General features: G+C 35.7%; 6 protein-coding genes, 3 long non-coding RNA genes and 2 other non-coding genes across 18 annotated transcripts in view; 6 read left to right on the top strand and 5 right to left on the bottom strand.

Annotated features, from left to right (window-relative positions):
• LOC106063077 (uncharacterized) overlaps window positions 1-63,628 on the top strand; it is a 77,029-nt gene extending 13,401 nt beyond the window's left edge. Inside the window, exons 2-5 of one of the 2 annotated variants that reach the window (XM_013221396.2) lie at window positions 4,945-5,997; window positions 53,035-53,136; window positions 55,469-55,575; window positions 56,755-63,627. In XM_013221396.2, coding sequence (XP_013076850.2) covers window positions 5,055-5,997; window positions 53,035-53,136; window positions 55,469-55,575; window positions 56,755-56,955 — 1,353 coding nt within the window. In that variant the 5' untranslated portion in view covers window positions 4,945-5,054 and the 3' untranslated portion in view covers window positions 56,956-63,627. Of the gene's footprint in view, window positions 1-4,944; window positions 5,998-53,034; window positions 53,137-55,468; window positions 55,576-56,754 lie in introns of both variants that reach the window. The other variant, XM_056027290.1, reaches the window with a different exon arrangement.
• Window positions 34,105-34,187, bottom strand: Trnal-uaa (transfer RNA leucine (anticodon UAA)). Its single transcript has one exon. It is a non-coding gene; the product is annotated as a tRNA-Leu (tRNA).
• Window positions 63,629-64,014: 386 nt separating the features above from the next.
• On the bottom strand, window positions 64,015-84,275 carry LOC106063082 (adipocyte plasma membrane-associated protein-like). The gene is made up of 9 exons (XM_056028234.1): window positions 83,699-84,275; window positions 80,679-80,771; window positions 73,603-73,724; window positions 71,547-71,645; window positions 70,953-71,093; window positions 70,126-70,238; window positions 68,645-68,805; window positions 66,043-66,244; window positions 64,015-65,044 (listed from the first exon to the last, which is right to left on the bottom strand). The coding sequence occupies exons 1-9, from the start codon at window positions 83,704-83,706 to the stop codon at window positions 64,826-64,828; spliced, it is 1,158 nt and encodes a 385-aa protein (XP_055884209.1). The 5' UTR covers window positions 83,707-84,275; the 3' UTR covers window positions 64,015-64,825.
• On the top strand, window positions 67,037-67,119 carry Trnal-uaa (transfer RNA leucine (anticodon UAA)). Its single transcript has one exon. It is a non-coding gene; the product is annotated as a tRNA-Leu (tRNA).
• A 4,721-nt stretch (window positions 84,276-88,996) lies between the features above and the next one.
• On the top strand, window positions 88,997-105,976 carry LOC106063076 (zinc finger MYND domain-containing protein 10-like). Its single transcript, XM_013221395.2, has 14 exons — window positions 88,997-89,205; window positions 90,750-90,861; window positions 91,084-91,192; window positions 92,429-92,542; window positions 94,624-94,757; window positions 95,252-95,327; window positions 95,544-95,632; window positions 97,259-97,359; window positions 98,867-98,949; window positions 99,112-99,201; window positions 99,343-99,468; window positions 101,190-101,311; window positions 102,538-102,663; window positions 105,861-105,976. The coding sequence occupies exons 2-14, from the start codon at window positions 90,755-90,757 to the stop codon at window positions 105,937-105,939; spliced, it is 1,356 nt and encodes a 451-aa protein (XP_013076849.2). The 5' UTR covers window positions 88,997-89,205; window positions 90,750-90,754; the 3' UTR covers window positions 105,940-105,976.
• A 4,608-nt stretch (window positions 105,977-110,584) lies between these two features.
• LOC129926034 (uncharacterized) lies at window positions 110,585-118,778 on the top strand. The gene is made up of 3 exons (XR_008777718.1): window positions 110,585-110,664; window positions 115,267-116,315; window positions 118,232-118,778. It is a non-coding gene; the product is annotated as an uncharacterized LOC129926034 (long non-coding RNA).
• Window positions 118,779-120,127: 1,349 nt separating this feature from the next.
• LOC106063075 (uncharacterized) lies at window positions 120,128-149,390 on the top strand. The gene is made up of 3 exons (XR_001216934.2): window positions 120,128-120,264; window positions 122,372-122,434; window positions 122,857-149,390. It is a non-coding gene; the product is annotated as an uncharacterized LOC106063075 (long non-coding RNA).
• Window positions 129,918-134,575, bottom strand: LOC106063073 (uncharacterized). Its single transcript, XR_008777717.1, has 3 exons — window positions 132,280-134,575; window positions 131,660-131,868; window positions 129,918-131,540 (listed from the first exon to the last, which is right to left on the bottom strand). It is a non-coding gene; the product is annotated as an uncharacterized LOC106063073 (long non-coding RNA).
• An 863-nt stretch (window positions 149,391-150,253) lies between the features above and the next one.
• On the bottom strand, window positions 150,254-229,905 carry LOC106063078 (laminin subunit beta-1-like). 2 transcript variants are annotated; one of them, XM_056027863.1, is made up of 32 exons: window positions 229,887-229,905; window positions 229,020-229,329; window positions 204,095-204,651; window positions 202,254-202,371; window positions 177,473-177,624; window positions 176,645-176,765; window positions 176,120-176,308; window positions 174,336-174,515; window positions 173,944-174,053; window positions 173,647-173,793; window positions 173,200-173,271; window positions 172,006-172,167; window positions 171,063-171,183; window positions 169,174-169,295; window positions 168,479-168,812; window positions 167,592-167,820; window positions 166,890-167,053; window positions 166,471-166,695; window positions 165,697-165,896; window positions 164,338-164,434; window positions 163,576-163,767; window positions 162,985-163,165; window positions 162,581-162,765; window positions 161,971-162,100; window positions 161,665-161,770; window positions 160,773-160,958; window positions 159,189-159,368; window positions 158,699-158,880; window positions 157,413-157,554; window positions 156,532-156,711; window positions 155,258-155,414; window positions 150,254-153,592 (listed from the first exon to the last, which is right to left on the bottom strand). In XM_056027863.1, the coding sequence occupies exons 2-32, from the start codon at window positions 229,069-229,071 to the stop codon at window positions 153,459-153,461; spliced, it is 5,307 nt and encodes a 1,768-aa protein (XP_055883838.1). In that variant the 5' UTR covers window positions 229,072-229,329; window positions 229,887-229,905; the 3' UTR covers window positions 150,254-153,458. The 2 variants fall into 2 exon arrangements, with proteins under 2 accessions (XP_055883838.1, XP_055883837.1); XM_056027862.1 differs by lacking the exon at window positions 229,887-229,905 and adding an exon at window positions 229,493-229,641.
• A 6,598-nt stretch (window positions 229,906-236,503) lies between these two features.
• LOC106063071 (5-aminolevulinate synthase-like) lies at window positions 236,504-280,759 on the top strand. Of its 6 annotated transcripts, none has more exons than XM_056027766.1 (12): window positions 236,504-236,652; window positions 253,742-253,851; window positions 269,117-269,293; window positions 269,739-269,888; window positions 270,563-270,788; window positions 271,490-271,674; window positions 272,077-272,256; window positions 272,430-272,594; window positions 273,116-273,255; window positions 273,490-273,618; window positions 275,749-275,934; window positions 276,801-280,759. In XM_056027766.1, exons 3-12 carry the CDS (start codon window positions 269,149-269,151, stop codon window positions 276,948-276,950), a joined length of 1,656 nt encoding a protein of 551 aa, XP_055883741.1. In that variant the 5' UTR covers window positions 236,504-236,652; window positions 253,742-253,851; window positions 269,117-269,148; the 3' UTR covers window positions 276,951-280,759. The 6 variants fall into 6 exon arrangements, with proteins under 6 accessions (XP_055883741.1, XP_055883742.1, XP_055883740.1 ...); XM_056027767.1 differs by lacking the exon at window positions 236,504-236,652 and adding an exon at window positions 241,509-241,609; XM_056027765.1 differs by lacking the exon at window positions 236,504-236,652 and adding an exon at window positions 245,574-245,732.
• Window positions 280,760-285,378: 4,619 nt separating this feature from the next.
• Window positions 285,379-288,358, bottom strand: part of LOC106063070 (uncharacterized) — a 10,722-nt gene continuing 7,742 nt past the window's right edge. Inside the window, exons 3-4 of the mRNA XM_013221391.2 lie at window positions 287,691-287,843; window positions 285,379-286,983 (exon numbers count right to left, since the gene is read on the bottom strand). Of these exons, the coding sequence (XP_013076845.2) occupies window positions 286,772-286,983; window positions 287,691-287,843 (365 nt within the window). The 3' untranslated portion in view covers window positions 285,379-286,771. The remainder of the gene's footprint in view (window positions 286,984-287,690; window positions 287,844-288,358) is intronic.

The raw sequence follows: 288,358 nt of genomic DNA, 5'->3' as shown, positions 1-288,358 counted from the left end.
CATGGACATAATCATCACAATTATCTACACTTGCTATTTTCAGTTTGCTGTTCTGCTAAAAACAAAAAAGTCCAGTGGTGCTTAGCCAGCGCTTTTGTCCTCTCGTCCGCTCGTCTGCGCTGTCTAGTCTAAACCTGATACGTTTCTTGTGTGTCTTATTCAGTTAGTGTTTCCATGCCACTTGAACACCTAATTTAAAATTGTAAATTCTCTTTTTCTCAGCAAGTAAAATTCAACCACCATTTCGTTTCAGAGATGCAGCTAAATCTATTTCTCTGATGATCCTTTTTTCTCTAATCATACATTTTGTATTTTTATAACCCACTGAATCGAACACTAGGCATTTAGGTGTTCAGTCCTACGTTTACCTATAGTTAGATTAACATTATTATGTGTTGTGAGTTGCAATACATTATCCAACTATACCTACACAGGAATATTGTTACTGTATTACTGTAGTAGTGTAGACTATTAGACCTACAATATTGTACAGTCTCTAGCTCATTCTTTAATAAATTTTAATGCCTTGATGGCTGGGTGGTTAAGCGCTTGGCTTCTGATTCCGAGTTCTTGGGTTCTTATCTCGACAAAGACTGGGATTTTGAATTCTGAGATTTTTAGGGCGCCCCTAAATTCACCCAACTTTAATGGATACCAGCCTTAAGTTGGGGAAAGTAAAGGCGGTTGGTCATTGTGCTTGCAGCTTGATACCTTGCTTTTTAACCGTTGGCCAAAGAATCTCATTACCTTACATCATCTGCCCTATAGACCGCATGGTCTGAAAGGGGAATCATTTTTTGAACTTTAATGCGTCATTATTTTTTCAACTTTAATGCCTGACGCTAAAATTAGAAATGTCATTATTTTAATGTCGTCAATTGGGGTGGGGGGATGTGTTTTGCAGATAAAGTCCACTTAGTGTGTCCTCATAAAGTCCACTTAGTGTGTCCTCATAAAGTCCACTTAGTGTGTCCTCATAAAGTCCACTTAGTGTGTCCTCATAAAGTCCACTAAGTGTGTCCTCATAAAGTCCACTTAGTGTGTCCTCATAAAGTCCACTTAGTGTGTCCTCATAAAGTCCACTTAGTATGTCCTCATAAAGTCCACTTAGTGTGTCCTCATAAAGTCCACTTAGTGTGTCCTCATAAAGTCCACTTAGTGTGTCCTCATAAAGTCCACTTAGTGTGTCCTCATAAAGTCCACTTAGTATGTCCTCATAAAGTCCACTTAGTGTGTCCTCTTCATTTCCCATCTTTATTATTATAATGTCTCTTCCTCTAGCAAAATGTTTACTTTTTGTTTTCACATTTCCCTATCAGTGCTGCATCTACCTATAGGCAACCAAAGCCGTAGCTAAGGGCCCCTACTTGCTTGAGGACCATCCCAAAAATATTCCAGGGAACTTTTCATTAAGAAGAAAGTGCGAAGGAAAATTGTCTATGTTGATAACAAAGGGCTCCGTATCTCAGATAGCCTTGTCAAGTGTAAATCCGGCCCTGTTCCCTTTTGTAACTAATGTGAACTTGATGGCCTCCAGATAAGCATTGTCTGAACAAAGGAAAATAGAAAACGCGTTGATTTCTTTACTAGAAATAAATACACGATCTCCTTACAATGTCTCTTGTTAAATGCCTTCCCTATGCTCTCTTGTAAGTCTCCACCTTATGAATGGGTTCCATACAGAGCGTATTTTTAATGACGTCAAGACGAGGGATGAGAGTTACAATGTAAAAAATGTTATTCTCTCCCTTGCTGATTCGTGCTCTTAAATCATTTTGTGTGTTGTTTTTTTTTATTAGTTTTTTTGCTAGCTGTATTTTTGTGTTTGGCTCCTACTTTGACGTTGCCTTCGCCCCAGCCAGCACTTAGCTAATCTTGCACCGATCTCTCTCCGTGCGAGTAATGAGTTGGAACGTTTAAATTAGCGGTTGTTAGCAATGTCTACATTTTTTTTAAAAATTCCCTGAGTGAAAAAGAGTTGTATGTTAAACAGGTTTCAGTGCAGCCCCCAGTGAGCCACGGGTGAAGGGTGAAATAGATTAAACCCCAGTCAATCCGAACCTCCCAACTCTCTTTCTAAAATCAGAGATTTTAAATCAGCAATAACTAAAGAGTTTGGACTTTAGACATATAGCTCTGTCCTTTAGACTTAGTGACACGTGAGATCCACACTCGACACTAAATAACAGTACTTGTTGCTAAGATGGATCCAGGCAGAGAGAGAGAGAGCTAGAGAGAGAGAGAGAAAGAGAATGAGAGAGAGAGAATTAGAGAGAGAGAAAATGAGTAAAAGAGAGAGAGATTGGGGCTCGATAATTATTTAAATTGCAAACAATGTCAAATGTCAAGGACGCTGTTATAAAAGGTCACTGTTGCCAACTAGATAATAAATATTGGTTTGTGCTACAAGCAAAAGGGCATAGAAATGTTATCAGTTATCTTACAGTGCTGAAACGTGAACAAAATTATAGTATACTTTTGAAAATTCATTACAATACATAACCAATCAGCAATTCTTAGTTTCTGTCCGATGGATACATTAGAGCTAGCTATTTCAAGTTATCTGCCATAGATGAACATATCCAATACATATAACATTCAAGCAACTGTTAGGCTCATATTAAAATTTGGAGCAGTGCCTCCCAATCTTGTACTTATGGTCAACTCAGGCGCAAAAAAAAGTTATCTTCGCGCTTCCTTTAGACAGGGGGTCTGGAGAAGTCCGCGAGTCCGGAGTGTCCGTGTCCACTGTAAGTGAACGCAAACTCTAAGTTTAACCCCGAATTTCATCTCCCGTCAGACAGGGTGGTATGGAGGATGAACACTGCCCACTTCAGGCCGGTGGAAGGGGGCTCTTCTTCTCTTTTGCTGGCCTTAGAGTTCCAAGTGCGATGCACAACTCTACATGACAATTTCAGATGGTGCCAAGCAATTTCTTGCATTTAGAAATGCTTGGGTGCATTCTTCGCAGGTCAAGCTATTAAAAAAAAACAATTATGCAATTTGAATCTAGACATGAAATGAAAAGGCAGAGACACCGATTCGAACAGTAATAAGAATTAAGATTTTCTTTGATATCTAGATCTAGCAGTCAATATGTTCAAAGATGTAAATATGTCATCACTGAGAACAAGCGGTCAATAACCTCAGTGCTGTATCCATTAAGACCTAACACGCAATAGGTTCAATGGTCTCGATGTCCTGTAATGTCACAATTACTCTGTGGCCAATGGAAATGGTTATAATGTGCAGGCCAGCACAATGACTTTTTCCCAGCCAATCTGAGGGGACGTTGCACTAGCCTAAGTAGTTCAGCATACTCGATTCAAACTCTTGCCCCTCTTTATCACCATCCATCACTTATCCATCACCCCTCCTCCCTCTAAGATTTTAGATGTTTACTGAACATTTTTTGTTATTATCAACTGATTTATGGGGGTTATTATTGTCTATTTAATCACTAAGCGGCTTCTAGAAATCTCCACAGTTCTTTGTTATTTTAAGCTTGCACCATTGAGTCGAGTGAAAAGTATTCCAGACAGGTTTTAGTGACGACAGGTAATAACGATAACCAGGTGAAGCAGGCCTACATCTATGAAACATTTAGACACAGCCTTAGTACTTTCCTGTATGCCTGTATTATTAACAAATAGTTGTCATTATAACTGTATTGTACAACAAACAAATATGTACTTCACCTTAAAGTTATCATCCTACATTAACTAGTTCTAGACATTGGTAAATATACACTGGTATGGTGCGATACTTAAAGACAAAAATAAAGTGGCTGGCCGATGATGTAGTATGCGTAACGAACCCCACCCACTGACACGACTTGCAGTGCAGAGGAATCTTTATTTTTGAAGGAACTTTAAAAACCTGTAAAAAAAAAAATAATTTGCTTGAAACCACAAAACAAAGTGAGACTCATAAATGGAGGGCCAATAGTTTTATTCATAGTCTGTGTTCTAGTTTATTCGTTTTAAAGTTTCAGGAACTATTGGTAAGCTATTTCTTTTATAAGCATCTAAAGAGTCTGTTAAACTTTTGAACTACGGTACTGTAGAATCAGAGTTCTTTACTCTTCTGCGTTTGGCACAAACGAATTTGTAGTTAGCAACAGTGATCTTTAGTGTAGCGTCCTTGACAATGTTTTTTCAGTCTATTTTTAAAATCTAACCCAATCGTCATCTCCATGTTTTACGTTTTTCTTTAGGTTCCATTATAGTGTCCTCACATTTCTCCATGTGGCTTTCGTTAGTTTTTCTCTTTTACTTTTATTGTATTGTATTGCTTAAAGAGAGCTATAAATGTAAAAACAACATAACCAAAAAAAAAAACCCAGATCACTGGAATTAACTTAGATATGGAAATCACCTGTAAACAACCACAAACTGTGCCCCTAAACAGAGGGCTAAACCCAGCTAATGTGGTCCTTCGTCAAATAACTAACAGCAATGTCTTCGAGTCCGAAGATTAAGGATGAGTGCAGTGTTAGGGTTAGGGCTAGGACTATGCAGATCCAGTTGAGACCTGCATATTTTCCCCCATGTCATGCAGACAAAGCCGTTGTCTGCTTTGCAGTCTATTTAAGTTTTCTTTCCGTCTTCTGCGCCTGTCATCAATAATAAATACAGTGTTGAAAGATGCAATCCAAAATCAGCGAAAATATAGAAAGAAATTAATGACATCTCCTGCAAGCCAGTAGAGAGATATAATAATAATAATAATAATCGTTAGTGTCCGTATTGAAATTTGTCTTACAATATGTGCATTACACCAAACAAAATCTTGTAACTAGAAAAAAAAAATTACAATCACACCAGATTCACTCACAATTTACATGTGAAAAGATAATGCTTTACATAGAAATTGTTGATACAAACCGTAATATATTAAAATGATAATTTCTCAATGCATAATCTACCTTTTTTTATTTCGCAGAAAATCGAAAGACGCGAAAGAAAACTAGCTTCTACTTCATTAGCACTGAAGGATTGCTATTTTTAAGTTGTTTTTTTTATTTTAATGTGCTATTAAGCGAAAACCCTATAATGAAAGCATACAAAGAAAGATCAGGTCTAAACGACTGTACTTCTAAACACCAGCAAGAAACTTCTGATCAAAATTCTGAGTTAAGCATTCCAAGAAATAATGGAGTCCTACAGCCACAGAATCACCAGAAAAGGTCCAACTGCGAGTTCAGACCAGACCAGTGTTTGAGCCAGACTAAAGATGCAGACTTTAAACATCAGCCTGAAGCGACAACTATAAACTATACAAAGTCCCTGGCAGACAATCATGTCTCAACCAAATCCTTGGCAGCTGCCTCTAAAGAGCTACCTGTTGCAGGCGTCGAACAGCAGCAGCATATAGAAACAAGATCTCAACGCCACTCAGACGCTACATATACAGATCAAAATGATGGGCGCCTGAAGCAAAGCTCTCAGTGCATCTCTAAACACCAATCCGGTGGTGACATCTCTAGACACCAATCCGGTGGTGACATCTCTAGACACCAATCCGGTGGTGACATCTCTAGACACCAATCCGGTGGGGACATCTCTAGACACCAATCCGGTGGGGACATCTCTAAATACCAATCCGGTGGGAACATCTCTAATTACCAATTAGGTGGGAACATCTCTAATCAGCAATTAGGTGGGAACATCTCTAATCAATATTCCCGAGGTGACATCTCTAGACACCAATCCGGTGGTAACATCTCTCATCACCATTCCGGTGGTGACACCTCTAATCACCATTCCTGTGGTGACATCTCTAGACATCGTCACAGCCTCGATTGCACCAAACAAAACCCTAACTCTGACAGATGTGAGCAGTACGTCTGTAGTGGATTGTCTAAACATCGTTCAAGTTGTGATAGTTCTAAATATTCCGACTCCTCCGAGGGCCGAGACCAGAGTCCCAATGCCAACAAGAAATCTGTTATAATTGCGATGGACGGAAGTGGACATTCTTTCTATGCTTTTGATTGTAAGTATATATTTCTCTCTATCTATCTATCTATCTATCTATCTATCTATCTATCTATCTATCTATCTATCTATCTATCTATCTATCTATCTATCTATCTATCTATCCACGAACATTCTACGTCATAAAGCTATGCATATTGTAAATGATTACGCCTTGCACGAAAGATGCAAATCTACTTCGTCGAATCAGTGACTCAATTTTCAAACACGCACTGTACTGGCCCGAGTGATGTGATATTCAAATCTTGACCATAATGTTTCATAGATCTCCCAGCGAATAAATCGTTTAGTATTTTAAGTTGGTGATTATGGGACTTTGGGTTAGGGTTTGCTCGAAACCACTTTACTATATGTCTCTGAGTCTTTTTCATTCTTACGTCACATCTCTACACAAACTAAAACTTACTAATATCAACGTTCTAAAGGTAAGATTCATTGAATATCAATCTTTTTTGTGTTGCAACAGATGACCGTTAATTGGAATCAATTTATACGCACTTAATGACTCGATATTTTGATAAATTATTTTGAACTGTCCAACCATTTCAATACGTCATGTCTTATCTTCTTCTTATCTTATATAATACAGACGTTACTTCAAAAAAGAAAATGATTACGTCCTACGCGTCATGCATTTAGTCATGTATATTAACCAATGACTTAAATTCAGTCACTGGTTTTCCTGGTTAGCTCAGGCAACCCATTCCATGCTCTAATAGCACTAGGGAAGAAGGAGTATTTGTATTATTTTTGTCTTAGCATATGGGACGAGGAATGTGCCTTTATCTTTGTGTCTTTCTGAGTATTTTATTAAATTTTGTTTTTGTTTTTGAAGATTATGGTTCAGTGTTTTGTGTATAATTGCTACTTTACTTTTGAGTCTTCTGTCCTGAAGGCTTTCTCAATTTAGTGATTTTACTAAAGGTGTTATTCTAGTGAAATGTGAATATTCATTTGTTATAATTCTCACTGCTCTATTTTGTGTCTGTTCTAGTTTATTAATGTTTTCTTGAGTTGAGGGGTCCCAAATAGAGGATGCATATTCTATATTGACCAACCAAGGTTAAATGACATTTTAGTATTATGTTCTTATTTGATGTCATGGAGTTATGTACTTAAGAAATGTCACCGTGTACCTATGCACAGCACAGACCCACAAGTTTAAGACAATCAGGTCAAGAAATACTTGGGAAATCAGGAAGGGTAGGTTGTGACCCAGTTTATCTGATGTTACACCATACGACCACACTTAGGTCTCTCTCTCTCGCTAAGAAAATGTAAAATTGACAAAACAAAACTTTTCTATACAGCAACCACCAGCAGTCTAATTAACTCTGCCATCACCTGCTGGTATGGTAATACTTCACTGGCACAAAGACATAGAGTAAATAGACTAATTAAAATGCATCGTATATCATTCAAACACAGCTACCATCTCTTGAAGAACTTATCTATGAAAGATGCCTTTCCAAATCACACACGATCCTTAAAGACAACCTGCAACCATTAAACCACTGTTACATCAGATCTAAATGAAGTGTTCGTCTCCTTTCCATTAGGACTAAGACAGAGAGATTTTAAAAAACAACTCCTTTGTCCCGTTCAGTGTTACAAGATCATCTGTCGTCACTACATAAAAGTCTAATGGACCTCATTCCCCAATCGTAAACAAACAACATTTAGCCACTTGACAATATTGATAAAACAATGAAAATTACGTATCACGTGACAGCCTTTATGGATTGCGTAATTTGTATAGAAGAAATAGAGAACCACGTGGCAAAATGTTGTTTGTTTACGATGGGTGAATGACGTCCATTCATAAAGCGCTGGTTGTGAGTGTGTATGTGTTTCGTGTGTGAATGTTGTTCGTGTTTGCATCTCAATTGTTTATGTTCTAGTAGTTACGTTGAGGTGGTCAGTTCTAGTAGTTACGTTGAGGTGGTCAGTTCTAGTAGTTACGTTGAGGTGGTCAGTTCTAGTAGTTACGTTGAGGTGGTCAGTTCTAGTCAAACTGAATTTCCATTTGATTGGACCAATAGAAAATATCTTATCTTAAATTTTCAGGTTTGGCTTTACGTGGTTAATAGACATTGGTAAGACCATGGTCACGATTTATTTTGGAAAGAAGTGGTATCTCTCAAATGACAGGACATATGCGAGTTCGAAGGTGCCACTATGCTTCTGTTGAAACACACCGAAGGAACACAGTGTAGAATAGATTTGTTTGTTTCGTAACTGTAATACTTTTAGAAGTCAATCTAGTAACACAGCATCCAAATGTTGCCGGGTAGTCTTGAAATAATATTTAATGAGCACAGAGCCACTAGGGGAAATGAAATAATTAAATACCACAGACTTGGATCGTAGAATAAATAAGGAAACAGAATGCATCGTTCTTAGAATGCCAGTAGGTCAACTTTCACAAGACATTCTGTATGGCGATCTAATAGAAGGCAGGAGAGCCTCTGGTTGCCCACTTTTACGTTTTACGGACGCGACACGAAGCTCTTTAAAATCGACACTAGCAGCTGGGAAAAAGTAGCACTGGATAGATCTACATGGAGAGAGAGAGCATAAAGGAAGGGTCTCGGATTGCAGATGCCATAAACAACAGAAGCAGAAAGAATGGTGATAATGCAACGGCACCTGGTGATCACAAATGCCCAACCTGCGACAGCAGCTGTGTATCAAGGATTGGCCTCTTTAGTCACACAAGAAGTTGCAAAGGGAAAAGATCGTCTCTCGAGACGTAAAATGCCACAGAGAGAATAAGACAAAAGAGAAACTAATTCAGTTAATTAATTCACAATGAATGTCTTACCCTAATATCATTCCTTTATATTAATAATAAAAAAAAAATTCGTTTAATTCTCGCGCCTTTGGGAACTGTGAACTAATTTTACAAAGCTTATATCAGCCAGCTGTCTGTCTGTTTATCTGTCTGTCTATCCGATACAATGTTGAAAACGTTATTTCTACCACACCGATTCTCGGATCAAGTTGAATTTTCAAACATTTATTTATTGTTCCTAAAAAATTATAAATCATTTTTAAAAATTAACCAATTAATTAATCTATTTTTATTTATTCATTTGATACCAACAAGGGAAATTAATCCTTCATTATTCACAGATATGGCTTAATATGTGGAATTTTGTCTCCTTAGATAATTGTACACGTTATTTCTCGCACACCCTTTTTCAGATCAAGCTGAAACTTTAAAACAATTCTTTACTCTACATATAAAAACATGAAGCAATTTAAATAACGAGTCAATTAATAAATCAATTATTGCTATTTCATTATTTTGTTTGATATCGAAAAAGGGAAATAAATAACAACCTGATTGTTTAAAAATAGTTGCCATCAATTTAGGAGCCAGATTGCATAGAAATTCCCGGGACGATTTTGACACTCATTCCTTCCCCTGATTGTGGAATATCTGATATCTATCAAGGAAAGACACAATTTTAATTATTTATAATTAAAAAATACATTTTGTTTCTATGCAGATAGAAATTTGTCAGACCACGTAGATGTTACTATTTGGTAGACCATACGAAAAATAGAACGCCTTTAGATTCACTCTCCGCAATAAGAAAGTAAAGGCGTCAAAATAAACAAGTACACATTATTAGTTCCAAACACAGCTACATTTATAGGGATTAATGTTTTGCTTCATTATCTCAGTGCTAATGTGAATACTAACATTATAATACGTAAATCTATTTTTTTTTTGATGACGAAAAGTCTTAGAAAAGTCAAACGTCCACAACTACAAACTCGCTCTTTAAAACCGATGTCGAAGTTCAAAGTTCATCTCTGTTTAACCTTAGTCCACTTTGAAGTATTTGCAGAGATCAGATTCAAATCATTTTTTAGCTGGTGGTTAACATCGATGGTATTTAAATGTCATGCAGGCAGTCTCATGCAACAAACATGTTATAGCAGACGAACATGTTATAGCAGACGAACATGTTATTACAGACAAACATGTTATAGCAGACGAACATGTTATATAGACGAACATGTTACTGCAGACGAACATGTTATTGAAACGAACATGTTATTGTAAACGAACATGTTATTACAGAGGAACATGATATAGCAGACGAACGCATATTGAATAATGAATCCAAATGTCATCGTGACATTGTTGGAAGTAAATTTGTATTTACTAAGTAGAGAACTTTTAATAATTTTGTTTGCAGTTACATTTAGTGATATATAAATATATGTATATCCAAATTCAGATACCTCTTTTATTTAGACTTGTGTTCATCTCAGCCGCCCAAGACTGGCAAGACGAAAGTATTTTATTTAGACTTGTGTTCATCTCAGCCGCCCAAGACTGGCAAGACGAAAGTATTTTATTTAGACTTGTGTTCATCTCAGCCGCCCAAGACTGGCAAGACGAAAGTATTTTATTTAGACTTGTGTTCATCTCAGCCGCCCAAGACTGGCAAGACGAAAGTATTTTATTTTAAAATCAGTCCAAGTTCACGTTCAAAAGTGACTCGAAACAAACTTCCGAACGACTTTAGTTCGTTTCACGTCGTTCTAAAACATGGAGGCGCGGTGGCTGAGCGGTAAAGCGCTTGGCTTCCGAACCGAGGACAGGGTTCGAATCCTGGTGTAGACAGGGATTTTTAATTTTGGGATCTTCGGGCGCCTCTGAGTCCACCCAGCTCTAATGGGTACCTGACATTAGTTAGGGAAAAGTAAAGACGGTTGGTCGTTGTGCTGGCCACATGACACCCTCGTTAACCGTAAGCCACAGAAACAGATGACCTTTACATCATCTGCCCTATAGACCACAAGGTCTGAAAGGGGAACTTTTTTTTTTACGTTCTAGAACCTAGGTCAAAGAAAGGATGGACGTCATTGCTTGTAACACGCCTGGCAACAGGAGAAGACAGACGAAAGTGACATGTTTGACATGATATATTGACAGTGCTATCACTTGCTTGTCAGATAATCACTCGCTTGACCGTTTGATGTTCAAAGATGTTGACAGCACACTACGAATGACGTCCGAAGATGTCAAAGGCACATTGTCCATAAAGCTGATGACAATTATGTCAAAATGACATCTCTTGTATATAATTTCCCTTTCAAACCTTGCTATCTAGGAGGCAGATGATGCCAAGGTCACCTGTTGATGTGGGCCAAGGTTAACAAGGGTGTCTTGTGGACAGCAACGATCAAACGATATTCTCTGGTCAGATACCCATTAAAGCTTGGTGGAAGCAGGGGCGCCCTAAAGATCCCGAAATCGAAAATCCCAGTCTTCACCAGGATTTGAACTCGTGACCCCTCGGTTCGAAAGGCAAGCGCTTTACCACTCAGCCACCGCGCCTCCTTTCTTGTATATATTTTTAGATTATTTTTGTAGCTATTCGCTTTCATCTTCATTTAACTGGAGTGACGTCTAACGATTGTGTGAGACAACGAAGAAGACTATGCTGGTTGCCCCAAGCGACGTGTCAGATTCAATGAAATAATCAATGTCCAAGTCCAAAGTATCAATATAAAATAAACAATGTAGCCTTTGCAATGTTTTTTAAGGATTACATAAAACTGATGTGCGTGCGTGACCTAATAGAAACTTTCATCAAGCCATTATATACAACAGTACGTCCTAACCAGTAAGAATGATTTAACATCAAAGAAATACAAATTGTATACCTCAGAGAGAGAGAGAGAGAGAAAATGTCACTCATCGAATAGTACAATATCCTATTTTGGAAAACCTGCATTAAAATAAGAAATTATAAAAAAAAACTTTAAAAAAAAAAACAACGAAGCTTTTATTAAGCATAGTTGTATCAATTAGTTTGGATCAGTCATGTAATTAAATTTATAAATAGATCTAGACTAACGATATTAAATCTGTGCGATTGAAAATATTTTTATCAATTGCTTTTTTTTTTTGATCCAACCACTTGTCTGGACCAGTTGGAAATAGAGGAAGGGAGGAACAAGAAGATATCTGTGTCAATGTTACCATGATCGCATTTTAAATGCATTTTTTTAAATTTGAAATACCTGAATTCGAACTCGAGGGCTCAAGCCTCATCAACCCTTCTCAAAGCAACTCACTAACCATTGTGCCAGCGAATCGTTTATGAAAATAGAAGGCTTTTATAGTTATATATAGTTAGCTTCAAACTTTAAAGTGGCGACCCTCAAAGTATGAAGGGGAGATAATTCAACTTATTTCTTTCCCTTGCTCGGTGCCAAACAAAATAATTCATTACCAATATTTAATGAACTAGTTGGTTAATTGTTTATCAATTCTTGTGTTACCAAGTAAGAAATAACGTGTACAAGTACAAACGTTGTGCCAAACAGACAGAGTTGATAAAAACTTTGTAGATGGTGTGTCTTATTATGTGCCAGTCGGATAATGTAGCATATTACATGTCTTTAAAATACGTTTGCGATTTGATTGAAGTTTTCGAATTTTACATAAAATTTTTAAATTTATCTATCTATCAATTGTAAAGATTAACAAATTACTAGATCTTATTGTTTATCTAAATGTATATTTGAAATCCACAATATAAAATCACAGAACTAAAGAGAATAGTTTTTATAAATAAACTCACACTAATACACTAATACTAATGAGAAAATGAAGTCACGTGATTTTTGTATCGTCAACGCATTGCTTAGTTCTGTGTGAGCAAAGCTTTTACCGTGGCATGGTAGAAATATATTATATATATTCTTCAGGATACAAAAGTTGAATTATAATGTGATAATATAACGTTACTTGATATTCGCAATCGATGCTTTGCATCTGAGAATTCATTGCTTTAAATTTTTATCCACAATAAAGTATTCTTTTTTTTTGTCTGCATTAATAAAAAAAAATATATTCCGCTCCCAAAAATAATTAATCACAATAAAAAGAAGAAAAAAAATGAAAGACAGTGTAGCATCAATCAGCAATAAGGTCACTTTGTTCTACTTCTCTCCCTTGGTCAATCTGTCTACATGCAAACTTTGAGACTGGGAGGAAACCTCGTCTCTCTAATGGTCCGTGACATAATAACTGCTCTTGGCACTAAAGTCATAATTTAAGTTTGAATAAAAACGAACGCAAGTGCCGGCAAGTGGTGTGGTCAGGACGTTGTTTTTAAGAAGTAAAAAAAACAACGGTACTTTTTGTTTTAACTTCCGGAACCCGACTCCGGAATAGGGGCTTTTGTTTTCAATTTCCGGAGGCAGTCCCCTTAGCAGGGCTTGGATTGTCCCGGATTTAGCTCCTTCATTTGTTTTCTATATACGAAAAAAAATGAAAAGAATGAAATGTCCGTAGAACTGTGGAGCAAAGTGAATAATAAGCAGCCTTTACTTGCTCTTCGTCTTTGGTCGAATGTCTTACAATTGGTGTCAGAATGTTGGAGGACTTTACTCCACTCTGTACGTAAACACTTTCTAATGGGATAATTGATTAGGGTTTATTGATTGATTGATTATGTTTACCAGGCAGTCAGTAGAGAACAAGCTATCACATAGGAGATAGACACACACACATACAAGAGGACTAAATTAACTCAAAAAAATTTTTTTTTTGTATTTGATGAATAATGTCAGAATCCTAAATCATAGCAAGTTGAACGACTATATTAAAAAACATTCATCAGACAATGCGACTCTGCATAATTCATCCTTCGCGCCATATTTTAATTCATGGCGAGAAAAACAAATCGCAAGCTTTTTGGTGTATCCGGTGTAGAGACCAAGTGTTGATCAGTGATTGGTGTATCCGGTGTAGAGACCAAGTGTTGATCAGTGATTGGTGTATCCGGTGTAGAGACAAAGTGGAAGTGTTGGTCAGTGATTGGTGTATCCGGTGTAGAGACCAAGTGTTGATCAGTGATTGGTGTATCCGGTGTAGAGACCAAGTGTTGATCAGTGATTGGTGTATCCGGTGTAGAGACCAAGTGGAAGTGTTGATCAGTGATTGGTGTATCCGGTGTAGAGACCAAGTGGAAGTGTTGATCAGTGATTGGTGTATCCGGTGTAGAGACCAAGTGGAAGTGTTGATCAGTGATTGGTGTATCCGGTGTAGAGACCAAGTGGAAGTGTTGATCAGTGATTGGTGTATCCGGTGTAGAGACCAAGTGTTGGTCAGTGATTGGTGTATCCGGTGTAGAGACCAAGTGGAAGTGTTGATCAGTGATTGGTGTATCCGGTGTAGAGACCAAGTGGAAGTGTTGATCAGTGATTGGTGTATCCGGTGTAGAGACCAAGTGTTGATCAGTGATTGGTGTATCCGGTGTTGAGACCAAGTGTTGGTCAGTGATTGGTGTATCCATTGTAGAGACCAAGTGTTGATCAGTGATTGGTGTATCCGGTGTAGAGACAAAGTGGAAGTGTTGGTCAGTGATTGGTGTATCCGGTGTAGAGACCAAGTGTTGATCAGTGATTGGTGTATCCGGTGTAGAGACCAAGTGGAAGTGTTGATCAGTGATTGGTGTATCCGGTGTAGAGACCAAGTGTTGGTCAGTGATTGGTGTATCCGGTGTAGAGACCAAGTGTTGATCAGTGATTGGTGTATCCGGTGTAGAGACCAAGTGTTGATCAGTGATTGGTGTATCCGGTGTAGAGACAAAGTGGAAGTGTTGGTCAGTGATTGGTGTATCCGGTGTAGAGACCAAGTGTTGATCAGTGATTGGTGTATCCGGTGTAGAGACCAAGTGGAAGTGTTGATCAGTGATTGGTGTATCCGGTGTTGAGACCAAGTGTTGATCAGTGATTGGTGTATCCGGTGTAGAGACCAAGTGTTGGTCAGTGATTGGTGTATCCGGTGTAGAGACCAAGTGGAAGTGTTGATCAGTGATTGGTGTATCCGGTGTTGAGACCAAGTGTTGGTCAGTGATTGGTGTATCCGGTGTAGAGACCAAGTGTTGGTCAGTGATTGGTGTATCCGGTGTAGAGACCAAGTGGAAGTGTTGATCAGTGATTGGTGTATCCGGTGTTGAGACCAAGTGTTGGTCAGTGATTGGTGTATCCGGTGTAGAGACCAAGTGGAAGTGTTGATCAGTGATTGGTGTATCCGGTGTAGAGACCAAGTGGAAGTGTTGGTCAGTGATTGGTGTATCCGGTGTAGAGACCAAGGGGAAGTGTTGGTCAGTGATTGGTGTATCCGGTGTAGAGACCAAGGGGAAGTGTTGATCAGTGATTGGTGTATCCGGTGTAGAGACAAAGTGGAAGTGTTGATCAGTGATTGGTGTATCCGGTGTAGAGACAAAGTGGAAGTGTTGATCAGTGATTGGTTTGACAAGGTAGATGGTCATTAGTAGGCACATAGTTTTTAGCTCGGCAGAATCCAATTGTCTTACCTATTCTGTTTTTATAAGGTAGATGGTCATTTGTATGCACATTTTTTGTTTTAGCTCGGCAGAATCCAATTGTCTGAACTATATATATATATAGAAAACAGCAGACATTAATTATTTGACTTCAAACCTAGTTTAAAACAAATTGGCCACTAACTAGTGCTAATTGAGGAGCTTTGATACGAAGTGCAGTGCATTGAGATAGTGTTGCAATTAAAGCTCAATTCTTGGCAACAATGACTTGCAATTTAGCGTCCTTGTTGAGTTAATCGTAGCAAACTCCAATAGTATATTGTCCAACAAAAAATAAAACACAACTTTTGAGTAGATTATGATGCAATAGAGTCTACTTCTCTCTTTTGTCCATTGCGTGTAATAATGTACATCACTGTCCTTGGGAAGCTCTATGAAATATTGTGTCTTCAGTCAGCATTGAACATCTTGGAGAAGGTGCTTGCATTGTTTTTCTTGTATGCATTAGCGAGCAAGTGTGTGTGTGTGTTTGTTTAAACCAGAACTTAGACAGATTGTAGTAAACAAGACAAAGATTGTAGTAAACAAGACAAAGATTGTAGTAAACAAGACAAAGATTGTAGTAAACAAGACAAAGATTGTAGTAAACAAGACAAAGATTGTAGTAAACAAGACAAAGATTGTAGTAAACAAGACAAAGATTGTAGTAAACAAGACAAAGATTGTAGTAAACAAGACAAAGATTGTAGTAAACAAGACAAAGATTGTAGTAAACAAGACAAAGATTGTAGTAAACAAGACAAAGATTGTAGTAAACAAGACAAAGATTGTAGTAAACAAGACAAAGATTGTAGTAAACAAGACAAAGATTGTAGTAAACAAGACAAAGATTGTAGTAAACAAGACAAAGATTGTAGTAAACAAGACAAAGATTGTAGTAAACAAGACAAAGATTGTAGTAAACAAGACAAAGATTGTAGTAAACAAGACAAAGATTATAGTAAACAAGACAAAGATTGTAGTAAACAAGACAAAGATTGTAGTAAACAAGACAAAGATTATAGTAAACAAGACAAAGATTGTAGTAAACAAGACAAAGATTGTAGTAAACAAGACAAAGAAAGTCGAACATTTGAGTTCCTGCCAGACGGGGAACGCAACCCTAAAATTGTCCTCCTTTTGCCGGACGACTGGTAGCCCTATCATTGATTATCTAATTAATTTCGCTAATGCCTCTTTTTGAATTGTACAAAAGTGAAGTGTTATTGACGGTCGTTGAGTTGTAGCAGCAAACAGCTGGTAGACAACTGAACCGCTGTAAAACTTCCAATAACTTGAACTTTTATTATAATATAGACAAAATCAAGTTGATATGAGATAAAATACATTTACTAGACTTAGTAATAATATTAAATGATATTTAAAACAACATCTAACTCACGTCAGTGACCTACAATAACACACATTTTCAGTCTCACGCTCTGCAGCTGTCCTAACTAACACCGCTGACCACATGGCCACCTATCTTGCATCATTCAGAACCAATCGCTAACATTCTCCCATCGCCACCATAGAAACACACACACATACACACACAATTTATAACTTGAGGTCACTTCGAAATGTAAATAAATCACTTAAAGAGACACACAGTCCAGTTGAGTCCAGGATATCTCTAGAAACATCCTCATTCTCATCCCTTTCCTTATGCTTAAATTAAATGAAATTCAACAAAGATGAATATGGTAAACACATATTTCTACAGAGCTAGAATATACAGATATAGATTAATTTTTGTTTTCATTAAAATATTGCATAATTACTAGATCAAGTCTTTTTTATGAAAAAGGTTTGATTTACAAACAGATTTTATCTCTGTCATAACTTCTTAATGACTCAACAAACCTTATTATGTGTGTTTGTGTGTGTGTTTGTGTGTGTGTTGTTTGTGTACTTTAATGTCAGAGAATTGTAGTTCTAATATTTCAACAACAAAAAAAATGGGTATTTAGGTTTAAAAAAAAAACAAGGATTATTTTGTTAAAAGAAAATCTCATTTCTTCTCCATCCTCTGGTCTTGTGAAAGATCAAAGTTCCATTATCAAATCTCTAATCTCGATTGTCCATCTTTGATACAATCTTGTTAATTAAGTGCGTGACGTGTCACGATCAAAGCCGACGAGTGAAGCGAACCAGTAGGAACATGAGCCAGTACTAATATTCTTTAATGTGTGGTTCCGTACGCCTAGGTGTTTATCTCTCTGTGCATGTGTGTTTAGCTCTTTATGAGTGTGTGTGTGTGTGTGTGCTTTTGTGTTTTTTTTCTTCCGTAACCTTCCTTTGAGAAATCTTTCAAAATGTTGACTAATCCATTTTATCTTTTGATGTCAACACTGAGCCAAGATTATTAACTTCTAGGAAAAAAAATGGGGTGAAGGATCAACAACAACAAAACAAAAACAAATTATGGAATATTGGACTCTTTTATAGACATGTAGGTTAAGTTTTAAAAAAATGGAGTTTTATTGACATCATTCAACATCTTTCATTTTCTAAGTGTGATCCTTTTTTTAATATCGTTCTCTCTTCTACAATAAAATCACTTCAAAAGTTCTTTTGGAGAAGACGTTTCAGTGACGATTACACCAACGTCATTTCTTGCGTCAGCAGCGTGGTCAAGTTTCTCTCTATTTCTCTTCTTTAATACTCACGACATCATTAAAAAAACAAATTAGGCCCCGCTCAAGACCTCTTGCCTAACGCGAAGATAATCTTGCCACAATCACGTGCATTAGTGACGCGCATGCGCTATTTGTGCCTTAAACATCCCTGACATTTCAGTATCATACCACCCGCCCTAGCGTATAGTTCTTGACCAGTTCATCATTGCAACCTATGTGTCAGCCAATGTCACCACAAGGAAAGGAACATGTAGTTTAATGGGGGAGGGGGGGGGGCTCATATATGTGTGTGTGTGTGTGTGTAGAGACTAAAGTATAGTTGAGTCTTGGTTATATGCATTAAATATGTTCGTTTCTAATTGGATTAATATTATAGGCCTACGAAGTTAATCCACCTTCGCTTTATAGCCTATGGCTACTTCTACTTTGTACTCGGGGATTACATCAAACTAAATTTTTATTTTCTTTAAAAAGAAACAAAATAAATTCACGAACTCTACCAAAAAGTAAAATGTAATCTATTTTTGAAAAGAAATGTTTAGTGAGCTATTTCTAGCTTCTTGGGGTTATCCATTTCACAATGGCGTTCCCTTGTTAGTTCTACCAAACGTTCACGCAGTTGGCAAGTTTACAGGTAAGCTATATATAGACTGTCAGGAAGCTATTGTACCGTATGCAAACACTTTCACTTTGTGGATGTATTTAAAAACTGTTCCGGTTATAGTTTTTTTTTTCTTACTACATGTATCCTGTGCATCTGTTCTTGTGTATTTTACACCAGTTCTGGGTATTTCTTAACATCCTTTTTTTCGTTTTGAAGCATATTTTGCTTAAATTGGGGAATTTCACAAAATATATTCGATTATAAGCAATGCCAATAACGCTGTGTTAATAAATCAGTTTTTCCAACTAAATATAAATTAGTTTGTGCTACAGGCGAACGAGCTGTGAAATTTTATGGTTCTAAACTAGTGTGCAAAATGACTCGAAGTACCTTCTAAATGACATAGTTCATCAACACTTCCTAGTTTCTGTACACAGGAGACACCAACCTTTCACTAAATCTAGCTCTATTTATATAATCCCTCATAAAGCAATTTCACTTTAGCTAAAATATAGTCAGATGATTCTTTAAATACAGACGTTACTTAAAAAAGATGATGATTATGTCCTACGCGTGTTCCTATTTTTAGTTCTATATTATTTTATCTTATCTTATAAAATAAAGATGTTTCTTCAAAAAAAAAAAAGATGATTACGTCCTATAAGTATTACTAGGTCAATCTAGCCATGCATATTAACCAATGACTTAAATTCTGCCAAGTCACTGGTTTTCCTGGCTAGCTCAGGCAACCCATTCCATGCTCTAATAGCACTAGGGAAGAAGGAGTATTTGTACAAACATGTCCTAGCATATGGAGCGAGGAATGTGCCTTTATCTGTGGGTCTTTCTGAGTATTTTATCAGATTTTGTATTTTGTATTTGAAGATCATGGTTCAGTGTTTTATGTATAATTGCTACTTTACGTTTAAGTCTTCTGTCCTGAAATCTTTCAAATTTAGTAATTTTTCTAATGATGTTACTCTAGTCAAATGTCAATATTCGTTTGTTATGAATCTCACTGCTCTATTTTGTGTCTGTTCCAATTTCTTAATACTTCTTGAATTGAGGGGTCCTACTGTAAAGAAACACTTTCTCTTGGTGTCTGGCTAAATCAATGTTATGGTATTTCAAAAGGAAAGTCAATGAAAGTTGAAGTACTTCTCTATGGAAACTAAATTTTGAAACCTAAGACCTAAACTCATTATGGATGGTGTCATAAATAAGCCGACACATTAAAAACACGTGGAACATTTTTTTCCATCATCACCTAAAGAGCACAGCGAACCATCTAATGAGCTACGTCATTGAAAATCACTTCGCGTGCACTTGCTCTCTCTCTCTCTCTCTTACCTCCCCCTCCTCTCTCTCTCTCTCTCTCCCTTACACCCTCTCACTACCATCCCATTTTAAGAAGAGAAGAGAAATGCCAACTTCAAACAAAGAAACACTAGATCGCAAGTGATCTTTTAATGTTGCTCTTCCTACATTTTACAATCTTTTTTTTTTTGTCATTTTGGTTAAGGTCAGTGAATACTAAGCCATTAAATGGTTTAGCTTGACACAATTGATTATGTTTGTTAAGAGTAAAAGTAAAGTTCCCCTTTCAGACCTTGAGCTCTATAGGGCAGATGATGTAAAGGTCATCTGTGTCTGTTGCCTACGTTTAAGGAGGGTGTCATGTGGCCAGCACAACGACCAACCGCCTTTACTTTTTCAACAACTAATGTCAGGTACCCATTAGAGCTTGATGAGAGGCGCCCAAAGATCCCGAAATTAAAAATCACAGTCCTAACCAGAATTCAAACCCGGGACCCCCGGTTCGGAAGCCAAGCACTTTACCACACAGCCACCGCGCCTCTGTTTCATAAGAGTAGCCTGCCTTTATGCCCATGCAGGCACAGCGCCTCTGTTTCTTAAGAGCAGCCTGCCTCTATGTCCATGCAGGCACCGCACCTCTGTTTCTTAAGAGTAGCCTGCCTCTATGTCCATGTAGGCACCGCGCCACTGATTCTTAAGAGTAGCCTGCCTCTATGTCCATGCAGGCACCGCGCCTCTGTTTCTTAAGAGTAGCCTGCCTCTATGTCCATGCAGGCACCGCGCCTCTGTTTCATAAGAGTAGCCTGCCTCTATGTCCATGCAGGCACCGCGCCACTGTTTCTTAAGAGTAGCCTGCCTCTATGTCCATGCAGGCACCGCGCCTCTGTTTCATAAGAGTAGCCTGCCTCTATGTCCATGCAGGCACCGCGCTACTGTTTCTTAAGAGTAGCCTGCCTCTATGTCCATGCAGGCACCGCGCCTCTGTTTCTTAAGAGTAGCCTGCCTCTATGTTCATGCAGGCACCGCGCCTCTGTTTCATAAGAGTAGCCTGCCTCTATGTCCATGCAGGCACCGCGCCACTGTTTCTTAAGAGTAGCCTGCCTCTATGTCCATGCAGGCACCGCGCCTCTGTTTCATAAGAGTAGCCTGCCTCTATGTCCATGCAGGCACCGCGCTACTGTTTCTTAAGAGTAGCCTGCCTCTATGTCCATGCAGGCACCGCGCCTCTGTTTCTTAAGAGTAGCCTTCCTCTATGTCCATGCAGGCACCGCGCCACTGTTTCATAAGAGTAGCCTGCCTCTATGTCCATGCAGGCACCGCGCCACTGTTTCTTAAGAGTAGCCTGCCTCTATGTCCATGCAGGCACCGCGCCTCTGTTTCTTAAGAGTAGCCTGCCTCTATGTCAATGCAGGCACCGCGCCACTGTTTCTTAAGAGTAGCCTGCCTCTATGTCCATGCAGGCACCGCGCCACTGTTTCATAAGAGTAGCCTGCCTCTATGTCCATGCAGGCACCGCGCCTCTGTTTCTTAAGAGTAGCCTGCCTCTATGTCCATGCAGGCACCGCGCCACTGTTTCTTAAGAGTAGCCTGCCTCTATGTCCATGCAGGCACCGCGCCACTGTTTCTTAAGAGTAGCCTGCCTCTATGTCCATGCAGGCACCGCGCCACTGTTTCTTAAGAGTAGCCTGCCTTTATGCCCATGCAGGCACCGCGCCTCTGTTTCATAAGAGTAGCCTGCCTCTATGTCCATGCAGGCACCGCGCCACTGTTTCTTAAGAGTAGCCTGCCTCTATGTCCATGCAGGCACCGCGCCTCTGTTTCTTAAGAGTAGCCTGCCTCTATGTCCATGCAGGCACCGCGCCTCTGTTTCTTAAGAGTAGCCTGCCTCTATGTCCATGCAGGCACCGCGCCTCTGTTTCTTAAGAGTAGCCTGCCTCTATGTCCATGCAGGCACCGCGCCTCTGTTTCTTAAGAGTAGCCTGCCTCTATGTCCATGCAGGCACCGCGCCACTGTTTCTTAAGAGTAGCCTGCCTCTATGTCCATGCAGGCACCGCGCCTCTGTTTCTTAAGAGTAGCCTGCCTCTATGTCCATGCAGGCACCGCGCCACTTTTTCTTAAGAGTAGCCTGCCTCTATGTCCATGCAGGCACCGCGCCTCTGTTTCTTAAGAGTAGCCTGCCTCTATGTCCATGCAGGCACCGCGCCTCTGTTTCTTAAGAGTATCCTGCCTCTATGTCCATGCAGGCACCGCGCCACTGTTTCTTAAGAGTAGCCTGCCTTTATGTCCATGCAGGCACCGCGCCACTGTTTCTTAAGAGTAGCCTGCCTCTATGTCCATGCAGGCACCGCGCCTCTGTTTCTTAAGAGTAGCCTGCCTCTATGTCCATGTAGGCACCGCGCCACTGATTCTTAAGAGTAGCCTGCCTCTATGTCCATGCAGGCACCGCGCTTCTGTTTCTTAAGAGTAGCCTGCCTCTATGTCCATGCAGGCACCGCGCCTCTGTTTCATAAGAGTAGCCTGCCTCTATGTCCATGCAGGCACCGCGCCACTGTTTCTTAAGAGTAGCCTGCCTCTATGTCCATGCAGGCACCGCGCCTCTGTTTCATAAGAGTAGCCTGCCTCTATGTCCATGCAGGCACCGCGCTACTGTTTCTTAAGAGTAGCCTGCCTCTATGTCCATGCAGGCACCGCGCCTCTGTTTCTTAAGAGTAGCCTGCCTCTATGTTCATGCAGGCACCGCGCCTCTGTTTCATAAGAGTAGCCTGCCTCTATGTCCATGCAGGCACCGCGCCACTGTTTCTTAAGAGTAGCCTGCCTCTATGTCCATGCAGGCACCGCGCCTCTGTTTCATAAGAGTAGCCTGCCTCTATGTCCATGCAGGCACCGCGCTACTGTTTCTTAAGAGTAGCCTGCCTCTATGTCCATGCAGGCACCGCGCCTCTGTTTCTTAAGAGTAGCCTTCCTCTATGTCCATGCAGGCACCGCGCCACTGTTTCATAAGAGTAGCCTGCCTCTATGTCCATGCAGGCACCGCGCCACTGTTTCTTAAGAGTAGCCTGCCTCTATGTCCATGCAGGCACCGCGCCTCTGTTTCTTAAGAGTAGCCTGCCTCTATGTCAATGCAGGCACCGCGCCACTGTTTCTTAAGAGTAGCCTGCCTCTATGTCCATGCAGGCACCGCGCCTCTGTTTCTTAAGAGTAGCCTGCCTCTATGTCCATGCAGGCACCGCGCCTCTGTTTCTTAAGAGTAGCCTGCCTCTATGTCCATGCAGGCACCGCGCCTCTGTTTCTTAAGAGTAGCCTGCCTCTATGTCCATGCAGGCACCGCGCCACTTTTTCTTAAGAGTAGCCTGCCTCTATGTCCATGCAGGCACCGCGCCTCTGTTTCTTAAGAGTAGCCTGCCTCTATGTCCATGCAGGCACCGCGCCTCTGTTTCTTAAGAGTATCCTGCCTCTATGTCCATGCAGGCACCGCGCCACTGTTTCTTAAGAGTAGCCTGCCTTTATGTCCATGCAGGCACCGCGCCACTGTTTCTTAAGAGTAGCCTGCCTCTATGTCCATGCAGGCACCGCGCCTCTGTTTCTTAAGAGTAGCCTGCCTCATTGTCCATGTAGGCATCGCGCCACTGATTCTTAAGAGTAGCCTGCCTCTATGTCCATGCAGGCACCGCGCCTCTGTTTCTTAAGAGTAGCCTGCCTCTATGTCCATGCAGGCACCGCGCCTCTGTTTCATAAGAGTAGCCTGCCTCTATGTCCATGCAGGCACCGCGCCACTGTTTCTTAAGAGTAGCCTGCCTCTATGTCCATGCAGGCACCGCGCCTCTGTTTCATAAGAGTAGCCTGCCTCTATGTCCATGCAGGCACCGCGCTACTGTTTCTTAAGAGTAGCCTGCCTCTATGTCCATGCAGGCACCGCGCCTCTGTTTCTTAAGAGTAGCCTGCCTCTATGTTCATGCAGGCACCGCGCCACTGTTTCTTAAGAGTAGCCTGCCTCTATGTCCATGCAGGCACCGCGCCACTGTTTCTTAAGAGTAGCCTGCCTCTATGTCCATGCAGGCACCGCGCCACTGTTTCTTAAGAGTAGCCTGCCTTTATGCCCATGCAGGCACCGCGCCTCTGTTTCTTAAGAGTAGCCTGCTTTTATGCCCATTCAGGCACCGCGCCACTGTTTCTTAAGAGTAGCCTGCCTTTATGCCCATGCAGGCACCGCGCCTCTGTTTCTTAAGAGTAGCCTGCCTCTATGTCCATGCAGGCACCGCGCCTCTGTTTCTTAAGAGTAGCCTGCCTCTATGTCCATGCAGGCACCGCGCCTCTGTTTCTTAAGAGTAGCCTGCCTCTATGTCCATGCAGGCACCGCGCCTCTGTTTCTTAAGAGTAGCCTGCCTCTATGTCCATGCAGGCACCGCGCCTCTGTTTCTTAAGAGTAGCCTGCCTTTATGCCCATGCAGGCACCGCGCCACTGTTTCTTAAGAGTAGCCTGCCTTTATGCCCATGCAGGCACCGCGCCTCTGTTTCTTAAGAGTAGCCTGCCTCTATGTCCATGCAGGCACCGCGCCTCTGTTTCTTAAGAGTAGCCTGCCTCTATGTCCATGCAGGCACCGCGCCTCTGTTTCTTAAGAGTAGGCTGCCTTTATGCCCATGCAGGCACCGCGCCACTGTTTCTTAAGAGTAGCCTGCCTTTATGCCCATGCAGGCACCGCGCCACTGTTTCTTAAGAGTAGCCTGCCTTTATGCCCATGCAGGCACCGCGCCTCTGTTTCTTAAGAGTAGCCTGCCTTTATGCCCATGCAGGCACCGCGCCTCTGTTTCTTAAGAGTAGCCTGCCTCTATGTCCATGCAGGCACCGCGCCTCTGTTTCTTAAGAGTAGCCTGCCTTTATGCCCATGCAGGCACCGCGCCTGTGTTTCATAAGAGTAGCCTGCCTCTATGTCCATGCAGGCACCGCGCCACTGTTTCTTAAGAGTAGCCTGCCTCTATGTCCATGCAGGCACCGCGCCTCTGTTTCTTAAGAGTAGCCTGCCTCTATGTCCATGCAGGCACCGCGCCTCTGTTTCTTAAGAGTAGCCTGCCTCTATGTCCATGCAGGCACCGCGCCTCTGTTTCTTAAGAGTAGCCTGCCTCTATGTCCATGCAGGCACCGCGCCTCTGTTTCTTAAGAGTAGCCTGCCTTTATGCCCATGCAGGCACCGCGCCACTGTTTCTTAAGAGTAGCCTGCCTTTATGCCCATGCAGGCACCGCGCCTCTGTTTCTTAAGAGTAGCCTGCCTCTATGTCCATGCAGGCACCGCGCCTCTGTTTCTTAAGAGTAGCCTGCCTCTATGTCCATGCAGGCACCGCGCCTCTGTTTCTTAAGAGTAGCCTGCCTCTATGTCCATGCAGGCACCGCGCCTCTGTTTCTTAAGAGTAGCCTGCCTCTATGTCCATGCAGGCACCGCGCCTCTGTTTCTTAAGAGTAGCCTGCCTCTATGTCCATGCAGGCACCGCGCCTCTGTTTCTTAAGAGTAGCCTGCCTTTATGCCCATGCAGGCACCGCGCCACTGTTTCTTAAGAGTAGCCTGCCTTTATGCCCATGCAGGCACCGCGCCTCTGTTTCTTAAGAGTAGCCTGCCTCTATGTCCATGCAGGCACCGCGCCTCTGTTTCTTAAGAGTAGCCTGCCTCTATGTCCATGCAGGCACCGCGCCTCTGTTTCTTAAGAGTAGGCTGCCTTTATGCCCATGCAGGCACCGCGCCACTGTTTCTTAAGAGTAGCCTGCCTTTATGCCCATGCAGGCACCGCGCCACTGTTTCTTAAGAGTAGCCTGCCTTTATGCCCATGCAGGCACCGCGCCTCTGTTTCTTAAGAGTAGCCTGCCTTTATGCCCATGCAGGCACCGCGCCTCTGTTTCTTAAGAGTAGCCTGCCTCTATGTCCATGCAGGCACCGCGCCTCTGTTTCTTAAGAGTAGCCTGCCTTTATGCCCATGCAGGCACCGCGCCTGTGTTTCATAAGAGTAGCCTGCCTCTATGTCCATGCAGGCACCGCGCCACTGTTTCTTAAGAGTAGCCTGCCTCTATGTCCATGCAGGCACCGCGCCTCTGTTTCTTAAGAGTAGCCTGCCTCTATGTCCATGCAGGCACCGCGCCTCTGTTTCTTAAGAGTAGCCTGCCTCTATGTCCATGCAGGCACCGCGCCTCTGTTTCTTAAGAGTAGCCTGCCTCTATGTCCATGCAGGCACCGCGCCTCTGTTTCTTAAGAGTAGCCTGCCTTTATGCCCATGCAGGCACCGCGCCACTGTTTCTTAAGAGTAGCCTGCCTTTATGCCCATGCAGGCACCGCGCCTCTGTTTCTTAAGAGTAGCCTGCCTCTATGTCCATGCAGGCACCGCGCCTCTGTTTCTTAAGAGTAGCCTGCCTCTATGTCCATGCAGGCACCGCGCCTCTGTTTCTTAAGAGTAGCCTGCCTCTATGTCCATGCAGGCACCGCGCCTCTGTTTCTTAAGAGTAGCCTGCCTCTATGTCCATGCAGGCACCGCGCCTCTGTTTCTTAAGAGTAGCCTGCCTCTATGTCCATGCAGGCACCGCGCCTCTGTTTCTTAAGAGTAGCCTGCCTTTATGCCCATGCAGGCACCGCGCCACTGTTTCTTAAGAGTAGCCTGCCTTTATGCCCATGCAGGCACCGCGCCTCTGTTTCTTAAGAGTAGCCTGCCTCTATGTCCATGCAGGCACCGCGCCTCTGTTTCTTAAGAGTAGCCTGCCTCTATGTCCATGCAGGCACCGCGCCTCTGTTTCTTAAGAGTAGGCTGCCTTTATGCCCATGCAGGCACCGCGCCACTGTTTCTTAAGAGTAGCCTGCCTTTATGCCCATGCAGGCACCGCGCCACTGTTTCTTAAGAGTAGCCTGCCTTTATGCCCATGCAGGCACCGCGCCTCTGTTTCTTAAGAGTAGCCTGCCTCTATGTCCATGCAGGCACCGCGCCTCTGTTTCTTAAGAGTAGCCTGCCTCTATGCCCATGCAGGCACCGCGCCTCTGTTTCTTAAGAGTAGCCTGCCTCTATGTCCATGCAGGCACCGCGCCACTGTTTCTTAAGAGTAGCCTGCCTCTATGTCCATGCAGGCACCGCGCCTCTGTTTCATAAGAGTAGCCTGCCACTATGTCCATGCAGGCACCGCGCCTCTGTTTCATAAGAGTAGCCTGCCTCTATGTCCATGCAGGCACCGCGCCTCTGTTTCTTAAGAGTAGCCTGCCTCTATGTCCATGCAGGCACCGCGCCTCTGTTTCTTAAGAGTAGCCTGCCTCTATGTCCATGCAGGCACCGCGCCTCTGTTTCTTAAGAGTAGCCTGCCTCTATGTCCATGCAGGCACCGCGCCTCTGTTTCTTAAGAGTAGCCTGCCTCTATGCCCATGCAGGCACTGAAACGAGCGATCATCGAGTGCTTGCGAGGTAAATAAACATTTTATAAAAACACTTGTAAGATTCAGTTAGCTGACGTTAAGAATTTCACTTTTCATGTTGCATGCAGGAGAAGGAACATTTGAGGTCTGTCAGTGAATTAAGAACCCATTTATCTGTAGAGGTACAGAGTTGTAAGAGGGAAGTGTGTTTTAGAGTGCGGGGATAAATTATTTAGCATGAAGCAGCATTTGTGGGTGATGCAGATGCAGATCTCGAGGAGACGATCCTAGCAATAGAACTAAGATGCTAGACAAAGATCCTAGCTGTCACAAAGACTGCATCACGAATGAAGAGATTAGAAACATGATTGATACAGCAACGATGACCTGCTAACCATTGTCGAAAAAAAAAAGTTAACTCAAACTCTTTGACCACATCACAAGGTCCTCAGGGCTCGTAAAAACCTTCCGTCAGGTAGCAGTACCAGTAAGAAGATAAAGAGGAAGACAGAGAAATCAATGAGAAGACAACATCAAAGTATGGACAGGCCTGTCATTGAGTGAAATTCTATCAAAGGCAAAGGAAAGGACAGTTAAATGGAGTAAGACGATTAACAGATCTTGTGTGGTGCCCCAACGGTTCAATGGACAAAGGGATAAGTGAAGGTGAAGTATTTTATTTACATATTCAAACTTGTTTGTTGGAGGAGGTGGGGGTGTGAATGGAATCGTATCGAGTGAATAGAAGCATATTGCATGTTGGTGCGAAGATGATGTTGCAGGATGGATGAAAGGTCTCGTAAGATTTGCAAGAACACACCTGGCGCCACTGGCGGATCCAGAACTTTGGAGTGGGGGGGGGGGCGATTTTTTTCCAAACCCTAACCCACCCTAACGCCAGTAAACCATAACCCTATGCATAAACGTGCGTACAGCATATATATATATATATATATATATATATATATATATATATATATATATATTCGTTATATGAGAATAAATTAAGACAGTTTCTCAATCTTCGGCGAAAAAAAAACAGAAAAAAAACAGTCATGTTGAGGCCTTTCTCTTGCAAGCTTGGGGGTCTGAGAGAGCACTGTAAGCTTCCTCAGTGGGGTTCGGGACGAAGCCCCGACACCCAAAAGCGTTTTCTTGCATTTTTCACTGCAGAAACGCATTCTCCTGACCTACAGCTCATTATTCATTCTGTTATAAAGGACCTTTTGAATAATGTGGAAAAATATTCTAATATGAATTTATAGTCCCTTAATACATTGCAAATACAACCGATTTGTTCTTTGAAAAGATAAGATACCCCACATATTTAGATTAAGGCTTTGAGGATCGCCGCCGAAAAAAAAAAATTCGATTCATAATATTCAATACAATTCAAGCATAAATTGTTAGTTATAGTCCTAAATTTATTTAACTAGAAAAATATGAGATAGAGTAAAGGTTGGAAAAAGTCGACTAGGAAAAGATTATCTGGCTTTTGAACTCATCTCAACCGTGACTATTATATTGAAAAATTTCGTTTGAATTCTAACTTTTCCAAAGCAAAGTCTTTCTTAAAATAGTTATGATAAATTCATGTGAAATTACACAAACTCTGTCTGGAAAGGGGAAGGGCGGTAAAATGAAAACGATTAATCCTCGCTCCTTTTTATAATTTCTGCTAATGATTGCATTTTGCATTAAAGAATAGGGGTTGGGCGACTCGATATAAGAATTTACTTTATAGCATATATAAATTATATTAGTGGCAGATTTTTTTAATTTTGTAATTTCTTACTATAATACAAAAAGAAAAAGTATTGGTTTGTCCGATGGGGGGAAGGTGATTGAATGTTTCGCACTTCCACCTGTCTATATTATATAGATATTCGACTAATTTTGTTCACATACTATGATTTCTCCATAAAAGTAGGACCGCCCCCCCCCCACACACACACAAAGGGATTAGATGGGAAAGGCAGTAGAGGTATTCGCTCCTCCCCTTCCAATCGGCCAACAGGTGAACGACATAATATAAAGACCGGTTAAAATAACAATAACAAGTTTTAATCATATAGATATTTAATTGATTCTGTTAGCAAGCTGTGATTTCTACAAATAAATAGGACCGCCCCCCCCACTCGAAAGTTTATGGTGGGGGCGGGGGCGGATTGATGCCGTCGCCCCATCCCGACCCTACCAAATCTACCAAAATACTAGAAGGGGGGGGCGAAATAATCTAAAAATAGGTTGAAATATAAATAATTAGTATATATTATTAACATAAGTAATAAATTCGTATACAAATTGTTCAAATTCTATACTAAAATTCGCCCGCCCCCCCCCCTTTGTGGGGGGGGGGGGCGGCCGAGTGGGGCGGGGCAATCTCCCCTACCGCCCCCCCCTGGATCCGCCAGTGCCCTGCGCTGAAAATGGAGATCCCTAACAATTTAGCCCTTACCAGTCTGGTCATTTAGTATGAGCTCCGGATGTCGTCACGATGGCCTCGATTTCATCTCCTGGTGTCTTTGACTATAACGTAATCATCTTTTTTTTTTCTCATCGAAACCTGTAAATACAAACATGTGTCGTCTCCCTGTTGAAAGTTTTAAGTATCGGTTTGTCTCCCTTTTAAAAAAAATATCGTTTAGTCTCCCTTTTTAAAAAAAAATCGGTTACTCTCCCTTTTTAAAAAAAATATCGGTTAGTCTCCCTTTTTAGAAAAATATCGCTTAGTCTCCCTTAAAAAAATATCCCTTATACTGTGGTAAACTTTGTGAACTGAACAAAATCTCTTGCAGACGAGTTGCGTCATCAGAATGACCTCATTAGTGATCGTAGTACACTTAAGCTACAGCACGCAATGTAGTCATTCATGGAACGGCTTGTAACCACAGACCTGTATATATAGGTCTGCCTATATATACAAGTGTATATATAGGTCTGTGCTTGTAAGCAATTACTTCTCAGCTGTCTCATAATCATTTTGAAGTCCAATTGTTGCGTCCCATTCAATTTTGGTACAACTTTTTGTTTTTCAACTTCTCTCTTGATTTGTATAAGATCAATAGATCTCTTTTTTTTCTCTTTTTTTTTCAAGAACTTTTTGGCTGAAATATACGTTAATATTTGAAGACGGAATTCTCAAAATAACTTACGATGAGTCTTCACCAATAGCCAAAATTAAGATTTAAATTTTGTTGACTAGGTGTAAAATTTAACTAATTGACATTAGGATCAATATAGTCAAATAATTTCATTAAGAATATAGTTTTATCTCTGCTTTCTTTTCTTCGACACTCATACTTTTTTTGACAATGCCTCTATTCAAGTCAGAACTTCGTGGAGGCTGGATGGGCAGAACCTGAACGCTGATCTCTAAAACGGATCTAAAGATGTTTCAAGAAATTAAACAGTTCATGCATATCGCTGAGAAAAGAATTATTAGCTTGTAGGCCACACGGGGAAAACTCTATTTTGACCTTTACAATTTTTCAAAGTAAAAAAAAATATATAAATGCACATTAGGAAATACATTGGAGTAAAAAAGAAACATGGCATAGTCAGCTGTAGTCAGCTGTAGTGTAGTGCGAAGCAGGACGTTTTGGCGCCGCCGTTTTGGCGACGCCGTTTTGGCCCCCGCCGTTTTGGCGCGAAGGTCGTTTTGGCGCGAGCCGTTTTGGCGACGGGACGTTTTGGCGCGAAATACATTATGTACATTTACTGTATTATTTCTTTTAAAAGAATGAGTGTTTGTGTTAAGACATATTTTTCACGTACTAAATGTAAATGTGTGTTTGTTTTTCACATCATTTTCTTGAATAAACATTTTGGCTTGTGTATGTGTGCTTATTAAGAGGCACACTTTTTTTTTCAAAAAAGTTTTTAAAGATATTACTTTAAAATTAAAAACAAAAATCGCCTGAGAGAGGGGAGGGGTGGAGGAAAGAGTATATACAAGGAGTGAAATGTGAGCAGAAGAGGGGGGGGGGCGGGATAGGTGTAATGACCATTCCCAAGGAGGTGATCGCCAGACTCATGACGCCAACGACCAGTGCTCGGTGCTGGTCTTGTCTTCATTTGTTTAACTCTACCTGCGTCAATGCGAGATGTGTCACCCAAATCACCCCTACCCAATTTCTCAAAATATATCTATTAACGTTAGAGTTTGTACTGACCACATTCCGTGTCTTGATCTTTACTATGTGTGGAGTTATTGTCGTCATTCAGCGTAATAGAGCTTTAGATGTTAACATTGTTTTTGTTATATTAAAGTGTGACACTTAGCTAGTTCGTATATTACACTATTGTCAAATAAAAAAATCTTTTGGAAAGAAATCCAAAAATGTCATCCAGTGCGATTAGCAGAACTCACATATAGCATGTCATTACCATTCAGGAATCTGACTTATTATAGGCCTATATTCATGAAATAGGCAAAACCTTTATAATTAAAAAAAAAAAAACAATTCGCTGAACGGTGTTAGAATTCATACTATACATACAATATTATGGTAGAGTGAAATAAACATTGTTATAAAAGCTACGTGATTATTAAATTATCGTCAAATGATATCTCGCGCCAAAACGTCCCGTCGCCAAAACGGCTCGCGCCAAAACGTCCCGTCGCCAAAACGGCGGGGCCAAAACGGCATCGCCAAAACGGCGGCGCCAAAACTTCACGTACCGAGTGTAGTGATAACTGAGTTGTTTATTAAATGTAAAGTTGCTTAAAGTTTCAACGATAGATTCTCTAAAGCTTTGCTTGTATTTTTACGTGACCCTCATATAGATTACATCTAGGTTTTAGATCTAGAAATAGATCTAACTCTTATGAGATCTAAATCACAAGTCTAGATGTAGCTCTATATAGATGTCTATATAGTAATAATAATTTACTAATACATAATTACCGAGTTTGAGCTCAAATTGTATTTAATTAATTTTTTATTTGTTTATTCAATTTTAAGTTTTATAATAGATGTATTGTCTTTTTTTTTAAATTATTTTTTAATTAATTAAAAAAAAAAATGTTTTTCTTATTTATGACATTTTTAAATTTAAAATTTAATCTGTGTTTCTATTTACATTTCTATTTTAAAATCTCTTTAAGTTTCTTGAAGCTCGAAAGTGCAACACGAGAGGACAACAACAACAACAACAAAAAAATGGATTTGGTGACGTGCGGGGGAGATATAAAACAAAACGTAAAGAAAAAAGAAGGAAACTAAACAATGTCAAGGCCATTATTTTGAAGATCGATGTTGCCAACAAAGAAATTAGAATTACTTTGTGCACAGATATTATTGTGTGCTTTTGTTTTTAAATACACATTTAGCATCTCAATATTTTCATATCCATATACAACAGATACACTGGAAATTCCATTTGTTTTTTAAATTAGTCCCTAAAGATTTCAGCCATTCTATTCATTTCTGCTTTTAGCTTACACATCGTCTCTCTTCATGGGTTGCAATGTAAACAAAACTAACAAAAATAATAAAAATAAAATGGAAGTGGATGTGCTCACCGTGGGGTGTGAACTTCTGCAAACGCGTATTGAATAAAACAAACTGGAAGAAAAAAGAAATGAGTGGAATAATGTAGGATTGCCTGGTCGTGTGGACTGCACCCTGGACTGTCGATCGGTGGTCTCAATGGTTCCCGGGTTCGAAACCTGCCGCAATCCTCCATTGTCCTGGGGAAGGTTACTGGTAGGTAGTAACTATTTACAAACTCTAAACATGTCAAACATTTTACAAAACAAATGAAAAGCTCTCGCTCAATCTGATCCCTGATTTCAACCTAAAAATGTGCACAGCTGGCTACCAGAGTTCATATAACGTAATAATATTTTTTTCTCTATATTTTTCAATGACAAAAAAAAATTAAGAATATTTCGTTTACGCATTATTAGATTATAAAGTAGATATTGATTTTAAGAAAAATATGTATATTACATACTTATACAAATTACTTTTTATTACATTAATAAAGAAAAAAAAACTTCAAACCTGTTATATTGATCTGTCAATAATCAATCAGTCTGTTCAATATATCTGTCTATAATAAATCTATTCGTGTTCGATATATCTATAAGTAGGATAAATGTCACATTCATTTGGTAAGCCCACACATACATATATATATTTCTTTATTTGATACTGTCGTTATTCCGACTTCTTTGTATGTCTGACTGAGTAGTGAAAACCTCTGTGAGCACTTGAGCTCGAATCCCGACTTGAGCAGCGTGCGTGTTTGCTAAAGGCAGCACCGGGAACCATCTCCCATATACCCATCCCATCCCCCCCCACCCAACTGGTCCACAAAAGAGATTGGACCAGACCAAGAAAAAAAAAGCAACTTTTACTTTGTATCCAAAAAGAAAACGATATTTTAGACAATTTCTTTACATTCCTAAATGAATCGAAGGAACGTGTCTAATTGATAATTAGGCTTAATTGTCTTCTTGTTATTGTACTTGATCTTATCGCTGCTTAGTTGTCTATGAAGTCATTCCATGTATTAGCAAAGCTTTTCGTTGTTTTGTTTTTATATAATTCCGTAATAACAACCATGCGTTTAATAGCGAGGAGAGTCACTGATTTAGGCTACAACACAAAGTGATTAAGTTTACATTGATTACACAAAAATTGTCCTATTCACAGTTGGTCACACTGCTAATAACGAAAAAAAAAAGGATTTAAAAAAGTAGGATTAATTCTTTTCTTCAGGTTCTCTAAATATAATTACATAGGCCTACAAAGTACAAAGCTTTAGCCATTAAAAAAAAAAAAAACAGTTAGCACGAGTGGGGTTCGAACCCACGCGGAAATAATTCCATTGGATCTTAAGTCCAACGCCTTAACCACTCGGCCATCGTGCTTACAATACCTTCGTGGTCAAATAAAATGCCGTAAGCAGTGTAATAATTTGTTGAAAAAAAAATATACAACTGATAGTACTGAGTTTATTCGATAACAGTGTACTATTCTAATGTTATCAGCAGTTATGATACGTAGTAGATATAATGTACACTATTCACTATAAACATTCTTGCCCTTATGATTCACTGATCACTTATTCTTCCCCTTGCCGTGGTCGATACATTACGAAAATTTAACATGCTATTAGCCTACATTTCAGGTACATAGAACAACTAGGCCCTAAAATCCTAACCCTAAGCCAAGCCATATTCATTATTTCACGATCGAAAGCTCAGCGATGTTTTATTCGCAATTTCGATCCAATATGTTTTTTTAAAGCTGACAATTAAACGTTTAAAGTAAAAAATAATAATTCCATCCGCTTTAGTTGGCCTCTTTCAGCCGTAGAACGACTATTATGGTTCATCTCAAACACTTTTCATGTAACCGTGGAGCCCTATTTTGGAGAGACACTCCCGTCTCGTCCACATGTGTGTGGTGGCTTTCGCGTTGGTGGTAGAGGAGCTGGCAATTTTTCATATGACACGCTTTTCTTCCAGAGCTGAGGCCCATGTTTTTTCACTGTCCATAGCTTTCTTGGTCACCGTCTCTCTCCATCTAGTGCGTTCAAGGGCTATAATATGTCCTCCCAATTGTCAGTATCAATATTCGCTGTTTTGAGGTCCCGTTTTATTATATCCACGTATGGGAGTTGGGGGGGGGGGACCAGTTTTTCTTGAGCCAGGCGCGAGTTGCTGTATAGAATGACTTTCGGGATGCACATTGTCCTTTTTCCGCTTTAAGCTCTAAATATTGGTTTGGTCTAATAAAGAATTGTAACAGTAACTTACAAAATTTACAAAAGTTATCAACTATTCCTTCAGCTTTAGGTTAGGTTTAAACTTAAGTTTCTGTTACAAGGTGAAAACCTACAACCTCAAAATATCGCAACTCGTTTACTGTTCTACTACTGACAGTCTTAATTCTAGGTCAATCTCTTCTGTGTACCAAATGTTGGTTCTGTCTACCGCTCAGAGACTAACAACTGTAGGGACAGGAGAGTAATTTGTTAAGGCGGACCTATTCTCATAGAGTTAGTCTCAGAGTGACGTAATTTTGTGTGGCTGGGAGCCAGGCGTTGAGACACTCGATCAGCGGGACTTTTTTTGTGTGCAACTTTTGAAAGTAAATTGATTTTTCTCCCTTTCTCCCCCCGCTCTCTCTCTCTCTCTCTTTTTTCTCTCTATGTATATTTTTGTTCTCTTAATCTTACTCTTATTATATTTAAGTTTTTATATCTCGTATTCTCTCTCTCTCCCCTTTCTTTATCTTATTATATTTGTTTTCATCTCTTATTCTCTCTCATTCTCTTTTTCATTCTCTTATTCTTCTAGTGTTTTTATATCTCTTATTTCTACTCTTTCTCTCCACCCCTCCTGTTCTCTCTCTATCTTGCGCACTCTTTAAACTAAAGTCAACCGTTTTAGATAGCGAAGGGGAACATCGTCCACAGGATGATAAGATTAACAGGGAAGACCAAAGATAAGAGATGGCGGAGGAGAAGGTAGAGCCTACACAAAGTACTGAGAATGAGATGGCCAACAACATGTCAGCAAATCAATTGTCAAATACTGGACATTCGATCGAGCTCCCCGGAGGAATTCGGCAGAAATACAAGACTCAATTTAGGTTTCATTGATACCTCGGCACCGATACTTTCGTTACAGACTTCACGTTGCCAGAATCGAGTCTCTCTTCGTACAAGTATCATCCTGTTAACTGACGCCTGATGCATGTCTGCCTGGTCGTGTGGTATGGGATATGGACTGTCGCCTCGGAGATCCAGTGTTCGAGCCCTGCCCGCCGTTGTCCTCCACCTACCCAAGGGAGGGTACTAGGATGTCATTTCTGAAGGAACGTCCTAAACTTGGAGAACATATGAGGGAGCTAACTCTTCGTCTTCTTTCCAGTTTTTTTTTTTTTTTTTTTTTTTTGGGGGGGGGGACACCAGTGTAGACTATTTTATACTTTCACGTCTTCTTTCTCCGGCAAATCTGTCAACTAAGATCTCTTTACTACTAGATATCACGAAAAATCGGTTATGAAAAAACAACAACACTTAAACCACCATTTTTTGAAATTAATTTCATTTGTGTATAAGGATTATAAAATGTAGATGTGTCTAAAGATCCTAAAATGTAGATGTGTCTAAAGATTCTAAAATGTAGATGTGTATATCAGTCAAAGTAGTTTTCCGAACGTTTTCAATATTTTATTGTATGTTGGTAGTCTTATGGTTGTGTTAATATCTGCAATGACCTATTGGTTAGCTCATCGTGGGTCTTATAAACGGTTAATTTAAACTAGATTATTAAAGATAAATGTTTATATTTTGAAAAGTTAAGGAAAAAACATAAAACTTATTACATCTTCGCTAGCCAAAATACAAAATTAACTTCCACGGTTTATGTGGGCGTTAACACTCTCAGTTTGGATATACTATTACCTGAAGTCCTTTGATGAAAACTTACGCAACTGATTCGAGAAAAATCTAAATCTGTTTTGCTATAAAAAAAAAAAAATAAGACTGACGGTAGCACTGCAGAATATCACATTTTCTAAGCCCTACCGTTTTTTATTAGCGGCCCCCGTAATATAAAGTTGTTTAATCGGTAAAGAATGTTCCGGATTTGGTTTCGAAAAAGAAATCGACCTTTATTTCTTTTTACAAATCGTCGCCAAAAATGATCCGAATTTTATATGAAAAATCTAATAATGTTTGAAATCCCTCTTCTAATAAATAAAACAAATAATTTTCTCATTTACGAAAATTGGTTGTTCCGAATTTTTTATGAAAAATAGTTTAACTCTATTTATGTAAAATCGCACTTCTCTCTTACACTACATTTACCTTTCTAGCTAAAACGTTAGAAAATCTAATTATCGTTAATTATGCTCAAATTTTTAAGGAAAACAACTTCCTAACACCAAAGTATGGTTTGAAAAAATCTCCATAAGGCTATGGTACATCTAATTTTCATAACAGACCATCCCACAAATTTAATTAACGGTATTTGATTAATCTGGAACTCTTATTTTCTCTCACTATAAATATATAAACATCCGGAACAATCTATTATAGAAACTTAAAACTAATGCGATGTTTCGGAAGGGAACTTAAATTTTAATCAGATTTTCAATAGCTTTTTTTTTTTCTCGCTATTAACATGACGGTCAGACAGATTGACAGACAAAACAAAAAAAAAGCGTCTTTAATCCTTATATATATATAAATATCAAATGAAATGCTGAAAGAACAAACTCGGTGCACCAATGTCTATGATCCCTCGAGAAGCTGCTCGTATAAAAGACATTTTTTTAGTCTAACTAGGACGTGTGACGTAATGGAATTTTTTTCATTTGACGTCATATGGAGTTAATTCTTTAAATGAAATGCTAAAAGATCTCACTCGGTGCACCAATGTCTATGAACACTCGACAAGCTGCTCGTATAGATGATATTTTTAGTCTAACTAGGACGTGTGACGTGGTGGATTTTTTTCCTTTGACGTCATATGGAATAAATTATTTAAATGCTAAAACAACTCGGTATAGTAATGTTTATTAAACCTCGTAATGTGACTCGCATTTTAAAAAGACATAATAGCTAGATTTAGATCTAATCTAGATTTTTCTACACTAGATCTAGATTTTTTTTACACTAGAGCTAGATTTTTTTACACTAGATCTAGATTTTTTTTTACACTAGAGCTAGATTTTTAAAACTAGAGTTAGATTTAAGTTCTAATTAAAATCATTCTAGAATCTAGATCTAGAATTTTTTGGTCTAGTTTAGAATGTTTGTTGTTTTACATGTTTCGGATGTTCCTTCAGAGTTGTAGTCCAAACCTCCCGTAGGACGACGGGGGATAGGAGCGGGCAGGGTTTGAACCTGGGACCATCGATGAATCCAAACGACAGTCCAGCGAGCAAACCGCACTACCAGACAGCCATGATTTAGACTTGATCAAGTTCTATAATTTTAATTTCTAGGCTTAAAGTGTAGATTTTTATTTCTAAAGTCTAGATTGTCCATATGTCAATATTGCAATGTTATATAATACTAAAACTAATCTAGGCCTACTATTTAAATATTTCATATTGCAATTATTCTATTAATTGATTATCTAGGGTTTTTTTTTTAATATAAATCTTATCCAAATTACATCTACATTATCCCAAATATATATTTTAGATCTAGTTTGAGTGCTAAATTAGTAGTTTAATTTAGGTAGATCTACATCCTCATTCTAGTTCCATTTAAATGAAAATGCTCAATACCAAAAGATTATCTAAAATCGCTCTTCTGACATATTGCACATATCCGGTAGTTGTCATTCCGTAATAAGGTAATATAAGGCTATTAGTTTGTAACCAGTTTGTCATAAGATTAAGAGCAATGCCTGGTCGTGCGGTTAGCGCAAGGACTGTACTGTCTCGGTTTCATACCCTGCTCGATGCCATCCTCAGTCGACCAGCGAATATGCGGATCCGACAGGGATCCATCTCCCACGGGGGCCGCCACACAAACTCTCTTTGTAATCTTGTTTTTATTTCTTACTATGTCTACTCCAATATATTAATTGAAAGTGTTGGGAAGAAGTAGGTATCTTGGAGCAGTGGCGTCTCCTTGGGGGGGGGGAGGCGAAGGTGCGGTCCGCACCGGTCGAAACAATTTTGGGGGTGGCAACCAAGTTGGAAAAAATATATCTTGGCAAAAGCAGACACATCGGAAATGCTAATAATAAAATCTTAAGATATATCTTGGAGCAGTGGCGTCACTGGGGGGGGGTGCGAGGCTTGCGGTCCGCCCCGGTTGACACCATTTTGGGGGTGATAACCAAGTCGGAGAAATTATAACTTGGTAATAGCAGACACATGGGAAAAGATAATAAAATCTCTAGATGCCCAAATATGCCTTGACACATCTAGATGATAGTCTATGTGTAAATAATACAGCACAACGTTATACCATTTAAAGTATAACAAAGGAAACCTGTTTATATGATGTTAAGTCTGTTTATAAATTTAATTAAATATTGTTGTAAAACTTGCAATAACATTTGAATAAATGTAATAAACATTGGGATTTTACATTTAAGTACAAATCAATAAAAGTAGGTAATCAGCTAACTGTATTGGTTTAGTAAAAAAAACAAAGAAAAAAACTAGCAATAGTGTTTATTGGAACATATTTCAAGGAAATTGATGGGGAGGGGTGACACCCTGAACTACCGCACTAGGTGCCACCGACACTGTATCGGGAAGTTTCCATGCTGATATTAGTTGATCACTTAACGCTACTCAACTTATTCCAGAAGAGTTAGAAGAGTCTTATCAAAGACGGCGTGTTGCACTGTTTGCTTTTATGTGAAAAATAACGCCAAATTTTCTAAATTTCTTTAAACGATCAAAACAAGACTATAGTCTGAATATATTCCTCGTCCATTGGTGAATTTGATGGGGGCCGCCTCACTTTGTAATCTTGTTAATAGAATATTAGCAGTATAGTGCATTATAGATACCTCAGAATGTTCATTTTTCAGTTTCAAATACCAGAAATAATGCTCGGCTCCGACCACTGTTTCTCCACTGACTCCAGGAATAACTTTTCTAGGGTACAAAAAAACGTCCGAAAGAATGAAAGGTTCGAATGTACTGAAGATTAATTACACACACACACACAACACACACACACATATATATATATATATATATATATATATATATATATATATATATATATATATATATATATATATATATATATATATTCATCCCCACAAAATCGTCTCCGAAATAAAATAAAATCCTGGTTACGCCCCTGCAGTATACAATGGAGTTGATGGAAAGAGAGATAAAAGTATTGCACGATGGCCTAAACAGCAATCAATTATTTCATTAAGACATGCAATGCGTTAGCACTAGTGTTTCTATTGAAATAACAAAGTTCTGTTGTTTGTACTTCAAATTTCCTTTGTTCCAAGTGCATTAAGTGGCTATTTGATATCTCTCTCTCTCTCTCTCTCTCTCTCTCTCTCTCTCTTTCTCACTCTCATCAGCCACCTCTTACCTATTTCCTTTTTCTTTCCCCGCCTCTCTCTCTCTCTCTCTCTCGCTCTCATCTTTCTCCTTTCAATATCCTTTCTCCTCCCCCTTCTCTCTCTCCTCACTCCCTCTCTCTTTCTCTCACTTTCATTCTTTGTCTCTCTACTTCTTCTCTTTCAGGCTTCCTACAGACATTTCTCTTGAATACTTGATTTACTGAAGGAACTTTTGACAGACAATAACAAAGAAACAATTGGTCGAGCTATCAACTCTGAGCAATTATGTTTCATTTCATAAGTAGTGTTATAACTCTGCCATGCGCATCGCCATCCAGACTAGTGCAGAAGGTGCGCACTTCTAGAACTAGGAAGGTTGTTTACATCAAGAAGAAGAACGATTTCAGCCCAAGTGGAGAGCCGAACTACAGTGCCGAGATGAAGATGCTGTGTTCAAGGCAGATGTCCTATGTGTTTGTCATGTCGTGTAAATAAACATCTATGTCTCGTTGAGTCGTCTCCCTGAAGTTATTACAGTATATATATATATATATATATATATATATATATATATATATATATATATATATATATATATATATATATATATATATATATATATATATAGTGAAAAAAAATGAGGCTCAGTAATTAGGATTGAATGTATTTAAAATGGCATAATCGATGAATATTTAAAAAAAAACACAGTTTATCTTTAAATATCTTTCATTCACAGCATCAAATATTTTGTTTCTCTTAGTGGGACCAAGGTTTCAACATCTTCAGAAACTTACCTAATACCCATAGGGCCTGAGGATGAAAGGACTTAGATCATCCTGCTGGTCAAACGATCTCATGCTCTTCTGTGGCTATGCGTGGACTATTAAAGTGTTGAACAGAATCCTTGGTGTAGCTTTAGTATTACCAGTGCGCGTTGGACTGTAAGGGTTAAACCATTTAATCACCACAAATCGATACTTCCACGGAAAAAAAACCCAGCTCTAAAAGCATGTCCTTCTGATGACATTTTTTTTTTTGTTGCTGTTTTTCCGGTTGTTGCTTTTAGCTTTGTTTTCCATGACCGTGCTTTGTTGTGACTTATCTCAAGTTTCTTTGTCCTCGAGTATCATATCTCGTCTGTCAAGCAGAAGTGAAGATCTTATCTCTTTAAATACACTCACTAACACAAAATGTTACTTCAGATTAAATTGTCTGATGATTTCTGGCTGACGTGGGAGGATCTCTTTATAAATAAAATATTTATGTCTGTTCCAGTTTTATGAAGCTGCTTGTTATTGTTATTTGTTGTTTGTGAGTTGTTTTGGTTTGATAACTATTGCAGGGCTGGCCTTAGGTAGTTGGAGGCCCTAGGCGAAGTGAATATCGAGGTCCGAGGTGGTCAGTATGGAGGCATTAGGCGAAGTGAATATCGAGGCCCTAGGTGGTCAGTATGGAGACCTTAGGCAAAGCGAATACCGAGGCATTAGGCGAAGTGAATATGGTGGCCTCAAATGAAATCGAAAGCAAAAAATTAAAACCGAAAAATAAGCAATGAATTACAAACCGCCCTTATTCTATATCTAAATCACAAAGATAAAGGCGCATTCCCCGTTCCATATGCTTGGACAAATTTGAACAAAAGCTCCTTCTTCCCTAGCGCTATTAGAGCATGGAATGGGTTGCCTGAGCTAGCCAGGAAAACCAATGACTTGGCGGAGTTTAGGTCATTGGTTAATATGCCTGATTAAATGCATGACGCGTAGGACGTAATCATCTTCTTTTTTGAAGTAACGTCTGTATCATATAAGACAAGATACGAAATCAACAAATAAATTAAATTCATATAGGCCTAAAGCACAAATGTGCTTTATGGACGATTCATAATCACCAAGCTAGAAATAAGTATTAATGGTATTCTAACATATGTAGTCTGACAAGTAGATTGAAACATTCTCAAATAATTTTTGAATCATAGTAGATACTTAAAGCTAGGCTAGTAGACATAGAGCCATAGAGTTCTGCTATGTTTGAGATTTGGTCCAACTAGAGCTAGGCCAGTAGACAGAGAGGCATAGAGTTCTGCTATGTTTGAGATTTGGTCCAACTAGAGCTAGGCCAGTAGACAGAGAGTCATAGAGTTCTGCTATGTTTGAGATTTGGTCCAACTAGAGCTAGGCCAGTAGACAGAGAGGCATAGAGTTCTGCTATGTTTGAGATTTGGTCCAACTAGAGCTAGGCTAGTAGACAGAGAGGCATAGAGTTCTGCTATGTTTGAGATTTGGTCCAACTAGAGCTAGGCCAGTAGACAGAGAGTCATAGAGTTCTGCTATGTTTGAGATTTGGTCCAACTAGAGCTAGGCTAGTAGACAGAGAGGCATAGAGTTCTGCTATGTTTGAGATTTGGTCCAACTAGAGCTAGGCCAGTAGACATAGAGTCATAGAGTTCTGCTATGTTTGAGATTTGGTCCAACTAGAGCTAGGCTAGTAGACAGAGAGGCATAGAGTTCTGCTATGTTTGAGATTTGGTCCAACTAGAGCTAGGCTAGTAGACATAGAGCCATAGAGTTCTGCTATGTTTGAGATTTGGTCCAACTAGAGCTAGGCTAGTAGACATAGAGTCATAGAGTTCTGCTATGTTTGAGATTTGGTCCAACTAGAGCTAGGCTAGTAGACATAGAGGCATAGAGTTCTGCTATGTTTGAGATTTGGTCCAACTAGAGCTAGGCTAGTAGACAGAGAGGCATAGAGTTCTGCTATGTTTGAGATTTGGTCCAATTAGAACTAGGCTAGTAGACAGAGAGGCATAGAGTTCTGCTATGTTTGAGATTTGGTCCAACTAGAGCTAGGCTAGTAGACAGAGAGGCATAGAGTTCTGCTATGTTTGAGATTTGGTCCAACTAGAGCTAGGCCAGTAGACATAGAGTCATAGAGTTCTGCTATGTTTGAGATTTGGTCCAACTAGAGCTAGGCTAGTAGACAGAGAGGCATAGAGTTCTGCTATCTTTCAAAATTGATCCATATTTCGCATTATTTTTTTTTCTAAAAAAAAATAAAAATGTTTGAGTCTTGTGCGACGTCCCCACCAATCGGACGCCCTAGACGGCTGCCTAGTTTGCCTATGCCTAAACTGCTATAGGCGGTTCTGACTAGTGCCATTTTTAATGAGACCAATAGACATGTACGATTGTTGTGGACGGACATTGACTTGTAGCACCAAACTGCTGGTAGACCACCAAACCACTGTATGCGTATTAGATCATAACTCATAAAACTTGAATAAATTATTTTTTGAACAAAACTAAATAGAACTTTGATTACAATACAAACAAATTGAACTTGAGATAAAATGAAATCAATTTAGTAGAAATATACATAATATAAAATATTATTCTGAACAAAGTCAAACTCGCCACAATAACACATCCTTTCAGACTGGCGTTCTCTACCTAAGACCGCTGACGACACTGCCACTTATCTTGCATCATGGGCGGAGGGGATCGGAATTTAGTGACTGATTTTTTGCTTTGCTTTTGTTTATTTTAGGTGAGATTTTAATACTAAACCATCACTTGCCCCAACACAACCAAAGGGGTTTTGAATTTAAAACCCCCTACCAGGGGGTTTGAGTTTAAAACCCCCTACCAGTGGTTTTGAGTTTTAAACCCCCTACCTGGGGTTTTTGTTATAAAACAAAAAAAAATGCAAACGAAAATCCCCTATATCCAAGAGCACAGTTAAGGAAGATTTTGATTTTAAAACCCCCTCTTCAATATAAAAAAAAGCTAATTACGCACTCAAAATGTTATGAGCGTAGCTAAATGGGTTTTGACTCAGTTTTGAGTTTAAACCCCACTTCAGCTGGGTTTGAAGGTAAAAAAAAATACCTCTTTAATAATAAAAACAAAGCTAATTATACACTCAAAATGTTATGAGTGTAGTCAAAGGGGTTTTGAGTTTAAACTCCCCCTCCAGTGGAGTTTGAAGCTAAAAAGTACCTCTTCAATATAAATAAAAGCAAATTACTCACTCTAAAATCTATGAGCGTAGCAAATCCAATCGGAGGTTTGGAGTTTAAACCCCTCTTCTACAGATGGCTTTTTTTTTTAAGTTTCAAACCGCTCCAGATGGTTATGAGTTTAAGATCCCCCTAAAGAGCATTTTGACGATAAAACTTCTCTTTTCGATATAAAATCTAAAGCAAACAACAGTCACTTAATTCCAAGAGCGTATTCAAGATAGGTTACACATTTTATCAGTGGCAGGGCTCCATTAATAAACTGCATTGAATATTCATCTGCCGAAATTGAAAAACACTAAATGAGGCTCAACAAAGATGGCTAAGACAGATTTTAGGAGTCAGTTATAGAGATCGAGTCTAAATCAAGGAAATCCTATGCCGAACTGGGAGTCGACCCCTTAGTAAGATTGTGAGAGAGCGACGCATGAGGTTTGCGGGACATGTTCTCCGACAAAATGAATTACGCATAAGAAGAATTGTAATGATATCCTAGTACTACTTGACGCCACTCATTCATGGAGGTCCTCAAGGCAGGTGGGAAGAGGCTTCCGACATTACCTGTGACAGATTTTTATGGAAACAGCTTGACGTCAAATGCTTCGAACAGCGCGGGAGGGTCTAAGTCAGTAAGAATAGCACATTAGGTTTTTGAAATAGAACTTTTTAATAGCAGGAAAATGCACTGTAGATACCTCAGAATATGCATTTTGTTGGCTTTCAATATCAGAAATAGTGCTTGGCGCTCCCCCAGACCCCATTGCTAATTATGGCAGGGAATCTACAATTTTTCCACTAACTCATGCAAGAACCTATTCTAGGGCACAATAAACGTCTTCCAAAAGAATGAAAGGTCAGAATGTAATAAAGATTATGTTTACACACACACACATAAATACATATGAAAAAAAATTCGCGAGGGGGGGGGATCCACCCCCTACCCCCCCCCCCCCCCAGAAAAAAATCCTGGCTACGCCCATGTCTTGCATTAATCACAACCAATCGCTAACATCTTCCCAACGTCACCGTAGAAACACACACAACCTCCATAACACCAATTCGACTTGTACATTCTTTTTTTTTCTTACTCTAGACAACGTCTGATATTCTCAGGCTGAATCTCTGATATGAGAAGTAACATGGAGTAGGTGAAGAGTATCAATGCAAGGCCAATGTCAAGAATGGTCAAACTTCTCGCGTGCCATATCTGGCCAGTACTTAATGGTCCCTCAAAACTTGTGCTCACTTTAAGAAGTCACAGATTCATTTGGTTGGGCATCAATGAACATAAATGTTCAGCAGATATATTATATAAAGCAAGTTACATGTACGGAAAACTGTTCAAGGCATTTGGCATGTGATACGTTATTGCTTTCTCCTTCTCTCTCTATCTATCTATCTATCTATCTATCTATCTATCTATCTATCTATCTATCTATCTATCTATCTATCTATCTATCTATCTATCTATCTATCTATCTATCTATCTATCTATCTATCATATGTATGTATGTGTGTATTTCTGTGTTTATATGTGAGTCTGTGTTAGTACATTTGTTAGAAGACTACATACAGAGTAAGAATTTGTTTAATTGCTACGAAAGAATTACTTCTTTTTATTTTTAGATGCATAACTTTGACAATATGTACCGAACCCAGTAACTAGTCTAGACTACTGTCTTTTAATGTTACCATATCTGGATCTATAAACTAGAATTGTATATAATGTGAGTAGATGTCTACTAGATGTATGCAGGATTTTTTTTTCCGAAGAGGTTGGGGTGGGGATTGAGACAGGGTTAAAATGTTCCATTTCTTTATCATTCATTAGCTATTAAAAGCAACGTAATCGATTTTATATAGCGTCACTTTATGAAGGAGGAAATGCCTTTAAAAAAACACGCTTTTATGTTACTTGTTTCAAATGTAGCTGGCAATATTGACATTCAATTCACCGTCTTCGACATTGGTTAGTTAGAGTGAATATCTCCAGTGAAGTGTGAAACTTTCTCTTATTTTTTAAAATCATTAAGTAATTAATGAAACGAAGAAAATGTTTCCCATTGAAGTTTGCTTCAAATCAGTTCTGTTTGTTTGTTTGTTTGTTTGTTTGCTTGTTTTTCCTTAATGACGTAAAAAAATTTAATGATTTAAAACTATTGTTAAATAAACACTATTTTGTTTTGTTGCTGTTTAAGAATGAAACCTTTAAAAAGATGGAGCGTAAGAAAAGAAAAAGAAATGATATTTTAAAGACAAAGAAATGAAAATGGGAAATGACATGGTGGAAGGAATGAAGGGAAGAAAGAAAAAAACTACGAGTCAAAGAAAGAAAACAAATAAAATAAAGAAAAAGAAATGAAAAGGAAAGGACACAGAGAGAGAGAGAGAGAGAGAAAGAAAGAGAGAGAGAGAGAGGGAGCTGTACAGACAAATATAAAATTACAGCGCACGTCGTCTGACAAAAACAAGCTTGTCTGTGATTGGTTAAAGAGTAATTTGTTTGATTTCCTATTTCTGACCAACAATTTAGATTTCTTTCTTAACCAGAGACTTGGAAAAAACATTTTCTCCCTGACGACAAGTACAACAAGCTGAACTCAACAGACATTATTCTCACGTCCATGTCTAGTACAGTAAAACATGGTCCTACAATTGTGTATTAATAGAAGATGCTCACTACACCACCGGTTTGTATCCTATACTAACTTGCAGGCACACAGAGAACACAATGTTGAAAGATTTCCAACTGCAGTTATGTTGCTTCTGTTTTTTTGTTTGTTTTTGTTTGCTAGCGCCTATTATAATTCGGTTGTGCTCGACAATGTGAGAGGGTGGGGGGGGGGGCTAAAATTAAAAAGGAACATGAAATCATGCAACTAGTCAATCGATGCAGAATAATGGATTGCATACGCGAGAGGAGGTAACATTCTAGCAGACTTGGTTTAAGTGAAATCAAAGTGGAACTGGAATAAATAAAACTAAAATGTAGGAAAGATTATCTTATTGTTTAGTCTGTTGGACACAGTCTTGTCTTCTGATAATCTTTGTGGACAGGTCTTGTCTTTTCACGGTTTGACAGACTGATGGTGGACTTATTTTGTCTATTTGACTGAGTTTTAGAGGACTCGTCTGTTTGAGAGTGATAGTGGACTTTTCTATATGACAGAATGATATTGGACTGGTCTCGTCTGTTTGGCAGTGATAGTGGACTCGTCTATTTGATAGAATGTTACCGAATTAGTCTATATAGCAGAATGATAGTGGACTGTCTATTTGATAGAATGATAGTGGACTGTCTATTTGATAGAATGATAGTGGACTGTCTATTTGATAGAATGATACCGAATTAGTCTATATAGCAGAATGATAGTGGACTGTCTATTTGATAGAATGATACCGAATTAGTCTATATAGCAGAATGATAGTGGACTGTCTATTTGATAGAATGATAGTGGACTGTCTATTTGATAGAATGATACCGAATTAGTCTATATAGCAGAATGATAGTGGACTGTCTATTTGATAGAATGATACCGAATTAGTCTATATAGCAGAATGATAGTGGACTGTCTATTTGATAGAATGATAGTGGACTGTCTATTTGATAGAATGATACCGAATTAGTCTATATAGCAGAATGATAGTGGACTGTCTATTTGATAGAATGATACCGAATTAGTCTATATAGCAGAATGATAGTGGACTGTCTATTTGATAGAATGATAGTGGACTGTCTATTTGATAGAATGATAGTGGACTGTCTATTTGATAGATTGATAGTGGACTGTCTATTTGACAGAATGATAGTGGACTGTCTATTTGATAGAATGATAGTGGACTGTCTATTTGACAGAATGATAGTGGACTGTCTATTTGATACAATGATAGTGGACTGTCTATTTGATAGATTGATAGTGGACTGTCTATTTGATAGATTGATAGTGGACTGTCTATTTGATAGATTGATAGTGGACTGTCTATTTGATAGAATGATAGTGGACTCATGTGCTTGACAGTGATAGTGGATGTGTCTATATAAAAGAATGATAGTGGACTGTCTATTTGATAGAATGATAGTGGACTGTCTATTTGATAGATTGATAGTGGACTGTCTATTTGATAGATTGATAGTGGACTGTCTATTTGATACAATGATAGTGGACTGTCTATTTGATACAATGATAGTGGGCTGTCTATTTGATAGATTGATAGTGGACTGTCTATTTGATACAATGATAGTGGACTGTCTATTTGATACAATGATAGTGGGCTGTCTATTTGATAGAATGATAGTGGACTGTCTATTTGATAGAATAATAGTGGACTGTCTATTTGATAGAATGATAGTGGACTGTCTATTTGATAGATTGATAGTGGACTGTCTATTTGATAGATTGATAGTGGACTGTCTATTTGATACAATGATAGTGGACTGTCTATTTGATACAATGATAGTGGGCTGTCTATTTGATAGATTGATAGTGGACTGTCTATTTGATAGATTGATAGTGGACTGTCTATTTGATAGATTGATAGTGGACTGTCTATTTGATAGAATGATAGTGGACTGTCTATTTGATACAATGATAGTGGACTGTCTATTTGATAGATTGATAGTGGACTGTCTGTTTGATAGATTGATAGTGGACTGTCTATTTGATAGATTGATAGTGGACTGTCTATTTGATAGAATGATAGTGGACTCATGTGCTTGACAGTGATAGTGGATGTGTCTATATAAAAGAATGATAGTGGACTGATATTGTCTTTTTGACAGAGTGATAGTGGACATTGCAATATCTGTATGAAAAAAAGTTGATTCAATGAAACCTACTCAACATTTTCTAATTAAAGCTAATTATTCCAATCCTATTAAAATTCAATATCTTCCTTGTATGATCCAAAATCCAACAAATCAACAATCAAACAAATAAACAAACTAGAAGACGTCACGAGTTGCTGATATTTGAATTGCCATTCTCTCCTGAGCTATTTCTGGGCACAATTAGCTTTAAGAACTACATTCAACAATTTCTTTCATATAATGGACATATGTTGTTTTTTTTCCTCAATTTTTTGTGGGCTATTTTGCAAATAAATAAAAAAAAAAAAAAACATGAATCTCGCTTATATAACTATATTATATAATGTGTACACGAGTCCAGTCGATTTAATTAATAAAATTATAATCTAGACAATTTAGAACAAAATTTTATAAATCAACAAATCAGACTATTAATTTTACAGAATTGATATAGATCAATAACCAGATGTTTTTACGCACTATAGATAGAGTGGATTAGCTACTTTCGGTAGAAAAAAAAGACAAAATTTCATTACAATTACAAACAATAGCATGTATTATTTAACTAGTATAATCTAAGTGACACATATCTGGGAAGACGATGACTTTTACTTAGACTATATGGTGTTCTGTGACATTGACATGAAGATAAGATAAGATAAGATAAGACAATTTTATTGATCCAATCAAATGCAAATTCAGTTTGACTACAATTGACAAACTCAGCGTAACTACTTTACAAAAACAATATGGATGAAAAATTCGAACAACATTCACTCACGAAACACATACACATTCACAGCCAGCGCTTTATGTGTTTGACTTATATGTACTTCTCGATGACGACAGATGATCTTGTAACACTCTGACCGATAGTGGGATAAAGAAGTTTTTAAATCTTTCTGTTTTAGTCCTAATGGAAAGGAGACGACCACTTCGTTCAGATCTCATGTAACAGTGTTTTAATGGGTGCAGGTTGTCTTTAAGAATCGTGAGTGTTTTGGAAATGCATCTTTCTTGAAAAAGCTCTTCATGAGATGGTAGCTGTATTTGAGTGATATACGATGCTTTTTTAATTAGTCTATTTAGTCTAAGTCTTTGTGAGAGTGAAGTATTACCATACCAGCAGGTGATGGCAAAGTTGATTAGACTGCTGATAGTTGCTGTGTAGATGCAGGAAATAGGTGTTTTGTTCCTACCAGCTAAGAAAAAAAATCTCTATCTTTCCCCCTCTTTAGTCTTGACATATTTTATAGAAAATTATATTCTAGCGGACTATCCGTTTAATTATTGAAATGAAGATTTGAAAATTAGGGTTAGGTTAACTAAATTGTAAGTTTGGATTTTATTTGAGTACTCTGAATATTGTTTTGTTAATTCAATGTATATAGTACATGTATATGTGTCATTGTTTTCAAATCATTTGTTTGTGTCTGTTTATGCTTCAACTCGAGTTTATTCAATTAAATAATTCCAGTTCTCATTTGGAGTCGAATTAGTCGCGACATATTGTTTTCACCACTGGTTTACCTGTTTTCAGAACAAGTTTCAAGTCTCACCGCTAGCTCGTTAGAACCTCTTGTTTTCATCAATAGTTTTAGCTCCTCTTGTTTTCATCAATAGTTTTAGCTCCTCTTGTTTTCATCAATAGTTTTAGCTCCTCTTGTTTTCATCAATAGTTTTAGCTCCTCTTGTTTTCACCACTAGTTTTTAGCACGCCCTTGTTTTCAGAACAAGTTACATTGTACCTACGTAGGCTGTTTTCCCTTTGCCTATGAATATGAATACTAACCCTATGTATTCCATGACACTTCGTGCCAACTATTTCCCCTTTTTTCAATGTTGCAGTAGTGATGACTGGGCCTGCTTCTTTCGTTGACACGCTGGAATGCTAATTAAATCTAATATAGTGGGGCTTTTTTTTTCACAATTTATATAACAGCATCATTGAGTTCAGATGAAATTTTCTTTAAAAAAAAAGGTAATTTTAATGTTTATCAGAAGATGCTTGTGCCTATAGGTTAATTAGGGTCTAAAACACATTGCACCACTTGATCGATGATCTGATGTTAGCTTACACAGCACATGTCGGCGAGGTAACTTCGCCCAGGGCCAAAATAATCCGGCTTAGCCAATGTTTGCGCGCCAAATGGCCAAAAAGTTATAATAAATAGTTTTTGTTTGAGGAAAGGGGAATAAAGGGAGGCTACTTAAATTGTTCACATCCTTCTGGTTTGTATTTGTCTTTTGTCGATTGGAACTAAGTCAGCTGTTTTATTTATTTCTTTCCCCCCCCCCTTCCAATACCTCGCAATTTCTTCCAGTGGAACTTAGCTTCTACGGCTGTAGGCCCTATTATCCAGTGTGGTCAAAAGTTCCAAAGTCCTGATAGCACTGGGTCACGTGGGGTATGGCGCACGGAATTTAGTTTAGGCAAAAGCAATATATCAGATTTCATTATCCAAGATCAGAGGACGTGGTGGCTGAGTGGTCAAGCGCTTTCGGTTCGAAACTTAGAATCCTGGTGAAGACTGGATTCAGAAATTCGAGGTATTTAGAGCTTCTCTGAATGTAATGGTTTCTTGACATTAGTTGGGGAAGAGTAAAGGCAATTGGTCTTCAATGACTTGCAACATGCTTTTTTGAGGCATCAGAAACGAGTTCAAACAGCACATTGATGGCTCTTGACTCATGAACCTTTTATTTCTTACTGCTAACAACTAAACATTCTGGAAAAAATCTACTAGGGACAACATTTTTACTTCATTAACAAGTATGGGCATCAATCGATATTTCACCTTTTTACCTCCCTCTGTTTTCCTTCACTTCTGCCCGAATATAACACGGTATGAGTGTGTCTATTACAGTGATGCCCAACCTAGTTCAACCCGTGGGCCGTTTTAATGTTCAACACTCGTCTCGCGGGCCACATGACCAAAAGCTACAAAACAGAAACGATATTGTTCTGAAACTATTTTGGTAGAAACTGTGGATTTAGTACCTTATTAATAGGTTATTTAACAAATTATTTTTTTACGGGTCAAAAAAAAAGCTTAATTTCTCTACTTCAGAGTTTGAATTGTTTCACATCTGCTGCACCGAATGCTAAAACAGATCGTTGCCGATCATTGTTTGGGAGAAAAAAACAATCATACTGCGGTACTTCCGAGAATTTTTTTTTCTTTTAAAACAACTGATCATCATCTGATGTTTCTAAGAAGCGTGTGTGTCCAAGGTCTACACTGGGCATTGCTGGCTATTTAAATGAAGAAGGCTAAAGAAAGAAAACGTTTCCGCCAAAAGTAACCAGAAGCACTAGAATTCAAGGGCCAAAATGTGTTCTGGTGGGAAAGGAAAAGTTATTCCATTAGAGGATGCAAAAGAAAATGGACAGGGGAGGGAGCAGACCGAAAGTTTCACTGAAATCAAAATGAAAACAATTCAGGGCAAAACAAAAAGTACAGTTTGTAAGCTGGCGTTTCAAAATTTAAAAAAAAATGTGGCTGGGGGTGGGGGTAGGGTGCTATAATACGAACCGTTCCGATGAAGAATAAAAAGAAATGGTGTGGGGGGGGGAGAGTTGTTTCGGTAAAACTCTACCGACAACTTTCATTCGTTTGGTTTCCTAGACTGCACGAAACATTGTGTTCTAATTGTTCTTTTATATAGCGATACACCAGGTACACAAACAAATGGTTACAGGTGGGGGGGGGGGTATAGAGCTTGACCTTCTAAGAGAAAAAACCAAAAAAAAAAGAGAATGTAGCGCCATTACATTGAAGGATGCAAAACGTAGCGCAGCACGGCTAGTAGTTTCATAAATAAACACTCATGACCAGTATGACATGTTTGATCCAATGTTTTCTTTGCCTTATTCCCAGGGTACATGAGTCAGATGCACACGCCAGATACCGAGGTCATCGTAGCTCATAGTAGCCACCATCACAGCAAGCCATTCTCTCACGTGCAGAACTTAATGCCTTGTGAGGAGCAAGTACAATTTGTTTCCTTTTTTAAGTACATACTCGTCGCTAGCTCCGCCCACATCCGGTATCTCAATTGTAATGACAAAAAACAAACTGCTTCACGTCCTATACAGAGTTTAAAGTGAGAAGGAGGGGAGGGGGAGTATGGTCTAGATGTTCGTGAAGAAACATTTAGGGGAAATTGAACACAAAAAAAATTAGTATGACAATAAAAAGAAGGCAGTATGGACACTAAACTCTTGTAAGATAATTTACGTATCACTATTAGTCTTGACTCATGTCACAAGCTTTTGAAGTTGTAGGACTTAAAGGGTTTACATATTTGGTGTATTTTACTATCGACGTACTTTTTATATAACCAACTGGCACTTATTGCGTTTGAGTTGCTTCCAAGGCATGTTGTATGATAAATGTCAATATTACGATCTAATTAATAGTACTAGTTGTTATTGTGAAACAAAAATAAGAAGGGCCTTGCAAGCATCCATTAAATTGGGTCTCGCAATTCGTAAGGCCGGCCGCGAGGCCAACATATCTTTTCAAAATTTCCACTGTCAATTTAGATATTGAAAATGAACGTTTATGAAACAATTATAAAGATAGAGCAATTTCCCCCTTCCAAGTACTACCACCGTGCTGTGCTTTCAGATTTATTAGTTCCCTTTAAAAACTGCATATTCTCATGTCCTATCTTTGTCATAATAACGCCTTGGTCGCGTCTTCTGCTATCCATCAATTTACAGAAAACATATTAGGATCCAAGTTGTTCATAATTCAATGCATAATTCAATGCATGCAATCCTTGCATGCACGCACGAATTTATCTCCATACAAAACATATAATAATAACACGCCAAAGATCTCGTAATATACATATATTTATGGGTAGTGTATTCTTAAATAGAATTTAATCCCAATTTTATTTTTTTTTTTTGCTAAAAAAGTTTAGATTTAGTCTTACACAATTTATCGCCTATAAAATTTGGTTTTATTTTTTTCAAATTATTTTTTGTCCACATCTGGATACAAACCTACGTAAAAAAAACGTGTTCAACCAACGTTTAGGGTGAAAAAAAAAGGGGGGAGGAGAGGGCTGGGCGTTTTGCCCAATATTCCGAAGTTGCTTACAGTAACCGAATTACTTTAAAATTAAGATTCAAACCTCAAACCTCAGGGAACGCAGGTCCCTGTCCCCCACACACTTTGTAGCAATGACCTTAGTGTTGATGGTGTAGTTTGAAATGAAAACTCGTGAGATCTCATCGTGCCATCCTAATTATCTATGTACTAATCACAAGACTAAAAACATTACGTTAGCTACACGAAGTAACTTTCTACGCCTTGGCTCAATTTGTGGACACTTGTTGAGAAATCGTTGAGAAAGTTGTATAGATTTAGAACAGTATTTTGATGCTAATCTAAGTCAAATTTGCATAGCTTACCCGATATCACTTCTTTGACCGGACGGCTATTTATTTATTTTTTTTTGTTTTTTTTTTTTTGTTTTTTATTTAAGCAAAGAGACCGAGAACTGTAGAGACTTTCTGAGCATTGGATCTAAGATTTTCATTCTGTATTTATAAGTTATGCCCCATTATAGTTCCTCTTACTAGCTTGCAACTCTTTATGGGTACAGGATGGGTGAACATGGATTTCGAAAATGGCTCTAACGATTGTCCTTGAAATTTGACAGTTTATATATATCTTTGAGGCAATGAAAACTCTGGTTCAACAGTTAGAAATTTTGATTTTTTTTAAAAATTAAATTTGGTCTATTTCACGCACGCTTCGCCTCAAATGTTTCTTTGTATTCAGTAATGAGTTAAATAACTAAATATAGACTTTGATGTACATTTTGATCACCGACTTATGTAGAAGTCATTAACTGGACTGTAATTAGTTTGCAACAATATACATATGTATATAATGCTTGTATACAGTTTTTCAATACACAATATAAATACGCTACCTCTAACTAGATCTAGTATTTTAGTCTAGACTACGGACTTTTAATATTTCGAAGTTTGGGTTTACATCAAATATATACAAATCATAATATTTGGTGATCTAACTAGGATACAGTATTCTATTCTTACAAGCACCTAAGGGCTAAAAGGAACCTGTATAAGAAATCTCTTTACTTGTTTAATAAATCACTTGTTACCTATGTTTATTTTACAACTATAATGTCGATAGAAAGTGCATTTAATAAATCCTAATGCTTTGTTTTATGTTTTTCATGAATATTAGAATTTCACTAGGGATGTTCATGTTGAATTGCTTGTTTTGTTGTTTTTATGAAACAATTATTTCTTTCTTTCTTGTTCAGCGGTCATCACATCTGACCACTCATCCATGTCCAGGATTATCCAGCAAGAGGAAGAAGAGGTGAACAAGATTGTGGCCCAGATTAAAGGGAAGCTGACCCAAGCAGGGGTACGTTGTGGATGTACACATTAGATGTGGTGGCGGCCATATTGAATCGAATACAATTGTGTCGTTTCAACTCCCATTTCTTTATGTCAGTGCAGCCTAACGTTTTCGTGAGCCATTTACATTTTCCAACACGCGTCTCACTGGTCTCATCAGACAAAAAGTTCCAAGAGATATCCTCGGCGGCTTCAGCATATCTCGAAGGCAAGTTTCGGAGGGCCGGAAAGCACCACTTCTTTGTCCGGATATGACCCGCGGGCCATAGGTTTGGTACCACTGCTTTATTTGTAAATCTGAATAAATGGTTAGATGCTGCGGTCTTGATGCCACGTGGCATTCGCACATCTGGATACCATCTTGCACCCACTCCACGTAGGCTAGTTTTGTTTTTTTCTTAATTACTGTATGTAAACTATCAAAATGATGTTCTGTTTCAAAGTGTTTTTAGTGTTTCTGAAGTGTTAGCTGCGGGTATATGTTCTGAGGCAGAAGATTGTCAGAGGAATTAAAACCCATATAGCTTACTTCAAGGTTCTCAACATTTGCTTTAAAGCCACATTAAACGAACAAAATCAAGTTGCATTCACGTCCTCGTTAGTCAGGTGGAGGCCTGGGGTACCAAGGTAAGACCACCCTGTTGGGTCTGAGTTTAGCCCCATCACCCTGTCTGAGCTTTAGGAATGCACTCTACAGTATCCTACTCTTGTCTCTTGCGAAGACTTCATTATAGTTAAAAGAGGGTTGTCAAAAATAAAAAAAAAAGAAAGAGGCTGAAAAGTTCGATACTTATGTGTGAGAAACCTTGAGGCACATGTAGCAGTGCATACATGTCATTAATGTGATAGATCGTCGCATGATCATCTTTAATCAATTCTTTTTGTAGCGGCCTGCTTTGGACAGAAACAAGATGTAACGGGTTGGATCTAGGGAGAAATTCAACCAATCCAACGTCAAAAAAAAAAAAAAAAGACTATAGAATTGAATTAGCGGAGAAGTATGCCTATTAAAAAGTCTTCCTAAAAAAAAAAACAACTTTTGAATCAATCCCCAGGTTGAGAAACGCTGGTTCATTTACCCAGTTGAAACAAATTGGCGATAAACTTATTAGCCGATGTATTGTTGTTTTTTGTGTGTAAAGTTATACATTGTAACTCAGTAAAATGAATCTTTTCTTTGCTACAGGTTAGAGGGAAGCTACTTCGACTTACAGGGGAGCCAGGCGCCGCCATTATTCAAGCGGCACAAGAACACAAAGTGCATTGCATAGTGACAGGGTCACGTGGTCTAGGCACCGTGAGGAGAACTCTGATTGGCTCCGTGTCGGACTATATCCTGCACCATTCGCACGTTCCGGTTTTGGTGTGTCGACATAAGGAATCGTAGTTTTAAAATGTAGAATGTATATTTCTAATCTAATAGATCTAGATCGGGGCATTGGGTTCTTGATATTTTGTAGCTTAACATAGACTTGCTCTGTTTTATAGACCTACAGATCAAAACTCCAATAAATAATAAAACATATTTTACATCTAGAATCTAGAGATTTTGACAACATAATAGGCCTATATATATATATATATATATATATATATATATATATATCATGGGCGTAGCCGAGAGAGATTTTAATACTTAACCATCACTTGCACCAGCGCAGCCAAGGGGGTTTTGAGTTTAAATCCCCCCCCCTTTAAGCGGGGTTGAAGCTAAGAAAAATACCTTTATACCTCTTCAATATAAAAAAAGCAAATTACACACTCAAAATTATATGAGCGTAGCCAAAGGGGGTTTTGACTTTACCCCCCTTCAGCGGGGTTTGAAGCTAAAAAATACCTCTTCAAAAGGGGAATTTACACATTAAAATTCTATGAGCGAAGCCAAGCCGAGAGGGGTTTTGAGTTTGAACCCCTCTACTCTATAGGGCTTTTTTAAAAAAGTTTAAAACCTCTCCAGATGGTTTTGAGTTTTAAATCCCTCTTACAGAGAGTTTTGAGGCTGAAAACTTCTCTCTTCAATATTATTCTAAAGCAAACTAAATTTGCTAATTTCTATGAGCGTAACTAAGGGTTTTTTTTACTTTGAAAAAAAAAAAAAAACTACAGAGATTTTTTAGTTTAAAACCCCCCAACAGATGATTTTGACGATAAAACTTCCCTTTTCGATATAAAATATAAATCAAACTACAGTCATCTAATTTCAAGAGCGCTAATCAAGAGAGGTTACAAATTTCTATCACTGGAGGGGCTCCATTAATAACGTGCAGTGAATATTCATCGGCCGAAATTAAAAAAGACTAAATATGACTCAACAAAGATGGCTAAGACGGATTTTAGGAGTCAGTTATAGAGATCGGGTCTCAAACAAGGAAATCCTATGCCGAAATGGAAGTCAACCACTTAGTAAGGTTGTGACAGAGCGTAGAAAAAGGATTTATGGGAGATGTTCTCCGACAAAATGAATTAGCCTACACATAATTACGAGGAAAGCGCAGACAGGGAGATTCTAGTACAAATTCACGCCACACTTTCGTGGAGGACCTCAGAGCAGATGGGAAGAGGCTTCAGACATTGCCAGTGACAGAATTATGTGGAATCAGATTTCCGCCCAATGCGCTGAACGGCGCGGGAGGGTCTAAGTCAGTAAGAATAGCCCATTAAGTTTTTGAAATAAAACTTTTTAATAGCAGGATAATGCATGTAGATACCTCAGTATATGTATTTTGTTGGCTTTTAATACCGGAAATAGTGTTTGGCGGCGGGGCTTCTCCCCGCGCTGGGGACTCCCCCAGACCCCTTTTCTAGCCAGGGGCCGGTAGTCTACAATTTTTCCACTATTTCCAGGAAGAACCTATTCTAGAGTACAATAAACGTCTGCCGAAAGAATGTAATAAAGATTAATTGTTAACACACACACACATATGCATAAATATATATATATATATGGCGGGGGGGGGGGAGAAAAAATTCCCCCCAAAACCAACCCCCGAAAAAAATCATGGCTACGCCCATGATATATATATATATATATATATATATATATATATATATATATATATATATATATATATATATATATAAATATAAATGTGTGATAAGTAATACTTGTTTGTTAATTAAATTTGTTCTTTAATATTCGGGAAATATGTTTTCCTTGGCAGTGCGGAACCAAACACACATACTATTGTGGAAATATTAGCGCTGTGAAATTAATTATAACATGAAGTCCCCGCATTCTTCAATTCGGATACAATCAAAATAATATTGTTACTTTTTTTGGGCGTGCTTAATGTCTTTAAAGCCCTTTGGGAGTCAAATGTGTGAACAGACAGAAAACCCAGGCCGTTTGACCTTTGTATGATCTAAATGGGACAGAACAAGAGCTCAAAATTAAAAGCGGATTTACATCGGGGGGGGGGGGGGAGTGCGCTAAAAGAAAGACATTGATAAATGGTTGTGGGCAAAGACAGTAAGTGAAATGATGCCAATAGGATTTCAAAACTTGACAATCAGTAGAACAATCTCGTTTCTCTCTTGAACCCACTTCTACTACAGTTCCATCTAGTTACAGCCCACGTGACGTACTTCATACTTCATAGAAGTCATCCTCGCTATCTATAAGTACTAGAATGTTTTATAGAAGTCATCCTCGCTATCTATAAGTACTAGAATGTTTTATAGAAGTCATCCTCGTTATCTATAAGTACTAGAATGTTTTATAGAAGTCATCCTCGCTATCTATAAGTACTAGAATGTTTTATAGAAGTCATCCTCGCTATCTTTAAGTACTAGAATGTTTTATAGAAGTCATCCTCGTTATCTATAAGTACTAGAATGTTTTATAGAAGTCATCCTCGTTATCTATAAGTACTAGAATGTTTTATAGAAGTCATCCTCGCTATCTATAAGTACTAGAATGTTTTATAGAAGTCATCCTCGCTATCTTTAAGTACTAGAATGTTTTATAGAAGTCATCCTCGTTATCTATAAGTACTAGAATGTTTTATAGAAGTCATCCTCGCTATCTATAAGTACTAGAATGTTTTATAGAAGTCATCCTCGTTATCTATAAGTACTAGAATGTTTTATAGAAGTCATCCTCGCTATCTATAAGTACTAGAATGTTTTATAGAAGTCATCCTCGTTATCTATAAGTACTAGAATGTTTTATAGAAGTCATCCTCGTTATCTATAAGTACTAGAATGTTTCTTGTTTCATTGTTAAGATTTACTTTATTATTTGTTATTATTTACTAAAACTAATGGGAACGTGTACTACATTTATAAGAAATTATCTGAAACAACTAGCCAGACTAGACTCGTATCAATGAGCAACTGTCGTAAGATTGAAGCTAGCGAATGTTGGTTAATACAATACAGGGGCGGATTGGGTATCAAAATCGGCCCGGGCATTACCATATAAACCGGCCCACAATTGGCATGTCATATATTTTCGGTATGGGGGGGGGGGTTAAGCCCCCTCCGCAATTTATATATATATATGTGTGTAATTAATCTTCATTACATTCTTATCTTTCATTCTTTTAAACTTTTTTTCTACTCTAGAATACTCTCTTCCTATAATTAGTGAAAGGTAGTACACATTGCCAAGGGACAGCTACAGCTAGGTAGTCTGGGGGAGCGCCGTAAGCTCCCCCCAGTGGAGTCATTTTTTTCATTTTTTTAAGCTTTAAAAAATGCATATTCTGAGGTATCTACAGTGCAATTAGCCTACTACTCTTCCGCTAAAAAAATCAAAAACTAAATCTTCTGTTCACTGGAGTCCAGCGACTGGTAGAAAATGGTAAAATGCTTTATTTTGTATTGGAAAAGGGGGGAGGGGGAACCACAAAACCACTTTTGGCTACGCTCGTGAAATTTGGTGACTGTAATTTGCTAAAGTTGGCTGTACTGGGGCAGTAGGTAAAGTTTCCCTTTCAGACAATGAGATCTGAGGCCAGTGATGGTTTGAATTCCTCCCCTCTCGGCTACACCCATGTGTTTTATCATAGGTGTAAGCCTAATTCTATTCAAAACATATAAAGTTTGATAACGCATCGAAAACTGGATGTATGCTTTCGTAGGCTTACATAATGTATTCTATTTATAGATCTACATGTATGTAGTCTGAAAACTATAAACACTACAATAGCAGCCTTAATGAGTTTCAAACTTTTTGGTATTACTTATAGATTACAGACGTTTCTTCAAAAAAAAAATAATTAGGTCCTACGCATTTCACGTGTCAATCTAGTCATGCATGTTGATCTGTGACTTAAAATATGCTAAATCATTGGTTTTCCTGCCTGACAACCCATTTATTTAAAGTGGTATCACAACAAATACAAAACTAGGGGTCTATCGAGCCGTCATCCTCCCTACATTGCTCTATGCCTCAGAAACATGGATAGTGTACAGTTAACATGCATAGAAACTGAATCACTTCCACCTGACATGTCTGTGAAAAAATACTGAATGGCAAATGGCAAGACAAAATAACAGATACTGAAGTCCTTCAAAGAGCGGGTCTGCAAAGCATCCACACCCTGATACAGTCCCAGCTGCGATGGGCAGGTCACGTCTACAGAATGGAAGACCACCGCATCCCTAAACGACTCTTGTATAGCCAACTAAGTGAAGGAAAGCGCTCTTAAGGTGGTCAAAGAAAACGCGTCAGGGACACCCTCAAAGCTTCTCTGAAGGCGTTCAGCATAGACCCATCCACCTGGGAGGCACATGACAGAGCATCATGACGTCGCGCTGTGAAAACCGGCGCACAGGTTGATGAGGAAAAGAGAACAAAGCTGGCAGAAGAAAAAAACGCCAGAGAAGAAAAGCAAGGCCAATGACACTAGCTCCATCTGGAATAACCTGCCTAGTGTGCGGCCGAACATTCCGGGCTCACATAGGTCTCACCAGCCACACGAGGAGACATAAAACCCCAGTGCAAGGCCCTCAGCCCCCTGGATGACAAAGTGGTCATAATCGAACTACGATGGACGAACTATATATATTCCTTTAAAAGATAAGAGAAAGCAGAACGGTTAGAGAGGTAGGCCTACTTCTAAATGTGAAAAGCTCTTGCTTCGTCCTAGTACATTCTCAAAAAACGAGATTTGTATATGAATATAGATCTATTATTTAAAATATAAATGATTCTAAATCTCCTTTCATTAAATATCGGATGTGACAGCGCTATATAAATTATTGTAATTATTTTAATAATTTTCATCATCATTGACTTTATACTAAGCATAAGTTTGCCGTTAATCACAACGGTATAAAATTGATTTAGATCTAGATTTATGTTTTAATTAAATAATTACTTTTTTGTGTAAGTTGTAAGTGTAGTATCTTTAGATCTATGTTATTACAAATAAACAACAAGAAACCTACTTCTTCTTTTCAAATCGCAGAAAGTAGAACTTTATACCCATATTGAGCTATGAATAAGTTGGGTGGTTTGCAATTTCGCGGCTGTTTTTATGTGTTTTGCCGCGTTATATCAATGTTTTCTTACTTATCCTTTCCCATCCCTCTTTTTCGTTAACTTTCATGGAAAAAACGGGTGAGGGAAGGAGCAAAACAAAAATAGGAGTGCCATCAAAGACCCATGCCGACCAGCAAAATGATCAGGCCAAACACAGTCTCGAAGACATCAAAGTAGTGTTGAAGGCCATGCCGCTCATGCATAGCAGAAAGTACGGTCTAACGTTTTACAAATGATAATACGTACAGTTATATTCTTAAAGTTATATTCTTGTTGAATTTCAAACAAAATTAATTGTAATAATAATTTAAAAAAAAAAAAAAAAAGAAAACATATTCGGGCCTTTGTGTCTTGTTGCTGTCACTTTTTTTTTTTTTAAGTTGTTTGCATTGAATTTTTTTTGCTTTGGTCCTGACCAGACCGGCCCATTTGGTACCGGCCCACCGGGCATTTGCCCGTTTGCCCATATAGCCAGTCCGCCCCTGATACAATAATTACTCTGCCTCGGGACTTCTGACATCGTCAAACTCTCGTGTGGAAATAATGACCTTGTGGGGCTTATTAACCAATGGATTCTGGACATTGACAATGTCAAGAGAAACAAACACTTCATTACTCCGATAGGCTATGTGTCTAACACACTGCAAGCGGTCTGGGACGAGGCTGTGACCAAAGAGTAGACCTTTGAGGAGTGTGTAGTAGTAACTAATAAGACGTAGATAGTGTAAAAGACTAACCAATAAGTCAAACTACAAGTGTGATTCGCGTCTGGGAGTGTTGACGCGGGGGAGGTGGCGGGGGAAGGGAGATAAAGCACTGGCTACCTCTGAATGTTCTCGGCCCTCTAAGACAAAATTGTATAAAAATGTCTGCTTTGGTCAACCCACTAATAAGTCAGGTGATGCAGACGTATCAGAAAATAAGGAGGAGAAACGTACTATTGGGGGAAACGATTTCAAGAATCTTTACAAAGCCAACAAAAAAATAAAATTAAAATGCTGTAAATTAAAGGTCTGCCGTCTTGATCAAAAACCGTATACAGTTTAGAGAGTTAAAGTGTGCGCGCTTCTCTTGAGGACACCACGTGATTCTCCAGAGGTCATTTGTTCATCCTCCTACCCGCCCTTTTACACACACACTCACACACAACCTTTGTGGTGTTTATCTACTTGTCTCTAGTGTGATATACTTTTGTAATGTTTTTAATAAATGTTTTAATTAACCAGAAAAGGACTTTTGCTTGTTACCAGGTGACGTTATTTGTGATTTATTAGACTTCCTGTAGACTTGTAAATAAGGCCAAAAAAAATTGTTTTTCCTGCCATTGATAAAAATCTGTTTCTAATTGGTACAGTATTTATATAAATAAGTAAAATATGAAAATACATTTTTAAAAAGTTAATATTGAGTAAAATTGCATCCATTATTTATTTTTAATCAATCATATAATTAATTTTTAATAGATCTATGGCTAATTGTGCTACTGGTAATCTTTTTATTAATTTTCTTTGTTTTGCGCAACTTTCATACTTACAGCATGCTCAGTGCGTTCTAGTCCGAGCACTCTTGTGACCAGTGAGGTGTCAGGGGGGGGGGGAAGGGTCTGTGCTGAATTCGAAAGAGACTCCACAATGGAAAGCCGACGCTCTAGCCACTTAGCTGTTCAAGTACTTATAAAAAAGATGATTTTATAGTTAATTGTTAGATTAGCGAGCGACTTAGTTCTCTACACAATTATTTAAAAATATTATTAAAAATATTATTTAATTACGACTAATATATTTTCTTATTTATGTGTTGTCATCGACAATGAATACTATTGCAAAGCTTCGACTTGCTATGAGACTGGAAATTGGGTGAAATAAAGAGTCCACACAGAGTGAGTTGATATGAGCTTTGTAAGAAACATGCACACAATTACAATACACAAACATACTCTTGTATTATATTATTTAAATGTTTTACTTTATTTCAAAATCATGCACAAAATTCACGAGAAAAGTCAATAATACACAGTTGTTTGTTTTTATTGAGTAAAGTAATGTGCAAATATAATTTTGTTTTTAACCACCGGTCCACAAATATATAAAGGATATGTACTAGAAATAAATTCAGAAGAATAACCCTACAATTATTTTCATTTGATTAGAATTAACTGCACAACTCTGAATTAACATGGTAAATACATTTTGTCATCGCCTAAATGAAAACATAAGACTGCATCACTAATGGAGAGATTACAAACAGGATTAATACAGCTGTTGGAAAGCACGTTGACCTAACTAGTGTCAAAAAAAAACGCAAGCTTAAGCTCTATGGCCATATCACTAAGTTCTCCGGACTCACTAAGACCTTCCTTCAAGGAACAGTATCAAGAAAAAGAATCAGACAGAGAAAGCAAAAGGAAGACAAAAGAATGGACAGGCTTGTCATTTAAAGAAATTTTATCTTAGGCAAAAGAAAATGGAGAAAGATGGTAAATAGATCTTGTGTGGTGCCCCGATGGTTCGACAGACTAAGAGATAAGTGAAGATGAAATGAAAAAAAAATCAAATATCGCTTTTCCGTTGTATAAATCAAGTAACACCGTAGTGACATGGTCATTCTAATAAGATCCCATCTATCCCCAAACCAAACAACATAATCCAAGTGCTGCACTGTTCGCAACTTTGGACTATTGTTCATCACATACAACTTACAAAGGTAAATAGTGTAGAATATAATAACAAAACTGCAGAGGTGGCAACGCTGGAGCAACTGCCAAGTGCTAATCAGGGTGAAGATCCTTCACTTCAATAACGCCAAGGAAAGGAAGGTTAAAGTGACCTAGGTAGACATAGTCCTCATATTGGAATGCTTCACTGAGGGCGTAGAGCGCCTTGGCCCCTGGGTCATGGTGCGAGGTGACGATACGACCATCAAGGCTGATCTCCAGCATCAAGGCGTGTTGAGGCAGAAAGATGTCAAACAAAGAAGGGGGGACAATCTGTGGAATCCAGAACAACATTTAAAGTTGATTTTTGTTAACCATTTTTCTTAAATTTTTATACGTTCAGTCGAGTCTAAATAAAAAAAGAATCTCAGCTTTTATTCCTTTACCCTTTGACCAATTCCAAACATAGAACTGTTGAGCAGATGATCTTACAATACATCACAATTATAAATAAAAGGATAAACAGCATGATAAAATTAATATTTTTGTCATCTCTTCGTATGGACTTTTAAAGTAGTAACCTATAATGACACACTTCATTGCTGCCTTCTTGGAATCTGTCCTCGTCCCACATTTTAACGAAGAACTTAAAATACATTTTTTTAACCTTTTGAAAGCCCCCAAAGGTAGGTAGAAAGGTAAAATATACTATTGGAACACTGAAAGAGTGTTGGCTTTGTAAGCTTGGATGGTGTATTGCACGATTTAAAGAGTTTGAATTTTAGCAAATATTTGTTTCTTTATTGTTTTGAAAAATAAATGCGTTACTTTAATTTTTTAAATACTTTTTTTTTTGTTGTTCAATGAAGAAAAGCCTGGCTGGTGGGAATTAGTTGTTTTTTTTTAGTGAGCCTTTCGTCCTCATCACGTGCACTGTAGTCAATATTGTGGAAGTCCCAGAGGATGCAATAGTACATTCCGTGTTAGTTTATTCACCTGCTCTTATAAACGTGGGTGCAACGCCTGCAATAGACCGTGATATTGTCAAAACAGCTCTTTTCAATAGTTAGAGCTGCCAACTTGTAAAAGATCCTGCAGTTTTCTATTCTATTGGTTTGAAAAGCTACGAAAGTTCCAATATAAAAATTGCATTTAATAAGTCTGAATCTGGAATGCCCTACCTATCACCTTAAACGGACATCATCTTCACATCATCACTAAAAAGATGAGCCACAAGGCCTAAGAACTTCGGTGTGGTCTTGTGTAGGCTTTCAAAATAAAGGCATTGGACACTATACATTTTTTTCTTCCTTAAGCGACAATAAAATTACCTTTGTAATAAATCGTTTGATGAAAGGATATGGAGCCACAATGTCCAGGAAGGAGCCGATGGCGCTTGAGCCTTGAAAACGAACTGAGCCCATTCCAACATAAAGGTTGCCCCTTGCATTGGGCTTTATGTTATCAGGGTAACCAGGCAAGTTGGTGATAAACACTTCTTTTTCTCCTGATTTCGGGCCATCAATGTAAACCCTGTACACAAAGCAAAACAAGATTTCTGTAAGTTCAAAGCCTCGATCATTTAAAATATAACAAAAGTTTAAAAGAATGTTTTGATAAGTTCTAAATATTCCTAGTGAAATGAAAATTTGAAGGTTTAAGCTCAGATCTACTCTGTTACAGCACGACACAGGAGATAAATGCGAGCAAAATATGTCGATCTAGAAATTGAAAGTGGGTAGCCTACTATTACACAGCCAAGTTGTTCAATGTAGAAAAATTTAGTATTGTGGTCTTCAAAGATTGATTTTAGTTTTAGAGGTGAGTGAGAGCCAACATTTAGGCTTAAGACAAAAGAAATCAATGTCTTAAATTGTTTAAAAAATGGCTACTTCGTCAGGGTGAGACTTTTTCACTGACAATTCATTATTAAAAAAATATAATAATTATGATATTGTCTACTAAAATAGAGCCTATAATCCCCTATATAGAATATAGGGCCTACTACTATGGGCTACTATATAGGCTATAATATTCATATTTTATTGGAATAGCCCATAATAAAAATTACTAAATAATGTGTAAAAAAAGGGGGGATTAATATAGGCGGACTTGGCGGTGGCTCTCAGAACATGTAGTTTAGAAAAGGGAACATTTTGTGTTTTGTTTTATTGTGTTCGGTGCAGACACCTGACAGTCGCCAGTGACAGTCAATAAAATGTTATTCGATTGAGTCTCAAGTCTCAAATCGGGCTTCCAGTTGATGGACTAATGAGAAATAGACTCATAACACAATTTGTCCATTTCCTCTAATTTTATTATAACAGCACGATGGCCGAGTGGTTAAGGCGTTGGACTTAAGATCCAATGGAATTATTTCCGCGTGGGTTCGAACCCCACTCGTGCTAATTTTGTTAATTTTTTTTTTGTGTGAAACAAACGTTTTATTCCGACGTGTGTGGATTGTTCTTTATCATAGCCCAAAATTTGATTCAGACCCTCACTACTACGTTATCTCCCTTTTTAAAAAAAACAGCTTTTGGTAGATCAAATTAAATGTCATTATTAATTGAATGGCTCTTTTAATTATTTTTAACAGTGTGAAGTGTAGAAGAGTACTGTAATATTTAATATTGTATTTTGTGCATTATAAAAATAAATCTTTAGAAATTATAACATTGTGACGCATAAATTAGGGAAATACTTGTATACTTTAAGAATTACTTTTCCAGTTAGAAAAGACTCCACCAAGCCCCTATATAAAAATAAAACAATCATACTCATTACTCAAACATTCTAGACAGCATTTGTAATTTTTTTTTTTACTAAATTTTTTATTCAAACTAATTTTAATTCCATTTTTTTTTAAATATATACGTTGTCGCAAAACAGACTGCATTCATCTTTCAATGACAAAAAAGAGAAAGCTTCCCAAACAAGTCTAGCTAGTTTTTTTTCTTTGTGTTTTAAATACCTACGAGCCGACCCGTGACATAGCATACGCTGCTATTTAGTGACGATTTAAACCTTCCTGAAAGACACAGTTGTCCAAATGGGGTGGGTGGTTGGGCGACGTAGAGAGTTAGACATACAGAGAAGATTAATTGCTCTCCTCCCCCCTCCCCTCCCTCTTTTTTTCTTAGCTGCGATCTCTGTCGCCGCGAAAGTTACTTGGGGTAACTCTAGTCCGACTTGCAGAAATAAAAGAGCTATCTTTCTTTGACTTTTTCATCGAGGGCTAAAGAGTCGGCGTGCGAACGTCTTCTTCCGCATGGTTGGGCGACGTAGAGAATTATATACACCTTCGATGAAGTCCAGTAGGGAATCGGCGCCGGAGGCGCCATTATCCCGTTGATGGTTAGAAAGGCTTTTATCCAACCACCAGGCCTGGACATGGGGCTCTTCACCCCTGTCCTGTCTGAGGGCACCCAGCGGTAGACGGCCATATCGATTGACTGGGCCAAACCGGGCCGTGCCGCGTACACAGCGCACCGCCCTCGCTCTCAGCCCACTCGCTATAAGTGGCCGAGAACAGCGCTAACTGCGGGGAGCTTGTCTCATATTCCTATACTGTAACCGCCACAATTCCGTGCGAGGGTCGCCACTCCAGGCTCCTGGTACTGATGACGACCCCCTTTGTGGAACGGCGTGGCGGACTTTTTGGACTGGGTTGCAGGTTACTTGTTCCATCCCCACCCCGAGTGAGATAAAAAAAAACAAAAGCTCACCCAGGGAGACCTGCTAGAAGGCCTGGTTCGCTACTCGTTCTTAGCCTGTCCAGATCCACCTCTGGATGTTTCCACCGGAGGGCCACGCTGAGGCGACGGGTAGCTGGAATATCCTCCGGAATTATATACACAGATTTATTAAATGATATGCATTGCTTTCCGGTGAATTCACCTCGTTATGAGAACGAGGCTTGCTTCAACTTACTTAGATAATCTCGAGACACTCATCTCAGCAACCAATAGAAAGCTTTGATCCTCGGAAAGATACAAACCATTGGCCAGATAGAGTCCATCTGTAACGAGCCAAGATGTCAATGTGATGGGATCCAAGGCAAGGATTCTCCCCAGACTGTTAGACTCTATCACCTGTGGGCAAAGATAGCCTAAATATCATTTTCAGAGCAACCAATGTCAACGAAAATTATAAAGTTGCTGGAACGATTCGAGAGAAAAGTATTAATTTATAACGCCTTTTTTTTAAAGATAGATTATATACGCTTCTAATAATTGATGTTTCTCAAATTTTTTTTTTAAATTTGATATTTTTTCAAATAAGATTTTTTTTTTCAGAATTGATAGTTGTAATAGATAATGGATTTTGAGTGATACTCAGTCAAACTTCAATTATATACAAAACAAGAAAAAAGAAGATACTTCTTTAAAAACCAAGCATATATTAGGCATAGTTGTATCAATTAGCTTAGATCAGTCATATAATAAAATTGAAATAGATCTAGACTAATAAAGAAAACAGGTATTTAAAAAAAAGAAATAAAAATGTGGGGAACGGCCTGAATTCAGACTCAAGGCTCAAGCCTTCTCAGGCTTCTCATACCAACACGGTAACCACTATGCTAGTGGAGAGCTTATGAACATGGAAGATTGTTATTATCTATTGTCTCGTCCTATTTGTCATGCTGTTTTCACTAAGACTTACACGACGACTTCTAAAGGGGACTAATTCAGCTTATACCACCACTTTAGTCAAGTACAAATTCTTTCTCGTGTACAAATATTTTACCAGACAGAGTGAGTTTAGATAAGCTTTATAAAAATATTAAGTCGTAATTTAAGATCTAAATAGCATAATGATATCTCAAAGTAGAACATACAAATTAAGCCTTGGACAACTTGCAGTCTATGCGGCAGATAATGTAAGGTTCATCTAGTTCTATGGCGACGGTTAAAGTGATGTCTCACGACCAACACAACGATAAACGACAGTTACTTTCCCCAACTACTGTTAGGTAACCATTAGGTACAAAAATACTTTAGACAACATAGCTGCAATGGGTGGACTCAAACGTCATTTATACTTTCTTAATATTAGTGTCTAATGTTTGACATTTCGGATGTTCCTTCATAGTTTAAGATAATTTATATCCTAGTCCAAACATTCCGCATAACGACTGGGCATGGCAGGGTATGAACCCGGGACCATCGAGAAATCTAAACGACAGTCCAACGAGTATTCCGCACGACCAGACAGCCATAAAAACTCCAGTTTACACCAATCCTCGAACTCTGGGTGCTACTGATAAGTTATCTAACCCCTCAGCCACTACCCACATATTCAAGAACACGAGACAAATGTAGCCTATTTCAAATTAAAGGCAGCACATATTGGGTTGTAACAAAGTTGAATGTCATAGTATTAGGTGAGAAGAGAGATGGAAACAATCTGACCTCATACCGATAGTTTCTTCTTTCCCATTTGGTGCTGGAGTCTGTGAAATAAATCGTTCCGTTTCGAGCAATGTCAAGTGCATTCAGAAATAGAAATCTGGAGCCGTTAAATTCTGAAAAGAAAAAGAGAAATATTAAATAATTTGAGGTTTACTTCTATGACGGAGGTATAAATAACAAGGAATAGGATGTCCAGTAGTTTTTCCTCTCTGAGAGGAAGAAGGAATATGTTATCTTCAGTAGATGCATAGGAGGTAGTTATGTTTTGTTAGGTACAATAAATCATTGTGTAAAGGGAGAAATAACGCATTCAAAATGTGTACCAGACAGATGGAGTTGATAGAAGCTTTGTAAGCTGATCTTTCTTTTCTAATCTTATTATTCTCTACACATGGCTTAATCTCCTTAGCTTAGTATATTTACTATGGTAACAAAATTACGACTAAACTATTTGATTTTTTTATTGCTTGATGTCTCGCATGAGCTTGTATGCGAAATTTGGAGATGACTGGGTTAGTTAAAGTGGTCGAAAATGCGATTGCAAAAATCCAACATACAAGATACAAGACATACAAGACATACAAGACATACAAGACATACAAGACATACAAGACATACAACATACAAGACATACAAGACATACAACATACAAGAAAGAGTGAGTCTTGTGAAAATGAAAAAAAACAACATAAAAATTCCAGCCTTATGCAACATCTACGTCATCTTCGGAAGACTTAATTATTTGGGGTAATCAAAAGTTATTGCATCAAAACCTACAGCCTTTGCCACCCATTTGATGAGAAACACAAGTTAAACAAACTACTCACTATCTAGTAACACCTGTTTGTCTCCCGTGTCGACGTTGACTTTCAGAATACCTTTGTATGAGTCTGCGACAATCAAATAACCTTCACTGTCCAGCTTCATTCCTTTCGGACGTCCACACAATGGTTCCATATGAAACTGACCTTTAGAGAAAAAAAAATTTAAAGGCCACCTATTTAATAATATTCGATTTTAACTCTCTCTCCGTAATTATTTTCCAAGTTCCGACGGAATTATTCAACAACTGACTTTTTAAGCATCGACAATAATATCGTTAATTGGGCTGCAGAATGGAGTAAAATCAACGACGTCTATTAGGAGAGAGAGAATTAAATTTAAATGTAAGGAAATATAATTTTTAGTTTTACAGTAAAAGTTATGGTTAAGACTAAAGATACGAAGTGATTTTTTTTTCCAATCTTCGACATGGCCCTTGTGTTTCATTAAGTTTTTGGTTTATTCATTGTACAGACGTGCAGACGATGAATGAATTTCTGAAAATCCGGAAGCGGGACAACCCTTGACACTTCCGAAACCCACTGGATATATTAAATCACTACTAAAAATCAGAGAAACTGACTCAAGCCCTAACCTACCGCAAGCAGCATCGTCTCTCCCAGTTCTAGTCACCAGCTTCAACTGACCATCTTTTATCCGCCATATTTTACCGTCTGCTGTCCCAGTGTAGAGTGAACCTAAATAAACCAATAACAATCATTCAAAGACAAAACCACTCGAGTGAAACGTAATTATAGTTAAAATAATAATACGTGTTAACGGGGGCGGGGACAAATGACTACGCAGATACTTTTGAAACCAAAAACACCTCTAAGAATATTGTTATCTATCAGCAGGCGGTACTGATGCAGACCTGCTGCATCATTTTGAAACTGTCAGGTAGAGTTAGCCTTCTTGAAACTCTAGGCCAGCAAGAGCAAACAAGACCTCCCTCTCACAGGCCTGCATTGAACAGTATGTTCTGTCTGGCGGGGGTCACGGAGGTCACGGTCAGACTTAAGCTTTTCCTCGTGTTTATTTTGACTCGTTTCCGGTAACACGGTCACTCCGCACTCGCGGACTAGAGACGCGGCCAGAGGCCACGTACTGGGAAACCGCAAAACTCCGCCATTTTCTTTTTCTCTACCAGACTGTGCGGGATACGCCGTTTATGTAACGGCCCTTGAGGAACGGCGCCTGGATTGTGACAAGGTTGTGGGAGTTCTTTGACTACCCTGCACAGGGATGCTATAAACACCATGGGAGTTTCGTTTTGCTACCTTTGGCCTCATCATTTTCTCTTACGATCATTTCCATCAGGGCGCCACTATGAGGAAAGGTAGCATGCCCGGGACCTGCCGCATCAGACAACTCTTCAGTAAATACCTAAGAGAACTATAGTAAATGTTCTTATACTACATTGTGTTTCCTTGTAATGACCCGGTAGGGCCAGAGAGCAAACACTTTTTTTGTGAACAGAGAGTGAACACTATTTTGTGTGTGAACAGAGAGTGAACACTATTTTGTGTGTGAACAGAGAGTGAACACTATTTTGTAAATAAACTGCATAGTTTGGGACCTACCAAAGCCATTCAACAATAAGACAAGAATCTCAAAGTGGAATATACAAATAAAGTTATTAAATAATTTATCCGCCAAAACCTTGAAAGAGTTCGTGTCACTGTTTTGTTTTCTTATAATTGCGACTTATTTCGGATGGCAAAAAAAAAATAGAATCTGTTTCTTCAGTTTGATAACATTTTTTTTTCAAATCCAAACTGCAAAAGCAAAGATGTTAAAAATCACAATGCTGTAAATTTTAACCAAGTAAAAGATTACAAAATATATTTTAAAATGATTCTACCGAACAGGTGACACTAATTACTCCGTCATTCCTCACTCTCAGTAGTCTAACACCTTCTTAGACAAGGGGGAAACTAATATGTGATTATACCTTCACAAATAATCATTGACTTTAATCGCTATTAAGAAGTTTTCGTCGCCATGAAAAGGGGAAAGAGAAAGGATTGCTACTAGCCAGTTTTGCCCTGGCCAACACCGTAAGAACCGTATATTGCACATTGAAGCAATAGTCGGCCTCAGTTCTTCCAAAAAATGAAGTGATACCTGACAGAAATGATTTTAAGTCCCCAACTCTGGTCTATAACAAGAAACAAAGTTTCTCTTTTTATAAATAAGAATCCGATGGTCTAATTTCTCATTCAATTTATTTCTTCTAATGCTTCAACTGTGAACTTTGCAAAATTAAGTTTTTCCAGCTGCTAGTGATCTCTACATAGGTACTGTCATAAGGCGGTGCGCAACATGTTTATATATGTCTATTTATTCAACTCTTTACTGAATACAAAGAAACGTTTGAATTGTGTGCGGAGATTTCCGCTGAGCCGTGTTCAATAAGTCAAATTTAATTTTAAGATGATTCTATTTTGAAAAATTATACCGGTCAAACCAGTGTTTTCACTGTGCGGCCAATGAGGTAGTTATTTCCCAAAGCCATACATCAACTGTCAAATACAAGGGAAAATTGTAAGAGTCGTTTTCGAATTACCCGTCCACTTAGTGTCTAATTTCCATGGTAAACCCATGAAGAATTTGCAAGCTAATAAGAGGAATTATTTTAAAAATTTTGCCTACCATCTGGACCTGCAGCGAATGATTCCGGACCAACAAGCTGACCTTGAAACAGTTTTTTGATATTCTGGAGGTTAGTGTTGACTTGAAGAGGTCCAATTAGTTCTGGTAGATCTTCACTAATACTTAAATAAAGAGAATCTCGTTTAGCATGCTTCTATTTCAGAATGACAAATTATTTAATAAACAGTAAAATACGAAATCCGGTTGCGAGAACTTCCATAAATCAATGAATAAATAACAGACTATGTTTACACATTTTTGGACATTAATCTATTAACGCTATGCACGTTTCAGGTCCAAGATTGAGTCACGGTGCACCCGCTGAGGCGAGGAAAAGGAAACCATGTCTCGTATTCATTTTATCTGCGCCAGACTTGCTCGTCTCCGTCTCGACAAGTCGGGGAGGTTTCCAATACTTGACCTGTATGGTGACATGCGTGCATTTCGCACAACAGCAGGGTTTATGTCCATGACTTTTGGAAGACAGGACTAGAGCCTCTCATATTATGTATAGCATAGGATTTCACGATGATGATGTTTAATAGTTTGCTAAAAGATTTGTAACCACTCCTTAGGTTTAACGTCGAAGTGTAAAATATGGATCATTATTTATAATGGCAATGTATTCGATTCCGAAGATGAAAGATTAATGCAGTGTTTCACATGGCTACGCAAAATGGATCAGGGTACATACTTGCAATTTAATCAACTTTTTTTTTTACTTATGTGATTAATATATTGTTATGACATGATTAGGATTTAGCTATTTGTTTCGGGAATAAGGGGAAAGTTTTATTTAGCAACAAGTGACGTGACAGATCTTTAAAAAACAAGAACGCTCTAAGTGACGCTACAAAGAAGACGCTTCGTGTAAAGCAGTACAATAGATATACGGATTTACGGACATAGCTGACATCGGACGATTCCCTTCGTGATTACTAAATATATTTGTAGAACAACATCAGCGTCGACTACATATTTGATTGTTTCGGCCTTTCGCCGGTGTTACTGAAGTAGTTTGAGTTCAGTGTTACTTCCAGTCAGACGTAGATCTACACTAGTTATATTTCAAAGAACCGACACCGCACGGAGGCCTTAACAATATTTATTTGTGTAATCAATACATTTTTGTATGTATATATATGTCTCCAACCAGGACGTTCTGAAACGAACCAATATGCAGCATCTATGCCCTTCTTACACAGAGAAGACTACGCTGGCTTGCATGCCAGATGGAAGAATCCCTAAAGGCATCCTATATGCTGAGCTTGCAGAGGGAGTCAGACCCAAGGTCCGCCCAAAACTAACCTACAGAGATGTCTGTAAGCGAGATATGAGAATCACGGACATCGAACAAAGTATGTGGGAGGAGATAGCCAAAGACAGGACAGCATGGTACGAACTTCGCCTAGTGCAAAAGAAACGAAGCTGCATCAGCCAAGAGAAAGAAGAAGAAGAAAGCTGCCCTGTCAGCTAGCCCTAACGAACTATGGCACACTCTTCCGCTCAGTCACACCAGATTCTGCCCGTCTCAAGACGAAACCAAAGCCAGTGAATCTCCTGGGCGCAACCATTTGCCTTCCGAGACAGAAGGCCTATATATTCAAATATATTGTATTCAAATATATGCTTATGTAATCAATATTTTACTTATTTAATCTAATTTAACTAATGTAATTTGCAATCATTATATTTACTGATGTGATCATTATAATTTTCTTCCATTCGTTTAAGTAATCAGTTTTTTCGGTTGGCCTGATACTTGATTTGATTGAAAAAAAAAAAAAAAACCTCTTCTCATAGCAATCTCATAGTTGCGAGGTTTTACTTCTGATTATTATAGAAGGTTCCTTCTGTCTTAATCGACAAAGGATGCACCCATACTTTCTACGTATTGGTATATTCCTGGGCTTGTGATAAAGGGGTCAAAGGTTGCCCGTGCGTCACGTCCTCCTTTCGACCTTTCTATTGTGATCCACAGAGTTGCAAGAGCTGTCAGTAGGAAGACCTTATATGCTCAACGTCTGGAAGGGGTCCCTGTTCTTGATATATCCTTGAGGTTGAGTCCTGGAGTCTTGGCACCGCAATGCGACGGAGGCTTAAAATCAATAACACCTCCTGGGTGAATCGCCTTACTAGACTGAAAAATACCCATTGCCCGAAGCTCCCCATTTTAGCAGTGATATCCATGTATCCAACACTTTACATGTCAGCAGAATCAGTTTTGCCGGGTTTAATACTTTAGCTACATACTCCGGCCAGATGTTGGATTTGTTTGTTAGTAGAGACTATTTGAGTCACACACCATTTAAAAGTATTTTGTAGACGATTGTAGCATATCTCCATATTGACACCCCTGGCTAAAACAAACTAATTTTTAGACCTCCGGAAAGGTGAAATAAAATTCCAGAATATTAATCGCAATAGACCGAGGAGAAAAAAATCTGAACGAATAATTAAATAGCTATTTAGCTTAAAGGTTTATCGACACGTTATAATCTACTGTTAGAGCTCGTGTATGGTAAGATGTAGCTTAAAGGTTTATCGACACGTTATAATCTACTGTTAGAGCTGGTGTATGGTAAGATGTAGCTTAAAGGTTTATCGACACGTTATAATCTACTGTTAGAGCTGGTGTATGGTAAGATGTAGCTTAAAGGTTTATCGACACGTTATAATCTACTGTTAGAGCTGGTGTATGGTAAGATGTAGCTTAAACGTTTATCGACACGTTATAATCTACTGTTAGAGCTGGTGTATGGTAAGATGTAGCTTAAAGGTTTATCGACACGTTATAATCTACTGTTAGAGCTGGTGTATGGTAAGATGTAGCTTAAACGTTTATCGACACGTTATAATCTACTGTTAGAGCTGGTGTATGGTAAGATGTAGCTTAAAGGTTTATCGACACGTTATAATCTACTGTTAGAGCTGGTGTATGGTAAGATGTAGCTTAAAGGTTTATCGACACGTTATAATCTACTGTTAGAGCTGGTGTATGGTAAGATGTAGCTTAAATGTTTATCGACACGTTATAATCTACTGTTAGAGCTGGTGTATGGTAAGATGTAGCTTAAAGGTTTATCGACACGTTATAATCTACTGTTAGAGCTGGTGTATGGTAAGATGTAGCTTAAAGGTTTATCGACACGTTATAATCTACTGTTAGAGCTGGTGTATGGTAAGATGTAGCTTAAAGGTTTATCGACACGTTATAATCTACTGTTAGAGCTGGTGTATGGTAAGATGTAGCTTAAAGGTTTATCGACACGTTATAATCTACTGTTAGAGCTGGTGTATGGTAAGATGTAGCTTAAACGTTTATCGACACGTTATAATCTACTGTTAGAGCTGGTGTATGGTAAGATGTAGCTTAAAGGTTTATCGACACGTTATAATCTACTGTTAGAGCTGGTGTATGGTAAGATGTAGCTTAAAGGTTTATCGACACGTTATAATCTACTGTTAGAGCTGGTGTATGGTAAGATGTAGCTTAAACGTTTATCGACACGTTATAATCTACTGTTAGAGCTGGTGTATGGTAAGATGTAGCCTAAAGGTTTATCGACACGTTATAATCTACTGTTAGAGCTGGTGTATGGTAAGATGTAGCTTAAAGGTTTATCGACACGTTATAATCTACTGTTAGAGCTGGTGTATGGTAAGATGTAGCTTAAAGGTTTATCGACACGTTATAATCTACTGTTAGAGCTGGTGTATGGTAAGATGTAGCTTAAACGTTTATCGACACGTTATAATCTACTGTTAGAGCTGGTGTACGGTAAGATGTAGCTTAAACGTTTATCGACACGTTATAATCTACTGTTAGAGCTGGTGTATGGTAAGATGTAGCTTAAACGTTTATCGACACGTTATAATCTACTGTTAGAGCTGGTGTATGGTAAGATGTAGCTTAAACGTTTATCGACACGTTATAATCTACTGTTAGAGCTGGTGTATGGTAAGATGTAGCCTAAAGGTTTATCGACACGTTATAATCTACTGTTAGAGCTGGTGTATGGTAAGATGTAGCTTAAACGTTTATCGACACGTTATAATCTACTGTTAGAGCTGGTGTATGGTAAGATGTAGCTTAAAGGTTTATCGACACGTTATAATCTACTGTTAGAGCTGGTGTATGGTAAGATGTAGCTTAAAGGTTTATCGACACGTTATAATCTACTGTTAGAGCTGGTGTATGGTAAGATGTAGCCTAAAGGTTTATCGACACGTTATAATCTACTGTTAGAGCTGGTGTATGGTAAGATGTAGCCTAAAGGTTTATCGACACGTTATAATCTACTGTTAGAGCTGGTGTATGGTAAGATGTAGCTTAAACGTTTATCGACACGTTATAATCTACTGTTAGAGCTGGTGTATGGTAAGATGTAGCCTAAAGGTTTATCGACACGTTATAATCTACTGTTAGAGCTGGTGTATGGTAAGATGTAGTTTAAACGTTTATCGACACGTTATAATCTACTGTTAGAGCTGGTGTATGGTAAGATGTAGCTTAAAGGTTTATCGACACGTTATAATCTACTGTTAGAGCTGGTGTATGGTAAGATGTAGCTTAAAGGTTTATCGACACGTTATAATCTACTGTTAGAGCTGGTGTATGGTAAGATGTAGCTTAAACGTTTATCGACACGTTATAATCTACTGTTAGAGCTGGTGTATGGTAAGATGTAGCTTAAAGGTTTATCGACACGTTATAATCTACTGTTAGAGCTGGTGTATGGTAAGATGTAGCTTAAACGTTTATCGACACGTTATAATCTACTGTTAGAGCTGGTGTATGGTAAGATGTAGCTTAAAGGTTTATCGACACGTTATAATCTACTGTTAGAGCTGGTGTATGGTAAGATGTAGCTTAAACGTTTATCGACACGTTATAATCTACTGTTAGAGCTGGTGTATGGTAAGATGTAGCTTAAAGGTTTATCGACACGTTATAATCTACTGTTAGAGCTGGTGTATGGTAAGATGTAGCTTAAAGGTTTATCGACACGTTATAATCTACTGTTAGAGCTGGTGTATGGTAAGATGTAGGTTAAAGGTTTATCGACACGTTATAATCTACTGTTAGAGCTGGTGTATGGTAAGATGTAGCTTAAACGTTTATCGACACGTTATAATCTACTGTTAGAGCTGGTGTATGGTAAGATGTAGCTTAAACGTTTATCGACACGTTATAATCTACTGTTAGAGCTGGTGTATGGTAAGATGTAGCTTAAACGTTTATCGACACGTTATAATCTACTGTTAGAGCTGGTGTACGGTAAGATGTAGCTTAAACGTTTATCGACACGTTATAATCTACTGTTAGAGCTGGTGTATGGTAAGATGTAGCTTAAACGTTTATCGACACGTTATAATCTACTGTTAGAGCTGGTGTATGGTAAGATGTAGCTTAAACGTTTATCGACACGTTATAATCTACTGTTAGAGCTGGTGTATGGTAAGATGTAGCTTAAAGGTTTATCGACACGTTATAATCTACTGTTAGAGCTGGTGTATGGTAAGATGTAGCTTAAACGTTTATCGACACGTTATAATCTACTGTTAGAGCTGGTGTATGGTAAGATGTAGCTTAAAGGTTTATCGACACGTTATAATCTACTGTTAGAGCTGGTGTATGGTAAGATGTAGCTTAAACGTTTATCGACACGTTATAATCTACTGTTAGAGCTGGTGTATGGTAAGATGTAGCTTAAAGGTTTATCGACACGTTATAATCTACTGTTAGAGCTGGTGTATGGTAAGATGTAGCTTAAAGGTTTATCGACACGTTATAATCTACTGTTAGAGCTGGTGTATGGTAAGATGTAGGTTAAAGGTTTATCGACACGTTATAATCTACTGTTAGAGCTGGTGTATGGTAAGATGTAGCTTAAACGTTTATCGACACTTTATAATCTACTGTTAGAGCTGGTGTATGGTAAGATGTAGCTTAAACGTTTATCGACACGTTATAATCTACTGTTAGAGCTGGTGTATGGTAAGATGTAGCTTAAACGTTTATCGACACGTTATAATCTACTGTTAGAGCTGGTGTACGGTAAGATGTAGCTTAAACGTTTATCGACACGTTATAATCTACTGTTAGAGCTGGTGTATGGTAAGATGTAGCTTAAACGTTTATCGACACGTTATAATCTACTGTTAGAGCTGGTGTATGGTAAGATGTAGCCTAAAGGTTTATCGACACGTTATAATCTACTGTTAGAGCTGGTGTATGGTAAGATGTAGCTTAAAGGTTTATCGACACGTTATAATCTACTGTTAGAGCTGGTGTATGGTAAGATGTAGCTTAAAGGTTTATCGACACGTTATAATCTACTGTTAGAGCTGGTGTATGGTAAGATGTAGCCTAAAGGTTTATCGACACGTTATAATCTACTGTTAGAGCTGGTGTATGGTAAGATGTAGCTTAAAGGTTTATCGACACGTTATAATCTACTGTTAGAGCTGGTGTATGGTAAGATGTAGCTTAAAGGTTTATCGACACGTTATAATCTACTGTTAGAGCTGGTGTATGGTAAGATGTAGCCTAAAGGTTTATCGACACGTTATAATCTACTGTTAGAGCTGGTGTATGGTAAGATGTAGCTTAAAGGTTTATCGACACGTTATAATCTACTGTTAGAGCTGGTGTATGGTAAGATGTAGCTTAAACGTTTATCGACACGTTATAATCTACTGTTAGAGCTGGTGTATGGTAAGATGTAGCCTAAAGGTTTATCGACACGTTATAATCTACTGTTAGAGCTGGTGTATGGTAAGATGTAGCTTAAAGGTTTATCGACACGTTATAATCTACTGTTAGAGCTGGTGTATGGTAAGATGTAGCCTAAAGGTTTATCGACACGTTATAATCTACTGTTAGAGCTGGTGTATGGTAAGATGTAGCTTAAAGGTTTATCGACACGTTATAATCTACTGTTAGAGCTGGTGTATGGTAAGATGTAGCTTAAACGTTTATCGACACGTTATAATCTACTGTTAGAGCTGGTGTATGGTAAGATGTAGCCTAAATCTATGCTGTTCAACATGAGTCATTTCTGTATACTTACTACAAAGGCTCCGGGTCTATGGGGGAAGGCAACAGTAGCAAGACAAACACACTTGCTGCTGCTATCACACAGGATAAAACAAATGCCCAGAAACTGTTGAGAGATAAGACAGAACGGTAAGTAGCCTAGACTTTATTAAATATTCAAAAACACACAAAGATAAAGACTCATTTCTTATTTCATTTGGAAGAACAACTACTTAGAAATACTATCTATTTCCTAGAGCCGCCAGAATATTGAAAAGAATGCATGAATCAGCTAGGAAACGGGGAAAAAACACGTTTTTGTAGAGTTTATGTTTCCTGTAGTCTACATACGTAGGCTACAACATATGGGTTCAAGTAGGATGTAATCTATTTTGAAGGATGTTCTGTAAGTTAACTCTTTCTCTCCGTAATTATTTACCACATTCTAATGGAATCAACGTTTGTATCGTCGGTTAGGTGAGAAAGAGTTAAATGATAAATATTTTCCCGCCTCCGTGTTTTATATCCTTTTAACGAACTGATTACATAAAGTGTTGTATGGTGAAGTTTCTAATTGATGAGATGTAAGTGCTGAGGGGGTAACAAGGTTAATGCGGGGATACTCAAACCGATGAAACGATCGTCAGAATAGAAATATAATTATCGATGCTGAATTCTGGGAAGACTTTATGGAGAGAGATGACGACTAAGAAAACTATGGACAACGCCGAACTAAGTAATGACATGCGCTCTGGAAGAAAAGCTAGCCAACGAAAACAAAAAATATATACCACCAAATCCAGTGCCCACTCTTTCCAGCTTTGTATGGAGACGGGAATACATCTCCATAACAGGGCTCTACATCATGGGCGTAGCCAGGATTTTTTTTTCGGGGGGGGGGGGGGTTGGGGGGGGGGATTTTTTTTCTCCCCCCCCCCCCCGCAAAAAAAGTATATGTATTTATGTGTGTGTGTACATAATCTTTATTACATTCTGACCCTTCATTCTTTCGGAAGACGTTTATTGTGCACTAGAATAGGTTCTTGAATGAGTTAGTGAAAAAATTGTACATTCCCTGCCATAATTGGCAATGGGGTCTGGGGGAGAGCTAGGAGCTCCCACAGCTTTTGCCCCGCCGCCAAGCACTATTTCTGATATTCAAAGCCAACAAAATGCATATTCTGAGGTATCTACAGTGCATTTTCCTGCTATTAAAAAGTTCTATTTCAAAAACCTAAGGTGCTATTCTTACTGACTTAGATCCTCCCGCGCCGTTCGGCGTATTTGCCGTCAAGCTGTTTCCATAAAATTGTAGACTCCCAAACATTACTAGCAAGGGGGTCTTGTGGGGCGCTAGGAGCTCCCCCAGCGCGGGGAGAAGCCCCGCCGCCAAGCACTATTTCTGGTATTGAAAGCTAACAAAATGCATATTCTGAGGTATCTACAGTGCATTTTCCTGCTATTAAAAAGTTTTATTTCAAAAACCTAATGTGCTATTCTTACTGACGTTCGGCGCATTTGCCGTCAAGCTGTTTCCATAACAATATGTCACTGGTATCGTCTGAAGCCTCTTCCCACCTGCCATGAGGACCTCCATGAATGAGTGGCGTCAAGTTGTACTAGGATATAATTGCAACTCTTCTTTTGCGTAATTCATTTTGTCGGAGAACATGTCCCGCAAACCTCATGCGTCGCTCTCTCACAATCTTACTAAGGGGTTGACTCCCAGTTCGGCATAGGATTTCCTTGATTTAGACCCGATCTCTATAACTGACTCCTAAAATCTGTCTTAGCCATCTTTGTTGAGCCACATTTAGTGTTTTTCAATTTCGGCAGATGACTATTCAATGCAGTTTATTAATGGAGCCCTGCCACTGGTAAAAATGTGTAACCTCTCTTGAATACGCTCTTGGAATTAAGTAACTGTAGTTTGCTTTAGATTTTATATCGAAAAGAGAAGTTTTATCGTCAATATCATCTGTTGGGGGTTTTCCACCTCAAAATTTTCTGTAGGGGGATTTAAACTCAAAACCATCTGGAGGGGCTTTAAACTTTAAAAAAAGCCATCTGTAGAAGATGGGTTTAAACTCAAAACCCCCGATTGGATTGGCTACGCTCAAATAATTTCAGTGTGTAATTTGCTTTTTTTTATATTGAAGAGGTATTTTTAGCATCAAACCCCTCTGAATGGGGGTTTAAACTCAAAACCCCTTTTGGCAACGCTCATAGCATTTTGAGTGCTTAATTTGCTTTTTTTCTTACACTGAAGATGTATTTTTTTAGCCTCAAACCCCCTGGCGGGGGGTTTAAACTCAAAACCCCTTTGGCTACGTTCATAGATTTTAGAGTGAGTAATTTGAGTTTAAACTCAAAACCCCTTTGACTACACTCATAACATTTTGAGTGTATAATTTGCTTTGTTTTTTTTTTATTATTATAGAGGTGTTTTTACCTTCAAACCCCGCTGAAGTGGGATTTAAACTCAAAACTGAGTCAAAACCCATTTAGCTACGCTCATAACATTTTGAGTGCGTAATTAGCTTTTTTTTATGTTGAAGAGGGGGTTTAGCGTAAATTTTAGAGGGGGTTTTAAAATCAAAATCTTCCTTAACTGTGCTCGTGGATGTAGGCGATTTTCGTTTGCATTTTTTTTGTTTTGTTTTATAGAAGAGGGGGAGTTAACTGCAAAAACCCCAGATAGGGGGTTTAAAACTCAAAACCCTCTGGTAGGGGTTTTAAACTCGAACCCCCTGGTAGGGGTTTTTAAACTCGAACCCCCCTGGTAGGGGGTTTTAAACTCAAAACCCCTTTGGTTGTGCTGGGGCAAGTGATGGTTTAGTATTAAAATCTAACCTAAAATAAACAAAATCAAAGCAAAAAATCAGTCACTAAATTCCGATCTCCCCTTCGGGGGGGGGGGGGGGGGGTTGAACCCCAACCCCCCCCCTGGCTACGCCCATGCTCTACAGTCACATGAAAAAGTGTTTCACGAGATGAACCGTAGGTCTTAAGGAGGTCAATGATTATTGATGATAAAGATGATTAACTTATTACCTTGACATTTACTTTAAGTCCCTCTAATGTCGTTGTAGGAGAAAATCCACGCTGATTGCTGTCTTGTTCCCGTTCAGTATTCAGAATATCCTATGTGTATGCTGATGTGTTTTGCAGGACTCGTATCCTTGTAAACTACATCTCTGGGTGATTTAGTTTAAAATCTAACGAGACAGATCAAGTCCTAAACTCTACACATCTATTTTTTTTTTTTATATTTCGCTACCAGGGTAGGCCTACAATTTCGGTAGTGTTGGGACCTTGCTATGGATGAACACAACTCACAAAGCAAGAAAGCACCATAGGAGAAAAAACAACAACAGAATTTGATTATGCCTATTAGGGCTGTTTGAAATATTTAAGTGGTGACCTTTTGTGAAACATACATTTAGAATTTTACGGTAATCGTATGATAAAGATCGATCTTACTAGTAGGCCTACAATTTTGTATAAGGCTTTCATCTGTTTCTGTATAAATAAAAAAATGAACTAAATATGTTTCTGTAAACTCGTTTTCCTGGATACATTAAACTGAGTAGTTGCCATGGATACAAGCTATCCTTATGTCCTTTTTTTTTACTTTAAAACCTTTAAAACATCTTTTAATAGTTAAGTCGACATTGTTCAATAGTGTCAGACGACATATAGCGCCTGCTTAGTACTAGATCTTTCGGCTTTTAATTATTTCAAACTATTAAAGATTGCTTTCACTGCCAGACGAAGGACATGACAACATAAAGGAGAACATGTCCTGCTACCCTTGCCGGACGTCAGCCTCATGGGCGTTGCCAGGGGGGGGGGTGTTGGGGGTTCAACCCCCCCCCGAAATGAAATCCCCCCCGAGGGGGGGGGTGACGGACTTAAGTTGACTGATTTTTTACTTTGATTTTCTTTATTTTAGGTAAGATTTTAATACTAAACCATCACTTGCCCCAGCGCAGCCAAAGGGGTTTTGAGTTTAAAACCCCTACCATGGGGTTTTGAGTTTGAAACCCTCTACCACGGGGCGGGGGGGGGGGGAGACTGACTTTAGTGACATGTTTTTTTGCTTTGATTTTGTTAATTTTAGGTGAGACTTTAATACTAAACCATCACTTGCCCCAGCACAGCTAAAGGGGTTTTGAGTTTAAAACCACTACCAGGGGTTTAGAGTTTAAAACCCCTACCAGGGGGTTTTGAGTTTAAAACCCCTACCAGGGGGTTTTTAGTTTAAAACCCCTAGCAGGGGGTTTTGAGTTTAAAACCCCCTACCAGGGGGTTTTGAGTTTGAAACCCCCCTACCAGAGGTTTTTGCAGTTAAATCCCCCTCTTCTATAAAACAAAACACACAAAAAATGCAAACGATAATCCCCAAATTCCAAGTGCACAGTTAAGGAAGATTTTGATTTTAAAACCCCTCCAAAATTTACGATAGACCCCCTCTTCAATATGGAAAAAAAGCAAATTATGCACTCAAAATGTTATGAGCGTAGCTAAATGGGTTTTGACTCCCCTCCAGTGGAGTTTGAAGCTAAAAATACATCTTCAATAAAAAAAAAAAAGCAAATTACACACTCTAAAATCTAAGAGCGTAGCCATATGGGTCAGCGGGGTTTGAAGTTAAAAAATACATCATCAATGTAAAAAAAAAAAAAGAAAATTACGCACTCAAAATGCTATGAGCGTTGCCAAAATTGGTTTTGAGTTCATATCCCCCTTCACAAGGGTTTGATGCTAAAAAATACCTCTTTAATATAAAAAAAAAAGCAAATTACACACTAAAATTATTTGAGCGTAGCCAAGCGAATTGGGGGTTTTTGAGTTTAAACTCCTTTCCTCCAGATGGTTTTGAGTTTAAAATCCCCCTACAGAGCGTTTTGAGGTGGAAAACCTCTATCTTCAATATTACTCTAAAGCAAACTACAGTTACCAAATTCTATAATCGTAGCTAAATTGGGGTTTTGAATTTAAAAAACTACAACGAAGTCCTGAGATTTTTAGTTTAAAACCTCTAACAGATGATTTTGACGATAAAACTTCCCTTTTCGATATAAAATCTAATGCAAACTACAGTCACCCAATTCCAAGAGCGTATCCAAGAGAGGTTACATTTCTACATTTCTTTTACATTTGCGGGGCTCCATTAATAAAGTGCAGTGAATAGTCATCTGCCGAAATTGAAAAACACTAAATGTGGCTCAACAAAGATGGCTAAGACAGATTTTAGGAGTTAGTTATTGAGATCTGGTCTAAATCAAGGAAATCGTATGTCGAACTGGGAGTCGACCCCTTAGTAAAATTGTGACAGAGCGTCGCATGAGGTTTGCGGGACATGTTCTCCGACAAAATAAATTACGCATAATAAGAGTTGCGATGACATCCTAGTACAACTTGGTGCCACACATTCAAGGAGGTCCTCGGAGCAGGTGGGAAGAGGCTTCAGAAATTACCAGTGACAGATTTTTGTGGAAACAGCTTGACGGCAAATGCGCCGAACGGCGCGGCAGGGTCTTAGTCAGTAAAAATAGCACATAAATTTTTTAAATAAGACTTTTTAATAGCAGGAAAATGCACTGTAGATACCTCAGAATATGCATTTTGTTGACAATCTATGCCAGAAATAGTGCTTGGCGGCGGGGCTCCGCCCCGCTCTAGGGTGAGCTTCTAGAGCTCCCCAGAGCCCCTTGCTGGCAATGGAGGGGAGTCAACAATTTTTTCACTAACTCCAGGAAGAACCTATTCTAGGGCACAATAAACGTGTTCCAAAAGAATGAAGGGTCAGATTGTAATAAAGATTATGAACACACACACACATACTTATATACAAATATATTTTTTCGCGAGGGGGGGGGGCGGGGGGGGGGGGGTTAGGGGGGAATTTTTTTCGAAAAAAAATCCTGGCTACGCCCATGGTCAGCCTTGTCAGGTAACCCTACCCTCGGGTGCGTAAAATAGATTGAGAGTCGCTTAGATAATTAGTCTAATAGATCTAGACCTTTTTCGTGTCACTAAAAAACGTTTAATTCATTAATTGTTCTATATTTGCCTATATATTTAGGCCAATATCATTTCGCTATATATATAGGTCTGTTTTAATGTTATATTTATTTTTGCTACAAATAATATTTAGATGTATCTAATATAGATCTGGTATTTAGATTTGTATAATTATAGATTTATTTTTATGCCTAGTCCATACATCTCAAGTCTGTGATCAACACTGACAAGCCATAGACGGCATAGAATAGACAATGTTGTTCTAGATAACGACCTATACATAGATAGATATATTTGGTGGAAGACTTTTTTTTTTATCTAGATCAGTGATTCCCAAAGTGGTCTATATAGACCCCCAGGGGTCCACGAAGACTTCCAAGGGGTCTACGAAAGTGAAATAATAAATTGGGGGTCTATGAGATGTCCATGGGGGTCTACAATAATGGATTTCATTTGTGACTTAAATTTTCACTCCCATTAATGTAATTATTTCCTACACTATATATGATCTGTACCTTAGTTAATCTTTTAAATATTTATCCTTCTATTCAAACGAAAAATGTTTGTATTTAATTTCAATACTTATTTAAATATCTTAATTTTGTCTATATGTAAGTTATGTTTAACAAAAAATAAATGTAGATTGTACACCGTTGATTATTTAAAATTGGGATTCATTCCTTCCTTGTCAAACAAGCGGTTGCCTAAATGCCTTTTTATGACGATATGAAACTAATTATGCTGGAGGATAATTTGAGACGATGCCACCCTGATAACAAGATAAAAGTTTGAAAAAGATAAGTTCAGAATAGACCCACAAAATCTCTCTTCGACATCATAAAGAGAAGATGATGGTTTGTGAACGACTTACAATATCTCTTTATTTATAGCCAAATACGGAAAACACTTTAGGTAAAACATTGATTTTACCTGCCGTTGAAATAGTTTTAAAAACTGTTTTACACAAATCTACATCTGATACTATTAAACGAATTTCTTGCAACAATACAGTTCAAGGGAATATCGGTGTTGTCTTTATATGAGAAAAGAGTCCTTGTAATCACAACACATTTCCGTAAGGATAAATAAAGCAGTCTAAGTCTTAGTCTTAAAAGCTTCTTATGTAATTCTTTTCAAGCGACATAAACAGTTTGGGATCAGCGGTCTAGCAGGCCCTGGCAGGATGTAGCGTTGTTTGCTGCAAACTGCCTAAGGGTTGCTGGCTCCTTATTTTTCCTCAGGGTTGACTCACAAAACCCATGTTTATAGTTGCAAGACAGCAGAGGTTTGAATTCAGATATCCTTCTGCTAGGTGGGTAGAAAGCCAAGGCTACTGAGTCCCGCCTGTCCAAGGCTTACTGGTTTAGGTGCCAGTTACTCACCTGTTGGTGAAAACAGTTCTGCGGACCCAATATTTGAGCCACACATGAAAGATCAAGCAATACAAGAGAAACTGCTGTTTGTGAAAACGTTTACAATAATCCCTAAAGCAAATTAATTAATTAATATTTAATGTTTCAAAGACTACTTTATATAACAACAAATTCCTATATGAAACATCTGTAGCAACGGATGATGAGCCTACAAATAAAACCCCCTAACATTTCCAGTGTGTTTGATGATTACAGAAATATATATTTTGTTATTTTAATTGGTTTAAATTTAAATTTTATCAATAAAAATGACATCTGAATAACTTCAAATGCAGCTTTAAATTACTTTTTCCCTCTGAGACTCACTACATTTAGAAATAAGTTTTAAAAATGTTGATGAATTTGCAAAAATGCAATATAATTTAAGCAGGGGGTCTACCGAAAATCAGAAACCATGGCAAGGGGTCTACGAGACAAAAAAGTTTGGGAACCACTGATCTAGATCATGGAACTATACTAATGCAACACCAGCTTCGAGTTTTTTTACAAAGGTGAAGAGAGTTGAAGTGCCGTCGCGCATCTTTTTTCGAGTATGGTGCAATGTGGCATCAATGATGATGCCAAAGAAGAACTTTGCTCCGCCATTCACTTGGATCGACCTGCATTGAGTGTAAAACTTTCGTACACTATTTGATTACATGTGTAAAAATGTCATTCATTTTCTATCTGATATAATAGATAAAATTTTTCAGAATAAGTGACATTTATAAACGTTTTTTTCCCGATCACCATATGAAACACTTATTTTTTTCAAAAATAGAAGATTTCAGTGTTTCTATATTTGGGTTATTTACACTAAATCTGGATGCAGACCTGTCTAACGTTCCGCTAAACGCGTTTAGTTCCATGTCTAGATATCTAGGTTTTTAAAGGAGAAAATAAAAGACCGGAAGTGTACATATAGCAACCTAACTTGCCGTTACTTGAATGAACAATGAGTAACAATGGGAAAAAAATATTTGGTTTTATTTAACTATATTACTACTAGACTAGACTATATCATCTAGATCTACGAAGAAACAGGCTTAGCTAGCTTTTTTTTTCTGACTCTCGTTGGTGTTAAATAAGTCATCGAAATATACTAATATTCTTTTTATTGTAAGTGACTTATTAAAATATTTATCTTGTCTTATATTTTCTTAGATTAGAAACTAGATCTAAGTCTAAGTTAGTTTAAACTTTAAAGTTGTTAAAGTTAGTTGTAGATCTAGATCTACTTGTAAACTTAGTTTTCTAGAATTAATAATAATTCAATTAATTATTTATTAGATCTCTATAAAGTATCATAAGTATGATTTATAATAATATTCATCCTTATGCCTTACCTTACTTATGTTACTGTTATGATACTAATACTAATACTATCATTCATTATGATGATCTATAATCTATTCATTCAATTTCAAGTCTAGTCTAGTAGAATCTAAACTAGTCAATCTATAATAGTATAATTAGTATTATGAGTATCTATTCTTATTCTAAGAAAGATAGATCTACTACTAGATCTAATACTATTACTACTACTTAGAAGCTAGATCTAGATTAACTAAGATTATCATTATTTTAGATCTACTCTAACTCTAGACTCAACTTTAGTACACTCTACTCTATCTAGATCTAGTAAATTCTAGTACTTTTCTATATAGATCTATAATCTAGATTCTAGATTTTTCACATCAATTCAATGGACCTCATTCACCAATCGTAAACAAACAACATTTAGCCACATGGTTCTCTGTCTCTTCTATTACTTCTAAACAAATTACGTAGTCCATAACATAAATTTAAGGCTGTCACGAGATACGTTTTTTCATTGTTTTATCAATATTATCACGTGGCTAAATATTATTTGTTAACCATTGGTGAATGAGGTCCATTGTGAATATTTGACATTGAAATTATTATTCATTTATTATGTATTCTCTCTCTATAATAGTTTAGACTATAGTCTAAATATATATCTATACTATAGGCTTAGTTTTTAGGTCTTAATCTTACTCTTAGTATATATATTCTAGATTTTAGTAATAGTTCTATGACAATTGAAATAGTCTATCTGTTGTCTATTATCTAGACTCTATCGCTCTATCAGTAAAGGCAGTATATAATATTTGGAATATTGGGTAATTTCAATATTGAAATAATATTTCATTACAAAATTAACTACATATACTCTTACTGTTGTAGTACTAGATCTATATATAGTACTCTATTCTGGGAAGAAGTATAGGCAGGGTATGAACCCAGGACTGTTGAGATAATCAAATAACAGTCCAGCGCTCATACCACACATTTTTAAACTTTCAAAATAATTTAATCATAACCCTAATATGTAGACAATATTTTGAATACTTATTATTAGAAATTCTTATTAAAAATGGTTATTAAAAATGCTAAAATTCTTAGATGAACACATTAACTGAACAACATAGTATCATACTAAATATTATTAATTACAAATATTAATTATTAAATTTATTTTCTCTGCAAATCACAGATCTGTAGCATGGTAATAATATTTATGTTAAAGTAGTTTTTTCTTTACGTTATTATTTTTTATTAATTCATAATATATGGACCACACATTTTCCAATAATTATTTTCTAAATTAATATTTAATAATTTTGTTTCATACCTTACAGGAAAGATGACAGAAACTGAAAACCAAGGTGCTCATATTTTGCTGTCAGTTGAAGCAGAAGCTTACGTTGAACACTTACAGCATTTTGATATCAAGGATATAGGATCTATAAGGTTATTGACAAATTAATCTTAAATAGGGCTATATTTGTTGTTGTTTTGTTTTTTAGAAGTATGGCTATAATTAATTGTAAAAAAAGTTTTGTTTAATTACCTATAGTTTCTCTGTATGTTACAGTTTTTTTTTTTTTTTGTTGTCATCATTGCAGGAGTCTCTGATTAGTCAGGATTAAAAACATTTACTCTTGCTACATTACTAAATTATGCATTTTACAGATGGCACCAGCAACATGAGTACTTAGAGAAACTAAACATGCAAGCTGTGATAAATGCAGCTGCAAAAGAAGAAGAATTTGTGAAAGAATATTTTATTTCCTATGGCAAGGTGAGATATTATTATGAACACGAGTAGATGAGACTCTTAATCATACACCAAAACAGACCCATCTATAGTAGATAAAGAGAACTTTAATCTTAGTTCAACAAATAATTATAGCTCTATAATAACCTCTTTTACTCCATTTTCTGTTTTCTTTTTTCAACACGCATTTGCATCCTTCCACATTCACACTAGGCAGAGCATGTAACAGGTATTTAAAATTAAATTATTCTTACTACCATTTTACTATTTTATACCTACAATAGAACATTGTCTTGTTATTAATATAGTTTTTACACAACGACTACTTTTCTTATCGTTGTGCTGGCCACATGAGACCCTGCTTGTTATCCATTGACAATAGAAACAGATGACCTTAACATCATCTGCCCCATAGATCACAAGGTCTGAAAGGGGTACTTTATTTTTGTACTACTTCAGGCCTATTTCATAACAATAAAAAATAAAATAATATGAAAAACATACTAAGTGAGACAAAAAAAAAAGAGAAAAAATTCATTTCATATATAAATGATTTTTATTATGTAGGCCTACATGTTCTATTGTCTGATTTTTGTGCACAATGGTTTTAGTATACTATAGTTATGTACAAAAATTGTTGTGATGCATTAGTTCTTGTGAGTCTGTTTTTATGCAAGAGTCAAGACTAAGTTCCATAAAAAAAATTTAAGCATCTTTAGTTGGTAATTATTTTGTTATCCCTTTTTTTAAATCTGTATACATTACACTATTAATAAAGTACAAATAATTTTTAGAACCATGGTTGCTTTCTTACAAAAAAAAATTGTTTTATAGATTCAAATAGAATAATCAGAAAAGCTTGTCATCTCATATAGTTACTTATTATAGAGACAGAGAATGTTCTTTTCAAAACTTGACATAATCTCACATAATTTTTATTTAATTTCAAGTAGGCTATACTATTTGCTATTTAATCAAAAGACATTTTATAGTTTCTAGAACATTTTGAACATTTGTGCTAGCAACATAATGAATAAGCATTGTGATGGCAACATAACATAATAGTTCACCATAGAGACAGGAACAAGGAAACCTTGCATCTAGGTCTTGAAGGGAATTTAGCTTTATTTCAAAATAGACTACCAGTATATTAAGATAAATAGAAATTGACAACAGAATGGTGGGCAAGAAGCACATAATGATATTATTATATTCTCAATTTTAATCTGGCACATTTTTTTGTTTGCTTTGTTTTGTTAGATTCAACTTTTGATTGAAGACCTGCTGACTACAGAAGTATGGAAACAAAAAATATTCCCTGAATTAATAGAAATGGAATTTGAACCTAGAACAACATTTCCTATTTATATTGTGGTATGTGTTTACATTATAGTTTAGACATTATCATTGTGTTAAGATTATAGATCAGAATACCTATGGAATGTTTTTTTTTTAATTATGTGTTTGGTTCTAATGCTATTTATTGTTTTTGTTTGTTTGTTTGTTTTTTTTTGCTTTAGCATTTTACAGAATATATTGCCTTGTCTGCATTCTCTTTTCTACTGTTTTATCTGTAAACGTAACCGATAAAGAATGTCTGAATATTTATTGTCAACAATGACATCAATTCATTTGTTTCATCATGACATATACTTGGATGAAATTAAAAAGTACTATGGACATGTTTCATCCTTGACTTATTTCTGTAGGCAATTTACATTTTCCTATTCACATCTTCTGAAATATAGACTTGTTAATGATGTAGCTTAGAAATTAATATAAACTTTTCAGAGTAAATATGACAGAATATTGCTAAGCATACAAACAGAGTAGGGAATAAATAAGTAGGTTATGATACAGATTCAGTATTAGGTATAGAAACAAAAAAATTATCAATACTAAGAAGCAATGAATCTGGGTGCAACAGATTCTTTTGGTCTTCTGAAAGCAAACCCTTTTATAAACTTTTTTAAAAATGATTATAACCATTATTTTTTAAACAATTTTTACGTAAAGTGTTGTTTTTTTTTATTGTGACAAAATATTGTCATGTATTACATATATTTATTTGTTTCCTTGTGTTTTAGTTACTAAAAGGTAATTGAAAACATTTCTTAATTTAAAAAGACCAAAATGCACATATTTTTTCACATTTTAAAAAATAATATTTAATTCTCATTGGTTTGTGTTATATAAAAGTAGTACAGTTGCCAGTTGTTTCTTTAAATGTATCAATCTTTGTCAGCATCTACAAAATCATGTATGTTCAAGCTGGTTACATGCCATAATCTGACTGGTGACAAGTAGATCCTTGTGCATTGGTTGTGAGCAATCTTGCTTTAAGTGTACATTTTGTTTGGAAGAAGAATTGTCTTTTTTGATAGTTTGTAATTTACAGTTTCTGATCTCCAAACATGACTGTTTCAAACTTGAGGGTTTACACTAATTTCTATGCACTTTTTAGCATTGAACAATCAATTTCTAATCTCTTTTGCTTGTAGTACACATTTTTATTATTTAGTTGGCAACAGTGTTCTTTTAATAAAGCAATCACTTTTTGTTAAGCCAAAGGTACATCTGTGTATTAAAAATGTGTCCTATATATACATATATATATAATTGTAATCTAATTTCACCCTCATGTTAGTGGTGATAAAAATAAAACTTTGACTCGCAATACCATACTATGATTACATTTTTTAAAATATTTCATCCTTCACCAATCCCTTGGGGCACCATATAAGATCTGTTGACTGTCTTTCTTCATTCCTCTCTGTCTTTTGCCTTGAATAGAATTTCCTTCAATGACAGGCCTATCCATTCTTTTATGTTGTCCTCCCATCGCTTTCTCTGTCAGCCTCTACTTCTTTTTCCTGGTACTGTTCCCTAGTGGAAGATCTTTGTGAGCCCTGAGGACCTTGTGATGTGGCCACTGTGATGTTGCTTGTTCAGGCTGTCTTGAGGTCAACTCTAGATGACTTGAATTTCAACCAATTACTCTGCAAGCGTTTGAGTTTTATTGTTCGGGTGTATTCAGTGTAGTTGATCAACAATACAGAATGAACAAGACATCTATTTAACAAGTAAAGAGATGTAGTCAACGCTGACGAACAATTTATCCTATGTTTATTCTAAGAAAAAGGCCACAGTAAAAGTCTCTGTCAACTAAACATGTCGTTACCCTAGAGGATTCTATCGCTAACTGATTTTCCTGTCTCTAACCCAACATATCCCAAACGTCACTAGTCCCGTTCAATATGCATCTTCTATGGTGCGTCGCTAAATAACTAAACTATAAATAAGGTGTCTAACACCATAGAGTTTAAGTTTGTGTTTTTTGACAGTGGTTAGCAGGTCATCGTGGATTTCAATTGCTCTGCATTTGTGATGTGGTCTTTGTAAGAGTTGTACAAATTAGAAACAGGTGAAAAAACTTTAAAAATCTTTTTCTTTAGTTGTACCATGAAGCTACTGTGATTAATCTACTGGAGACAATGATGTTCTATAAAGAAACCTGTGAAGCAGCTGAGGAGTTCACGCTAGACCTTGTTGATTATGCTTATAGAAAACTTTGTTTTTTGGCTGCTAAGTAAGTGTATCTTGTGTTCTACCATGTCTTTTATTTACAAATACAATAAATGTAAATACTCTGACAGACCATAAATGTAGTAAAAAATCTGCCCTAGAATTTTCTTATTTTATTTATTTAATAAATGGTTTTAATAAATTTCCTTTAATGAAATGGTATTAGTTAACCTGACTTTTACCTCCAAATGACTGATTTTGTGAGAAACTGTTACAATTTTTTTTTAAGTCACATCATTTCCCTCTTTGTTAAAAAAAAAAAAAACTTTTTCAATGTCACAAACAAATAGACTTACAAAATTGGTTTCATAATTTTTTTGGCTATATTAATTATATAATTTATTTTTCATCTGTGAATTTTAATTTATTATACCATTTTGCTTTTTAACTCAACCTAATGCAAATTTATAAAACTGAAATTTCAAGCCGAAATGCATTAAAATATTTAGAAATTTTTTTATATTAAGAATCTTCAAGATATAAAAATATTCCATTTAGAGGTCAAGCTAAAGAAGATGTTGAGGAGTTTCTGCCAAACAGTTCAGATTTGACAAAATGCTTAAGCAATATGGAGGTAATTGATCTAATTGATTGTAAATTATGTTTCCAATGTTAATTAAGTTAATTGAATTTCAGACTCTTAAAAAAATATATTTTCTTTAATTTCTTTCTACATCTATTAACTATACAATTAACATATATCACTACAAAAAGTGTGCAACATAGGTCAATGTAATTTTTATTTTTAATTTCTTTATTCATTGTAATACAAATTCATTGATCCAATTAGGAATTAGAAAAACAAGACAGACAACTGCAATTTGAGATCAGCATTAAAGCCCTTTCCTTACTGAGATACATAACAGATAACTTAGATTGGTATGTTATAGTTAAGTCTGAAGTAGAAACTTTATGTCTGTATGCTTAAAGTGGATTGTCCCATAAAATAACTCATTACTACAAATTACATTACTCATTCTAAAATACTAAAGGGTAAACATACTATTATTAAGGTACCCAAATTAAACTTTTTTTTAATTGCATGAATAGCATTCTCAGTAGGCTGTCTTTTATGGACCACTGGGTAGAGGGAGTATCTGGGAGCTTTCCATGCAGCCTTTAGGCAGTTCAGCAATCACAATTCAACTTGACGCAAGTTTGGAACTCAAGCCCCCTCTGATAGCTAAGAAGTTTATGCCTCCTAGCCACACTTCCCACCTCCTTTTTAGTGCATTGAAATTTCTATATGCCTAAATGTTACTTTTATTTGATCTAATTATATTTTTTATGTGTCTAAATTTTACTTTTCTAAAAACTTATTCAGTTAAAGTATATGAAAAATGATGTGTACCAGTTAAGAGATTGGAATTTTAAATACTAGGTATAACTGCTAAGGAAATACCTTTTTTTATATTAATATTTCACATTTTGTATGAAAAGAAATGGACCGATTCCCCCCCCCCCTTTTTTTTTTGTCAGCACCTAGGAGGGCGTGAGCCACAGTTTGAGAAATGCTGGCCTATGCCATCAGTGTTGCCCTTCAGAAAATTTGGTCTATATGTATTGCGGAGGACATGATATACGGTTCGGCAGAACTTCACCAAGCACCGGTCAGCAAAGTATCAAGTTGACCTCTGCCCTGGAAGCCGGGATTTGAATTCCTTTTCCGGTTGACTTCCTCAATTTGAATTCCTTTTCCTGCTGGCATCCTGCATTGATACTCACTGGGCCACATCCACTCCAATACCACCTTGTTTGATCCTGTTGTTTTATTTTTAAGTTCTTTATTTTGGTCAAGGCTGCAGGTTTTTTGTGTACATTAAACTTGAAATAAGCCTCCTGACTTGCCTCGTCATTTTGGTTATTACATTCTGTGCCAAACCCACCACAGAATCTTTTGGTGTCAGAAGTGGGATCCGAAGAAAGATACAGTCTACCAGACCTCCCTGTCAGACGATAAGTGGAGCCTTCGGACCCTTCCAATCAAGTTAGAAGTTGAACAAGTACTTTTTTATGATATTGTACCATTTCTAGATATTCCTGTTGTCTCTTTTACTTTCAGGGTAGTTTAGGTAGTTATTTTGTTTAAGTATATAATTGTATTAAGTTAGTTTGAGTATAATTGTATTAAGTAAAAAACACAAAAAACATGCAGCCTTGACCAAAACAAAGAACTTAGGAATAACACAGCAGGATAAAACAAGGTGGTATTGGAGTGGATGCGGCCCAGTTAGTTTCAATGCAGGATGCCAGCAGGAAAAGGAATTCAAATTGAGGATGTCAACTGGAAAAGGAATTCAAATCCCGGCTTCCGGGGCAGAGGTCAACTTGATCCTTTGCTGACCGGTGCTTGGTGAAGTTCAGCCGACCCATATATCATGTCCTCCCCACTACATATACAATTTCTTTCTAATACTGTAGTATTAATTTACTCATATATTTTTTTTAAAATTGTCATAGTTTTTAATCAAATAATATATTTTATAAATTTTGCCTCTCTTTCAGCTTGCCTTTAAGTGTTATGGCTAGAATTCTCAACACACATGATATACCAAATCTGCTTGTACAACTTGTGGAGTCACCTCCATGGACTAAAAGAAAAAGTGGTGAGTATATTTTTTTTCTCGTCAATATTGGAAATCAGTCCTATATCTGAGATCAACCGCACCATGGTTTTCAGTTCTAGCAGTTCTCCTTACAGCTCCTTAATTTGTTTCTTTGGTATTAGTTTACGTGACTAGAAACGCTAAATCAGATTTCTCTTATATTTTAAGAATATGCAGAAAAAAATGCAGATTACAAATATGTAATTTGATTTCCTCTGAGATAAATAGTTTTTAAAATATATATTTTTAAGTTTTATTTCTTTTTACCATACATTGTCATTGGAAATACGCCATTTTGGTTTTAAGGCTTAATACTAGACTATCTCCCTTGAATTACTTCCCAACTATTTTCTGTTGCTGTTTTGTCTTTCTTTCTAGCAGCTATTAGATCTAATATTAAAATTCATTTAAAATGATAGCATAAGACTTCTGATGATAAGAACAAAAAACTCTCTTTAAAAAAAGTTATTGAAAAAAAGAACAACTTCATCAATTTATCATTAACATTTTTTTTAGACCTTCATTTCAGTAAATACAGTTAAAAATTCATAAGTTGACAGCATAAGAACAAAAAATCTTTTTAAAAAAAAGTTTAATATAGATAAGTGAGATAAATATGCTTAAAAACAACATGGTGGTCAGTAAAGGTATCTGGGTATCTAAACTATTACCGTTTCTTTTACATGTTTAGGATTTTCCTTCAGATTCTGAAGATAATTTTATCCTAGCCCAAACCTTTAACAGGACACTGGGGGATGGCAGTGGGCAGGGTTCAAACCTGGGACCTTCAAGACCAACAACAGTTCAGAGTGCATAATACACAACCAGGCAGATATCCAGCTTGTTTTTTTATTGGTGTATCTTGGGACCATTACAGTTGACCTACCTCTTGAGTATGAGGAGTTAAAGCATTTTGATTGGCTATTCTAGTATTTCTTTAAAAGTGCTTCTTGAATATGAACTAGAGCATCTATGTGTCCCCATTATCCCTTTGACCGTTAAGAAAGATTTTTCCTAATGGACAGTTGTGGAACGGAATTTCTTCTCCCCAAGTCCTGTCTATGCCAAAGACCATGACTATAATTGGGTCCTTCCAGCTTCCAGTCCTGGACCCTATGCTACAAGGAAAGGGGGGCTGCGCTAACCTTGGGAAATTTCTTCACATTCTTATTTTGTAACTGCCACTAAGCCATGTAAGGTCTGCCACTCCAGCAATGGGTCTTTGATGACAGCCCCATATTGATTGGTGTGGCGGACTTGTTGAACTGGGTTGTTAGGTCTCTCTTTCTTCCTCACCTTGGTGAGTTAAAGAAAAAGGTTCATCCAAGGTAACCATGTGGAGACTAAGTTGTGTGGTGTTTTTAGCACCTGCATTATTCTTCACCAAAGTTTTGTACCTTGTCTTTTTTACATTTATATGTTAATTTTGGCTGCTACACCCCTTGGCATGATATTCTAGGATGTGCTTGATGCAGTCTTGATAGGTCTTTCTTCTTAATTTCCACAGGAAAAATATTCAAATTTATTGAAAGCAAATGGCAAGAAGTCAGTTTTGAAGACAGTTTAAAACTAACAAAAACTGAAGGCCAGGTTGGTGGTTTGGTTTTATGTTTAAATTATTCAAAAGTCTATTTCAGTTTTTTAAAGTTCCTTTTAAATTCTAACCTAAATGTGAAAAAAAGAAAATTATATATGTAAGTGCTATAATTATCAAAAAGAAACTATAAGCTTGCAATTGTTTCATTTGGATAGGTGTGGCTGGCATTGTTTCACTTGTTAATGGAGAAGCCATGTCAAGACAAATATGAACTGAATAACTACAGAATTAATGTAGTTATCAAGGTAATTATGTTGTGAACAAAATAGTCACATAATTAATGTTGTTAAGTAATTATATTTTATTGAGCCAAAATCAAAAAATGGATTTGAACAACAAAAAAAATCATTGCATTTTTTTTTTATATTTATTCTCCATATTTCTAGTTACGTTCATATTTGACTGAAGTTCTGTTAGACCAGTTACCTATCTTGGCAGAGTTGCAGCGTTATCTAGAGCACTTGGCTATAATGGAACCTCCACCAGCCAAAAAAGATCTTGTCTTAGAGCAGGTTTTCTATTTGACTTTTTCATTAATTTATTTTGCATATTTCCGGTGACTGAGTGGTTAATCTTCTTAAGACGAAGCGCAATGGCTATTTGGCGAAAAGGATGAAAGCGGCTGATTTATCGGCCGTGATGATTCCAACCATAGGATTGGCTAGCCAGTGTTTGTATCAGCCAATCAGATTAGTTCTTCTTAGTAGACTTTAATGGCGGTTTCCTTCACTGTTTTAACGCGATAATTTTTTTTTGTATTGATTTTTTAAAGTTAGGTAATGAGGGGTGAAAATTTTAACGTCTGCTGGCGATATTGATGAAAGCAAACTCAACGACTCTGATTTTATTTAAACTATGATAGCCCTAATAAAATTAAGGGCAGTATTTATGAAAGCTTTAGATCTAAGTTTACACTAGTACTAGATCTAGATCTAGTATGTGTTGACGATGTCTATTCATGGTAACATGGTTTAGAGGTAAGGGTGAGGAGCTGATTAGAGAAGACCCATTTGAGCACCAAGGGATTAGCACCTCATAGACTGTTTTTACAATCAGTTTAGTTCAAATATTTGTCATTGAGACTAATAAATATGATGCCAACTTTCTGACCAACAAACAGCTCAAAAAAAGATCCCTGGGTCATAGATGGGTGGCTGTCACTGGGACAAAAATGAAGGTGTTTGTTTCCATGGTACCTGGAGGGGTGGGGAGAAAAGTAGTAAAATAATGTGATAGACGTGTCTGAAGAGTCTCCATGTGCCTTGTCTCCCTAAAGACATGTATTAGGGCTTATTCAAGCATAAAACTTCTTAAAAAACTCTTACCTTTTTAATTCTGTTCTGTTTTGAAAAAACATTTTTGGAATTTTATCGCATAAATTATGTAAATTAGCTTATTTTAATAAATGTTAATAATTCAGATAGATTCCATGAGATTAATTTAGTTAATTCATTTCTCTTCAATAATATATATATATATAGATTAGTGTATGTAAAGTAATTTATTTATTTTTATTAGGAATTTTTTTGTAAGAGAAGTGTTTACTCTGGAAATAGTGCTCCGTCTTTTTGGCACAAGACATGCTAAAATGCTTCGTCTTAAGAGGGTTAAGCATATGGCTTCCAAACCTGAGGTCCTGGATTCGAATCTCAGTGAAAACTGGGATTTTGAATCTCTGGATGTTTAGGTCATCCTTGTGTACACCCAACTCACCTGACTTAAGTTGGGGAAAGTAAAGTTGGTTGGTTGTTGTGCTGGTCACATGACACCCTACTCTTTAACCATTGGCTACAGAAACATCTTCTGCCCTCTACGTTGCAAGGTCTGAAAGGGGAACTTTACTTTTACTTTAGTATAATGACACAAGCAATAGAAATCATACAAAAATGATAAGATTTTGATTTACAAAAAAAAAACTTTACTCATTGAAATCCATCTATATTTTATTTGGAGTTAACAAGCTTAGTGAAACACTTGTCAACATTGTCTTTTGTAACAGGTCGTGAGAGAAATCAGAATTAAAAATAAACTGATTTTTTTTTTTTTTTCTTAATAAACCATGATTTAAGTATATAAAGAGTCACTTATGATCTCCATTTCACACAAATTTGCTGCCAGCTAGGAGTCAGTTTTTCTAATAATATTTTAAGAAATAAGTTGTCTCTCTTTAATAACTTGAAAAATAAGATCAAATCAATTTCGCTCATTTTTTTTCCTTTTCCTGCTGATTCAGGTGCCAGAGATTAGGGAAAGAATACTGAATAAATATGAGGGCAAGTGGAGCAAAGTGGCCAAAATGTTGTCTAAAACAACTTTCAACCAATCAGAAGCAGAGACCAGAGCACAAGCTGAAAGGTCAGACATTTGCATTTGATAACTTTTTTTATATCTTGTTTTTTTTTTAAGTAAACAATTCCAAGCTAATATGATAAAAGGTTACAAAGGCAGTTTGTGTGGAAATACAAACTCCAAATCGGCCCCCAAAGTGGTCCACCCAGGCAGGTAAAAAGGCAGGTTTCAATATTTTCAGAACAAACATCAGAATGAAATTCTAACAAAGACAAATGACAGAGGAGAATGGAGAAAGAAGGTTGACAGATCTTGTGTGGTGCCCCAGCGGTCCAACAGACCAAAGGATAGGTGAAAGTGAATTTGAAGTTAGATATGAACCTGGCCTAACCGATGTCTTAGTATGAATATCTAATTAATCTAATTGTTTTGTAAAAGGTCCATCTCTTATTCAAATCCTCAAGAAAAAAAACTTTTCCGTAAACAAAAATAAAAAATTTTCCTTTAGTTAGGTGTTAAATATTGATTTAAAAAATTAGATTTTTTTGCTTTCAGAAAAGAAAAAAGTAGCCATTGCATTAGAACTTTAAATGGTCTAAAATATTATGAAGTCGGATTTTCACTATCTTTTCCAGTTTACGAGATCTAAACGGGATGGACTGACATTCCACACAAAACTAATAGCGTCTTTTCCCCTTTTGGGGGCCGCTAAAAAGTGTTATTGCAACAGAAATCATCACTGTATTCCCAGACCTCTGTCATGTTGACTTTGGTTTCTGCTAAATGAAATTGATCAAAATTTTATATTTGTTACTTTTTAAAATGAAAAATTGTAATTGCCAACATTTAGAAAATCTTAGTGACTGTAACATTAATAAACATTAGTTACTATTCTACATTATATTGAAAAACTACAAGTATGATGTAAATTATATTTGGTCACAAATTTGACTCCACAAGGGAAAAAAAAAGATTGACTAAGGTCTTGGGTTATCAAAGGGAGCTAACAATCTTTGCTGAGAGTATGAAAAGTTAGAATTAGTTACACAGATAAAGCATGGGTATTAGTAATTACACAGATATAGCATGACTAATGTAGTAATTACACAGATATAGCATAGGTAATTTAGTAATTACATAGATTTAACATGGGTAAATTAGTATTACACAGATATAGCATGGGTAATTTAGTAATTACACAGATATAGCATGGGGAATTTAGTAATTACACAGATATAGTATGGTTAATAATTTTTTACAGACCATCTTGAATAGATTTTTTTCTTGTGTAGGTGGGCAGCAACATATAACTTTGACTTACTTCAAGATCTCATCTCTGAGCCACCCAAATGTGCTGTCTGTGGTCAGGCTGCAAGTAAACGTTGTTCACGATGTCAAAATGAATGGTACTGTCGAAGGTACTAAGTAGCTTTTTTTTTATTGTTTTTTTTTAAATAGTTATATGTTATTAATTTTGTATTAATAAATAAAGGATTATTAATTAACTTTTTCTTTTCAGTTTTTTTATGTCAGTATTATTGTAAATTACTGTAATTTGGGGATGGATATTTTCTAGTTTTATGATTTTGGTGTTTGCATTTTACTAATAAAATTGTGAAAACCAAGGACTGACACGAAACAATCCTCCTTAAACCTACCAAAACACAAACAAAATAGGATGCATTGAAGTTCAAATCAAGTGAAACCATTTGTGTTCAACAATAGAGTTGAACAAGATTGTGTTTGTAATATCTATTATTTATGTCAAAGTTTTCTTATTGAGTCTATAAAGATCTAAGGGAAACAAGACGGAATGAATCCTTTCCCAATGCACTTTAGTAGATTTAAATATATTCCATGTACAGCCAACTCACAGAAAGATACCAAACAGATTCATGAAGTTGAATTACGAAGCAATATTTATATATTTGAGAAAAAATATTTTATGTTGTTCATGTCAAGGATTATTTTTCTTAAAATTTGGGTGACAGCTGGCCCATTTCTTGTTTATTCTACTCTATTCTAGTGTAATTTTTTTCCCCAGAACTTCCTTATCTAGTGTTAACTTTATGGTTTGTTGTTTCATGAGAAGATAGTATATGTTGTTTTTTTAGTGTTGGTCGTGCTCCAGTCTTTGGACCACTTGCTGAATTTGCCAAGGGCGTCTTGTCGTAAAAAATTTGATGTTACTACAAAGTTGTCTGTGCTGATTAAGACAAAGTCATCTGCTAACATGCTGCTTTTTATTTTTCTTGGTAATTTTAGGTTCAGAATTGTTTATGAATATTAAGAAGAGAGTTGGAGACAGAACCATTTTTTATGCCCACTGTGTGACTTCTTTTACCTTTCATGCAAAACAAAGTACAGATTGTTCAGATATTTTTTTTATCTATTTGTTCCTCTATTGATCTGCTATTTCTAAAACCAGCTTGAGTTTTTAGATTATTTGACTCAAGGATTCATTTGAGTCTATTATTCTATACATCTGCATTTCCAGCTGGTGAGACTGATGGGATGGTAACTGTTCAGTTTATTTCTTTGTTTGCCATGCTTATTATGGAATCATAATGGCTTTCTGCATGATTTTCAGCTTTTGTTGAGGAGTTGTTTTGGTTTGAGGACCTATTAGAGCTTTATCTAATTCCTTCATTTTTAGGCTTATCATCCATGAAGAATATGCTGGTTTGTTTACTTGAATTTTTTCCCTGGAGTTTTGCATGGACATATTTAATTATGGCTTCATTAATTTGTATGCACAATTCAATTCAAGATGACCATCTCTAGAAGAGGAGATAAACAAAAATGCATAGGGAAGGCTGCATCTACCTTTGCTAAACTCATACCAAGAGTTTGGAAAACTGTAAGCTCACTACAGTGATAAAAATGGAGGTTTACAAGGCAGTGAGTTTTGAGCATGCTATTGTAAGCAGTGAGTTGTGGACTACTTCTACAAAGCAAGAGAGAAAACTAAACTCATTCCACTTGCGCTGCCTCTGAAGGATCTTGAAATCATATGGTAAGAGAGAGTGTGCAACACTGATATTCTTGCACGAACAGGTCTTTTCAGCATCTTCGCAATCTTCAGACAATGATGCCTGCATTGGCTTGCTCATGTTTGCTGGATGGAGGACAGTTGTATCCCGGAAGTCATCTTTTACGGGCAACTCACAAGTGGCTCAAGAAAAGCTGGTCATCCCCACCTCCATTATGTGGATGTAATAAAACGGGACCTCAAAACAGTGAACATTGATTCTCACTAGGAGGACATAGATCACAGAGATGGAGAGAGAGATGGTGATGTAGAAATCTATGGACAGTTTAAAACATGGGCCACAGCTGTAGAAGAAAAGCGTGCCATATGAAAAATGGCCACCTCCTATACCATCTAAGCCAAAGCCACCTTAACCTGCGATATATGTGGACGAGATAGTCTCTCCAAAATAAGGCTCCACAGTCACATGAAAAAAGTGTTCTATGAAGGAAGCCAACAACATTTTGAAAATATTTTGTGAATTATTCACTGCTTCTTGGCCTTTCAGAGATTAGTTGTCTGTTTCTATAACCAAAGGAATCTATCTGTTTTCTCCTTGACTTAGGTATTTTGCAATGCTCCAGAGCTTGTGGCCATCTCTATTTACATTAAGTTGTTAATGTTTTTAATGTTAACTTTTTCTCATAGCAAAGAGGTAATTTTTTCCTGAAAACTTTTAGTTTTTCTATACTGGGGTTATTTTTATCTTTGTTTCTGGCTTTGATGGTGGTATTGTGGAGTTGTTGAAGGTGATCAGATTTATTGGGATTATAATCTTTCTTGCTCCTCTAGAAATAGACTCCTTAGCTGTTTAGAGGATTCCTATGGTGAAAGCTGAATATTTCTTGCTGATCTGGTTTGATTTACTGTGTATTTATGTGGTGTATAGGTCATTTAGATTTGCGAATATATTCCAGTTAGCTTTTTGTAGTTACATCTTGGTAAGGTGTGGTTTTCTGATGTTCTATAAGTGGTATTAATACTGATGAGCATGGACATGTGGTCACTGGTGGCTAGTTGATCAGATACATTTCTTGTGCACTTTTTGATCTGCTACATGGGACATTCTTGGTAGAAGATGGTAGCTCCCCCAAGTTTATATCACTGATTTTAAGGTATTTCTGTCACATATACATCTGAAAGGTTCTTGATCAACTCTTGATATTTTTCTTCTTCTTTCATATGTACCTAGATGCTTGCTGCAAACACATTTTTTTGTTTTTGTTTTAGATAAGTTTTTAACTGTTTTTGTTGAAAATACAGTATTGTATTGTCTGCTTTTGTAAATTGTTTTTGTGTGCGTTTCTAATGTGAAGACTGAGATGATGATTAAAAATATGTAATTAAAACATATTTAAGTTTGAATTACTGAAATGGTCTTGACATATTTTTTTAATGTAGACCACAATATGCTCCCTTTTTATTATCATTTTTTTAGGCTGATAGCATTTTTTTCCCTTTCCTTGCATTTTAGAAAATTGCTTAAAGACAATAAATAAATTTTTCAAAAACAAACTAGATCTATATAAATGAATAAATTTTAATAAACTGGAAATATCTGACAATATTTTTTCTAAATTTCAGAGAATGCCAAGTTGGACACTGGAAAAAACATAAAAAAGCTTGTGATATTCTTTATGACACTTTACAAAAAAGCAAATGATTAATTCTATGTTGAATAAATGTGTTCACACAAAATATATATATTTTTTTAAAGTGTACAATTTTCTCTATTGGATTTGCTAGGTCAACAACTTTTTATTGTGAGATACAGCATTCTTCTTTAGAGTGGTCCTTGCAAACCATTATAGTGAAAGTGCTAAAAATCACTTGCGCATATCTCAATTGAGAACATACATTTGCTTTCCAAAAAGTCACATTATGATTAGGCTCGTGAAAGTTAACCCTGTAGCATTTCTTGTACCTGATTAAGCCTCTTGACTAAGACACTTTTATAGAGATCTTACATTTTGTTCCAATGATGGGCTGAAGACACATGCTAGAAAAAAAGTAACATTTATCTAGCAGCCATAGCTATAACTGGATAACTAACATCCAAAAGTTCTGTTCTGCATTAAGGGGAGAAAAAGCTACATAAGAAGCATTTTTATTTAATAATTATAAATTTAATTTGAAAAGTTGGCGGTGGGGGGGGGGGGGTATTTTTTTTGTGCTAAAAATGGCTTAAAGATGTCAAAACACAAAAATATAATTAGGCTGAGAAATTATTATTATTATTTTTAAAAATCCATTCATGTTCTAATTAGTTCCATTGCTATTGATACAAAGTTATGTTCAACAACAAAAAGATTTAAAAAAAAAACTAGTTTTTTGTTAACATGAAATATCTAAATTACTTCTAAGAAGAGGTACAAGCATTTAGTATTCATAACATTTAAGAAGTTGTAATGGGCTATATTGTAAATTTTGACCCAGATTTCCCAAATTGAAGTTACAAAAGAAAAGTATGAAGATATATATTTAGGTAGGTGCTGCTCACATACCTATACACTGTATTTCTATAAATAAGATGCTTGTATGGCTACCTGGTCATGTGTGCTGGACTGTCGTTTGGTTGTCTTGATGGTCCTGGGTTAATAGCCTGCCCGCTGCCATCCCCCATTATCCTGCGGGGGAGGGGGTGAATATATATATATATATATATATATATATATATATATATATATATATATGCAATTGGCAGATCTCGAAAAAAATAATTAACAAAAAAAGCGAGTAAAAATATCACCAATTCTAAGGAATATTGTGCGTAATGACACACTATTACTTGTAAAGGGTTATGCATACATTTGAGTGTCTTTTCGTATGCACTCGATGTACAAGCCTTGTTTGTAACATAATGAGTTTCTAAAATCTTATCTTCCTTTAAAAGATAATATAATTAAACAGAATATACTTATGCCACCAATCGTATCCATGTGTTACTATAGTTGTGCATGTTACTTAGAGACTGCTACATTATTAATTTTCTGGACTGATTCAGGCATATCATTCCATGCTCTATATTATATATAAACTAATATATAGCCTATATGGATGTGGCAAAATATGTAGGTCACAGCTGGGAGCGTAACCACAAGAAATATTGCATTCCTCATTAATCTTCGGGCTCGAAGACAAACCTTAAAATTATTATTTTTTTATATGTCGCTAGTCAAGAACTAGGACTATCACTTACGAATTTGTCCTAGATGATGGAATATGAATTGTGCCTTTAAAAGGGAGTTGAAACATCATAATTTTACAATTACAACTTTTTACGCAGAATTTAAATATGTCAATAACTAAAATTTGAAAAACTATCGGAGTTTCCCTTTAATCAGAGCAATCATAGAGGGCCTGAACATTGTCATGCAACGTCGCAACCTGTGTGCAGTTTAGACCAATAGCTCGAGATCGTTGCTATGTCACGATTCGTAACATCAAACCTGTGACGTGGCAACGAGCTACTATAACAACCATGAAGTCTAGATCTACATCTACGTCCTGACAGTATGTATGAGATTTTATGACTGTATTTATGCCAGGCTCAACGAGCACATATTTCAAGTCATTTTTTTTATTTATTTGTCCGGTTTATTACGGCAATGAATCCATGTTGTACCTCGTTGTACCAAATTCGAAGACAGGAAAGCAGTCCAACTTCTTTACAATGACCCATAAAATAGGAATATGTTTTTGTAATCATAACTTTTTTAAAACCTTGGTTTAGGATCCTCACTTGTGGATACCTCAATAAACTGGGCTTGTGCATTAGAATGGATTTATCTGTGATTGGGATCTGGTTTGTCCACGTGCAAAGGGTTCATTACCCATTTAAGAAACACTGCTCTAAATTCCTCTAATGTAATTATAGGCCTACGTAAATTAGGATTCCAAAAATTGTAAATTAATATTCAAAACCGGAAAAGTATATTATAATTAAAAGTAGGCCTATTAATTAAAAAATGGATTCTATATCATGTTAAGTTTCTTTTTCATTAAATTTTTAGCTCCACCCCTATATAGCCCGACTTATAATTACTATGGCCAGCCAGCTGGCATAGGAAGGCGCGAACATTTTTCCTTTGTTTCAACTGGAAAAGGTGGGTTGGTGTGAGACGCCAAGTGGTAAAATTTTTAGAAACACTGAATTAGGCTAGATCTAGATCAGAGGTTCTCAACCTTTCTAGTTCTGCGATCCTTTTTTACAATTAACCGAATTATCATATTTTAGCTAATGTTACAAAATCGTAAACCTACTCATAATGCAAATATCTGATACCAATTGCCAAAGCTGTATGTTTAATCACGAAACACTAAATATTTCTGCTTATAACTAAATTATAAAAAAAAAATAATAATTTCATCTATCTATTTCTATCTGCATTTATATTTACTTTTATATTGCGTGTTCAAAATATTCATTTTTTATACTTATGTGGCAGTTCGAAAGAATTACGGAGCATATAGTTAACAGCTAGTATCAAGATTACTTCTGTATTTAACAATTAAGTTGGAAAATCCTGTTTCGCAAAGATATATTTTTAAAAAAATGATCTCATTTAAGATGACTAAGATGTCAAACAGGGGGCATTTCTTGTATTTCATTTTTATCGTTATTAAAGTGCTTCCAACTGTGTTTTTGTTTTCTAGTTTAAAACTATTTTAATTCACCACGAATATAAAAATAAAACGTTTTAAAACTTTACTTCTCGACATCAATGTCACGTCAGTGTGAAATAGAAGAATAGTATTGGATGTATCAAACTCATTACAACGCTTTGAAAAAAAATCAGCTGTTTAAAACAATTTCACAAACTTGAACGCACCAACATCGTTCTTGTATTGACACAGGCAGATATGAGATGATATGTATAATTTCAAGGATTACCTGATCAATAAATCAACAGACATGTCAGCTATTCTGCGAACAGTGTCATTAGATACAGAGATTGAACTAAATTTAGCAGATCTAACAAATTCGGTTCCAATCATTACTAGAACAATGTATTTGGCTGCTGGCAACAGTAATGTCATCACACTGGCGGATCCAGAACTTTGGAAGGGAGGGGGGGGGGGGCGATTTTTTTCCAAACCCTAAGCCTAACGCCCAGTAAAACAAATTTTTTTAATAATCTTTTTTTTCGGCGGCGATCCTCAAAGCCTTAATCTAAATATGTGGGGTATCTCATCTTTTCAAGGTACAAATCGGCAGTATTTGCAATCTAGAAAGGGCCTGCAACTTCATAGTAGAATATTTTTCAAGTAAAACATTTTCAAAAAGGTAATATTTGAATAGGATGAATAATGAGCTATAGATGTCAGGAGAATGCATTTCTGCTATGAAGAATGCAAGAAAATGCTTCTGGTGTTGGGGCTTTGCAGCGCTCCCCCAGACCCCCTAGCTGTCAAGAGAAAGGGCTCAACATGACTTTTTTTTCTGTTTCTTTTTTCGCCAAAGGTTGAGAAACACTGCTTTTTTTAAATTCTAATATATGTATCCTATTCAAATATGACCTTTTTGAAAATAGTTTACTTGAAAAATATTCTACTATGAAGTTGCCCCCCCCCCACCTCACCAAATCGGCTAAGATACCAGAAGTATAGCGATATAATATAAAAATTATATAGTAATTCAGCTATTTTTGTTCACAAACTATATATTTCTAAATAAAAGTATCAAAGGGTTAAGGTGAGAAGGGCTGTAGATGTATTTGCCCCCACCCCCACTCCACCCAATCGACTAACAGGAGAACGACATAATATAAAGATCGGTTAAAATATCACTAACAATTTTTAATTATATAGATATTTAATTGATTCTGTTAACAAGCTGTGATTTCTACAAATAAATTGGACCGCCCCCCCCCTTCGAAAGTTTATGGTTGATGTCATATTACTATTTATAAACAAATTTGATTCCGCAATGATGTAACGATCTGTTTCGTCACATTGTTTGATGGACAGTAATTTAAACAAATACTAATGCTGGAATGATTTTGATTCAGTTTACAACATTTAATCTCGAATGGCAATTATAGTTAAAAAAAAATAGTAGCTGCCCATAAAAAATGTTATAGGCCTACAATGTCAAATTAAAAAAAAAAAATATTTTTCCAATGGTCTAAGGCTAAGGCAACCCCTGGAAAATTGTCATTCGACCCCAAGAGATCACAACCCACAGGTTGAGAACCGACATGCAGCATGGTCAGAAGTAACGAGAGGCCATTGACTGTGACAGCCTGCGTCACGGTTTGGATAGATCTTTTTCACTCTTCTGTTAAAGAAAATTAAGGAAATTAATAACGCGGCTTATTTTCACGCTACAACTCTAGTGAATCTCCAGACTCAAGAATTCATCTAAGATTAGATTAGTCTACTATTAGTGAGTGTTACTGTCTAGTGTCTAGTAAAATCTTTTTTAATCTAGATATAGATTAATAGATCTATAAAGTCATTAGAATCTAGTCACTAGACTTAGATCTAAAAAAATATAGACTCTAGAACCGGATTATAGACTTGAATCGACTTGATCATGACTTGATGATCTCTAGTCTCTAGTGACTCTAGACTCTAGACCTAGATCTAGTGACTCTAGTCCTCTAGATTCAGATTGAGATTCTTAGACGACCTAGATATAGAATCCTAGATTTAGATTAGAATCATTAGTAAAGATAGAATAATCTTAGATTCTAAACTCACTAAAAGGCAGTTACTTGAGTTACTAAAGTAATTGTAAAGGACTAGATTCTAGCTAGAGTAGTTAAACATTCGGACACCTATAGCCATGCCAAAGGGGCATAGGCCCAAATTTGAAAGTTTCAATTAGTTTGACTTTGACAGCGCATTATTTTACAATGGTTCGACATAGAAAAGAAAATGACGTATCAAAATCTTCTTTAGTTAAAGGAGAATAACTTCAATAAGGATGACTACTTATATTTGTACCCCTAACCTCCCTTGTTATTATATTTAACTAATTTAAGGTCAAAGAGGCCATGTGATTTCATTTAATTCGGACAAATTTGACCCACATTATTTGATTCCGGACACCATAATTAGATAATTTATTTCTGACAGTCTCTATATTTAGGCATTAAAGGGAAACTCCGATAGTTTTTCAAATTTTAGTTATTGACATATTTAAATTCTGCGTAAAAAGTTGTAATAGTCTAATAGTAAACATTATATCATTTTTTATTTAAATGCTCGGAAAATTTTATATTTAATAAATTAGACAGAAAATTCTCCGCGCCCCCAAAAAAACGTGGTTCTGCGAGATGTTTTTAGTTTTTAAAAACGTGACGTCACAAGGGTGCTGGCTAAATTTAGATCTAGACCTATATAACCGATAAACTCTCTAGTCTAGATCTAGACCTATCAGATCGCATTTATTGTTACGCTTCACAGCTAGATCTAGTCTCCACGTTGATTTATAATCGGTCATTGTTTATAAATAATATTCTAGATCTAAACCTCTATTTCTACTTGAAGAAAATTAAATATTGTTTTTCAGCTTGTTGCAGTAGTTCCAATCACAAATACAAAGATAAAATCAGCAAGTATGCTGATACAGAAATTAGTGTCTCTTTTCATTTGTTTCCAAGAGATGAACTTGAATGAACTTTTAAAGGGAAAATGGGAAAAATTTATTCGCCTGAAGAGCAAATATTTTACAAAGGCATTAGCTAATTCCTGTTTATGCTCAAACCATTTTGAGAGAAGCTGTTTCAGCAACTTCATTTTCATTGCTGTGGAAATGGGATTTGAAAAAAATTGAAGTTTATACCAGGTGCAGTACCAACAATACATTGGATTTCCAGGCCAAAGAATTCAATTAATGATACTACTGAGACATTTAAAAAAAACTGAAGTTCATAAATATAAATGAATCAGATTTGTGAGCTAGAAATTTACTACGAATACTAGATCTACTATTAAATTTCTTATTTAATAAGTAGATCTATCGTCTACGAAACTCAATTCCAACTTTTTTTGAACTTGGGGGTGTGTCTCGCCGGCTGAGCCAGCGTCAAGCTCTCATCACTTTTTCCATGTCAACCAATGTTATTGAATGTTAGGTCAAAACGGCACAAAAAAATCATAACTTTCTTACTGTCAAACATACAGTCATAATTTATACACCATTAGAAATTTCTTTTAAAGTATTTTAATGATGTACTAACGAAATTTTTTTTTATCAAAGATAATTTTTTTTCCTCGTCCTCGTATAACTTGGCGCTTCCCTATCTATAGGATTTGAGTGCACCTTCGTGACGTCACACAGAAATTCAGTGAAAATCTGACTGTTTTGGATGCGCAGAAAAATTATGTCACAAAAACATCAATTACTAAGTTATTCTTGCAAATAAAAAAAAAAGAATAATATATTCATTATCTATAAATCAAAACACATATTATATCAAAAATTGTCAAAACCATCAGAGTTTCCCTTTAATAAACTTAGATTTTAATTCTAGATCTATATTAACATTAACTAAATTTTAAGATCCCCAATTATAGCCCCTCACATGAAATCATTAAGATGTTATCAAATTATGCATAAATACGAACACAAAAAAATAAAAATATGAACACACTTATTAGTGACTTATTCTACCAAAATTAGGTCACTGGGATAGTGACTTCTACACATATCTTTTAGACGTATTTTATGTTTGCATGATTAGATGTGTGTTGAATGTTTGGGGTTTGCATATTATATTAAGATGTTTGTTAAATGTTTGTGTTTTTTTTTTGTTGATTAATTTAATAAATTTCTAATACAGATGATCTTTTGTAGTATAGTACAGGTTAGGATAGCCATTCTTGCCTAACTGAATCCTCTATTGTCTCTCTATATAAATCTAGATCTATCTAGTAGGTCTAGATCTAAGCATTTAACTTCATTCAATGTACCAAGCTCACTCCAAACATTTGCCCATTTATTCTCTATTTAAAAAAAACAACAACAAACGAACAGATATAATATAAGATCCTTTTTATTGATTTCTAAAACTGGCTGTCAGAAATAAATTTTGGTAAGAAAATCGTAATTTAATTCGGACACCCTATTAATTTTTTTTTTTGTATGGAATTAGACATCTTGGCTTATAAATCAAATAAATCAGCTTCAAAAACAGAATAAATATTGCCGGGCTCATTAGTATAGACTTAGCCAATCAAAAAATAGTCTTAACTCTAGGAAGAGGTAAAGTCATCCGGGTAACATCTAGCCACTAGGAAAAACAACAACCTGACTAACAAATTTGAAATTCGTTTTTCTTACATAAAAAGACAGCTAAATGGAAGGAATTGGGTCAGAATCACTGGAAAATGGACAAGAACCATTATACAGCGTGCTAGTTTTATAATCAATATTAAAATAATTATTTAATGACCACAAAAACAGTGAATGTCCGAATTCATGTAATGTCCGAAATAAATAAACTACTATAAGTAAAGGCAGTAAATTTTGTAAAGGCTAGATCTAGATCTAGAGTAAAGTGCGAAGTTCGAGCGCATTAAGCCCGCTGGCAGCAATTTTCAAGTTTGGATTTTATAGCACCGTAATGGTCTAACCTATGAAAAAACTGATGGTATCTCTGAATTCCTCGTCCTTTTTTCTATAAAAATAGATTGGATTTGATGTATCACTAGGCTTAGTTAAAATTAAATACAAAGTCAAAGAGGTGTAGGGTAAGTATTGCCAAGCGTACTTTTCCTCGAGCGAATTTTTCCCCAGTTAGTAAGCTCGATCGGGTTGATGGAAGGTTCGAACAGATCAAAGAAAATCTATCTAAAAAATGTCATGTTTTAATATTTAATTTTCACTATAAAGTCATTTTCTTTTTACTCCAGCGCAAGAACACCATCCATTGCACCATTTCCCACCCTCCACAACTTCAATAGTCTCTTTGAGCTGATGAGCCATCAGACTTAAAAATAGCCTTAATCCCATTACCCATTTCCTTCACTACCGGGTAGTAAAAAAGAATAATTCCACACCTCCTGAGTTTGACCTCACCATGAACTTAACCTTTACAAGGAAAAGGAAATAGTATGTGTCGGAAGTAAAGAAAAAAGGTGCATGTGCAGTAGCAATATAGTAGTAATTTGGTAATCATTCAAATAAAAAAGTTATAGCAATAAAAAGTGAACTGTTCGAACCTCTTGTCAAATCGGGACTGCTCGAACTTCGCACTTTACTCTAGACTAGAGAATCTATACTATAAATAAATAAAGTCATTAGAATCTAGTTACTAGACTTAGATCTAAAAAAATATAACTCTGGATTATAGACTAGATCTAGAATTTTAATCTAGATTCTAAAGCTAAAGGCTAGTAGTAGATCTTAGATTTACTATTTAGTAACTAACATTTACTAGTTTTACTTTACTAAGTTTAAGACTCTAAGTAAACGTAAAGTAAAGCGCTATTCACATTGTCATCTGTGACATTCTTACCACACGAGCACAGCAGTCCAGACAGTGAGACACCAGTCATACTTCATACTAAATCTCATACTATGATTGATACTTTATAACTTTACTCATACTCAATCTTAAAGTAAATAAACAAAGTCGACTTATTGTCTTATTTTATTATATTTAGAATCTAGTAGTAGATCTAGATTCTAGATTAATTAGAATAGAATTAGAATACTATTATCTAGAGACAGAGTCAGAGGTGTTAAACTTTAATCACTTAAAATACTTTAAATTGACTTTTCATTATAGATTATTTATAGATGTAGTAATAAATACCGGTACTGTAATTGTAATAGTTAATAGTAGTAACTACTAGTTACTAGTACTACAATACATCATTATTAAATTTTAGATATTATATAATCTATTTAATGTACTTTAATTTCTAGATCCAGAGATGATAAATATAATAATAAAATAATTATATACTATAATTCTATAGTATCGAGTTATAATTATTATCTAAAATAATCTAGATCTTCATTATCTATCATCAGAAAACTCTGCAAAGGACAGTCCTAAGCCCTGCTGAAAAAGGAGGATGGTTGGGTGTAGGCCAGTGTAGGGCTAGCTGCCCTACTAGTCTCTACCATGTTGAAAAACCACCAGCTAATGAAAACCAAAAGATGCCATGGACCTCCAGCTAGAAGGTGTGTATGACACTGGTTGACAAAAGCCATTATTATCATCTGAAAGCTCACAGAAGACCATTAGAATGATTAGATCTTCTCCACCAGGACCATCACCACCATCAGTACTAAGGAGGATCTGAACTATGTACTAGACTAGAAAGTCAGTGCATGTGGCAGTAGGGATGAACAAGTTTAACCTTGCCATCCAAAGAATCAATGAATCAAGATAGATTGGTTCTCAGCAGAAGCAACTGATTTATGGTGAGCTATAGCATTACTCAGGACAGGGGCGTGAGGACGCTACACACACTCCTGATGAAGACAGCACAGAGTGTGTTTATTCACATTATTAGGCTTATTGGATTGGGAGGCATACAGCCCACGGGTTACATCTTCCTTTCATATAGAAGGAGGATAAACTTGGACATATTATAATGCATTGCTATGCTCCAATGAAGGATAGAGAAGAGGAGAAAATCTACTTCCGCAACAGATGCTTACTGTTATACCAGACAAACCAAAGAAAAACATAGACTTCAATGCAAGATTGTCAGTGACAGCAAAGAATATGGAAAGACATTGTGCTGTTTGTGAGGAGCACAATCCTTGCATTATTAAATCATTGCAATGTGATAAAATATGTCTTGGTGAACTGGCTGAGAAGGACACAATTATTACATCACTTCACTGTCATCTTGATAAACTGGTTGAGCAAGACATTTAAACCATGACATAACTTCATTGTGATAAACTACAGCTCTAAGATACATTTTAAGAATGAAGAGATTTTAAAGCTATCAATCCCAATTCAGCAATCCCTTGAATGTCATCATCTTCACTGATAACTAAGAAGTCTTATCATTCACCTTTTTAGCATCTTCAGTTTTATATCATCACATCCAACAAATCTGCATGTAAGTATAATCTTGGTATAATATATATATTACCATGATATATAATATAATATTATACATAATACTTTAAATTGGTTTTAGAATTATTATTTTTTTCTATACTTAAAATGATGCTGAATTAAGTCTAAAAATTAATATTTGACTTATTTTTGTTTGTCTGTTAATTAAAAAAATGCATTTGCAACAAAATTAAAAGTTAGAAGTTTTATGTAAAAGCTTCTTAAAGAAATAGTAAATTATAATACACTTGTTGAAACTAAAATCAATCTGAAGCTTTATTTTAATTACAAACATTTATATGGTTTATAGCTGTGTGATTTAAAACGGTCTAAAAGTATCAAGTTTTAAGTATAGATTTGGTAGTTATTTGTATTTTCACATACTTTTTAAACCGCTACATTCAAAAGTGGTAAAATAAAAGATTACAATTAATAAAACCAAATTGATTATTTTTTTAAATTTAAAGAACAAAATACCAAAAATTGTAGAAATACGAAGGACTCACTTTTTGTTGTTGGCAGGGGTGGAGGGAGGGATAAGTCAAAGTGATACTAAAATTAAGGTGCCTAAATTATGAAAGTGTTTATGTGTCAGGGGCGCATTTATGAAGCAGGTCTTTCCTAATCAAGTCAAAAGTTTATGTTGGACCAATTACAAAACACAGTTTTAAAAAAAAATGGTGGTCCCAGAGATCGAAAGATGGAAAAAGAGAGAGAGCGGGTGTGAAATTTCATTGTAACAGTTACTCTAATGCATGGACTTAAAAAGTATGTAAGATTGATCGTCAAAACATGGCCCATTTATTAAAATTTTAAAAAGGGATGTTCAGGAAAGATAGAGCAGGACGTGAGATTTCATTTTATGAAACAATAAATCAAAGGCTAAAAAAGTATGTTAGGTTTATCATTAAAATGAAGCCTGATTATTCAAATTAAAAAAAATCTAAAAACAATGTGATGGAACAGAGTGAGACAGAGAAGGAAATAGAGAGTGGGCTGTAAAATCTCATTGTAACGAATACGCTAATTCATGGGCTAAAAAGTAATTTAGGTTTATATTTTTTAAATGTTGCCCGTTAATTTCAATTAAAAAATAAAGAAGTGGGTATTTAGGCTATTTATTATTAATTTAAAGCCTGGAAACAAATCAACGGCGAAGCCGTTGTATACTGCAAGTGTATGTATGATGTTTTTTTTTTTACCTGAAAATAAAATCTAAATTTAGAATAGGGTTTAATTATTCTTTATTAAAACAAATGGGAAATAATCCTACCTTGAAAAAAAGCTATGGGTTCCGCTAAACTCTCAGAAAATGGGAAGTGTTCTGGTAAAGAAAAAGTTTGGGAACCAGCTTTACAGCATGCTTTAAAAATGCTGTGTATTTTGTGTTATGATTGATCCAAAACTCTGGCATTTAAAACGTCTAATTTTTTATAAGAAATTAAAAAAATAATTAAGTTTATTATTATAATTATGACAGTAATTGCACAATGCTAGTCTCCCAATAAGGACCATTACGATATTCAATGTCAGTATTCTTGTAATCTTAATGCATGGCAAAATGAAAATACATTATATTATGGGTTAATGCTATATTTATAATTTTGTATATTTAGTATTTTAAACTTTAAAAGCTGTTTAACTTTTATTCTTATGAGTAATGTAGCTGTTTCCTCACTAGGATGCATAAACCTACTAGGATTGTAGTACATGTTTGTTACTTCTGAATGTTCATTCAATAATGATTTGTTTATTATATTTTTTTTAGCATGATTCAATCTAAATAGTTTGATGTCTTCCCCATCTCCAAAATTATGATTGAAATTTTGTCTTTGTAAAAAAAGATGTAAATCTTTAAAAAGGGAGATAATGTGGCTAAAGCTAATAAATGAATTATTTTTCTTGATATATTTCTAGAGCTGGCTTCAACAGCTCACCTGTGCTTTTTTTTGTGTGTGTGTGTGTGTGTGTTCTCTCTCTCTCAAGCTTCTTATATGTCTAGGCCAAAAGGTGAGTTAATTTTAGTGTGAGTAAAATATTTCAGATTAAAAGTAATTAATTAGTTAGTCAAAAATTTGTGTAATGAAAACAAACAGCTATTATAATAAATGTCAGTGTTTAACAGGGATACACTTGTAGACAGTTTTGAAGTTTGATATCTGTGAGACTTTATTTTATTATATTTGTCTCTAAAATATGCATTTTTTTCACAGCCTTAGAATTGTATACTGTACACTGCAGTGGTATATAAATGTCTGTAGCAGGTGATGATAGTGGAGGTCCGAGAGCAATTGGCGCCAGGCTTGTGTCAGTACTGGGGCAAGCCCCCTGTGATATTCCTGTTTCAGTGTTACTTGTTAGTTTCATGTGAAAAAATCTTTATGAAAAATAATAGTTTGATGCTCTCACATCAATCACGTCTTCAGTTCCATATCGCTAGCCATTTGCTAATCATCATGACCTCTTCTTTTTCTTTTTTTTTTTTTTCCATTCATGGGTTGGGTCCTCACTATATTTGTGTGTTGGTTTGTCAGTTTCACTAAGTATTTTATATTCTTTTAAATTATTTTTTTAATCTGGCTACATTAATATCTATAATACACTTTTTAAATATTAATTTCTCTCTAAATTCTTCTTGTATGTCTAGGTCATAAAGATGATTAAATCTTGTTTGTCTACAGTTATAGAATTGTGTACTGTACACTGCAATAGTATAGATCTGTAAGTGGTTAAGAGTGTGGAGATTCACAAGCAATTGGTGGAAGGCTTGTGTCAGTTATGGGGCAAGCCCCCTTGATTCATGTTTCAGTGTTACTTGTTAGTTTCATGTCACTGTGAAAAGAACAAGACCTCTTCATTTGCTAGTATTAATTTCATTCAATTAAATATTTTTGTTTGTTTGTTTCAGTCTGCCATTTATAAGTGTTTTAATTTTTGAAGTACAAGCTACAATATAATTATATTGAAATTTCATTTTTATACTTAAATAAGAACAAAAAATGGGTGTATGATGGGAGCTCATCTGACCAGGACTTTGGTTGTAGAGGTGTAGTTACAGTTTGGGTAATCAAATCCCTCCATTTTCCCTGGTCAGCAGCTGTTTATGAAAAGATACACACAAAAAAAAAACACCTAAAAACCTAATTTGTCATGTTGAATTATTTGGGACTCTTTTTATCTCTTTCGTTATTGAATTTTGTTTTCTCCTCATGGTGGTGAATTATTTAGATTCTTAAAATATTTTTGATAGCATGCTATTTCTTTATTTGAAACAAAAAAAAAAAGATTGTAAAAGAATGTTGAAATTTGCAGTAGTTGTTAAACTAGTAATTTTTTTTTCTCAAGTACCTTAATATAATATATGGTCTCTTTATTTAAATGCTTGCATAGACATTTTTAAAAAATCTTAAAATCTACCTTTGCACATTTGTCACTCATTTCAAATAGAATCAGAGAAAATATATTGTTTGTGGTCATTTTTGCTTAGTTGTGATGCAAGTTTGTAAAAATAAGACTGAAGCACAAGCATTAAAATAATCACTGAAACTTTGTTGAGAACTTAGGCCCCACTAGTATCTGTGAATACTTTAAATTAAAGTAGTTAATAACAATCATCTTTAAGTCTGACAGTTCTTATGCACCTAGCTTAATGTATAAACTATATTTCCATAATATGGATCAACATTTTCTTGACAAGAGTGTTTGGGTTCTTGACATTGTCCAGATTTGATTGTGGTGGTGATACACTTAACTTACACTAGCAATTACTTTGGCCACTCTAGTTATGTGACACATACTTTTTCTTTTTCTAGCCAGCTGTACAAAGGATGTTTCATAGAAAAAAAAAGTATCCTGTTCTTTTTTTTTTTTTTTTTACTGCTCTGCACTGCCAGATAGGGATTTGATTATAGGATGAATCAAGATTGCTGCTATGTTGACTAATAAAAATTGTAAGTAGTCATCTATCTTCACTATGTTGTTTAGAAATCACTTTGCTTTTGAAACTAATGAGATAAAGAGATGTATACTGCTGTTGTAAAAACCATATATAATATATATATATATATGATGATATATATTTATATCTAGATGATCTGCTGTGATGACAAACACTATTCAGAGCTTCGGGTCTAAGGGAAAGCACATTTTGTGTTTATTGGATTCTGAGCTATGATATTGTTGTAATAGTTTTCAAGCTGAGCAGATTACCCCTACCCCATTCCCTTGTGGTCTCCAGCCACTAGCAAATGATGAAATTGGCTGTCATTGAGGCTATGATGTGCTACTTTGTGTTTGTCTGTGTTCAGTGTTTGTCAAGTGTTTATTTCTGTCATGTAGTGCATTAGACTCTGACATGTCTCTGATGCTATTTCCCTTTTTTTTTTCTTTCTTTCCCCAATGTCCATGTATTAACTGAAGTCATTAACATTTATCCAATGATGTAGTCGTAGCCTGTTTATTTTTTAGTGAACAGGTTAGGCATACTTACATTTTGGTAAAAGAGATGCTTTTAAAGTAGAAAATTTAGTTATTTATATATTAGACGATGTGAGGGACAGTGTTAATTATTTGGAGAGGAATGTTCTACTCAAATGTTACTTGCAAGGAAAAAAGGTTGAGATAAACAGTTATTTAGACATCATAAAATTTGAACTTTTAATACTGTGCTGAGCCAAGAGGTTGAGCTTACCTACCCCTGACATTGTCCTACAGTTAGTTGTTTTTGTCATAAGCAAGAAAAAGGAAATGTTAAAATGGAAGACTTGTAGACTGTTCTTAGAATATGGAAGAATACAGACTGAGCTCTAAACAATCTTCTTTTAGGACTTTTTTAAAAATCAATATCAAACAGATTATTATTGACTTAGTTTTTCCTAGTGGAGCATAAGGTTATAAATAGCTCTACACCATCTAGCAATTCTCCTAAGCTGGTTCCATGTTCATCCTGCCATCTTTGCCGCTTGGTCTACCGATCTTCTCCATGTTTGCTTTGGTCTACCGGCCTTTCTTTTCTCCTATGGGTTCCAATCTAGGGCCTGTTTTGCAATGTTTTCTGTGTCTTTCGCAATGTATGCCCAATCCATCACCATTTGAGCTTTCTTGTTTCTTGCAATTCATGTTTGCTGAGTTTTTTTTTCCACACATTGACTGTTGTTTGAAATTTTGGTAGGCTATCTAACATCAATTGTGTGACGCAAATATTTGTTAGGGAATGCTTGGAGCTTGTGCGTGTTGCTATTTACTATTCAAGTCAAGTATGTCAAATAATCCATGAATTTCACTAATTAAAAAAAAATACTAAAAGAAAGTGTGCCACAAAGAAAAGAATATTTATACAAAATTTGAAAAAAAAACACATTAAAGACATTAAATTCTTTGGCCATATTTTTTAATGTTTTAAATTCTCATATGATGCAAATGATGATGATTGATTTGAAGATAACAGCTGGTCCGTCTGGGTTTTAAGCATTCGGTCTTGAGGCCTTGAGTGCTTTCTTTTCAGGCGTTAGATCGCTGTAATGATCATCTTCGTGAACGGATATCTGATGCATCTTAAGCAGATCAAGTCATGTTACAGCTTTTAAGTATTTTTTTATATTGTCAATTCATCCCTGGGTCCTTCTGTAACTTGACAATGTAATGACTAATACTTTGTTATTGTCACCACTCAAATTTTTTATACTTTTTAGAACCCCTTACAACAACCCAGGATCCTGTCTTGCTCAAATGAATGCTAACTTTACAAATAAAATTGAATTATAGATTACACACCTTTTCACCTGTGTCACATATTTTCTGATTCTTTTATTTGACTCGTGATCAGTGCATATGATGATAAAAGGCGAATGGATTATGGCTTGATAAGAAATACCAGATAATGACAGCTGTTTGCTTTGTCATGTTCTGGTCTTCTGGTCGCTAATATGTCCACACCTTATATTCTGATGTTTATATTTTTCTCATTGTGTTAAATGTTTTTTTTTTTTTTTTTGTCAATGTTATTATTTTTTTTATAATTAGTAAATGAATTATCTATTATTTTTCTTCTTTCTTTAGATTTGACAGTTTTCATCTATTCTAATCTGAAACATTTATTTGCAAAGAGTTAATTTATTGGAGGTGAGTAGTTTCCTTAAGATTCAAATACTGCTCTGATGCATGGTAAAGATTTTGATCAATTTTGGAGTTCATTCTAGGCTTCAGATTCTGTTTTACCGATTCCTTATATTAAATTGAAAGTAGAAATCTCATTCGAAAAAAAAGTTGAATAAGAATATTTTTAAAAAAAGCATTAAATAAAAAAGATTTGATACTCTTTAAACTTCCCCTTGCCTGAACCTGTTTGTTAAATCTACATGATGGATTATACAGATGTATTGAGTCACTGCTGATTAACTAGCCACTGTGGTACATAAAAGAATTAGCACACAAACACATAAATCTTAATTAGTAACAGGAATTTCTTAATGATAGACTATGCTGATTGACAAATTGTTATTGTACTATTTTTCATGTTCATTTTTGTTTACACTCCCTTTCAGGTAACATCTGAACTGCATTTATGTCAGTAACATGAAGATCTTTGTTCACTAAAGAATATATTTTCAGGAAATTGAGCATGAAGACTTTTCTCAGGTATCTTTGCCTAATCTGAAATGTGGGCAACGCTATATGTCTTTCAGAGAGATCTCAAGCCTTGTTAGTGCATGTTACATGTTGGCCTCATTTTTTTTTTATAATCTAAAACGTTATTTCAATTACTACTATATATCTGGCAGTTTTCATAAGAGCTGAAAATTTTTTTTATTTACTATTAAACATGTTTGTCTAGACTAGTGAGATTTACTTTCTCTTTCTCAAAGAAAGGGCTCTACATGACATGAATCTATCTACAAATGATTTTTTCTTAATACCATACTAGTCTATAATATTTCTTGAGTTGGCAGTCAGGTCTGAATTAAAATTTAAAATATATCTGAATGTTCACTTTTGAAAATCTTTTTTCAAGCACTTGATAGGTTGAAATCAATGCCTACTTCCAGTTGTTTTTCTATCGCTGCAAACACTGCAGTTTTATTGCTTTTTCTTTTGAAAAACATACAAATTTGGTCTCATGTTTAGTCACTGGTTGTGGTCTAATAATGACTGTCTGCCCCTAGCTCAACAGTGATGAAAGCTAGACTCACTTTGATCTTCGACTAATTGGAATGTTTCTTTCTAAACTGGATACAATTTTATTGGTTTCTTTGAACAGAAAAAAAACTAAAACTAAAAAAGGAATAAGAACAACTAAAAACTGAATCTGGCTAAGTCAAGAAGAAATAGCAAAATTAAAACAAAAATTAATAATTAAAAAAAATTAATTTAATGATTCACAAAAAAAATTTAAATCACAAAAAAGGATTGTTTGAAAGGGACAAAATCATTAAGGCATTCAATGTGATAAACTCCTCCTTAAAGAATTAGAAAACATTGATGGGTCCCTTAAAAAAGATAAAAAGAACTTTTGTAATAACTCCTTTGATATTTTATGATTGCATTTCCCACAATGTCCCCTTTAAACATCCCTTCTGTTATAAATAGTTTATCACATAGAATGGGGATCCTTATTGATTCTGTCCCTAACAGAAGTTCAGTAGAAAATTGTGTTAGGGAACTTGGTGTTATATTGGGGATGCTTGGCTTCCAAACCCATGGTCCTGGGTTTGAATCTCAGTGAAGACTGGGATTTTGAATTTCAGTATTTTTTTTTGCAGCACCCCTGAGTCCACCCAACTCAAATGGGTACCTGATAGTAAAGGCGGGCATTCTTTGTGCTGTCCTCATGACAACCTGCTCATTAAACCGTTGAGCAAAGAAACAGATGACTTATACATCATCTGTCTTATAGATCTTAAGGGCTGAAAGGGGAAATTTACTTGGTGCTATATCAGATCTCCAAGCTGTTAAAGTTTTCATGGCTACACCAGGCCTAACTCTTGGGTTTGATGCCACAATCCAAGAGGGTGCACATGTCAACTCAAAGCATCTCACCACCAATTCTAATACTTTAAATGACTGAGTGGTGGGGCAGCCGAGGACTATTGGAATCACATAAGCACTTGATAACTTTGCAGACGTGTACTCTAATTTTCCTAAGGCAGATTTACATGAGTGCTGAGATAAAATTATACCAAATATTTCAAACACAATGTCTGACTAGGGTCGTGTAAATCATGCCACTGTTGTGCGATTGACTGAGTTGTGGGACAAATCCGTGACTGAGCTTAATTGCCACTTGCACCAACTTGATAGCATTACTAAAGGCTGCACGGAGGCACTTAAGAGTTAAGACCCTCCAGGCAGAACAAGCTTAACTTTTTGGTCATGACTGCTTGGCAGGTAACATTGTCTTGCAGCTAACAAAAATGTGTTACTAAATGGGAACAGGCAATCCTAAAGCTTGTGAGTCTTATTCCAGGATATAGGGGTAACTCAAACTGTTTCCACATATAATTCCTTACTTTTGGAATATCGATCCTTCATTTCGACCAAATTTTAGATTTTGGGATTTGCCTCTGCCCTTCCTTGTGGAGGTCTGACAGCTGAATGACATCCAACTTTAAACTACAAATAAATTAATTTGTCAATGGGTCTAATAAGAAAACTGTTGACAGGCCCTTGTATGAGAAAACTTGAAACATTGCAAGATGATGTGAGAAATATTATTATTAGGGCATTTCTTCTTCTATTTCTAGACAGCTTTTTGCTGCATTATGAGGGCATCACAGTCATGAAGAGTTCTAGCCCAAGTAAATGAATGTTAAAAAAAATCCTTTCAGTATTTTTGCAAAGAGCTTAGACTTCTTAAATGATGGCCTTGATGCCAAAGACCCTGTACTGCATGTTCTTTTGCTCTGCCCTCAAGATTTGCAAGCTAAGTGAATGATTGCCTGTCTTCTTATGTGTCTGTTATCCAGTGGCAGTATGAAAGTTTTCTTAATATGGATGATTCTGAGCGAATGAAGATTGAAGCAAAATCTGTGAGGCCACATAATATAAACGCATGTTTAATACAGAAATAAAAAGTCCAACTGTGTTGTCTTTTCAAAAAAGAACAAAACTGTGGCCTATATAGATTCTTTGATTGAATTAACTCTGAAAGAAAGTGTTGAATGCGCCATAGGTATTGAACGCATTACAAGGCAGGATAATAAAATGTGGTGTGAATTGATTCTTAGGAGGGCAGAATAAAAGACCAGAGACAGTAAAAAAAAGAGGAAACAGATTGAGAACTTTCTTAGAACAGACTTTGCCAGGATTAGGAGAGAGAGGAAAGTTGTGACCAAAGAGACTTTGACTGAGGTAATGGACATTTATCTGGGAATACTTTTGAGAGGTTGATTTGTCATTACTGGTTTGATGACGGTGCGCATGTACCATATCTTCATGAAGTAAGAACAGAAAGAAAATAAAGCTGCCTTTAACATAGATATATGTGTGTCCTACTGGTCGATTGAAGAGGATGAAAGTGACAGTGTTGTGGCATGAATAAATATGAATTAACTTGAGACATTCTATTCAAAGACCTGGCTTTACTGTAAATTATAAGACTGGACACTAGATACGATTGACATCATGTTTTTTTTTCTACCCATTGTCAATGATTGTGCAATTTGACATCAGTATTGGAACTTTTTTGAATTGTGTGACTAACAAGTATTTAGGTATCTTTTTTACTCACTTTCTATAACTCACTTTCGCAAAAGGAATTAGAGTACATTCAATATATTGTGATTTTTTAGTTCTCAGTGCTGCTCTTCTCTTTGCCAGTTTCAGTTAAACCCCCAAATTGAAATATTAACTAATCTGTCACTATTTAAGTGTCCATATGTTTGGATAGATCTTTTAATGGTAAGAAAAATATATTAAATAAATTTGTTTTACCTTAACTCTTGGAAACTGTTAAACAGACTTGTTTTATAAAATTTGTTGGAAATTGAATGTACCACAAGATAATTTAAATTTATACTTTAGTGTTATAGTCACTGAAAAAAAATCAATATCAGAGATGAAAAAAAAGATTTCTTTAAAAATTATCTTACCCAAGAAAAAAAGAATATCCCTACAGTTTCTTATCTTATATAATACAGAAAAGAAGATGATTACGTCCTACAGGTTTAGTCATGCACGTTAAATGAACTAAATTCTGCCAAGTCACTGGTTTTCTTGGCTGGCTCAGGCAACCCATTCCATGCTCTAATAGCGCTAGGGAAGAAAGAGCATTTGTACAAATTTGTCCTAGCATATGGAACAAGGAATATGCCTTTATCTTTGTATCTTTCTGAGTATTTTATTAAATTTTGTTTTTGTATTTGAAGATTATGGTTCAGTGTTTTATGTATAATTGCTACTTTACTTTTAAGTCTTCTATCCTGAAGGCTTTCTAAATTTAGTGATTTTACTAAAGGTGTTACTCTAGTCAAATGTGAATATTCGTTTGTTATGAATCTCACTGCTCTGTTTTGTGTCTGTTCCAGTTTCTTAATGTTTTCTTGAGTTGAGGGGTCCCAAACAGAAGATGCATATTCTATTATTGGGCTAACCAAGGTTAAATAACATTTTAGTTTTAGGTTCTAATTTGATTTATAGAAATTTCTTTTAATAAACCATAATGCTTTGTTTTGATTTTTTGATAGTTTCATCAATATGGGGATTCCATGACAGTTTTTCATTTATTATAACACTAGGTATTTTGCATTTTTAGTTTGTGTTACTGGTTTACCATGAATAAGATAAGTGGAGTTAATTTGTTATATTTTTTTTTGTTACTCTTAATAACTGACATTTTTCTGGGTGGAAAGACATGCTCCAATTTGATTCCCATTTCTGTAATTCATCTAATTCTCTTTGTAAAATGTCTGTATCTAATGTTGTTTTTATTGTTTTATATATTATGCAATCATCTGCAAATAATCTGACTTTTGTTCCTGAACTAATGCAATTTGGTAAATCATTTATGTAAATTAAAAATAGTAGTGGACCTAAGACTGTTCCTTGAGGTACACCTGAGTTAACTGTTATTGGTGTTGATTTAGAGACATTTATTATTACAGATTGTTCTCTCCCTATCAGAAAATCTTTAATCCACTGATGCAATGGACCATCAATGCTAAAATATTTTAATTTTTTAAGCCAACTATGGTGGTGAACTTTGTCAAAAGCCTTGGAAAAATATAGTAAGATAGCATCTATTAGCTCACTATCATCTAAACCTTTTGAAAAATCATCAATTAGTCCTATTAGTTGTGTTTCACATGATCTATATTTCCTAAAGCCATGTTGGTATGGAGTAATGACATTATGTTTGTCTAAGTGGTTTATGATGTTGCTACATATTATGTGTTCCAGGATTTTACATGTGATGCTGGTAAGTGATACTGGTCTGTAGTTTCCTGGGTCAGATTTTTCTCTTTTTTTAAATTGGGGAGGTGACATTAGCTTCTTTCCAGTCCCTTGGTACTCTGCCCTGGTTAACCCATTAACCCCCAAAACTTTATTATTGGTGTACACATATTCATTTTAGTGTTTATCAGTCTCTATTGGTCTAACTAAGTGTGACAGGTGGGGAAATGTGACGTGTGTTTGGCGCGTTTATTGTGTAGGGGATGATTATTTTTAAAGCTATCATCTATCTCTAAATAATACTAGGTCTAATCATCACTCTTGCACCTAATAAGAGAGTATGTCACTTTGTCCTCTGACTTAGCTGGTATTCCTGATGATGTCGCAGCTGGCTGTGTCCTGGCTTGAGGTTCTGCAGCTGGAGATGGCGCTCTAGCGGATAGAGGGACGCCAGTGATATAGTTCTTGTGGAGTCTCAATCCCCAAAATCTAATATCTGTAGAGGGCACAGTAGGGCGGGTGGCCAGCTACCGTGGGCACAAGTGTACTGCGGGCAGAGCGGATCTGCCTGGGCAGCGTAGTGAACAGGATATGTCCAGTGAGTTGCAGAGGGTTGGCGTAGCTATGACATCTCGCACAGATCTGAATCTATAGGGACGTCGCACCTAATAAGTTGACAGGTGGGCTGTCGAATAGGCGGGCAATGCCGATAGCGCCAAGTAGTAGCAAGTGCAGTGCTGAATAGCACTAAATAAATAGGCAGGTCAGTGAGCTAGTGCCGTGCTGAATAGCATCTTATGCATCTTATCGATGCCCTCAACTGAGGTGCATTCGTCAGATTGGTAAAATTGCTTTTGAGCACAAAAGGGGAGATGATGACAAATGGGATTTGGAATAATAGATGGCTGATGGTAGCAATATAAAAATGTACATAAAAGGGAAAGTAATAATATAAAAATGTACATAGAAGGGGAAATAATAATTTCAAATAAACAACACAGGTGGATAGAAAAAGAAAAAGGGGGGGGGTTGAATTGGGCAGTGGTCAGCGACCCTGACGGTATGTTTACATATGACCGTCATTCGAGAACAATGGAGCGCGCTTGAATGGAGAGGGTGTCCGTTCAAGCGGCGCAAATCTCGTTAGAGTGAAATGGCTACAGGGGAGATAATTCATGTCTCCTTTCTAAGCGCAGTGTTAGTGCGATAGTAAAATTATCAAGGCTGTCAACCGAGATAAAGGAAATAAAATAAGGTGTACAAATATATACATGGTTGCATCAATGATCAATTGAGCAACGTAGCATTAATAGATTAATGCAATACGTAAAATATACATTAGCCATGTTTATGTTTTCTACTTACGACAGTGAGAAATACACAATGCACTAATTAAATATAAATGAAATAATAAACTACACATGATAAAATCCAATGGAAATATACACAGAGTAATTAAGATGGAACTTGTGATTAAGTTCGGCTTACCACCAGGTATTCCTCTAGGAGTAAAATGTATGAAGTAGTCCAGACTCGATTGCTCAGCGATAGAGAAATAAGAGGGTCTGATTTGATTTGGATCTACTTTATATACAGGCCTGGAGAATGTGGGCGGACACAGGAAATGTCCTAGGCTAAGAATTATCTTACACGTGGGTGAATTAGACTTAAGATGGGATTCGCACATTGGGAGGTCAATGGGCGTGTTTGTCCTTGTGGTCTCCTAGATCAAAGAGAGGCATAGGAAAAAGGAAGGGGGGGAGGAGTGACTTGCATTCCACACAAGGTGGTGTCCACTGCGGCTGTCAGACATCCTGCCGATAAGATCAAAGAGTCTGTGTGTATCTTTGCCCCGGTCAAGGGAAGATAAATGATTGGACGAGCCTTAACTATCTCCAATGTGGTCAACTAAGTCTAGCCTGGAGCGGAAAAGGTGTGGCGGGTGAATAATTTAGGGGTAGGATGGGGAAATAATTAAAATAAAATAAATAAATAATGAAAAATAATAATTAATGCTGTGATAAATTTGAGTGACTCTGACAGCGAGTTTTTGACTTGTCACACTAAGACATTGCAAAAAAACATTTTAGAAAAATTCCACCTAGTATAGATTTTACAAGACCTACACTGCCAGCAGTTACATAGCAGGAAGTGGCCCCATGAGGAATATTATATAACATGTAACATTTAAAAGCAAAAATTAATAAAAATGTGTTCATAAAAGTCACATTTTAAATTTTTATTAACAAAAATATTATGAAGATTCAGTAGAAAAAAACATATTTTTTTAGAAAGTAAATTTTTTTACAAACAAAACAATGAAAATAGAATTATTTACATAGTATGGCTATGAAAAAGATTAAAACATTTCAAATGTAATCCAACAGGACACACTGAGCATCCTTTATTGCAAGTCTTTTTGCAAATTGCACATCGTTTGGTTGTACCTCATTTCCAATGGCACTCTTTTGCAAATCACAGACTTTGAAGGAGTGGTACTTCTACTTTTTTGGCTGTCCCACTGCAGAAACCAAGAGTTCACAACATATCTTCTGAAAGCCAACAAGTCCAGAGGTTGTGATGTGAACAACTCAGACTGACGATAAAGTAGCCAAGCATTTTGTAAGCATAAATGGATTGGCCAGCCAAAAAAGGGCGACCACCACTTTTTGTTTCTGATCTGTATTTTGCTATATTTTGGTCAGCTCTATCAACTCCTCCCATATTTTGATTGTAGAGTGAAATGATGTTTGGTTATGTAATAACCTGAATACATTCTTTTTTCCTTTTTTGACCATCGCTGGACATTTTCAATGGCAGGTCACCAGAAACATTGGAAGCAATAGAAACAACACTGTTGTCATTCCACTGTAAAATTATTAAATTGCTATGTCTGTCCTCTTTCTTTTTTTTTTTTCATTTCAGTCCTAGTGGACATTGTTTAAGCCTGTTGGCTCTGATAGTGCCTATAGCTCCAATTCCCTTTTCTGATAATCTGTCCATCAGTGCTAGAGTTGTGAAAAAATTACCAAAATATAGTTTGTAGGGTTCTGGAGGAAGGCAAGCCAGGGCCTAGCCCAAGTTCATGTCTATCAATTGTTGCTGAGGCACCAACATCAGGATCAAACTGAGCCACATAGCCTGAAGGGGTGGCTAAACTCCATACTTTGTAGCCAAACCTTATAGGTTTATTTTTTATAAATTGCTTGGCAGAATGTCTGCCGAAATATGGTACCATGGTCTCATCGATGCTTAGATTTTGAACTGATTAGAAATTTCTTAAGCACCTTTCATTCATAAGATTTAAATATTGCCTCACTTTGCTTAGTTTGTCTGTTGAATCTAGATTGTTGTCTGAAAGATAAATGTATCTCAAGAGTTCATCGAATCTTATTCAGCTCATAGCATTATAAACTGCCTTAATACCACAATCCTCACTGCGTTCCCATTACATCTCTCTTCTGGGAAAAATAGAATAGCCTGAGTAGCTATGCTGCAATAATAATAATGCAGGCTTTAATTTCGGAGGCACACGTTGAAAACTGGTGTTTTCCTTTCATCTCTTTGGCATACTTTTCAGTATTTAAAACTATAAAATCTAACATTTCTGAGTCAAAGAACTGTTTTTAAAAATGCACCGTTGTGAGATAATCCACCTCATGTTCTTCGTTGGTTCTAATGCCATCACACCACTGCTTTTGTTCAATTCTATCCACTGAAGATTTAATCCATAGCCTCTTCTTTCTTTCGACTTTCCTTTTTCTCCTTGCAGAAGTTTGAGGCATGTTTTGTTCATCATTACCAACGATGTTATCTGCAGCTCCATCGTCAGATGTCGTACCTATAAAAATAGAATTAAAAAAATAATTTTTTAAAAGTAATTAAAAAGTTAAAAAAAAAACATTTAACTATAAAATATAAAAATGAATCTAGTTGAAGTGTATAGTTTTATTAACTTACTTTGTAAACCATGCAAGATAAACTCTGCCTGACTATTCAGTTGAGAAGGGCAAAAGTTATCTGGTTGGCCACCATCCTCATCTCCACTGTCTTCGTCTGAATTTTGGCCATCGTCGGGAGGCATAATGAATACATCAGCAGAAATAAAATCAAGGTCCTCGTCCTCAATCATGCTGATTACTTCATGAGCTATAAAGGCTCTTTTAGACCTAAAAAAAATTAATCTAGATCAATTATTGTAAATAAATATATTATAAATTTGCAAAATAAATTGATTAAAACCTTCTAGGCATTAAGTAAAGAGCAAATAAATATATAAATACAGATATATACATCTATTTTTATGTAGATTTACATTTGTAATGCTATGTTTTTATTATTGAAGTGGTGGTCTGAATCGTACAGTGGCATATCCTGCTATGTACACTCACAGTGTACGTAACAAAAAAATTAATTAAAAAAGTAAACAACAAATATTAAATCTTTTTTTTTTTTTATGAAAATTGGATAGTAAATGTAAATAAATAAAGTTGTTTTGTTTGTTTTAAATCAAAGAAATGTGTAAATACTTCCATTTTCAAGAAGGTAATTGTTTTTTCAATATTTTGCAATATGGTCACCTTGTGTTAATAGCTAGATGATCAAAGACTCAACAAACCCTTTGAGTGATGAACTAAAACGAAGGGTACTTGAATAGTTAACAAGTTGCATTCCTGGCTGCCTCCATATTGCATGAAATCATAACAAACTATAAAACTCAAGGGAGACTACTCTAACAAATAAGCATCATTTTAAGCATTAGACTTAATGTTCTTAACTAACATCCTCCTTTCTTTGTCAACACAAAGATAATAAAGATACTGTCTGTAGTTCTACTTCATGAAATAGTTCTTTTGCCAAACAGGTTTCTTCCTTTCTCTTGTTGATGCAGGTCTTCTATTGTTGGTTGGTTCCGTGTGCGTATGTGACGGGTTGATTGGATTGTCCATTTGGTATGTGGTTGAGTGAGGTTGGACATCTGATGGAAAGTTGTTTTCCTTTACAGGAGGGGTCAACAGGATGGGGGTTTCAGTGTGTTGCGCTGGGACTGGATCGACTGTCCTAAACTCTCTCCACCAATCTTCATCATCGTTGTAGTTGTCTTGCCTTTCAATGTTTCTATTTTCCATCTTTGTTGATTGCTGTCGTCTTATGTCTACTTGGTTTCGAATGTACGTTCCGCCCTCCTCACTTCTAATCTTATAAGATCTTGGAGTTTCTTGTCCAATAATCGTTCCGGGACGCGAAGTGACAAAATGACAGCGGTATTCTAACGACCTGAATGTTAGATTTCAACTGGATACTGGAGCAGATGTAAACATCATTTGCAAGAGATTTGTCAGAAAAAGTCAAGTCAGAGAAACATCCCAAACTCTTACTATGTGGAATCAGTCAAAAATGAAGCCAGCGGTCATGGCTGATCTCATCATGACGAATCCTTAAAATGGCAAGCAAGAAAAGGTGAGATTCACCATTGTGGACAACGGGTTGCAATGTTTATTGGGTTTACAGACTTGCAAACGATTGGGACTAATAACTGTCAACAAGGAAAACGTCATTGCACCTGTTCACAGTGAAGAAAGCGATCTGGGAGATTTAGGCGAGGCTCATCTCACTGTAGACGAAACAGTGGCACCAGTGGTCTCTCAGTGTCGGAAGATCCCCCATACTATGAGAGAAAAAGTCAAGCAAGAAATCAAGCTTTTGGTGAGTCGGAAAATACTTATCCCTGTTGATGAACCCACTGACTGGGTCAGTCCAATGGCTGTGGTCAAATGATGTCTTGCAAATAATGTTTATGTCTGCTCCAGTGTCATGTTGAAATCTAACATTCAGGTTGTTAATCAAGAATACTGCTGTCATTTTGTCACTTGGTGCATTTAGGGTGTTTAGGTATTCTTCATTGTCACTCTCAGCGGGCTCTTGTATCCTTACTGCGTTTATGCACTTAGCTGCAAAGTGGTTTCTTTTTTTGCATTTGGCACAAACTTGTCCCCATGCTGGACATTTCCTATGTTCATGGGTTCTCCCTCAATACCGGCAGTCTGTAATCAAGGTTTTGTTCTGGGTTCTTTAGATCTTACTTTGTCAACAAGAATGGGTGCTTCGGCATTGTTTAGTTCGTTCAAGCTGTTGTTGGATTGTTCGAAAGCTTGGCAAATACCTATGGTTTTCTTCAGTGTCAGTCCTGACACGGTAATAATCTTTCTTGAATTTGTCTATTTACTGAGAACACTATTTTGTCTCTCAACATTCCATCTTTGTCTTTGAAATTGCATTTCTCTGCTTGTGTCCTCAGTTCTGTTAGGAGACTGTCGAAGGGGGAGCTTTCTTTTAGATTCCAGAATCTGAAGGTCTCCAACACCTCGTTGTTTCTGGGGTTTCAGTACTCTTCTATTTTTTTTAAGTACTGTCCTATGGTAGTTGGGTTCTTCATCTTGCTTATAAGTGAAGTGGTCGTGAATCTCAATAGCTCTTGGGCCAGCACATTGTAGTATAATAGCCACTTGCTGTTCTTTTGGTTTTGTGTTGGCTCCAGAAGCCGCCATGTAAACCTCCATGAGCCGTTTCCATTTTTCTGAAGTTTTCTGAGATGTTGCCCTCAGTTATATTCAGGTCGGTTGGCGGTTTGAACAAACTCTCCGCCATCTTTTGTTACCTTCGCTCTAGATTTCGTAAAAGATTCTATTTCTATTTTCTTCTTTAGTTATTTTGTAATACTTATTCTTTGTTTCCCAACTGTGGGTTCTGCTACTTCGCTACCACCATGTTAATAGCTAGATGATCAAAGACTCAACAAACACTTTGAGTGATGAACTAAAACGAAGGGTACTTTAATAGTTAACAAGTTGCATTCCTGGCTGCCTCCATATTGCATGGAATCATAACAAACTATAAAACTCAAGGGAGACTACTCCAACAAATCAGCATCATTTTAAGCATTAGTCTTAATGTTCTTAACTAACTTAACTAACACTTTGAAAAGCGATAAAATAATAAAAGACTGCAAGAAGTAAAAAGCAGTTTAAAAATAAAAAACTCTCTTCATTAATTTAATATAATCTTTTTAGAAACGTACACTCCCAGTGTACAAAGTAGGATATGGGTTAAGAGATATCTGAAAGAGTATTTTGAACACCTGTGCTAGCTCATTGCTTAGTTCTTTGAGTAATCTAGCTGGAATACCATCAGGTCCAGATGCTTTATTCGGTTTGATGTTAACTAATAGTTTTTGGATTCCCTTTTCTTGTACTTCTATATACATCTCCTATGTTGTCTACTTGGTTCAAATTAAGTAATATGTCTTTGTCTCCTGGGGCTGAGAATGCTGATGCAAAGTATTTATTTAGGATGTTAACATTAGTTTCATTATCATTATGTGTTATCTTCAACTTTTAATGGCGCTATGCCTGTTATTTCCATTTTCTTAGACTTAATGATAATGTATGACCATAGGTTTTTGTTGTTATGGTGTATATGTATTCACTCTGCAGCTGTCTGCTTACTATTTGGGATAGGTGTTTAATTTTTATGTACTATTTATAAACTCTTTATGCCTTAGTTTCTTTAAATTTTCTATATAGGTTTTCCTTCTGTTTACAAAGCTTCTTTAATCTATTATTAAACCAGCATTTATTTATTTTGTTTGATGTGTATTTAGTTGGTAAATGATTTTCTATAATGTTTTTAATGAAATTCCAGAGGTCATCGACTGGTTGGTTAATGTCTTTTTCTGATAAGAATGTTTGTTGGAAGTTTAATGCAGCTTGGTGTAGTTGTGTTATGTTACATTTATTCCAGAGTAATATTTTCTTTTGGGTTTTGTATTGGCTACTGCTTTTATCTGACTGTGTATTTTAATGATATCATGGTCTGATAGACCAGGGATAATATCATAATCTACTACTAATTTAGGTCTGTTGGTTAAGAAGAGATCTAATGTGTTGTTTATGTTTAATCTAGTTGATTTTTTAATGATTTGATCTAAACTTAGGTTGTGTAAAGTTTCTATGAAAAGTTCCTTTATTTTTTCTTTAATGTTTTGGTGTTTATCTATGGTTAGTGTTTTTTTGTCAGGAAATAACAATTTATTTAATATCTAATAATTTGTAGACATTTTCAAAACAATAAAAAACAATAGTGTTCAAGACATTACAATAAAATAATGTCTAATAATTTGTAGACATTTTCAAAACGATAAACCATGAGTGGTCAAGAAATTACAATTCATTTAATATCTAATAATTTGTAGACATTTTCCAAAAAAGTTTTTATAATGTGTAATTGTATCCAATAGTTTTTTTTTCATTAAGTTCATTAACAAAGGAGGTTACACAGTAACATTAACAATTTCACAGAAAATTGACTTTGAAGCAATGTTGTGTCCTGTGATACTAGCGAGTAACTAGGCACGGCAAGTCAATATAGGGTTTTATACAGCTTTCCTGTATGTCTTATTTGTTAAAAAAAAAGGCTGATCAGAGAACAGGTTATTCCTCTTGTGTCAATTTTTTTCAAAGGTCTCCTTGAGCTGTAAGAGGGCTACTCCAGCATCATCAAGGTGGCCCTTGAGTCTGTTAGAGTCGTTTTGAATTAAAACATTTCACGCCAATTTATCTGTATCACAAATGTGCAGGGTTCTGTTAGAGTCGTATGTAAATTATTTCAGGGGTAGGGGTGTTCCTTTCCAAATTGTTATCTCTCTCATTACGAGAGGTTTGGATTTCGTCCCTAATCCTTACATCAACTTTTAAAGCACATGTCAAAAAAAAAATAAAACATTCTCCTACAACACATTATTAATAAACATTTATAGTTACATGTATTTTCCCAGCTATTTCATAGATCATACAATTTTAATATAGTTACTAAGTCCTTAAATATTATAACATTATACATATATATATATATGTATATATTCTTTAGGATTATTATGATTTTGGTAGTTTTTGTTTATAGTCTCTTCTCAGGCTCCAAAACGTTCAATTTCGTCTTGTTCCTTTGTTTTCCAGTTAGGTTAGGATGAGGCTGTCGCTAAGATATAGAAATTGTCATAGTGTTCTCATTACGTTTCCACAATTGTCATGGTGTTCTCATTATGTTTCAACGGGCTTGCCGTGTTATTTGAGTGTATAACAGACACACTTGATATTGACTTGTGACTTGCTCTCCAATATTGTGATCTAAGAGGACGTAAGAACAAGAGGAAATAATTCTGCAAAAGTGTTGACTTCCCTTTAAAAGACAGTTCTTGAGTAGTTTTCCATAGAGAACTATAAAGTTCCATTTGATTTCCATCACGCATCCCCCACCCCAAAACTCTCTTTAACACGGTTACATACACACTCTCACACACTCGAATAACCACTTAGACTAATGACAATATGAATGTCAGAGTAACTTTTAAGATTAATTACAATATTTAGATTTTTTTTTCGTGGTCTGGCAATTTAGTCAAGTACATTAAATTACACAATAATTACAATTTCTATCTAACCAGTATCGTTATCAATTTTATATTCAATTATTTTTCTAAATATTAACTCAAAATTGTAAGGATTATACCTGACACATAACAGACTTCTTTCAATGATTGGAAGAGACGCCAGAGATGAATTAACAGCAGAATATAACTTCAATATAAGTAAATCAGGATTACTGTAGTTGTAGACAACGCATCAAGTGTTAACTAGTAAATATATGCATAATTATGCAAACTGACTTCTATATTATTTATACTATACGAATAGACTCCAAAGCTCAGGCCTCTGGCCACAATAATCAAACTCCAAGCGCTGTTACTCTGTCCCAACCAATGGACCAATGAAATTATAATAAATAAACATAGAATTCCTTAAATCCTACACCCAAGATTCTCTCAAGTGTTGTTTACAATATTATATACAAATATAGTCACCACTTTCCCCTCTTACCAAAATAATCTATTAATAAACCTTATTAATAGCGTACAAAGTTACTAGCTTAGATTTTGTACAATAGTAGATTCAGTATCAGGTAAAGGAGTAGTGCAAAAAAATACGTAGGTCAAACACTACCATCAATGGGATTAATGCATAAAGGGAAATTAAGAAACTGAACAACTAACGTCATTCTCGATATCGCTGACTTTGCAGGCTTTAGGCCAGTGAAATATGTCTTGATACAGTTCTTGTAGGTTCCAACCTCTATGAAGCTCAATAACTGATGTTGGTCGTAATAGTCTCACAATTTCTGCAACCTTGATAGATTGTCCATGATGACGTTATCTACCCTTGCCGTGTGTTTCACGTCCAATTGGAAGTCAGACAGTTTTAATGCCCAACGGGCCATTCTTCCACTGTTTAGTTTACGATCGTTCAGCGCCTTAAGAGGTGCATGGTCAGTTTGGAAAATGAACGGCTTGCTTAATTTAGAGGTGGCCAAGATGATGGATTGGCATTCTCTTTCTAGAACTGCATATCGTTGCTCTGTGTCCATCAGCTTACAGCTGATGTAACATATGGGATGGAGATTGCCTTCTAGTTCTTGCAGTAAGCACGCTCCAATCCCCGTAGACGACGCATCTGTTGCTAACGTAAATATCTTAGACAAGTCTGGTAATTGTAAGATAGGTTCAGATCGAAATACTTGTTTTATTGCTTGCACAGCTTGCTTGCAATGTTGGTCCCACTCAATTCTCCTCTGAGTGTTATTCTGCCTAAGTTCTGTTTTAACATTCTTATGTTTTGTCAAATCCGTCAAGGGTGTAATCATTTCTGCAGTTAGGAATGTATTTCCTGTAGAAGTTAACCTGACCAATTAATCTCTTAATGTCCTTTACGTTCTTTGCAGTCTCAATTCCTAGGATTCGTTGTACGGTGTTTTCCCTTGGTTTTAACTGTCCATATCTTATGTCATGACCTAGAAATTCAATTGTATCTGTAGCAAGTTCTAGCTTACTTGGTCGAGCAGTTAGACCATGCCGTTGAAGGGTGCTCAAGATTGACTCTAAAGCTTCCACATGTTCTTGCCAGTTCTCAGTGTACACACATATATCATCCATATATGCGATCACGTTTTTATGCCCTGCCAAAACTATTCTCATAAGTCTGTTGAATGTTGCAGGAGCATTCACCAGACTGAATGGCATATCCTTCCATTGATAGAGTCCAAATGGAGTAGAAAATGCAGTTAGATGGCGTGCACTTTCAGCTACTGGAATCTGATAGTAACCTTTTGCAAGGTCTAGCTTACTAAATATTTTGGCATTAGCTAAAGTATCAAACAAGTCCTCTGTATTGGGCATGAGTTCTGTGTCTAAAACTGTAATGCTGTTTAATTGACAATAGTCTATGCACATTCAGGTTTCTCCATTTTTCTTCATTACTACTGGAGCTGCTAATGGGGATTTTGATCTTTCGATATTTCTTTTCCTCGTGTCTCTTATCTTCTTGCTCATCAATATTCTTTCCTTTACTCTCTTTTCCAATTGCAGTGATTCTGACCTTCGATTCTTCATCATCTATTTTTATTTTGCCTGCTACTTGTTCCTCTTCTAGTTTCCATTTAAATATCATCTCTACTTCCTTCATTGCTATCTTTCGTTCTTCTAACTTCGCTCTTTCTTTTCTTTTTTCCTCTTCTACTTTCGCCCTTTCTCTCCTCTCTTCCATTCTAGTATCTCTCTCCTCGTTCTGTCTTATGATTTTAGCAACCCACTCGTCTAACTCTTCTCTCTGATAGCCCAGACTTTTCCCCGTTTCATATAGTTTTAATAAGTTGTTGTATGCTCTTTCTGCCATCTTATGGATGTAGGTTTGTTCTTATAATTTATGAGAAGAGCCTTAGTCCCTGAATTAATTAGTTTCAATTTTGCCAGCAGTAGAGCTTCTAGCCAGAAGATAATAGATAACAAATCTCCTAGTTCATGTCAAAGGTTTGACACGTCAGTAGTACTATAAGAATTAAATAGTTCACCTGTCAAATTTTTGACACGCTTGCTGCTCCACCATTGTTGTAAACTCCTTACTTGGATTTACCTGACACATAACAGACTTCTTTCAATGATTGGAAGAGACGCCAGAGATGAATTAACAGCAGAATATAACTTTAATATAAGTAAATCAGGATAACTGTAGTTGTAAACAACGCATCAAGTGTTAACTAGTAAATATATGCATAATTATGCAAACTGACTTCTAATTATTTATACTATACGAATAGACTCCAAAGCTCAGGCCTCTGGCCACAATAATCAAACTCCAAGCGCTGTTACTCTGTCCCAACCAATGGACCAATGAAATTATAATAAATAAACATAGAATTCCTTAAATCCTACACCCAAGATTCTCTCAAGTGTTGTTTACAATCTTATGTACAAACATAGTCACCACAGATACATTGTTATTAACAACTCAACTTCTGTATTCAGACACTATTTTTAGGTTAAAATTATGAATAGTCTTACTTGTGATTTTAGGTAATGTATTTAAAACAATAGCTAGGTTAAGATTAACATTGGTGTTACAGTTTGCCTCTAGTAGGTCTTTCATAGTGCACCTAACATTATCAAATATTTTACATTTTAAAAACAAATGGCTTTCATTGTTACCATTATATGTGTGACATAAAACACGTGTTTACCTTTCTTTTCTTACTTCCTACAGGGGTCATGCCAAAGATTAGTCTGTATGTTATTTCTCTAGCTTTGGGTGTAATGTGTTTGCTGTGTAGATTTATGAAAGTGTCTCTGAAATCTAGTACTACTCACTCTGTACTCCATTTGATCCTATTGAATAATCTTTCTTGTAACTGTTGAGTGTTGTGTGTCTTTTTAATTTACTGTGTATTAGATGTTCATTGCCAGGGAGTATTCTTGATATGGATCTGTAAAATGGATGTGTGTTTGTACCAAAGTAGTGTGGGATGTCATTTTTTATTGGAATTATTCTACCTAACCTTAAGCCGTAATAGTATAAAGTTAATGGGAAATTGTTTGGATTCTTGGCTACTTGTCTTATATATTTTAATCTAAGTGCTTGTATTTTTGTTCTTAGGTCTTGTAAGTTTATACCTACATCCTCTTTGTTCTGTATAAGTTTTTGTGTTTAATGCTTCTAATAGTGTTTTTGAAAATAAAACTCCTAATGATTGTGTTTATGCTTCGTGTAAAAGTTGGTGGTGGTTCTGTGATATTCACTAAATAAACTATCTTCAGGATGACCTGGTTGTCCACCAATATTGCTCTACCAAATATGGTAGTTGCTGCATAATGAAATCTTTTGAGCGTGTTTTTGGGTCTCTTTAAAATATTTTCCCACTGTTGTGTGTGGTAATATGTTGGGTTGCTGGTAAACGTGATGCCGCATATTTTAATTTCCTTCTTTATTCTAAGGTTAAAGGGGATGTTTGAGGGGATTTTCCACCTGCCTAATACCATAATACAAGATTTATTAATGTTGATTTTTTGACCCGCTTGCCCTCCCAAATCGAATAAACTTATCTATGATTGTTGCTATGTCTTTTTCTGAGTAGGGAACAAGGTGGTGTCCTCAGCGTATGCTTTAACTTTAACTACGCGTGTGGGGCCTGGGATTCTAATTCCTTTGATTCCACTATCTAGCCTAATGGTTTCTAAAAGGGGTTCTAGGCAAAGGGACACCCTTGTCTAAAAGATTTTCTAATAGGCTCCAAAGATTTCTTCTATCTTTGTTTTGTGTATAGTTCACCAGTGAAGGGTGACCCTGAGTTTTTCATCCTCCAAGGTAGAGACTTCTACCTTAAGGTCCTTCTCAGTCCGAAATGATTTTCCTAGCATATGGGTTCTCACCCGGGTGGATGTTGGGACCAAGAACCAGACAAAGGAGTTCTCGAAACGGTAGAGAACCCACTTCATCAGGTAAATACTGCCTATTATTAGGGATGTTGAGGTGGTGTTGATTTTACAAAATGTTGATTCTATATTTTTTGAGTTAGGTAAGGTAATTTCTTCTGCTATAAAACTGTTTTTTATTGCTAAAAGAACTCCTCCATGATTATCTGCCCTATCTTTTCTAAAAATTTCATTATCACTATTGAAAATTTCTGCATTATAAATTTCAGGATGTAGCCAAGTTTCTGTTCCTGCAATTATGTCTAGTTTCTCAAGTTCTAATAAAATTTCTATGTCTGCTGTTTTATTCCTCATGCTTTGAAAATTAATTACTAAGGTTTTAAGGTATTTTGGTATTACTTCTTTAGTAAGTTTATTTAATGATGGTGTTTTATCAGTTTTAATAGATTTAACTGGAGTGGATCTGGCTAGTGGTTGGTGAGTTTGGTTTGGGATGGTGTTTAGGATGTTGTATGGGTTAGAAGTGTCTGCATCAAAGGAGTCAAACAGTTCTGATGTAAAGTGAGGTAACTCACACAGTACACAGTGCCATGATGCGTCTTTGTTGTCTAATGCATAATACACAAGTGATTTCATATGGAGACATGATGTGTGGTACCATTCATCACAGGTGTCACATTGAATGGCTTTCTGTTTCATGGTGCATACTTTTTTACAGATGTTGCATCTATCTTGAGATCTAGGTCCTGGGTTTGATTCTACATCTCCTGCTATTAATATTAAGTGTCATAGGTATTTATTTTGTCTATATTTAATTGAGAACTTCCATTTGTGATGGGTAATCTTCTTTAATGTTATGGATGTGTATGTTAGATTATTTTTGAAGTTGCATTATCTATAGTGTGATGATTGGTAATGACTGTTTCCTTCTTAAGTTTAGAGTTGACTGATCTAGATCTGTGTTCACTTAGAGTGTATTTAGTAATTATCAGAATAAATAGCCAGAGCAATTTCTAGTCTAAACCTAATTTAAAGTTTTACAATGCTTAAAGCTAAAGTGAAAGCTAGTTTACAATGGTTTATTGATTAGTATTCTAAGTCTAGCTAGATCTAGATCTAATTTGGTAATTAAATCTATTGTAAGTCTCTTAAAATTTTAGATGTAGAATAAAACTATTTATCTTCCTATCTGACTATCTTAGTAACTAATATGCCTAAGCTAGAAGTATATTTTATAGATCTAATAACTATGTCTAAAACTATATTATATGCTTTGAATTTATTATTATTGTAAAAAAATTAAACTGTATCCAAGTATCTCCTGAAAAAAACATAACACTGTCAAACTTGATCAATATTTGGACTTGATCAGTATTTAGACTTTTAGTAATCCTTTTAGGCATAGTCTCATTCCAAAAAAAAAAAGTATGAAAATAACAATTATAAAACTTGAAACTACAAATACATTTTGTATACAAAATCAACATATTTACAAGTACTGTTTACACCAAATTAAACATTAATTTTGGTGTGCCTTATTTCAAACCAGTGTTTTGGATGGATATGAGGATGACCTTCACAGCCTTTACCAATAAAGTTGTAGTGTTTCCCTTGTTTAGGTGTGCTGCATAAGTGACATCTGTCTGTTCCTGTGTAAACAATAGAGTGTTTGGCTTCTTCTTTGGGTTCAATGGGATTAACCAATCTAGGACGTTCAGGTTTTGCTTAAATTATTCTGGTTACATCAGTCATGATTGCGGTAGCTTCGCAGCATAGTTTGTTGATGACTCGTTTCTTGAAGCCTTTTAGAGTCATCTCATGTTTCTTCATTGTTAGTATGTAGGCAGTTACTGTGTTTCTCTATAAAGACAGTAAAAAAATATTTTTCCACCAAAATTTTTTGTTTTTCGAGCATGAATGCTTCAAATAGCCAATCATCTGATCTGCATCATCACATCAATTCATGTTGTAATTGTAAGCATGGATGGTTCCAGGTTTATGTTTGCCCTTTGCACTGTGACATCCTCTGCACTCGTTGAAGCAAGGATAACTGGCTTTTTTTGTCCTTCCAGATAAGACACAAGATTTTATCCTGGAGCATCCAGTATTTGCATGTGCTGGAGCACTAAGGTTTTCAGAGCTTTGTTAAAGCCAAAACTTTTGCACTGTCCCTGTATAATATTGTCCTTGACCCAGAAGATGGTCAATCTAATCCTTTGTGTACCATCTACCTGCGCATACATGGTAACCTTTACCCAGATGATTCTGGAGGGTGTCAATAATTTTGATTGCCATTCCACCATCTGGATCAGCTTTGGGGTTGTATGACGTATTAGCCCCATAGTAAGTAAGGACGATTCAATATATAACCAGTGCCACTGTCTACTAGGCCAAAACTTTTGATATGGTACTTGTATGGTTTAGTTGCATTGTATATTTTGTACCTCCACCTTACCTTCCATCCAATAATCATCTCATCTATATAGACAGACTGATTTGGCATGAATGCATATTGAAATCTTTCAGTAAGGCTATTCACAAATGGTTCAATTTTGTTTTTGTTTTCTCCTCTGGCTCTCCCACATAAGCATTGAAGAGTAAATTGTTTCAGATCTCTCTCCCTTTGAAATATCTTGTGATAAAAAGTGTTGGAAAAAAGAAGTTTTTTGTCATGGTCGAAACACTTTTGGTATGTGTAATATCCTGGTTCTATGCCAAGGTATTCCAAAAATGTAATGATTGATATTGATCCATCATTCAAATAAATGACACTAAACTTTTCCTCTTCTATAGTTTTTTCTCTACATAAATCTTTCCAAAATCAATTTATTTAAATTTTCATTTCTGTTGTGTGTCTTGCCATGAATGCAACAGCTCTTCATTTGCCAGATCTTCAAAAACAGATTCCTAATATGTTATTACAGCTTCAGGGAGACCATTTTTATGTTTGTAAGACTTTGGGTCAAGTTTGTTGTCAGGGCAGTAATCACGTGTTGGTATTTTTTCAGGTGATCCAATATGAAAAAGGACAGCTTTGACATTTGCTTTCATCTGAGCTAAATCACCACTATTCTGACGGACAGCAAATCCAAAGTAATTTTGTGTGTCTATTTTTTTTTTCTGGTTAATCTGCCTGACCACTAATGCCCTTGCCATCGTCAAGCTTTTGTCCTTTATTTTCATTTACTAGCTGCCTCAGTCTTGTCCCGCATTTTTTCTGGTCGTGGCCTACGCATTCCAGTTTTTCTATAGGCTTCTCTCCATATGGCTTAGAATTAACTACTTTTTTGTATGAGGAAGAATCTCCATCACCTAAATAATAAGTGTATCGGAATTTTCTGGTTTCTACAGAGCACATAAAAATGTTGACTACAAACGCAGCTTCAGTTCCAGCACTACCTGCATGGTTAATTTTACAATTATGTTGTAATCTCCAGGATATCATATTCCACTGTTCCCTTTCTTTTTCCCAAATTGACATGCCTAACAAATATTGGAAAGAATATATGTTTCAATACACTTTCCATTTTCAACAGAAATGCCACTACCACTCCATGATGACTAGAATGACCTCTGCACTACCATGTCCCATCAACGGAAACATAACAGTCAACTACATTATCTTCAGAATTTTCAGATTTCTCCCTTGACTCTGTTACAGCTTTCTCCATACTTTCCATGGCTACCTTTTTACTAGCTTCAGCAACGTTTGTAAAGATTTTTTAATAATTATTTCTGGTCATTGGTGGAGAGCTGTTAAAATATAAAGTAAACATTTCAAGTGCATTATATTCTCTTCCAATGGCTCTTGCAAATGATACCATTCTTAAATTAATTTCTTTGTGGCCACAATCCTCTCTGCTTGTTTTGAATCTTGTCTCCCATTCATTGCAATTACTGCATCTCAATATTATTTTATGAGCGAAACCATTCTCTTTCGTTATCAAGCTCTACAGATATAGTGAACTGAGGGTGCACATCACATGCAAAAGTAGCAGATAGAAAAATTATATAGAATATTTGTATTCATTAGAATAAATGAATTAATATTGTTTAGGTTCCTTTCTTCTGGTTGAATATTACTTTGCTGCATTGTCTTGTATAGATTTATAGTTCATGGTGATGATGTCACTGAAAAAAAAAAAAATAATGACTTTAGGACATTATATACTTCTTTACCTCCTGTCAGCTCAGTCAATTAATCAGTTGACAATGACCAGGTATGTCTGTTGGCACAGTAAAGAACCAAAAATAAAAATTCATGGGATACCAGGAAAAACAACAGTTGTCTTATAATAAAATGAAAAATTATTTGACCTGTTTTTACATTCAATGTGTAGGGTGTGCCTGTTTTTTTGTAGAGTAAATGCTATCTAATAGAGGTTCTAAAGTCGACAAACAAACTTGCATTTCATCGTCTATTGTAAGAAGTGTACATAATTTCAGGCATGATTTCTTTATTTGAAGCCTATTCATTGTAAGAAGGAAAGCAGTTGAAGACTCCCTTTGAGGTCTTACTTTGCCACAACGACAATTTTTCACCATATGACTTCTTGAGGATGCAGTGATGATGTTGTTGAAGACTAAAATTCAATGAATTTAATTTGTCAAATATATCAGAAATGTCACCTTAACCCACCAGATCTCGTCATGAATATAAAATCCAAAGTCTTTTTTTTTCAGCCTCCAAGAATGAAATCAGCTCAGCTTTAAGTTGGACGACATGCTTTTGTATGTTCACTAATCATTCTTTCAATACTTCCAACCGTTTTGTGGAACCTGAGAAAAATGCCTACACATTTTGGAGAAGCAAGAAATAGATCAATGCTCTCCTTGCTGCAGTTAGCAGGGTGAATATGACCTATTGATCCTCTATTTCATCAGGCTGTTTCTGATTATAAGCCACCTTTAAAATTGTGTTTTGTTCTTCTAATAAAACTACCTATTCTACCCTCTCTATCAGGTCTGGTAGACTAAACCTTCTTACTGTACCCACAGGCTGTGAGACCATAGTGCTTTAACACTTCCCTCAAATCGCTCTCCAAGACATCAATAATTAGTTCCCATTCACTTATGTCTCCCTTCCCAATCAAATGACTTGACCTTACAATATATGTCTGAGGTAACTAAACAAATAATCCTTTTCAGTTCTAAACAACTTTGGAAAATAAAATATGCTGATCTGTTGTCAACAAATCACATTTCCCTCCAAGAAAGCTATTATCTTTCTAACTCTAATAGAAAAAATATAGGTCAAATTGCAAAAATATATATTCTTTATTTGAAGTTCTGAAAGGGTTAAAAAATGATTACCTGGACATCTTGAATATCCAAAACCTTGTTGATTTGATACGCCTAGTATCACATTTGTCATTATGCCCTGGGGAATCCTTGTCCCCATATCCTACTAACTTAAGTTAGTTAAGTTGATCTTTGATTTCTGTTTGTTCAATGGAAAAAGATTGTTTCCACTGTGAAATGCAAATAATAATCAAATAATCAGAATGTAGATATGTATATCTTGGCTATATTTAGAGCATCCGAAAAGTGCATCGTTTGAGATGCTAAGTAATCTGTGAAACACACCGCAGCTGACCACAATAAATGCCCATGTGTTTAAGTTGACCTGCACACAGAACATGTGAAACACACCGCAGTTGACCACAATAAATGCCCATGTGTTTAAGTTGACCTGCACACAGAACATGTGAAACACACCGCAGTTGACCACAATAAATGCCCATGTGTTTAAGTTGACCTGCACACACAGAACAGACTTGGGAAATAGTTCAACATGTTTCCATTTTCTTTTAAATTGCATTTACATTTGCATGAGCAGCAGATAGGCAAGTGGAGACTAAATAGTGCACTTCACCTAGGCAAGTGGAGACTAAATAGTGCACTTCACCTAGGCAAGTGGAGACTAAATAGTGCACTTCACCTAGGCAAGTGGAGACTAAATAGTGCACTTCACCTAGGCAAGTTGAGACTAAATAGTGCACTTCACCTAGGCAAGTTGAGACTAAATAGTGCATTTCACTTAGGCAAGTTGAGACTAAATAGTTGTTTACTTCACCTAGGCAAGTTGAGACTAAATAGTGCACTTCACCTAGGCAAGTTGAGACTAAATAGTTGTTTACTTCACCTAGGCAAGTTGAGACTAAATAGTGCACTTCACCTAGGCAAGTTGAGACTAAATAGTGCACTTCACCTAGGCAAGTTGAGACTAAATAGTGCACTTCACCTAGGCAAGTTGAGACTAAATAGTTGTTTACTTCACCCTGAGAAAAAAAAAGAAGGGGGTGGGGGTACTAGATCTGCTTGTGGGTGCATCATACGGTGTATGTACTGTAATTTTAAAATAGTAGTTTCAAATCAAAAGTTTAAAAAAATCTCATTGGTAATAAATATCCTGTTTGAAATCTCTCTTTAAATTCCATAATCAATGAATTCAACTAGATTTTGTACTTTTCATGTGATAACAACCCATTGCACTTAAGTTTGACATTCAATTTGTCCATAATATCAATGGCAAACAAGAAATGTGTCTATTTTCATTAACAGTATTTGTAACAATCTGAATCTTCATCTCCCTTGAGATCTCTCACTTGTTTCAATATCTTGCCCAAATTAATTGGTGCAGTACATCAGCATCTCAGTTTCAATAACTTCAAGTAGTTTTCTGAACTGACTTTGGTTAATACCCCCTAGTCCTACAAGGTTGATCACTGTGACAATAGGCTTAATAACATGCTTGATCTTCAATGCTGCACAAAGTTTCCTGATGAGTTAAAAGTGTATGATCAGGATATTACTCTGCTGTTTCATTAACTGTTTTTTCCAGTAAAAACTACAGGCTCCATAAGTTGTTAAACTTGTTTCATGCCATACCAACTCTTTACATCACAGCATTGAATGAATTTTGGCCTGATTCAAGTCTTTGAGTGATTCATCACTTTTCTGTGAGCTGAAATTTAGTATCTATTCCCTAAATGAATTTCAATAATTCTACTTGGTTCTTTTGTCTAATTGGAGTACCACACAAAAATCCTTGCTTGCATCGTGAAGTTAGTGCATCAAATCATCAGCTATTTTTCCAACACACCTACCTACGGTTTTTCTTTAACAATAATGCTATAATTTTTTTTTTAATGTCCAGGATACATAATTTTGGCTGCATTTGACACATACTCCTTTATTAAATTGAGTTGTTTTTGTTTTGTATACACAACTTTGAAACAAAGTGAAGACAACTCTCAGATGAGCAAAGTCTTATCAATGTTTCTGTGAATTAGAATCATTGTCATTTACTTCTAATTTTTCAGAATATTATATATTATTTATATATAAATAATATATTATTTGGCCTTTTCATCATCAGAATTGAAATTACAAAAAATTGTTGATATTCAAATGGTATATATATATATGTATATTTATTTGTTTATATTTAGCAAAAACATGTATGTATATTTATTTGTTTATATTTAGCAAAAACATGTATGTATATTTATTTGTTTATATTTAGCAAAAACATGTATGTATATTTATTTGTTTAATAGTTTCTTTGAAATTTTAAACCTAAAATGTTATCACTTTGGATTTCACTTAAACCTAACCCAAACTACTACATACAAAAGTTTGGACAAAAAAGTTTACATTTGATTTCATTGATCATATGACCTCCACAGTGAACTTGTTACACTGACTCACAACTAAGTTTCTTTTGTTATCTGTACATTGATCTTTTTGTGATGGATATTTAAAATGTTCTGTACATTGATCTTATTGTAATGGATATTTAAAATGTTCTGTACATTGATCTTACTGTGATGGATATTTTAAATGTTTTTTTTTTGTAATAAATATATTTTACAAATATTTTCTTTGGTTTGTCCTTTATTCTTTATACTTGGTACTATTTAATGACTGGGCTGTTGATTCTACTTCACTGAAACAGGAAGTTGTCTATTTTATATATTGTGGGAGGTGGGGTTGAATACGAAGTTTCGAGTTGTGATAGGACAAAGAAATTGTGAAAATACAACAGATTCTTATTAAATTAATATATTTTTACCATCTGAACTGTCAATGGAACTTGTTTTTAATGACGTGATATGAAGGAGGAATAACCCTTGAGAGACTATGGGCACAACAAGGCCTAAATTGTGCCTAAAATATCAAATTATATATGCGTTGTATAATTAATAGGATAGATAGTATTGGAAAATATGAACCTATAGTGTTCTATGAACACATTTCCATTTGAAAACAAGAAAATACAACTTCTTATTCATGGTATAGCAGTTATAAAGACGAAAACCTCTAAGATGAATAAATGAAAATTTATCATGAAATCCCCATATTGACAAAATAATTATAAGAAATAAAGCATTAAGGTTTATCAAAAATAATCAAAATACATTTTTACAAATGGAACAAAAACAAACAACTAAAATGCTAATTAACCTAAGGCCAATATTAGAATATGGGTCCTCTGCTTGGGACACTTCAACTAAAAACAAACCCCAAAGAAACTAAAACAGATTTACCGGTAAACATTGGATGTAACTTTCTTCTCTTATTAATCTCATTTCAAAGATCATAAGTCAAAATTAGTTGTCAATGTTTGTAGTCATTTTTCTGACACTTAATTCACTTTATAATAGCATAATTAAAAACGTACAAAATATTTTATTTTTTTTAGAAATACATTAGTAAATAAATGAACACAAACAACTGAAATCTGTGAATGAATTTATTGTTCTGATACATTTTATTTTATTAAATATTAGTAGCTTAAATTTTACAAAAATATGACTGTTTTGGATTTGAGAAATATAAAACTTGAAAAGAACAAGCTAAATGAACTTGAGTTCATGAGCTCTTACTTTGAGCTGTGTGAACAAGTGTGAGAAAACTTAGTGCCAGAGTGGGTGAATTAAAAAAAAAAAGCAGGGTGATTACAAGAATGTAGAGCTATAGCAATCTTATCAAAATGTATCTTGATTGATGAATGAATAGGACATGCATAATAACACATTGAGTCTGTTAGTTGGACAAAACTTTGTAATGCACTACGTTGACATATATATACTAAAACATCTGCAGAATGGACAGTGGGTGTTTACACAACTTGAACAAACAAAAATGTTTAGTGAACATAAAATGAACATCAATTTACAAATACATTATGCAACCATGTCAATTTATTAAAGCCTACAATAATAAACAAACTAGAATGCTAATTAATTACATAGGGGAAAAAAAGGACTGGCTAAGAGGTAGTAATAGTGTAACTTTGGATAGCAGGTGAAGTAAATTGCACTTAGAACCAATCTCTTTAGCATAGGAATCTACTCTTCCACAATAAAGCCAATCAAAAATTATGAAGGAGAATGTCACCAAAACTTAAACAATATTTTCCTGACATTGCAACTTAAAAAAATTGTAGCATAAGAGTAGCTCCTAAATGTTTTTTTGTTTTGTTTTGGATAGTTGTAAATCACACATAGATAACTGATGACTGTACAAATCAAATGACTGGCCAGTTTTTGAACAGATTTTTTTCCCCATGATCACTCCTGTAGAATGAAGTGATATCATAGTACACAAAAATGCCATTTATATATTGATGTATTTGTTGGCTAGACTTTCATTACATTCTATTTAGTATCATTTAAAACAAACACATTGTGAATACAAATTCACCACTATTAAACACATACTCAGCTCAACAAACATAAAATAAAAATACATTTAAATTACAAGACACCTGTTTGAGCTTTTTTGTTTGTTTGTTCTTGAATGTTTGCCCTTACGACCTATAGCCTTAGCTACTGCTTCAGCTTACTAGATGGGAGAGTACCATGTCACAAAAATTTAGTTATTACACAGTTACTGGAGGAACATAAAAAACATAGAAGCAGGAAAGAATCAGTTGACACCCCTTATAAGGTTTCTTCCTTTTCGCTGTTTTTTGGGGCTATAGAGCAGAAACACATATTGTTAGGCAAAACTACAAACGAGTATTCTATAGAGGTACAGTATAATTAGTTATAAAATAGCACTACATTCTAGTCAGATCAGAACTTTCTAATGATACCATTTCCTGTTGTTTATTTGTACTAAAAAAAATGGAACAATTTCATCTTAAAATGTCATATATCCAGAACTGATGACCAAAAAAAACTTGAAAGCACAACAAAAACAAAGGCACACAAATTGAGAGCTTCAACATTGATATATGGTATATAGATTGTATAGGTATAACATATGCATATAGATATTTATATATTTGAATATATAAATAAAATTACACGAGGTAACATACACATTCTAAACATATGAAAGAGGCTTTTGATCTTATGTTTACATGAAAAATCAACAACATCTAAGACAACTTTTGACAAGACAATAAATTCAATAAAAACATACAACTTTACAATAAGAGTCAGAATGTACTTCCATACCTTTGGCTATGTACAGGATTGGCCATGTATCTAACAAGTCACAGGTGTATTATATTCATGGTTTGGTACATCGTATTCAAGTTAAAATGTTGATCATGAAAACAATCTGGTCACAGAACCAGACTGTGCCACTGGTTACATACAAAACATACTGGACCATTTATACAACACACAAATGTATTATAGTATATATATTTTAAAAAGTCATGCAGTATACATACGTAACATAAAGTGGTCTGGGTTGTTGTTTTTTTTTTTATTTTTTTTTTTTTAACTTTTGTACAAAGTTTCTATAGAAACAAAACAAGATGTATATATATGTATATATATAAACATCAACAGTCATTCTAATCATGCACCATCTGATGTTTGTTTCTGTAATTAGATATTTGCCATCTGTCCTACTAGACAGTCTCTACATTAGGTAGAGGTACAAATAGTATAATGCTGAGCAACCATTTAAATAAATAATAAAAATAAACATAAAAAAGGTGCCAAAAAAATGTAAACAATAACACTAAAAATGTTAATGCTAAATATTTCCTTTGAAAAAGATTTAAAGCAATTTAAAAAAAAAAAAATGCATGATCCCAAATCAACATTTGAATGGAGACATGTTTGAACTATTTCTTGAAACAAAAAATGAACTGCAGTACTGAAAGATAAAATAAAAGAGCTCAATTCTGTTCTAATGACTTCAATGTTAAAGCTTATGGTTGAGTTAAATATTTACATTAAGACATTAATTATAGGGACATAGATTTGTAATGAGAGCCTAACTATTTTAAGCTTTCAGGAAAAAAAATGTTCATAGTTTCATTGTCCACATTAGATCATAGACGCCAACTTTTTTCAACCTAAATAATACTGTTCTTAAGTGAAGATAATAGTTTTTGATATAAAAACGTTTTTGTCCCTCACTAAAATGATCACAAGTACAGAATAGGTATCTAGTGTGGAGACTTTGTTATATTGATCAAGAAACAATTATCAAATTAATTTATTGTTACACTGAAAAAGATTATGGATATTGTACGAATGTAAAAAGGTTCAATGGACAATTCTTACTTTATGTTCCTGATGTAACTACAAACAAAATTTCTGTGTGTGAAGTGTACAACTGACAAGGTAGAGTATGAAGAATATACATTTAATACCTTTTCTTATTGCTGCTTAAGAACACACACAACTCTTCAAGTAATACCAATTATTTCTTGTTACTTTGCAGATTAATGTTATGGTAGACTTTCAAGATACAGTTTGTTTTATGTTGCTATAATTAAGAAATACCAGTACAATTCTGATAAAAATGTTTATAATTTTGTTGACATGCAAAAATAATAATTGTTTTTAAGATCTTAGACATTTTCAAATTTTGAAATCTTCTTCTGTCATAAATCATGACATATCTGTTAGCCACTATCCTAAACAATGTGATATGAATTTGAAGAGATAAAACAACTATACAAGACTATCATTAGCAAGTGTCATATTTATAAGACTTCTTTTTAATGTTATCAATGTAGGTATCCATCAGTCTATTTAATCTGTCAATCTCATCTTGAAATTTAGGCAACTCTTCTTCATAGTTGTCAACCTTCTTTTGCAAATCTGAAAAGAAATATTTGAACAAAATTAAAAACGATTAAGTCAATAGAATGGGACTGATATAACTTTTCTGGATCTGTTAAACACCATCAGTAATTTTAGATAGAAAGACATTTTTAGAGTCAGAACAAAAAGAAAGCTCTTTATATATTTGTGCTGCCTTCACCTTTTTAAAATTTTTTTTTTCCAAAGTCAATGTTAATTTATTAGAATAATCCAAATTTGTCTCCTTTTAATAGGTCACACAATCTTTTTTTTTTAGCACTTTTGAAAACCAGCATCCAAAAAAAACAAGAAAAACATTTTTAAAAATACTTTTTTTAAAAAACAAAGCTTATATTAAGAGTAATTGTATCAATTAGTCTAGTTTGGACCAGTTATGTAATTATAATAAATCTCTGTGATTACAAATATTTTTACCAATTGTTTTTGTCTAGCTTTCTCAATGCGCTATAATCCTGTCACCTGTCTGGACCAGTTGGGAAAGGGAGAGGGAAGAAAGGGGTATCTTGGGGAATGTTTACATTATCATTTATTTTAATGCAAAAAATCATTTTCACTCGGGGCTTGAGTCCTCAATTCAACTAATACACATCTGTCAAATGTGATTTCTTTCCCTTGTTCAAGATACCAAACAAAATAATTAACTACCAATCGTTAATTAACTAATTCATTAATTTTTTTTTATTGATTCTTGTGTTGTCAGGTAAAAGAAATAATTGTGCAAAATTTCAGCTTAATCCGAGATTAGGTGAGGGAGAAAATACAAGTAAAAACTTTTTCCCATACAAACAGTGAGTTGATATAAGCTTTGTAAACAAAAGGTATCTCATACTATTCCATCACAACTTGAGTTACTCTATTTGTTTGACTTTCTATCTGCTTCTAGTACCAATATTTCAGTCATTTTACTGTTGTATATTGTCACAGTCTCAGTTGACATTGCCTGATTTAATGTTCACCTCAGGTTAAGAGTTGGAAAGACTCGTGAATTAATGATGTAGAAAACAGGAAGTAAAATGAACAAAATTGACTTGCAATTCAGTCAGTTCAGTCAGTCAGTCAAGTGTTATCCTCTGGACGAGGCAGTCAAGTATGATTTTAGTAGTAGCGACTTAGAGAGTCAAGTTGTAACTCTGAGTTAAGTAGTATCTTTTGGGCAGTTGAAGCCAGTGAACACTACGTATATTCCTATTAGTTTTTCTCTACACTGAGAGTTGGATATGTATTAATGAAGTATTTGTTACTCGCTGTGATATGGATGTTACTTGTGGTTTATTCTGTAACTAATCATCTTGGACATTCAATGCCACTGTTATGCGGATGTAATTATGTTTCACATCGGAAGTCTTGAAGTAACTGCCAATAAGGTGCAGTATTGTTATTATCGCCATTAAATAAACATTATATTTAAGTCAATCTGTAATATCTGTGTCTGTCAAATGTCAAGTGTGACTCCGGGAAGCACAAACCCAGCAGTCTACACATTCGCGACACATTGGTAGTGACCAGTCCAATGTTTAATAGTAATTCATCATTCTTGAACATTACGCATTACAACTTTACACAATTTAACCTAATGTTGACGTATATGCTATTATAAATATTATTTTGTTTTATCTTTCTGCATAAAAAAAAAAAAGCCCTCTAAAAACAGTCTAAACTCACCTTTCATTTCATTCAGCTTGGCTGTTGTATCTTTCATCAGTTGGTTGGTTCTCTGTTTCAATCTCTCAGCTCTTTCTTTGGCATTTTTGGTTTCATTGAACTTGTCATTTAAGTTCTGAGCTGTTGAGTCATAGTTCTGATCCAAATAAAGAGAATGCTGCAAAGAAAATACACATGACCTAGATATCTCATGTTTTAGAAATGGTTCATCAATATCTGGGTTGGTTCTACACTTGTAATTTGGATTGAAATAAATAGATACAACTTCAAAGTTCATTTAAATAAATATATTAATGAAGTGAGTATTAAAAAGAACAAGAAAAACATAAAAAATACTTTTTTAAAATGATTAGTTAGGATTAGGCATGTCATTAAATTTGCAATAGATGTAGTATAACAATAAGAAATCTGTGCGATTAAAAATATTTTTCCCATTTGTTTTTGTTTAGTGCAATTTCATGCTTTTAGCTTTTGACCAGTTGGGCAAAGGAGGGGCGGGGAGAAGAAAGAAGGGGGTATGATCACTTTTTAGAGGCATTAAAAAAAATGTGAATGCATACTCAAGGGATTAAGCCTGCTCAAGAGAACTAATTCAACTTATATCACCACATGTCAAGTAAAATTTCTTTCCCTTGTTTGATACCAAACAAAATAATTAATCACCAATAGTTAATTTACTAATCGGGTAATGTTTTTGTCAGGTACAAGAAATAATTGTACAAGTTTATTCTGTTTGCTGTCATTAAATGTATATTTCTGTTCTTAATTGATCCCTGGTGTTTCTTTAAATGTGTCAATGTCAAAGCCATGTCAGGAGTTCAAAGCAATGCTTCTTAAACATATTCATGCAGCCGTCATAAACATTAAATGATCGTCTAGTTGACGGGGCCTCCAGACAGAATGGACATAGGATAAAATCCTTTCCCAGGTCAAAGGTTCATAAAAGGGATTTATCTCGAAACTTTTGGCCATCTCAACAGGGGGAATAGGTTGTGAATTTGCAATTTATATGTTAATAATCTCCTGTGTATTTATCAATTTAATCATGTCGAGGAACTTATTGTGCATCTTTATTCTACAAATCAAATTATTTCATTCAATTATTCAAGCTTCTCCAACCTATTCCTATGAGTCCACATCAAGCAAGTATGTAAGCCACTAGATCTAGAATCACCCCCATGAGAAGAACTACACTTGTTTGTCTTGTAAATATAAATAAAATACATAAGACATGTTTACACATTGAAAAAGAAAGTTACAAGAAGATGACTTACATTCAAAGCCAACTTTGCTTTCTCATTAGCATTATTGGCCAAGTTCTCTGCTCTAGGCAGCTTGTCAGTGGTAATCTCAGTGTAGCTTGAGGACACAGCATTCAGTTTCTCATTCAAACGGCTCACTTGTTTCTCAGTCTCTCTGGATAGACCTTTCACTTTGTTGGTGTTGTCATTGATCTGAAGACAGATGTATGCACAGATTTTAGCTTTCTTCATAGTTTTTACATTACAAAAACAAACAAAAACAAAAGTAACTGGTGAAGCATAAAAAGTAAATACTTTAAAATTGCATTAGTTCATGAGGATTTTACATGAAAAGTGTAATCTATTATATAAATTATCTTTCTTTCTATAAAACAATATGGTGATTCATTGATACATGACACAATCTAAATTGAATTGATTATCTCAATATAAGAAAATTGCTATGGACAAACTTAGTTTAAATAATTAAATAATTAGCAATGCTACCTTGTAAAAACAAATGAGAGAAAATGGACATTCCATATTTTCTATATTGAAATGGGTGGCTTTTCAGGATTATATATTTATTTTCAATAAAAAAAAATTTGAGAAAAAAAAATAAATAAATAAACAACCTATATCATTATAGAAAGATAAAGGTAGACCTTTTAACTACCAAAGTCTTTTTGTTTAGTTTTCAACTTTGTAATAATAATTAGCCTATCTCAGTTGGACCTTCTTCAACATTAATACTTATAAAAAGAACACACACTTTTAGTTTGAAATTTAAAAGAAAGGCAATTTTGAGCTGAAATTTTCTATTTTCATGGGAATCAACAGAAACGATACCAATGTCTATTGGTTTTAATTGACTGAAACTTTTTCAAACAATATGCTACATGACAAATTCCTACCATTTTCATATCAGACTCGGCATCATCTACGTCTTTGAGCACCTGATCAATAGCACTCTGAACATCCCTCTGCATTGAATCTGTCTTTGACAATTTATCCCTGACATCCTGAGCTTTGTCTCTTATACTCTTTGACTCTAACCTAAAATAAGAAAAATTTACAACTTACAGTGTTGGATATAAATACTAACAAAAGATATAAACAATTTTCAATTTTCTAACCCACTCAATACCATAACAACCAAATACAGCCTCTACCTATTTAATCCAATTATGGCAAAAAATGGCCCCTTAGCACTTGGGTTTACAAAATGCTATGGCAACATATTAATAGCCAATGAATTTAAAATCTTGCTATATACCTTGCTAAGAGATGAAAAAATTGTTGGAAAATTGTTTAAATATTAGTTTTGCAATCTACAGCAATATGTACAGATCATAGCATTGGGTCATCATGTTTAGATGAAGATTATAAATTAATTAAAGACTTATACAATCCAAAATTAGATATTTATCTTCATATAATATGAAATTTTAATGATGAAAATGAAAGCAGTGATAGATCTTGACATGAATATGCATTATTATATAATTGCCTTCAAGCCTTGGTCCAAGATCAAGCTGATTCTGAAAAGTGTATGTCGAGCACTTTGCCACATTAAAGATGTATATATAAAAATCTAAAATTTTTAAGACTGTTATATAAAGCAATCAATTCTGATTTTTAGTAGTTATTTATTATATTATCTTTGGAGGAGGATTCTTTAATGTATTTTTTCTAACCCATTTATATATTTTGCAGAGCTACTTCACTTTGACTGGGATTACGAACGGTCTAAAATTTTGGGTTGGAATAGAAATGGTTTATGAAAATAAATACTTTTGTTTTAGAATATAGATAAGTCCAGCCAGATCTTACAGCTAGCTTTTATGCAATAATGACAATTTTTTACTATGGCACAGGTTTGAAATAACTTGAAAATGAATTATTTGGAACATAATATACAAAAATAAAAGTAGTTGCTCCAAGAATGATATGAAGCAATACACAGAAAATAACATAACAAATGGAATTGAATTTAGCCCACAAAGAGTTCATTCAATCAACTTATTTTATAATGAGATAATATTCATTCAATTAACTTATTTTATAAAGAGATAATGTCATTGAAGTAATCCACTCTCAATGGAAGACAACATACTTTTTTTTTGTACTAAAAAGTCATTTTCAGCTTAAATTTTAAAAAACAAGTTAAAAAAAAAAGATTTGGGAAAGGAAAACTTACAAAACTCTCTGAGCACCCTGTTTGAGGTCATCAGCCAGCTGTCTGCTGTTGGCGGTATCTTTGAGTATCTGGTTAATGTCAATAGTCTTCAAAGACGTCAAGGTTTCATTGATCTTCCTGGACAGCTCACTGATCATTTCTGGAGTGTAGGGAATATTCATGGCTAGCACCTCTTTGGCAATCTAAACTCAAACCAAAAAAAAATAATATAAAATATCATGTACAATAAAACAAGTAATTTTTGTGCAAGATTTGTTTCTTAAGATACTTCTACAAATACCAAAGAACAGCAAATACATGTTTGTACTTTAACACATTTTTTTTAACATTTAAAAGCTTTGTATTAGAATATTGAATCAGAGTGGTTTCAATATGGGCACTATTGTAAGGGAGAAAGTTGTTGAACTTATTTCAATTTATGTCTTTAATTCATGTATTTAAATCAAATTTTGAAAGTTTTATATCAGATGATCTTGGAAACTCAATGTACCTTGATAACATCCTCTGGTGAAGCTGATTCATTGCCCTCCATGAAGTCTCTGATCTGTTTCAGAAGACCCTCAACAGTCTGTTTGGATTGTTCTATCTGAGCCAATGTGGCACTGGCCTCTTCAAGGGCCATTTGAGCTGTTTCATTGGCTAACTGAGCCTCTTGCTTAGCTTTTGTAACCTGTGGAGATCAAATTTGAAAAGGTTAAAGTAAAACAAAACCTGTAGGAAGTCACCTACAGAATATCTCGAAGAGGAAATATAAAATGTATGAGAGTGTTCTGTTCATTGTCTATACATTGTTTCAACTTATGCTTCTTCTCTTTTCAGGACTTGTGGAAGTGGTAAATTGTTTTGTAAGAAGTATATTTAAGCATGTCTCAAGTGACATTTTTTTTATTATGAATTCATTATTTCCATGTATCACTAAGTAAATGTAATGACAATGAGTAGTGTTGACATAAATTTAGTATGAAGTGACAGTGTAAATGTGCATTATGAGTAAAAGACAGTTTTAGGTTTTATAATTAGATTTCTAAATGTCAAATGAATATTGAAGAATTGATGTAATTTCATCTGAACTCAGGGAATACATATACTTGTGTGCCTGTCAGAGAATATTCTTGGGCTTTTAAAATATTTTAATGAATGTGTGAGCTGACCCAATAAACTATGGACCATTATTGTAATATTGTATATGCTATTCACACAGAATAGCAGTTGCTATTGTAATGGAGAGGCATGGTGGCCAAGTGGTAAAAGTACTTGGTTTCGGAGAGGCATGGTGGCCAAGTGGTAAAAGTACTTGGTTTCCAAAATGAGAGGAAATGAGATAGAATTCGACTGCACATTAAAATTTTTGAATTATTAGGATTTCCCTGAATTCACCTAACTCAAATGGGTACCTGATATAAGTTTGGGAAAAGAAAGGCAGCTGGTTGTTGTGCTCTTGCTACAAATTATATCATCTGCCATGAAGCACATTTTTTTTTTTTACTTTAGGAACAGATTTTTTTTCCCTGAAATTATACAGACAGTTCTTCATATTTGAATTGGATAGTCACGGCCTCAGTTTATAATTTTATAGTCAAATATGCTTTCTCACATCTGTATGTTGACCCAAAGTGACAAGCACAGGTTTGAGCAACTGTTCTTAGTTCTGGAAAATGTTGATCACCAAAAATCAATGAATGCAGCTGCATTAAGAAATGAGGAAAGCTCATCAAATTTTAATATGTGAAAATGGATAAGTGCAACCAGCCTTCTTCTTTAGCAAACTCATTATTTCATGATTTCATTTTTTTAATGTCATCTGTAGGTTGATTATTATCATAATCATGCTATTAAATTTGGGTTTCGTAATAGCTATTAAAAATTCCTCTTGTACTTTTTTTTCTAGAAATCGGTTTTATCATTTTTAAGGCAAATTTTTCTTGATTTTTCTCTGGGTATAGTGCAACACTTTTGCATGCACCATTTACACATTTTTTATGTCCAATATACAAAATGTTTATAAAATTAGAAAGTCAATGGATATGTTTGTCCCTAAATAATAACAACTTAGAAATGTATACATGACACTTACTTGGGGAATAATTTCTTCAGTTGCATTTTTATTCTTGGCAAGTAGGAGCTGCTCAGCTTGCTTGGCCAAATTTAGGGCTGTCTGGGCTATACTGACAGAGCCATTACAGCTGTCCCCTCCACATTTGCCACAACCACCCCCACCACACAATGCTGAACAGAAGTCTTGGCTAGGGTTACCACACACCTAAAGGATCAATAAAAAGTACAGCTTTGTAACTTTGTTTGAAACATTTTGTGTACAATTTAAAAGAAATGTTTTAGAATCTAGTTTTAATTAAATGTATGCTCATGTTTTTTTTTTTAATGCGTGAGATACATTTTGAGTCACTGGCATGCCAAGGTTGATTTAAACAGGAAACCTGTAAACTGATTTAAACAGGAAACTCATGATCATCATGATGGCAACATTTAAGAAAGATTAGAAAATTATTGACATTGACTGGTACAATGCTGAAATCTGATGAGAGTTCATTCCTGCCCAATGCAACATTTGGCGCATAATAAAATGGGGGAAAATTTCACTAAATACAAAAAAATGAATTAAGGATTCCATGGCCATGAGATGAAATAAGGCAGTTTCTAGAAGATCTCTGGCTCAAAATCTAACATAAAAGTTAAGAACTTTGTTAGTTTCTCAGACCAGTTATATTCAATTTGAAAAGTTGTGCTTATTTCTAAAGCTTAGAGAGGTAGGTCTAAAAAAAAAGTACTTTTTTAACAAAATATTTTGTGTCAAAAAATAAATCATGTATTACAAAAAAAAAATATTTAAAAAAATAAATGACAACTTATGTCAAATTTAAAAAAAGCTTCATTGGTAAACTTTACACAATAGTTAGCACAATCTGACATAGGACCTGAAGAAGTCTGCATGATGATGAAGAACTTACCATTCCATTCACATCAAACAAGTCTCCCTCAAGCTTGGTCACATCATTCTGTAGTCCTTGAAGACTCTGGGCATTTTGTTCCATCATATTTTGAAATCTTTCCTCCCTACAAATTAACAATTACCTGAGGTTACTCTTGTCAATGCAAGATCACATTCAGTCAGACCATATTTAAAGAGATTTTCATTTATGTAAATAATTTATCTATGTAAATATTCCATTTATTACATACACAAAAAAATATTTTTTTATTCAATTAATTAATAAGCATTTATTACAATGAAACCTAGCATTAATAAATCTGACCTTGCATCAATAAGCTTCTGTGTATCATTTCTTATTCTGGCAGATTCTCTAAGCACATCAGCAGTATTATCTACTCTGCGTTGGGCAGCTCGTGATTCATTCAGTGCCTCTTTTATTTTTTCAAAAGCACCTAGAAAATATAAATTGTTAACAGTTCAGCCCTAGCAAGTTGAATAATTTAATAGCATATTTATTTTTAAAGTAGTCCAAAGTGTCTTAAAAAAAACTAAATAATGGGCAAAAATACCATAGTGAGCCTAAATTTACAAAACAATAGTATACTGATATAGATACAGTGTATTTGAGCTTATAGTGGCAATATTTGCCTATAATGCATTCTAAATTTGGTTTTCACCATCATGAATACAGTCATAAATCTGAATTTCTTTTTTTTTCTAAAACTTAATTTCCAGTATTTACAAGGGTACAAGAAGATTTAGTAGTAAAGTGGGGCCACAGAATCCACAAGTTCTTTAATTTTTTCATATTTTTCTATCATGATTGAATTCTTAACTTGCCAAAAATTTTTTCTATATATTGTTGTAGAAAGCAAAATAAACAACAAACTATTAACGAGAACTTTTTTCACATTCCAAATTGTAATTCAAACCTCCCACATCTTTGATCTGTATGTTTGTAGCATTCACTTTCAGCTGATCAGCTTGATCTTTCAAACTTTTTAATCTATCCCTTATCAGCTCAATCTGTATTTCTCCATTCTTGATACGAGCTGTCCTTTTGCTGACATCTTCATCCACTGTATTTAGAGACTTTGTGCTTTCAGTTAGATTAGTTCTGTCATAAAATAAAACCATCTAATTACTTTATAATGCAGTAATTGAAAGAAAAAGCCTTCCAAAAAGATTAATAATTATATTCTATTCACATTTGTAATTCAACATTGCAATACAATTAATTAGATCAGCATTCTTGAGAAAAGACATATTATGTAACACATAAAAGCAAGTTATCTGCATAGGGCTTTGTAAGCCACAAAGTCATGGTTTTGTTTACTTGACTACTTCCAGCATGTCCTGAATGTCCTTGATATCCACCTGGGTGAAATTGACTTGGTTAAGTATACTGTTGATTTCGTCTAGGTTTTTCTGCATCAGTTTGAACTCCTCATCAAATGCTTTGATGGATCCATTCACAGAGACATCATTGGCTTTGCCCACCAGGTCAAGTGTTTGATCTAGACAGAGTTGTTATACAAAAACAACATTAAAATCATACTGTGAAATTCAATATAGGTTACTGGATGCCTATTTAGACCTGCATGCCATTGCTAGTTTTTATTTTAACTAAGTGAGAATTTAGATTTATGTATTTCTTAATGTTTCAGTTTAATCTTTGTTGTTTAATGTAAGAAAAGTAATAGCAGTAAAAGGTTTTTAAAAAAATATTAGTGAAGAAATAAAGTCTGCTATCAAACACAAATGTTATTCAATTTTGTGTTAAGAAATAGTCTACATTTATTTCTTCTATTTAGAGATTCATTTATTAGGTAATAAAACTATCTGAACAATAATTGTGATAAAATATTTCAATATCAACTATATAGCTGGTTAAGTAACTAGCACAAGCTAAAATGATCCAAATTACTTCTGAGATCCATAATGATTTTGTCCCAGTTGTCAAAGCATTCACCACAAGGCACACAGTTGGGGAGGTCACCAGTAGTTCCCCGAGCACATCTGTCACACTTAAACCCAGTGACACCAGTAACACAGCTACACTGCCCAGTGCGACGGTCACACTGCATAGATTTTGAGCCTTGTTTGTTACAGTCACAGGCTGTAAAAAAAAAAAGATATTTAATTAATACTTTTTCTTTTTTTTAAAGTTATTAAAAATGTCACATTGAGTTACAAAGTCTGCAGTCAATTTACGTGAAGAAATAGTGTCATTACAAAAAAACTTATAATATTTTCATTTTTTATCAACCATCTACTTTCCAACTCCAGGGTATCAGAGCCAATGATAGACTTGGTCAAAAATGTATTGCTATCAAACCTTTTGCTTTCCTATAAATCTGGAATTCAAAGTGTTTTGGTCAGTCTCTCCATTAAAGTCCTCTATATAAACCTTGGTCTACATTTAGCCAATACCTAATAAGGTTTTGGTCATTTGGTCATTGAGATTTAACATTATTTTAAAGGTTTTTAACTAAATCAAATAATTGTATTTATGCTTTTCTGTAGATTCATATTTTCCATAATTATAATCAAGATTTTAATCATTTTATAAAAATAGTATTAAATAATTGCAATCTGATAACAACCATTTTAATTTATTGTCAAATAGTGTACATTATAATTACATAATAGATATAGAACAGTAAAAAAATGTAAAGGTTCAACATACGAATACACTGGTCTGTTGGGTCTCCATAATAAAAGTCCTGACAGTCTGCACACTTGGGTCCACCACGTCCAATAATACAAGTACACTGGCCATCAAACTGTCACATGACAAACAATGAGATCAGTAAGAGAAAAAAAATGTAGAAATTTATTGGTCAGCAACATAGAAAATTTATGGGATTTCATTTCAATATTGGTTCTAAGTTTCTTGCACTATCTTTGAATAAGAAATGTTTTATTCGCCGACACTAAATGAAGTATCACTAAAATGTTAATACAATCTTTTAAATTGAGTCAACATATTTAAAAGTGGGAGGCATGGTGACTGAGAGGTAAAGCTTGGCTCCCGATCCGGAAAGTTCCAGGCTTGAATTTAGTAAAGACTGGGATTTTTTAATTTCAGAATTTTTAAGACGACACTAAGTCTACCCAACTCTAGTGGGTACTTGACATTAGTTGGGGAAAGTAAAGTTGAATGGTTGATATGGCCAGACAACACCCTCTTTAACTCTCAAGCAAAGTATAACTCTCAACCAAAGTAACAGATAACCTATACATCATCTGCCCTATAGATCACAAGGTCTGAAAAGGGAACTTTACTTTTTTTAATATATCTAAAACATAAAAAGGCTTGAGCTGTTTCTGTAATCATGAGAACTAAAAAAAAAAGGATTCTCTAGTACATATTTTTTTTTAAATCTAAAAACTAAAATGTTGTTTAAGGGAACAAAAACTTGGGATGCAACAGTTTCAGAAGGAAGCAACAGGATGGTAGTTAAATTAAGTCACATAGAATTTGGAACTAAGCATGAAAAGCCAAACTTATTCCCTTATAAAGAATAATCTTGTTTCTAATAGGAGCTGTCTTGTGATTGGTAATAAACTTGCTACATATTAACAACAGGTCCCCTACATCATATAAACTTGAGACATGTTTGTGTTTGTTTTACTTGTTTCTGAAGTTCCTTCAGAGTTGAAGATAATTTACTTCCTAGTCCAAACCTCCCGCAGGATGACGGGGGATGGAGCGAGCCGGGTTTGAACCCAGGATGATTGTTACGTCCAAATGACAGTCCAGCACGTAAACCACACGAGTGGCATAGCTAGGGTGGAGAACCCAAATTAGTGTTTTATACATTAAAATTTTAATATTACGCAAAATGCAGAGGCCCCAATTGATGGCAGCCATCCTATATTTGGTGCCAAGTATTATCTGTTTGACTCTCAAAGTTGAATCTCTAGTAAGCACTTTATGTTCAGAGAACATGTTTCTGTAGTGAAATGAACAACTAGCTCTTTGGTTTGAGTCAGACAGATTATACAGTTATTTTTAAGGCTGTAGTAGAGACTAAACAAGTACCTGGTTACACTCTAGAGATACTGAACCATCAGGGTCACAGTTACAGGAAGAACAGCCTAATCTACTGTTGATGTTCCAATGAGCAGAGGCACAAACATCACAGGATGTGCCTACAACATTAGGCAAACATGGGCACTGGCCAGTGACACGGTCACACTGCCCCAGTGATGAGTTTGTTCCAAGCCGATTGCAAACACAAGCTTAAAGAAAAAGACAAAAGATTAGCTTTACAATTACCTTTCTTTATTTCATTATAATACTAATTAATTTTAGAGCAGGATGCTTGTGCAGAGTGATTAATATCATTAACAGTATTCTAAATATGATCTAAATAGTGCTAATGTGCTAAAAACTATAACTATTTAAATTATCAGGTTTGGGTACAGTAATGTAAAACGGGTAAAAAGCATCATCAATAAATTGATTACTTTTTCTGTGCATTACGGACTTACTTTTTTGGTTATTATATTAATATCATCTAGAAAACTATTTGATAATCAATCTTGAACAATGGTCTTGAAGATACACTTTGATAATCTTAAACAATGGACCAGATAATAAACTTTGAAGATTTATATTTTTGAAGCCATAGTTATTTCACTATTATATTTTCTAAAACTTTGAAAAGCTTTTGAAAATTAAATGAAAAATCATAATTTTGAAGGTAAGCTAAGGTTAAGAATTATACAAAAATAAAAAAAGAGAATTTTCTCCCACTGTATTTCTACCTGCAACAAAAAAAAGTAATTTCCTAAAGAAGAGACTCAAACTTACTAGCACAGTTTTGTTTGGTTGCATCACCATAGTAACCTGGCCTACAGTGCTCACAAGAGAATCCCTCACTGTTGTAGAGACACTTAAGGCACTCCCCTGTTAGACCATTGCAACTGTCAGGGTCATCAAAGTTGATGTTGTTGTTGCAGACACACTGCTTGCACTGGCCACCCAGCTCTGTTGGGTTTCCATAGTAGTTGTCAATGCAGCTCTCACAGTTTAGACCTTGAAGGAAGTTAAAGTAGTGTTTATTATTGCTCCAGAGAGGGATGGCCTGCATTGAAGTTACAGACAAAATGGACAAGAATAAAGTTTTAAACATGTTCGCTTTACCATCAAACCTTTGAACTGTATGTTTGGGGAGATATACCTTTGCATACAAGGGAGAACAGACAAGAACACAGAACAAAAAATCTTACCTGAGTATCCAGGTTTACATGTACAGTAGACTTGTTGGCTACGTGGGTCAAATGCACAGGTATCAGCATGCTGAATGGAGCTGGTAGGGCCACCTGGACACATGCAGGGCTTGCAAGGTATTCTAACACCGATTACTGGATCACCATAATAACCTGGTGTGCATCTGTGACAAACAATTAGGCGAGTTTTGCTATGATCATGTGATTTTAAATGTAGAATCCAGCAAAATATTCAATGTTAATAACCTATCGATCAATTGAACCTTTTCAATAACAGGTAGCTAAAAAACTAGTGAAACTAATATAAAGGCCATAACAATTTTTAAAAAATTAAAATAACATTTAGTACTACACTTTACAGCCAATCCATTGTATGAGAGTTATTTGTTGTTACTGCAAAATGAAAAAAAAAAAAGGCCTAAAAAGTTTATTTTTTTTTATTGATATTTTGAAGTATGTGTTTATTTTTTTATTGCAATTTTTTTTTTAAATAACTAATAGTTATTTAATTATATAAAGAGATATCAGATCTTCCATTTAAATTCCTAAATATTACCCTTATAAATAGAAAATAATAACTGAGTTATTAAGGCCCTCACACTTAAATTGAACAAAGCAAGTATAAGTTACATTTTTACTTCACATGACATATTATCACAACTTCTGGCTTGATTAGTGTTATGAAAACTGATTCACACAAACCTGTCACAATAATCGCCTGTAGTGAAATCTTGACAGTTAATACAAGCTCCAGTCAAAGGATCACAAGTCTCTGCATTACCATTGCACTGACAGGGTCTGCACTGTGGGAATCCCCAGTATCCCTTCTTGCACTGGTCACAAGCCCTGCCCCCTACATTCTGATGACATGTACACTGACCAAACTCACTGCAGAAACTTCCTTGGGAACCAGACTCATGACAGTTACAAGCTGTAAAGTGAAAATAGAACAATCCATATTGGAGTTCAGAACTACTGGTACTTGAGGACATATAACACTATCAACCAGTAATAGTTCTAGCAACAAGTCTATGTACTTCATTTCATAGAATCAGTTTGGTTTTATTTTTGTGTTTTAAGAAAATAATTAAAAGCTTTTTATTTGTCCATCATTAAACTTTTCAAACAGCTACAATTAGTTTAGTAGTCTTACTATTAGTTTAGTAGTCTTACTATTAGTTTAGTAGTCTTATAGACAATTAACATCACTTTGTAGTCAGGTAAGATATAAACAGTGTTTTAATCAATGAATTAGAAAAGTGCCCTAGTACTACTCAGCCACAACTTTAAAATTATTTTTTTTTTGTGAAACAAAATTTACAATTTACATCTATTACAACACAGTGGTTAGCTCCTGTCTTGTCAGAGTTAGATCGGGTGCTCCCCTTACAATCTCTTCATCAGATTTGCATGGCTTTAAAATGGTTACAATTTACAAGTTTTATGTGGCCACAACAGTCAATCACTTTTATTTTCTGTCAATTCAAATGAGCTGTCATTGCCAGATATGAATAAAACCTTTTGGCAGCCTTCTGTTCTATTAAACTTAACTACTAGAAATAATAAAGTTCTTTTCAGTAAGAACATACCAATACATCCATTAACTCCAAAGTCATAGGTTCCTGGTGCGCACTCATCACACTTGCGCCCAACAACATTAGGTTTGCAACTGCACTGACCACCGCTGGGATTGCACTCCAAGCTAGTTGACCCTGTGCCATGACATTCGCAGGGCAAGGCCCCATTGTGCAGAACAGCAGATATAGAGAAAGTGTGTTTCCTGCACTGCTCACTAAGTGGAGACTTGAGAGATGGGTACTGAAGCATGTCACACCTGTTGTAAAGAAACTCAGTCTTCATGTAATTTGGTAGCCCTTGGCCTTGGTATATAGGAATATAGTCTGTGTTGGGCACTAGGAGAATCTAAGAAAAATAGAAACAATTTTCTTTTAAATGAAGACTAGATCTATTTGTTATGTAAACAAACTTACTACAGTAATTTGACACAGCCTGTTGAAGAGAACAGAAAATGAAACTTACAGGCACTAGAACATCAATAAAAAAAAAAACAATTCCCTTAAATCTCACAATATGGACATATTTATATGTTTAATTTTCTTTTTTAATAAACTTAATAATTATTAATTAATTACAAAGTCAAATGTACTTTGAAGCTATGTTTTAGATGTAAAATTATTGTAAGGCCTTTTTTTGTGTGTTAAATACATATTAAATAATAACTTTTTTTCTACTGCTATTTGATAATCTTAAAATAATTGCTTACTGAATCCACCAAGACCTGTGCACGTGTAGTGGAAGGTTGACTACTGCTAAATTCTATTTTAATTTTGTAATCAATTCCTGTTTCTAAGCATGATGGTGGTGTCACTTTTTCATAGCGTTGACCTATATACAAAAAAAAAAAAGATGACCATATATTGACATAGTATTTCTTGTATAAAATATTTCTTTTTTAAACCTCATCCCTTGGAGAGTGCACAAATTGTCAGGGTACAGAGAATGGAAGATTGAAGTTATAAGCAAGAAAGAATCCAAAAATATGACGAACAGAAATGGTTGACAAAAAATCCAGTTTTTTGTGTTCACATGTTAATGTTGCTAAGTATATCAGTTCAGCTTCATTTCTATAGCACTACTGAGGATGAGATGTATTATTTTATTAAGCAGTACAGGCATTACATGAAAATGATGGAAGTTTCTAAATATGACATTATCTTTCTGTATCCTATACCAGAAAAAGTGGCTTACCTATGTTTTAGGGCCTAGGGTTATGGTGTGTAGCTTACAACTAAGTCTAGTACTTGAGTCTAAGTGGCTTAATATAACTTTTAGAGTCTTAGGGTCCAGGTTTAAGTTTAGTAGCTTACTAAAATTGCCTTAGGGTCCGAGGTTATATATAGTGGCTTTTTCAAAATGAAAATCATGGTAAGTTAGTTAATGGTTTATAAGAACAAGCTGATTTGATTTCTCTATGACTTGGTTTATAAGAACAAGCTGATTTGACTTGGTTTATAACAGACATAAATAAATATAGACTGGCTGATAAAAGAGTTTTATGAAATGAAAATTTGTGACTTGCAATTTTGTGTACTTTATTATACAGCAGTGTAGTTTTGTTTAATCTCTAAGACTGAAGATCATGCAACTTTTCAGAATTCAGAAATCCGACAACAATAGATATACATGTTTTAAAGTTACATGAAGTTATTTCCTTTTTCCAGTCTATATTTATCTGATTTGATTTCTCAATGACTTGGTTTATAAGAACAAGCTGATTGGATTTCTCTATGACTTTGTGTTGATCTTCCTGTTCATTTTTTTGATTTAAACTGTCAAATGATAAAACATTGTCAACATTCATACAAAGTGGGACAAGGAAATAGTTTCTTGTTTCAAAATGATAGACTTTTTACATTAAAAAAAAGAGTATTGATCATCTTTGTGTTCCATAGCCTTGACAATGTTTAGGTGCTCATAACTCTAGAACCAATGCAAGAGCACACCAAGATAGTCCTCAACTAGAAACCTAATGAGATCCAAAAGAAGAAATAGTCTCAGACAACACATATCAGCTGGTGGACATACTGTAAGAAAGATGTATTAAATAAATGATATAAAACCAAACAGAAGTTTAGAATGTGCTGGTCACCTGATGTATTGTAAAGCCTAAATGGGAGGGAGGGGCTGTGTTTTGTTACACTGGATAGTCCCAGTAGACTTATTGCAGCACCAATGGATGTTAGTTTTACATATTTCGCATTAATCTTCAGATTCTGAAGTTAATTACATCCTAACCTAAACCTAGCACAAGATGGGGAAATGGCAGCGAGGAGGATTCAAATCCGGGACCTTCATGAACACCAAAAGTCAGTCCAGAGTGTACACCACAGGACCAGGTAGCCATAGGACACCCTTTGGGAATTAAACAGGTCAATTTCAAAACATAAAGACCAATAAGACTGTTAAACAACACTTTTTTCTAGATGTTTTTGGCTGATTATAACTACTGTGTGCAAAAAGAATTGTTGTTACTATTAAGCTATACGCTTTGTTGATATGTGCCTATCATAAGCTATACGCTTTGTTGATATGTGCCTATCATAAGCTATACGCTTTGTTGATATGTGCCTATCACAACACCAAAAGTCTTACCAGGTTTAAGTGCTACTGTTTTGATGTCATCTCTGGGTTTAAAGTCACCACAGAGACCATTGGGGTCAACTTGATCAGGTCTGATCACAGTCACACGAACATCATCAAACACACCAGGAGTCTGATGACATAGTCATTAAAAAAATGATTAAATAATTAAAACTTCATGGGTCCAACTGATCTCAATAACATGAAACCAAGTTTAAGAATTAGTGGTGGTAGATAAAAGGTGGATAAAATGAATTTGTTTCTTAATGAGTTGGTAAAGAAATGTTTCTTATATAAGGTCTGATGAGATCTCATCAATTTCTTTTCTTAGAAATTATTTTTTATTGAAATAATCTATAAATCTTGCAAATGTTTTGGTCACTCAATGAAAACACATCTTTTAAATGTATAAAATATATCAATAACTTGGTGATGTATCAGATATAAATGTTTAACAAATATTTGCATTTTTTCCATGTTCTGGTATCATAATTATTATTGTACAGGTCACAAACAGTATTGTATATACATACAAAATTAACATCCACAAATTAATGAAAGTTATAAATAAAGATGAAAATATTTTTCAAAAAAAAAATGGAATGAACACAATTCTACCACTAAATGTTTCAACTTTTACAACAGCTTGATAGCACATAAAATCAATAAGAATAAGGAGTTCAAAGACATGAGGATAAATGAAACTCAAAGTAACAAACAAAATTAATTTAAAGAAAAAAATGAAGCATTCATAAATATAAAGCTTAAATGAGATTTCTAGGAAATCTTACCAATTAGGTGTAGGCTGCAGTAAAATAAGTGTAAACAATATAAGACAAATGTTCGTTAAAATATTTCTGTTCTAGACATCAGTTTAATTTTTAGGATAAAATGATAGCATACAAAGGTAGCCAACTAAAAGTTAATAATAAAGTTAAAAATGTTCTCAACTTACTCTAGAGTCATATCTGATGATAATATCATAGTATGTGCTGAAAGGTAAGTTCAAATTACTGGTAGTGAATTCAATACTGTCTCCTTCCATCACACTCATCTGTCCCTCACCTGTCCAGAAATTGTAGTTGGGTGAAGGCTGTCTCACTACTACCTTGGCATTCTGTCACCAAATGAACATAATTTTAGTAGCATACTCTATTTCTGTTCAACAAATACACATTTAGCGTATGGAAATATATCTCAACAAAAAATTACAAAAAGAAAAAAAAACATAATAAAAATAAACAAGATAATGAACAGAGTTAAACACAAAACTAGCAGTTCATCATACTAATAGATTGTATCACTAAAACTCACACTAAATCAATTCAAAATATAACCAACATAACATAAAGCAAGTCTATATTTTTATTTTTCAACTTTAATCTATTGACTAATGACAAACAGGTTTTTATTTTATTTCCCACTTTAATTTTCATTTGGAGTTTCAATTTCATCTGGTCATCCTAGACAGCTGGTGTCTACTTAAGTAGTGTTGTGATGTAGTATCTATATATGTGTATTAATTTGCTATGAAATTTTTAAAATTAATTTGCTGTTAATGGGCCAACACAAACATGGTAAAAATGAAATAAAATTGATCAGAAGGATAATTGTTTTATTTTTAGATAAAAAAAAATAAGCAAAACAAGGATGTTGCCTTCCTATAAGGAATATATATACTATTAATGAACCCAATTATTTTAGATCCAATACAAACACCTTTGTTTACCTTTTTTATACAAGTAATTTAAATAAAGTAAAGACATGTGTATACAAACTTCTATATAACCGTGAGAGGGGCAGATATTTAAAAAAAAAAATAAATCTATAAACCAAAAGTTCTTTTTACTTTACAACTTGTCACACATAATGTGCACATGTCATATCTAATTTTAAAAAATTAACTAATTTTGAGCTCAGTGATGGCAATAGGCAAATTAGATTTCAAACTGTACTTTTTTTTTGAGAAATAAAGACTGACAGACAGAACCAGCCAAAAAACCAACAGATTTTCCTAAATAGAGCCTCTAAAAACATGTACATATAGTTCAATGTTTTCAATGTATATTCAATGTTTTTATGTATTTATGTATTTATTTATATCCATGCTGCCTATGCAACATCAAGATTGTAGAATATTTGCACTTACACCACTGCCTTGACCATGTTCTGCTTCTAAAAGGTAATAATCTAGATGGGCAAAGAAATAACCAGGGTCCACCTGTCAAGTGATATAAGAGTGTCAAGTTAATGTGATATATATCAATTAGAAAAAGACAACTTAAAAATAAAACTACATTTAAGAAACATCTTAAAACTGAAAAAAAAAAAATTTTCAAGTAGTCACAAATTTATGTTATTTTAATCAAACATTATTTAACAAGCATTTTAAAGTCTATTAAAACCTTTATTGATAGGGATTCCACAACCTCTGAATGGATGTTGCAACAATGTGTTTGCATAATGATCAATACTAAAAGCTTAACAATGATCAATACCAAAAACTTAACAATGATCAATACTAAAAGCTTAACAATCTATTCTGTCAGAAGAGTGACTATCTTAGTGGCTCGAGTGAAAGGACTTGAACAGTTACCTCTTTGCATTCCTTTCCTCTGATGTGAGGCCTGCATTCACATTGGCCACTCTCACTGTCACAGCTCAGCTTGAGGGAGCCACCAAGGTCACAGTGACATGGCTTGCAGCCATGACGATTGTCAGCACTCAAGCCATAAAATCCATTCTATAAAAAATAAAAACAAATATATATATAAATATAAATACATGTAAAAACACTGGCATATAAATAAACTTATACAATTATTATACAGATTGTTGGGGGGGGGGGGGGGGGGGAGGTTTTAGTGAAAAGTGAGAAATTGATGACACTTACATAGCATTCATCACAGTTTTTACCAGTGACATATCTCTTACACCTGCACATGCCAGTGTCCATGTCACATCCAACACCTGGTATTGTGCCATCAGGATTACATGAACATGCTGTGGAATATATATAACCAAGCAGTAGTCAATACAATCAAAAATACAATCAAAAGGTTTGGTTTCAAAGCAAAATCATTCAATGGAAAAAGCAAACCTGATTTATATTACCAACTAATACCAACTTCCTATAGCTTGAGTGGCCTAAGATTCTCTTTTGTTTCAGTTATGATAGAAATTCTTAACATTTTTGACCCTATTTAAACATAAGCTTTCAGGTTGCCTGTGTTGCAGTATCCTTCCTTATTTAACAATAAATTTATGTCAACCAAATGTACTCACGTTCACAACCATCTAGATTATCTATCTGTAAGTTCCAGTAATTGTCAATACAGATGTCACATCTGGCACCAGTGACATACCGCTTGCATAAACACCTTCCAGCCACAGTTTGAGTCTCCACGTCCGTCACCTGCTCACAGAGACCATTGCGCAAGGATCCAAAAGAATCACAATCACAGGCTGAAATATTTGTAGTTCAAAATTAAACCAAAATGTCATTTATAATGAATTGTAGCATTAATAATTCTTCCAAAATGATACTTTTATCTAGGCTGTAACCGAAAGTAAAAAATTGAGCTTTATGAGAACATATAACTCATATGAAATATATACATCAAGTAAACAACAAGCAATATGATACAACTTTTGTGTTTATAAACACATGATAGAAGCAATAAAGAACAACCTAAATAAAAAAAAATACTTTTTAAAAAAACAAAGCTGTATCAATTAGTATGTATCAGTCATGTAATTAAATTTGTGATAGATCTAGACTAACAATAATAAATCTGTAAATCTGTGTGATTAGAAATATATTTTTTTACCAATTGTTTTTGTTTAGCAAAATTTCATGCTTTTAAATTTCTGGACCAGTTGGAAAGGGGCAGAAAGAACGGGGTATATAAGTAATTACTTTTTAAATGTTTTTTTTTTTAAAAAAAAGGGAACGACCTGAATTCTAACTTGTGGGCTAAAGCCTTCTCATGCTTCTCAAGCCAATGTGGTAACCAATCTGCTAGCTAAGAGTTTATGAACATGGAAAATTGTAAAGTTATCTATTGTTTCTTTTTCATGTTAGTGTTTACTAAGCCTTAGACGGCAGCCATATATAAAGGGGACTAATTCAGCTTTTACCACCACTTCAGTCAAGTAAAATTTCTTTTCCTTGTTTGTTTTATTACCAATAGTTAATAAACTAATTGGTTAATATTTTAAATTAATTCTTGTGTTTTCAGATAAAAGAAATAATTGTTCAAAATTTCAACTTGATCTAAGATTGGAAGATTGTGTGGTGATTATGTTTTGTGTATAATATTGTAAACGGTACGTCATAGAACCTTAGTTGTAAGACATAAAGAATTCTATGTTTATTTATTATTTTACTATTATTTCATTGGTCCATTGGTTGGGACAGAGTGACAGCGCTTGAAGTTTTGTTATTGTTGACAGGGGACCGGAGTTTTGTGATAGCATAGTAGGAGCCATTATAAGGCAGTTTGATAGTTAACGTATATTTAGGAATTCAGCTTTTGTTGGCGTTACTACAGTTATAATTTATTCCTATTTCTTTATTAAATATTTCTTATTTCTAATGCATCCCTGGTGTTTCTTGAAGTATTGCATACCTAATGTATCCATGTCAAAGTCATAGGCTAGGAGTTCACAACAATCACAACAGATTGGGTGTCAGAGAAATAATGTGTACAAACTTTTGGCCAGACAGATAGACACAAAGATAGACAAACAAAACAGATTTGAGTTAATATAAGCTTTGCAAAAACATAGCATTAAACAGTGAAAATGTAAACTTTGATTTAGTAACCTTAAAAGAGAACATCAAGAAACTGACTTTACTGACACTATGCAATTCAACTGACCATTTCATCTTTTAGGTAAAACTGCATCTATACTAAACTCTGCAATTCAACTGACCACTTCATCAATTTGGTAAAACAACAAAAAAAAAATGTAAAATATAATAGTGATGTTTCATGTTGAAAATGCTCTGCAATTTGTATAACAGAGAGAGAGTTTTGAACTACAAAATAAGTGAATGGTCGTACGTTGACAAATCTCAGGGTCTCTGATGTCCCGAACAGGGTCTTGGTAGTAGAAAGGCTTACAACTCTCACAGTTGACACCCATGGTGTTGTGCTGACAGTTGTCACAGACTCCTCCACTGACCTCATTAGAAGCCTGAAATCTAGCTGCATCAAAGTGGCACTCAGTGGCATGGTTATTGCAGTTGCACTCTGAGGGAACAAAACATTCATTATATCAAGTTCTTATCATCACAAGGACAACTTGTTTTTAAGGTTTTCAATACCATGATAATGAAAGATTGTATTACAAGTCAAGGAAGAAAGATATAAGAAGAGTGAACAATTTAATTAGGGGGGGGGGAGAGAAAAGGAAAGAGAAAGAAAGTGATAAAAGTACAAAAGAAAATGAAAAAAAAAAAAAAAATTTATGGAAATGATTTAAATGGAGAGAGAGAAAGAGAGGTAAAGAAAAGAGAGACAGTGATAGAGAGAGAAGAAAAAAAAGGTAAGGACTAAGTGGTCTATAGTGTAGTAAATATGGCCTACTTTGGCAAATATTTGGTTGGTTGTGTCTGGCTGGTCTCCAAGGGTGGTCATGGTAGAAGTCTTGACACATCTCACAGTTCAGGCCTTTAGTGTTGTGGGTACACTCACACATTCCATGCACCTAGTACACACAAAAACAGTAGAATTGGTACCTACCTAACACATTAGTATTCTAATTCTGACACTAGGTGCTTACACTCACAGTTTTACAACTAAAATTATTCTCATTGCTAATAATGATAAGAGCTGGGTTTGTTTGTTTTTGTTATATGTGCATGGCAATACTAGTGTTAGAAGGTGGAAGCCTTTGCCCACCGTTTTATTTCAATATTTCTTACAAGTTGCTTTCATAGTTCATTTCCTACTACCAAATAAACAGCAACTTCCCTTCCTTACTGGTACTCCTATTTCAAGGGCATAGTAGCTACAAAAAGAGGAATTGAAAAAAAAATGCAATGTGAAAAAAAAAGCTTGATGTATATACTTTAGAGCAAAGAGAAGAAAGGGGGTGATGGCATTCATTGTTATAAATGCCAAAATTTGTATATCTGGCCTGCACATCTACAAGCTGTTCAACCATTCCCCCCCCCCATCTAATGCTAAAGCTTTTCATCTTCTCATTTACTCAGTATTGAGCTATAGGAAATCTTGCTATTTATTTTTACCAGATTTTTTCCTTAAAGTTCATCCTATTTAGGTCACAGGCATCAAACAACACTAGATCTATATAGGCCCTTTGTTCTTGTTTTCAATTGAATCAGCAGTTTCTTAGCTAAGGAATGACTTCTAATAAATTAACAACTTAAGAGTTTGATCCAATCAACTCACCATGTCTCGGGCGACTTCCTCAGAGAGTCCAGGGACAGGCAAACACCTGGCAGCATGACCATAACAAGAACAGCTGCCTCGGACAGTTACATCAAACAGGGCGTAGTAGTACTTTTCTTTGATTTCCCGCCTGGTGTCCAGTAGAGTATCACCTACAGAAATAGTGTTTCATTAGAAATTTGTCATATGATCAACCTAGTATTAAGAAATATGTAAACAGATGGGTGATTAAAAAAAGATAAACTTCTGTGGAAAATGTGATTCCAAGTTGTTCTCATTCATTTTTTATTTGTATAAATAATAAGATTGGATATAAGTGATGGAAATAATTAGAGCTACAAATTTATCATTAAATCATTAGAAAAATAGTGCAGTAATAAATGAAATGTTGAAATTGATGGAAAAAAACAACACCAAATTAAAACTTTAGAGCTTAGTAAGAGTTTTTTTTTCCAAATCCAATTAGAACATCAAAATGAACTATTTAACCTTGGTAAGAAATATGCTTCCTCTGTTTGGGACCCTTCTACTCAAGAAAACAGAAACTAGAACAGGTGCAAAATACAGCCGTGAGGTTTATAGCAAATGAATATTCACGGTGACATTTGATAACATTAGTAAAATCACCAAGCATTGAAACTCTTTAATAGAGAAGACTAAAAGGTAAAGTAGAAAAGATACATAAAACTCTGAAACACATATTACAAATAGGCCTACAAAAAGACAACCTAATAAAAAAAAAATACCCAGAAAGTCACAACGATAAAGGCACATTTCTTATTCCATATGCCACGAATTAAGTCGTAAAGGTGCTCCTTTCCTGGTGCCATTAGAGCATTGAACGGGTTAATGAATCAACCAGGAAAACCAATGACTTATTAGAGTTTAAAGTCTTTAATTAACATCCACGACGAGATTGACACGTAGTACGTAATTATCTTCTTTTCAATTTGTAAACAAAGATTAACAATAAGCAATTTAACTCGTGATCAATTACAATGACATTCTCTAGGTAATTCCAACCCAATACTAGTTACTAACTCAATCCTTACCATAAAACGATTCCTAAATCTCTTTCCTAAAACACAACTTCTGATGAAAAAATCCCAAACCACAAAACCACTCTTCTTAGAATGTATATCTATATTTTACATTTCTAATCTATTTTTTTACTACAGAGGCCTACTTATTGAAAGGATGCGTTGCCGGGGGGAAGGGGGCTCTACTATTATGCTTACTTACTCTTTAAAATACTCTTTATCATTGTGGAATGTAAAAGATCGACTACGAGTACCCCCCTCCCCCAATTTGTAACTGTTCTATTGCTCGACGTCTGTTTCTCACTAAATGACTTCTCTGGCCAACTTCAAGGAGAACATACTTCTTTTTAATAGGTGGAAAGGGTTAACTAATGTTGTTTTTTTCAAAGCGTCTTTCTGGTTATCTGCTTTGTCTCTACCAGCAAGTTGTGACGTTTTAATTACACAGATTCAGAACCAAATGAAAACTGTTATGTTTTTTGTTTTTTTTTAAATAGGAAGCAGATTTAAGTATACCTGAAGTTTTTATATGAGATAAAACATTCAGTTACATGTAATGAGTACAGAAAAACATTTTAGAAGCTACTAGGGACCGTGTCCCCCACACATTTCCCACTGGGCCAAGTAAAAATCTGGTCCTTTTATATTTTAACATTTATTTTAGAAAACTGGCTCTCCCAAAAGGAGTGGTAAGTGAATCAATAGTCGAAGTGGTGTCGTCGAGTGTATCAAAAAAGTTTGGAATATACTTCAAATATAAAGGAGTCATTAAAAGTCAAAGTCAGTACAATCTATTACATTGACATTTATAAATAGTATCAAAACAATCTCTAAAAAAAGAAAACAATATCAAAGCTCTTTACACCGACTCTATGTTGTCAACTTGACTTTGCATTACCAGAAGTACAACATCATCTCCACACAAACCACGCGAAGCAGACACTAGAAGTTATACTAGTAGTTATAGTGAAAGAGTACATTTAAAAATAAATATGGAGAAAAAAAGGAGGGGGTAAGTGTGTAGGCAAGTAACAGATTTTCAAAGACTTAAAACTACAGTCACTTCCCATGTTTCCCAATGTCCATTTGAATGAAGGTAGTCAACTGAAAGGACTATTTTGTTTGTATGATCTTCTCGTCAGCAGGCCGATTAAAGCCGTGGGACACACCCTCAATGGAACGATACTAAGCGGGCTTTTGTTGATAGTCATCTTCACACTATTTATGACACCACAAACTAAATAAGTGACTAACAAATCACTAGCAGCGCACACAGAGATAGAGAGACGGGACGGTTGCATTACTCTATCACTGAAACATGCAACTCAGTTGCAAAATGATTGACGTCATTTTTCTAAAGTGGTTAGCAGACAGTATATATCTTATAATTAAATCCTGGGGGCTCGGTGCTAAACGGGTCCTGGGGCTCGATTCTCGGTGAATACTAGGATTTTTAAGTTCAGGAATTTAGGTCCACCCACTACTAATGGGTACCTGACTTTAGTTTGGAAAAGTGAAGGCGGTTGGCCGTTGCTCGTTAACCGTTGGCCAAAGAAACAGATGACATTTACATCATCTGCCCTAGAGATCGCATGGTCTGAAAAGGGAACTTACACCTAATTAGACGCTAAATAGATGCTTATTATATCAATTATTATTATTATTACTATAGTATTTTAAAATAAAACCTCTCCATGTTAATAAATCTTAAAGAAAGTCTTCTTTTTTTTTTTTCAACAATTTTTTTTTGTACATAAAAAGCAATACCTTGAAGTTAACAGAGTTTGTTATGACAATCATGATGACTTTATTGCCTCTATGTTCCATGGCACAAAAACGTAATAGAATAGACACATGTAATAACAGCATGATGGTTAACAATGATATAGAAACACAATTGACTAAGGCTGATTTCACTTCGGACGTGTCAATACTATTCTCTCTAGTATCTAGTATCTTGATCTAGTTAGTGTTCTTTTCTTCTCACAAACCCTTGCATGGTTGGTCGTTGGTTTCTAGCTCCAGATAGCTAGTATAGATAAACCCAAGCAGGTGTGTTCAATTCTTAATGAAATGACTTTAAATCAACTAGAAAAGACTTCTTTAAAAAAACAAACTTAATGCCACATTTATAATATATACAGATTCAACTTGCGATATAATCTAGATCGGGTATGTCAAACTCACTAAGGTGTATGGGCCACTTAAAAAAATTACTATGACCTGAGGGGCCGCAGCAAAAAAAAAAATCAGTTGTTAAACAGCCTACTAGTTTTATGTAAATAAGAAACAATACAATAGAATACAATAATTAATATCATACCTGTCCCTTAGTTAGCTAAATTTGTAGTTCTATTTAGTAATTAAAAATGACTAAGATTACTCTTTATTGTCTTTGTCCTGATGCATGACATCTTTTCTGGGATACAATAAAGTTTATTAATGTCTTGTTGAAGTTAGTTTGTTACTGAAACTTTCATCACTGATGATAAATTTTGATCAGATAATTTCGGTGAGGTGTTTTTGTAGCTTTCATTATGGAAAAGAACTGCTCACAGAGATGAGTGTTTGCAAAGATAGCTAGAATTCTGGCTGCAAATTTCCACAATTCAACGTACCGTTCAGGGTAAATAACTATAAAATTTTGGCACAGCCAATTCTATAAACTTTGATTATAACAAAGAATCTGACTGCTATTCTATCAGCTCTAGTTGCACAATACCAGCAACATTTCAGAATCAAATGAGAATGGAGATACAAACAACGAAAATTCTTGCTCGTATGAAACGAAGTGAGGAAAACGGTCATTGAAAGCATCTACTAACGATTCCAAGTGTAAGACAAATTTACCAAGTGTTGCAGCCGTATTTAATCTTTTTTGTTCCTGACACGTTGAGAAGTAAACAAGATTTTCTCTTCATATTTGGTTTATCCACAGTCGTAACTGTGCTTGAAAGCACTTCACATGATTACCCGCAGTTGTGACAATTTTGTCTTAACTTTGAAGTTTCAAATTCAAGTCTTGCGACCAGTGAGATCAACTGCAAATGCCAAATCCTGAACCCATTCGTCAACAGGTTCACCTTTCATATTCAGAAACAATACAGTTTCCTCACGCAGTGTAAGAAATCTCTTCAATACTTTATGACATGAGAGTCAGTGTAGTAGGGAACACAATCAAATTCGTGTCCAATGTCATCCAAAAACATTAAAAATTGGCGATGATTTAAGCCACGGGCACGAATAAAATTGAGAGCGACTGAAAACGGTCTTATGACATGTTGGAACTGTAATTGCTGTGCGCAGAATTTTTCTTGGTGAATAATGCACTGAAAATGAGCAAATTAAAAATTAGCGTCAGTCTCTTAATTTTGCAAGTAGCTTGCATCAAAACCATTTCATTTCATGGTTGGTGCACCATCCGTTGTTAGACTAGCTAGCTTTACCAAAGATAATTTGTACTGCAATATCACCTCCTGTTATTTCTCAAAAACATCCTCGCTTGTTGTGGTGTTATGCATAGAATAGAGCTCAAGTAGTTCCTCATGTATCTCAAAATTCCTGTCATAAGCCCTTATGAATATAGCCAACTGTGCAACACCCGTTACATCAGTTGCTTCATCGAGACCCAATGAAAATATTTCAAAATCAACTATTATGTTCTTTAATTATTCACGTAATCTAACTGACATGTCATTTGTTCTATCTGCCAAAGTGTTCATAGTTAACGCTTTGAATACTTTCACCTTTTCTGGACAAATTACTTCATCAGCTTTAACGACACCCTCCTTCATAAAATCACATTCACTAAATGATTTGCCAAAATGTAGCTGGCTTTCACTGCAGACGCACTCTCGTTGTTCATTTTAACAAATACTAGTTTTCAATTCAAGTAGCTTATCATCTCTTATTTTTCAGCGTAATAGTTTAACATTATTTTGATAATTATTTTAGGTGGCCAAGCGGGCCTCGTGCAAAGTGGTCGCGGGTCGCATGTGGCCCCCTAACACCGTGTTTGACATGCCTGGTCTAGATCTTGTAGTAAGAAGAAGAAATGAGCCTCGTTTCCACTTCACCAAATTATATATAATACCGACCTATGAAAAAATATCACAAATGCTCATATTGCAACCCATCTCATATTACCCCAATCCCCCCTCCCCCCCCCCCAATATTCGACCTAGACATAATAAAAATCTATGCGGTTAGAAATATTTTTTTATCAACTGTTTAGCTTTAAGTTTTCTCAATGCGCTACGATCCCATCACATGTCTGGACCAGTTGTGAAAATGGAAGGAAAAAAAAAGGGGGGGGGTATCTTGGTGAATGTTTACTTGATGGTTTAAAATTCATTTTTTTCAATGCAAAATGTTCACTTAGAGCTCAAGAGTCCTCAAAGGAACTAATTCAACTTATACCAACACACTGTCAAGTACAACTTCTATCCCTTGTTCAAGATACCAAAAAATATATAATTAATTATCACAAGTTAATAAGCTAATTGGTTAATTTTTTTAAAATCAATTCTTGTGTTGTCAATTAAAAGAAATAATGTGCAAAATTTCAGATTAATCCGAGATTGGGTGTGGGAGAGATAACAAACTTTTTACCATAGAGACAGACAGTTGATCTTAAGCTTTGTAACAAAATCTAACACACTGCAAACACAAGTCTTTTCTCTCTAACGTCTCTGATTGGTCTCCCTCTTTCAACTCACAACCCCCGTCACTTATTAATACGAATTATGACAGACCAGCTCGTGGTTTCATCATTCAACACCAATAAAAACTAACACTCCTTTACCTTGTCGTTACCATGGAAACATATACACAGGCTACACTCCACGATAATTTATTACAAACGCACGCATAAGTGCATAAAAAAACACAAAATACTTTGACATTTTGATTAAATCCTTGAAGATATAAGAGTTATATTGTATTCAAATATTACCTTCAGGACCGGTCTCACATTATTGGAAGCCCCAAGAGAAGTGAATTCGGTGGTCCCCAAATTAAATAGAAAAATAATTTGTGAAGAAATAAAATTTGGAGCTCTGTGCGAACCCCGCACCAATCAGAGGCTCTAAGTGGCTGCCTAGTTTGCCTATGCCTAAGGCGGCCCTGTTAGCTTACAGACCAACTGTTAACTAAATCGTATTTACATCAGAGACATTGAATTAACCAGTGCAAACCGATTTTATCATTAATAGTCTTAGTAAGGAACAAATGTAATTTCTTGGTTATCTTTTGGGAGTTGTGGGTAATTGTGATCAATAGAGCCATTGAAAATAAGTTATTTACATAAAGAGACATCAAAAGAAACTATTTAAAAAGTCACGCTTTTAGAAGAATATATAGAAGTCTAAACATAGCTAGCTGTAACTTGATGATGGACGGTGTCAGAATAGAACAATATCACATAATGAGGAGATGTGTGTGCTTACTATATGCCACTAATCATTTTAAAAACCAAATTGCGTGCATTTTGAGGACCATAGATAGACACTGAACCCATTTCCAATTCGATGAAGAGAATACTGAAATCAAATTTAAAATGACAATAATACACAAGATCATAGAGTATTTAAATATGAAATGCGTTATTTTTAATACTTCTAGAATTAAACAAAGTGAAACATTTGTTTAGAGACCAAAAAAAAAACAACAGTTTCATGTCACTTATTTCAAGCATGATGAAGGACGTGATGACAGACAGCACAAACACAATAAATAGATTGTTGTTGTTTTTCCTCGAAAAAAAAAGGGAGGAGGAGTTTACTTTAGCAGTAGCACAATTTCATCATGACCAAAAAAAAAATTAAATATTATGTAGAATGTGTGGTGTACTATGTACGAATACTTCAGTTAAATAAACCCTGTATTTATTTTAGGTTTGTGTAATCTATTTATAGTTTTTGGCACATCGGCACAACTGCAGGTCATGTCGGCTTAGTTAACGCTATAAACGTTATAAGGTAAGATAGATATAATTTATAGTGGTCCAATCAAATGAAAATTCAGTTTTCTACAATTGACTATCTCAGCGTAACTACTGTATAATTACACAAGATTGAGAAATTGAAACGAATGAAGCGTTCCACAGCGGAGATTTTAAAATACTAATTATGTGAAGGCAAGATTAATTTTTAAATAATAATAATAATAAAGTGAAGATCGAGTTAAAGCTTTAAAGCCACCATCGAAAAGAAAAATTACCAAACATAAATTATATATACCGTTAAAAAAAGATATTTATTGAACCGCTATGGCTGCCTGGTCGTGCGGTTTGCGTGCTGGACTGTCGTTCGGATTTATCGACGGTCGAGGGTTCAAACCCTGCCCGCTCCCATCCCCCGTCGTCCTGAGGGAGGTTTGGACTATGAAGTAAACTATCTTCAACTCTGAAGGAACATCCGAAACATGTAAAACATTTTACAAAACATTTTTGCTAATATCTTCAACTCTGAAGGAACATCCGAAACATGTAAAACATTTTACAAAACATTTTTGCTAACTTCAAAATGACAAAATATTTTAATAGATTCTATGAATGGCCAGGAAGATCAATGTTGATTATAAACCTATAGGCAGTATAGGATATGCTACAGTTCTGAAAATACGGTGCTGCAACAGTTTGCCCTGATAGTTGATCAAATTAGTTCAAATGTTCAACCCACGTGTTGGACAAAGTTATGGAGTTTCATTTTGGTGACCCCAGAGAGCCGAATGCAGGAAACATAGGGGTCAAGGCAAGTCTAGCTTGACAGGAAAAGGTTCTTCACATCTAACTAGCTATTGTGACATATTGCGCTTAAAACAATAATACAAAGGGAGAACAAGAGAGAGAGAGAGAGAGAAAGAGAGAGAGAGGTTACATTTACTAGAGTGAGCAAAAAATGAATGAAAATAAAACAGCTGACATCCAAAAGAAAAGAGAGATAAACCCAGACTGAGAGAGAGAGAGAGAGAGAGAGAGAGAGAGAGAGAGAGAAAGAGAGAGAGAGAGAGAGGAAAAAAAGGGGGGAGGTCCTTAATGAGTCATGTCCGGCGAGCGAGTGCTCCAGGCCAACAGTGAATCAGAGATAAACAATTGACATTAACTCTTTCTCTCCCAGACAATGCAACAACAAATGTGAAGTGAAAAAGTTTGTTTTTTTAAATAACATAGCAGGGAGCGACATAGAGAGCGACAACGTAGATTGGAACAACTCAATCCAAACTGAATCTATTCAACAAATAGATTGGAACAACTCAATCCAAACTGAATCTATTCAACAAATAGATTGGAACAACTCAATCCAAACTGAATCTATTCAACAAATAGATTGGAACAACAACTAAATCCAAACTGAATCTATTCAACAAATAGATTGGAACAACTCAATCCAAACTGAATCTATTCAACAAATAGATTGGAACAACTCAATCCAAACTGAATCTATTCAACAAATAGATTAGAACAACTCAATCCAAACTGAATCTATTCAACAAATAGATTGGAACAACTCAATCCAAACTGAATCTATTCAACAAATAGATTAGAACAACTCAATCCAAACTGAATCTATTCAACAAATAGATTGGAACAACTCAATCCAAACTGAATCTATTCAACAAATAGATTAGAACAACTCAATCCAAACTGAATCTATTCAACAAATAGATTGGAACAACTCAATCCAAACTGAAGCTATTCAACAAATAGATTGGAACTTCTCAATCCAAACTGAATCTATTCAACAAATAGATTGGAACTTCTCAATCCAAACTGAATCTATTCAACAAATAGATTGGAACAACTCAATCCAAACTGAATCTATTCAACAAATAGATTGGAACAACTCAATCCAAACTGAATCTATTCAACAAATAGATTAGAACAACTCAATCCAAACTGAATCTATTCAACAAATAGATTGGAACTTCTCAATCCAAACTGAATCTATTCAACAAATAGATTGGAACAACTCAATCCAAACTGAATCTATTCAACAAATAGATTGGAACAACTCAATCCAAACTGAATCTATTCAACAAATAGATTGGAACAACTCAATCCAAACTGAATCTATTCAACAAATAGATTGGAACTTCTCAATCCAAACTGAATCTATTCAACAAATAGATTGGAACAACTCAATCCAAACTGAATCTATTCAACAAATAGATTGGAACTTCTCAATCCAAACTGAATCTATTCAACAAATAGATTGGAACAACTCAATCCAAACTGAATCTATTCAACAAATAGATTGGAACAACTCAATCCAAACTGAATCTATTCAACAAATAGATTGGAACAACTCAATCCAAACTGAATCTATTCAACAAATAGATTGGAACTTCTCAATTCAAACTGAATCTATTCAACAAATAGATTGGAACAACTCAATCCAAACTGAATCTATTCAACAAATAGATTGGAACAACTCAATCCAAACTGAATCTATTCAACAAATAGATTGGAACTTCTCAATCCAAACTGAATCTATTCAACAAATAGATTAGAACAACTCAATCCAAACTGAATCTATTCAACAAATAGATTGGAACAACTCAATCCAAACTGAATCTATTCAACAAATAGATTGGAACTTCTCAATCCAAACTGAATCTATTCAACAAATAGATTGGAACAACTCAATCCAAACTGAATCTATTCAACAAATAGATTGGAACTTCTCAATCCAAACTGAATCTATTCAACAAATAGATTGGAACAACTCAATCCAAACTGAATCTATTCAACAAATAGATTGGAACTTCTCAATCCAAACTGAATCTATTCAACAAATAGATTGGAACAACTCAATCCAAACTGAATCTATTCAACAAATAGATTGGAACAACTCAATCCAAACTGAATCTATTCAACAAATAGATTGGAACAACTCAATCCAAACTGAATCTATTCAACAAATAGATTGGAACTTCTCAATTCAAACTGAATCTATTCAACAAATAGATTGGAACAACTCAATCCAAACTGAATCTATTCAACAAATAGATTGGAACAACTCAATCCAAACTGAATCTATTCAACAAATAGATTGGAACTTCTCAATCCAAACTGAATCTATTCAACAAATAGATTAGAACAACTCAATCCAAACTGAATCTATTCAACAAATAGATTGGAACAACTCAATCCAAACTGAATCTATTCAACAAATAGATTGGAACTTCTCAATCCAAACTGAATCTATTCAACAAATAGATTGGAACAACTCAATCCAAACTGAATCTATTCAACAAATAGATTGGAACTTCTCAATCCAAACTGAATCTATTCAACAAATAGATTGGAACAACTCAATCCAAACTGAATCTATTCAACAAATAGATTGGAACAACTCAATCCAAACTGAATCTATTCAACAAATAGATTGGAACAACTCAATCCAAACTGAATCTATTCAACAAATAGATTGGAACTTCTCAATCCAAACTGAATCTATTCAACAAATAGATTGGAACAACTCAATCCAAACTGAATCTATTCAACAAATAGATTGGAACAACTCAATCCAAACTGAATCTATTCAACAAATAGATTGGAACTTCTCAATCCAAACTGAATCTATTCAACAAATAGATTAGAACAACTCAATCCAAACTGAATCTATTCAACAAATAGATTAGAACAACTCAATCCAAACTGAATCTATTTAACAAATAGATTAGAACAACTCAATCCAAACTGAATCTATTCAACAAATAGATTGGAACAACTCAATCCAAACTGAATCTATTCAACAAATAGATTAGAACAACTCAATCCAAACTGAATCTATTTAACAAATAGATTAGAACAACTCAATCCAAACTGAATCTATTCAACAAATAGATTGGAACAACTCAATCCAAACTGAATCTATTCAACAAATAGATTAGAACAACTCAATCCAAACTGAATCTATTTAACAAATAGATTAGAACAACTCAATCCAAACTGAATCTATTCAACAAATAGATTGGAACAACTCAATCCAAACTGAATCTATTCAACAAATAGATTGGAACTTCCCAATCCAAACTGAATCTATTCAACAAATAGATTGGAACAACTCAATCCAAACTGAATCTATTCAACAAATAGATTGGAACAACTCAATCCAAACTGAATCTATTCAACAAATAGATTGGAACTTCCCAATCCAAACTGAATCTATTCAACAAATAGATTGGAACAACTCAATCCAAACTGAATCTATTCAACAAATAGATTGGAACTTCTCAATCCAAACTGAATCTATTCAACAAATAGATAGGTCAATGTAATCTTATCTAGAAATACTAGATGTATAGGGTTTTTTTCCCCTTGTTTTGATGGGCCAATTAGACAATGTCTACAATTTCTAGGTCGCTAATCCGCCAGAAACCTCAGTACACTTTTTCTATTTGGTTCCAAAAAAAATAAATATGAAAATAACTTCTGGTTTTATTTTGTATTGAGTTGTTACTAGATCTCCATTACCAAAGTAAAATAAATCAAGCTTCCATGAAAATTTTAAATGATACTTTTGTTCAAACATTTCTAGATATAGAGTTACAACTTTTTGAGATACATTTTTAAATAGCTACATTCATTTACAAACTAGTGCACCTCCTTTCCCGACCCATTATTTTGGGGTACTGAATAATGAACACAAGAGTCCACATACCCAGCACAAACTTCGTGGTCAACTGAATTCTAAAATCAAGAATTCTAAATTGAGATAAAACAAATCTAGATCTACAGTTTAGTGACAGACGGAACAGGAGAAACAATGACCTACATCTTTTCTACATCGTGGGTAGTAACCTCTAAACCAAAGAGTAGCCGCAATACTCCTTGGTCGAAGTGAACCCACAGAGAAAGAGAAACAGGTAAATATTTTCAGAACAGAATGCCGGAAATGATTCCATCCTTTCTACTTGCTCGCGCTGAGAGTGAGAGAGGGAAGGGGGGAGTTAAAGAGTTCTAAACTAGCTGGGGGGAGGGGGGTGTGGAGATGAGTAGTGATGAAGTGAGATATTGGCGGGAATCAAGTGAGAACAGCAGTGTGACTGTGAAACATCCGTTCAGATTAGTGAGTAGCACACGGTTTATTTTCTTGACCAACTATGTCGGTGGACTCTTGGGATTTCTCAGCCTGCCCAGGATGTTTAATAAGGCAACTGATTGTGGGTTAGAGAACTATGAAACAGAACACAAACACGCAGAGAGAGAGAGAGAGAGAGAGAGAGATGTCTGCAGTTTACAGACCAAACATAATTATTTCTGAATGGTCGTAGAAACGAACTAAAAATTTAAGCTGAACTGAATTTCAAACGAATACTGCACTATGGGCTAGACATTCCCCTATTCCAAGTGTTACACTGCCTGGTGGGCACACTTGTTTGAATAGCAAGTAGTCTTCAGACTAGGAACTGATCTGTAAAAATTATGCAGACGTATGCATAACAAAAAAATAAGTCTTGACTTTCTAAACAAATCCAATGTTCTCGAATAAAAGACACGGAGGGGGCCATGGATATTTTATGACCCGAATCCATAATACTCTGCACAACACAGCCCATGTAATACAACACAGCCAATGTAGTACGAGTGACTAACACATCTACGGCAATGTCTTCGCGGCGTCAGTGTATTTCACTTTTTGTGTAGCAATGCGGCGACTGTGGTAATGACAAATAGCCATATTTTTAAAACTTGGATCTGTACATAAGCAGTCGAATGGGGACAAGAACCCTGGGCTCTGTTTCAATATAAAACCGAGACACAGTGACATTAGCCCGCGTTCATTCATAGAGTTCAGATTGTTGCAGGTTGCAAGGTGGTCCTGTGGGAAGACATTATCGATGGTCGTGACAGACAATAGTAATAAGCCATAGAATGAAAGAGACAATGGTTCTCTGTTTATTTGACCTAGACTTTAGAGAGCATGAAATTCTGGCTTCATGTGCCAAATACTTTTAACAGCCAAGAGACTGGTGACGAAATGCATGAAAATAATATAAACTAGGCGTATTAGACTGTAACCTAGACACATAGTTGGCCTGAAAGTCTCATCAAATACAATAGAGGAGAAATTTACTTTTCTTTATATTTACTTTGAAAAATTATAATGGTCAAACTAGATTTTTCCCCATGTGGCCAACGAGCTAGTAATTCTTTTCTCAGCGATATACATCAACTGTTAAATTTCTAGGAAAATCGTTTTTTTTTTTAGATCAGCGGTACGCGTCCATGATCCTGAAGATTCCTTGCAGCTCGAACACGGGACCAGCGAGATGACATGTCCTGAACACATTGCCAACGACCAGCGAGATGACATGTCCTGAACACATTGCCAACGACCAGCGAGATGACATGTCCTGAACACATTGCCAACGACCAGCGAGATGACATGTCCTGAACACATTCCCAACGACCAGCGAGATGACATGTCCTGAACACATTGCCAACAACCAGCGAGATGACATGTCCTGAACACATTCCCAACGACCAGCGAGATGACATGTCCTGAACACATTCCCAACGACCAGCGAGATGACATGTCCTGAACACATTCCCAACGACCAGCGAGATGACATGTCCTGAACACATTGCCAACGACCAGCGAGATGACATGTCCTGAACACATTCCCAACGACCAGGCAGCCTTCCATATTTCGCAATATGATTTCATAGAAATTTGTTAAACGTTTTTTAATAGTATAGTATAGTATAGTATAGTATAGTATAGTATAGTATAGTATAGTATAGTATAGTATAGTATAGTATAGTATAGTATAGTATAGTATAGTGGGGAAAAAACACCCTAAAAATGTTTACTATAAAAGTTTTGTTTTACAAATAATCGACAGAACCTCTCGCGCTAAAATGCTTCATGAAAATACACAATTTAAGCAACAGGACCAATGTTTGAATATGTTTTATGTCTTTACATGTGTCAAGTTATTGTAAAGTCATTGGATACCTATCCGTGAAATGTTCATATGAAACTGATGTTGGAAGAGTGAAAAACATATAAGTTTTTTTTTTTTGGTGTTTGAAACTGAAGACCTACTGCTACAGCCTCAATGTTACTTTGGAGGCTTTGAAACATTTGCATGAACAAATTGTTGGATTCAATGTAGTTCATATCGGTATCGAGTCTTTCAACTTATCACTTCATTGTGAACCTCATTCACTAAAACAACATAAAATACTGTCACGTTTGATTCGAATTAGATGGAAAGTTGTACAGAATAGACAGGGAAGCACATGTTTGTTTACGCTATGTAAATGAAGTCCATTGTAACAGAGCAGATTTCTAACTGGGATCCAAGTTTAAAAAGGCATGATGTTTTTTGTAAGATAGTTTGAGAATGTGCACTGTAGTATAACGCACATTCTAAAGAGAAGCCCAAGAGACACCGATGTAGAAGAGTTGGACCTACAGGTGGACATAATGTGCAAGTCCGATTCATTTAGAAGTCACGAGCCAGTACATCCCAGCCACACTGTAGAAAGTGACCTCCCTACTTCGTCACTTCCCAAGAAGGTTATGTTGAATTGTGTGCACCAGACGGTGACGTGACTCATGGGTCATACCTTTTATAATCTCTGGGTACAGGTATTCAGACGTCTCCGAGATTTATAAAACCTTGCCCTCCTCTCCCTCTCACCTTTAGTAGAGGAATCATAATGCGTGTGTGTGTGTGTGTGTGTGTGTGTGTGAAGGCTTGTGTTGGTATGTTAAACCGGATCTTATTGGGTCAATGTTTGCAAACATTGCACATTACTATGACATAGTTCAATACAAATGAAACGGAGAACTAGGTCTGAATTATTTACCTGTTCCAGATGACTAGACAAGACTGGAGCGCCGGGGGGGGGGGTAAGAGGAACACTCATAGACACACAAACACACTGAGGATGTTTCAATTGAGTAAAGATAGATGACTCAGGGTGCACCAGACGTCACACTTTCCGAGGAGAGTACACATTAACACCCCCATTCCCCAGACTTTGTCCGTGACCATCAAAGTCCGTAATGATTCGAGCTTTCAGAATGAGTGATTTAGAGAATAGGTGTCCCTACCTGTGCAATATGTCTATCTTTAGTTCATGTTGGTTCATAGTTTACTTGCTCCCATTAACTTTGTAAGTAACTGCTCTGACACCATGCTCCCATTAACTTTGTAAGTAACTGCTCTGACACCATGCTCCCATTAACTTTGTAAGTAACTGCTCTGACACCATGCTCCCATTAACTTTGTAAGTAACTGCTCTGACACCATGCTCACATTAACTTTGTAAGTAACTGCTCTGACACCATGCTCCCATTAACTTTGTAAGTAACTGCTCTGACACCATGCTCACATTAACTTTGTAAGTAACTGCTCTGACACCATGCTCACATTAACTTTGTAAGTAACTGCTCTGACACCATGCTCACATTAACACCCAAGTATTCTTTCCTGCCACCCACCCTTTTGTGTGTGTGTGTGTGTGTGTGTGTGTGTGTGTGTTTACGGGAATTTAGTGAAACTACCAGAACTTTATCACCACTAACACACAAGGTCAAGGAAGCGCTAATTGATAGTCTGTCTATAGTTTTATGAGGAAAGATAGTTTGTTAACTCATTAACACCGGATGAGAATATTATAAAAACTCTTTTTAAATTATTGTTTTTTATCTGTGTATCTATAACGCTTTAAATTACAATGAAACATTTTATGGACCGTGATGTGATATGTTTTCTTTTTCTCGTAACACAATTCCACATCTGCTTCGATCTATTGAGGGCAGGTACACACACACTAAAGAATATAAACACTTTTCAGAAAGTACAAAAAAGAAATCGCGTAGGCATTAACACAGAAACACACACACACACAAAATAATGTACTTTTTAAAACACACCCTCAGACACGTAGACGATCTCCAGTTACACAATAAACAAAACATTATGCACTTTCATTATGTACTTTTCAGAAGGTAAAAAAAAAAAAGGAGGCGGTACATTTCTCCCAGAGCCACGTCTGTCTTCTACACGCACGTTTTCATTCCAACATAAACACAATGTGTTCTTGGTGAAAACGTCTGGAAGAAATACTATAGGTCTAACTAGGTTGTTTTTTTAATCACTAGTGTGTTATGCACATACATAGTTTTAGATGAAAACAAGTTGAATTGAATTATTTCTAGTGAAACTCCATTGAGACATCCAGCCGTTGGCTATATAAAGTCCAAGTGTTTCTTTTTGTTGCCAGGTTGTTAGTTGAAACAATTTTATTGTTTAGGTATAATTGACTTAGACAGTTTTGTATTTGTATAAAATTCCATTCCATTTTTCGCAGCAAACTTGGATATGTAAGATGAAATATATTTTAACATACACCATACTTCCTGTTCTACCAAGTTACGGTGTCAAATTATTAAGCTTTCATGAATTGTATATATATATGAGAAAGAGAGAGAGAGAGAGAGAATACGTGGATGTGTTTACGTTTAAAGTAGATAAGGAGGTCAGCACAACGACCAAACACAAATCTTCAACTGTGCTAAGAATGAGAAGATATGCGAGATTCCAAGTTTAAAGGTTAGTGTCTTCATAGGAATCAAAAACCCAACGATCAATGAATAAACAACAGAAAGCTCTAATACTCAAAGATCCTCAATGTATAAGCTATCCATGCATTCTGTATGTCTTGGTGAGTGAGATATTTGTCAGACTTTGTTATTTGTTTACATTTTCTTGGAACTCATGTACTTTTCTATTAAAACTACCATTCAGTGTATGAAGTCCAAACATTCTATAGGCCTTACAGACTGCGAAGACCAGCGTATCCTTAGGAGAAGAAAAGACGGGGCCGGGAAGGGGGGTAAGGTTTTAGCAAAATAAGAAAAAACACAGAACGTAAAAGTAAGGTCTGCCGACATTTCCGAAGACAAAGCTCTACAGCACAAACTGTTTTCTCAGAAACATTTTACACCAAACAAAAAGTTTTAGCAGTGTGTTCGTTGATAACAACATGGCGAGATAGGATCATTCGCTGGAAGCAGATAACTTAGGAACATATGTTAGACTTAACATACAGAAACACATATATAGCTTGCAGGGCCGTAGATACATGGGGAGGAGGGGAAGTCATTTAAATATAATTAGAAAAAGAGTGTGTCCGTTCCATAAGTCTCAACACCTTTTTTTTTCTTTGGGGGGAGGGGGTGTAAATGGTTTTGACGCGGCAATAAAAGTGGAACACTGATCCTCGGACCAACTGTGGAAGTAATTAATGGACTAGAAATTATTCTAACTAACCAAGTGAGCAATCTTTAGTCTCTAGTTTAGAACAAGGTCCATCAAATTTTTCTTTATCATCAAATCCACGAGTTGTTTTGTTTACTTATCTTTTTTCTTTCAATGATGTAGCACGCACATATTTCTTTCATCGCCAAACAAACTTTTGAGTGTTAAAGTTTAGGAGATGACAAACTAACTTTTGAGTGTTAAAGTTTAGGAGATGACAAACTAACTTTTGAGTGTTAAAGTTTAGGAGATGACAAACTAACTTTTGAGTGTTTAAGTTTAGGAGATGACAAACTAACTTTTGAGTGTTAAAGTTTAGGAGATGACAAACTAACTTTTGAGTGTTAAAGTTTAGGAGATGACAAACTAACTTTTGTGTGTTAAAGTTTAGGAGATGACAAACTAACTTTTGTGTGTTAAAGTTTAGGAGATGACAAACTAACTTTTGAGTGTTAAAGTTTAGGAGATGACAAACTAACTTTTGTGTGTTAAAGTTTAGGAGATGACAAACTAACTTTTGAGTGTTTAAAGTTTAGGAGATGACAAACAAACTCTTTTTTTCAGCAATGTTTTTTTTTAAAATCCCCTTTTCTCCAGAAATAACATAGCTTTAAAGTGAAAAGGTGACACTTTCATTATATACTTTAAATCGCGAAACTAATAGCTCAAGGAAAAAACTCTTGCTGTAAACACTTGAGATAGGAATTATGATTTCTATTTATTATACAAAATTATTATTTCTATTTATTATACATTGATCTTTTTTTTTTAGTTATAAAGCATTTCGAGTAGATCTTTGAGAAGCTGTCCAGGAGTTGGGCCAATGTTAAACACGAAAACAGATCAGTGAAAGAACGTTGAAGAACAAGTGGAAAGGTGTGGAGGGGGAGGGGGGTAACATCTATGTATAAAGTCTTGGGAAGAACAAGATAGAGAGGAAAAGGGGAGGGGGGGGTAACATCTATGTATAAAGTCTTGGGAAGAAAAAGATAGAGAGGAAAAAAAGGGGGGGGGAGACGATTTGTAAGCTTTGCGTTTCGGAAGGTTCTGATGACAAAATTCAAGGAATAAAGCAAGCTTACAGAAGCAACGCTTTATCTTGTTCATACCCCCCCCCCACACACACACACACAGGTGTCTGTTATTCAATAGATCTCCTTACTCAATGTGGCGGCCCCAAGGCCCAAAACAAAAGACAGTTCAATGCCAGTCTAAATGTCCATTCATGATCATGTCGTGTCACATCCGCGTGACTTTACCTGATACATGTGTGTGTGTGAAAGTGTGTGTTAATTTTATATCAAAATATAACTATAAATCTATATACATAGGCACACAGAGATTTGAGTGATGAAGTGAAGTGATTGAGTGAAGTTAATACATAGTCTTGGGACAATTCAACTCATGTTTTCATCTCGAAAGCAGTGGCAGTAGAATTAACAATGTAGAATGTACAAAAGACTGTTTTTTATGCTACAATACGATAATTAGGCGCTTAATTGGACAAGAATCTCAAGATTCCGTTGCTCGAGGCGATACAAGATTCCGTTGCTCGAGGCGATAGCTTATCACAACAGACCAACACAAGACACACTTCTAGCTCATTACGTGGGGACCTGGAGACCGCGACGCTTGATCACATTCTTTACTGGAACTATTGGGCTCGACCATAGTGGAGAGATGGAGAGAATGGGACCCTTGACTCGAAGAGATTCTCCTCTAAACTATCCCTAATCATTTCACATTGATCTAGATCTACTTAAGTCTATCCTACAAAGGGGAACAATGGGATTGGAGTGAATCTTCACTTTCTTACAGCCACCCCCACCACCACCCCACACACACACACGTTTTTGTAGAGAATGTGACAAGAGAAAGATCTCGAACCCATTATACTGTCGGCTGGTCTTGCAGACATTTGTCTTTGAGAGAGAACGAGAGAGAGAGAGAGAGAGAGAGGAGAAAACCCAACATCATGATATTTTAGAGAGCGAAAGAGAGAGAGAGGGCAAACGTGAATAGAGGGTCAAAGTGAGAGTACGACAAAGGGACAAAAGAGACAAGTCCTCTTATACAAGACTAACTGCTTTTCCACTATTCCATTTAAGGTAGACTAGTGACAAAATGGAGACACATTCCGCCAAATGGCTTATTCAGGTGACAGGTACACAGTAGTGCTATTAGCACAGCGAGCGTGGGGTGATATGTATCTTATTGTGTGTTGTGTCAGGTAACATCAATTGAAAATATACATTAAAAACAATGGACTGAGCGTGTAAACAACAACTGAGTCAACACTGGATAAGTAATAGCAAGACCACTGCTACTCAGAGGCACCATGGTGATAACAAAATAACAATACTCACATTTATTTCATTTCTCAACCCAATAAGTTGTATTAGTAAACTCTTGTATTGACATATTAGGTTCAAATACAAACTCAAGTCTAAATCACATTCCTAACACTAAAATAGCGATGTAAGACCATTCTTAGCATTGAAAGACTTGGTAGTAATAAATGAGCATCTTCTTTTGTTGTTAATAAGTGTAGTTGCGCCCAAAGCTATTGAATGAAAATCCTAAACTGTCTTTTATTCATCATGTTTAAATGGTTTATTTGTATAAGCATACTAAGTTTTATGAATTATTCTCACTATTTTGGAAGACCATAAGTAGATGTACTTTAAAACCTGTTTGAAACACATTGAAGACTTGCGACATTAGGTTTACAACCATGTATGGTGTATTTGGATTGAGGTGAAAGTCTGAAAGCTGTTTTAAAAACGTGTTTATTTACGTATGTCCATATATATACTTCTTAGCTTTTAGAAGACCAGAAGTAGACATACCATTTATTTTATCATAGTTCAAGTAGATGGGGGGAAAAAGGATTACCCATAGCTCTTTTTGTTTGAAAGATCTAATCATGAAATATAAATGCATCAATAAAACAATAGATTTTGTTAGAGAGGTACAACAGAAAACGAGGATTCTAATTCCTACAATGATCTGGTGACGACAAAACATGTCAGCTCGGAGCTTAAAAACAAAAACACAAGAGTGGTTATACTCTTGTTCAATGACATTGATGAAACTGTCTTAAAGAAATGACACAGTAAAAATACCAAAGTTATTCCATTCAGCTATAATGAATACACCTCTTTCAAAACTAATTGAAGGTACACACACACACAAATAGAAGAGGCATTGTGTCAGAGTATTTTCAAGACTGTTTACAAGCACTTAGTACACAAATCTTGAAATGCATTGTCTCATGGCACGACACTGACACTGTCAAAGTGAAGAGGACGATACATCACATTCCTCTGTAGTTGAAACTAGAAGCTCAACAAAAAACTTTTCATCCTTCGTGTTTGTTTTGTATTTGTTTCGTGGGAAAAGGAAAGCACTTTTTTATTGTGTCTTTTTCGTCATCACAAAATCTAATTAGCGTACAAGAGAGTGTGTGTATGTGTGAAAACCAAAATTCTAAATAGAAATGGTAAATTTTGAATAACTTTTAGAAGGCAGTCCTGCTTACTGTAACGTATTGGTATCTTAGTACATTTGTTTTTAAAAGAAACAGATAATGTTGATCTCGTATTTTTTTAACATAGGCTTACATGCATGTATTTCTTGAACATAGGCTTCTACGTCTGTATTTCTTGAACATAGGCTTCTACGTCTGTATTTCTTGAACATAGGCTTCTACGTCTGTATTTCTTGAACATAGGCTTCTACGTCTGTATTTCTTGAACATAGGCTTATATGTCTCTATTTCTAGAACATAGGCTTACATGCATGTATTTCTTGAATATAGGCTTCTAGTCTGTATTTCTTGAACATAGGCTTCTACGTCTGTATTTCTTGAACATAGACTTCTACGTCTGTATTTCTTGAACATAGGCTTCTACGTCTGTATTTCTTGAACATAGGCTTCTACGTCTGTATTTCTTGAACATAGGCTTCTACGTCTCTATTTCTTGAACAAAGGCTTATATGTCTCTATTTCTTGAACATAGGCTTATATGTCTGTATTTCTTGAACATAGGCTTATATGTCTGTATTTCTTGAACATAGGCTTCTACGTCAGTATTTCTTGAACATAGGCTTATATGGCTCTATTTCTTGAACATAGGCTTATATGTCTCTTATTTCTTGAAAATAGGCTTATATGTCTGTATTTCTTGAACATTGGCTTATATGTCTTTTATTTCTTGAAAATAGGCTTATATGTCTTTTATTTCTTGAAAATAGGCTTATATGTCTTTTATTTCTTGAAAATAGGCTTATATGTCTTTTATTTCTAGAAAATAGGCTTATATGTCTTTTATTTCTTGAAAATAGGCTTATATGTCTTTTATTTCTAGAAAATAGGCTAATATGTCTTTTATTTCTTGAAAATAGGCTTATATGTCTTTTATTTTTAGAAAATAGGCTTATATGTCTTTTATTTCTAGAAAATAGGCTTATATGTCTGTATTTCTTGAACATTGGCTTATATGTCTTTTATTTCTTGAAAATAGGCTTATATGTCTGTATTTCTTGAACATAGGCTTATATGTCTTTTATTTCTAGAAAATAGGCTTATATGCATGTATTTCTTGAACAAAGGCTTACATGCATGTATTTCATGATATATGAAAGTTGTTCATTCTTATCTTCATATAATTGCAACAATGTGTTCGGCGAATGTTGTCAACGGGCCTCAAGGTGGTTCTCCACTCCTACCCACTACTAACATGAAAATGAACTCTGAAATTATGTGGAATGAGACAAGTGAAACTTCTTTTAGAACTGTTACGTTTACATATTTATTACATGCAGGGGATCGTCCGTAGCTAGGCAAGGTCTTTAGCTAGATTTAGAGGGACACAGAGAGAGGACCGAAGAGGAGAGAGAGAGAAAGAGAGAGAGAAAGAGAGAGTGAGAGATGATTGAGGTGGGGGTGAGGCGGAGGCAACTGATAACCCCGACGTGGAGTTGACGTTGTTAATTAAACACATAGTATACATCTCGTAGATATTTCCAACAAGACCCACATTTGACCTACTTGCTTGAGCTTGGAACAAAGTCTGATACTAATCGTGCCACGGAAAGACAACGACAAGAGAAGTAGCCTGACTTACATAATATATTACCCAAAATAGGAACACTTTATTTCCATATAATTTTCTTATCCAAAAATAAAACATATGATCTTCTTTTTATTTTTCGTGACCACTCGATAACAATAAAGAGCATCGTCCCTACCACCTCTCTCATATTAAACATTTAGTAGACAAAACAATTATGTATTGTACTTCAACGAGCAACCGTTGCACCAAGTTGAATAAAGGTCCTGTTATTGGTTTAACTCATTTCATCGTTTGAACCCACATACGTTTCTTAAAGGAGAACAAAAAACATACTCAAAGTGTTTATCAAATCACTGAACTTTTAGTTCAAGCTTGAAATTGTATCCAATTATATCGCTATTCAATTATCCTGTTAAAAAAAAGATGCTTTAAAAAATAATGAAAATAGAAATATATAGTGGGATTTAAATGTCTAAACAAGAATTCCCTTTAATCAGGAGGCCACTTATAATAAAACAAATATCATTCGTCCTTCGTATTGCTCCATAACGCTTCAATTACACACATGCTAATTCATATCTCCACTCCGATGCGAACTAAGACTGTTGTTTTATCTCTACAAGAGCTTTACAAAACTTGGAATCATAGAGTGTTATTGCTGCTCACCCAACTGTGACTCTCTTAAGGTCTACACAACGGGATCTATATCAGTGTCTATATTTAATGGCAGACTGCACACGGCTGTATAAGTACTTATCTAAAGTGAGTTTTGAACTAAATCTTCATTGCGTCTTAATTCTCTTCAAATCTGAGGGCACTGTGTGATAACACTAACCTTTTTTCTTTAGCCCATACAAAATATAAAAGATGCGAACTGCAATCCACTGATTTTGGCCTACCCAAGATATTAAAAACACTAGCTTCCGACTAAAATAATGTGTTTAAAAATGCTCGTATAAAATATATATATAATTGATAAAATTCAAGCTCCGCGTACAATCTGTATAAGTATAAATATAATAACCAGATTGTAAGAATAACAGCAACCAAAATGGAACAAGGAATTGCAATAAACTTCGAGATCTGAATGTCTTTCTTGTACGTTGTTTTTTCAAACACCTTTCTAGATATTACATTGATTCTTGGCCCTAAGATTGAACTTTCTTTAGAATATTTCGTTACAGATGGCAAGCGTATTTGTTTACACGGTTACTGGACAAGGTCTCAACGTTAGTTTCTTTTATGACCAACTTTATCAATTCACTCATTTCACAGAATACAAAGAACTATCAATATTTTATAATAATAAAAATGTGTCCAAACTTAGGAATACAACAAAAAAGTTGCCGAGACTGAACAATCAACTATGTGCATTGTGCACTTTGTCTGGCACTGTCCTTGTAGTGAAGTCCGTGCCGCTACTTTCTTGGTAGTGTAGCTCTTCTCTGATTAGATCATGAGCAGGTAATGAAAACACGTACTCCAAATCTATAACAACATCATGGAGGGGAGGGAAGGACTCTCATCACCAAAGATGTTATAGAATATATTATAGATCTGTGACTGTGATGTCATTCTTTAACCAAAGCACCAAGTGAACTGATTTGTTGATTGTGGTTGTTTACGATAAACTAAACCATTCAATAACTATAAATTACATTTTTATGTTGCCAACTAAAAAAAAAAAAAAAATATCCACATACAAAAAAAAATATAAACTATAAATCTGGAGTGCAAAAAAACAACAACACACAAATGATCTTATACGTTTAAAGATAACAGCTAATCATCATATCTATTGTTCTGTACACCGCATAAACAAAAAAAAAAAACCCTAAGTATTTGTAGTTTTTACGCCATATATGACCCATCCACACATGTGCCAACGAGAGTATTCAGGTAAAAATGCTGACATAGCAAAAAACTAAATTGACCTAAATGTACCTTCATTGACAACTTCACACTTGCTAAGACTGATCTGAACATACTCCGTGTCCAGTCATACTGTGGACGATCTGGGTGTAAATAGAACAATCAACTGATAAAAGGAAGCTTTTTCATTCATCACAACTAAAAAACTGACAAGCTCAGATTTCAGAACATCTGCCACTGTCACTAGATGACAAGAGAATGTCAGTGTACCACACCAAGTTCATTTTGTTCTGCTGCAACTACAAATGAACACCAACAACAACAACAAACAAAAAAAAAAAAAAGATCCTTACAATGCCTGGTTATGACTGACCCAGACAGACAGTGGGAACAATGACACACAGACTTAAATAGGTTAACATGTACAGACATAAGTATTTCTAAATGCCCGTACAGACATTAAGTATGTTTTCGTGGAGCAGGGAGTTGGTCAGTTGAACATACCTAGTGTGTGTAGCTCCGTAAAGTTGATTCTCAAGTTGGTTAGTTTAAGTAAATCCTGGACATCCTCGCTGTAAGGGTCAGGGATAGGAATAAAAGGTGGCAACACTCGGAAAATTACCTGAAATAAGAAGGACAGGGCAGCAATGAGTTTATTTCAAGGCAATTACAAATAAATGCAATCCAAGCACAATAGTACGCGTAGGGCTACTTTCTCACTCCAATTTAGAACCACCACCATGAAACCAAAGAAATAAAATGAAGTGTATGAAAGTAATCACATTGGTGACTGTATGATTCATTTAAAATTTAAAGCCTAAATCGTGCATCTGTTAAATTAATTAATTGGTGATATTTTTTTCTCTATATTCATGTTTTGTATGCGGATATAGGGACAATGAACATGTGTGCAAAGTTTCCACCTGCTCCAAGAAAGGGAAGTAACGAGTAAACAATGTGTGTCCAGACACAGATAGTCGGAGTGAGTTGACATTAGCTTTGTACAAATATTTCCAATCGCACACATTGATTAGTTTTTAGGTGTAGAATTCTAGATCTTATACAAATTATATTAGGTTGATTCAAAATATTTGATGCTATTTCACTCAGTAAAAGCGAGTTGTTTTTTTTTTAATATTTAACTTTTTTTTTTTTTTTGTGGGTGAGTAACAAAATTCTTTCTTATGTGACCAGAATTTTTTGAGAAGGTCAAGAGGCCTTAGATGGGCTATTTATAATAATTACTTTCCCCATCCCCTCCTTTCACTATAAGATACTGTTGTAGCCAGTTGTGGGGGAACAACCAGGTATATAACTAAACCGTTGTAGGCGAAATATATCTTTTAACTAATAAACTTGAAATAACTTGAATAACTTTCTTGTGAACAAAACTAAATAGAACTTTATTTATAATACAAACAAAATCAACTTGTGATAAAATGAAATAAATGTACAAGACTTTAGTAATAATATCTTTTAGCAAAATCTAACTCACTACAATAACACAACCTTTAAGCCTCTCGTTCTGGAGTCGTCTCTCCTAACTAAGGTCAAATGGTGACGAATCCATCAATTCTGCATCATTCACAACCAATCGCTAACATCTTCCCACCGTCACCGTAGAAATACGCACACACACTCCACAACAGATATTATCTAAGGAAAACTGGGACAGCAGAAAAATGGGTATATGGTCAGTGGGAAACTGGGACAATTGGTCAGTGGGAAACTGGGACATATGGTCAGCAGAAAAATGGGTATATGGTCAGTGGGAAACTGGGACATATGGTCAGCAGAAAAATTGGTATATGGTCAGTGGGAAACTGGGACAATTGGTCAGTGGGAAACTGGGACATATGGTCAGCAGAAAAATGGGTATATGGTCAGTGGGAAACTGGGACAATTGGTCAGTGGGAAACTGGGACATATGGTCAGCAGAAAAATGGGTATATGGTCAGTGGGAAACTGGGACAATTGGCCAGTGGGAAACTGGGACATATGGTCAGCAGAAAAATGGGTATATGGTCAGTGGGAAACTGAGACAATTGGTCAGTGGGAAACTGGGACATATGGTCAGCAGAAAAATGGGTATATGGTCAGTGGGAAACTGGGACAATTGGTCAGTGGGAAACTGGGACATATGGTCAGCAGAAAAATGGGTATATTTTCAGTGGGAAACTGGGACAATTGGTCAGTGGGAAACTGGGACATATGGTCAGCAGAAAAATGGGTATATGGTCAGTGGGAAACTGGGACATATGGTCAGCAGAAAAATGGGTATATGGTCAGTGGGAAACTGGGACCTATGGTCAGCTAAACATATGGAGTAAAGAGAAGACACTAACCTCTCCTAACGTGGATGGAGTCTCCGCCGAATAATGCTCATCACATATAACATCAGTCAGGTTATGGACGATCCTCTTGGTGATGTGTGGGAATGATTTGTCACAGTTCTGGGCGAAGTACCTGTACACTTTCCAAGTCCTGCCAAAGTCGTAGGACCTCTCTATGAGCATGGCCTTGGGCCTGAACGTCTTGAAGGTCATGATGAGATGCGTGAAGTGAAACTCCGCCTCCAGGTCCAGCTGAATGTACACGTTGGCCTTCCCCGTTTCGGCCTGCCACCATTTTCGAAGCTTGTCCCTCTTGAACGAGGAAACGATGTTGCCGATGCGGTGGCTGTTCTCGGAGACGCCAGCCCTCCACGGGTTCCGGGAGTCACAGAAGAAACATTTCGTGTCCTTCTCCAAGTAGCTGACCACGCAGTAGCGCTGTGGGGCTTCAAGGCCGCACGTGGAGGACGCCGTAAGATTTCGTTCACGGCCAATTAAGAGATCCCCAGTTGCCGGGTAACAACTACCTTGATCACATTGTGGCTGCTTTCTGAACTGACCAATGCTGCCTGGAACAAAGAGGATAAACTTTAACAACAACAAAATGTATTCAGAATTGTGTGCAATTTATTGTGTAGTCAATGAAAACATGAGATGGTTAAAATTACAACAAGTGTGACCCTTAGTGCATCTGCATGTCTAAATAATTTGCTTAATTAATAAACCAAAGCAAAATAGGTTAACCTAATTTAGTATCGTATACTTTTTTTTAAAAGTAAAAATGATTTCTTATATATTGCTACTTCTTGCACTTTGTCAAGTAATATAATGTGTCAGAGCTCGCTAAGAAAAACAGAAGCTTTCTATTACGTCACCATTGTTCCCAAACACACTGAAAAAAAACTTGGACTCGCAATTGACCTCATTCACCAATAAAGAACGACATGTGATAATATTGATAAAACAACGGAACAAAAACTGTCACGTGATAACCATTGTTGATTAAAATTAGATCGTACTTTGTATAGAAGAGATAGAGAATCCCGTTGCTAAATGTTTGTTTGCTTATATACCACTGACTCGTCACTGATTCTCCCTCTTGCGGTGGTAGAAAAAAAAACACACAAATGTGACCTTTCCGTGTAAACAGAAGCACTAAGTCATTTTCACGATCGAAACCTCGGCGGTTAAATTTCCATAAAATGATTTCTTTTTCACATTATCATTTTATAAAGCCGACATTGTAAAGTTTTGAATTTATACTTTCTTCCTCTATTAAGCACTATTTTAACTTTTCGGGGTGTAACTTTCTATAACATTCTTTGGGCGCGTAAATTGCTGTTGTAGACATTTTATCAAAATATTTTTTTTGTTCATAACTGGGACAGATTCCAGGTGTGGACAGTTGATGGTGTGGCAAATACCTATAGTTCCCAAAGTCATTCTAGTGATAAGAGGTTGAAGGCTGGCACCTATGAATTCTACTGTGAGTTGATGACATTAGCATCATTATCTGAACTGTTTCGATGTCACTTTCAAAGATTTCGTAGTTGACAACTATTGAATGATTTCGGGTGAAGAAAAAATTATTGTTGAGAATCTCCGATTTAGTGGCAAGTATTTGAGAGCAATGACCATTTTGATTGTTTGGTGGTGGGAGAGAAGTTATAATCCACATGTCAGAAGTGTGTTCGGGGGGCCGGGGGGGGGGGGCTTTTTAAACGTGTCGTTCTAGTTTAACGTAACAGATGCTAGAATCAACGGACCAAAAGGAGGAGCGTTAAAATGCGGGCAGTTTTTTTAAAGTGCAAAAAAAAAGGGGGGGGGAGGTTAATCTTTAAGGTCAGCATGAAGTTGTAGTATGCAATAAGAAAAAAAAGGGCCACGGCCAAATAGTATCACAGAGCCTATCAAATATGACCATTAAGAATTGAAAGGCATGAGAATGGTCAGAATATAGAAGTACTTATGAAGGCGGAGGGTTGGGGGAAGGGAGATAATAGATACTCAAATTTACGCGCCGTTTCCATTCAAGGTAATAGAAAACAGAAACTAGAATTCGCCGACCAAAGGAATACATGAGCGATCGTTTTTTTTTTCGGGCAGTTCTATTATATTATTATAAGTTTGAAAAAAAAAGAAGGGGCCTATTACAAATTAAACAATATATGGCCTGTGAACACATTTATAGGCGTAGCCGGTGAGTAATGCTTGTATGAGATAAAACTGGTGAGCTTTTGAATGAAAATTCTCTTACACTATTATTTAAGATAAGAAATAAATACGACCGAACTTCATCAAACATTTTAATAACGAGTTCAAAGCAATGAAGTTGTGGCTTGTTCGACAAACGGGATTGAACTCGTTCATACCCCAAATTTCTAAGGCGCAAGCTAGTGTTCACAACTTGGCTGAATAGAGGCGCTCAACTGCTTCAAATAAGAGTGGATGTCTATAATGGAAGTGTGGCATTCATTCATAGACCATAAAGGCGGTTACAATTCTGATTCTTCTTTGAAAGTGCACTAAGCCGCCTCCTTCCGCCGTATCCAAATTTATGGCGCCTCTTAAAGTTGGCAAATTAAATCGAACGACCTTAAAAAAAAAAAGGGGGGGGGGCCGTAACATAGTCTTTGTTAGTTTGGCTGTTTGTTTCTGCGTTGAAAATTTTAATGTTGCTGGTATGTTATTGTTTTTTTTTTTTTTTTTTTGTTAGATGAAGCAGAAAATTCATTGTCATTTATGGGGTTGGTCGCTCTCTGCAGTGCTTCTCTTAAAGAGGTGCCTGTGTTCAGACAGATCAGCCTCATAAGTACGTGGTCGTTCTTTACAAGGCTTATGTTACCAAGTTATAGATTGGTGGGAAGCGTGGTCGAGACACCAAGTGCGCTTAAACTTGGCTTGGCTTGGCTACCTAGAAGGGGGCTCGAGGTTCGAGTGAGAGCCTAAAGGCAGCACGGAAAACCAACTCCTAGATACCCCCTCCCCCCACTGGTCCACAAATGAGATTGGACCAAAGCGCTCTGATCATGCTATAAGCATGAAAGTAGCGCTATATAAAAGCTATAATAATAATAATAATAATAATAATAGATTGTGACAATTTCCAATCAAGTTTCAGTGCTACAGCAGCTTGCAATATTCTTAATGTAAAATAAGTATGATAGTCGAGGTCACAACTAGACACTTCCTGGTGGGTCAATCAAGTTTTTCCATATCTTATTTTCGGCACAAGATAGCTCAAGCAATGAGCCAGAAGAAGAGGGGGTCATGCTAAGAGTCGTCACTGCAAGGATAAATTGGTTAAATCTTTGATGACAGGAAAAGTAGGATGGTGTACAATGAACTACATGGATGTTATATAGAGAGATAGTCAGCAAGGTGAGAAGTTCCCAATTGTATCTCTCTCTCTTTTTTTTTTTGGCGACATTGATCCCTTTAGGATATATGCTGTTTGCGAGGATAGCTATGTGACTATCCGTAGTGATTGGGTTTTTGAACAGCTGGATTGCCACTAGTAAAGAGGCGGACTATGCTTTATTTTTGTAACGAGAGAACCAGTCAGATTATGGAATGCCCCCATGTATAGTAAATGTACACTCCACATCTTCTATTCTGAAATGTCTACATAGCCTTCACATCTTTATACTGATATGTCTACCTAGCCTTGAGTTTAGATAGTGGTTTATTCAGGGTCGGTTCATAGTTATTCAGTGTGGCTGGGAAAACCAAATACTCTGCTAGTTTGAAATGCTCGTGGTTAGTTGTTGGTGGTGAGTTTATTTGTTCTGTTCAATTTTCAGGAAAAAAGGTAAATCCCGTTTTCGCTTACCCCGTTCAACCCCTGAGGTTTCATAAAGGTTAGTCTCCAGGTATATATCTGCCTCCTTGCATCTGTGTTGTGGAGGAACCCCATGTTAGCACAAGTTCATTTTTACAAAGCTTATATAAATTCACTCTGTCTGTCTGGTAAAAAAAGTTTTTACACGTTATTTCTCCCACACCCTATCTCGGATCAAGCTGAAATTTTGCACAATTATTTCTTTCGCATGGCAAAATAGGAATTAATAACAAATTAACCAATTAGTTAATTAATACTGGTAATTACTTGTTTTTGTTTGGTATCTCGAATAAGGGAAAGAAATATTACTTGACTAATGTGGTGGTATAAGTTGAATTACTCTCCTTTATACTCTGCTCTAATTGGTGCAACTACGCTTAATACATAAGCCTTGAAATATTATTTTATTAGTATTTTTTTTTTATTTTCTTGATTTTCCTAGGTACATAGGAATGTATTCTTATATTTTAAAAAATTATTGCTAGGTTGAAGTTTTCTTTGTGTTGAAAAAAAAAAACGGTTATGAACGACTGGAGTTTTAATTAAAATCAAATGACACATTTCGCTATTATGCTTCAATCGCCCTGTTAATGTAAAAATTCCCTTTCAAACCTTGCGATCTCTAGTGCAGATGATGTTAAGGTCATCTGTTTCTTTGGATACCGAGCAGAGTGTTGTTGGCCAGCCCTACCACCAACCGCCTTTACTTTCCCCAACTAAAGTTATGTACACATTAGAGTTGGCTGGACTCAGGGCTCCCTAAAAATCCCGGAATTCAATATCCCAGTCTTCACCGAACCCAAGACCCCAGGTTCCGAAGCCAAGCGCTTAAACACTCAGCCACAGCCCCCAAACATCCTGATAGATTTATTTGAACTAAACGAGATCATCTGCTATAAGAACCTGTTTTATTTTGCATTATTCTATGATCTATGTAGTCATCTAACCTTAATGTCAACGTTGAAAAGGGCTACCTACCCGTACAACACCAGCCAAGTTAGACCCTGACAGTCCTGGGTTCAACATTATAAAGACTTTGCTTGAGCAATAGTCTTTTCCTCCACGACCTTACAAGTCACACAACCTTTTCTTTTATTCGACATGCGTTTTCAATACATCGTTATCTGGTCTTGAATAATTTCTTACATAACTTCCTAATCGAACGACGCATCGGAGGCGTCATAAAAAAAAACAAAAAACAAATGCGTTTTTCAAATACATGTCACTTCTTTGTTTTGAATTGCAGACAGCGGCTAAGCTGCCCCTGTTGCTTAATCTCTTTAGTCAGTCGTGGTATTCAAACACACACTTACACAAAGAATACTTGTTAAACGGGGTGCAGGTGTACATATCCATGTCTCAGTTCTAAGTTTGGTTATTACCTCTGCCCCACTGACATACTTACAGTAGGCTATTTTTAAATTTGCTTGCTTGCTATCACTATTTAAAAAAGCATGTCTAGTGGACTCTAGCGCAATCACTTCCAGGGATTAAAGTAATAATAGTATACCACGTGACACAGAATCCACTGAAAGATCCACATACACACACACTCTCTCACATACACTCAAGCAACAACTTAAGTTCATATTTAAAAATATGAAATGGTCCTTTTTTAATCCTGTTTTTATTACAATTCCTCTATTCAGCTTGCAAATGCATGGGCTCAAATCCTGGGTGGATGGGTGGACGCGGCTCTCGATAACGGCTCTCATGATTTCCCTAAAAATTTGAAAGCTGATATGTATTTTGGGGGAAACAAAAATACCATACAAGCTTATTTGGCCACACTGGAAATACTCTAATTTGACCGTTATAGTTTTTTCAAAGTATAAAAGAAGTGAATTTACATTTGGCTAGAGGACTATGCAAATCTTGAACAGACTACAACTTCAGGTATTTCTGCATGTAGGTCCTATTCATTAAAGAGTTTCATAAATTAGCAGTCGTTCGGCAACATTTAGCGTATCGTCGCTTAAGACTAGATCTATAGGCGTAGCATTAAAATTTTATAGACTCTGACAAGATTTATACATGCGCTTAACTGTGATTTTTTTATTGGGGAGGGTGAATAGGGGCGGGGTAGAAAATGTTCCTTTTAATTTAAATCTATCGAGTAGTTATCAAGAGTACAATATTCGCTCTTTTGAAACAGTCTTCAGCTTAAAAAGTAGGAATGGTCTTTTTTTTTATTTTACTTTATTTGTTCTATCTTTTTTTTTTTAAACTATGAAATAAACTGCTCCCAATACAGATAGTATACTTTCCATTAGGATTGATACCCGTTCAGCATTAGCTGAGCATCTAAGTCGTGCACTAAAGTCCTTACTAGATACAATAAACTCAATACAAGATGGTATTGCACAAATACCTAACTCTAAATTTTATATAAATTTTATGTGGGTCAGCCCGAACGAGTTTTAACTCTTTCTCTACTAACTGACGATACCAGCGTTGATTTCACCAGAATGTGGTAAATAATTACGGAGAGAAAGAGTTAAAATGGAAACTACATAATGATTAAATTAAGACACCGATAAGCGTAGGTATCAATAAAATGAAACACGAATGTATTTCTCAACCTAAATTCCAGCCGGTATTGACAGCCTGTCCTGCATTAGTAAAGGACACTAATTACACTAACAATGGGAAAAGAAGTTGTATAAAAACACACAAGTTTTGTCAAAGTCCCTGGTAAACAAGACAGCCTGCATCGCTGAATAAACAAGAATGTTGCCAAACCTATGACAACAAAAGTGAAGTAGACAGACAACAATTCTTCAGTTTCTGGTCTACTTTGTCTTCTGTTGTCCGAATTTTTCATTTCAAATTTACGGAAAATGCATTAGCAAGAAATGGTGTCAGCAGTTGTTTGCTTTTTTCAAAGGGCTGCATACATTTTAAAATGATGTCGTTGTTTTTTTTTTTTGTTTGTACTACTACTACAGTACCCACTACATTCTTCCAAATCAGATAGTTACCGGATGGTCATGTTTCGAATACCGTCCGACTCTCAAGAGTATTTTGGAAAAAAAAAGGACATTTCCATTGACATACGGTGCTTGTTCCTAATTGCAATATATAGGGAGAGAACAAAGTGTAATGGGTCAGTTGTTGTTTGGTATTTTATTGCAGTATTGTTTGGGTATACTTATGAAATAGAGCGATGTTGTGTCGTCAAGTTGAAGAGACTAACGTGCCTGTTCATTTTGTAAATCAAGTTTGTGCAATTCAAACATTTAATATTCTAGAATAAAATTACTTTCAGTGAATTCTATTGGCGTACATTTACATTAAGGTAGTGTGCTAGTGTCTTTAAAAAAGAATGAAACCAGTGTAAAGGATACTGAATAATTCCAATTCTCCATTTTAATCTTTTATATGTTAATGTTTTATGTTTAGAGTATGTGTGTGGGTGATAGGTGGGAATGGTCTTCATACAAAGTTTGTCATGCTTATATTTAGTCAAACCATGAAGGCTATTTATAGATTCACCGCGACACTTAATATTAGCTGTCTGTGTTTAATTTTCAAAACATTAAGTTCAGTTGCTGAGGAAATACAAGACGTTCTTATCTTGACTTACAGACATTTTATTGAAGGGTTTCTGGTCTGATCTTATTCATAAAATATTTTTCTAGTACATGCAGTCCATTGTAAATATGTTTTTGTAGTTTGGTTGTCACTTTTGCTGCTCCTGTAGTTTGATAGCCAACGTAGAAATTGTATGAACTTTTTGGTTAATATTTTCGAAAAGCAGTATTAGTTTATTTTTATGCTTCTAAGAAAAGGTTAAAAAAAATAAAAATTTGAAACAGGATTGGTCGTCTAGGTCCAAATTTACATAAAAACATTGATCTTCTAAATCCATATTTACAGAAAAGGATTGGTCGTCTAGATCCACATTTACAGAAAAGGATTGGTCGTCTAGATCCATATTTACAGAAAAGGATTGGTCGTCTAAATCCATATTTACAGAAAAGGATTGATCGTCTAGATCAGTGGTCTTCAACGGGGTTGGGGGCGATATCGTCCCCAAGGGGGCGTTTTCGAGATTTTGGGGGGCGCTACGAGCCAAAGGGGCGGTTGGGGGGCGCTGGGCACATCACAATAGGGGGCGGTAAGGGGGCGCTGGGCATAAAGGTGGAAAGAAGAAACTAATGGTGCACTGAAACAAAACAAATAAAAAAAAAACTTCAACATTAATTTTTAAATTCTTACTCATTTGCTATAATTGTGGAGTATAGTGTCCTTGGATCTTGCGCGCAAAAACATTTATGATTTAATAAACAAACTAGGTGATAGGCTATTTAGGTTATAGTTTATTTTATCTACATATGCTAATATATTGACATATAAATGTTAATTGAAAAAAACGTTAAAGCAAACATTCAAATGGAAAAATTTTACCTTTTTTTTAAAACAAAAATATTGCCAGTGTTGATACGAAAACTCACTAGTATGTAATGAATATTGCTAAGAGTTGTAGTTTATTGCCACTAGGTAAAAATTATTCCATGTTCTACTTTGAATGACGCCATTTTCAGATGAGATTATGTAACCAAGCCGGCTTCACGAACATATAGCAATTTCCAAAAAATAATTTAAAAATATTGCTGAACAATTATAAAAGTATACTATTAAAACAATATTAAAAACAAAAAAACGGCAAAAACAGGATTTGTTTTAGTGGCCTCTTAGAAAATGCATAGCTTTATTTTTTAAATCGTATGATATTGTTTGAAAATTGATTAATACTAATAAAAAAAAAACATGTTACACAAAAGACTTTTTTCTGTTAGTGATGAAATATTATTTCAAAATTGTCTAGTTATGTAGCTTATGACGACATGTAGGGAACCATCATTGGTTGGACAGTGGCTTCATAAGTAATGTAAAGAACAGATCTATTCACTATTCACAGGCAACATCTTAATAAAAGTCAAGCCCGCAATTTCATTTCTATTTGAATCTAATTATAAAAATTGTAAATAAAATACAAAAATAAAATAAAAATTGATTTTGTAGTGAATTCAGCAATAATAATGTTTATATTAAAAATAAAAATAAATTTACAATTAAAACTGAAACCAGTAGGCCCTAATTTTAAAAAAATCTTAGGATATGAAAGAAATTCATGACAATCAGATTAATTTTTGTGTGTAGTCACTGCAAATTATTTCACATAATTTTTGTATAATGATAATATTTCCAATGCCTTCGATTCCAAAGATTACCGCTGAGTGCAGTGTTTCACATGACTACGCAAACCCAGTTGCGACCTGCATATTTTCCCGAATTTTGTGTAGACATAGCCGTTGTCTGCTGGCGATCTATTTAAGTTTTCTTTCCGTATTTAGCGCCTGTCTTCAATAATGGCTTTTCTTTTAGTCTCAAATGTTTGTCCCGCAGCTTTTATGAGAGCTCTTCAACTGTCTCTCTCAGAGACCATCTGCTGCCAGAGAATGCTGCCAGTTACTTTATAGCGCTTACGGGGGGGGGGGGGGGGGGAACCTCTGCAACTCCGTCCTACTCTAAGCTAGCCAAAGAAGATCGCCTCTGGCATGCGGTCGTCTCCCATGCGGGATAAGTGTTATTGATAGCATAAAAAATAATAAATAAATGACATTTTGTTCAAATTTGCCTTCTCACGCTTGTTTATAAGTGTTTTTCTTACAGGGGGCGCTGGCGGATTTTTTAAAAGAAAAAATACGAAAAGGGGGCGGTAAGCCAAAAAAAGGTTGAAGACCACTGGTCTAGATCCATATTTACAGAAAAGGATTGATCGTCTAGATCCCTATTTACAGAAGAGGATTGGTCGTCTAGGTCCATATTTACAGAAAAGGATTGGTCAAACATAACAACTTGATATCTATACAATTCCAGTGTTAACATCAAGTCACGTCCAGTCATTGAATTTATCATTTTTATATCAAAACAAAATTGTTAAACATTGTATCGAAAGCCCCAATAAGGCCACGACCTGTTGATCGTAAATAACGCAAAAATGTCACAGTGTCTGCCAAACACATAATTAGATAAGCTTTTGTGTGGCTTCGCATTCAACTTTCCAGCGCAACCATTACTCTCTCTTTCAGTTTGTTACTAGGGTTGAAATGATACCGAGGGGAAAAAGACACACCATATTTCACAATACGTTAATGTTGGGTTCGATAGGCGCCTCTCACTTTGGAATCAGCAAATCATAAGGAGCATCATCAAAATGCACATCAAAGACATGTCACATCTCTTTCTGTTCCATGTGAATATTGTTCATTTTTACAAAGCTTATATTAACTCAAACGTCTGTCTGTCTGTCCGGGTGGGTGGAATCTTGTACACCTAATTTCTCCCACTTCCCCATCTCGGATCAAGTTGTAACTTTACACAAATATTCATTGTCGATGACAACAGATGAAACAGTCTACAAACTAAAATGAATTATTAAACCATTACTAATTCCCGTACAAAAGACTTTTTTTTTCTAGCTATGTTGTAAACTAGGAGTAATTATATATTTAGTAACAAGTAAGACAATGTACATGAAGACTATGATGTTGCAATTCGCAAACTAGTTAGAGATCAACAATGTTATGTCTAATACATGCAGTCTTGCAAGATATGGGCTTCCGAATATTGTAACGTCACATTCCCCTCAGTCTTGCAATACATTTTGGCTAAGACAAAATAATCATCCTTGCTGAAGTAATATTTGAATTTAAAAGTCAATTCAATGAAATGTGGAATGTTAAAACACATAACAGCGATCAACGTACTTTGTTTACATTTCAATATATAATTCTAAAAGAAAGCATAATGTTTGTATAGGTATTAATAACGCGAACATCTTTATTAAAGATCTTAAATTTCATATTTATGTTTTAAAAGTGGCGTCACATATACTAAATGATTGCTTGATCAGATTTATTTGGCCGAATGAATTGCCGTGAATGTAAATCTATAGAAGACATTGCTTAAAAAGATGTACGGTTGTTGTGCAGACCACATATAAACAGAATCTAATCCGTTATCTATAGACAAACGTTAACTGTTAAGAAACCCAGTCCGTGAAGTATTGAAGAGCCGAGATCAATAAAATTCCCTAGAGCTTATAATTTTATTTTTTTAATTAATGATCAAGCCCAAGGAGCTATACATTTTGAATACAAATTATGCCTGTTATTAGTATGATATCTATTAAATGTCCTCCAGTCAAGCAAGATATAAGTGTGTAGAATCTAAATGCACAGCACGATAACTCTGTGGCAATGTCTTGCTCTAGCCGACTAAATCTCCCGTAGTCTTCATTGCAGACATTCATTGTGAGAGAAAAATAGAACAAGAGTTATTGGGGTGAAAGGGGAGAATGGGGAATCGTTATTTTGGGTGGGGCGGAAAGGGGATAACCTATATAGTAACTATATATACAACATTAAGCTCAGGTACTCCAGTCAAGAGGCCGTCAGTACACACAGCAACACACACACACACTTCTAGTCTAGGTCAGATGTTGGATACTATACACATTTTTTAAATGTATGTGTTTGTTTTATAGTTGACAGCAATGTTCTTCTCCCCCCATCCAGCTTGTACTTCTTGGTCGGGTTCTCACTAGGACATGAGGTGTGTAGCGTCTTCCAGACCCTCCCCCTTTTCCATTTCTCGTGTTCTTTTTCGGTATATGTTTACATTTTTCTCAGCGTATTATCAGGGGTGTAAGTATGACGTGTGTCTTCCAGAGCAGAGGGGAGAGGAGGAAGCAAGAGTTCATCAACCAAAGTGATTGCCCTTCCTACTAGTTCTAACTATTCCACGTTATATTGGAACGCACATTGCTGTGATTGGTCACTGACATCTAGCCAAGTGTTAAAAAAAAAAAAAACAAGATTACAAAGACAGTTTGTGTGGAAACACTAACTCAAAATCGGCCCCCGAAGTGGTCCACCCAGGCAGGCTTCAATATTTTCAGAAAGAACATCCAAAAGAAATTATATCAAAGACGAATGAGAGATAAGAATGGAGAAAGAAGGTTGACAGATCTTGTGTAGTGCCCCAACGGTACAGCTGATCAAAGGATAGGTGCAAGTGAATGCAAAGTTAGATGTGAACCTGGCCTAACTAGTTCCCCTTTCAGACCTTGTGGTCTATAGGGCAGATGATGTAAAGTTCATCTGTTTTTGTGGACTACGGTTAACGAGCGTGTCATGTAGCCAGCACAACGACCAACCGCCTTTACTTTTCCCCAACTAATATCAGGTACCCATTGGAGATGGGTGGACTCAGAGGCGCCTAAGGATTCCGAAGTTGAAAATCCCAGTCTTCACCAGGATTCGAACCCGGGGCCCCCGGTTCGGAGGCCAAGCGCTTTACCGCTCAACTACCGCGCCTCTCCTGGCCTAACAAGTCTTATAATTGGTGTAATTGTTTTGAAAAGGCTCAATCTCTTATTCGAATGCTGTTAGGGGCAAAGTATTACTAAAAATTACGACAATGAAGTTTACAAGATTACTATTCGTTTTAATTTAGGTCTAACTTATAATGCATACTAATTAGCTTTTTCTCTTTAAAAAACTGCTTGCATAACTGATTTTAAAAATTAGATTTTTCGCTTTCAGAAAAAAAAAGTAGCCGTTGCATCAGAACTTTGAATGGTCTAAAATATTGTGATGTCAGATTTTCAATATCTTTTCTAGTTTACGAGATCTAAACGGGACGGACGGACATACAAAACTAATAGAGTCTTTTTCCCTTTCGGGGACCTCTAAAAATCAGAAACAGAGTTCAATAAAAAAAAAGTTTACTTCAAACAAATGGTTGAACATTGAACCTGGATGAGCACAAAACAGATCTGGCCAAAATAAACCAAAAAATCTGCACGTCAACTGGATTTAAGCGTAGCTGGACAAATATATGGTTGGATCAGCAGTCGGCGTGACCGTACACCTGGGTCTGGTCCGGTGTTGCTGAGCCAAGGCGAAGCTTGACATTAACAGTAGCAGGGCACAGCTGGTGTTGGAACAGAGTCCTTCCTGCTCTGATTTTTCAATAGGAGTTCATCTCAGGTGTTGGAACAAAACTGTGAGTTTTCTGAATCTACCCAATCACTGATAGAGCATTATATTATATATTGCAAAATATGCAGGGCCAGATTTAAGGGAGGGCAGGCGGGGCTACAGCTCCGGGGTATCCACAAGAAAGGGTCCACCACAAAAGAGATTAACATATATACACATTTCTACTTAATTTTTTTCCTATCATTTTTTTTCTCCTTTTTACAGCAGGATAAAATATAGTGATTAATAAGTGTACGCTTGTAGCATGCTTGGAATGAATAGATACAGCTCTGGATTTACGACAATGCGTCTAACAAGAGCCTTACTTTCCACTAACTCAAAAATATACATTTTTTAAAACTAAAATATGCACATTAAATATTTTTTTAAAGGAAAATGATATTAAATTTACAAGAACTCTCTCGTTCTTCTAAAATATAGCGCGTGCTTCTATGTATAAGTATTTTCATTCATAACTGGATCTTTATTAAAGCTTTCGAAAAATTGTAGGGGTCTCCACAAAAATCCTGCCCTGAGGCCTCCAAATACTTAAATCCGGCCCTGCAAATATGTATCGTTATTGCTGGACATGTAATGGGCGAAAAAGCAAATTATTGAATAGCTAAGTTAACCATTTCTCTTAAAACTACAGCAGGAGCAAAACTGATCCATATTGCTAGTATTACCATGACAACCAGATACCAACAAGTGTAAAGAGTTGATATCAGGTTAGAGAAAATCCTACTCACTTTACTGTCAAAACGATCTTGAGATTGAAATTCCAAAGTTCAAGTAGCTAGCTGTACTTTCACCAACGATATTTAAAGGCGATAATCCGGAATATTTAAGGGTCACGTTGATAAAATAGCCCATTCAACAAAGATCAGTTGCATCAGAAAAAGAAAAAAAAGAAGACGGTACGCCAAATATATCAATCTCAAAATCTTAACTTTTTCCGGTTGAAAAAAAAATGCGTTATACTTATACAGAACTATAATCAATGCATTTATACAGCCAAGGAGAAAGTGATGTCTCTCTTGATACCAGGCGTACCTCGTAGTTCAAGGCTAGTTGAAGTTTAAATTTTAGAATGTTGAATTGAGTTTGGAGGGCATAGAAGCCTATAATCAGACCGACAGGCCGGTTAGTATTGTTACGTATTTCTGAATCTTCTGGCTAGAAGTATTAGTAGGCACACAAATAAAAACACTGTAAAGAACTTGACGACTAAACTTTCAGTTTCATATAACTTTAATGACTATTAACTCTAACAATTCGTCACTGTAACATGTAGTGTAGAAGAATGTACAATATCTGTCAGTTTACAGTTAGCTATACTTCGTTGCAATTCATCTCTTCACTTCGTTGCAATTCATCTCTTCTCAACTTGCACCGAGTCGTATTCCACAGAACAGACCAACGACACACTTCCCAGTGTCGCTCCAGGTCTCCCAAAGCTGAACCAAGTCGTACTCAAGTCTACCAAATCAGAGCCGCACACGTCTTACATCGACTGTATCGACTGTAACGGCTCAAGTCCACTGTAGTTCGCTGTATAGACTTTAACGACAGTAGTCCACTCCAGTTAACTCTACCCTAGTTAACTTGCATCGAGTCGTACACATTTCTCTTCCACAGAGCCGCACACGTCTTACATAGTCTGTATCGACTGTAACGGCTCACTCACGACTCCATACGACTCCATACGACTGACTTTCACATTAACTTTCTGGCTTATATAGAGTCCCTAATCGCTTCTTCAAAATATGCACAAACACTCCTAGTATCCTCTGGAATAACATGTCAGGAAACGTCACATCCTGTCTTTATTTATACACGTAGATTCCAGAAAACATCGGCTGCAGTGTCATCAAGTCGGGGTCACACGTAGTGACCTTTATCTGTCACTGTTCATTAGTAACTGTCCCCCTACTTAGATCTGTTCGTCCCCTGGAACAACACGTGTGGACACGTCACATCCTGTCTTTGTTTATACATGTAGATTCCAGGGAACACTAGCTGCTGTGTCATCTCGCCGGGGTCATACGTTGACCTCTACCTATCACTGTTCATTTGTAACACTGCCCCCTTCTTAGATCTGTTCGTCCCGAACAGATTCTACTTCATCACGATACTGAAGAAACCGATCGACGATCAAGAAGGAAGCTTTGGTGGTTGCCCCCTTCTCAGAGATGTTCTTTCAATCTGGCAGTTGTCCATCTTCTTTCCATAGAAGAATGGGAGCCAAATCCTCATTTTTCAGCAGTTCCTCACAAATGTTTTCATCAATCTTGGTATGGAAACATCGACCTTCAGATGACGACATTGGGCACTCTTGTCGAGAAAATTCATCAGCATTCTAACGAGTTCGTGCTTCACTGGCTGAGTTTTACATTTTCAAGCATCTTTTTACAGATGGGTTAGGGCTTTTTCCAGAGCTTCTTCAGAGATGACCAGGTTCATTACAGTACAGCAATATTCACATGTTCTTCTTACAACAGCAACTGACTTTGGGTTTGTACGATGCCTGTTGGGTTGATCTTCTCGCACAGTTTTATTTGTACAGTTCTATCTCAGATGGTTACTCACTTCACAGTTCTGGCATCTTAAACTAGTTCTGTCCTTCTTGCTTCTGACTTAATTAGCGTTCTTCTAAAACCTCTGTTATACTTCATCAACCTATTCTCATGAGGAATGTTCTTAGATTATTCATTAGTGGCTTCACACTTTCAACTGATAGTAAGGTTTTCTTCTTTGGTCTGATGGTTCTGGACAGAATCTTTCTAACAACATGGGCTATGGAGTTTCATTAGTGCAGGTGGGGGTTTATCAGTGGGAGAAGTGGTGGGCTTGTTTTCTAACAACATGGGCTGTGGAGTTTCATCAGTGCAGGTGGGGTCTATCAGTGGGATAAGGGGTGGGTTTGTATCTTGATCTTGTTGGAGCCATCCACGTTGCCCTCTGCATGTGTCGCTTTCTCCGCCTCCTCCTTAATTTGATATTTCTTTGGTTGCGTTGATGTCGTTGTCGTTGTCTTGCTTTCTTGTCGATCAATGCTGATGGCAGCCACTTAGCACATAGGAAGGTATTGCACTTCATAGCTGTAGTCATCAAGACTGTTGATCTAACAAGTTGCTTCAGCATTATTCTTCGATGGGTGCTTTGCGAATGAGCTGCAAGTCCACTTGAAGGCAAGTTGTCAAACACGTCATCACCTTCATCCGAGTCTGGAGGACTCGACTGTGGGGCAGGTTGATAACATTCAACGTGCAAAGGTCCATCAACTTCAGCATCAGTTTCTATTGTAATTCCTTGACTATCACCAGGGCTTCTCACGCCTACCTTGATAGCTGTACAAGCTTCTGTTAAGTCTAGAGCTTGTTGGTGTATTTCTTGGCATTCACAGTCTTCTTGCATAGCTACGTACGTACAGTTCTTGTCAAACGCATGGGTGCAATAATCCAGCTTCGAGTTCCTCTCGTAGACAATGACAGATAGAAGACAGAAGTCTTTAAGGCCCATAGCAACAGGCTTGGACGCAGACCCAACGTTGTCTTGATCTGTTTGGCTGGTTGAGGTACTCATATCAGGTATATCTGTAGCTAAAGCTTCGGTCAAACTATAGGTCTCTTCTATTGTTTCTTCAGCGCTCTCATTCTGCTTTTCGTTGAAATAGAAACAGCTACCGTCTCTTTTCATTTCTTGTTGGCCACATTCGTTTGGTTTGCTATCACAGTCACAGACAGCACAGCCATCACCAGCATCTTTATCGTAATTGTCTGTATCGCCACATTCTTGGTTGGACAATTGTTCGCTGTTCATCAATGGTGTAGCTCTTTCATCTGTCGACTCAATCTGATAATGTTGGGTGTTCAGCAGCTCGTTAATCATGATTCTAGTTTGATATTTTATCGTATTTGTTTGTTCTTCTGTCTTGTTGGGCGTGGCAACTATTTGTTCATTCTCATTCATGGCTTTGGTCAACTGGTTAAATGAAGAAAATCGAGTGTTGATTTCTGATTCTATCTCCTTAATGCTCTCATTCACCGAGCTCATTTTGTATTGCAAAGTTCTCAGGAGCTCCATCGTATTAGGTTTGATTTCAAATTGGCAAGTGTTCGGATTCTCATCTTCCTCCAGCAGGGCTTGTCTGAGACGTGCTATTAGCGTTTCTTTATTTCCGTTAAGCTGTAGACCTCTTTCTCGAAGCTCTTGTCTAAGTTCTTTCATGTCAAGTTGAATAAGAAGTTTGATGGAACACATTCTAGCCAGAAATATCCCACTTCTGACACCAATTGTTACGTATTTCTGAATCTTCTGGCTAGAAGTATTAGTAGGCACACAAATAAAAACACTGTAAAGAACTTGACGACTAAACTTTCAGTTTCATATAACTTTAATGACTATTAACTCTAACAATTCGTCACTGTAACATGTAGTGTAGAAGAATGTACAATATCTGTCAGTTTACAGTTAGCTATACTTCGTTGCAATTCATCTCTTCACTTCGTTGCAATTCATCTCTTCTCAACTTGCACCGAGTCGTATTCCACAGAACAGACCAACGACACACTTCCCAGTGTCGCTCCAGGTCTCCCAAAGCTGAACCAAGTCGTACTCAAGTCTACCAAATCAGAGCCGCACACGTCTTACATCGACTGTATCGACTGTAACGGCTCAAGTCCACTGTAGTTCGCTGTATAGACTTTAACGACAGTAGTCCACTCCAGTTAACTCTACCCTAGTTAACTTGCATCGAGTCGTACACATTTCTCTTCCACAGAGCCGCACACGTCTTACATAGTCTGTATCGACTGTAACGGCTCACTCACGACTCCATACGACTCCATACGACTGACTTTCACATTAACTTTCTGGCTTATATAGAGTCCCTAATCGCTTCTTCAAAATATGCACAAACACTCCTAGTATCCTCTGGAATAACATGTCAGGAAACGTCACATCCTGTCTTTATTTATACACGTAGATTCCAGAAAACATCGGCTGCAGTGTCATCAAGTCGGGGTCACACGTAGTGACCTTTATCTGTCACTGTTCATTAGTAACTGTCCCCCTACTTAGATCTGTTCGTCCCCTGGAACAACACGTGTGGACACGTCACATCCTGTCTTTGTTTATACATGTAGATTCCAGGAAACACTAGCTGCTGTGTCATCTCGCCGGGGTCATACGTTGACCTCTACCTATCACTGTTCATTTGTAACAGTATATAGATTTTTTTCCCCCTTTTTGTGTAATTAATAAAATTGTGCCAATATTTTGTAGATCAGGAGTCGGCAAAAGTGGACAGCGATCACATGTTGACCTCCGAAGGTTTCCCTGTGGCCCACCGAGCCTCGGCAATAAACACATTCACGTCATTTTTATCAACTATTTTTACAACTTTAAATGAATAGAATTTTAGCACGGAGGAATTCCAACTTCTGATTTCAACAATCATTACTAGCAACGGACTTCCTAATGTTATTGTATGTAACTGATACAAAATATATGTCAGTCTTTGTGTCTATTCTTAAGGAATATATATTTCAACAATCATTAATAGCAACGGAATTCCTAGTGTTATTGTATGTAACTGATACAAAATATATGTGAGTCTTTGTGCCTATTCTTAATAGATCTAAAACTGAACATGTCATTATTTACTCATAGTTTGAGGCGACATTAAGCTCTATGTATTAAACCTGAGCATGATATGTTCAAGAGAAAACAAAATGAAACAAAACTAAAGGAGTTCTTTCGACCGAAAGCTCTTTTCAAAGTGATAATGCATTGGCTGGCAATCTTGCCATGTATAGGTAGTCCACATGGATGGTTCTGAATGCTTGTCAACAAGACTATTACTTATCTAATTCTCCAGACTGGAGTACTTAGTGATACAAGGACGTGATTCGTTCTATAGAGTGATTTGAATCAATGAATGGAAGACAAGGATTACGACCCAGATATGTTTGTAAACAGAATGATGCAATAGGATACTATTTGTTCTATTACATAAGAGCATGAATTGTGGGACAGACAATCGGCAAATAACAAGGTCGCTCACTTGTCAGGCTTTCCAGCCATTCGATGCCGCTGTAAGAGAAAGCGGCACGCGGCATTCAACATTATTGGACAATATCTAGTAGTGGATTTTAGATAAAGATTTGTTTAAATCGATTGAACAAGATGTAAATGAAAGAGAAGAATGTCGGCCTGGTGTAAGTACAGTTCAAATTAAACAGGTATACACAACAATCCGAGATGCCCTGGCTATTTTATCTGTGTGTGTGTGTGTGTGTGTAAAAAGAAAGAGACTAACAGTGCAGAGAGTGGTAGAAGCACACAGCTGATGGAAGAACTATGACTAAACAGGCCTGATATAACTATACGAGTGAGAACTGCTCGTGGGGTGTGCGCGCTGGACTGTCGTTCGGTCGTCTCTATGGTCCCGGGTTCATACCCTGCCCGCTGCCCTCTCCCGTCGTCCCGAGGAAGGTTTGGACTAGGAAGGAGATTATCTTCAACTTTGAAGGAAACATGTAAAATATGTTTAGATTTTTTAAGACCTTTTAACCGTCTTGTTTACAAAGCTACTGTAATATGCATGTTAAAAGCAAATGTTACTTCTATAGTTGAACGAAAGCTCCAAATATTTCTCTACGTATTTCTTTTTTTTTTTTTACACCAGTAACCTGTTAACCAGGTTGAATCTATTTTACTAGAAGGCAATGCACTTTTACACGCTCACGCACATTAATGGCAATCAACTCTGAAAAAACTTGCGACTCACTAATTTGGCAATCTGAGGGAAAAAATAGATTTCAATTTTGCCAGCAAGAAAGCAGCTAAGATTTTTGTAGTATCTTGTTGTTAAATGGATTAATTTTTTATTTTTTTTTTTTGCAAAGTAGCATTACTTTGACACATTAGGTATGGAAAAAAGTCATTTCACTGTTTTATTTTATTTTTTTTTTAGAAAGGAGGGGAGGGGGGCATCACGAGGAGCTGCCACACTGGACATCATATACCCTAGCTACGCCACTGGTATGTTCTATGTCTAGATTACATGAAGGTGGAACATTGGTATAGACAGAAGACTACTACATCTAGAGAGTCCTATCTGCAGACATAACAAAGGAGAAAAAAATTGTTTATATGCTTTTTTATTATCTTAGATATGTATTTAAATTAAGATCACATTGTAAAGAATATAGGCGCGAACAAAGATTGCATAAACTGATTGTCTTGATTACAATTAATACTTTGTTTGTAAAAATGTGTCAATTAATTGTAAAAGTCAACAGGATAAAACGTAGGCCTATATCTCTGATTAATTAATGGAGACCCACAAACAGAGGAAAGGGTAATCAATATTAGTTAGTGTGAAACTTTTGTATACAGTATAAATAAACATTTGTGTGCATCGTAATACTTTGCTGTGTGTAACGCACTATTGTTAAACTAAAACATATTTTCAACCAGACGATAAATGTAATTTTACTATTACTTAGCAAACAAAAATTGCATCAGAACTTGGGCTACGTGACAAACACATTTTATTACAAAATTCAGAACTATCACATTATTAATTATTGGAATTAATTTTAAAAAATTTTTTTCTTACGTTAGATGGATAAATGAAAAAGTTGGTGTGGCCATTTTATGTTCGATGCACATCGATGTTGTTTCTAGATCAGTGGGTGTGTTTGTTTTTATTTTTGTTTTCAATGGCAAATAAAATAGGAATGTTTAGTTGACTATATTGAAAGTTGATTTCTCTAACCCAAACATATAACCGTATCCCCACTTGTTTTTATTTCTTTTGACAGTGCCACCAGGAGTCCGTTGAAATCATTCTTCTGAAAACTCACTATCACAACACTGGACGGAAACACGGTGTACCGTGTCCAGTTTTCACTTTGCCTTCTGAAAGTTACCTCAGGATTTTTCCTACAAACACTTCGTGTGGAACCTGGAATTTTTGACTCTTTGTTTTTTTTTTCTTCGTCTAAGTCAAAAATGGCTAGGTCTACTGCCTTCTCAAGCTATCTTTGACTTCACGGCAGCCTCCAGCAGGTGTTTTGCATTCGCGCGTAATAAATAATTACCGGGGAGGAAGGAAGATAAATTTAAGACAGGCTCCCACTCACACACTGTTTTTTTTTTCTTCTAACTAAAAGTTCAAGGGTAGTTCTCCTTAGAAACGAAACGATGTCTGAAACATTTTGAAACTGTGTACATTTTTCTTTTCTTTCAAACCAAGACATTCAAAAGAAACTAAAAGTGTACTTCCTTGATGGTGTTCCTAAACACCTTAGTTATCACTAGCCTATATAAGAGCCTACGTGATCAATAAAGTCTTAAACACTCTTTTATGAGTTAATATGAATAAAGGTTTAAATATTTATACTTTGAGTATCTCAGTAATGTTTTATTTCTTGAACATTGAGTTTAAATAAAAACACTATTTTAGTAAGCCAAAAGTAGTCGGTGTGCCAATTTTAAGGAAGGGTAAGACAAATGTATAATTGTATTTTCCAAAAATTCTTTTAGTTTTATAAAATATAAAAAAAAAATAACTGAAGTGCAGCAGATTAAAATACATCAGAATCTTTCCCAGCAATAGTCGCTTAAAAAAAAAAAAAACTTAATCATTAATAATTTCATCGCTGACTGGACAAAGTTTAATTATTGTTTTTTTAGCTATTTAGGTGCAGTGATTTCTTCTGTGTATGAGACGTGAACATGTTATCGCATTATGAGCATGTCGGTAAATGCTCATTAGAACAGACTGATGCTTCGTGTTTCATTGCATCAATTCAAACATGGTCAGAAAGCTAATTGATACAGGTAGTAATTTTAGTTCGGGCAGAGAGTTGAAAGAGGAAGAAAAAGTGCATAATTAGAGAATGAATGATGCTTTAAATAGTTGCTTGTGTGTGTGTCTGTTAAAGAAGTTTTAAAGTCTTCTTACTTCTATGACTAGACCTTTAAAGTTTAATGGAATCATGCAAAGCACATCAAGTATTAAATAGGCCTATACCTGGCCGGCGAACTATATAACAACAGACTGGCGTGTCCCTAGCCACACTTCCCCTCGGCTGCCTTAGCCTCCCCAGAACGATGACACTTGCGTCTATGCAAAATAGTTGTAAGGAAAGCCGCCACTTATCATCGTCGGGTTATGTCCAAGTAGGCTTACATGTAGATGTGTCAAGTGCTGTGCTGACCACTAGTGGGCCTTTTTTTTTCTTTTGTAGTTTTTGTCTTTGTTGTCCTTTGAGATATTTGATCTGCCTAGAGACTATTCCATTGGCTCGTGCGACTTAAGCGAAATAGAAGTTGTTTCTTTTTTAAATTGAAATTTTATGGCAACAACCAAGAAAGATGATCTATAAACCATGAGCAAAGGCATGCACAAACTAAGTAGGCTACAAAATGCAATCATCTCAACGCTTCTCTGGAGTTTTATGCGAAAATTCCTCGAGTGAAACAAAAACTGCTAACTTCTTTTCCAGCAAAAGAACTTTGAATGTATGAATAGCTTCTGTTGTATCAAGCTAAAATAAACCTGATAAATTATAATTGATAAGATAGAATCTTGCATGCTACAAATTTGTTACAAAAGCGTTAGCATTGTTTATTAAAATTAATAGAACGCAGTGGAGAGCTAAGGAAAGTTTATTTGATTTTTCTACATATTTTAGAAAGTAATTTAGACATTAGATTACATCATAATAAAATTGAAGATTTTTGTCCCCTTTTTCCTATTTAGAGATTTCCTGACAATATCATTCGTTTACTTTAATACCTGATATTGTACACACATATCATCCAAAGGTAGACTAATGGATGGACTATGGTGGACTTGGCTCAAAGTACTAAGTATGTTTTGACCCTAATTTGTAGGATGCCTACGGACTTACAATTGGATTACATTATTGATGTTATAGACATGATATTCTAACAAATAAAAAAAAAAGGGGGAGGGCCAACAAAATAATGGCTGAAACTCATTGAAACATAACTTCTGCTAGAACTCAGATTTTCAAATAGTATTATTTTTCGACATCTCTTGACATTGTGTTGAAATGTAAATACAGGAAGAACTAGCATGGACAATAGCAGACTCGGAGTTGACAATAAAATTACATATTTTAAAAGGTCATGCTGTAAGACACACACACACACAAAGGTATGTTAGCAGAACTGTGCGAGAGTCAAACGTGTGTGACAGCACAGTACATGCAAGATAACAGACTCCAGATAAATAATAAACTCTTGCCTCTCGTGCAAACAAACAAAAAAAAAAAAAAATCCTCCCCACAGGATTCGCGGCGGCCTAAGGCGATAACGAACGTGCACAGTAGCGAAAGGAGCCTGGACGGTTATTCTCAAGGGTCGGATGAGTGTGTGTATGCGTGTTGGTGCTCCTGAGAAGGTTAAATAGCAAGGATTTTTTTTCTTCTTTAAGAACTTAGTGATAGCACGGCTCCTGACCGACTCGTGAGCACGTGACATTAGCAGATGCGAATTATGGCCAGTGTCTCGACCAGCCCAATCCTTGTTTGTTATTAGTTATAAATTAATAGCCAAGCACATGTTTAGAGAACAAATAACGGCATGTTTAGAGAAAATGTACACTCTTCAATTCATTTTAACGGCAATTTTGTCGACTATGCTTTTTTCCCCCTCTTCAAAATAGTAATTAAAAATATACTTCAATGTCGGCTGTATTATAAGATAAATTCGCTAAGCTAGATTTCCACTTTAACATAAGGCTCATAGGGCCTATTGATTACAAGTAGACTACAGCTGTATCATATTCATTTCAAATAGATCTAATCAATGTCAGATTGCAAGACTAAAAAAATGTGCAGGCATCTGGTTTTAATTAGTGTAAAAGTGCCATGTTAATGACGGAATTCAGAAGGTATAATTATGTGCAGGCCAAAAAGAAAAAAAAATGAAAAAAAAAATATACAAGGCTAGTAAAAGGCATTAGTCTTATATCTATTTAATAGTGGAGAACTTCATTCAATTTTTTTAATTATTGCTAATAAGTAGACATAGCTCTAGATCTATAATATATTTAATATTGTATATTAGTGACTAGTCGTTTCAAATGTCAATCTTGTCAATATATTTCAAAAAGTTTGGTTACACTACTGTAGATCTAGATTTTGAAGTTCTAGACACCAGCTATAAGTGCTGTCGGTCCAAAGTGGTATTGCAGACATAGCCCTCATACACACAAGAAATGTGGTTTATGGAGAGGCAATAATCAATATAAAACGTGAGCACGTGTGAAAATAATTAAAAAGATATAATCTAAATCAAGATATCAAGTTTACACACAAAATCTAGATTTTAAAATCTAGATCTAGTTCTAAATTAATAGAATAATAGACACATGAAATCTAGATATAGAATCTAGATCTATATAGGGCCTATAAAACTCTTACTTATTACATATGGATTTTGATCCTTCAGATATAAATGTAGACATATAGATCTAACTGACATGCAATAAATAGTAGATAGGCCTACTATATATATATATGTCAATCTGATATTTATTAAACTGGGTCTAGCCCAGATTATAAATTATTAATAGATTTAGGCTTAGGCCTATTTGGACTAGATCTAGAATCTAGATTTTTGAGTGATTTCAATATCTAGATTAGATCTACAAATCTAAACTAGATCTAGATCTAGTCTAGATGTGGACATAGATCTAAATATGTATTTATTTACATCTAAATGTAGCTCTCGACTCTAGATCTAGATCTAGATCTTATAAACTAGGTAGTATAATCTAGACATATTAGATATAATAATCTAGACTAGACATATTACTATTATTAGATATAATCTAATAATATTCTAATAGAGATCTAGTCTAGTAGATCAATATAATAATATAGTCAATATAGATCTAGATTCTAGATCTAGAATAGAAATAATATTAATAAATATATATATATATATATATATATTATATAGATCTATATACATACACTGTGTACAGCCGACTTACCTTCTAGAAATGTAACAAGTATTGCCAACAGAAGAGTATAAGAATAATCCATTTTTAAATATATTTTTTAAGTTGACCTATTCACACAAATGTATAAAACTATCCAAAACTTCATAGATCTAGATCAAATATCCACTTCTTTTGAAGATAGGAACAAAAAATAAACACTCCAGCAATCCCCCCTCAGGCCTAATTCACAATCTGAAGCCGGGTAGGCCCAGTGATTCCATATCAAGCAACACTCCAATATTTCTCGTCTAGGCTAGATACGCCACATTCTTGAGAAAACTCTCTTGCACAATATCTTCATCTAAAATTTAGTGAAAGTAAAAAAAACGAGTAAGCATTTTTTTAGACAAATTCAATGTAGATCTAGATTCATCTAATTATTTATTAGATCTAATCTAGACCTTTATACAATTTAACACTAATTCTAGTCTAGATCTTTAGGCCTACACTTCTGTGTTCCTTACATGTAAGCGGACCGACCTAAACCGAGTCGGACACTTCTGAAATTTCATTCATCGCAAGAACGTTTCCTTCTATTCATTCTTAGCGGTGTGTTCGCCTGATCGCCGGGGGAAAGAAAAAAAGTAGCAAAACAAGCAGGGGCTAACAGAAGAGGTTCACCTCTCTTTTTCCTGACCCGTTAAAAAGTTAAACATAGGAACACAAGTGGGTCGTTTAACCACCAGAATGTAAACATAGATCTAACTTATACAAAAGATCAAAATTATTTTAATTGCATATGATAAAATAGATCTAGACTAGAGCCTATCAATATTATAGTACGTCTCATCTAAATCTTGGCAAAAGAGTTTTAATGAATACGATTTGGCCTATTACAGAATCAAGTTTAACACTTACCGGAAAAATAAAAAATTCCTACGGTTACACTAGTACCACAGTCAGCAAAAATTAAGCAGGTCGAGCAGACGACTTCGCGAATTCCGAGACCAAATTAGAATAAAATTGATTATTAAATATATAGATCTATATATAGAGAGAAATTAAACTAACTTTCTATATAAACTAAATAACTTCATATATATATCTCTTGTTTGGAAACAATTTAAGAGAGATCTGCATTTTATTGCAGGCTATATATTTTATTATTTCGATTTACTAAAGGTAATACTGTTAAAGCCTGGATCTATATAATAAAGCAATATTTTAAATTATTATTTGTATAAATCTAGTAGGCCTATGTTATTGTTTTTTTATGTGTACATAATTTTTGTGTTGTTTTCTTAAAATTCAGGTTTTCAAATTTGATCGATCTATTCCAATTTTCGATTTGAAGTGATTTGTGAAGATTTTCAATTCTTCTTTAGCGTCTGTATTTAGGCCTAGAATCCATTTTTTTTAGGTATTGAAAAACTAGCCAATCTGTGTCACTAGGTCACAGGGTGTCACAGGCCTAGATATTTTTTTTAATTGTCACTTCCTATTTGTGGATATCCATATTGGTGACGCCTGAACGACAGTATCTTAAAACTCAAATCATACGCATGTGATCTTTATTTAAGTTATAGGAGCTTGGAAGTTGGAACTGAAGGAGTTATTTAAGTAATTACCTCTTCTTGAGAACTGTATATTTTTCATTTCACCTTTGGATAGCATTTTTATTTTAACAGAAAGTTTTGACTTTCTGAAACTCTCTTTTGAAGCAATCCGGACTGTTGACCCTTTCCCTCACATAATTATTTGACCCATATTTGTGCTATTATAATACATTGTAACAAAAAATAGGTTCAAGATCAAAAATAGAACAAGGAGAGATTATAACGAGTTGAAAAACAAATTTAAAAAATGTATTTTTATTTGCTTATATTCGGTGAAGTGAGGGCACTTTTCAATTAATTGCTGCCATATCTCTCAATATTGCATTTTTTTTATCTCCCCATTTTTCTATGTGAGTCTAATTAATTGACACTGATCGATTAACTAATTGTTTATTGACTATAGTGTTGTGACTATGAATAATAGTGCAAAATTTCCACTTGATCCGAGGATGGGAAGTGGGAGAAAAAAAAATCATAAAAGAATCCAGACAGACGGAGTTAATAAAAGCTTTCATAAAAGAGAGACAAAGTTGTACAAGTCTTTATTCTAAAATAGAGACGCTAGAGAGAATTGAAAATCTCCACTAAGCTAACAGGTCGGTCGCCTGGTCGTGAGGTATGCGCTCTGACTGTGTGATTGTCAAAAGAGTTGAGCCGAAGGCTCTTCGAACTCTAGGCATGTAAGCCTGCGTGAACAAATAGTTTTATCTGTAAGAGGTCCAAGTCAATGCCTGTGTGAGCCTGCGTGAACAAATAGTTTTATCTGGAAGAGGTCCAAGTCAATGCCTGTGTGAGACATTGCTATTTCCGATTTATCTGGCACTTCGGGCACATGGACTAGAATACATGGCCGAAGGCCAAGCACACCGTGAACCCCCTCCATTTTCCTATGTTTTACCAAGCTAACCGTGCAGGGCTCGCCATTAGTGTAATGGTCCCTTGAGGAAAGGTGCATGGATTTATCGACAGGTATGTGGAAGCTCTCTTTCAACTCCCGCATTCCCATAGACACTCCCACGGGAGTTTTGTTTTGCTATTCATTAAACCTAATCACTTCCTCTAGCGATCGTTTCCACTCGAGTGGTGCCACGTTGAGGCAGAATAACATATCATGGTACACTCTGACCTGCCGAGACGATTGTCTCTAGTTCAAACCCTGTCTGATTCGATCCCATTCCCAGTGAGCCATATCTTAAAATAGGACCAAACCTGCTCCGCTTTCGTCTCTTCACAGTAGTGAGGAACACCTCATTTGTTTGTCCAGCGAGAGTGTTGACCTGTAAAAGTACAAACCCATTTCTTTTCTTTTCCTGGTATTAACGACATGTAGTAGGCCTAAATGAGTCAACATGAGTAATTCAAAGACACACAAAACTAAAGTACTCATGCCGATATAACGAGTGTCTTATACTTTTATCTCGAACACTCTCGAATCCATCACTGAACAGTTCCAGGCAAAGAAGCGTAACTCCAAAATAAGAACCAGGAGGGTTTTACGCAGTGGAAGTTGTCTTTTCAGTTGAATATATGTAATGAAAATGTTATTTACACTGTTTTAAAAATTCCATTTGTTTTAAATTGAAAACATGAAGCTATTTTAGTTATATTTAGAGAATAGTTTTGCAAAGTTCTTTGTATATTATACCCGTCACATCCTTCGTAAGTCCAACTGCAAAAAGTGTAATTATCTTTTCTTTTTTTTTGTACACAAAAAGCATTCAATGCTTCAGTGATCTAAGCAAGAAAAAAAAAAGTCAAAATTCAAACTATGATGAATGTATACGATGTCCTAACATTTAACAAGAAAAACGTTAAAAAATAGTTTAAAAAATAACAATACCTCGTATTATACAACTTAAAATAAAATAAAATCTTTCAAAAATTAATTTAAAATGTTTTATTTCAAAATGGGAATCGATCCCAAGATTTTGACTTCGTCAGCTATTTGTACGAACGCTGCTACCAATTAGGCCATCGGGCAATACATATTGTGTGCAATTATATAATTATTGGTACTTTAGTTATATGGTCATCTAGCTCTAGACTTCTGATTGAAAACTCTTAAGATCTAATCTAGATCCTTCTAGATGTAGAATTTAGATGTAATCTATATTAGATTTACGTAAAAAATCAATAAAGAAGCTTTAAATTTGATAAACAATTCAGTTATCGGTACACTACATGTTATTTTTTTTATTGCCTTTTTAATGCTTCTCATAGTAACCAATGAATGTTAGATAATAAAAACAAGATTACAAAGAGAGTTTGTGTTGTCACAAACTCAAAGGCGGCCCCGTCGAAGTCGGATCCCTGTCGGACCTGCCTATTCGCAAGGAATATTCAAGACGTGATTTTGTTTTGATTGTCAAAAGTAATAATGTTTCAAAGATTCATTTGGCGTTGTACAAAATGTTGTTGTTTTTTCTGTAAAATGTTTTACATGTTTTGGATTCTCCTTCAAAGTTAAAGATAATTTACTTCCTTATCCAAATCTTCCGCTGGACCCGGGGTCGGCAACCTGCGGCTGGCGAGCCACACGCGGCTCTTTGGATGTGAAGCTGCGGCTCTTTAGTACTAGAAAAAGATCAAGCTTAGAATTACTTATGCCAAAATTGAATTATGAAGACTTATGTTAAAAATCGCAACACTTCATTTTTACATCTAAACTATGCTTACTTTTAAAGAATAGGTTTTGAGAAAAAAAACAATACTTTTAAAATTATATTCCAAGTTTTTTTGACCGTGAGATCTATATACTATCTTTGTAACTAAATGACATAGGCCCTAACCACATTCAGGATATTGTTAAACTAATCATAATTTCACGTTTAAATTTATGCCTACTTAGTTACTGCCGTTTCTTCCTGTCTCCCCTTCCATTATGTACTCTCACCCTTACTCATTATGACATATGATTACGACCTCTTTTAATTGTCACGCTAAAATCTCATTTCTATCTCAACCATGTCGTAACAAAAGGAAGGGCGTTATTAAAGGGAAACTACCGACAAATATTTTTTAAATCCTTCAGTGGTTCAATTGTCGTTAGGAATTGAAATGGTTATATGAGCAAATGGGCTGGTGGGGTTTCCGACTGAGCCAGTTAACTTACAATTAATACAGTAAGCATTCGCCTTATTGTTCATAAGAACACCTTTACTGTATAAATACTAGCCACATACACTAGGGAATCTAGAACTTTAGAGTGTAGGAAGGCGACGTTTTTTTCTCAAACCCTAATCCTACTGCCCAGTAAACCCTAACACTATGTAAAAATGCATACATACGAATATATTTATATATATATATGTATGTATGTAGGCCTGTGTATCACAGACTACAAAAAAAAAAAATTACTAAAAGCAATGTTTCTCAACCTTTGGCAAACAAAAACAAACAAACAAAAACAAAACAGTCGAGTTGAAGGCCTTTCTCTAGGGGGGTCTGAACGCTGTACACTCCATCAGCGGGGTTCTGGGCGATGAACGACGAAGCCCCGACGCCAATCGTTTTCTTGCATTCTTCACAGCAGAAACGCATTTTCCTGACATCTACAGCTCATTATACATCCTATTAAAAACAAAAAGCAGGTCAAATTTAGTCAAATAAAGTAACGTGGGGGCAAGGGCCGATCCTGAAATGTGACTGAAAATCGAGGCAAAAGAAGCATAAGCATATCTTTATTAAGCGTATTTAAAACCACCAATAATTTTGTCGAGATCACCTTTTCTCCTAGCTCTTGTATAATGGAATACATCAGCTTATGATGTCGTAATTTGTTATTATAGATCGCAAGTAATTCAACTTTTGTTTTGAAAAAAACTTAGCTCGCGAATCAAAATGACCATATTGGGGGCTGAATCATATATCCGATATTTCGGAGGCTTCTAAAGAAACTGTGACAAATTGTTAAAGCCTCTTTGTCCCCAGTCGATATTCGTTTTTTGTTGTTGTTGTTGTTTTTAAGTGTTTGGAGCACAAGAGACATGGATCTCATTCATTTTGAGGATTTAATAAAATAGTTGTAAAGGCGCCAACAATTCATATTTATCTTGCAGGTAGACTTACGGGGCTTTATTTCAGTTAATACTGGGGTCAAAAACCCAAGGTAGGCGAGAAAATGAAGACTACATATAGAAACTAATAATCCGCTTGCTTCAGATCTAGTAGAAGAGTTTTCATCTGTACAAGTCAAAGTCTCAAGAGTTCCTATAATATTTTAAAATTAATCCATAATCATGGATTCACATTCTCTTTTGGCGCTGCAGTGGGTTTTAAGCAATCGCTTAAGGCTAGTGCCGGTCATTTGAGTGAGGACGTCCTAGCGGTGTGCTGAAGTGGAGACAAAGTTGTGTAAACGGTTCAGTGTATAGAAAAATACTGAATTGATTCAGCTTCAGTAGACCGAATTCCTGCCAAGCTCTGAGGATGGTTCCAGCAGACAATAAATTGAGAGGATGTCAATGAAAGCATTTGTACCCCGTTATTATTCTTGACAAAGAAATCTTTAACATTTGAGAAAATTGATATAGCTTTGAGATGTCAGCTTTACTATCAAAAAAATCGAAAACTATTTGGCTCGTAATCACCCAAAATAACAATAAGTTCGTTTTCTATTTATGGAGACCTACGTATTTTATCTGGAACTAAGCTTGGTTCGAAGCACATGTTCTCTCGTACTTGTTCCTTCGAGTGGATCGTACTTGAATAGTAATTTTACGAACGCCTACAAGTTAAGTAGATTTTGGTTTTGCCAATCTTCAACTTATTCGTGATGCCCATTAAGTGGCAGACTCTGCTCTGTCTAGAGGTGGGCCTATATTTATAAACTCTAGATCTGGAAACCAGCGTACTGAGCAATGAAGTAACAACATGTACCATTTGCCACAAAAGAAAGTAGGCATTCAGTCATGCATATTAACCAATGACTTAAATTCTGCCAAGTCACTTGTATTTCTGGCTAGCTCAGGCAACCCATTCCATGCTCTATTAGCACTGGGAAGAAGGAGCATTTGTACAAATTTGTCCTAGCATATGGGACGAGGAATTTGCATCTATCTTTGTATCTTTCTGAGTATTTTATTAAATTTTGTTTTTGTATTTGAAGATTATAATATGGTTCAGAGTTTTATGTATAATTGCTACTTTACTTTTAAGTCTTCTGTCCTGAAGTCTTTCTAAATCTAGTGTCACTCTAGTCAAATGTGAATAGGCCTATTCGTTTGTATGAATCTCACTGCTCTAGTTTGTGTCTGTTCCAGTTTCTTATTGTTTTCTTGAGTTGAGGAGTCCCAAACAGAGGATGCATATTATATTATTGGCATAACCAAGGTTAAATAAGATTTTAGTTTTATGTTCTTATTTGATTTATAGAAATTTCTTTTAATAAACCCCAATGCTTTGTTTGATTTTTTGATAGCTTCATCAATATGGGGATTCCATGACAGTTTTTCATTTATTATAACACCTAGTTATTTTGCGTTTTTAGTTTGTGCTACTGGTTTACCATGAATAAGATAAGTGGAATTAATTTGTTTTAGTTTTTTTTTTGTTACACTTAATAACTGGCATTTTTCTGGGTGGAAAGACATGCTCCAATTTGATTCCCATTTCTGTAATTCATCTTATTCTCTTTGTAGAATTTCTGTATCTTGTGTTGTTTTTATTGTTCTATATATATTTACTTAGCCATGTGAAACACTGCACTCATTCTTAATTCCAGAATCGAAGACATTACTATTAATATTAAATATACTATAAAATGGCGTCGATATTTTTTACTAGTAACTCTGTCAGCATCCTCATTTTTTGTGCTGGTTCACCAAACGACGCCCAAACTTTGGGTGTTTGTGACAATAAAATTATTATTCTTATTATTTTGCAAAAACATAAAAATTCGTTTAGCTGTAGAATTGTGCCGTTATCAGCAGCTTTCTAAAATCTAACACCTACCAGTTTGGCTAGGCGTTAAACAAGATCCTAGTTGTGATTGTAAACAAATGATTTCCGAATCGTCTTCAAAGAAGTGAAATAATAATATTTAATAATTAATACGACCAATACGTAATGTAAGTATCGATTTATTTTCGAAAAAATCTATATATATAGTATATAGATATATATAGTAATATAGATCGAGTCAATCAACTCATGAAAGAAAGCTTGAATTGAATGTGACATGTCAATCATGAATCAATGACAAAATTAATTTTTTATTAATAAATGATAAATGCTGTTAACTTACAGTTACACTTCCTTTACAATTTACAGTACAGTCTGAGTGTACTTACAGTGACAGTGTACAGAATGTAAATTACACTAGAGTACTAGACTAGATCTATATACTTTATTATAGATCTAGATGACTACTAGATCTATTAGATTTATACTTATTTAACTTATACTTATAATATAAATACATCTACAGTAGTACAGTCTACAGTAAATTCTGTCATTTCTGACTTGTCACTTTTGTATTCAATTTTAATTCTAGACCAGAGTTACTCAGACTCAAGACTGTCTAAGTCACTCTAAGTCTAACTTAGACTAAGACGTCTAAGTTACTAGTAGATCTACTACTACTAGACTTAACTAGACATAGAGTATACTATTACTAGGACTAGACTCAGAAATCTAGACTCTATGACTGATTAGATGATTAGTGACTAGATGATAGAGGTCTACTATAATGACTATATAGTTATATAGATCTAGTAGTAGTAAGTAGATCTAGATCTATAATATATAGTATAGAAATTGTATTTTCTAAAATCTAAATCTAGCTCAAGTAGCTCTATAATATTCTATAAACTCTATATACACTTGATACTGACATTCACAATACTTAGACACAGTGATAGTGACATTACCATGGACTGGACAATCAGTAAGAATCAAAGATAAAATTTAATATTATATATAGATCTAATTTGACTCCAGTTATATAGACAAAGATCTATAGATAATTATAGTATTTATAGAATATGTAGGTCTAGATCCAGGTATATTATTTATATACTATATAGATATACAAATATACATCTACACTGTAGTACTACTTACAACTATGTAAATGTAGAGAATAGATCCAGAAATCTAGATGATAGATCTATAGTCTCTAGGCTCTACTTTATATTGACTCACTGTGTGTCTGAGAAGATTCTTTTACACCTTTTTTCTTCCAATTCTCTGATCAATTTTAAATTTTCAGCAATTATTCATAGTCGAAGGCAGTACATTAAAAAATATTAGTCTGGTAAACAATTAGTGGTAATTAATTAATTTTGTTTTACATAGAAAAAAAAGCAAAGTTCCCATTTCTGACCATGCAGTCTATAAAATAGATGATAATAAGGTCATGTGTTTCTGAGGCTCATGGTTAACAAGGGTATCATGTGGTCAGAACAATGACCAACCACCTTTACTTTTTCTAAGCTAGTGTCAGGTACTCATTAGAGCTGGGTGGATTCAGAGGCACCCTAAAGATCCCTAGTTAAAAATCCTAGTCTTCATCAGGATTTGAACCCAGGACCCTCCAGTTCTGAAGTTTTTTAAAAAAATGGATGAACCTTGCAGTATTGAGATATATAGCAGTGATTGTGCAGTGCTTTATCTTATGTAAGCTTTGTTTTTTTTAAAAGTAATTAGATATTTTGCTGGTTACACTGTGAATACAGAATGATCCTTGATCAACCACAAACTTGATTTTGGGGACACGACAAATTTGTTCACTGACAAATCGCTAACCACTTTTTGTTCACCCGACATTTCCCTCACTGACAACTTGTTCACCAACAGTTGGTTCATGACAAATCGTTCACTGACAATTCGTTCACCGAAAAATTGTTCACAGACCAATCATTCACTGGATAGTAACATATTGTTAATAATATATATTCTTGTCGTGTTTTTACTGCGTTTACATTAAAATTTTTGTAGAACTTATTATTTCAAAAAAAATTTATCAGAGTTTCTATGTTAATTTTTTTTTTAAATTCTTTGTTCATTGTTAATTTTAAAGTGGAAATGTCCAATAGGCATGTTAATTAGGTGAAAAAAAAATGTAAAAAAAAAAATAAATAATAACAATTATAAATAAAAAAAAATATTTAAAAAAATACTAAAACATAACAAAAAAAAAACAACAACTTTCCCCAATGTTTTGCAAACTTGTAGATGAATGTAAAAAAACAATGACTTGTCAATGAACCATTTCTCCTTTTATAAGTGATTGGTTCCCTTACCGATAAAGTTGTACTTCTATAGCAGCCCTTCTGTCTAGCACTCAACTAGGTGTTTACTAGAGTATCCAGCTGAATGGGTATATTAAAAAAAAAGGGGGGGGGGTTGTATAGGGAGAGGAAGGCCCTAGAGAATGTTGACCATAATGGCATGAATGGAATTAAACATCTGGACCGCTATTAAGAAGATAAGCAAATGTGGGTGGGGTGAACAAGACTACATCATGGACATGAGTGTAAAAGAAGGCCTACATGATGAAAGTAAAAATGTTGCCTATTGTAAATGAAGGCCCATTTTAATTTTTCAGCTAGCTTGTAAGATCGCATTTTTTAAAGTATCATTTTTAACATACTGTCCTCATTAAAAAAGAATTAACAACAAAAAAATAACAAAGAAACTCAGATTAGGCCCGATCTCTAGCAATCAAAATTGTTTTGAAAAAATAGCTACAAAAGGTTTAATGTAAACAAATATAACACACACAAGAACATATAATATTAACAATATGTTACTTTCCAGTGAACTATTTGTCGTGAACCAACTGTCTGTGGACAAGTTGTTGGTGAGTGATATGTCGGGTGAATGAATAGTTATGTGAACAAATTGTCGGGTGAACGATTTGTCGGTGAATAAAATGTCAGTGAACAAATTGCTGTTGAACCCTTGATTTTCTGGCATGGTTTAAACAAAATTATGTGATTGATTGTCATGGATTTTAATTAACATCTACAATAAAAAGTAGTTTGTTATGAGCTCAACACTTTGTTTTAAATGAACTGACCGTCATTCACCATAAATCAGTGTATTTACAGGAACATTTTAATCTCAAAGTGTCAATGTAAGAACATTTTTGTGTCCCTGTCCTTTGATCTTAACAATCTCACTTGATTTTTTTTTCAATTGTTTTTTTTTCAAGTGGGTAAGGTTTGAAATTGAAAAATGATAATCTTTCTCATCATAGTTTGTTAACATCATCAATGTTATGCTATTAGATCAAGTTTTAGTTCTAGAAATAACTGTTGATTAATAAAAAAAAATGAAACTGTAATTAAATACAAAATTAAATATTCATCTACATTAAATAACACATTCTTTATGTTTTATGTTTCAATTAACATATTTGAGGGCTTAGATAACTAGTCCTGTATCTAAGATGAACTATGCAGTTGTTTCAAGATCAGGGAGCTCTCCTTCATAAAAGAATTATACATGAATTCCTGAGGACATTGATACTCACGTACTATTTCTATGGGATGCTATCTTCACACATTACACTGTGAATTTCTATATTTACATTTAAAGGCTACATTGGCAACTGTTGAGCTGCCTAGATTATGGTTTCTTTACAAAGGGGCAAAACCACGAGTTTTCTGGAATTAAATGTGCCCTGTCCATTTACTAAGTTTTCTTTCTTTGCTTGCCTGTGTATGAGTGCATTTTTTGTTTTTCGATATCTGCTCAACAATAATAATTTGGTTTTAAGCTTTTTTTTTTTTTTTCAACTTAAATTTTAATTTATTTATAGATTTACGTAATTGGTCAAATAAATAAAAAGGTTATTGATACAATCCGGTTAGAGAACTTTAAAGCTTTGCAATGTATTGACCTCTAAGTTGATGTAGACATTTGGATTCTATAGATATACAGACTAATGTTGGCGGATAGACGTGTATACATTTTGTGGTTGTAATCTTATGATAGTCGATTGAAACAACAATTAGTGATAGATGAAATGCTGGGCTACTGCGAGGGCCAGATAGAATTAGGCCCTTAAGGAAATGAATGCTATTGGCCTTCTATTCCCATCGATCGCCTTTTCCCTTCTCTTTCTCTCTTCCGTGGTTTCTTTCTTGCTTGGTTTCCTGTGTAGACTTACAATATTTTATTTATCCAGACCAGAAGATTGTTTGCACAATGAGTATATCATATATATTTAGTGCATTGAGTCAGCCCACCTCCCCCTTTTCTCAGTGTGCTCGTTAGCTTGGAGTTAGAATGAGGCGGACGAGTATCTGCACTTAAGACCCACTCTAGATATGACAAATCTTTTTTTTTTCTGTTTTAAAAATCAGCAGATGTTAAAACTGGAAGTGTCGAGAGGACGTCAAAACTTGTGATCTCCCGTGGCGTTCTTAAATCCGGCACCGACAGACACCTAGAGATTAGCAGTAGATTATCCTCTTCTTCTGTTAGCATCGAACTCGACAATTCTGAGAGACTGCTGACAGAAGATTCCATGACCATTCCGAGAGACTGCTGACAGAGAATTCCATGACCATTCCGAGAGACTGCTGACAGAAGATTCCATGACCATTCCGAGAGACTGCTGACAGAGAATTCCATGACCATTCCGAGAGACTGCTGACAGAAGATTCCATGACCATTCCGACAGACTGCTGACAGAAGATTCCATGACTATTCCGAGAGACTGCTGACAGAGGATTCCATGACCATTCCGAAAGACTGCTGACAGAGGATTCCTTGACCATTCCGAGAGACTGCTGACAGAGGATTCCTTGACCATTCCGAAAGACTGCTGACAGAGGATTCCATGACCATTCCGGCAGACAGCGGGTTCGAACGTCCTTGTTCTATCTTTAGATTTTCTAGTCATTTCTGGATCGTCCCAACACAATGTATATACGGGCTTTTGAAACGATAGCATTTCTAGTCCCATGGTACTCTCCTTATTTGGTCCAAGTTTTAATCTTACAAATTATTTTTCTTGAGTCTCTTGTTGACGTAGTCACAAACTTTTCAAGGCTTGGTGCCTGTCATTTTCTTGTAAGTTTTTGTGCACTTTAAGTTTATAGAATGACATTCGTAACAAACACTACAGCCAGATATAAAGTCATGAACTACTTCGAACCTCTGTTTGGTGCTTGTTTATATTATTTTGGCTTTAGAGTTTTATGAAATATTTGCGACCATATTGCAGTCTAGAAATCTTTTACATAGATTGTTCTACTTGACGCTGGGGATTTCTCTTACAAATTATTTAACAAAATGTATTACGTTTTTAAGCTTGTTTGGTAGAGAATTTGTCACAAATTGTAAGACAAATTTCCATATGGACAATAAAGATTATTATTATTATTATATTATTATTAAAACAGATCACACATCACTGTTACACATTTGTAAGTTACTTTATATCACTTAATAAAAAGGAAAGAGAGTGAGCACTGTATATAAATAAATAAATAGATCTAGTTTGGTGGAGTTTTTTCCACGTTCTTATTTGATATATTCTTAGTAAAACATTTTTATTTGTTTGTTTTTCAAGTCCAAGACCCTTTTATTACTATATTGTTATCAGGATGTTATTATTGAATGTGTTGTTTCGTGGTTAAACAATGACTATCACACTTTGACATTCAATAGGTCTAGCATGTTTCTTTACAGCGCTAAGCTTGCAAAGATAAGACCCAGAGTCATCAGTCGTGGCTCGTCAAACTTTGATCTGGCCACTTTCTCAAGTTTCTGTTTGTTTCTAGAGACGTAGAGACCTACTTCTAGACCAACTTCTTTTGGTTTTTTGTTAATGTGACGAGGTCAGCAGGGCACTGACAACGCCACGCCATCAGCTCGTGCGGCATGGTTACATAAAGTAGAAAGATGAGCTGCACTGTTGTTAGAGGCTTGCTCTTGTACGTGATGACAGTTGTCTAAAAATAGATTGACCCGGCCTTGGTCGTCAGGTCATGGCAATGCTGAGTGGACACCCCTGTCCTGTGAGTTACAGTTATTCTAGCTCGTGTTTTTCTGGTGAGGCTGCTAGTCTTCCAGCTCGCTGCACCCATTGCAGTAACACTGTAGATCTTAAACGTCTAGGTCATTGGCTGTTACCAACCCCCTAATCCGCCATGATTCCCCAATTGAAAATGTTTTTAACTTGTTTTCTTAACTTCACATTGTATAACTTGAAAATTGGCGTAACTTGAATCATATTGAGTAATGTGAAGAAAACAACGGATGCTACATTGGTCCGCCGCCATCTTGTGATGATAGATTTGTCAAACTACTTTCTGGAGACTTAAGATTGACAAAAGCAAAGCATTTTAACTGAGACAGAGTTCAGTCGATTAATTTCACATTTCAACACAATCTGAGTCAGATTGATACGACATGAAAAATAAAGTATCTTCCATAGATCTTCATCCCGATGCAAAGAAAAAAAGAATCGTTTTTGAATACGTCAGGTTATTTGTTATTTATTGTTAGAGACATAATTGCTGTAATGCTCTTATGCTCCTTTTAAATGACCTTTAGCTACACATCGCCCCTCAAAATGTATAAAATTATCTACATGTATTCCCGTTTTTTTTTTTGTTTTTTTTTTTGTATGACTTTTATGTTCTTCGCCATGCCAGGCATCGCTAATTTTTGTTTTCCGGTACAGCCCTCAACCGGATGTAGTTTAGGACTCTACTCGTCGTCCATATAGCGGATGTTTAGTGTAGAAAGAAATGATGCCATAACTCACTTGAAATTTATGAAGACCTCCACTGTTTGGACTTTGGACCTTTTTTTAACATTCTGCACTACATCCAGCAGAGTTACCGGAACATTACACACTCTAATAACTAACTATCAATTTGAATTTCTAGGATTTTAATACAATTAATGATAACAATGACGTTTCCAAAAATAGACGTCTTACAATAAATTATGCTCTTTACATACAAAATGGAGTCAGCTTTCTTCTGCACCAGGGGCTTTCTTCTTTCAGGCTTGTTCAAGTGTTTCTTAAAGGAGCATTTCCAGTAGCTTTGAAAACAAATGTTATAACAAAAATGCCAGAAGTATGTTCCATTGTGTCAACTGAGCTCTTGCTAATGGGTTTTCAAAGAAATAGTTTCATTATGAAGTACGTTTCATTGTTCAATATTCTTTTGGCAAGTTATAGTTTCTTGATCGATAGTTATTTTGTTTTTAAATTGAAATGATTATTATTGCGTGTAGCTACATTATCTAGACCGAATGTTCTTAGTTCGCTAACAATCTTGGCCTGGATTTTGTAACTAAGAGGACATATTTTTTTCACACATACTCACATCCCCCCCCCCACACACACACAATTCATGAAGATTTACTTCAATTTGTTTTTTAAATAATTATAAACTTTTACGATTTTTCCTTCAGAAACATAATAATTTTTATTGACTCGACATAAGACTGTTGTTGTTCCAATGCTGATCTCAAAGTATGGGACTCTGTTAGATATAATATCTTCGAAACTCCCACAGTTCATGTCATCTATTTTTGTTTCCACAACCTTTAACCTTTACATCTCGGATGCAGACAGACGTTTTACTTTTTTGATTGTCTGTTAAATAAGCTGAAAAGTGCGGTGTACGTTATGTTTTAGAAATTGACATAAAATGGTTCAATAAAATTTGAATATTAATTATTCTCGTTATACAGAATAGAAAATTAAAAAAAAAGAGAGATAACTCATACTAAAATTTAAAAAAATAAAAGATTCCAATAAAGACATGAACTGAAAGATAGACTTGAACTATTTCATTCTTATAATGCTCGTGTCTGGCAGTTCGATAAAACCCACACACAGTACAACGAAAACATGTCTACGAAACTTTGTGAACTCGTCCATACAGCAGAGTTTGACTAGTTCCTCGGTTTTAATTTAGACGTCACATTCAAGCAACGTGACGAAGAGCAATAGTTTCATTGACTTTGTGCCGTTTGCTTTTAATACAAGTCAAATTCTACATCAAAGCCAACTTGTACAAAGTTATGCTAGTCCTTTATGTTGATGTGCAGTGTTGGTGAGCCCTAGGTCCGTGGTTCTTTTTCAGTGCTTCAGTTTATTTTGCCACATTTTCTTCTCTAAAGAATGGGTGTATGCTAGTGCTGCCTTTAGATAGGTTCCAGTTGTATTCCATTAGTTAAATATAGAAATGACAATCTGCATGGGGACCCAAAATAAAAATACTTGAGTGATGTACTTGTGAACTGGCCGCGATATAAACTTTGTGAGTCGTGGTGGGGCTAGCTGGTTAGTCGCCGCCGCCCCAGCGACCGACTTGATGGGACATCGGGTCATGGCCCTTATTTTTATGTTATGTTTTTTTTTTTTTCCAGTCTTGTTTCTAGCTCCGTGTTTGAGTTTGTCAAAGTATTGGGAGGGCAAATAGACGACGGGAAGGGTGGGTGGAGAACTGGGCCTTAGATCAGGGGTTCTCTAGTGTTCATAGTGCCGGCCTTAGATCAGGGGTTCTCTAGTACTCATAGCACGCAGAGAGCTAGAATGGATATACCAAAGTTAACAAAGAATTAATATTAAATCGAACTAACAGATTAGTGAATCTTGCCGCCTTCAGTCACAAGAAAAAACTAACACTGGCACTTGTTTGTTTTTTTAAACAAACAACAAACTCATTCTCTAGTTTAAACAGTTTGTATCAGTTGTGTTTGCTCTAATATTTTAAATTGTCAAATATTAATTGCTATTTCGTTAACTTAAGATACTTTACAATCTTAATATTTTATCATTTGAACTGATTTCAAAATGATTCATTCTCTGTATCACAACCGAACACAATGACTTTAGGCTTTGAATCTTGTTATATACCATTAGTGAATGATTACTTCACCGTATACGGTGATTCCAGTATTGGTTTGTGCAGGTAGGGCTCTCACAATTCAGTTCTGTTCGTATAACCAGTCCGCGTGTTACACCTGCTTATCCCACTGACCACCCTGTGAGGACCACCGTGACCAACTCGGCAGTACTTATAGGCAGCCAGCGACTTAGTTCTCACAGATTCTCAGCGGGTAGAGCGAGTTCAATGACGCCCTGTTTGTTCCCTGGCTTATGTATGGCTCAATACACGCAACGAGCTGATTGATTGTGTTTTCGAAGACTCCATTTTTTCTTTCGGTGAGTGTTTTCTTAGTCTTTCTCTACTTCTTAATTAAGTTGGTTCTGTCCACTCATTATAACAGAGTGTTTTCTTAGTCTTTCTCTACTTCTTAATTAAGTTGGTTCTGTCCACTCATTATAACACACCGAGCTTGTTCTCATTAGTCAATAATGAGATTTTAAAACAAATAGTTCCTTTGTTGACATACATAGATCTATATTGCAAGCATATATACTTTGTATTATATAAGGGTAATCTATATTACAATCATTTATTTTGTATTATAAAAGTGTATACTAATCAATATTGTTATTAGAAATACGTGCGTTTATTCACTCAGCCCGATCCTTATTTGGAGTTTTTTTTTTTTTTTGTTTACTTTTTTTTTTGTTGGTCAGGAAGTGGTCTGGGTTTCTTCAGTATCCGCAAGTACTTACACCTAGGTCACATTAAATATAGCATACATTTTGTTCACTGTGTGAGTGGTTTGTTTAAAGACAATGGTCAGACTAGACACAGCTTTTATAATATCTAGCCAGCGTTGAAAAGTCCTCCTACGTAGGCAGAGGATTTGAGGAGCTTGGCTGCAGAGGTGCACGTTTTCCCTGTACGACGCAACTTACCTGATCTCAGAGTAAGGGTCTAGTTGTTGGCTATAGACAAGCGTAGATCATGTTACGCCAATCTGTCAATAACGTTCTATCATTGATATCGGTCAATTTATTTCTTATAGTAGCAAACACTTTTTTGTGTGTGTGGTTTGGAAAATTACTTTTTTTTTTGGTTGTTTTAAATTGGTGTTTAAGAAACCTGTATGTCTAAACCTGTATGATTGAAGCTATTAAGTTGTTGGCAACGTTACCTGATAATTAACCAGCTAATGAGAATTACCATAATGTGTAAATATAGTTATTGTACGTTACCCTTTGAAGAATGATAGTTGATACGGTAGCCAGATGTTGAGCACCAGCGTTTATTTTTTCACAGCTTTTCTGAAAAAGTTTGTAATTTGTTTTCTTTGTTTCTGTTTGTGTGTTGTGTGTGTCAGCTTGAGACTCTTTGAAAATATTCTTGTTCCCATGAAATAAATTTAGACCTTGCGATCTATGGGGCAGATGATGTAAAGGGCATCTGTTTCTGTGGCCCACGAAGGTTTGATGCGACCAGCACAACGACCAACCGCCTTTACTTTTACCCAATAAGCTAGGTGGACTCATGGACAGCCTAAGAATACCGAAATTCAAAATTCCAGTTTTTATCGGGATTCAAACCCCACTCGGTCCCTCGGTTTAGAAGCCAAGTCACTCATCTACCATGCCCCCCCCCCCCTGTTCGCATTAACCCTCAGCTTTGTGTTATTGAACTGTGGGATTTTTAAATTCAGACCCCCCCCCCCCTTTCCGCCACTTTAGCTCCGCCACTGTCCAAACCCCCTTTTTTTTCCTTATCTTTTACAAGTACACAATCATCTCTTCACTCTTCAGTGTGTCTGGTGAAGGATGTTTACATACGTGCACAATGTACGCTTTATACGTATGACATAAAGGTACCCGTGGGGGTGAATAAATAGAACATGGTTTCAAAAGTAGGCCTCAACACTTGCAGGCGCTCGCAGCCCATGATTTTTAACTGCGAATATCGAATGTCTTCAACAAGAGGATGTGCCAGGTGTTTGCAAATATCTAGATTAAAACAAACAAAATGTATACTAATAATACTAACATAAGCACTTAATTAAGACATACTAAAATAGTCACAGCTAATAAATTAAATAAAATCCCTTCAAAAAGATCACAATATCTTCTCGTGTGATCAAGATGGCTTATTAACGAATGAACTGCTGTAAGATAATCATATTGTTATTTAAGATACACATTTACTAAAATTGTTTTTTTTTTTTTTTTTTTTTTTCTTGACCAGTCATCGAAAAGCACGGTTCAGTAGTTTTCAAAGACTTTCAGTTTTGTGGTAGCCTAAATCAGCATGGAGATACCTAAGTCAACTCATTTTACTATATCACTACTGACTCGAAAACTAGAAAAACTTCTTATATATATATATATATATATACCTCCATCCTAAGATAAGTTTCAACAGTTGATTAAAAATTTATGTGTTTGAAAGTTTCATAAAGCCTTTCAGATATTTCGATAAAAAGCCGAAACGTCAAAAAAAAAATACACTTATGTGGGACTATTTTCTAAAGGGGGGGGGGGGGAAAGCGATATTGGTAGTCGAATTCTCTAAAGAAAAACTGTAGCCTATTATCTACGAAGGAGAGATGTTCCTAGAACTGCGTCCCGCAAGAGTTGGATATAACGCTGATATGTTTCTTTACTTGATGCTTGAACATCTATGGTAAGGAGAATTCAAATAGATCTTAAAACATTTTTGTGGAGAGCGGTTCATTTATTTACCCTAATTAAGCCTCATGAGAGCTAATTAAGCCAGGGACAAATAAAATAAAAGATCGATTTTTGCTAACGCTCGACATGTAAATCGTCAGAAGATTTGCAATTATCAAATGTGAGGCTGTTTAGTAGCTTCATTTACAGTTTGTGTAAACAGCTGACGGCTAGTCTACATTTCAGACTAATATCAAGACTGTGTGTTGATAACTTTGTTTATGCGTTAGCTGATGGTAAGTGAAGACATCTCTTGAGAGTCGTCTATATATTATTATATCTAGAATAGACATTTGTTTGTTAGCCAGAGAATTGGACAAGATTTGAGAGTGAAGATGTAATCAAAACAACAATATTTTTTGTCTCACATATGAACTTTTTATCTCGGCGTTTGTTTCTTGTCTTTATTTATAACCTGATTTAGAAAGATTTTCTTTTTTCTTTAGTGCAGTGACTACATTTAATGGCCTCTCATTAACTTCTTGTTTTCTTATATCAACTCACTGTCTGACTTTCTGGTTAAAAAGTTGTGCACTTTATTTTTCCCACACCCACACTCAGATTCAGTTGAAATTATAAGTCGTGGACAACCACTAGTAAATGTAGATACAGTTGGGTTTTACAAACAAGTTTTTATCCGCGCCAAGGTTTTATTCTCATAATGGCGTGCAGTTACCTTTCTTGGCTCTCTTCTTGGGGTGTATCTTTCTTTGCGTGTAAGCCGTTTAGTCACGACATAAGTACATAACTTCCTTATTTGACCCTTTTTTCATGCTTGAAGCATTTTTCAAAGAAATATAAACAGCCCAGCTTTACTCCTCTACCTGCAGTCACGTGAACAGGAAGATTCAAAATAAGGAGGCAAATAATGATTTCTGATAAATAATAACTATCGGGGAAGGATCGTATCACCCGCCATACCTATCAGAAACTCCAAAATTACACAACTCCGTAACATGTTTAATAAGTTGACAATTTAGACTGTGTAAGTCTCTATGAAATTGAAAGGCACTAGTGCAAGAAGTTGGTTAACTCACATTTTTAGGAAAACTGAGTTAGTTACAGATCTAGTCAATATGATGTTCTGTGCACTTTCCAGACAAGACTTCTTTTTGTTAATTGTAGTGTACATAGTGTCATTTAAAAAGAAAACGCACTTATGGGGGCTTCAAAATAAGAAGGCACTTTTGGGAATGACATGATTTCTTATAAATAATAAATATGTCAGAGAAGGATCATATCACCCGCCATAAGTCAAATTTTAAGGAAAATTGAGTTACAGATTTATTCGGATGTTCTATGCACCTTCCGACAAGACTTCCCTAGTGTTAAGTGTAGATATGTGTACATAGATACTTGATGCATGAAACTGCATGGACATGACCACACCATGTTGCATTGAGTAATGTTAACAAAAGGAATACAAGTTACCCGTCAATTTACCTGTCAAACTTCTGCATTGTTTTTAGCCTCATACCATAGCATGTTACAATAGTGTAGTTCAGAATAGACTCATGTATAGCACAATCATGAACATATTTGTTTTATTCATCTCTTTCAATACAACAAGGGGGTCAAGACCAATCTCTTTGAATACAACAAGGGGTCAAGTCCAATGTCTTTGAATACAAGACAGTGGTCAAATCCAATCTCTTTCAATACAAGATGGGGGTCAAGTCCAATCTCTTTCTATACTAGACGGGGGTCAAGTTCAATCTCTTTCAATACAAGAAGGGGGTCAAGTCCAATCTCTTTCAATACAAGGGGGTCAAGTCCAATCTCTTTAAATAAAGTCCAATGGAATTGATCTCCTTCTTAGATTGACAGAAAAGTAGAAAATTGTCACTTAAGACTGGAAACACTCAATTTTAGTCCAAAGCCCACAAGAACCAAATATCAAGAGGCACACAAAAATAGTGCTTTTGCCATTTTTCTCAAATTGACCGAATCGTGACTTGACCATCTTCTTTATCTAGGCCCTTCAATTGTTATCATTCTCATTGTTAGGCCGTACAAAGCTTAATTTACACAGGAGTGGGATATGTACTTCTTGTGGAAACAAGACTGGATTACAGAACATTTGTATTGACAGTTTTTTAAAATATATTTTGAGAAATAATTAAATTCGTCATTGACATTTTTTTTCCAGTTCTGCGGCATTTTGGATATATGTATACGATTTCTGATCATTGTCCGCTCCTTAGTCAAACTAATCGGAAGTAATAAAGACATATGTCTAGATCTACGCTAGTGGTATAGCACATCACCACAAGGAAATGAGATGCATGCCGCGAAGAAGAGTTGGCAGTCCTGTTGAGTCAATGGTTCAACTGAGAGAGTTTCAATAGGTACTTTCTGTAGGTCAAGCACACTTCCTGATCGTCTCCGGTCTGTGTTCCGTCAACCCAGAGTTTGGTGTTTTAAACCATCAAGTCCATCACTGAGTCATGTCCGTTAAGTGCTGGTCTAAATAAGTTAATGGAACTGGTCACGTGATTGTAAATCTTGTTCTGTTTCTTTGATCTTACTAGCAGACGTAGCAAATACATTGTAGACGAATGAAATAAAAAAACGTTATTGATTTTTTTCCATCATCTTCTATAGAGGAAGTGGTGTCAGTTTGGCTGTGGGTCTACTGGGGAAGAGGATGGTGTCAGTTTGGGTGTGGGTCTACAGGGGAGGAGGATGGTGTCAGTTTGGCTGTGGGTCTACGGGGAGGAGGATGGTGTCACTTTGGCTGTGGGTCTACAGGGGAAGAGGATGGTGTCACTTTGGCTGTGGGTCTACAGGGGAGGAGGATGGTGTCACTTTGGCTGTGGGTCTACAGGGGAGGAGGATGGTGTCACTTTGGCTGTGGGTCTACAGGGGAAGAGGATGGTGTCACTTTGGGTGTGGGTCTACAGGGGAGGAGGATGGTGTCAGTTTGGCTGTGGGTCTACAGGGGAGGAAGATGGTGTCACTTTGGGTGTGGGTCTACAGGGGAAGAGGATGGTGTCAGTTTGGGTGTGGGTCTACAGGGGAAGAGGATGGTGTCAGTTTGGCTGTGGGTCTACAGGGGAGGAGGATGGTGTCACTTTGGCTGTGAGTCTACAGGGGAAGAGGATGGTGTCATTTTGGGTGTGGGTCTACAGGGGAAGAGGATGGTGTCAATTTGGTTGTGGGTCTACAGGGGAAGAGGATGGTGTCAGTTTGGGTGTGGGTCTACAGGGGAAGAGGATGGTGTCACTTTGGCTGTGGGTCTACAGGGGAAGAGGATGGTGTCAGTTTGGGTGTGGGTCTACAGGGGAAGAGGATGGTGTCAGTTTGGGTGTGGGTCTACAGGGGAAGAGGATGGTGTCAGTTTGGGTGTGGGTCTACAGGGGAAGAGGATGGTGTCAGTTTGGGTGTGGGTCTACAGGGGAGGAGGATGGTGTCAGATTGGCTGTGGGTCTACAGGGGAAGAGGATGGTGTCAGTTTGGCTGTGGGTCTACAGGGGAAGAGGATGGTGTCAGTTTGGGTGTGGGTCTACAGGGGAGGAGGATGGTGTCACTTTGGCTGTGGGTCTACAGGGGAAGAGGATGGTGTCACTTTGGCTGTGGGTCTACAGGGGAGGAGGATGGTGTCACTTTGGCTGTGGGTTTACAGGGGAGGAGGATGGTGTCACTTTGGGTGAGGGTCTACAGGGGAAGAGGATGGTGTCAGTTTGGGTGTGGGTCTACAGGGGAAGAGGATGGTGTCAGTTTGGGTGTGGGTCTACAGGGGAAGAGGATGGTGTCAGTTTGGGTGTGGGTCTACAGGGGAAGATGATGGTGTCAGTTTGGGTGTGGGTCTACAGGGGAAGAGGATGGTGTCAGTTTGGCTGTGGGTCTACAGGGGAGGAGGAAGGTGTCAGTTTGGCTGTGGGTCTACAGGGGAGGAGGATGGTGTCACTTTGGCTGTGGGTCTACAGGGGAAGAGGATGGTGTCACTTTGGCTGTGGGTCTGCAGGGGAGGAGGATGGTGTCAGTTTGGCTGTGGGTCTACAGGGGAAGAGGATGGTGTCAGTTTGGGTGTGGGTCTGCAGGGGAGGAGGATGGTGTCACTTTGGCTGTGGGTCTACAGGGGAGGAGGATGGTGTTACTTTGGCTGTGGGTCTGCAGGGGAGGAGGATGGTGTCAGTTTGGCTGTGGGTCTACAGGGGAGGAGGATGGTATCACTTTGGCTGTGGGTCTACAGGGGAGGAAGATGGTGTCAGTTTGGGTGTGGGTCTACAGGGGAAGAGGATGGTGTCACTTTGGTTGTGGGTCTAAAGGGGAGGAGGATGGTGTCAGTTTGGCTGTGGGTCTACAGGGGAGGAGGATGGTGTCAGTTTGGCTGTGGGTCTACAGGGGAAGAGGATGGTGTCACTTTGGCTGTGGGTCTGCAGGGGAGGAGGATGGTGTCAGTTTGGCTGTGGGTCTACAGGGGAGGAGGATGGTGTCAGTTTGGCTGTGGGTCTACAGGGGAAGAGGATGGTGTATACGTTACACCAGTTGGTCGTGCCACTTTGCTTGGTCTTAAGACTTGAACATAACGAGATGCTTCAATAATTATATCTATGACTCTGTCACTTTTTTTTTTAGGAGCCCAGGTTATTAAGGTTATTTTGTTTTTTTGTAGGGGCGTTAACATTAGAGTCTCTGCATCTATGTATTAGTGTTAATTTGATTGTACACGTCATTCAGATCAACTCGTTGAAAACATTGTTGTTGTTTTACTCGACCTTGAGCCTAATTTGTTCAACTGCTATCACTAGATAGTAAAGTTAAAGCAAAAAGAATTTCAGAAGGGATTATTTTGTAACCGGCTATATTCTTAAGGACATCTCTAAAGTCACAAATCTCATCCTTATCTAGAAAAAACAGAGCTGAATCCAATAAGCGATTTCGATTGTCTGTTTTCACTTCTGACTCGCTTTTTAAGATAAAAAGAGTTAGAAGGGTAACACTGTGGCTCTACTGTTGGTATGATTTGTATCAAGACTGCTGTTAAGTTTAGGGTGAAAGCATTCTATTTACTAACTTCACTACATTAAAATATGATAGCACTCCATATTCCTTGAGTTGAAACTATATTCACTAACAGATGGGCGCCTACAGACTTCACAATTTAAAAAAAAAGTGTTAAAATTTAAAACACGGATGTATTCGATAAGGAAGATCAGACACCTGTCTACGTTATTGACTCAATTCTGCGTGTTCATCAAAGTCATTTGTCATCCTGGTCTTGTTCTATTTTTGTTATATCGTTAAAGTATTTTATAGCTTTCTTAAGTATATCTTAGACGCGTAAATTCTGGTGATCATTAGTGATTCAAAGAGTATTGATTTTCTCATTTGATGCTTTAAAAATGTTTGTTTTTTATTTGTTTTTGAAGTTCCATTTTAGAGCTTCTTGTTAAATTTAGGGCTGTCATTTTCAGTGCTACTTGGGCATCATGTGGTTAGCACTAAGACCAACCGTCTTGAGTTGATGCAGTACCAGCAATTGAAAACTCCTCCCTATATCACTCGATCATCAGGCCCCGCTTGTTTCCTATTATCTTACCATACAACTAACTTACAAAACGATTAGATCTAAGACCTAAGAGTACGTTTTAATGGTTTTTGGTTTCTTTCCTCAGAACGATTCGTGCGTCGCTTTCAGTGTAGAGCACCACAGAGACACAGAGAGAGAACCTCGGCTTTTTGGTGTGTGCGTGTTCTGTATTCATTCTTGACAGCAGCATCTCTGGTAAGACTTTAGTGGCATTGTTTTTTTTTTTAAGATTACATGTAATTATACTAGAAGACTGGGGTCGAAATATACTAGAAGATTGGGGTCGAATTATACTAGAAGACTGGGTTCGAGTTATACTAGAAGACTGGGTCAAATTATACTAGAAGACTGGGGTCGAATTATACTAGAAGACTGGGGTCGAATTATACTAGAATACTGGGGTCGAATTATACTAGAAGACTGGGTTCGAGTTATACTAGAAGACTGGGGTCGAGTTATACTAAAAGACTGGGGTCGAATTATACTAAAAGACTGGGGTCGAATTATACTAGAATACTGGGGTCGAAATATACTAGAAGATTGGGGTCGAATTATACTAGAAGAATGGGTTCGAGTTATACTAGAAGACTGGGTCAAATTATACTAGAAGACTGGGGTCAAATTATACTAGAAGACTGGGGTCAAATTATACTAGAAGACTGGGGTCGAATTATACTAGAAGACTGGGGTCGAAATATACTAGAAGATTGGGGTCGAATTATACTAGAGGACTGGGGTCGAGTTATACTAGAAGACTGGGGTCGAGTTATACTAAAAGACTGGGGTCGAATTATACTAAAAGACTGGGGTCGAATTATACTAAAAGACTGAGGTCGAATTATACTAGAAGACTGAGGTCGAAAAGTTCGGATGAGATCCAGTCGGACACAATTGGAACTTACGAACACTTTTTTGTTCTAAAATTATAACCCTAATACAACACTGAAATTATTTGTAGTGGTGATAGAATGAAACTAAAATTTAAAACACGTTCTAATATAGAGCTGAGGCCTAAAGATGAATCGTCCCCTCACCCCTTAAAAAAGGCTCTTCATAGATTTGACCACTTTACAACGCTGTGTATCTTTCTTGGATGTTGGCGTCCGATTTTTTAAATCAATTTTTTTTTAAATCTGAGCGAGTTCAAGGGATATTTGTGCATTGTAAAATACTACTCTTCAGTTTGAACGAAATAATTTATAAGAGATGTCCCACGTCTCTACCAGTTATGTGATGTTCTATAAATAAACATTAATCTAACGATCTGTTCATCCCCTAATTCTCATGGATCTGATAGGTCCCTTCTTGAGGTATTATGTTTCAACTAATTTCACAGCCAAAAGATCTCATTTGAATTGGAGCACTTTGTCAGACACTTGAAGTTGCTGACTGTTCACTTGATTGTTTATGCTACTTCCCAAACTTTCCTTCTGTTTCACTTCGAATGTAGTTCTTCTTGTATACACACACACTTAACGAATGACACAGCCAATAGTTGCATTTATTCCTGCACGGTTTTATTTCTATATTTTAAATATGTATGAAGTTTGTGTTTCTTTTTTTGTCTGTATGTTACTACTGCATCAGCATCTCAAATTTGAAGGATTGACACACAGTCTGGTCATAGTAAACTAACATGAACTCGCCTTGAAAAAGTCTGTTTCGCCTGAAGGATGTTAATGTGTCTTTGAGATCATGAGCGTCTCGTTGTAGACACGCTTTCAACTACACACACCCATGAAAACTTGACATTAAATGAGCAGACTTAAATCCAGAGTTGAATGTCCTTTAAGTCTGTCTTGTCATGTTGCATTTAACTCATATTAAATGTCCCCAGGTAAAAGCATTGGTGTATGTGTGTGAAGGCACGTGATTCTAATTTGGGAATTAAATGTTAAGAATGCAATAAAATGTCACTGTGTCTTTGTCCTGCTGGCTTCGTCTCGTATGTCATTTTATCAGCACACTCTACTGGATGGGATTGAGTCGTATTCAGCGTAATCTTTTAGGTTGACGTCACCATCGGGTGCTCAGTTCGTGGTGTGACCCCACACCCTAATCACACTTCCACAAGAAAAACTTTCATTATTAGTAAACGTACAGGTCGGGGATTTAGCTAATGTCAGTTCTGACCCCCAAAATAAATCGCTTTTGTGTCAGCCACACCTCTCGAGCTCACCTGTCAGTTATCAGATTTGTCAAGTTTTGTGTATTTCTTTTCTGAAATGATTACTTCGGCCACTTCCATTATAGCAGTTTAATACTTAGATTCTAGACTAAATCTAGAACTATTTGTTTTTGGACTAAAATATCAACAAGCTTTGTTTACATTCAAAAGAGCTGAAGAAAAATGAGACAGACATTCTGACAAGTTGGACACTCCAGTACGTCTTATCTTTTCAGGCTTATCATTGAATGATACCTGCTCTGAAAGTCAACTTATGACAGTCATTACTTGACCACGTAATAACAACACATTGTTCAAGTCACACGCTCACACAAGAGCAAGTTTCAGTCAGGAGCCACATAGGGCTGAGAAAGTGGAGACCACTCCAGCTTTTTAAACCTACTTCTATTGCTCTTTCAATTTTTCTTTAGAAATGGCGACGTGACTTCTAAATAGTGAACAGCGTTGTGTAATTCTGTTTACATTTTATATATTTGTTTTGTTTCACACACAAAAAATAAAAGCAAATATTATAATCTTCTCTAACATACAAGCACTAAAAACACTTGACCCTCCCCCCCCCCCCACCCCTCAGAAAACTGGGCACACGGCTAACATTTATATGTGGCACCGGTTGCTAGAATGATAAAAGGTCGTTTAGAAACTCTAGAATCTAGATGTTTTAAATAAAGATTATCCAATATAAATCTTTTTTTTTTTTACTTGTCTAAAAATCTGGCTTGTGTTGTTTCCATTCTTTGTGGTCTACAAATGTTATAAATGGTATTTGTTTTCCTTTGAATCATCAGCAGCCAAGCTGAGAGAGCCGGGAGAAAATAAAATGTGTACGTTTGTTGTCTATTCAGTCTTTGTTGTTTTCTCAATTAGGTGCAGCAACTAAGTTCATCGATTGTTGTTGTCGCCACAAATTAAAAATAAAAGTTACCTACAAAAATCGATTTCTCCCGTTAAGCTACGAAGGGCTAACACCTCACCAATCTAAACACGCTCCCAATCGACTTCAAAATCTGTGATGATTATAAAATCAGAAAGTTTACCCCCAGGCCTATTTCGACATAGAAAAATTCAATTCTACTTGATGACCTATGTCTATATGGAGTAAACTTAGAGCCTTTTAATTTCAACAAAGCTTTAAACTACAAGACACGTAGAGTTGTTTTATCTTCCGTCTTACCGCTTTGGTTTTCAGATGAATAAATGAAGGCTATCGCTTATCGTCACTATAGCTAGCCCAGCATCACTAGCATGCGAATAAACAACACTAGATTTTATTTTGTTGTATTGCAAACCAGTTGGAATGGAACTTCTGATTAATAAATTAGGTTCATTGATACAATCATTTAACAATCTCACCGAGAACACTAAACGATGCTATGCTATTTAAAAATAAAAGATTTTTCACTACCTCTGTCGCCGTCTGCTACCCTGTGCTCTTCTCATCCCATAATTCCTCTTCTTTTAAATTCATCATTACTAAATTTCGAACTAGTTCCTCATTTCTTCTTCAACACGCCTTCATCCTGTAACAAAATGTGACTTTTCACAGCTTAAACTGTGAAGACTCCTCGTTTCCATGACACCATTTAGCAAAGTCTTTGTTCTTACAAAAGCTAGATATTCAATCAACAAGTCGAATACATCAATGAAATCAAGTCATCAAGTAGATTTGTGATTGTTGTATCTTGGAAGAACAATAGTGAGCTCAAATGTGAAGGTTTTAACAATCCGAATCAATAAGTCAGTGAACCTAACTATCTTATTGTGTTGAGTCAAAGTGTTTCCCGATCATCGAGCGTCTCGACACAAGACCATTCAGTACAGAAGGCCTCAACACTGACCTGCGACGTCGCAACCTTGGGCAGTGGAGACCAATAGCTCGTGGCCACGTCGTACAGACCTGCAACGTGGCAACGGGCTATTTTTCTCCATTGCCCACAAGTTTCGACATTGCAGGTCAGCGTTCAGGACGATTGGTTTCGCTAGACGTCACATGGTCATTCTGGAGCGAGTTTTAGCCTTATAAGTCAAGTCGGAAAAATGTTCCTTAAGGATGTCTTCCCAACGAAAGCCTCCACTATAAATAGATAAACATTTCCGTTGTTATCAGCAGCATTCGCCGACTTTATTTGTATCAAGGATCTAACTGTTGCTTTGATTAACAAAAGTTGGCTGATCTAATGGTCGTTTATTTCTTCGACAAATGTCTTGGCCATGAACATGCCTTCGTTTTATCTAAAGCCTAGCGGTACTCCTTCCACGAAACTTCAAACAAGTCTTTTGGATAAAAAAAATTATCCCCATATTTGGGCTGGGTGGAGGGGACAGGAATCTCGAAAACAGCAGTAACGATTTTCCTACAAATTTAAAAGTTGATATATATTGTTTGGGAAAAGAATGACTAGCTTGTTGGCCGGAATGGAAAAACTGTAGTTTGACCGTTATAATTTTTTAAGTATAAAAAGAAATTAATTCAAATTTGGCAAGAGAACAAAAAATGTATTTATCTTGAACAGACTAGACGACTTCCTGTATTTCCGCATGTAGGCTTTACTCATTCTAACGTTTAACAAAGTAATGCTCAGGAATATTTTGTGCACCGTCTAGATCTAAAGGCCTTTCATTAGAACATTATGAAGTCTCGTAGAGTTTATATATTCCCTTAAGCAGCACTTTTTCACGAGGTGGGGAGTGAGGGAGGGAATGGGTTTGGGTAAAAACAATGTTCCGGTTACTTTTTTTTTTTAAATCTAACATTCATTAGTTATCAAGAGCAAAATATTAGATGTATAATGCGGCTATTGTCTTTGTTAACAAACTCTGTCTTTCTGGTAAAAAGTTTGTAAACGTTATTTGTCCGATAAAATTTTCTACAAATTTAATTCCACGACTGATCCAAGCTAATTAATACAATTACACTTCTTATAAACTGCCCTTTTTTTTTAAAAATATTTTTAAAATGTTTTTTTTTTTGTTTCGGCAGTTTGTTTTACCTGGCATAATTCTTTTCACCTGAAGTTGTTAAAACATTTTTGGGTTTGAGATTTTTCCTTTAATGTGTAACTGTTATGAGAAAAATAAAACCAAACGAGAAACGTCAAGCTTCACGTCATCAGTTAGCACTACAGTACATCTTGTATACTTGCTGAAGCTGATGTGGGGGGGGGGTCAAGCTAAAGTTCCGTCCAAAGGGTCAGTGACCCAGAATTTTCCGAATTCCTCAAGGTCGTGGAAAAATAAAAGCCGACCCCATAACACAAGGCTTAATCTGCACGTACGCTCGCCTTTATCTTGAAGTCCTCACCCCCTTCGTACCTAGTGGGCTCTACGACCTACACAGGAGTCTAGGAGTTTTTTTTTCTTCTGGTGGGCGTGGTTGTAAACAGGGAGTCATGTGAGCAGCTTGATTAAAACAAAAAAAGTAATGTATGGTGTAGCTTCACCAAGAAGGTTTCGCTGAGCATGCGCGATAAGTGTGTGAATCTTTCTGTGTCAATCCAAGAATAATATTTAGTAAATAGAACTCAGCCAGAATTGAAACGTACAACATATTGCTTATCCGGAGGCCCTACTTCTCACAGAAAGATATTGACTGCCTTTGAGTACGAATCATTGGAAAGTGTAATGTAGTTCCCATGATTGCGAAGAAAATTTATTTTTGTAGCCACATCTGACTCACGTTGTCTGCCTGGAGTCGACTTAAGGTCGACTAGACCCATCTAGAGAAATAACAAAATAGCAAGCAAAACCCTCAAAGTAGCTGACCGAAGAGTGTAACATCTCTAAGCGGTATAGATGATGTAGAGACGGTTGCATGACACAATGGCGAATGCAAAATATCGCCGACAAAATAGCGAACGACAAAATAGCGAACGACAAATAGCGCGGACTTGTTAATGGAATCTAATCAGTACCAGATTTTCCTAATGGGAGGCTCTGGACATGATTTTAGGTTTTAGAGTCAATGTAATGAATATTAGTAAACCTAACTGTATGTCATAATTGTGAGAAAAGAAATGGAGTTCTTCTCATTCTTTTCTTTTGTTTAACATGCATGTATTTTGTTAAAATTGATCTATTTTTGAAATGTTATCCCTTTTAAGAGGTAAAACCCTGTTCAGTTGCACAGTCCTACTAGGACATAAATCCGGCCATGGATAGATTGATTTGTGTATTATTAAAATCTGTCAGAAATGTAGATTTAATATCTATATAATATGGCGGCAGCTCTTTTTCCTCAAACCCAAGAGGCTTAATGCTACAACCATGACAAATTCAAGTGACGGGATTAGTCAAGCTAGCTATCCCATCCTCTTGACAATTTGTTTTTTTTTAATTTTATTCAATTGTTTTTTTGGGGAATATACATTAGGGACACAAAATCGATTTTTCAAAACAGTCACGTATCTTATTTTATTTCATTTTTATTTCGCATAGATTTCAGTCAGCGAATGACCAACTCTAACATAATTTTCGCTATTTCCTGTCTATCACCTGCCTCCTAGATTGTCTCCACTGTTTGATTGTATATCAACTGCCAGACTCGCCCATGCACACATTCCATGAGAACGTGATTCGATATGCCAATTATGCTTGCATATTAAGTACATTGTATTTGGAATAGAAATAACTATAATTTATTCATTTTTGTCTTTTTATGAACTGTATTCTTTTATGTTCGTGTATTTCTATTTTACATTTGAACTACTTACTGAAAATAGAAGTTTAAAAAATTAAGATCAACAAAAAGATATTAAATTATTGGCACTAGTTTGTCATGCGCGCTATTTTGTCGTTGGCGCTATTTTTTTTTCATGGGCGCTATTTTGTTGTTGGCGCTATTTCGTCGTTCGCTACTTTGTCTCAGGTCACATATTAGAGACAAGTCTAGAACTGCTTCAACCTTCAGCCATGTAAAAAAAAAAAGTAAATGGAAGGATGTGTTGAAACAAGTCAGGGTTGTCTAATCTGTGGTAGTGCCACTGCAATGATGCTGGACTTCAAGTTTCCCAGTATTGTGTGCTATTAAGGCGCTTGAGGTTGGTCTCAAGTCTAAGTTCAGCTATTTGTAAGTCGGTTCATGTTGTTTGGGAAAAGAAAGCGCAAGGTCAGAGTTCACTGTTGAGGGTTAAAAAAAAAAGACTTTAGGGCCAAAAAGAGACAGACTGAAAAAAGGAGAGGGGCGGGAGAGTGCGTTTTGTTATCAAGGTCCCAAAACTTGAAACCCAAGATAAGATAACTGCGTGAGTACTTTGTGATTTGTTGTTTTTTTTTAACAAGAAAGCGCAAACTCACACACTTTGGTTAAATTTGCAGTTACGTGGCTTAGTTTGAAATGTCATCTTCTTAGTATCTTCGCACCTCTTACAAAAAACAAAACAAACTAAAATATACATTTGAAACCAACTTGAAGTTACTGTCTGTAATCTTAGTTCTGTTCCTGGACAAGTTAAGTTTTCAAACGGAACACAGTAATTCCAAATGAACGTCAAACTTTCCGATTACGTTTACCATGTCACAGGGAAACGTCATTATAAAATTTTCGAAAAACAATAACACAGCATTACATAGCAGCATGGGATCTTTGGAGGGTCTTGAGTTCAAGTCCTTTTCGTCGTCTTGCCCTGCTGTCCTTCACAATGTTGTGCCTGGACTAAATCTTGAGTATTGAAGAAACGTGTGAAATGAGGAGAACCCAACATCTTCCCCACTTCTGACACCACTTTAAACACCTTTCAATCGACTATTCGATCCCTATACATGTCTACAGTATTACGTTTCTGATACACTTATTGATGTCTGTTTATGGGCACGAACTTGAGGCTTGGTATACGTACATCAAACAAGTAAGGTTTCGATGAACAGGATTTTCCTGAACCAGTCTTTTTTTTTCATCTGCACCCATTTTTTTTCCCCTTTAAATTTCTCACGACTTTGTTTTGCGAACCTTTGAAGTTTAATTATGAATCACTGATTTGAATAATTTCTTCCTTTTCTTCTCACTATCAGTTGAAATGATCAGTTTATAATGTACCTGAACTTCGAGGATGTACTGGATGATTTGGCTGAATGCGTATGTGACTGGATGACAAGTTTTCAATACTCGTCAATGCTTACTTTACCGTTCCTAGGCATACCGGTAGTTCATGCTTGACTTGTCATTACTTCCGGTTACAAGAACGCGTTGTGTGTATCAAGAATTTAAGTGTTTATTTCTTTGGTGCATTCTAAGGAATTCGTGTAATATCAGTTACTATAAAAGAAGGTGTGTTTATTTTTTTAATATAAACTTGAGTTAGATATACTATATATAAGTTAGTAATAAATGTATTGAACATGCATGTTTATATTGTTGTGGTTAGGCTGCCCACAAATTCACGGGGGTTAATATTTCCCGGATCTAGTTGTAGTTCTACCCTCTCACACAGAGTGCTTCAGTTTGTGGTGTGTGCACATTACACTCGCCTTTCTTTGATGATGTGTGCACATTACACTCGCCTTTCTTTGATGATGTGTGCACATTACACTCGCCTTTCTTTGATGATGTGTGCACATTACACTCGCCTTTCTTTGATGATGTGTGCACATTACACTCGCCTTTCTTTGATGATGTGTGCACATTACACTCGCCTTTCTTTGATGATGTGTGCACATTACACTCGCCTTTCTTTGATGATGTGTGCACATTACACTCGCCTTTCTTTTAGTATGTGTAGACATTCAACTCGACACACGTTGTTTCTTATGTCGTTAAGGTCCTCTTCAATCTGCGCGGTCTTGCTGCATGCCAGTTTTATGTAAGAGTCTATGCGCGTGTACGTAGTGGTACATATGCAGCTCGCTCTAGTCAAGTTGAACTCAGGCTTTTACTCTTTCATATAAGAATTGGGTTTAAACAGTAACATCGTAAATAGCTTTGCTAATGAAATCACTAATTCCACCTTGTTGAAAGGGGAGTGCATCTACCACTTCTGATGTTGTAGAACAAATGGATCTGAACGCAAAGTATTGTTTGGTCTGGAAGATGTCACAAAAAGATTATTGTACTCATATATTAAATTGTAGATCTCCTTTTGCTAGAGGAAAAAACCCACTAGGCTACTCTATATGAAATGTATCCCGATGTCTGTGTTGCCTCCTAAAGCAAACTGACTCATTGAAACGTGTCTCACGAGTTCTGAAATATGTGTCATAATGCAATGCTTGTTTCTGGAACAGCGGTACTGACGGCGGTCCTGGCACCCTTGCGCGTTCCCAGTGCGTGTGTATGAGCTAGAAAGAATGTCGCCTTGACCTCGACATTCACCCGATTGTGGGACTCCAGGGGCGCTTCTGCTGACTTTCTCCCATCACATGACTTGTAGACCTCGTGATGTTGCCCTGTCATATGTTATATAATCTTGTGTGTTAACATTTCCCTTGGCCTAGCTTTCTTCTGAATCCAGGCCATCGCCCTCGAAACGAAAGGAAAATTTTAAGATTTTGTGAAGGGTGTAGGTTGTATATAATGTTTTTTTTTTTTGTGTGCATGTTATAATGTTCAAAAATAAATGGGTCCTCTAGATTCGTGTCGATTTACTTACTACTCATCACATTAGAGGTGGCGCGAAAATGGAGTTGTTTCCAGTCATTTGGACCCGCATGCGATCGTGAGTCGGGACTATGTGTGTGACAAGAATGTTTTGATACTTCAAGAATCTGTCCGAATTAAGCGGCGGGTGAATGGAAGAGTTACTCTGTGAGGTGGCAGAATGGGTGTGGTGTTCTTGTTTAGAATGATGTAGTACAAGCAGACGAGTCAAATTTCGCTCTTCATCAAAGAAGTTAAAATGATGAGAACGAATATGATGGTCTCCAAAAAAAAAGGAGAATCAATTGTTAAGCAACTTATTTTGTTTGTGTATGTGTGGGTACGAAAATACAAAAATGGAAGAAAACACCAAAAAAAAAAAACGTTAAAAATATTTTTTTTTCAAACAACAATCACCTCCTTTGTGCACATTATAAAGCTACTGGTTTTCTCTTAAAAAATAATGTTTGACTAAAATACAATGGAACACATTTTTTAACAAAATAGTATATGCCTCCTAGTTCTCATTTTAGTGCTGGCTCTGGAGAGGGATAAGAAAAATAAAAACACCGCAAATCCTTTTTTTATTTTAGAACTTAATACAAAAAAATTCGTCTCGTGACTTGAAATCTAGGTCAAGTTCATCCCGCACTCTTTCCTCCATTTTTTTTAAAAACGTGAAGCAGACCACCTCCCATCTTTGTTTTTTTTTTTCCTCTTCAAGGATTCTTCACGACACGACATTTCTGGACTTAACGTAAGGAGGTACAAATAGCGGGCTAAATGAATTGATGATCAGTCTGTCCTCCTAGCTTCTGATTCAGCTTCTCGAATTCTTTGATATTTTACGAATAAAGTTTTGCACTTTTTTTGTTTCATCGTAATATTAAAAGATTTAAGCCATCAGTTAAAACAAATGAATAATGGGCATTTTTATGGTGGAGAGATGCAGAATCAGCCAATCGCCATAGTCGTGGATAGCACGTGATTCATTTAGCCGTCTGCTCAGTGCCCCTCAACATTCTTTATAAAGGTTATATCAACTCACTTTGTCTAGTACAATTTTTTTTACACCTTAGTTCTCCCACACCCAATCTCGGAGCAAGCTGAACATTTTGCACAATTATTTCTTTGACTTGACAACACAAGAATCAATTAAAAAAATTAACCAATTATTTGATTAGTTATTGTGAATTAATTATTTTGTTTGGTATCGAATATGGGGGAAACATTTTATTGACAAATGTGGTGGTATAAGTTGAATAAGTCCCCTTTATACTTTTTGTACAGAATTAAGTCGCTGCTTAAAAGTCTGAAACTATCGATACTTCTATTTTCATTGGTACTGCGCTGGCACAGTAGTTAGTTAATTGGCTTGAGGAGGCTTGAGCCCTAGAGCTCGAATTCAATTCGTACAACTTAAAAAAATTACATATATTTGAAAAGCTATCACTGTACCCTTCCCACAGATACCCCCCCCTTTTCTTGTTTTCAACTGAAGTTGCAATAATTAATAAATGCAATAAAATAAAAGGGGGGGGTTGTCTTTAACGAACAAACCAAGTCTAGTGGGTGGCAACTGAAAAGATTTAGAAACCATCTAACAATTATGGTCTTTGACGAATTATCATCATTAGTAAAACCTAATTTGAAACTGATGTTGGCAAGTTTTCAAAAATATGAAAGGAAAGAACATTTCATTATCAGTGGTCTTCTTATGCATACAATCGAAACTGTGATTTGGTTGTATACAAGTACAGACAAGTGTTGTGGGTAAATGGTAGTATTGTAAGACAGAGCACTCTATTTTATAATTAACAGTTCACGTGCTAGTGCATTCTGGTCGAAGACATTTATAATGTTATGTAATGCCCTAAATAACTGTAAAAAAAAAAGGCGTCGTCTCGTGACTTGATATAGAAAAAAAAAACTGAGCAGGTATAAATATCAAGCTGAAGCCGCATGGCTCCTAGAGTACAGCTTTCCATTTCAGTTGGATAAGTTCAGTGTCATTACAATAGTTGGTAGGAATAACGCGGACTCAACACATTTGCTACTTATGAAACATATGTTTGAATTCTAAGGTACTCATGTGGCTTTTTTTAAAATTCCTAATTCAAAAGAAATGTATAGCCTATTAGTTGCACTAAAAATGGGCGTTTGTTTATAATTCTTGTATAGATTTATAAAACAAGAAATGATAGGATATTAATATTCTTAGATGCATACAAACGCGATTTTAAAATTCTAGATCGATTTGATCATCCAGACTGAATACTGCAGGAAGTATTTTTAAAAATCCTCTTGCGAATGAAACGAACTTGAAACAACTTATATGTTGAACGGTCTACAGTTTTGAAAGAAATAGAATTTGGAATGGACTACAATTTTGAAGGGACTAGAATTTTGAAGTTCATTAGTATTTTGGATAGACTTGTATTTTGAAAGTTCTTAGTGAAGTTGTTCCAACAGCTTTTCATTTCGTTTAGTGCTGTCTCAGAAAACTAAATCTCGTTGTTTTTGTTGTTGTACGTGTTTTAACGAACGTGGAAAGATAATGCAATAGACAAAAAAACAAAACTGTGTCTCTAAAGGAAATGAAAGATTAGATAAGAGACTATAAGAAGCAGGACGAAGTAAGTCTTGTCATTGCGTGTCTGTAAGCCATCGTGCAACAATTACTGCAATCTTAGCGTTACAACAAACGATTCACATTGAATGCTAAGTTCGTATTGAAAACTCTAGTCAACACTATCTCGATTAGATTTGAAAGCGTTCATTGTAAGTCAATTTTCTTTTGTACAAATGCTTGACATCTGAATGACCAATTGTATAAAGTATATTGATTTGCAATTACAATCCGGTAGCAAATATGTTCCTTATCTTGGTATATTTACACAATGCATTGGTTAGGGGATAGGTCCTATTTAAAAAAAAATAATCTAGTTGAACTGTTAGCAGGAACTTGCATCCAGAAATAGTATCTGTTTTTGTTTTTCTTGTGTGTACTAAGCTATGTGGCTCATTATGCTTCAGACATAACTGTAACGCAGGCAATATTCGATCCTTTGGAAACCAGCGTATCGGTTCTCATGAGTTACTCTGCGCGCTTTGTTTGAGAAACCTTGAACGGCCCGATGCTCACATCTCCAAGAATTACGTCAAATAAAGGCGTTGTCAATAATTAGTGGCCGTGTTGACATTCCCTGATGTGGCGTTTCAAGAGAGGGGGGGACCCTTAAAAAGTGACAACTACTGTGCCTACGTGTGCTTGTCAAATTATGTCTCCACTGATGGGCACGGTTCATGTCAATCATGTGTGGCACAGGTAAGACCCTTCCCTCTCCTTATACCTGTCTTTGACGTCACGTCGATGGATTAAATGGTCTGTAATCTTGCTCATTACTGAGCCTGTGTAACAGTTATATGAAGTACAAACCACGGTCTCTGATCTTGCTTGTTACTAAGCTTGTGTAACAGCCAAACTGTGTGAAGTGCACATCGCTGTATTTCGTCTTGTCTTTATTAGCCTGTGTAACAGTTAGTTGAAGTACAAACCACGGTTACATTGTATTCCTACTTAACCTCTTTACATGTTTCATAATGTGTATGCTATGTGTAGAGTCCCTCTTAGGTTCGAGTACAAGCTACCACTGATATCAACGAGTCTTAAATCCTGATTGTTGCCACAGCGGTAAGCCAGGTTTAAGTTGAGTGTAACACATTGGCCCAGCTGCTGTACATTTGTGTGCAGAATAATTGAGTAACATTGCAGCCAAATTATGTATTCATGCTAAAACAAATACATTAATAATACATGTTTACCCGAGTTCATATAGCATATATTGATTTTGTTTCGTTTAATTGTATGTCTTTTCCCATTCATTGCACCTCACTTTTTTGTTTACCCTAGTGGCAAGCTTCACGTGTGTGTAAGCTGAAGCATTAGCATATAGGCCTTACATGTGGTTAGCATTTCATCACATTCTTTTCTGTCTTGCTTTCTCGGTTATTTCTTTATTCTGTCTGCTTGGCAGTGCTTGCAAATAGTATTGAGTGCAGTGCACTTGAGATTATACTGAAGCAGATACCCCAAACACAGGCACCATGTTACACTAGCTGTAGTCAACTCAAGGAGTTCCGTGTTACTTAACCCACCATTCTAACTATTACAGGCACCATGTTACACTAGCTGTAGTCAACTCAAGGAGTTCCGTGTTACTTAACCCACCATTCTAACTATTACCTTAACGCTTTCTCCAACGTCTTACACTCTCCACTGCCCTGCTGCTTCCTAGTTTACAGAGCAGCTGTGCTTTTAAGGCGGTAAACCCTGGTCCCCAGGATACGGAATGCGCCCCCCCCCCCATGACTCCATCTTACACACGCTGGCTTCCCTCGGACCACTACTCACGCCTAGCCACAGCTACACACATCGCCACCTGAGACACTGCACGTCATCCCGACACATGCTCTACTCCATGTTTGAATACATTGTTATCGCCCTTGCTTAAAAAAAAAACAGGAGGACGTAACTTGATTCAAGTCCGTAGAGATTAGAAATATGTTTTTGACAGAAAAGTACGATCTGGTGATGAGGCGTTGTCTCAATGTCCAACTGGTCAAGTCAACTTAAATAGGTCTACTTTGGAAAGTGCAATCTAAACTTTTTTTGTTTGTTTGTCCACATTACATAACAACAAAACAGAAAACAGGATGACATGTCTATCAGACCAGGCTTTGGTCCACCCCCCATTAAATATCAGCACTTCAATAGAAATAGATCAAGATGTTTAATTAAATGTCTTCGTATTTTTGTTAGTGTTATTTGTGCCTTTTGTTTTGACTGCTTAACATTTGACTAACATGGAGCTGTTCACTTCAAAACTATTAGAAACTAAATGGCTGCACACAAAACAACCAATAGTGCAGGGACTTAGAAGCGGTTTTATTTGATCAGCTTTCAACTATCTCTTAGTTTTTACCTCTATCCAACTAGATCTCAGAGACTTTTAGTCATGTATACCCTCAGATGGTTTCAATGAATCATGAACTGATTAGAGTTATCAAAACATCAAAGATGTATCTCTTATACTGTGGGTCAGGACTTCCATTCTTTCTGATTGTTATAAAACAAGTATGATATACAATACTGGGTAATAATAGTACAAATAAAAGTTCATTTCGCCTTTCAGACCTTACGATCCATGATGCAGATGATGTAAAGGTCTTCAGTTTCTATTGGCAAGTGAGGGTTTCATGTGGCCAGTACAATTACCAGCCACCTTAACTTACTCAAATTAAAGTCAGGTACCCATCAGAATTAGACTTAAGAGTGTCCAGAAATACAAAATCCCAGTCTTCACCAGGATTTATCCCTTCATTTAGAAGCCAAGTGCTTTACCACTCCGCCTCACATTAAATAATAACAGCATAATAGCATACAATTTTCTAAGCTAATAGAAACTAATATGGATGGATAGGAGGTCAACAAAATTGTATATGTTCTTGAAATTTTATGCTCTTCTGACCTACCCCTGACTTTTGGCTGACAATTCAGATCTTAAGATGAGGTTTCTTCTTGGCATACTACCCTAGTATAATAACTTTTTTTTTTTGCCTAAAAAGGGGAAAGAACTTAAATACTTTTGATCCAAATTCCTCATTCATATTTTTACTTATGTTCAACTTTTAAAAAATTCTAGATTAGTAGATTGTTGATTGATCATCACTCAAGATGAAGTCGGCTGCTTGCCCCTTTTTGAACAAGTTTTCAACCACTTCCATCAGGCAGTTTGCCCCACTGTTCCTGAATTATGTGGAGAAATGCCCAGTGATGATGACCCAAACTCGTCAACAGTGGACCATCAACAAACAAAATGGTAAGGAGAGCTTGATGAACTAATTGAGGACTGTCTCTCAAACACACTTGACATTTTCAGAGTGTTAGCTTCAATGTCTTTTTGACAATAAAAACTTTTAGTATCATAATTAAATCTTAATTTCTGATTGAAATGTGTCATATAAATGTAATGAATACTCAACTATAGAAAAAAGTCCACAAGTTAAATGGCTAAGAACTTAGATGAATGTCCTTCAAAACCATTCCTATTGAAATTGTAAATATCGTAAGAACAGTTCATTTCTAAAGATGGTTAATGCTCAGCAGATTATTGTTACACAGTTGCTACAGCAATTTACCTATATACAAAATCTACTGTTCCAATAAACATTTAAAAAAAATATAGTTTTTGACTGTTTAAACAATTTGACTTTATGCTTATTAAAGTTTTTGACTGTTCAACTACCACCTTTTTGTACTTTTAGCTGCCCCTGAGGTGGAGAGCCAGAACAATGAGTGCCCATATGTGACCGATGCTGAGGTGACAGTGACTGAGGCCCCAAAGGTTGCTCAGGATGACACCATCAACCAGCAACTTCTGAAAGTGAAGCCCCATGGGAAGAAGCATGAACTTGGTAAGAAACATTCCAAGAGCCAGGAAATAAATAACCATCTGCCAGTTTGGGCAACATAGAGTGGCATTAGGATTGTTAAAGAGGCAGTAGTGACTTCTGGTCTTATATATTGGCACATTTTGAGTAACCCTTAAAATTATAATATAGGCTAAAATATTTTGTTATATATATTTCAGCAATCCTTTATTTTTACCAAAGTACTTGTCTTAATTTATTGCATAGGTATATAAAGCTAAAATAATTTTTTAAACTTAATTAGGCCACTACTATTCTAAACATCTTTAACTCCAATACAAATTCAATAGTAAAACTATATGTAGAGTCACTCTTAGAAAAATTGCTGGGCAGATATTTTTGTTTTAAAATAACCTAAGAACACTTAATAACTTCATATAAATACTTTTACTCTAAATATACTAATACATTTTTTCTCCCATTTGCTAAGATACATATAAGAACTCTTCAAATACGCAGTGGGTTGCTAGGAAAACAATTTAATGAACACATTTTAATAAGAAGTTTAATGAATAACAATCTGAAGCTTAACATCGATATGAAAGAAGCCTCTTATTGAAAGAACTTCTTTAACTGTGGGAGATTAATAAAATATTACTAATTAGTTAAAACTAAAAGTCCAGCTCATTTTGTGATAGACTTGTGTTCACTCCCCTCAGACCAAGCCACCTCAAGATTCTTCAACTATGAAGGATTCTTTGCCAGCCAGCTGCAGAAGAAGAAAGATGAGCACACCTACCGCATCTTTAAGAAGGTGATGCGTGATGCCTCTTCCTTCCCTCAGGCCTATGAGCACAGCGCCGGCATCAGCAAGGACATCACAGTCTGGTGCAGCAATGACTACCTGGGAATGAGCTGGCACCCCAAGGTCAAGGAGGCAGTCAGGTATGTACAAGGGCCAACACTATTTCTTTCATACATCCCCTGTTTAAAACAATAGTAATTAGCTTGGCTTGAGTTTTCTTGGAGAGGTCCAATGCATGTCTACTTGTGACTTTTTTTTCAAGTTTTACCCATTATTAAAACTTTGCAGTGTGCAAAACATACTTATAACAACAAGTTGTCTTGAAACATTTTGAAAACAAACAAGAAATACAACTTTATTAATATTTAGCATCAATAATTATTTTTATATCTAAAAATTTGGATATATTTCAGCAAGTAATAAATGTAATTACAAATAGAGGACTTTTAATCAAATAGTATTTATTAGTAAATTTGAAAATATGTTAACATTCTATAATTAAACTGGTAAAATTGTTATTATATCTTCAATTAATTTTATTTTTATTATATAGTCATCACTTTATGTTAAGACCCTACATATTTTATATAACTATATAATGCGTCCTCTGTTACAAAAAATTAAGTCAATATAATTGCTTAAAGTGTGATAAAAATCAGGTTTGGCCAAATTTCAATTTCAGTATTTATTTTTAAATTACAAGTTTGGATAAGCTAATATTTAACACACTAATATAATTACTAATATAGTCTGGTTATTGTCACTTGTAGTTGAATATAGTTAGCATGAGATATATGAGCTGATCACCAAACTCAAAAAAAAAATATCTTAATTCCAACAGTGAGGCCCTGATGAAGCATGGTGCTGGTTCAGGTGGGACACGCAATATCTCTGGAAACTCACCCCTCCATGAGGAGCTAGAGAGAGAGCTAGCCAAACTTCACCAGAAAGAGGCTGGCCTTGTTTTCACTTCCTGCTATGTAGCCAATGACACTACCCTGTTTACTCTTGGAAAACATCTTCCAGGTAAGCGTATGTTGTCTTTTCTTTTTTAAATAGCATCCAAAGACTTCTTGTCTTTCTAGTTCTTGATTGTTTTACAACATACTTAACATTTCCACTTCTTAGTGTCCAAAAAGTATTGGACTGAAGGCCCTTCTAATCTTTGATCAAAAGAAAGGATTTCTTCCTGTTGCCAGGTAAGAGAAATTGGCTCTTCGCTGACCACTCTGTTGCAAGATGATCCATTCATTTGAAGATTATTTATTCACTTCTGTATTAGGTAGTTCATACTTCTTGAGTAAACCTGATGCCCCTGCGTGGGGAGGTCAGAGGGCAAGCCCTTCAAGGAAGTACTTTTCAACTAAGATTTAGGAATATCTTATGTCATAGTTTATTACCTAAATCTTTTCCCTGTATTCCATTTAGGTATGCACTTCTTCTCTGACGCTGGAAACCATGCCTCTATGATACAAGGCATCAGAACCAGCATGGCCAAGAAACATGTGTTCCGACACAATGATCCTGACCATCTGGAGGAGCTCTTGAAGAAGGTGGATCCCAATGTACCAAAAGTTGTGGCCTTTGAAACTGTTCATTCTATGGATGGTAGGCATAGAGTTCTATATCATCTCTTTGAAATGCAATTTGTTGTTTACTGCTAGGAATACTTGAACAAAAAAAAAAGAAAAGTAGTTTTTTCACTTTCATTAGCTCATCATGCCATCTTTGGATGAAAAATAATTATAATTTAATAACTAAATAGAAATTTTTGCCTTCAGGTTCGATTTGTCCCACTGTTGAGATGTGTGAAGTGGCCCACAAGTATGGAGCTCTGACCTTTGTTGATGAGGTTCATGCCGTTGGCATGTATGGTGAACATGGAGCTGGTGTTGGGGAGCAAGACAACTGCCTGGACAAGATGGACATCATTTCAGGAACTCTGGGTAATTAAAGCTTTTAGTGCAATGACTGTCTGGACAAGATGGACATCATTTCAGGAACTCTGGGTAACTAAAGCTTTTTGTACAATGACTGTCGAAAGAACAAGATAATGCTATTTCCATTTGGAGACCTCTAGGCCTGTGAGACTGATAAGATCAACCACTTAGCACAAGTACATGTATTGTTCATATTTCATTAGGTACCATTACAGCTGAATGAACTTATTTCATTATGTACCATTACAGCTGAATGAACTTATTTCATTATGTACCATTACAGCTGAATGAACTTACAATACGTTAAAGTTCAGAATTAGGAATAGAAAAATCCATAAATGTAGTAAAGCAATATTAAAATATAATAATAATTAATATGTTTATAACTTTAATCTATAAAAGTCATTATTATGTAATTGTTTTATGCTGTCTTTAGACTCATTCCACCTCCTGATGGTTTGGTGGGAATTAATTATTGATAAGTTCTACTAGCCTTTGACCTATGAACTTTGTTTTCTTTCTTGTAGGCAAGGCATTTGGCAACATGGGAGGCTACATTGTTGGATCAGCTAAATTGGTTGACATGATAAGAAGTTTTGGTGCTGGATTTATATTTACCACCTCTTTGCCTCCTACGGTGTTAAAAGGTTGCCTAGCATCTGTGAGGGTGAGATTGTCTTTTTTGTTTTTAAAGTAAAGTTGGCAGTTCATCCTCAATTTTTATTATTGTCCATCTATTGCTAGTATAAGCATATAATCCCAAAAATCAAGCTGACGTTAATTTTTTTTTTTATGCTGTATATTTTATCTACGCTTAAGAAATTATTTGGTGAATCTAGTTACTGTTTAGATTGTTCCAATATCTAATTAGCATTGCCACTTTCAACCTCTAAATGTCCAGGTTCTAGCAAGTGATGAAGGTAGAGAACTCAGAGCTAGACAAAAACGCAATGTGAAATACCTCAGAGAGAAACTTGTTGCTGCTGGACTTCCTGCCTCACACAGCCCAAGTCATATAATTCCCATCATGGTAATTATAGATTGTTAATCAATCTTATTTGATCTTTTTCTATGGATTTTTTTAACTTGAATTATTCAATAGATTATCTTATTATCTTATCTTAGATTATTAGAAATGGTCTTTAAGGATCACCCAGTTCTTTAAACAAAATGTTTTTAATTTGCATACTAATTTACCCTTGAACTACTGGTAAAAGCACTTAAGAAATATAGAATAAAGAAATTATGTCATAAATTTCAAATGTACAAAGTAATATAAGAGTAAACAGCTGCAGAATATTTCCTTCATACTGTTTCTGAGAACTTGTTGAACATTTTCTTCTTATGCTTTAAGTAAATAGTTTACTGTGACTTCTGTTGTCACTAGTGATGGGAACTAAACTAAATTTTTTTAGTTAAACTAAAACTAAGTTTGAACTAAAAAAAAGTAATTAAACTTTTAGTTAATCACAAATTGAAAAAATTAGTTAAACTAAACTAAGAAACTTTAGTTAAACTTTTACTAACTATTTTGACCTTTTTTAAGGACGAAACAGCCAAAAATGAAAAATATAAACAACAACCAATCTCTTTAGCAAAATGTAATAAACATTTATTTGTGCACATGAAAAAAGATTTAAATGTCTTTATGGGATAGATGTAGATTAGACTAGAATGATACTATTATAAATTTATAGCAAGAAATTAGAAGTAATTGTCCAAGTTCTAATATAAGTTACCTTTTTAGAAGTAATGATAAAACTGCATGTTGACTCGCTAGCTAACTCTAGATTCTAGAATATTAATAATATCTTCTACAAACGAAATGATCAGAATATCATCAGAAATATAATCTGGATCTAAATCTAGAATTAGATCTAGCTACTAGACCAAGATCAAATAATTAATATTTTAATCTAAAAATAATTTAAGAAATACTAGTTACTACTACTACTACTACTACTACTAGATCTAAATAGTGTCTAGTAGATATCTTAGTAACTCTAGATCTATCTAGAGATTTTAGATTATTATAATTATGATTATAACAAGATATGGGTATTTAGATCTATAATATAATATAATATACTCTAGTAGATAATACTAGATCTAGATCTAATAGATCTAGATAGTAGATATAAGTATAATTATAATAGAAGTAGATGTAGATCTAATCTAGATTTAGTTACTATTAGATATCTAGCATAGTGACGACTATTATTAGTAGGCCTATTATAGTCATTATTATTATAGAACTATCATCTTTGCATCTTAAATTAGGTCTCAGTACTATTATAGGCCTAATAAGTAATCTAGAATTTTCTAGATATATCTAGATCTAATCTAGACTCTAATTCTACTTCTAGAATAGTAGAATCTCTAAACTAATAGATCTATATTATTGACTTATAATTTTAAATTTACATTTAGATCTAAGACTACTAAGAGTTAGACTCTACTTAAGACTAAGACCTAAGAGACTAAAATAATTAAATATAGAGTAATATAGACTATTATGACTATAGATGTAATAGAAGAAATAGACTAATAGTAATAGACTAGACGTCACTAGACTCTAACTTTAGAATTTAGATCTATCTAGTAAAAAGTTTTAAAATAAAAAGAGTCGACATTTCTTTTAGATCTATATAGTAAAGCAAAATTCTTGGCCTGCAGCTATAAACTAATACAGGAACACACTGGTGTTTAATAAAAAAAAGCAGCAAAATGTAGATCTATAGAAGCAAGGAATTATCAGGATTTATCAAGCAGCGAAACTTGCTAGAAATATAATGAACACGTGTATTTTTTTTTAAAGGCGGGAAAAGCTGCCATTATAGGGTAAAGGTCAAAAGGCTTTCTAGTGACCTGTGCACCCTCTAGTTTATTCTCCTCTCTATCATTCATTATATATATTCTCTGAATTACATATATCTAAATATTTATTGGTATGACCGTATGTATGTTAAAAAAGTTTGTAAAATTTGTAATTAAACTTTTTAGTTTGTAACTAAAAAAAATTAATTAAACTAGGATTTTAACTAAACTATTTTTTTTTAATTAAACTTTGGCCTTAACTAATTTTTTTTAGTTAAACTAAAAGTTAGCAACTTTTTAGTTAACTTTTGCCCATCACTAGTTGTCACTTTGTATTGTCCAGGTTGGAGATGCTCAGCTGTGCACTCAGATTTCAAATGACCTGATTACCAAGTATGGCATCTATGTCCAGTCCATTAACTACCCAACTGTAGCCAGGGGCACTGAAAGATTACGTGTGGCCCCCACACCTCACCATACCAAGGCTATGATGGATGAATTTGTGGCTAACCTGACTGAATTATGGAAGGTAACATTTGTCTCAAAAGTTTTATGTGGAAAACTTGTTTGTTTTCAAAAGCATTTTAACTTAAGGCGGTATTTAAACAAGAATTAGATTATCTTCATTTAGCTCTATGTCTAGAAGACTTAGTGACTCAATGATTTTTACAACTTTTAGCTGATTTAAATCCTGTACTACAGTGAGGGAAACATATCTTAAGTTTGATGTCTTTCCATCTTGTCCTGTTCTATATTAAATAAAATTCTATTATTTCCACAAGATAGGAGTTTATAATTTTACTTGTTTTTATGGGATATAGACATTTTACAATGGACTAAAATAAATGTTTTAGTGTTGCCTAAACGATGCTTTACTGCCTTTCTGAATTTCATTATGAACAGTCAGTTTTATTTTTAAAAGTATTTCTTTCCATTAAAATTGTTCCTTTCATACTTCAACAAAAAAGAATGCATCCAGAAGATGTTGAAGCTGGAGCCATTCATTTCCTGACAGTTTCTTATTGGCATATAACTTTTTACATTTGATGCAGAGATAAATCTTTCGTTCATGATTTGTATTCTAAAAGATTCTTGATTTGTTTTCTATCTTTGTTTACTTGCTATAGCTTATTTAAAATTTTAGGAAACATTTGTCATAATTTGTACAACTCTTTACTTTGGCGTTGTCATGAGCTAACACTGCGATTATTTAAAGTAAACATAATTTTGAATTGAAGTTCTTACCTCTTGCCTTGTGATCCTGAGATTCAGTTCTTAAATATTACATTCTAAGTGCAGGATAAGAAACAAACTTTTAGTTTTCTTTACTAGGCATTCTTCATTTACAATTTAAAGACTTCTTGCTGATATGATTATTGTTGCATGTCCCTCCAGGAAACTGGTCTACATTTGTACGGCCATGTATGTCCCAACACCTGCAGCAACTGTAACAAGGAGCTGAGCATCCAGAAGATGTTCAAGCCGGAGCCAGTCTGTCAACGCAGCAACTGTACCTACGCCTCCCTACAGGCTGCCCTTGCTTGAGCTTTGAGAATCACACACACCCTTTTTTGTTTTCAACTAATATATCTCCTCTATTCTATTTTCCTAAATTATGAACTTTAAAAATATTTTGCTCTTACAATGACTTTCTTTCAAGTCTTGACAGAACATTCTGTGATTTAGAAAATAAATTGAATTAAGAAAAAAAAACTTAGTCAAATTTGGCCTTTTTCTTCCTACTAAATTATTAATTTTTTCTTAAGTTATCTTTTTTTTCTTTCTTTTTTTTTAAAAAAAAAGATACATTGACTTGTAAAAGATCATATTGTTTGGTTGGTACAAATCAACTTTAAAACAACACAATGACAATAATTTTAGATGAACATTTTTGGGAATGTCAAAAACAAAAATTTTTTTTTTGTGTGAGAAATATGTATTCATTGTATGACATTTAAAAACAATAAGTTAATATGATCTTTTACAACCTGGACTTAATGGGTGAATCAACCTGCACACATTGGACAAAGAGACTTGGTATTAATGCAGTGCTAGAACTTGGTTTGAAGAGATGATTTCTTTCATATTCAGGACACTATTACATCAACAATAAATTGACTAAGTTAGCAACACATCTAAAATATGAAATCATGGCAAACTAAACAAAAGTTTGTGGCTTAATTATTATATATACGCTTTGGACTTTCATCATGATAGTCCCTAGTTCAAACCCTGCCATCCTGCAGGAAGTATGGGCTAGGATGTAATAATCTTCATGTCTGAAAGAATTTCAGAAACATATTAAAAAAAAGTTTTCTACAACAAAGAATATGAGCAGTAGATCTGTTTGGGTTCAGTTGACTGTTTTTGCTTTTTCAGAGAAAACTTTCCAAGATCTCATCTCTCACCAGTTTAGCATTTCTTTAGAACCATTGCCAACTGGCAAGGATTTTTTGTTTCAGTCTTACCAAAATATTTTTCTGGATTAGAATGAAAGAAAAGAACACTATTAAGACTGAGAACAAATAAATCCTTTGCGCATTTTTTTTTAATAGCATGGCCCAGGCAATTTTGATTTTACACACAGGTGCTGGTGGTGACTTGGACATTTTTTTGTTTTAAATTAAAAAGTTAAAACACATTTAGAATATAGAATAAGTTGAAAAGAAAATGGCAACATTTTTTTCCCCAAGGATCCAAGGTATTCAACATCAATATAATTTTGGCTACATGAAACAGCAAGTAATCTCATTTGGGTTTTGAATTTTAAAAAAATGGGAATTCAATAGTTGCCATTTTTTTTTCAAAAGAACAAAAAAAAACTAAACTTCAAAAAGAATAGAAGAGTTTGTTACAGAATTAGAAAAATAAAAATAGCAATAATAGCACTATTACAATGAATGTTTTATTAGGTTGAATAGGACCAACTGGGTTAAAAAATAATAATTTTTACAATATTTAATATTAATGATTGCCAAATTAGTGGGTTATTTAACAGCAAAACATTTTTTCTATTTCTGCCATATACTTTTTTAAGGAGAGAAATGAGATGTTTCTTAAGATAGGCAGCAAATTTTTTATTCAAAATTTATTTTGATAATTTTCAACTAACCCTAAATTATTAAACAATTTAACCTGAAGGATTCATTTTTTGCCATGCTTAATGAGACTTATTTTATTTGTTTTTTTTATTCATGTGCCAAAATCAGCTTAATAGAAATTAACAATTTTTGTGTGTCCAAATTAGTAAAAAAAAAGCTGATTATTTAAAAACTGTTGTTTTTTTTTTCTAACAAATCTAAACAAATACTGAATTCATTTAAATTTAAACTTTTATTCCATGTTAACTTTGTAAACAAATGCAGCTAAATGTATTCCTATTTAAAATGAATAAAATTAAGATATTAAGATTAAAAGTATCAATGAAAATGTTGAAATATTAATAAATCTTAATTTTGTTGACACTGTTTAATTTTTAGACCAATATTCTTGCATGCATTAAGTAAGGAAAGTAAGCTTGACTTTTCTTTTCAAAATATAGAAAGAATAGTTGTTTTAAAAAAAACAAAAACAATGTAGGCTTTGTATTTTGTTCTACTTTTTTTAATGATATGATAACGCAAAGCTAAAGTTATTTAAAAGTATATTTATATCATTTTACAATAAGATCAACCCAGTTGTATAAAGGCAAAAACACACAAAATTAATTTTAGAATTTATTCTCTACAGAAATGTTAGTTGGGGATTTTTGCAAGTAAAAAAAAAAATGTTTTTTGTTGGTCATTCTATTTACTGGCAATTGACAAGCATTTCACAAGATGTTTCTCAAGTTATTTTTTTTTTCTTGGAGCAGAATTTGAATTTTTTAATGTTGTAAGAATTCAAGACAGTTTTAAGTCAGTTGATAATGACTTTTGACTTTATCATTTTTTGTAACTCGCATCAGACTTTAAGGATGTTTTACCACCATCACCTCTCAGTGTTGCTTCTCCATCTTTGTGCATGCAAAACAAAGGAGTGACTCATGACTTGAACAAAGCAGGATTGATTCATGACTTGAACACAAAACTTTTTTTTTTCTTTTACTGAGGTGTAAAAAGTGTGTTAATTATGGACTCCCATTTACATCAGCAGAAAAGAGCAAAGAAATAAGAGCCCATGACCTAAAATTGGATAAATTTTGTATCCATATTGTTTGCAATCAAGTCCAACCTAGTGGTCAGTATGAAGGATCAACTGTAAAGCTCAATTAGCAGGAAGTAACTTCATACTTTTGCACCTCATTGATTAGATTTATCCCCCTTTTTTTCTTCCAAATTATTTTCTCTCTTCCCTTCCCAGCAATTTTTTTCTCTCTTGTTAGCTCAAAGTTTTCTTTCTTGAATTGAAGATTTTGTTTCTCTGTAAAGAAAGTGATTGTTTGAGGTAACAACCAACACAAACCTGAAAATCCCTTGTCTCTACCATGTCTCAAAGCTCAAAGGTCAAGGGTAAGAGTTACTGCATGCTTTTAAAAAACATGCACCATATTGATGTATCGTTATATTGCATGCACTATGTTTAAAAGTCCTGATATTCGATGAAAGATAAGTATCTTGATTTGTCAGACTGGTACCACAATATTTTGTTTCTCTGCAATATGTGTACATATATAATATATATAAGCTCAATAATCAAATGAACTCTATTGTGTTCAAAGTTACTTTACAAATTGTACTCTTAAGATTTCTGGAAACTCTGCAACATGTCTCTGACCTAGTTCTGGTAGCAAAGAAAAGAAAAAAAATTTAAATTTTTATATTCCTGATTACATGCAGGCACTGTTGTTTTTTTTGTTGTTGTTGAAAGTAATACTGATTTGATATTGTATTTGATACATTGAAATAAACAAGAGTTCTAGAAACAAGTTTTATATTTCAATGTTTGATGACTTGGAAGGGGCAACACCTTGGATCCTGACAAATTTTTTAAAAAGTATGAAAAGTGCATCATGATACATTCATCAAATGTTCAACAAGTTTGTGCTTTCTGAGTCATTCAACATTTGTTTAAGATCATTCAAACTGTCATTGATGATCAATATGTGATCAATATTTGAACATTCTGTTTTGAATTTATTGTTTTAATAGTGTTTTGTTGGTCTTTTTTGTTACCAACTACTGCATTTGATACCTTTTAAAATAAGCCCATTGTTAGGTATCATATTTTCAGAGATTGATAGGTCTTTAAATTCTCTTTCTTGTTAACATAGTGTTTGTGTTGACCAGTTTGAAATACATGAAATAAAAGCAGCACTTGAGAATTGTTATGTAACAGATTGAAACAGCAAATAAAATGACCAATTTGAAACATAATCTATTCATAGTTGACTTCGTTGAAAGAATATTATTTCAGGAATTTTTTTAGTAGCCTACACCAAGACTTGAGCACACTGATAAGCTAAAGTCTTGTATTGTGCTAGCAGGAACATGTGCAAGGATTGGATATGTGATGCTTCTCAATTTAGTCCTTGTTTAAAGCTGGTCTTAAGGTATATGTTTCTGCATTGATGACAATATCTGAATTTTCTACTAAAGGTTTGTAATGCAGTGGCAGACATTGAGATACAGACAGAAATGCAGTGATAAACATACAGTGACAGACATGCAGTGACTCACAGACAAGTAGTAGCTGATAGGTATGAAGTGATTAATAGAGATATGCAGTGGCTGACAACATACAGTGACTCACAGACATGCAATGACCAACAGTCATGCATTAACTTGACCAACAGTCATGCATTAACTCAAGACATGCTGTGACCAACAGTCATGCATTAACTCAAGACATGCAGTGACTCACAGTCATGCAGTGATAGACATACAGTGTCAGACATGCAGTGACTCAAAGACATGCAGGGACAGATATGCAATGATAGACCTGCAGTGACTGACAGATATGCTGTGTCTGACAACATGCGGTAACAGGATTTCAGTTTCAAACATGCGGTTGAGCTCTGATTGAGGAGGAAAAAAAAAAGATCTGGCACTTTCCCATTCCCCCCACCTTTTTTTTTTTGAGAATAACAAGCTGACAAATTGTGTACACTACAACCTAACAAATTGTGTACACTACAAGCTGACAAATTGTGTACACTACAACCTAACAAACTGTGTACACTACAAGCTGACAAATTGTGTACACTACAACCTGACAAATTGTGTACACTACAAGCTGACAAACTGTGTACGCTACAACCTAACAAATTGTGTACACTACAAGCTGACAAATTGTGTACACTACAACCTAAAAAATTGTGTACACTACAAGCTGACAAATTGTGTACACTACAACCTGACAAATTGTGTACACTACAACCTAACAAATTGTGTACACTACAAGCTGACAAATTGTGTACACTACAGGCTGATAAATTGTGTACACTACAACCTGACAAATTGTGTACACTACATGCTGACAAATAGTGTTCACTACAAGCTGACAAATTGTGTACACTACAGGCTGATAAATTGTGTACACTACAACCTGACAAATTGTGTACACTACACGCTGACAAATAGTGTTCACTACAAGCTGACAAATTGTGTACACTACAACCTGACAAATTGTGTACACTACAAGCTGACAAATTGTGTTCACTACAAGCTGACAAATTGTGTACACTACAACCTGACAAATTGTGTACACTACAACCTGACAAATTGTGTACACTACAACCTGACAAATTGTGTACACTACAAGCTGACAAATTGTGTTCACTACAAGCTGACAAATTGTGTACACTACAAGCTGACAAATTGTGTACACTACAACCTGACAAATTGTGTACACTACAACCTGACAAATTGTGTTCACTACAAGCTGACAAATTGTGTACACTACAACCTGACAAATTGTGTACACTACAACCTGACAAATTGTGTTCACTACAACCTGACAAACTGTGTACACTACAAGCTGACAAATTGTGTACACTACAACCTGACAAACTGTGTACACTACAACCTGACAAAGTGTGTACACTACAAGCTGACAAATTGTGTACACTACAACCTGACAAATTGTGTTCACTACAACCTGACAAACTGTGTACACTACAAGCTGACAAATTGTGTACACTACAACCTGACAAACTGTGTACACTACAACCTGACAAAGTGTGTACACTACAAGCTGACAAATTGTGTACACTACAAGCTGACAAATTGTGTACACTACAACATGACAAATTGTGTACACTACAAGCTGACAAATTGTGTACACTACAACATGACAAATTGTGTACACTACAACCTGACAAATTGTGTACACTACAACATGACAAAATGTGTACACTACAAGCTGACAAATTGTGTACACTACAAGCTGACAAATTGTGTACACTACAACTTGACAAATTGTGTACACTACAACCTGACAAATTGTTTACACTACAAGCTGACAAATTGTGTACACTACAACCTGACAAATTGTGTACACTACAACCTGACAAATTGTGTACACTACAACCTGACAAATTGTGTACACTACAAGCTGACAAACTGTGTACACTACAACCTGACAAATTGTGTACACTACAAGCTGACAAATTGTGTACACTACAAGCTGACAAATTGTGTACACTACAACCTGACCCGACACCATCAACAAATAATATCTCGTCTCGGTACAGGACATAACAGAATAATCTAATTGTTCCGGATATCGGAGCTAGTGAAACATACTCCCTTGGAGTGTCACCAGAGAACGGGGCGGACTGGCTATATGGGCATTTGGGCAAATGCCCGGTGGGCCGGTACTCAAATGGGCCTAAAGGGCCTCATGATTTCCACTATGGCACCCATTAAATTGTTTAAGGTTTTAAATATTCTCATATATATAAGGGGCTATATGAGTGTCATGCTAAAAACACCTTTTACAGTGTAATACTAATTTAATCTAACACATTTTCAATAATAATGTAATAGCCTGCTTCCGTAGACAGTGCTATTAGTAGGCTTCATCATTTTAGGGCCTACAAACATAGCTAATAAAAAGCAACACCAGGCCTATATTTCTTAGAAAGATAAGGAGCATGCATACAGTTATCGATACATTATAAAAAAAATAGCATAATGATTTTGAGAACAGATCGGCCAATAATAGGAGGCCCATCATATGATACCGGTATACAATTTATGGGCTGTATTGTATAAAAATGCCTGGGCCGATTTTGACATCCAGTCCGCCCCTGCCAGAGAATGCCGAGACACCCGAACAAGTTACTGACACCCAGAACACCTTATAAGAGAAAAACTGTTTGGAGCGCTTGTGATCTGGAAACCATTGCACAGTTCATTTCAGAGAATACAGAAAATCAATCTGACGAGTGATGATTAGCCACAAAACGTTTTAGCCAGAGTAATACTGAAAGCATGAGTAAACCAAGGAACACCTTCCCAGAGTAATACAGAAAGCATGCGTAAACCAAGGAACACCTTGCCAGAGTAATACAGACAGCATGAGTAAACCAAGGAACACCTTTTGGGATCGAAACTATAATGGAGCAGTCACGTGTGTCCGTTTTCTTATTTGGATACAAAGTTATTAAATTACGTATTTCTATAGACAGACATTAAAAATGAGATTTTCCGTAACATTACAGTTAGCCTACTGAGTATATATAGTTCACAGATAAGAATAAGAAGAATTGTTATTCGTAGTTTGAAATCACCACCATTGTTTTTAACGGTCGTTGACTTGTAGCACCAAACTGCTGGTAGACAATATAGACAAAATCAAATTGATACGAGATAAAAATCAATGTAGTAGACTTTAGTTCTAATATTTAAAACAAAATCTAACTCGCTACAATAACACAACCTTTCAGTCTCACGTTCTGGCGTCGTCTGTCCTAACTAAAACCAAGTGACGACAATGCCACCTATCTTACATCATTCACAACCAATCGCTAACATCTTCCCGCCATCACCATAGAAACACACACGCACACACGCACTCCATAACAACCATTTTTGAATGCTGTTGGAGAAAGGAGCCCTAAAGATGTTTGGAAGTTGTCTTCTGACTTCTTAACTCACTGAACTTTTAGTCTCAGTCTGTTGCCACAGAAATCACTTTGTGTTGTCTTTTCAGTTTGTCTAAATTTGATGCGGTTTATTTCTGCATCGTATGCAATACTGTGTGGTTCTTTAAATGTGTACGTTTTTAGCAAGATTTTGTTCGTTTCAAAACTGGTTACTATCTCCACACATTGAATCTACAAACTGATGATTTCCTTTGATGACATCTCTATCCAGAACGAGTCTCCAGGAATGTGGCCACGAAACTGTCTAACATGGAGCTATTAGTAGGCCTTTAAAAACACAATTTTGATTTGACATTTATTGTTATTTCTATCTAACTGGAACAAAGAAATAATTGAGGCCAAAGGTAGTACGTTATCTTCTTATTTCAAGTTTCAAGACAATTCATAGGTCCAATTGTTCAAGTGTTCTTTAAATCTTAGTTTACCTCTGTGTACTGTTGAAATAAAGACTTGTACACGGTCGTGGTACACACACCAGTCTTTGTGTCAGCGAGCTCAACTAATCTGGCCTGGTGAAATCAATAGTTTCATCGAACTGATAAACACTACAAGGCCCTGTTGAAATTTCGTTTATGCAACGGTTTACTAGGCTAGAGATAATCCTTGAGGCTTTGTTTACGGTGAATATAGGGCTTGAAGACAGTGAGAGGGACAGAGAGACAAAGGGAGTGTGAGAGGGAGAGAGAGAGAGAAAGTGAGACAAAGAGAAAGAATGAGAGTGAGTGAGAGAAGGAACGTGAGAAATAAAGAAGGATACAGACGGAGAAAGTGTGCAAGAAAGAGTAGGTGAGAGATAGTAGTCTTAATGTATGCATTCAGCACTCGTTAGAAATAGTTATAACACATACTAAAAAATAGAAATCGATTTACTAAAAAATCAGTGGCTAGAATATTTTAGCATTTTATTCTCCAACATTTAAATTTTAAATATGTTAAATGACAAATGTACCCGAAAATAATCGATCTACTAGCCGTGATGCTATATAAATATCTCCATGAAAGGCATGCGCAATGTCAATGATATATGTAAGTGACAAGTGAGTCTTCCTAGCCAAATACAATTGTGCAGACTAGACTAGAAGACATTTGGCTAGCTTAAGATTATTATTGTTATTCACCTAACCAACTAGGAGGTCTAAAAAACAGATTAAGGCCTAGGCCCACCGCCAGAAATATTTGGGCCCCAGACAACTGGAAAGGTGTCGGTCCATCTGCCTCCACCTCACGCACTCATTAATCAAATGCCCCTAAACTTTCAAATAAGTATAATGAGCGTGAATGGCGCTCTCTCCTTTTGTTGGGGCTCCGGACTAGAGTCCTGTTAGTCTTCCCACCCCCTCCCCCGTTGTACAACATATAACTTTTCAAGAAGATCATGTAAAAAAAAAGTATTTATCATACAATGAAATTCAAATCAATAAACGATAACTTCATTTTCTAGGGGTTTTTTTTTTATTATTTTATTTATAATGTTAATGATGGTTTATTCAGAGCAATGAAAAATTCATTTTCAAAATAATTATTGTAAAAGCAAAATCTGTAAACCCGAAATTAATTTTCAAAATAAAAATTAACTGACCGCTTTAAAAATAAATCGCAAAATCTAAAATAATTTTTTCCCTTCTTATTTATATAGGCCTACTATATGATGGAGATTCCTATCTATGACGAGTAAATAGAAACAATGATGTTGGAAGTTGTTATCTAGGAGTTAATGTATATTTTAAAGGTTTACTGTAATCATTAGTGCACCTTTTAGCTCTGGTGTATCAAATTTCAAAGCTCTCATTGCACAACCAAATTTTGTCTTGTGTTCACTAGTGATCCTTCACTACGACTTCCCTGACATTGTTCAGTTGATCCATTAATTTCTCCCCCATTCATTTTTTTTCTTTACGTTTCATTATATTGCCTTCATATTTCTTCACACCACTTTCTCATTGTTCCTATGTTATTGTATTTTATTGCTAGGATGGAAACAGGTCATTAAAATCGAAATGCAAACAAATTGTAGATAGGATTAAAAAATTTTCATTCAAAAGAAAGTATAAAAAACAACAACAACGGAAAAGTTATCAAACAACATAATTAATGGACACCAACAAATGTAAACTTAAGCATCAATATAAAATATAATTGCAGTAGGCCTCTATCTTCAAGAACTTGAGAACATAATATTTCCTTCGAGTCTGGAGGAGGATGAAAACGCTTTGAGTAGGCGCCACAGTGTCATCAAGCTTACTTCCTTTCATTCGTCCAAGAAAAACGAGACGTTTAGTTAGCGATGCTTGGCGATGCAAACACCAATAACAATGAGCAGGACCACGAAGCAGATGCAGCCCACGACGATGCCGATGATGATGGGGGTCGTGAGCCCACATCCTTTCACCTCGTCCCTGTCGTTGCCGCAGTTGTCGTAACCGTTGCAGGTCACATCGTCAGAGATACAGTAGTTGTTTTTGTCACAGTCGAACTGACCGCTGGCACAAGCTAGGATACAAATAGAGCAGTGTTCTTATGTCTTAGGATGCAATCAGAAACTTTGAGGTATAAAATTAATAAATTAGAATCATTCTACAGAGTTAGGGTTATTCTACCTATTTAGAGTTCTACAGAGTGGAGTTATTCTACAGAGTTGGAGTTATTCTACCTATTTAGAGTTCTACAGAGTGGAGTTGTTCTACAGAATTGGAGTTATTCTACCTATTTAGAGTTATTCTACAGAATTGGAGTTATTCTACCTGGTTAGAGTTATTCTACAGACTTATAGTTATTCTACAGACTTATAGTTATTCAGTCCCAAACATCAATATCCTTTCTTCGCCATTAGTAACTGGTCCCATAGCAAAACAACTGTTTGAATAACTTTTCTACAACACATTTTTCATGCTATGTAGCAGTGTTTCCCAAACTTTTCCCTTAACTGACCACATCGCACATTCTGAGTATTTGTTTTTTTATTTTAGAGAGACTAATTCACGTAATGGCCTGCTAGTTAATTATTCCAGTAGTTCGTGGAACACAAGGGTTCCGCGGAGCACAGTTTATGAGAAACACTGCTATAAAGCATGTTCAGTGGGCTATGGCCCAATCTCTTTTGTGGATATGTGGGGGGGGGGGGGGGAATAGAGGGGTATCTGGGAGAAGGCTTCCGTGCTGCCTGTATGTCAATCAGCCTCAAGGTCTACAACACTTACTTTTATTTCTCTTGTCAAATACTTCTGTGACTAGAAGGTCAGCTTTCATGCTTGAAGTCAACCCGTTTTTAGAGTTATAGCTGAAGTATCCCTTCTGGCCGAGGTCATACAACCCTGAGGGTTTATACGCACCACAGAAGCCGTCATCTTCATCTATTGGAATACAATTGGTTAGGATAAATACGTTTCTAGATTGACATAAAACAGAACTATGATATCGTTATACAAAGTAGCAAGGGGCCATGCTATATGCTAGTGTTACCGTGCCCCAATGTCGGATCCGGTTGGGGTCGGTTGGGACGAATATCAGTATAGAAATTATACAATTTGTGTACACATTTATTAACTTAATTTAAAATATAGTGTAATTATTTAAATATTAACACATTTTTATTTTAGTCGTCCCCTAAGTAAATAACATTGGTATGTAGGGCGATCCGTTGGGGTTGGGTGGGGGATAGCATCTACGATCCCCTCCCACAACTCCGGCCTTACCGTTCGGATAGGGTGGGGCAATACATTTTTTTGTGTGTGTAGAAATCACAGCTAGTGATCAACATTTATGTAATAATGCTACTTATATTTTAACCCATGTGTCTTGTATGTTACACAGCCCTCTCATTTCAAATTAAATCATTTGTAACTATAAAATGAAAGATGGTTAGGGT

This window comes from Biomphalaria glabrata, chromosome 4 (genome assembly GCF_947242115.1).
Source record: "Biomphalaria glabrata chromosome 4, xgBioGlab47.1, whole genome shotgun sequence".
Lineage (NCBI taxonomy): Eukaryota > Metazoa > Mollusca > Gastropoda > Planorbidae > Biomphalaria > Biomphalaria glabrata.
This window is presented reverse-complemented; position numbering and strand designations above follow the sequence as displayed.

Excerpts from the sequence above, each read along its gene's own strand:
- LOC106063082 (XM_056028234.1), bottom strand. Across the intron at positions 71,646-73,602 it reads ATTCGCTGCAGGTCCAGATG|GTTCACTCTACACTGGGACA; the intron begins GTAGGCAAAATT and ends TGGTTTATTTAG. Across the intron at positions 68,806-70,125 it reads GAAGAAACTATCGGTATGAG|GTGATAGAGTCTAACAGTCT; the intron begins GTCAGATTGTTT and ends CTTTGCCCACAG.
- LOC106063076 (XM_013221395.2), top strand. The coding sequence starts at position 90,755 with ATGACAGAAACTGAAAACCAAGGTGCTCATATTTTGCTGTCAGTTGAA. Across the intron at positions 91,193-92,428 it reads ATTTTATTTCCTATGGCAAG|ATTCAACTTTTGATTGAAGA; the intron begins GTGAGATATTAT and ends TTGTTTTGTTAG. Across the intron at positions 97,360-98,866 it reads ATGGACTAAAAGAAAAAGTG|GAAAAATATTCAAATTTATT; the intron begins GTGAGTATATTT and ends TAATTTCCACAG.
- LOC106063078 (XM_056027863.1), bottom strand. The coding sequence starts at position 229,071 with ATGGATTATTCTTATACTCTTCTGTTGGCAATACTTGTTACATTTCTA. Across the intron at positions 167,054-167,591 it reads ACAGGCGATTATTGTGACAG|ATGCACACCAGGTTATTATG; the intron begins GTTTGTGTGAAT and ends TGTTTGTCACAG. Across the intron at positions 164,435-165,696 it reads TATCTCTAGAGTGTAACCAG|TTTGATGGCCAGTGTACTTG; the intron begins GTACTTGTTTAG and ends GTCATGTGACAG.
- LOC106063071 (XM_056027766.1), top strand. The coding sequence starts at position 269,149 with ATGAAGTCGGCTGCTTGCCCCTTTTTGAACAAGTTTTCAACCACTTCC. Across the intron at positions 272,257-272,429 it reads AACTGTTCATTCTATGGATG|GTTCGATTTGTCCCACTGTT; the intron begins GTAGGCATAGAG and ends TTTTGCCTTCAG. Across the intron at positions 273,619-275,748 it reads GTCATATAATTCCCATCATG|GTTGGAGATGCTCAGCTGTG; the intron begins GTAATTATAGAT and ends TGTATTGTCCAG.